We start from the raw sequence: 240,357 nt of genomic DNA, 5'->3' as shown, positions 1-240,357 counted from the left end.
GTGACTCCAGCAAAGTTTACTTGTGGTTCCATGTCTTCCTCCAGTTAGGATTCCAAGTCCCATATCTGTGTTTAATAATTGTTTTCTTTATTTCCTTGCAAGAATAGATCAAAGATTGTTTTTCTTTTAAAAAATCACTCAAAAAAATTTATGTATTCTGTTGCTAGTTTTGACTGCTGAGTGTGGGAAGTCCTTGGTAATGTACTCTGGAATGTGAGTCTTCCTCATACTCTGTGAGCTTACTATACCAGACATATAGGTACTCATATTATATGCTTTCTCATATTTTTCACAGTTACAATGAAAGGGTTTATGGCTCCTTGTTCCTATGCTCCCTTTCTAATGGAATCCTTTGGGTGGGAAGGGCCCCTGGGAGGTCTCTGGTCCAACACTGTGCCCAAAGCAGGACCACCCCTGGGATCAGGCCAGGCTGCCTCGGGGCTTTCTGCAGGCAAGTCTTGAAAAACCCCCATGGCTGGAAATTTCTTTTTCTTTCTTCTCTGTTGGCGATTGAGGCACGGACCCAGACCAGCAGGGGATCTGAATGGTTTATTCAAAGGAATGAGATGGTTTTATACACTTTTCTAAGGCACAGTATTTCCTTATATGGTAATCCTCACTACGTGACCTATCCCATATTGCCACATCAGCAACACACTTTATCAATGTCCTTCTATGAGGTGATCACTCGCTGTTCACCCGTCCGTCAGCTCCCGGCAGGCTCCTCTCTGTAGGGGTCTGCTGTGTGACACCTCCTCCCCCCAGGGTCTGGTGGGGACAAGCCTCTGTGTGCCACCATGTGCTTCTTTGTGTGGCCATGTGCCTCTTCAGGCACATTTTACAGCTCACAACCCAATCCTATCTTATTTCTCCCCATGCTTCTCCCATGGATGACAGCCATTACTCTGGTGATCAGGCCATTCTCTTGAAGTAAACAGGCTGAATGGGAGCTTTGATATTTCACATATAGCAGCGTCTACCTTTTCTACCAAGCCTGCAACCACCACTACAGTTTCTTAACACATGCAGATCTGCCAGTGGTTGTCTGGTGCCTTCTGTGAGGGTCTGCCTGGCGTATGGGTTTCAGAAGGTGCACAGAAGGATTTACTTTATGGTTGATTTAATGACAGTAGGCAAAATAACTTCTATTTGTATTTAACTGTGTGTTTTTATTTTCAAACACAGGGCATGTCTTCTCTGTAACATGCTCTTCCCTTGTCAATGGCAATCTCCAGTTTTAGCTCCTTCATATTCTCAAAATCTCCTTCAAATAGTGTACTTTTTTATGTTGTAAAAATCTTTATTGTTATAAATGTATTGTGATGTTGACTTCTTGCATGTTACATAATGTTAGAAAAACTTTACCTGGGTTCTGTAATGTAATACATGATATAGAATGTCTTTTGTTTATGTAGTCAGTTTAGAAAAGATAGGCAGAGAAAGTCTTTACATTCCTGGAGTATCTTATCAGAGAAGAAGAAAACCAAAAACCAAAGAGAAGAATTTTTGGAGGGAGCAGAGACAGAATGGAGCAAAAGAGGAAGATAAGGCTGATGGGATGATACATAGAAACTCCAAAGAATTTATGTATCATGCATGATTGTGATGAATATGCAATAAGAGATTATTGCTTTTAAAGGCAATCTTTTGGATGTAAAGGTGTGCCTTTGGCTCTCTGCCAAAGCACCTGGCCATAATACCCATTTTGCTATTGTCTCCTAATTGTCCCTTTTATTAAACTTCTTTAAAAATTTTACAAAGAGTGAACAGCGTTTTTCACATTTATCAAAATTAAATGACAAAAGGTTCATTAATATGGATGAATAATAAATTATAGGATGTTGCCCTTAGATAAACCAGCTATAAACACTCATACAAGTGATTGTTTAATGTAAACACAAGTGTGATATCCTAATTTTTCTGCTTCCTTCTGTTTGCTAATTCATTGATGTATTAAACTGCTTAGCTGAAAAAAATACTTTGCAAATAACAATTTCATTTGTTAAAACACTTATAAATGTTTAATATTAATAGTTTAGGAATTGAAGAGGGGAGGTCTGGAATGATGCTATCACCTGTGCAACATGATTTTCCCAGCTTGCCCATTGCTCAAGATTTAGATCACAGTGCTCATAATAATCCGACTTTTGTGTACCCTGTCTGTGCAGGAGGGGAATGAAAGAACTGAGAACAGCCTCCTACCTGCCATGTGTCCTACCATGTATGTAAGTAGCCAGTGTGCTGAAGGAAGAAGAAAAATTTCTTGGGCCCCCATGTATATGAGCAGATGGGTCAAAGACATAACAGACTTAAGGACTGTATGCATCAGAATCATTGTTCTGCTGAATTGCATGCCATGCAGGGTACAGAAATTTTATGCTTGGTGCAGCTGTCAGATTCTTACTAGTATTGCTTTGATTTCTCACTGCTTATTAGGAAATCATTCACATTTGTGATGAGCATCATACAGTGATGAGTCATACAATACCTTCTTTATGATGCATCTTTCCAACATTCACAAAGCTGCTTGGTTTTGATTTAGGAGAGGGAAGTGAGTCCAAATAGCTACTCAGCTCCTGTCTCTTCCACTTTTTTACTTAAATTTCTCACAACTTAAATTTTCAGATGTTGGGCATGGATTACTATGATGTAACTCATGCTTAGTAACTCAAGATCACATTACTGAAACAATTCATTACAGGTTTTACAAGGTTTACAAGGAGAATGGTTTCTAGTGGAGTAGCTCCAGTGCAGTTAGACTCCAAGCAAGCACCTCTGTTTGACTTTGGTCATGGAGTACACTGGAGAAGCTGCCTAGTGAGAGCTCATCAGGGTTCCTGTTGATGCAGGATTTGTGAAGCATAAGCAAGCAGGTTGTCTCATGACCAACTCCCAGAATTAATCTGTTTTCCTATTCATTCAATGAAAAAGAATGAATAAGCTTTTCACATTCTTAAACTCTTTGTTCCGTTCATTCATTCCTTAGGATAGCTTGCTTTTTCCTTTCATTAAAAAAAACAGAGACCTAATTTCCTCTCATCTGTTCAATTAACTACTCCATTCATGATATGACTCAACTGATCTTAATATATGGAAGGTAATGCATTTGATCCAGTGAGTTTTAAAGCAATGGATTTTTTACTTACTTTCTCCTACATGTACTTGTTTCTTTAATTTTTTTCCTACAAGTCATCAGATGGCAACATTCCTATTTTGTAATATAAATACATGGGCATTTGTCTTTGTGGGCTTTAGGATGATTTGTTTACCACATTCTAATAAACACCGTGATTACCACAAGGCTCTGCTCATAGGCAATACATTATCTTCAATCTTCTGAATAACAATTTCCTTTATTTTCACAATAATATTTAGGGCAAAAAAAGGTAAATGTGTTTTGCTAGCAGTCATTGTCCCTGCTCTGTGGCCAGTATAGTTTGTCTCAAAGGATTTATATTGTGGTTATTAAGGATTTAGAATAAATACAATTTTTAGGAAGAAAAACTCTTTCCTGTGAGAGTGGTGAGGCCCTGGCACAAGTTGCCCAGAGAAGCTGTGGCTGCCCCACCACTGGAAGTGTTCAAGACGAGGTTGGATGGGACTTGGAGCAACCTGGTCAGGTGGGAGGTGTCCCTGTCCATGGCATGGGGTTGGAACTGGATGGTCTGTAAAGTCCTTTCCAACCCAAACCATTCTATGATTCTGTGATAAATTTGCTTTAATCATTAGAGCCCAAAACTGCCTGAACATCTTTAGTGAAAACAGTCATAGTCCCCATGTTGAGATTCTCTGTGAAAGCTGACAGGTGCTTGTTGCAGCACATTGTGTGCTGAGATGCACCAAGTATTTGTCATGAATGTAATTGGTAAAGACTTAATATCCTCATTTTTGTTTTTATACAACTTAGAAATCTACTTTAAAAGAGACAATGGAGGTTTCTGGGAGAAGCTTGCAAACAAAAGAAAAACATCCCTGAAACTTCTCTTGTTTTAATTTTGCTGTGGACACTTTTTCAGTACCATGTAAGATGATAAAGGGAGAAGTGTGGTCTTGGGCTGTGGTCACTTAAGAAGCAGGAATTGAAAAAAGCTGCATAAAGCATCATGACCAGCAGATCAAGAGAGGTGATTCTCCCCCTCTACTACACCCTGTGAACCTCCATTTACAGTAATGGAACTCTGAGGTCCCAAACACAAGAAAGACATGGACCTGTTTAGAGCAAGTCCAGAGGAGGACCCATGAAGATGATCAGATGGCTTGAGCATCTCTTCTAGTAAGAAAAGCTGACAGGGTTGGGGTTGCTCAGCCTGGAAAAGGCTCTGGGGAGACCATAGAGGCCCTTCCAGTGCCTAAAGGGAGTTTGTAAAAAAGACAAAGGGAGAGACTTTTTACCAGATTCTGTAGTGACAGGGTAAGGATTTTAAACTGAAAGAGGGTTGCTTCAAATCAGATAGAAGGGCTGGGGTTTTTTTACAGTGAGGGTGGTAAGAAACTGGAACATATTGCCCAGAAATGGTATGGAAGCCCCATTATTGGAAGTGTTCAAGGACAGGCTGGATGGGGCCTTGAGAAACCTGATACAATGGAAGGTGTACCTGTCCACAGCAGGGGCTTGGAACTAGATAATTTATAAGGTTTCTTCCAACAAAAACCATTTTACGATTCTATGAAGAGTGTAAATTAATAAATTTCACACTGCCTAGATGCACTGGTTTTGCATGGCCTGGTTTTTAGTAGCAGGGGAGGCCACAGAGGTGGCTTCTGTGAGAAGCTGCTAGAAGCAGTCAGTCATATAACACACTGGTATATGAAATTAAGAAAAATGTGAGTGTGACTTTTGTTCTTATGTACTTTTTAATTCTCAACTAAGAAAAACCTTTGAAAAACTCTATGCTGGTTAGCACCTGCAAAACCTGCTTTTCCGCTAAGAATTTTAATGAATTGAAGCTTGCCTTTGCAATTTTGTAGCTGCTGCTTGGGCCTTGTGTGTAACTTTCTATATACTGTTAGCTCCATGGAAGTTCAAAGCTGCTACTGTAGGTACAAAAATGCTGTTAGTGAGGATCTTCTTGTTATTTTTCTAAGTCCGTGAGAGACTTTTCTCTCTCACAGAAGAGGTAGCAGGGAATGTAAACAACCAAGCCACCTGCAACCTTGGAAAGTCTTGTTTATGGTATAGTGGAGAATATTTTGATAATGGATGTTTTAGGATTTTGGCCAATCACCCCCAGGGGGTGGCTGGTCCTTTGTCCAATTAGACTATGAAGAAAAAAGTCTATAAAAAAGTTTGTAAAATAATTAAATAAATCAATCTTACTGCTCAATTCCTGCCTGCTGGATCTTCTCCTCCTCCTCCTCCCTATGGCTGCAGGACACGGTGATATACCATAGGAACCAGGCCTGCGGTAATATTTGGTGCTGCCCGACGTGATCTGCACTCTCTGACGTGTCCTGCACACTGCGAGCCAAGCTGAATTTCTCTAGAGGTACGTTGTTCCCCTACCGGGAGGTCCAACAGGACTGAGAAATGGCGAACAGCGGCTCACAAACCGACGCTGTCGTACTGGTCTGGAAAGGTGTGTTTAGCATATTGAGCACCTCCATTCCTGAAAACTCAGTTCAGGAATTATTAGACTGGGCTACTTTAAAAGGGATTTCCATGGACTGAGATACTGCCCTGGACTTTTCCTTATGGCAAGAACTCGGATGCACTGTCCGACACGGGACCCAGCAGCGTTAGAATTATACAAAATCTGGCGGTCGTTATTTATCCTGCTGACAGACCTTGACTGTGATAGCAGGGCTGGATCGCCTATCTTGGTGATGAGTGACGGAGGAATGTCCGAGGGGGGCCCCGCTGACTGGGCTGCCGGGGCAAGTGATGGTGGATTTGGAATAACCCCCCCGGCTCCACAGGCAGAGCCTGCGCCACCTCACCCTGCACAATCGCAGGACTCCACAGCCCCCAGGAACCCCGCGCCGCCAGAGGCGGGGGGGTCAGGGCAGAGGCAGGGTGCACAGCCTGCCTTGCCGTTCGGCTGGACGGCGGCCACGGCTTATCCAGGGCCGCAGATCAGCAGCTTAGCAACTTGGACGCCCAGAGAGCCTCCTAGTTCGGTTCCGTATGCACCTGGATCTAACTTAGCGGGCGCAGCGCCGGGCGTGCCCCCCCGGGACTGCCTGGTTGTGGTCCGCTGCCCTCCCTGGCGCTGGACTGTTCTGCACAGTCGTAGAACCAAGCCATGGACTTTTTTATGCAGCATCTGCCCTTTCTGTCAGAGCTACGAAACCTATCCTGTAGGATGGAGGACTTGCTCAGCCTGTTAGAGCGGCGAATGCCCGAGCCCGTGCCGTCCGCGCCGCCTGCGACCCCCGCCAGAAGCGGGAGACGCAGCTCCGAGCCGAGAAACGGCGCGGCCGGCGGCGAAACCGGGAACAGCGCTGCTGCGGGGAAACCCGGAAGCGGCGGCGGCTGCTGAGAGGCGGGCAGAAGCGGCGGCGCCGGGCGCGTCGCAGAGAACGGACCAGCGGCGGCGCCGGGTGCGTCCGCAGAGCGCCGGCCAGGGACGGCGGCGCTGAGCGCGCCAGGGGAGCGCGAAACAGCAGCGGAAGCGGCGACCGCGCCGAACGCGGCTGCTGTGCGAGAGACGAGCACGGCGCCAGCCGCGGCGCCAAGCACAGCCGTAGCCCCAGAGTCGGCTGCAGCTTCAGTACTGACTTGGTCAGACCTGGCCGAGATGGCCTCCTGTAAAGAAACTGCTGTAAAAACTGCCGCACAGCCAGCTGCAGTCTGTCCTGTCTGTTCTGGCTCTGGCGAACTTCGCCAAAGTGCCCCCCCTCCCCATACATTTCTGTTTACTCCCAGCACCCCAAAGTTGCCTTTGCCTGATGATTCCTCATCAGGCAGTGAGGCAGATGAGGTTCTGGCCCCAGGTCGTCAGGCAGCTGTAGCCACACGGCGAAGAAAATGGCTGCGCCGGTCTCGCCCCTGGACCTTTCAGGACTGCACGGTAACAGTGTGTCCGACGCATTATAATCGCTTCCTAGAGTCTCTTAAGATGCAAGCACTGGGGGAGGGTGAGTGGAGGTTATTAGAAACCCTTGGAATGCCAAATAGATCTGAGGATTCTGGGGGTAACCGGGGAGCTGTTACACTCCATCCGCAGGCTGTGCCAGTAGTTCAGGATGGTACTGGTTCCCCAAAAGAGATCCAAGCTTTCCCAGTGTATAAGGCTCTCCCAGATTCAGGGGAGCATGACAAGCATGAGGTAATTGCTTGGAAAGTTGCCCAGGACCTCCAATCCAAGGTGGCACAATATGGGCTAGGTTCTGCTGAGGTTATGCAAATAATAAGGGTGATAAATACAGATTTGCTTTCTCCCATTTGATATCAGACACTTAGGTCAAATTCTATTTCAACCTGTACAATTTACAGTTTTTGAAAAAACCTGGAGAAAGCTGGCCGGCAAGGCTGCATTAGCAAATATGCAGCTCCCTGCTGCTGATCCTAGACAGACAGCAGGAGTGGATGCTTTGATGGGGACTGGTCCCTTCTCTGATCCCAGTCTACGGGGTAACTTGTCCTCTAGCGTCCTGCAGCAAGCACAACAGGTCGGCATGGCTGCACTGTTGAAAACCATAGAGTTGTCAGCACCCAGAAAGCGATATACTGAAATAGTTCAAGGGAAATTAGAGTCATTCCTCTCTTTTGTAGAGAAAGTCACTGCTTCTCTCGAGAAGCAGGTTGAGGATGACGGGTTAAGGCAGATGTTGTTAAGGCAGTTAGTGAGAGATAACGCAAACAAGGAGTGCAGAAAAATCATAGATGCCTTACCAGGGGATCCTGAGGTAACAGACATGGTCGAAGCCTGCGCTAAGGTGGGATCTGGGAACCAGAGAAGGTCTGCTTTGGCTGCGTTCCTGCAGCCTGTTCACACATCTTCTGGTCGTGAACCAAAGCAACCAAAACAGGCGAAGAAACGGAAGCGGCCTAAGCCGAGCCAAAAAGAAAACACACCGATCCCCCAGTGCAAAAGGTGTGGCAGGCCAGGGCATTCCACGGGCTACTGTAGATCCCGGACTCATGCCGATGGTCAGCCTTTGTCGGGAAACTCGGGAAACTTCCGCCGGGGTGCAAGGAGGGGGAATTGCTCTCCGATGCAGTCGCTCCCCCAGAGAGTGGCACAGGTACAGGCACAGGCCTACCCAGCCACCCTAGAGGCGGCACCCAGGGATCAGACAGCACCCACGGATCAGACGGGTTTGACGTCCACACCGGCAGCCGCAGTCGTCTTAGACTCTAGCGGTATTTATAAGGTTCCCTTGGACGCATATGGACCCTTAGCCCAGGGATCCAGTGCGATGCTGGGGGGAAAACCTGATGTTGCCCATCAAGGAATCTTAGTGCACTCAGGAGTTATTGATGCTGACTTTAAAGGTCAGATTTGCGCTATGGTCTCCACGCAAAAACCCCCTGTAACTATTCCTGAAAAGACCTGCATTGCTAAATTAGTGCCTTTTAAGACTTGTGTCCCCAGAATAGAGCAACAAACTCAAGAATATAACGGCAGTGAATCTACGGGACTTCCGCAGGCCTTCTGGACTGCAGACATCTCTGACCAAAGGCCACAGATGACATGTACCCTGATCCTGCCGAACGCCCGTCCACCCCGGACTCAGCTTCGAGGTTTGATTGATACGGCTGCTGATATAACGATCATCTCCTTCTCTGCATGGCCTCCCTCATGGCCTTTAGCCCCGGTGGGATCGGCCATCGCAGGATTAGGAGGATCCACACAGAGCTATTTAAGCGAACGGCCTGTGGTGGTGAAGGATTCAGAGGGGCACACAGCTACAATTAGGCCTTATGTTGCTACCACTTCCCTTAACCTTTGGGGGCGGGATGTGTTGGCAGCTTGGGGCGTACGGATTGGGACAAATTTTTAGCAGGGGTCACTGTGTGTAAGGGCGCACAGTATCCTACACTGCCTTTGCGGTGGCTGACTAACACACCAGTCTTTGAGCCGCAGTGGCCCCTATCAAAAGAGAAGTTAGATGCCCTTCATCAGCTTGTTCAGGAATAGTTACAACAGGGGCACCTTGAACCTTCTACTAGCCCCTGGAACACTCCTGTTTTCGTAATTAAGAAGAAATCAGGGAAATGGAGGTTATTGCAGGACCTCCGGAAAGTTAATGCAGTAATGGAAGGTATGGGGGCATTGCAGCCTGGCATGCCCTCTCCCACCATGATTCTTACGGGGTGGGACATCCTGATCATTGATTTAAAGGATTGTTTTTTCACAATTCCTTTGCATCCTGATGACAAACCAAAATTTGCCTTTACTGTGCCTGCCATTAACAATGATGAACCTGCTAAGAGATACCAATGGAAGGTCCTCCCTCAAGGGATGAGGAACAGCCCAATTATCTGTCAGTGGTATGTCGCCCAAGCTTTAGCCGGAGTTTGCAAGCAGTTTCCTGATGCACGCTGCTACCACTACATGGATGATATCCTGGTGGCAGCGTCCACACGGGACGAGCTGCTGAGAATACAGCCTCAGCTGCTCGCTGCTCTGCATGCCTATGGATTAGAGGTAGCTCCGGAGAAAGTTCAACAGCATCCTCCTTGGAAATATTTAGGAGTGAAAATTTTGGACCAAACTATCCAACGCCAAGAGGTGCAATTCCCGGATTCGATTAAAACCTTGAATGATGCTCAGAAGCTGTTGGGTGTCATCTATTGGTTACGACCTTATTTAGGTCTAACTGCAGAGCAGCTTTCCCCTCTTTTTAATACATTAAAAGGGGACCCTGGTCTGAATTCACCTCGGGAGTTGACTCCGGAAGCGCGGCAAGCGCTGCAGGAGGTCCAACGGGCTGTTTCCGCTCGTCAGGTTTATCGAGTGGATCCCTCCATTGCTATCACTGTTTTCATTACTATTGCAGATCTCCATCCTACAGGTATCATTGGCCAGTGGAATACACAATGGCCTGATCCTTTGCATATCCTAGAATGGGTCTTTTTGCCTCACCAGCCAAAAAGGACGGTGACCACAGTGTTTGAATTGGTCGCTTCTCTGATAATCAAATGCCATCAACGGTGTTTGCAACTGATGGCTGCAGATCCTGCAGTAATTGTTATTCCGATCTCAAAGGAATACTTTGAGTGGAGCCTCATCCATAGTGCTCCTTTGCAAAGCGCGCTGCAAAACTTTTCAGGGCAGATTACTTACCATCTGCCCAGCCATAAATTACTGCAGCTGGCAAAATCAACCGTACTTTCCTTGCGCCCGAGAAATAGCCGAGTGCCGGTGCAAGGACCCACCGTCTTTACGGATGGTTCAGGGAAAACTGGGAAAGCCATTGTTACCTGGAAGGAGGGATCGGAATGGCAGGTGCTGAAGGAACACGAGTCAGGCTCTGCTCAGTTAGTTGAATTAAGGGCTGTTACCATGGCTTTTCAGCGATTCTCACAGGAACCTTTGAATTTGGTTACTGACTCTGCTTATGTAACCCAACGCTTAGATTGTTCACTTCTGAAGGAGGTGAACAATGCGGCTCTGTTTTCGCTGTTGCAAACCTTGTGGTCTGCAATTCAGGTTCGAGTGCATCCGTATTACATTCTGCACATTTGAAGCCACACCAATTTACCAGGGTTTCTAACAGAAGGCAATGCCAGGGCTGACATGCTGGCCAACCCTGCGTGGGTAGGGCCTCAGCCTCACAAAATTGCACAAGCCAAGCATCGCACGGTGTTGCGGGTTCGGTTTGTAACCGGGCAGAAACACCAATTTAGTGTAGTGGTTTGGTCCAAAATACTCATTACTGTTTATCTGCTGTGAGATAAGAATTAGGAGAAATGCAAAGCAGGCACCAAACTTGAAAGAATATAAAGAAGTTTATTAACAGACCTAAAAGAAGGGGGAAAAAAAAAATTATACCACCTTCAGAACTCTCCTCCTCCCCCCACCTTCCTCTCTTCTCCCACTGACAATGTGAAAAGACAACCCTTAAGATGTTCAGTCTGTTTACCACTTCCATAATAACCTTGTTCAGTCCATTTAGAAAGAGAAGTCTCTTCTTGCTCATGCTATGAAAACATTATCACAACGAGACAGCCGCCCACTTCCAAATATTGTTCAGTCCATTTAGGAAGAGGAGTCTCTCTGCCTGCGTGTGAGTCCTTTCCCCCGACTTGCAGCTTTTCCCGCAACTGCTTTCGAGGGTCCACTCTTGAAGTTTTTTGGGGTACAATTTTAAGGTTGAGCCATTCAGAAACAAAAACAGAGGCCCTTCTCCTCCCCTGGGAGCAAAGGGTCTTCATCATCTTCATCGTTAGGACTATCTCTGGGAGCATCTCTAGGAACTGAGGTTTTCTCCTTTCCCATTTGGAGCAAAAGTCCTCATCTGGTTCATCTCTCCCTGTCCAAACTTCTCATGAAATTACAGCTGTGTCAGCATCTGCCTATCTCAGTGCAGGTGCTTCTGCTCACGAGTTGAACACTCCACCCCCCATATCTTCATGAAATTACAACGGGTACTCTGATGTATCATAGCTTCACAACAGAATTTCAGCTTTAAGCATCTCCTCTCTCTCTTCCTTCAGGGTTTCAGCTCTTCACAGCAATAAAAAGGGTTAATCTCACCTCGGCCTTGCAGCTTTGCAGCTGGAATGTTGAATGTTTCTTATCGCAGTGGAGAGGGGGGAGAGCCGAGCCGCTCCGGCTGCCCACGGCAAGGCAGTGGGGGGGGTTCCATGGCTGGAACAGGTCCATGGCTTCAGGATGGCCGTGGCCCGGCCCGGCCTGGCCCGAGCAGGGCCTGGCCGGGCCCACTGGGCCCTGCTCGGGCCCTGCAGCCACCTGTGCCAGCGCCGGAAACGAGAGAGAGCTTGGAGGGGGAGTTTGCCTATTCTTAAATGTGGATCACAGAGGTGATCACAACTTTAAGTGGCTTAGAGAATTGTCCATATCCAAACTGGCCAGCTGATAGGTTCTATCAGTTCCCAGAGGAACCTGTAAGCACCCCTTAGCAAGGACGTCCCTTCCGGGACTATGCTTGCTAACCTATGACACACGGTTTCTTCCATCAAAGTGCACATACCCTGCAGAAGCAGTTTCATTTAACGCCAACCGAGGCGTGCGACATTGTCAGCGCTTGTGCTGACTGTCACGGACTCGCTGCGCCTTTGCCAGCGGGGGTAAACCCCAGAGGGCTAAAAGCCTTGCAGATTTGGCAAACGGATGTAACTCACGTCCCAGAATTTGGTCGGCTGAAATATGTGCACGTGTCTATTGACACTTTCTCCTCGGCTATGTGGGCTACTGCTCACACTGGAGAGAAGGGACGTGATGTCATTGCCCATTGGAAATTGGCTTTCTCAGTCCTGGGCGTGCCAGCTTCTGTGAAAACTGATAATGGTCCTGCCTACGCCTCGGAGAAGACGCGGCAGTTTTTACACCTCTGGGGTGTAGACCATACCTTTGGTATCCCACATTCTCCTACTGGCCAAGCCATTATCAAACACGCTCATGGTACCTTGAAGCGTGTTTTGGACAAACAGAAAAGGGGAATGCATGGAGAAACCCCACAGAGCCGACTAGCAAAAGCTTTGTATACAATTAATCACCTTACAGTACCACAAAATTCAAATAATCCTGTTATTCTGAATCATTTTCTCTCATTGCAGTCTGCAGGCGACATACAACTGCCCCGGGCAAAAGTCTGGGTATGGAATTTACTCACTAACCAGTGGGAAGGCCCTCATGAGCTTATCGTTTGGGGTCGTGGGTATGCTTGCGTTTCCACAGATACTGGGGGATGGTGGCAACCTTCAAAATGCGTTCGCCCTGACCTACGGCACCAGAGGCAGAACAGGCAACCTCCAAATGATGACCAGAACGCCAACCATCCAAATGGCGACCAGAATGTAGATCATCAGCCTAATGACTCTTCTGATAATGACCAGGATGTCAACCATCAGGCAGATGGTCCTTCTACAAGCAGAGACTGGGATGGTCCTTCTACAAGCAGAGACTGAATTTTAAATTTCTTGTTATGGAGTCAGATAGTTAAAGCCTTAAGGACATATTTAGAATTAATAGCTGATGTAGATTTCTATTTAGGATTAATAGTAGGGTTGTTATCTTATAAAACAAAAAGGGGGAATTGTAGGTACAAAAATGCTGTTAGTGAGGATCTTCTTGTTATTTTTCTATGTCCGTGAGAGACTTTTCTCTCTCACAGAAGAGGTAGCAGGGAATGTAAACAACCAAGCCACCTGCAACCTTGGAAAGTCTTGTTTATGGTATAGTATAAAAATATTTTGACAATGGATGTTTAGGATTTTGGCCAATCACCCCCAAGGGGTGGCTGGTCCTTTGTCCAATTAGACTATGAAGAAAAAAGTCTATAAAAGAGTTTGTAAAATAATTAAATCAATCAATCTTGCTGCACAATTCCTGCCTGCTGGATCTTCTCCTCCTCCTCCTCCTCCCTATGGCTGCAGGACACGGTGATATACCATAGGAACCAGGCCTGCGGTAATACTGCTACCTTGTAGCATAGCCACAGGGGGTTGGGTTTTCAGACTTGGTATGCCATACATTTTCCATGAAAAATAATGGAAGATTCTCTTGTCTAGAAACCTTCGGACATTTATTTCATAGACTTACTTGGTAAAGCATTCTAGGCATGTAATCATTTGAGATGTCTCATAGACAAGAAATAAGTGCTGTTACACAGGAGTGTTGCTAATATTGATGGGCAGATACTAATCGCTTTGTGATTCCTACTAGAGTGATGTATCCTTAGAGATGCCCAAGAGTGCAGGAAGCAGGGAATGATGAATTTAGAAAAATACTTTTGATAATGTCTTTGTTGTTCTATTGAATTATTAGGGACTACCTTGGCTTGAGTGCTCTGGGTGTCTATCACACACCCTCCAGCAAGCACCCCAGTAAAACGCCCAGGTTTATAACCCCTGTCCCAAAGCCCCCCCAGGTACCTCCAGACAGCTGCTCTTAGGTTTGTGCCCAGGTGCTGACTCATGGGCCATTTAAAGCCTTGTATTCCACCTGGACAGGTGTCAGAAAGGACACCAGGCAGGACCAGGAAAGCCTCTCTGAGACTGCTCCTGTGGTAAGCATGGCACAGTGTGCCACAGCCCTGGGGTTCTTGCAACTGAGGGTGTTGAAGTCTGTTCCATCCCGCTATAAAAGGGAGGCTGGGGAAGATTCTTTTTGATAGATTTCTTGGACGAAAATAAAGCGCAAGCATGGCAATATTAGATCTGAGAACTGTTTATTGATGAAGAAAGAGAAGTGTTCCTACCGAAGGGGGAGAGAAAAGGGAGCAAAGAGGCGAAGAGATGGAGAAAGAAAACCGGAACAGATCATTACCGCTGTACCCCGGGCGCTCTGTTAGCACCAGGTCGGCAGATGGAGCGTGTGTGCTGCAAGCTGCGATGAGTGTGTGCGGCTCCCGTGGCGGGCTAGGCGCGATTTTCAAACAGCAGCAGGCTGCGTGTCTCTTCTGTCAGTGAAAATCAGGTTGCCATGGCTACAGGCGCACTGGTGGAGCAGTTGCAGGTTGTCAGGGTCAGGGGGTGGCGGCTGACGGTGGCTGTGGCTGCCACTGGGAAACAGTGGAGCTCTGGGTTGCTGTGGCGCCGAGCTGCCTCGGGGAAGCGGCAAAGCAGGGCAGACAGACAGATGTGGAGGGAAGATAACCAGGGAAGAAGCAGGACCTCAAGGAGGAAAAGGTGGCGGGGGGAGGGAAGGAAGGCGGGGGCCAAGGTGACCCTCCAGGCGTGCCCCTGGTCGCTCCAAGAAACCCAAAGGAAAATGGCCGGGGATTGTGGTGCACTTACTTGCTTTTATCTGCTAAGGCTCCTCCCATAGCCTGATTTCCGAGGCACTTTGTTCTGGGCATCTGGGGATCTGCCCTGCCAGCAAGTGGGACAGGGTTCATCAGGGGTCAGGTTGCTTGCAGCCCAGTTGTGGAAGCTTTCTCTCCCCTGATCGGCTGCCAAGCAAAGTTTCGCCAGGGACAGGACTCCCAGTACGCCTACAGTAGTTTTTCACTTGATGTATAACATATGTACATAAATAAAAATCAAATTGGTCCCTCTCAAAGTCCCATATCCCATCCAAGCAGTATGGCCACCTCTGCCAGTGCCACACTGTGGGGGGGAGGGGAGAGCCAGGGGGAAGCCTTGACTTGCCACATCTCTTCTCTGCTGGGACTGAATGGCAAACAGCAGGAGTGAGGTGGAAAAGGATGGGGGTGACTTGGAAAGGGATGTTCATAAATGCTGACAGTGGAGCTGCCCAACAGCCCAAAATCCCGTCAGAATCAGAGTCCCACAGCAAAAACGTTGAGAGCCTCCTTAAAAGTACGCAGTCCAGGTGAAAGAGGATGACTTGTACTATACATGTCCTTATGCCCACCCTGCCCAAGGGATCACTATTTATTTCCCCCAGCTAGAGTCTCAGCCTGGATAAATCAGCCCATTTGCACTGGCTGCCATAGAGCCACCATACCTGTTTCTTAGGTTTTTGTTTTTCATTTTTTATTTTAGCCAATACTGGGAACACAAACCAAGGCACCTGCTGGATCTGTTACCTCCTGATCCTTGAGCTGATCTGTAGCCACAGAATCACGGCATTTAGTATTTTTGGAGCCCACTCTTGGGCAGTCTCTTCAAGAGATGCTGAATATTATCCAGTGAAGAATATATTTGGTGAAATCCTGGTTTTTGTTAACCCAAATGAGCTGTGCATTATGGTCAAATCAAAATAGTTTGCTCAGGGTGGGCAGGAAGAGGGAAGGGTAGAAATGGAAAACTGAGGATCTAAATCCACAGACCTAAGGGAAATAGTAGTGTTGCCTTTCCCTCCAGTGCCACAGATTTCTCTCTGAATGATTTAACCCCATGCTTCTGGGTAATATAGAGACAGTGGTAACAAGCCTGGATGGCTAGGGATTCTGACAGAGTCCAGTGGCATGTTTTGAATGAAATTAAATGTACCATGGAAGATTTTCTTTCCTGTAAAGAAAATATTTAAAGTTCTTACATTTTATCTTTTTTATGTGTGCATGTGTCGGGGTTTGACACTCACTAGAAGCCAGGCACCCAGGAAAAACTATCCACTTATTTTCCTCTGCTATAGCTGAACAGAGGAGGGGAAATTAAAACAAAAACTTCTTGACTTAAGGATTAGGGGAAAAACACTTTTAAGGCACAACAGGTTCAAAACTTAAACAATATAAAGAAAATTTATTATTAACAGAATTAAAAGTAAAAAGGGTAATGAGAACTAAAATAAACCTTTAAAACACTTTCTTCCCAGCCCCTCCCTCTTTCCCACCAACCACGCAAAGAGACAAACATGGGGTTTTTGGTCAGTCTTTCACTTCCTAGAAATCTTTCCTCAGTATGCTTAGGGAAAAGTTTCTTTCTCCTGCTGTGCCGTGGGATCCTTCTCATGGGAGGTCGTCCTCTTCAAATTTTCTAGCGTGGTCTTAATTTTCCTGAATAGCAGCCCTTCTCACCTGCTGTAACATGAGTCCCTCCCACGAATGGTGCAGTATTCCCAAAACTGCACATCGTGGGTCATTTTAGTTCATGGGGTTTAGTCTTTTAAGGATAAGCTGTTCTAGTTTGGAAGCAAGGGTTCTCTATCTCTGGAAGGGTCTTCTCTCTCTGTTCGAGTTCCTCACTAGATTACAGCTTTTCAGCATCCACTCATGCACTTAATGAATTACAGGGAAACAATTTGTTGCATTATAGTCCTCACCACGGTTCGAGAAGAATCTCAGCTCCGACGCCCGAAGCACTTCCTCCCCCTCTCTCCTTTGCACTGACCCTTAGTGTCGCCATGTTGTTCTCCTCACGTGTTTTCACCTTTTCCTTTTCTCTGACTCGGGAGAGAGTCGGTGTTCGTAAGTTAATTTGTTCTCAAGTTCTATCAATTGAAAAGTTTTTATAAAGTTCTACAACGATGAAGAGTTGATCGAGTCCGGGCTCTGTATCGGGGAATTGCTCGCCATGCCCCTCACCGCTGGCCACGTGGTCTCCGCCAGCACTGCGCCGGCCGCCGGCTCCACTCAGCGCCTCTCTTCACGCAGGACACTGAAAAGGAGAAGTTGCTGCCGCCCCTGCCCTTCTGTCCGCAGCACGGCTAGTTAAAAGCAGCTAAGCAAGTAAAACTCATTGCGAGCCGTGCTGAGACGGCAACGGCCGCGCCGCCCCAGCCGCGCGATTTCGGCCGCGCCGCCCTGGCTGCGTGGGCGTTCCCGGGGCTGGTCCCGGCCGCAGGGCTGGTCCCGGCCGCAGGGCTGTTCGCGGCGCCAGGATGGCCCCCCAGCGGCACAGCCCCGGCCACCGCGCCGGGAAGGGGCTCGGCGGCCCCCTCACCAGTCCTCGGAGGGGAGCAAAAAAGAGAGCTTCCGCCGCTTTTTCCCTTCTTAAATATGTTATCACAGAGGTGTTACCAACTTCTCTAATTGGGCTAGTAACCTGCCCATCGTCAGAGCCTGACACAATTGGCTATGTGCTGGACACAGTATAAGCTTCGAGCAGCTTTCTCCCGCCCACCAAAAAACTAGACTATTTTTAAACTAACACAGCATGCAACTTTTTGCTGCTCCCGCAGTCCAGCTGAAAATAAAACTAGCCTTTTGCACAGCCAAACGGAAAAGAGAGATGTTGCTAGAAAGGTCTTAGATTCTTGGACATTTTTTAGAGTAAGTTTTAAAATACCTGGCTCATGATCTGTCTCTTCATGCTATGAAATGCCTAATATACATCTCAAAGGGATAGCAGAGAGAGGTAATGTTCTTTGAATATGACCTTGTTAGGGCTTCTTTAAGTGCCAGATTTCTAAGAAATCTTGATGAAAATGGTTGCCTTCAAGCAGCATCCTAGTTGCTCTTCTATATATAAGAGAAAGCAGGAAGACAAAAATAGGAAAAAGCAAAACCTATTTTGTGGCAAATACAGAGCTGTTGAGATCAGGACAATTTTTTATGCAGTAGCTTGTGAACCTTATGCTAGAGCTTTCAGAAAATACAGTCCCTCTCTTCCTAATTCAGTTCTGTCCAAAAGGAAATAGGATTTAGTCTCTTCTTCGCAAAACAAACTAAAAATGTCAGTCAGGTATTCCATAAATAAGGATGGACACGGGCCATGTACACCAGGCACCAAAACCAAGTTTGGCTCTATTCTAGAAGCAAGATTTGGAGATGACTTCAGTGTTAGTCCTTCTCTACACACATGAAGATAAATGTGTCTTTCATTCTCAAACTGCAGGTATAAAAACCTTAACTACCAAATTGTGTTAAAATTGAATAACTTTTGAATATTACTGATATTCGAACAAAAGCCTAAGCCAAATTTAGGAGTAAAAATTCTGTCATCCCATTTAAACGCAGTATAAAACATATGTTTTCATTAAAGTGGCTGTGATCATTGAAGGTACTACCTGTCCTTCGGTATTGTGTCTTACTACCTCTTGAACATAAAACTGAAGCTCTGGAGGATAGGTGGTCTCTAGGAACTGAGTTTATTTCTAAATATACACATGCTAGGACTGAACTGGCTGAAAATGTTGTTTCTCTATGTAAAACACTGAAGGAGAAAATATTTCTTCTCATATGGATTTCTCTTCTCCTTTGGGATTATTCTAACAATTTGTTTTCTGTTTGGGTGGGAAAATCTGTCTGCCCTTCATCCCAGCCAGTTTTAATTCCCACATCACCTAGGAAAGAGGTGGATCGGGAAGGCCTGGTGGGAAATGGCAGCAGAGGGCAAGAAAAACACTGATTTTATCCAGTACTGCAATTATTTCCCTGTGCATGGATGTGAATGATTGGTTTCTATGGCACACCAGAGGGACGGAAAATCAGTAACAGCTGTTCTCACAAGTTTGAAATTAAACACTTACAAAATACTGAAAGAAACAGGTTTTGTCTTAGAATTTTTTCACTAACCAAAATTCAGTGGAAATTTTCATGAGATTTTTTTTTTTTTTTTTCCTTACGACAAAAATTTGGGGGTCCTAAATTTTTTTTGTTGTTCTGGACATGACCTTAAAAATTGACCATTAATTTAATTAAAAACAACTGTAGCCGTTTTAGTTATCTTCTTTTTTATCCCAGCTGAAGACCAAGTCTCTTGATCTTGTTAAATGGATACAAATATATGTTTGTAAAACAGCAATGCTTTAGATTTTGACAACAGAAGCTGTAAGTCATATCAGCATCAGGATGAAAAGCACCCTACTCCAGGTTTGTTGATTAAAAAAAAATTCACTTGGTTCCAAAACAGAAGATGAATCCTTGAGGCATCTGGTTACACATAGGAAAATAATGTCCTGTGGCTCAATTCCTTTGATTTTCAAATATGTGTCTACATAAAAAACACAACAAAATTTACTTTCATTGGCTTCACTGCTCTTGATGTTCTGATTGTAACACTTCATGTGCGTTCTTTTAAATATTGTATCTCCCCTTTTTAAAATCCAGCCTTGGGTTTGGAGGCATACAGGTTGAAATTCACTTCTATTTATGATACACAAAACAGCTCTGGTAATAGATCTATTAGAGTGTCTAAACATAAACTGTATAGACAAGTGAGGAAGAGCATAGAAGATGAAGGGTTAAGTGATGATGTGAGAAGAAACTGAGCTCAAAACTGGAACTGGTATAAATTGAGAAAACTATATAGCTCCAAGGTGTTTTAAGACTTGAAAGCTATTAATTCTTTACACAATGTTACCAATAGTTACCTGGGTAGGTTGTATTAAAATAAAGCTGAGAGTTAACTGAAGCTTACATTTTACAGGTGCATGTTTAATTAAATTGTATGTTTTATCTGTAGTAATAAAATATGAGACTCATCTGAGTTAACATAGAGTTTTACAGTTTGAAGGTCTGAACCATCTCCAGCATCTCTGTGCAAGGCTGTTTGGTATATGAGCCATAACATCCATTCAAGAAAAGTGCTATTCTCTGAACCTTTCCATTTGCAGCTAGAAAGCTGTCCTGCTCATCATGCTGGTGTTGTATTAAACAAGTAAATAGAACAGCTTCCTGTTCTGGAATGAAGTGAACCTACGAACTCAAAAGAAAATTCTCCTGATTATCAGAGAGCACTCGTCTTTGCATGTGATTTAAATTTAAAAGCACCAGCACAGGATAGTACTCTGAAACTCATCCTTCAAGCCATGCTGAAGGACATACCACAGTTTTCTGTTGATGTTGGAGGACATAGAAGGACACTTGTACATAAGGCAGCATTACTTGATAAACCCTTATAAACCACCTGCACTGTTCTCACAGTGGTTGCTTCTAGTCTTTGTTGACAGTGAATAATCTTTTGAATGTCTCCCTGCTACAACAGGCTAGACTTCAGGTATAACCCTGGAAAAGGCCCAATTCAGTATGTCCTGTATGTCCTACTGCTTCAGTTTTGTCTACAGAGGAACTGAACTTGCTTGATGTGTACTTTTAGACTATGATTTTGCAAACTGAATGTCCAGAACTTTACAAGGAAAACTGATTACCTGATTGGTCACTTCTCCCTTATCATATCACAGCACTTTAACCTTACTCTTTTTGAAACCAAAAGGGCTTCAATCTAGTTCCCACTCAAACCAGTGCAGAAACCCCTCCAGAAGGTTGGCTAATGAGGTTGTCTCCATTTGGCAAGGGGATTTTGCCAAAACATCTGGATTCAGCTCTGCAAGCAGTCCAGTAGAATTGCTGCGTTTAAGAGGAGGAGGCTGGGAAGTTGAGTGCCATATCACTGTTGTGCTTGTCCTGTACACTGGACGAGCCTGAGCTGGCAGACATCTGCCAGACCATGTCTACCAGCCTTTGGCTGCAGCTCAGGCAGAGAGAAAGGTTTAAAATCTCCAATAAAGGTTTAAAACCAAAGTATCCTCTGCCTGGTGGTTATATTATGTGGATGCCAGTGCTGTGACTGTCCAGGCTGCATGGCAGGAGTTAGGATGCACCAAGACATCTCAATGGTTAGAAAAGGCTGAGTTTGGCCTTCTTTTGCTTGTGCACAGACGAGTCAGCACATCTGAGCAGATTCAGCTCATTGTCCATCTGTCCTGGCAGACGACAGTGATGCATCTACCAAGCTCTGGCAACAGGAATGCTAAGAAACTTTTAAGGTAGAATCATACATGGTGACTTAGCAAACTTGTGTGAATAAGGAATGATCCGGACAAAACTGAAACGTATCTGCTGAAATTGGGCACAAAATTTCTTTGCAGTACTTTATTATCCATGAAAATTCAGAAAGATTTTCACATCCACGTCTGTTGAGGTCCAAGATGATTTATAGAGAAAAGTCATCTGAAATGAATTAATCTAATTTTCTCTACAGTGTTTGCTGTATTTTGGCTGTTCTTTGAGCTGGGAGAGAAGAAGGAAACAACTTTGTTTTTATTGCTATATTATAATGAATTTTCCAACTAAATGGATTCACAGCACTCATGTAGCTGCTCTGTTCCCTAGAAGCCAATGTAGCCAACAAAAACCTCTGCAGAAAGAAATCAGTACGTGTTGGGGTCTCCTCCCCCTGCCGTGTAGCCCTGGGAGAGGGGCCCTGAGGGCACAGGCACGGGGTTTCCCTGCCCCTGCTCAGCCTCGTTCCCATTGGTTGGTTTGTGTTCCCTGCGCGGGCAGAAGGACCCTTGGTCCCGTGACTGTAACAGTTCCTTGGCAGAGCCCCGGCCATGCGGCTGGAGAAATAAACATCTCTGAAACATCTACCAAGAATCTGTCCATATATATTTCCTTTCCACGGGACTCCTGGTTTGGTGCATTGTGTTACAGAACCCCCGCTGTAACAAGTACCTGTACCCTGGAGATCATCATTGATTAGTAATGGTATTGATTTGTGCCCATCATAGGGCAGAACACATCTATCATACAGATAAACAATTTGTTCTTTAAAATACTGCTTGTAGGTGTGAAAGATTGCTGAGGATTGTTTTGGAAAGCTTGGACAAGTATCTCTAGCTGAAACATAAGCCTGAAGTCTCTCAAATACAATTTTCTGTTGCCTAACAATGTTTACTGCATAGGTATGCAAAAATATGTAACACTTTACCTTTGATTGTAATATCAAGTGGAAATGTAGCTTTTTCTTCTAAGGTTGTTAGCCTTGGCTAAACAAAACCAAAAAGTGACTTTTAAACAACTACCTTTTATTAGCAAGCAATACCTTAAACAATCATTCCCAAGAGAAATAGCATTACACTGGTGAAAGGAAGTAATGAGTTATTTAAGGTTTGGTCCTTGATTGGAAATTCTCTTCAAGCAATGATAGTATTATTTCTTCTCTCTATAATAGCACCCTGGGTTTGAATTTGAGACTATAATGTATACCTGTAATGATGCATTGCATGCACATTTATTGGGCAAATTCACATCTGGAATTTATTTTTCTCTGTTTAGTTTGCACCCCAGAAGAAGAGAGAAAGCAAAGATTATTTAAAGAAAAAATATTTTGTTATCATGCCTGACCAGCCTGCCTGTTTTCTCTGGCGGTGTGATGAAAGGGAGAACAGAGGGTGTTGTATACCTTGACTTTAGCAAGTCCTTTTATACTGTTTCCTGCAGTATTCTGGCTGCCAAATTGGTGAGATCTGGATTGAATAAGTGGACAATAAGGTGGGTGGAAATTTGGCTGGACTGTTGGGCTCAAAGGGGGATGATCAGCAGTACAAGGTCCAGCTGGAAGTGGATTACTAGTGGCATTCCTGGGATGGACACTATGGCCAAGACTGTCAATGGCTTTATTTACAATGTGGACAATTCCACTGGCTGTGTAGGGTTATTTTCATCTGGGGAGACACAAAATAGGTATGGTTGAACACAAGCACATAGGTGACCCTGTGAATATGCTCACTCTCCTTGCTTCTAAGGAGCACTTACAGTGCTTAACAGAGTGTGTGGATTCAAAATGACGCCAAAATTATTTTTGCTTTTATATATTCTTCATAAATATTCATAGCTCTGTAGACTATACTGTATAGTTATATAGTTCCTAGATAACTCCAGTCTTTTTCCTATTAGACTAAACACATTCCTAGGCCTCAATCCTAACCTTGCTTCTTCTGGGAAGCAAGGACAAGCCACTCTCCCAAGACACTTTCTCATAAACAAAGTACAGCTAGTAGCAAGAAAGGGGGGCTCCAGAAGAGGTGGAACCAAAGGGGGGAATTACCTCATTACCTGTGCTTCTAATTGGGGATTCTTGTCAATTATTCTAATTTGCTAAACTTATGGAAGTGTTGAAGCCCTGTACACATAGGCATTTTTCCATACTTGACCCTGGAGGCTTCCAATTAATGATCAGCTTTTATATTACTTCCTATATTGTCTCAAAAGTGTGTTGTTTTGTTTCTAGACTTTTAAGGCATCCAAAACACACTGACTTCATCTGTTCCATAGTATGAAGGAAGAGACATTGGACTGGGCTGGAAAATTGTGACCTAAATTGGTAATACTCCTGTTAGCTGATTTACTACTCCTGAGACTGCCTCTTATGTGTAAAATCAATCAGTAAATAATGGTATTTTCTCTTTATGCTGAACAGCTAAGAGCAGAGAGGGTGGATAGCCTTTGCATCACTTCAGATGATACTCTCCTGTGGTTCAGCATCACCCCTAGGACTTGGCCTACTCTTTAACTGTCCCACGCACATTTCTCTAGGAACTGCTCCAAAACTTAGATCTGAAATTCTTTCTTGGGACAAAAGTGGTATAAATACTGCTGTGGTGGGCATTTATATGAAAAAAAAAAAAAATTGCTCTGTGGTAGACAAACAGTTTAGTGTCACACTGACCGCTGCTGTCTACTGCCCAGGCGAGCAGCCGGAGGCACGGAGCTTTAAAGCTGCTCCTCTGAAGCCTCTGCTCCACCCTGCGGAGCACAGGCTCCAGACACTGTAGCAGCCAGCAGCCCCCTACGAAGGGAGAGATAAAAAGTAGCGAGGAGCTTGCCGCGGGAGGTAATCCAACTTTATTGAAGGGTCTCCTCTGAGGACAAGCCCCACCTGCAACACTCCCATGCCTTACAAAGGGGGGGGTGAACAAGGGGAGTAAACCAACTAGGGACCAATAAGTGGATTAGGAGGGAGGGATGCTGGAGGGATGGACTCACACCTGGTCCAATGGTCTTGGTGGGTGGAGGGAGAGGGGTCACATGCCCCAATGGGGCGTCGAGGTTTAGGGGATTTCCAAGAGGGGAGGTATCTGAGGGGGCAGGATCTCGGGGGACTGACAGGAGCCATATAAGGGTAATTAGGGAGGGCTCAGATGATGGACACCGAACCTTCGGGAACAACAGGAGGGGTTTGGGTGATTGATAGGCAGAGCCAGAACAAGGGGAGGAGAACAACCATATAGGGAGCACCAGGGGAGCAGCATGGGTCTGGGGCAAACCAATTGGGAGTAGGAATGGGGAAGGGTAGGGATGAACCACTGGGGTACAGAAAACATATAAAAATACAATAAAAACCGCGCATCACCACAGTTTAGTATTTACCTGGAGAAGAAAAACTTTCAGTGTCCAGGAGAGAGGTGGCAGCCAGCTTGTTTTTAATGGTTTAAGGTTTGAAAGTTTTTATTGGTAGGTTTTTTTTTGGTGTTTTTTTTGGGTGGTTTTTTTGTTTGTTTTTGGGGGGGGACCTCTGTACCAAAACAGCTGTATTCTACCCTTGAAGCAATATATGATTTTGGGAAAATAATATAAAAAAATCCTTTGGCATTTTACCCATTGGCTAGTTATTTCTAGACACCTATTCCCACCTGGTGTTTTGTAAACTACAGATTTAAAGCACTTCAAGTAGTCCACAAGACACTCATCCTCCTATTTTGCTGTTCCTATCTTCTGTCTTCAGTGTGCCTGACGTGAGTCATTACTCTCATTTCTACACTTCCTGACTATGAGCAGTTTGGGGTGAGACTAGGTACGTTTTTTTCCCCTCTCAGCTGTTATTTTCTTTGGGAGTAAAGGGCAGGGAAAATGTTTTGAAGTAAATTTAGTGTTTAAAAAGGTTGCCAGAGTAATGCAGGAGCTTCTTTTCTCAATGAAATGTGAAAAGGCACAAATTTCATTCATTTCCTGCCAGGATTCTTCTACTGTGACCTGAAAGGAAAGCCTTAAGAATTAGGAAGGCATTTCATTTTATATACCATCAGGGTTTCTCCACCCCACCTCTTCCTTGTCTTTTTCTTTCCCACTTTTTTATTCCTGCTATTATTGTTTTTTTATTTCTTACTTGTTTCTTTCTCCTGCTTCCCTCACATACCTTTCCTACAGCTGCATTTCAGGCTTCATCTCAATTTCTCAACTTCCTTCGGATTTCAACTCACTTCTAAATATTTTCTCTTACTTGTGTACCAAGGATCTAAATTACATGCAAAGAGAACGTAAACATCTCATCACATTGTAAAACCACACTGTCCTCGATGGCTACTGCCAAAAAATCACCAATATTTCTCATCATAGATCATGGAATCATAGAATGGTTTGGGTTGGAAGGGACCTTAAAGACCATTAAGTCCTAACCCCCCTGCCATGGATAGGGACACCTTGCACTAGACCAGGTTGGTCCAAGCCCCATCCAATCTGGCCTTGAACACTTCCAGGGATGGGACATCCACAACTTAGCATTCATCTAAAGGAAATGCTGTATGCCATACCTGATAACATCTAAGTCCTCTACAAGCCAGTTAAGTAAAACATAGTGCTATTTCAGAGCAGTCCTTCTTTCAGTAAATACTACTTGCATGGCTATTTCTTTCCCGTTTCCTATTTTAGCATATAACATTTTTTAAAGAAATACAATAGGAGGGTTCTTTTTCTCCTTAAGACATGATTTATATTCTCAGGTTGGTTTTTTGTTATTTGAGTAATTTCTTGTGGATGCAGAAAATTAGTAATCACCTTCAAAAAGAATGGATGTCAGAACCTGATTGGAGTAAAATGCATCCCTACCATTCATAAGCCACCAATAGATTCCACAACTCTACTGCTGTCCCTTGTAACCTTAAAAAACCGAACAAAACCCACAAAACCCAAACAAAAACAACACCCCCCCAAACAACAACAAAAACAGACAAAAACCAAAAAAAAAACAAACCTCCAAAACACCCCCCAAAAAATCCCCGAAAAACCAACCAACCAACCAAACAACAACAACAACAAAAAAAAACCAGAGAGAAAAATAGGAGAAAGACTGAAATCCAGAGATTCTCACTTTGAATACTGGACTTCTGATGTGCTTCGAAGTCAGAAATTCATTAAGTGTACCATTCTGGTCCTGAAACATAAGCATTATAAAATATTAACATCCTCTAGAAGTATTTATCATCCACTGACAGGAACATTGCAACTGTACCCATTTCTAGAATATAATTTTCCACTTCAACACTCAACCACAGCAAAGTTTGTATTACAGATGGTGCTGCCTCAAATAAGTATTTGCCAAATAGACAAAGATCTATGACCAGAATGGATAAAGGAACTTCCACCCACAACTTCCATTTATCAGGACAGGAACTTACAAGTTTTCAGCTGGATTTTGAATTGATGCTTAATGCTCTGCAGGATTCCACTCATGCTGCTGATCTGAATACACCCAGTAACTTGATAAGCTATGCAACTTAAAACATTCTAATCAGGAGAGAGTTCCTCATAAAAAATTTTTAAATGTTATGTCTGTTTTATTAGCTGTAGGAGCTTGGGGGTCATTTATTATAACAGTTGAATTTTTACAAGCTTGGGGAGGAGAAAGGGGATTTAACTGCTTCTCCTCCTGCACTCAGTCTTACTTAGCCCAGCAAACCTCACTGTTTCCTTGCTCTAATAGTGTCACGTTCTGCTGTGGGGCACTGTGAGGGATTCTTTTAAGCAGATGCCTGAGGCAAAATTAGATGCAAATTAGGTCAATATTATATCTGTGAATATTATGTCTCCATTTTACTGATAGAGAAAAATAAATGGCCCTACCAGAGGAGGATAGAAAAAACAGAAGCGAAGGAAGGAAAAGGAGAAAGGAGTCAGAGAAAGACAGGGGGACGGGGCATTACTACCAGGGCTCCGCAGTGTGCCATCAGTGTTTGGTCGGCAGATGGCCCGTGTGCACCGCGAGCCAAGGGAGTCTGCGCAGCTCTCGAAAGGAGAGGTGCAAATTCAGTGGTCAGCCGGCAGCGTGTCTCGTGCGTCGACAAGCGGCAGGACACTCGATGAGTCGGAACGCCGGCAACAGATGTGGCAGGGAAGGTAGTAGAGCAGCGGGCAGGATAGTGGCAGGCTCCTGCAGGATCGCGGGACAGCGGCGGCGGCAGGAACAGGGGGATAGGGGAGCAGGACCGTGGACAGGGACGGTGCAGCAGGAGCGAAGGTGGAGCGAGAAGGGTTAGCGAAAGCAGGCAAAGGAGAACAGGTGCTCAGGTTCAGGGGGCACCAGGGACCCCAGGGAGGCAGGGGAGCAGGGGCTAGACAGCAAAGACACCAAGCAGGCAGGCAGAAAAACCCAGGAAGGAGCAGCACCCTTGTGACACGTTTCATAATTGCTTTTATATCCATAGCTCTTCCCATGGTCTGCTCGCCCGAGAAAGATTATTGAATAGTCTGCAGAGACTTCGCCCCAGTAGCAAGAGTTACCATGCCTCTAGGGGGAGTAGCTTAGAGTCTATTGGTGGAGGAAATCTTCCCCCTGATAGGCTGCCAGTAAAATCACCCCAGAGATAGAACCCTTCTCCACAGCGGTTACCTAGAAACAGAGCCTTTCTCTGTGCAGGTGCTGCCGTGTGCTGTTACTGCCAAGGCGTGTGCAGCCCATCTAGTACTTTTCCATTCAAAAATCAAATGCCAGGTTCATAACCCACAGTTCAAGGAATAAAACTAAACAATGTTGAGGCATTATTATTTCAAAATTAAATTGGTTCCTCACAGATAATGAGCAGATGCTGTTCTTTTCAGTGAGTTTATTCAAGTGCATGGAGTTGTGCACTTTCTTAAATGCTTTCCTGGATCAAAACCCTGAGATGATATTCTTTTGGTTGACTTGATGTCCTGGGTTGCAGTGTATTCCATTACCATCCTCATGAGCTGTTGAAATCAGGTGGGGAAGTGTTTCCTTGCCTCTTCCCCCCAGACTATCTTTCTGTTTATGGCCCATCATTGTCCTGCCGCATGACTCAGAGATAACTCCCTCCAGACTATCTTCTGTTAATGAGCCTTATCAACACTTGGCCTCATGACTCATTACCCCATTGTGAGATGCTCCACCCAGAGGGAGGAACCAAGCATCCCATCGTGGATATAATCTGGGACTCTGAACACCAGAGACAACCCTTTCCACTAGATTTCCAGAGGACAGGAGCTACACAGCCACCACTGGACTTTCTGAGGAAGAGCAGACCCCTTTACTACAGGATCACTGCTTCAGAGGACGGCAGCCACCATTCTACCAGACTGCTACCACCACCCTGCCTAAGAGGGACTCATGTTGTATCTTGACTCTGTCAGTTTGAACCAGTGTTTTCTTTTACCTTTTTTTCCTTTTCTTTAATTTCCATTAAATTGTTATTCTGACTTGGTGCCTCCCACTGGTTTGTTTTCAAACTAGTACACTTGGCGATCTCCTATTTGTCTTTACTCTTCCACATGAAAATGATTGGTGATGACTTGCTCTGTGGTGTCTCAGCAAGCAGAAATATTTCAACATATCTTTGGATGCTGCTACAAAACAAAGGTATTCCGTAGTGCTTTATATTGACATTTTCACTTGTATTAACAAAACCTCATTCTTTTTGTCAACTGTTTGTTCATTTTGATTTAGTTTTATATGCACAGCTATTAGCATCACAGCAAAATATTTTTTCTGAAGTTAGATCCAACTGACTGAATCAGGTGGGAATATCTAGAAAGCAGCAGCACTGTTCAAAGCACTGATTTCAAAAGATTCATTAGTTGTGAGATACATTCGCTCTTCTTGGCTTCTGCTTCTCTGTTCACTTCTGTTATTTAGCTCAGCACAGCACTTGCTTCACTGTGAACTCAGTCTGCCCTAAAGAAAAAAATTGAATCGTGCTAAATCATGATACCTCAATAACAGTGAGAGAGAATATTTTTCAGTTTGTTATGCTTGCAAAAGTACCTGGGTCAACAGGACTGCCAGGACTTGTAAAACTCTTGTGTCACTACCCATTTATTGGCATGAATCTACCATATCTTCCTTTGATGTTTACTGGCTCATGCCAACATTAGCTTCCTTTGATTTTAACCCTCTGTGTGTTCTTGGGCACCCTTTGGTACTGGATATTTTTGGTTCATTGTGTTTATGTCTTTTATTTTTTCTTTTTAAAGGAAATTTAGGTACAAGGTTGTCTTCAAATATGATGTTCTGGAAAAGGAAGGGTCTGATCAGGTTGATAAGCTCCTTTTCTTTTTGAATATTGAGATTCATGTGGACTTCAGCCTAAAACGATTTGCCCCAATATTTTCTTACTTGAAAAACTGCATTTAGATGCCAATACTTCAGAAAGGGTTGGTGGTTTTTTTATTTTTTAAAAAGGTCTTAAATCTCCTGCTATGATGGTACACAGCTCTTTAAAGTACAAAACACAATCAGCCACTTTCCATTATTATATTGTATGACAGTATGATTTCATTCCTAACGCAATTTACTTAAGTTATACATTTCGGCAGGTATGTGCAAGAGACTGAAAGAGCAGAGCTTCTATTAAATTCCATCCTGAAACAATAATAGATTGTGTTGTAGATCTAGCTATGCAGTAGTTCCCATCTCTGCTCATAACTTACTGCACATTATAGGAGACAAAGAATGCCCAGAAAAAGACTAAAAAGCCCTCCATGATATGTCCAGAAATGACAGGCATAAATAAATTATTTGATTTGTGATGGAGATGTTTACATAGCACTACTTCCTAGTCATCAGAGGTCAGTAAACACATCCACTTGTGATTCCAGTGACACTTCTGAGAGGAAACAAACAATTCTTTAGTGAAAGATGCCTTTTTCTTCTCGTCTGGTGTGCTTTTGAACTATTTTGCTTTGGATAAGTGACAAACACAAAATGTGATTGTTTCTGCAGGCTACAAACTCTGCAAGCACTGTGGGGATTTTTGGAATGATTTGTATGTGTGAATGAGCTACTGGTTGCTATACAGGAATGAAGGCAGGTAAAATAAATTCTCCTTGCACTTAGAATAAAGTCTTATCATTGGCTGAAAAATCTCCATTAACAAATTCAGGGCAGCCCCTGAGATCTGTGTCTCCTACCTAAACGCAAGGGTACTCACACAGCAGAATGCTCTGAGAATGAAGCAGGACTGTAGACTTCTAGTCCAACCTTGAGGACCACTGAGGTAACTTTTAAAATATATTGGATTCAAGAACAAGTTCTTGAACTTGACAAAATATTCTGTGGAAAGTCAGCCTAAAAGTTGCATCAATATTCATATCTCACCCTCATACTTCCTTCTTATTGGAGGAAGTTGTCTGTTCTGGAGTTTTGACTGGGATAGTTTCAACCTGACTTAAGTCAACTTTAGACTGATCACAGGGCAAAAATATTCCACATGAAGGACTAGATGTGAGGATTTCTGTACTTTGGTATTAGATAGGAATTACTAGCAATAACCTGAAAGCATTATTGTTTCTCTTTTTTTTTTTACAATGTGTAAAAAACAAAGCCAAAAAATCCCCACCCGTGACAAAACTAGCTCCATTCTGAAAACCTTGATTTTTGAATAAGCTTTACTGATTTTCTAAGACCGTAAGTGCAGCCCAAGATGCTCAGAAGGTGGGATCATCAAGTTCTGAGTGTCATGGAAAGATAAGTTTATCAGGTCGTTAGTACTACTTCCTCTTTTCTTGACTTCCTGATTTTTTAAAAGACCTATTTAAAGAAAAGAACTAAGATGAAATAACACTGGAGGTGCCACTTGGCAAATCAGTAAAGGACATACTTAGATCTGAATTGGATGACACAATAAAGTACATCAAAGATTTCAACCCTCTGATTAAAAAAATCTCTTAAAACATACTAGACTTTAATGACTTTGAATAAACTACTTCCTTCTACTTACCAAGAGCAGTGTCACATAGGTCCTCCTTCCCATGCTGCGCTGCTGCAGAAGTGAGCCTTCAAGACTTCAAGAGCTAAATTTGCAGCTGAGAAGCTCCTGGCCATTTATATCAGCTTGTCTTCTAGCCCACTAGATCTCTTGTCCATAGAGCTGCACAATGGAGCAAGAATGCAAGATGACCCTTCAGTCAATAAAGTCCTCTGAAAGTGCAGAGAGGTCAGAAAGACCTAAAGGGACCAAAACTGAGCAGGCCTAAAATACCAAAAAACCAGTATTCCCAGATCTTGCCATGAACTTTGCTAACTTCTGCAGTAGTCAGGCTGTGAGCATACAAAGTACTAAAGTAAGGCTGTTTGAGGCACACCAGCAGCCTCCCTGCGATCATGATTTTTCATGTGTTAAATATTGATTACTGTAAGTGTTGTGCTGGTTCAGAGCCAACAGACATTTGCTTGTCACAACGGGCTGTTCCTTCAAAGGAAGGATCACCTTTAATGGGAGAAGAAAAGGCCTGCTTAGGGAAAATGAGAAGCAGATTTCTTCTACTAAATTTAAAAAAGGATGTTTTTGACAGTGTTGGCTGATACATTAATTTCTTTTAGCAGTGGTTGACTGCTTGGGACTAACTCAGAGATGGCTCAGTCCTCATCTGCCCACTAGAAGTGTGAAATGCCATCAGTAAGGAGTTGGTGGTGTCTAATCACCTTAGAAAGCCTGGAACTGTGTCACCTGAGGCAATGGAGCTGTTTTCTATCCATTCCTGCCATAAATGAAAGCAAAAAGTATTAAAGTTTGTCTGCTGTGTTTTTGTTTTCTAGTATAGTAACCTATATTTAACCTCAACTTTTAAATTAAAAGCCTGATCTTTTCTGTTCCTATTTCTACTAACAGTCCCTATTCATTTACATGGATATACAGATGGAAAGCTATTTTCAGAAATGTTCAGCATTGGCTTATATTCTGTAGAAGTCAGCAGTAAAACTCCTACTTATTTTTACTTGGGAGTAGAACTGTGTCAACACCAAACAGTTTTGAAAAGCATAATTTAAGCATCATTTTGACTAAATGCTGCCCAGATACAATCCTGAAGAAATGAAGTAAAAACATTTATTTTAAAATGTCACCGTATTTTCAGTTCATGTTTTCTGCTTAATGTCTTCACAAAGACAGAGTCAAATACTTCCTGTGGATACCACAGCTTAATTCAAGCTGCTGCTGTGATGTGTTTACTTGAAATGCGTTGGAAACATACCAGCTTTTTGCACCCTTGCTGCTATACATAACTCCTTTCTTTTTTTATTTTCCTTTTTTCTTTTTTTGAGAGCAGGAATCGGAAAGAATTCAGATAATTTCTGTTTGAGCTTGAGCAGGGTGCTATTAACATCTGACTAAAACAGTATACGATGCAGTTCTGCAAGAACAGAAAAATCATCCATATGATGATGGTAATTCTCATTTATATCTATATATCTATATTCTTAGATATGTACACAAACATGTGTATTTTGGTAATTCAAGCACACTGGTTTTTAACACCTCTTTCTCTTACAGCGGGGATACTGCAACACGATGCACCAAACAAGGAGTCCCATGGGAAAGAAGTATACATGGACAGATTCTTGATAGATGTTTCAGAGATGTTTATTTCTCCAGCTGCATGGCTGGGGCTCTGCCGAGGAACTCTCACAATCACGGGACCGAGGGTCCTTGCCCATGCAGGGGAACACAAACCAACCAATGGGGAACGAGGCTGACCAGGGGCTCGGGAAACCCCATGTCTGTCCCCTCAGGGTCCCTCTCCCAGGACTACATGGCAGGGGAAGGAGACCCCGACATCTTTCCTACCAGATTCAGGTGTGAAGAGTGAGTTCCAAAATCTAAGCCTAGGCTGAGCCTAGCATGAGCAATTTTAGCGTAGTTTGAGATGACTGCACAAACAAAGTTCACCAGAGTAGATGTTGATTGGTTTAAATGGCTGTGGAATTGCACCAGAATATCTTCAATGTTTCTTGACGTGAACTGGAGATTTGTTGCCTTCAAATCCTATATGTTATCTGCTTTGTTGATCACAATGAGACATGGACCAGGATTTGTGCATGTAAAAAGAGCAATAAATGACCTGCTTTCTTAAACATTTTTCATAAGGTCAGTGATGGCTCAGTCAGTTTTGAATCTCACTAGCGCTGCTGCAATGCTGATGGTTTGCTTCCAGCATCTCACATGATTAATGGTAGTCTGTGCTGTTTTTCTCATCTAGACATATAATGACATCAATAACTACCTTAACAGAGATATATAGCTATAAAATACACCACAATGAGTGTATCATGTTGTATATATTTATATAAGTGTATATGATATATATATTTAATACTGTTAGATATAGAAATAATTTCAGGGTATAGATATGATATTTAAGTGCCAGGGGGAGGGAGAAGGAATAGTTATTTTAACAGTGTGACAGTAACAGCTGTACTACATTTGGAGTAAAAAGCATAAGAAGTCAAATAGAACAACTTTGATATTGCACCTACTAATGTTGGATTTATCTGCTTAATTGCCTTCAGTTTTTTTTTCATTGGGGACTTCAGAGGCTGATCACCAGTATTTATATCTGTTTATTGTTTTTAATATATTTAGGTTTATAGCCATGATTTAGTAGGCACAATGTACAGCTATTATGGTAGAAATATTTGTGCATTATACTTTGAGATGCTGTTAACTTTTCATTAATTTTCCCAGCAGTAAGAATTTATCTGTTTCCTTTTTCTCCAAAAACTGAATTTGTATGAATTTTCTTAAATGTACTGTGTTTCAAACTCTGAGAAAATGACAGATATATTTGCCAACTCAGCTGTGTCGTAAAACCTCCTGACAATTTTCAAAAATGTGGTTTTGTTTTTTTTTTTAATTTGAAAAAAAATGAGAGGCTCAAGTTGGGTCTATGAATGCATAAGCAAAATATATCAGGTGATGTGTTTTAAATAACCTTGGTGATTTCAGAGTCTGTTGACTTTAAACGAAATGAAGTCAACAAATTGCTTTTCAAAATAGAACTTAGTGAAATTTAACTGAATATTGGCTTTTACAGCTCGATCTGGCTTGCTCTGTGATTCTGTAGTGCAGTAGCTCACAATAAACTGCACCTAGAGCTAGTTCCCAAGGAGGTCTGTCTGTTCTGTACAGCAATAGGCTTTCATAAGCAGGTGTCAGAATATGTTCCCTCTACAGCACCATGTCGATATTTTGAAAAAAGTGGATGGTTCCTCAAATGACTGACATGACACTGATCCTCATTAACTGCATAATTCCATCCTAATATAAAAGCAGCTGCATCACTTGTAATGCTTCTCTAGTTAAAAATGCAAAGAATAATGTCAGCATCTCTGTTACAATGAATATCTTGACATTCACACTGCTGGGTGCCTGAAGGAGCACACCTTGAGCTGCACAGGTGCTGGGTGCTGGCGTCCCAACTTGCAGCTCTCCTGCCCCATTGGCCACTGACGCTGAATGTACAGTGTGTACAAGCCCTCTGCACTATAATTTTTGTAGCAATTAGTAGATCATCTACATATTGTAGGAGTGCTCCCTCCCCAGGTGGAGACTGCCATTGTTCCAATTCTTTGGCCAATTGATTCCCAGAAACTGTGGGACTGTTTTTGAACCCCTGAGGTAACACCATCCAGGTAAGTTGATTTTTCCTGTCTGTGCTAGGGTTCTCCCATTCAAAAGCAAATATGTTTTGACTTTCTTCTGCAAGTGGCAGGCAGAAGAAAGTGTCTTTGAGATCTATCACCGAGAACCAAATGAGATCATCTCAGAGTTTAGTTAGCAAAGTGTAGGGATTTGCAACCGCTAGGTGGATACTTTTAGCAATCCCATTGACTGCTCAGAAATCTTGCACTAATCTGTAAGTTCCATTAGGTTTTTTCATGGGTAGGATAGGAGAATTAAATTCTGATTCACATTCTTTCAACAGTCCTAGTGTCAAAAATTTGCTAATAATTGGTTCAATCCCTTTTCTGTCCTCTATTCTCAAGGGATATTGTCTCCTAACTACTGGCCTGGTTCTTGTCTGTAATTCAATCTTAATAGGGTCAGCCAATTTTGATCTCCCAGGAGCATTGGTATTCCATACTCCTGGGTATACCTGATTCATTATTTGTTCCAAATAGTTACCTGTATCAATTGCCAATCCTAATGCTAAAATCAATTTGCCTTCAGGTATTTTAAATTTCATTTCTCCCTCTCTAAACTCAATTGTTGCCTCTAAATTTTCAAGGAGATCCCTGCCTAATAGGGATTTAGGCGAATTTGGCAGATAAAGGAATTGATGTACCCCATCCTTTTCCCAACTTTGTATTCTAACAGTTTTAAGAAAAAAGGCGTTCTCTGGTTGGCCTGTGGCTCCCATTACCTGGATATGCTTTTTATTTTAGGCCTTAAAGCTTGATTTAAAACCGAATATGTGGCCCCTGTATCTATTCAGATCCAACTTCTTTATCATCCCCTAGCTGTATCTTAACCAGCGGGTCCGTTAGGGAAAGATCTGCCGGTTCCCGTCACTCACTCTTACTGCTGTAACAACAGTTTCCTGTGTAGTGTTTGGTAAACCTGGGCACTGGCATTTCCAATGCCCTTCCTCCTTACAGTAAGCACACTGATTTGGCCCTAACTTCCCTTGGGATTGATTTGAGCCACCTCTACCTCAGCCTCTGCCTTGTCCCCAACCATGTCCTCCTCTTTGATGTTGCCCTAAAGCTGCCACTATGGCCCCTGTGAATTTTTAGTCTTGCTTCTAGTGTGAGCTGTTACTGGAGTCCCTGGGCTTGTTCCCTCATCTGGGTCATCTGAGTCATCTCCTTTCTCACTTTCTAATCTACTACCACTAGGTGGTAATTGAGGGCCCCCGGGGACTCTTCTGAGGAGATTGGATTGTAATTCTAAAAGATCAACCTCACTATCTTCTTCTCTATCTCTCAGCTAAGACATCTCTGACCTATACTACATGCATCTACATCTGTTTGATGTACAACATCTTCTCATTTTCCTTTGCCTCCATCCTTTTCTAGGGCCAAAACTAAGGGATCTTGTGGGGGTAAATTAATCCCACATCCTCTCTGCCACTCTGGTTTCCCTCTCAAGATAACATATGCAGTACTTCATCAAGTCACTTTTCTTTACATTAGTTCCAGGGATCCCTCCTAAATCCTTCCAATGAGCCAAAACACACCCCAAACAACTCTTTTTGACAATCTCCTTACTGCCGCTGCAGCCCATTCTTGGTGTTATCCAGATGCCCGCACTTGACACTGGAAATTATCACTTGTGTTCCTTTCTTTACTCTTATTCCATGGATTCTGCACTGACCACAAATTGGGAATCTTAGTTTCAACCTGCACTAGTATTCACGTTTACAGTGTTGACAAGCAATAAACACGAAAGGATCACACGGTCCACTCCCATACAACAATCTACACCGTTCTGACCCACACAACAGACAAGGAAACAGAGTACAATGTGGGATAAGCTGAAAACCTTTTAACAGAGACACAGGCAAGAAATGAAAACTTTTTAAAAGACACACGGACAAGAAACATTAGTCTTATATAGAAGACACAAAATGACACATACAACAATGAAACCCGAAATTCTAAGACCTAGGCCAATACTTAAAATCATCAAACTTCCTTTTAGGGGACTCTAACCCCTAGGGGACTCTAACCCCTTATATATCAAAATCGGGAATTTCACCCGTGATACAGCATCCTGCGTGAGTCATCACACACGTCTTACAGGAGTTACTTAACCAAACCCAGAAACAAAATTCAAAACAATCAACAAATACCTTAGATTTCCTGCAGCTGGTCCTTGTCTATCCCCGCAGAGAGCTGGTGAAGCGCGGAATACCTCTGAGAAATTCTCAGCACGCGCCAAGGGAATCTGCAGCTCCAGTGGATCTCGCAGCCGGGCAGAGAGTTCCTCTTGACTGGCTCACCAGACTGATACCCAAAACTTGGCAAGATTAATAAAACTCTATAGTCCAAGGGTTACAAAGCAGGTATTTGTTTATTCAGCACTGGGAGTGAGGGGGATCTATCCACCAAAATCTCACTCTTCTTTAGCTTTCAGTTACATTTTAGAAGTCCTTCCACACAACGTCACAATTACAACATCTCATTAGCATACTTATATTTGCATAAAGCTTTGTCATGGTTTTACAACAGTTTGTTGCTCCTGCGCATGCATCAGCTCCTTCTGTGGTGGTTGTCAGTCCTCTGGTGGTCTTTTGATGAAGACTTCTGTAGTCTTCCTCATGTTTGAACTTTTTACCTCTATTTACAAGGCATGCCTGGTGCTTCTTGTTTTTCAGTCTAACTGTTTTTAGCTAATTTTGCAGTTTGCAAGTTCCATTAACACTTACTATCTTGCTCTTGATGGCTCATGTTATCTCACCGGCTTTGGTGTCTTGCTTGCTTTGCTATCTTGCTTGCTTTTTACCTGCACGTCTTGTTACAATGTTACTTGTGGTTAACCTTTTGTTACATACCACTTAGGTTTCACAGCCTCATGCATACAAGCACTGCTCAGGCTGCCCCATGACACTCTTTCACAGTCTCCTAATGTGACTTCACAAACAGCAAGCTAAGAAAGTTACAGATGCACACTTTAGCCTCTGCTTCCTCCTCCTCCCACCTCAAATGTGGCTGCAGCCCAGCACTGGGAATGCAAACATATTGTTGCTGTGGAGGTTAATAGCAATTGTCAGAGTGAAAGCACCAGCCGCGTACAGAGTGAGCATATGGGGCTACGGCAGCATCACCATTTATAGCTTCCATCATGCTCCACTGGAACCAGAGACTTTCAGGTAATGCCTGTAGTCTTTCAAATGGCTGTATGGGGAGTGAAGAGACAGAAAATTGTGGCACCTACACATCCCACTGCTGCTGAAATAATTGAACCCATGCAACAATTTCTTGAGTTGGGTGGTTTTTGTCCACATTTGAAGTGCAGGCTTATGGCTTGAGAAACCTTCTTGTCACCTGCTGAATTTTGGTGGAGTTGTGTTCCAGATGAATTTGTCATTTCCTAATGTAAAGGTCTCAGACTTCACTTCCTCTGAACAGTCTCTGTTGACCGTTTCAGATTTTCACAGCCTTCAGAAAACTATGTTTTTTCCTTCCCGGACATTTGGGGAAAGGCTAAATCATGTGATGAGTTAAGTCTGCTGTAGGGAGGTTGAAGAATGGGAATGCTTTTCTTAAAGTTCCGTGACAAACAGATTCTCTGTATTAAGTAGGGTCTGCTACTGTTCTTGAATTTATTGGATTTAATGTCACTATAGCAATCTAGCTGGGTCTTTCAAAATTGAGTCAAGCATTGTATTTCTAGCAACAGGGAGGAGGATGGGTCTTTGAGCATCCCAACCTGCTGTGTTAACAATTAAGCAGGTGTTTTAGGGTCTGACACTATGCTGAAAGAATCAAAATGACAGTGTATCCTCTCCTTCTGTACAAATGTCTTCAGTTAACTGAACTCAGAATCTAAGAAATATTTTGTGTTTATATATGTATACATACATAACCATCTGCTAAATTTCCTGATTTTTTATTTCTGTTCCAAGATAGTGTGGAAACAAAGCACAGTGTCTGTACAGACAGCTTCCTTTGGCCAGCCAGAGATCTCTTTTTTATCTTGAGGTCCATTCAGGCATCCATAGAAGGCTTGCATGACCTGGAAAGGTGGAAGCTGATTCAAAAATAACAAGAATTTTGTTTAATAACTTCACAACTTTCAAGTAGAGTTGCTTAATTTATCAGCAGCACTTTTCTCTCGTACAAAATCTGTAAGGGAAATTAGGTGTGTATTAACAGGTTCTATCTCAGACCATGAAAGTGTCTAAAGACAGGAGTCTAAAAACTGAGAGGAATGTTTGTGGATTCCTGGTTTTGGGGGCTGGGCAGGGCAGATGACAGACAGCAGGATAGCTCTGAGCAAAGACACAGAAGAGCTACATACCCTGGATGGAACCTGGACAAAGCTTGAGAGCTGTGTCTGTGGAGAATTGGGTAAAATATTGGGGAAACACAGGAATGGGATAAAATAATGAAGTAAATATTTGACACTAAAACGAAATTACTTAATGAATTTGAAGTAGTGTTTAAAAAAGCTTACTAGTGCACTCAGATATTGAGAGAAATCAAAGACATCCTGTTGGTTGCCTCTCTTTTTGTTAAGTATTACTAATTTGGAATGTTCGCACCACAAACTGCAATATTGTTTTATCTGGGAAGACAAATCACAGTAGAACAGGCTTCTGAAGAGATGCTGAGAGACCCATAACCATCCCATCTGGTGGCTTTCATAACTGCAAATGCAAAAAGCACATCATAACTTTCAGTTAGAGGGTTGCAAATGGTCAAGTGTCATCTGCTCTGGGGTTCCTGTGGAGTTAGATGCTCTCAAGGATTTGCTTTAATCATTCAGAAATGCTGATTGTTCTCTGGGCTATGCCAAACATTACTTGCTTGAAAAGAAATTGGCTTGGTTTACAGTAGGGTGGGTTTTTTATTTGTTGGTAGAAGCATGTTAGTATTGAGTGGTTCGCATATAGGATGGTGAGTTAAAACACCAGAAAGCCTGCACTTGCAATACTGTACTAGTAAATAAACTACACGAGCATGAGGCCAAAAATATCTAGGAAGATTCAGTGCATGCAGTGTGGGGAAAAAAAGGAATAGATATTAAACTCTGATTCTGCTAGGAATATTTGTATTATGTAGTAATTAGGTAAACAAAATCAGGAGTACAGAATCAAATGAAGAAGCAGATATCCTAAAGATTTCCCCTTTACTGACACCATGAGAGCACAATATCTTATGTTAACAAAGGGAGAAGCCAGAACAGCACCATATTTATTTGGTATGGAGTATATTCATGGAGTATGTCCATGTATATTCATATCCTAATCACTGGAGGAATTACTGTTGTTCGCATCTCCATTTCATTTCCTTGGCTGAGCATGCCTGGAATTTTGGACCATGATTTCATTATTCACTTGGCTCTGCAATTTGTATTGTGTACCTGCTCCAGCAGATATCATCAATGCCTAATACTCCTGTGCTATGCAGAACATATCATTTGCATTTCAAAAGGTAGCTATGGCTACTGGCTACTTAACTGTGTACTGCATCTGTAAAAACTAACACTAAAGGTGCTTTGCAGAATTCAGACAACAACCAACTGTTCAGTATTTTAAATCATATCTGTACCCATCGCTGTGACTAACAGCACGTGTTTGAGTAGGGTTGATTAGGTACAATCTCTCTCTTCCTATTTTGGATTAATATTTAGACAGCCTTTTTCTCAGGGCTGCAGTCTGACTCCAAAGGAAAAAAAGTGTCTCTAGAGGACACTTGCATATAGTGAACAGATTAGTTATACCTGCAGTGGTTCAAGTTGTAGCATAAACCCAAAAGATCTTCATTAAAATTCATGTTATGCATTTAAAAACACAAATTCCTCCTCGAGCCATCTGAAATAAATTTGGTCATTGTCCTGGGTTACAGAAGGAGAGTAACAATGTGGGGTGTAACCAAACTGTGTACTCTACCCCACTCTGTGCCATTTCTGACAAACTGTTAATGATGGGTGGTTTACAGTAGCTGCCCAGTGCATACCTGACCCCTCAGGCTACAAGCTGGGTGTTAAATAAGAGGCAAACCCTTCGAGGCAGTGAAGTGTTTCTTTGTCTTCACAAACAATTCAGTCATTATAACTCCCTCCTGCGAGGCACCAACATAGTTACACCCATCCTGAGGGGGTCATCTCTACTAATGGGCCATAATGGTTCAACAGCACCAGCATAATGGGCAGTAGTAACGACCTAGACCATCAAGGACTCACAAAAAAATCCTATGAGTCACAGGATTACTTAATTCCATTGTGAAACACCCTGCCCTGGGGGATGTACTGAACATTCCCTCCTGAGCCCGACCATACCGCAACTGAGGATTTGAGACCCCTCCACCACCACTGGTCAGATCCAGAGAAGGACCAGAACTTCCACAGGACCGCTGCTTTCAACTGCAACCATCACTTCAACAGGACTGCATCCACCACTTGATAGGACTTGATATGACCACCACCCTGACCAACAGGGTGCCAGGTTGCACTCTGACTTTGTGGGTTTAAGCCAGTTTCTGTGTATCATTACATTTATTGTAATCTTTCTATTAAATTGTAACTTCAACCTGAAATCTCTCTCAGGGTAATTGTTTGGGGTTCATTTCTCCCTCTGGTTTACTTTCTAACCAGCATAGTCATTTATGCTGTACTAGTTTTTAGAGTGCAGATAAACTCCTTAACTGGGACTAACACAGGTGTCAGCTCAGTAGGATCTTAGCCTTTAGCTTGCAGAGGTTCATTCAGAAATACTAACCCTAGTGCTTTGATCTGTTCTGTACATGAATCAAAAAAGGCAAACAGTATTATCCCCTGTGAAGAAAATGGAGAGCACTGAAGCGAAGCAACTTCAGGAGACAGTGAGTCAGCATCTAAATCTGGACCAAAAATCAAGTTTGCCAACTTGGAGCCCTCTTCTCTGAGATGAGAACAAATGGAGAAATTGTCTCCATGAAAGCACTAGCTGCAGCATTGTTCTCAAAGAATCTGAGGAAGTATTTCTCATACAAATAAAATATAGCTGACAAATGCTTCTGTTTTGTTGGTGTGAATGAAGCAAGCCTCTGGCATCAGAAATTCAGTGAAAATGGATAAATGGCAGGTATTCTGTAAAACCACTTGCACATATTCAGAGATATCTGGCAATGTTGTAATTGTGTCCCTGCCACAGGCTGCCTGTCCCTCTTCAGAAATCACAGACAAGTTCTGTTCTCTAATTCATTAGGTTATGAAGCAGGCTGAGGTGGTTTATTACCTATGGTAGAGTAGTATCAGTACTGGTGGTTACTTGCTTCATGAGTATTCAATGAGAAACGGAATGGCTGAACAATGTTTGCATATACATAATATATTAAAATGACAAGGCTGTAAAATAATATTAGACATGATTTGTAAAAAAAAATATACAGGCAGAGCACAGAAGTGGCCAAAAAATGAAACATGACATGCATGTTTGCTTATCACTGGAAAGTTATCACATTAAGATTGAATAATAAAGCTCATCAGTTAAAGGCAAAATCACATCTGGGTATAGTTTTGAATTGTTTGCATTGTATTAGATTTGAATATAAACCCTATCATTTTGTGATCCAACCTGTGCTGCCTTCTTCAGGAAGATGATTTCCATTGTTGGCCCTGCTGAGAGGCGGTAGTGGGCTTTGTTGCACTCCAGCTATGACAGCTTCTGAGGTCTGGTAAGAATAGATTTCTATACTAAGATGACAAGTAGAGAAAGCAAAGAAAAAAGTGTATTAGACCTTCTGTTGAGATCCTGAAAGACGATAGAGTGGAAAATAGGACATAGTCTTTGTTCTTTTCTCTATCAGCAGGTCATCTCCAAATTTTGTAGGCCTTACAAACAGCTTTCTAAAGTGTCTTTACCTATGACCTTTCAGTGGGTAACTTCATGAAATATTAAGCAAACATCCCTCACTGTATTTTGGATATTGCCGCTGGTGTTTAGTGGCTGTAAATGGAAATACCTATTTCATAGAGGTCTCCTGGTGCCTTTGACTTTTCCCCATCTTTTCTTTCCTGCTCTCCTTGAAGGTGTGCAATCCCAAGGGTCTGCCCCACCCCTAGCCATAGGCAAAAGGGACCTCCAGCCTTCCTGCATGCCCACTGTGACAAAAGAAGCAGGCTTGGCTGATCCAGAGAAGCAGCAGTTGAAATAGTGTTTGATTTTAGCACTAGGAAGAAGTGATTACAAAGAGGTACCAAGCTAACTTATAAAAAAAGAGCTACATGAATCTATTTTGGTTTTCCATTCATCCCTTTTCTTTTTTTCCAGAAACTTGCAAAGAGCTTCCTTCTGATTGCCTCCATTGTTTCAGGAAAGAACTGTTTTTTAATGACCTCTATCAGCTTTAACAGGATGTTGCTTATTTGCAGCCATGGAGCTGCTTTTCCAATGTCTGCGTTTAGAAGCCAACTGGTTAGAAAATTTGCACAGCAAATCCTTTCTAACCCCTCAAAGCCACGTGATCGTTATCCTAACAAGCAGAAAACACTGTTAAGTTATTGCAGCTAAGCCTGCCATTGTTACTGTTTAACTAATTTCAATGTACAGTTGTGTCACTGGTGTGTTTCAGCTCAGCTGTTATCTGCCTGCCAGAGATCTGTTAAATTCATCTGGTGTGACTCAAGAAATTCCCCAAAAGTGCCTCCATATACTGGCAGTTCTTAAGCTTGTTATTAGAAGATTCATGTTTGTATGAGAACAGTCTTCTAAATCTAGGGCCTGTCTGTAGGGGTGAAATGCTATAGCACTACGGTCTCCCACTGTGTGTTACAGCCCACCTGACAGGCAGTCTGGGTTCCTCTCACCTGGAAAGCATCCTTCCACATCTGGACATAACTTTGACCAAGAGTCTCAGTGGATTGCAGTTCTGACTTCAAAGAAAGAGGAGTGTGAGAATGGCAGTAAGCACAACACTGGGCTTCTGTAGTGAGCCATACACCAAGGGCATATCACAGAATCATACCACAGAATCAATTAGGTTGTAAAAGAACCCTAAAATCATCAAGTCCAACCAATACGCAGCACTACAAAGTCCACCACTGAACCATGTCCCAAAGTGCCACAAAATGCCATACATCTTTTAAATACCTACAAGGTTCATGAGTCAATCAGTTCCCTGGGCAGCTTGATCCAGCCTAGATCTCCCCATTGCAACTTGAGGCTGTTTCCACTTACCCTATCATTTATACTGGGGGAAGAGAACAATCCCTACCTCTCAGCAACCTCCTCTCAGGTAGTTGCAGAAAGTGAGAAAGTCCCTTCTGAGACTTTTTTTTTCCAGGCTGGACACCACAGGTTCCTTCAGCTGCTCCTCATCAGACTCATCCTCCAGATTTCCATCACCTGCCCCTCACACGCCCTGGCTGCAGGTCCCTGTTACGGGGTACGTCTATCAGCTGCTGTCTCGGGAGCCTTAGTGGGAGCAGAAAGTCTGCCACAGAGTTTGCACATCAGTGGCAGAATGGGTCAGGCTCTGTCACACTGAATTTTGGCTACAATAGCAGCTCTTTCAACATGAAGCTCCTAATACACAGTTTTAAGTTCTCCTTACAGGTTTACTATACCAATTATAACAGTGCTGTTGAGAGGGTGAGACAGAGAATTTGCGTTGGCCTCCTGATTTAATAATATTTGACAAAGTCCTACATTTACATTTGATTTCTTCCTCGTTCATCTGCCATAAGCCCGAGCTCTTCCGATGTTCCTGCATATCTTTGTTATCGATGGTATGTGTCATGTGTGAAACGGCTGTGCTGACTCATCACCTCCACCTCGACAGGAACGGGAAATCCTGGGTTGGTGTGCAGCCTTGCCAGGAAAGGCAGAATGTGTTAAATAGCCTCTAAATCACATAGCATGTTTAGATTTGGGTGTTTTTGTGAGCACCTTGGAAAGATGGGCGTTGCGTTTCTGAACGCAGTGCCTCAGCGAGCGGGGATAGCGCATGGAGGCGTCGCCGTCCCTGCAGATGCGGGCGGCGGACAGGCGGTGAGGTGCCTTCGAGGAAGGTTATCGGCGGTACCCGAGCAGCCGAGGCGGGAACGCTACTGAGAACCACTAAAGGCAGGGAAGGGCCGGTCCGCCTGCCCCGAGCCACGGTCGCACCGCCCGGGCGCTGCCGCCAGGGGTCCCCGCGGGCCGGGCGGGTGCACCGCCCGCTCGGGGGCGGGCCGGGCCATCAGCTGACCGGCCCCGCCGCGCCGCTCCCGGATCTACAGCAGATCAGTCGTTTTCTTCGGCAGCGGCGCGGCCTCGAGGATTTACAGTCGGACCCCGTCGCGTCTCGCTGGCCGGCGTCCCTCCTTCCCCCCTCCCTCCCCGCTCCCGACCGGCCGGGATGCTGCCCCACTTAGCCGTTCTGCTGCTGGCCGCCGGCGCCACCCGGGCTCTCGAGGTAAGCGGGGCAGGAAGCGGCAGGCGGGGGCTTTGTCTGTCTGCAGCCGCCCCCGCGGCGTGGGCTTGGCCGCGGCGGGGAGGGTGAGGTTTGCTTTTCCAGGGGTAGTCTATCCCCAGCTGCCGTCGCTCTCCCTTCGCCGAACAATAGGAGCGGCAGGCCGGGGGGTGGCGGAGGCGTCGGGGAGGGAGTAGGCTGGGAAGTCCCGGGGCCGGCGCTCTTGGCCTTGCTGCGCGTGTCCGGCTCCCTGCGCTGGTTCGGCTGCCGGGGCGCTGCGCCGTTAAGTTTGGCCGCCGCCCACCTGCGGCGGCAGCGGGCAGGGGTCCACGGGCAATGCTGCGTAGGGACGGCAGGGGCGCCGGCTCTGCCTTGGGGCTGCCTCCGCCAGGGCCTGGGGAACGGAAACTTCCCCCGCGAGCAGGCACGCCGCGGGCGGGTGACCCAGTGGCATCCCCCCATGGGGCGGGGGCTAGGGGCGCGCAGCCAGGCTGCGAGTGGGGAACGCGGGGGCGTCGCCCCGGGAGGGAAGCGAAGCCGGTCTGCGGAGCCGGTGGCATACCCCCATGGGGCGGGGGCCGGGCTGCGGGCGGGGGTGGCGCAGGTGTGCGGGGCGGCGGCCGGAGCTCTCCGCCTGTTGGCGCAGTGGCCCTGCGGGAAGGCGGTGCCCGGGGGGCGGTGGTCGGGGCCGGCCTGAGCCCCCCCCGCGGGCCGGAGGCGCGGGAAAATGGCGCCTCTGCAGTGCAGCAGAGAGGAGGCGCCGGCAGCCCGCGCCCCTCCGCCGCCGCCCCTGCCCGCCCTCTTTCCTTCCCTCCCCGGGGCGGCTCCGCCCGCCCCGGCCGGGCGGTATCTCCTCCGGGTCCCCAGTCTGGGTGGGGCGGAGGCTGGGGGTCCCCCTGTGCCCTCCCTCCGTATGGGGATGTGCACGCACCGCGGTCCCTGCGGGGTGGGCTGAAAGCAAGCTCGGACCCCAGAGGAGGAGTTGGCACAGCTGGGTGTCGGTTCTCCCCCCCCCGCCAGATCTCAAAAAAGAAGGTATGGGAGGGGTGAGTCACCTCCTGGTCTCCTTCGCTCCCTGCTTGCCATACTTCGGCCTGAATACCTCGGCTTCTGTCTTACTCCGCTATGAATCCCCGCTTTTCCCGGGGGGATCAGGGACTGGGTGGGGGTGAGGTGGATGACAGTATTTAGCCTGATAGCAAAGACGGATGCTCGCCGTCCCTGCCAGGGCATGGGGATGCAGGTCTGTGGCTCAGGTGCCCTTCCCAGGAGGGACCCCAGTACCCCAAGAATAAGACGAGACAGTTTCATACCAGCGCTCCTTCCCTGCAGCCAAGGCTGCCAGCCACAGGCTCTTGCTTTGAGGCATGATCTTGACAACATTGAGCATGATGTATCAAGCTGAGCAGTTCTAGAGATGCTCAGACGTTTAAAGCTTTCAGTTACAGCACTCGGTGGGGTTTTAGCAGCTTCTTGCAACCATTTGTTGTCTGAATGCAATAGAAGGAAATGTCTGCCTTGGGTGTGTAGCTTAAGTAAAAAATGAGATTTTATGGTTGAGACCATGCTTCAGGATAGACCACAGAAGGATGGGGTTTTCTGTTGGGTCATTGTAGCCCAAGCCTTACAGATAGCTGTGTAGGTGTTTCCACTGCAAAGGTGCTGGAAGAAAGGAGGCTTGGATTTAGCACCAAAACTGTTCAGGAGGATTGAACGTCTCTGCTCAGAGACCTCTGCAATGGTGTCTGCCTTAGTGATAGCCAGAATTTTGAGAGACATCATCTGCCTGGAAAAAGGCACTGATGTTTCTACAGAAGCTTTTCTGTCTTCCATCATTCCATGTGAATGTTTGAGGCTTGGCATTTATCCCTTTTCTTTATGTTTAATGGTGGGGTACGTTTAAACATCTGGTGGTCTTGTGATAAGACATTTGTCGGTCTTGATTCTCTAAGGTTATATTTTGAGCAAGCTGCTTGTTTTTATAACACTAAAATATTTCATAATAGAAATAGTGTGTGTGCATGTTCTGCACTTGAACTTTTTATGCTAAAGAGTGGAATTTTAATGTTAGAATTTGATTTTTTGTAGATCTCTTTTCTGAAATGAAGTGTTTCCCCTGCCATTTTAACAAATACTTTTTGGAAAGCAGCAAAGAATCTGTACTTTGCTTTCCTTGGGAAATGATATAAGGAGAAAAAGCAGGAACAAAACAAATTCTATCTATCTTACACATGAAGAATTCCTTTCTAAAATTACAGGCAGATTAATAGTGATTTAGCATCTTTAAAGGAAATATTCTGTAGTGATGTCTTGGTGATGCCATGGTTGCTTAGCATTTTACTTCTGACACTCATGTGAATCATACTCACTGTGGTTAGGAAATCCATTGGCCAAGAGCTGCCATGGTTTGTGAAACTGCCATATTCTGCAGTACCTATTTTTGCATTTAATGTTTTTCAGTAATTGTCTGGTCTTAGTAGATAAACACAACAGACTTCTAACTATCATTGTGAATTTGCGTGAATGATCCTAAGTTATAAATAATTTCCTCTTGTTAGCACAGGCTTCTGCCATGTCTATTCTGCTCACTGGTCTAGCTGCCTGTTTCAAAGCAAGACTCCTTTACCAGCTGACTGAAATGAAATTGTTAAGATATTGGTATCTCATAAGCTGCCCCTCAGAAAAAAGACAAAAAGGATGCTGCTTTATTAAAATGCCCTAGGGTATAGTACAGTGTCCTGCAGCCGTAGGGAGGAGGAGAGAAGATTCAGCAGGCAGGAATTGTGCAGCAAGATTGACCTATTTAATTATTTTACAAACTCTTTTATAGACTTTTTTCTTCATAGTCTAATTGGACAAAGGATCAGCCACCCCTTGGGGTGACTGGCTAAAATCCTAAAACATCCATTGTCAAAATATTTTTCTACTATACTATAAACAAGGCTTCTCAAGGTTGCAGGCGTTTCATTGTTTACAGAACTCTGTTACTATCTTTTGTGAGAGAAGAGTCTCTCACGGACTTAGAAAAAAGCAAGAAAATTCTTGCTAGCAGCATTTTTGTAGCTACACTGCTTGACAGTGTTTTCCTTTAAGCTGGGTAATGTAGTGCTCTTATTTTTGTTATTCTGGCATTGTTTGCTTTTTAGTAGAAGGCTCCAAATATTTGTTTCTTCACTGTTTAGTTTCCTAGTAGATCTTTCAAGAAATTACATTTAAATGTGGGAGGGGGAGAGAAGCCTTTACTTTGCTTCTATTACAGACTTTTAGTTCCTCTTTCTGTTGATTCTGTTCCCAAATTCCCCTGATAAAGGTTTGCATTTGTTGCAGGATCCCTTTTGCACTTCTATTTAAGATGCTGCCATGGGGTGGGTGGCTGAGTGGGTACATAGGGCAGGCTCTCTGGGATAATCAGAATCCTTGGCAGTCAGGTGGACAAATGAGTGAGTAAAAAAAAGAAGCTTCTCCCTTGCTTTCTCATTTGTCTTTTGTTTATTGGTGGGCAACAGTCATTTTGAGACTTGCATGATCTTCAGGTGCCTTTTCTGTGGAAAAACCACGATCAGCTGCTGTGCTTCTTCACAAAACGTATGAAAACCTGAGGAAGCTAACAAGATCTTCATGTTTTTAAATTTTAATTTTTTTTCCCCATGGGCTCTTTGTGTGACAGATGTAAACCATCTCCCTTATCCACTTTTAATTGATCAGTGCTGAATTACAGGGCAAACCCACAAGAAGCATAGATCTCCTTTGGCTCTTCATGACTTGCTCTTTGCATGTGTTTAATAAACTGTAAAGGATAATAAACAGTTTTGATTTATAAGTTGTGTGAAGAAAAGGTATGACAATTTCTTTTAACTAGTAGTTCTTTTCCAATACAAAGCTTAGCAAAATAGCTGAAGAGTGTAGTAACTTAATCTAATTGCTTGACAAAATGACAGCTGTTTCTCTGAGCAGAGTAATTATTTTAGTGACTCAGTAAAATAATTAACACCAGCTATTGGGTGTGGAGGTTTGGTCAAGAAATTGGTAGATAGCGTCACCTGAAGGAGGTCTCTTGTCTGACCCTGTGCCCAGATCAGGGCCAGTTCTGGGATCAGACCAGGCTGCATGGGGCTTTTTGCAGTTGAGTCTTGAAAATGGAGCTCTAAGGTCTGAGCTTGTACCACCTCTCTGCATAGCTTGCTCCATCCACTGTTTGGTTGGTTCACCCGTGTTGAATTTCTCTAGGCTTGACATCCTTAGTCCTGAGTACTCTGAATGATGTCATTTTCACACCTTCCAAAAAAGGTATGCAATAACCAGAAGTTGAAAAAATTGTGTTTGGGTTAATTAAGTAAAAATTGTATTTGTCAAATGTCCATGTATATCTATATACATGTATGCATACACATAATGCATTAAAACACCTTATGTATCAAGATAATGTATGCAAATATATTTAACCTCTGAACATACTTGCATATATAATGTATTACATTTAACATTACTATACGTATATGTCTGTGTCTTACTAGTTCATAGAGTCTATTAAACCAGCAGACACTTACATACATGCTTCGGGACAAGAAAACTTCATGAATATGCTAAAATTACGAGAAGAATAGAATTAATTCGGACCCTGCCCAAAAACTGTATGAGAAGGAACCAGCCGAAGCAGCACTCGTGAACTTGGGAGGTCTGATGCGATAGAGGTCAGATCTATACGTGTTCACCCAGCTCCGACCCCGGGCTCGGTGCTGCTTTTCTCGATCGTGGCTTTTGAGACCGATATTTCGGTCGCATAATAAATGTTATTTCTTTATAAATTTTGATTGGGCAATTCTGTTTATCCTAGGGAGAAAATCAGAAATTCCAGGGAAGGGAAAAAAATTCAACTCTGTCTCTCTCCAGAGAAAAAGAAGCTGAACAACTGGCCAAAAAACTGACTCAGCAAAAAGCAAGCTGGGTGCTTCCTCCCTCCCCTGCCACAGCTGGGGGGGAAAAAAAAAAGTCTCTATCTCTGTGTGACCTTGAAAAAGCTGCAAACTGCTTTGAAAAAGTTCTGCTCAGTTTTTCCTTCCCCTTCTCAGGCTCAGTTTAGAGGCAAAGGAAGGCACAAAGTTAATTTCTGGGCATAGGGCAGCAATATGGGATACACATCATAAAGTCACCCCAAGACAAATAGTAAGACTCATTGTTCCCTGAGTACCCAGTTCCCGGAGCTGTAAGATTGGGTTGGGGAGCAGAAGGAAGCCCTGTAATCCAAGGGGAAATGGTCAGTGATCTGCTAAATGCTTTAGACATACACAGCTACGGCACCAGATGGGATCCAGGGGAGGCTCAAGGGGGACCTTGATACTCTGCCTGACAGGAGGCTGTAACTAGGTGGGGGTTGAGCTCATGTCCTAGGTAACAAGCATGGGACAAGAGGAAATGGCCTCAAGTTGCACAAGGTTTAGATTGGATGCAGGAAGAATTTCTTCACTGAAAGGGCTGTCAAGCACTGGAACGGACTGCCCAGGGCAGTGGGAGGCACCATTCCTGGAGGGATTTAAAAGATCTTTTGTTGTGCTTTAGGAATAATATTTCCCAATTTAGTGCTCCTGTCAAGATTCTCCCAAACCAGACACAGTTCACTGGCTCCCCACTTCCACCTTCTCCCCTCCTTCTTGTTCCTGTGTGGACCTGAGAATTAGAGGCACAAAAAAGTGAAAATCATGGCTTGAGATAAGAAGAATTTACTGGAAAGAACAATGAGATAAGAAATATAAACAGTAACAACAACAATGTTAATAACAAAAGGTGTAAGACAAATTATTGACATGGAAAGTGAAACAGTACCAGACTACTGCCACGGTGTGAGATGATATCAAATAACAGTAGTCTGGCCATGCCCTCTTCCTGGCTACAGTAATAAATAAACCTTGTTCTGACTGAAACCAGAACACCTGTAGATGTGGCACTTAAGGGCCATCAGACTTGGCAGTGCTGGGGGACTGGTTGGACCTGATGATTTTGAAGGACTTTTCCAACCTAAATGATTTTGAGATTCTATAAGCACTTAATCTTATGCTAGTGTGTTAAGGGATGATGCCGCAGCCAGTTAGTTCCATTACTATTTGGAAACCTGTCCTTAGATTAATTGGGTGGATTTAATTGATTTTCCACACATCCCCTCTTCCATAGCAAAATAAGCTTAGAGTCTGCATATTAATCAATGTATACTTTTTTTCTTCTGTATATTGTCCTCATTGCCAGTTGATGATAATTAGACCATGGCTGTATATCATTGTTGCTGACAGACAGGTTTTGCACAGGCTCCTGCAGTGTGTTGCTCTGCTGGGGCTGTTCAATGTCATGTACTGCCAGCTTGGGTGCTTGTGGAGTCTTCTTAATCAATTCAGCCTCAATGCGACCCAGATCAAATGTTGCGCTCTGTGATCTTGTTACCTTCACACCCTGTAGCTTACACTGAGTATTTTGATTCTTGCCTGACCATACACAAGTTTATTTTCTGATTTTTGTAATTTGTTTGTGATAAACTGAATGGAGAATTAGAAAAAGGTTTACCATTTCTGATAAAAAATAAAACCATGTGATCCATATGCATATGTACTTCAGTTATGTTTCATTTAGGTTTGTATGGTAGTTCAAAATTGGTTGTCTTGGCCCTTGTGCTGGTGGAAGGAAGGTCAGGCTCTCAGCCTGCATTGGTGGCCCAGTTCATCATTGTATTGACTTTCAGAAGCTGGCGGTCCCTGGGATTCTCCACTAATCTACATTGTTTTTCAAAACAAGAAATCAACAGAACATCTTCTTGGTGCTGGTCTTATAAGTATCTTGGTTGATAAGTAGTATCTGTAGCTTTGGTGGTAACTGGTTTCACAGGGAATCATCATTCTGCTTGGGGTAAATGAGGGATGCTCCCCACCAGTGCATTGATCTGGTTAGGTGAGGAGCATTTTACTTTTCACCTGTGGGTCTTTGTGGGACACTATCCTGAATTTACTGTTTGTTTTGTTTGTGAGAAAATAAATTTCCATTTTACTATTTAAATTGTGTCCTTGGAAAACTGGCTAGCAATTTGTATTCCCCAGTGGATTTAATTGGTGTATGAGATGGAGTTGTCATTGCTGTGCCAGTGTATACACAATATACAGTATTGCAGTCTTGTTTGTGCAGGAAAAGTAAAAGGTTCCTTTTTGTTTACTTCTTTTCACCTGCTCAGAATTCAGAGGTAGATTTTGTAGACAGCCTATGTACTGATTTTTATAAGGAGTAATACTGCTTTGCATTCTTTCATTTATTTTTGTGTTCCTTGAAACTTGGTAGGCATTTACATTGAAACTGTTCTTGCAAATGGTTTCCAAAATTGAACACTATTTTGCATTGACAAGTAGCAAATGCTTTCTGTGGTGCTCTAATCTTTTATTTCCACCTTTCAAGTGTCAGCAGAACTGTCCAGGTAAGGCTTTCAGGAGGTGTGGGCTAAAAGGTGAAAAAAGTGGGAGTCCTTCCCCTCCTTTGGCATCCCCTCATTCTTGTTCCCCCTTCCTTACTGCATTTGTTCTCTGAGAAGAGCCAGAATTGTTTTCTTCTGAAGGAATCTATTGTTGTAGGGTGTATTTCTATTACAGCTTGTCCCATTTTACTAATGTCAAGGAAAGAAATGTCCTGTTGTGGTAGAAGGCTCTGCTTTCCATCCCTTGTGAGCTGTCCTGGGCGAAGAAAGAGGAAGTATTTGTTACCTTGCCTTTGCATTTATGCATTTTTTTTTTACATCATAATGTAGTAAACAAATTGCCTGTGCAGGCTCAGAATGAAAACATCAGGCATGTAACACTGATCCCTTCGAAGAATAAATGCTTGAGTGTTTTTTATTGTGCTGGAGATCTGGGATTCGTGAAAGACTGAATGGCAGCTGGGACAATGCAGGTTTTGTAGCCATGTGCTGTTTTCAGTAGGTTAAAGAATGAGGGAAGGAGTGCTCAAACAGTGGTCTGAAGAAGGTATTTGGTATACAGAGTTGATTTGAGGTGTTTGCTTTTTGCTTTTCTAATAATCCACTATTAACTTTCAAGTGAGTTTCTCATCAACTTTTAGAAATAGTAAATTGCATCATAACTGATTTTTTTGAGAGACTTTGTAAGCAGTTTAATATATGGATAGCACAATAATAATAGCTCTGTATCCCCAAATACAGATTGACGAAGTTTTGGGGGATTTTTTTTCAGATTTTTCAGTCCTTAAAGTTTCTGCCTTGCTCAGTGGTGTGTTTGGAGTGAAGTGAAGCCAGTCTTGGGTAAAGGCTCTGATTATTTTTACAAACTTGCTACCTGACTGTAGAAAGCTGAGTAATGTACTTTCTCAAACGTTATTTCACAGTACAGTGATAATTCAGGGTGACTGCCTTGCTGCATCTCCCAGGGATGCCCCTCCTTGGAGGGAGGGTGGAGAGAGCATGGCAATGTTCCATGACTCTGCAGTGGCCCTGACACTTTGTGCTATTAGGACTTTTAAAAATGACTACTTAATTTTTCTAGTAAAAGATAATATTGTTTTGAGGAAGCAGAAAAGACATCCCGCTGGAAAATCTCACTGTAGGAGCATTTTTATGTCTGTCCACTTTACAGCTCTGACCCAGATTTTCAGCATACTTTGGTAACACTCAAACACAGAAAGTATGATTTAAACTCTTGCAGGTCTTTAATTCAGTCTGCTCTTCAGTGGCAGTGATGGCTTTTCAATGGGGTAATTTGGACATCTCTTTAAAAAAAGTCTCTTATGTTTCCCTCAATGCAAAAGTACTTGGTCAGTGACCTGAATGGTCTTGAACCTAGAAAAGAAACTTCATGGTGGTTTTGACAGTCTGTTGTAGCTGCGTGTGAAACCATCTTTGTATTGCTGTCCTGCACCTTGTTATTTCATGCAAGCCCTAGTGCAGGAGATAAAACAGTTTTTTAGTGCTTCAGGTGTTCCTGGTTGTATAATCATATGCATCTGTTGTGTGTCACTTGCAGTGGATTTATAGGGTTTGTTTATTCAGGCTAATTGCGTTTAACAGATTTTATTAAAAAGTTTTGAATCACAAGTGGGCAGATAGCTCATTTCTCAGAAAGTTCCCTGAGCTAGAGACAGAGTGTAGTATCTGTGTGAGGAAGAGAGTTTTGCAAGTCCTGTGAGAACAAGCCAAAAAGGTCTGATGACATGACCACCCTGAAATCTTGCAAGGACCAGAACAAATACTTTCAAGTCCCTTACTTGAAAAGGCTAAGAACTGATGTCTTGCCATTAAAAAAAAAAAATCTGCATTTAATTTATTCTTCTCTATAGTGTGGGAAGAAATATATGTTGTAGACTCTAAACTTGTCAGGCAAACATATTCTGAAGATTTACTGAGATGGTGAAAAGCATGGGTATTGAATCTAATTCAGTGTGCATGTGGAAGAAAAACAGTAACTGTGTTTTTCCTGTTAAAAACTGAGGAATTGTTGTAGAAGTACTAAAATTCTCTCAGTAGTTTGCATTTGTAAATCAGTAAGAGGAACAGATGTTTGCTAAAGTCAGGAGATGGTTAGAGGAAGAAAAATGCCTTTGTGGCAATTCACCAGTACTATTTGGGAGCCTGGGATGAGCTCATTGTTAGTATCAATTTGATACTTATTTTCTACTTTTATGTAGCAAATGAAAATTAATGTGTGTCTGAAACTAAGTATGTGTGCTTCTAATGATACTCTTCGTTACCTTGAAACAACTTCAGCTGTCCTCATGGTTCTACAACGCAAGTAAAAACAGTGCTAGTGTTAATGGATGATATTCCCTGTTATGATGACAAAGGGAAGAACCACATAATGTACACTGGCTGACTGCAGAGGGCGAGGATGAAAGAGCATGTGGCCCTGTCAGCAAAAGGGAGAACTCTGTTGCCAGCTGGAATGAGTTGAAGAACTCTTAAAAGTACTCAGTTTTCAAAATACTGTGGTTGTGGATGATTTGCGGATATGGAAGTATACCATTAGTAAAGTCCCCATGGTATGTGTGTACATAGTGTGAATGTAATACTAGGAATTGCTTTATTTTGAGTAAATCCTCAGTTTGGGGTCCTGCATTGCAGTGTGGAGTGCCTCACCACTGCAGACTGAGTGTGATGAGGAACGCTTACCTTGGCTAAGCCTAGGCTGGGCACAAGTAAGGGAAGTGCCATGTCTTCTCCTGAGGTTTTCCAGGGCCTCTGGAGCGGGACACTGTGCTGCTGCTGCTGTGCTGTTTTAAGCTGAACCCTCTTGACATCTTGGCAAATGCTGGGAACTGTGACCATGTTCCTGAGCTTGTAGACAGGAAGGGGGGAGCTGGGGGAAGACTGCTTACTTATAGTTCACTGAGAAGTCTGTCTCTTGCTGGAAGGTGGTTGTTGCCAGCTGGAAGGAGAAGGACTGTAAGCTCCAGTGCAGATCTCTGACCTTTTCATCTGTCTTGGGTTAAAAGCACTATTTCTTGGTGTATATGTATATACATATACATAACTTCTGTATGAAGTTAGTGCTTGAGGTGGTCTCAAGGCTCATATGAAGATGGAGTCTTCCCTACTTGGACTTTTCAGCTCTGTGTTGTATTTTCAGGTCATCTTTTTACTATTTTCTTACTTTTGCTGTGCCATGCTCAAGGAATCCTGCCAAAGTTACTGTGGCTGCTGAGTATGGCTGCTGTTGCTTTCAGCAGTAGAACAGGGTTGGAAATGGAAGAATGTGAAGGGAGTCTTCTGAAGGTGGGACTAGAAAGGCAGGTGTAGGTTGCCTTGGATTACCTTAGCTTGTACATGGAATAAGAACAGGGTATTAAGGCAATTCCTGAGGTCAGCTGTAGTTGGTACTATGTTTTCAGTGGTACCGTTTCTTTCAATCTCTCAGCACAACAAGTGAAATGAAGCCTCGTTGTGTAAGACATCTTGAGTTTTAAGGTTTCTTGCCCTGAGGGTGAAAATGAATGTGTGTAACTTTCAGGGACCATATTCTTTCAGAAGAGGAAGAAACATCCATAAAAGAGGCTTTGTGGCAGCTTGGGGCAACTTTCACCAATGTGGGTTGTAAGCACTTTTTAATATGTGCAGATAAATCTGCATGGAGAATTGGAGGAGAAATAAACTGTTGTGTTGCTACTCTGTAGTGTTTGGATTGTGGGCAGTTTGTGTAGAGTTTGTGCTCTACATTTAGTACTCTGGTCGAATTCCCTGTCAGGGGTCAGCATCCCTGCTTATAGTCCTTGGATGTTGTGTCAAGTGAAATAAAATACGTGTTATTTCTGCTTTCACTGCACCCTAGCTAGTCTTAAATAAAAGTTCACAGCCATTGTTTTTCTATTAGTGTATGGAAATAAGGCTTCCTTGCACTCCCTGCACAAGGTGTCATTAGTGTTCAGCGGGATTTCTGTAATAGAGTACCAGGCTCAGTAACCAAATAAAAATTTTTCTTCCTTTCCATTGTTGCAGTGTATGTGACATCTTTCATGGTGTAAATTGTTCTTATTACATCTTGATAAAGCAACAAGCAGGAGGTGGGAAAGCATAGTATTGTTTTCTTTTTTGTGGTGATGGTTTATCAGGATGCTATAGCTGATGAGTGTCAAAAGCAAGATGATGTTTTAATCTTCCAGATTATTAATTTAAAAGACAAATGAAAAAATCCCCAAAAGTAAGCTAGTGTTTGAAGTATTTATGTGTTCTAAACAGCAAAAATACAATGGAGCTTTTTAAGACAAAAAATGCTCACCTTTCAAGTATGTGGTTCCAACATGATTAAAAAACCTGGAAGGTTTCTTACCCTCCTTTGCAGAGGGCTAATGATTTGGGGGTTTTTATGCTTAATGATCTGTGGTGATTTTAGTCTACTTACTGGTAAGGAAACAGCCTTCATCTTTATTATGTCATCTTATTTGGATCAGTTCTTTCGGATCTGGCTATAATAGTTAACAATGGATAGTCTCATTTTTCTTTTACCGTTTGGTGATCTGAAAGTTGCCTCCAAGTTCATCTTAATCTCTTTCATGGCAATCTCTTAAATTCAATTAATATGAATTTGAAATGTAGTCTTTAAGGATGTTGTGTTTGAATGCAGTACTTCTCATGAGCCTTCAAATCAAATGAGTGTGACCATGTCTATTCTGCTATCACTGTTGTCAAGACAGAGAGCAGTTGCTGTTAGTGGGTGGACCTACAAGAGGAGTCTGAGGCCTTAGTGTAGTTGAACAAACCAGAAACTCATATTCTGAATTTTTGGCCTCTGGTTCACCTCTTCAATCAATTGCTTTTTCTATCCTTGTCTGAATGAGAGATGTTTATGTAAGATTCTGGCAGCCACAATTAACAGCATGTCTTCCCATAGAAGAGCAAGAGTTGTCAAGCACAGTTTTTCTTGTGTTTCCATGTTTTGCATAAGTAAACTTGCATGTGGTACCTACTTCTGTGTTATTAGAAAATTACTGTAAGAATACCACACTGGAAGAAAGTTATTGGATTGACAGAATCTAGTTTCCCTGGCTCCCAGACCTAACCAACAGCTGGAGTATTCCATGGCACTCAATAAGATCAGAAATTCAGAACTCATGGTGGGAGTATACCTTCTACATAGGAAAGAGTGAGAACATAAATAGGGTACTCTGCTGTCTATTTGGTTAACATTCCGAATGTTGAAATCAGTAAAGCTTTTGCTAAAAACTGTCTGTGGAAGAATTCAGATGAAGGCTGTGTCTTTAAAGAGAGCAGTTGCTGTAAGATACCAGAGGTAGGGTTTGAAAATTTAAATATATATATTGGAAAAATAAGTGTACTTCTGTAGGGTGGCCTTCATGTATTGAGAAGAGTGGTTTGAACGTTTTTTTCGTCTTGTCCCATACTGCTTCGGCATATTAGTTGCTTTTTTCCTGTTGTTTTCTTGAATCTCATAATGGATTTTGGAAAGTCATAAGCTTAACATAACTATCTTTCTGATTATTGTGTTGTTAGGGATTAATTTTATTTGAGGCTGACTAAATATGTTCATGTCCAATTTTGGGTGTTTTTTCTTAGCTTTTTAAGCTGAAGAGTTGCAGTCTATAGAATAACTGGTTTGTGTGGTCAAGCCTGTAACTCCTTTGGTTTGCTATTTCCAATAAAGTTGAGACTCCTGGCTTATATAAATGGTTTTTGTTTGTCTATCATGGTTGTGCAGAGGGGTATGTATGTAATGTACCTGGTGCATGATCCCCGCCGAAGGGAGAATTGGTGCTGGGGCCCATCATGTATTACTGTTGCCCAGTCTGCTGAACAAAGCTGCTGGGGTTGATTCTGTGAGAGCTTCACTGTGTCTTCATTTGCTTGTTTTTTTCCTTACTCTTGTTTCTTGTTCACAGGTCCTGAAAAAGAAAAGATTCTTGGTTTTAAACATTAGCACAATGGTATGTAGGTCATGTACAGTAGCTTTTAATCAGAAAAAGAACATGCAGCATGCAAACTGTAGAGGTGAAACCTGAAATGTGCCCAGTTGAGAGAATGAAAGAATACTTTTCTTTTATTCTTCCCAAAACTGAGGAATTCTCTACTTTTTTCTGTTAAGCACTTCTGAAGGTCTTTTTCTTTATTACTTAAATATGTATTGTTAATATTATATGTATGCAATAATTATGGTCTTGTCTTTGGTCTGGTCAATGAAATTAAATAAGCTGACTCTGTGTGCTAGAGCCAGAAAGCAGAGAGATGGAGAAATGGCTTCACCTTGTAGACCATGGGAGTGGGGCATAGTGTCAGAGGTTGAAGGCCAGACTTTCTTTTGAATATGCAACATGATTATTATGAAAAAACCTCATGGACATGGAGTAGCTGCTCAAAAACCAGCAGCTGGGTGTACAGTGATATGAAAATAGCTCGTATCTAGTGGGACAGTGAAGTTTTGGTGGGGTGGTTTTTTTTTTTTGGTAACAGGTGATTCAAGTACCCTAAAAACAGATCCAGGGCAGGATCTGTTTCAGCATGGGATGTCTAATAATGCTCTATTAATTCCCTTATCACAGTTCTGTTGTGGAGAGATAAAAATTCATAGATTTTTTTTTAGAGGAAGGATTGAAGAACTAGACCTTCAACTCAAAATGAAGGGAGTCTGTCAGCCATCTGTTTGACTCTGTCAGGTTTTTCTATATGCCTTGAAGGTCATCCAGGTAATGTGTTACATTGTTTAATCCTGCTGTTAACAGATTAATTCCTTGTGGCTTGCTTATAGTGGTGTTTCTGTGTGCTAAAAAATCGTTTGTCTAATTGGTGATGTGTTGGCATCTTGGGTAGCATAAAAATTTCAGGAAGGATCTTCTGGGCGTGTTCTTCCTTGTAAGCAGTCAGCAAGTCCTCATCATGCGAAACACTTGATGGTTGAAGTCAGCAAATGCCAGAAATATCTTGTTAATTCATCTTCACGTTGTTTGTGGAATAAAATTGGGAAATGGTTATTTTTATTAATATAATAATAATTCTAGTAATCCAACTAGTCGGACAGCTTGCAGAGAAGACTGAGTCACAGATTCGCCACTTGAGCAAACAATAGTTCTGCATCAAAAGAAGATGAGGGGGACCTTTGGCATAAATGTGGAGTGCTGTCATAGTGCAAAATAGCTGAAACGCCTTGTGTTAAAACTGGTGAATTACATCAGACTTCTCCCATGGCTCTGTTCAGATGTTTGTGGCTCAGCCCAACGACAGCAGAGGATGATTCCGTTTGTATCTTTGGAGAATGACAAATAATGCAGTCCATGGAAGAGTTGCTTTAGCAGTGTAGATGGTGCCTCTGTATCAAGGGCAGATAAAGAACTGTATGCAAGATAAGTAATAATGAGAATAAAATATCAGTCTCAGATCTTCCTTTGAAATCCAGTTGATGCAGGGTGGAGGTCCCGTTTCACAAGGAAAATTACAGCTCTTCTGGCTGTGGTGAATTTTGCTTAGGTAGAAAAAGCTTTGTTCAGATTGGAACACAGGAAAAATCCTCTGAGCAGGTTGGTTTCAGCTTCCATTTTTTCTTGGAGAAGCTCACAAATGCATCGTATTGTTGTTGCAATGCAGTAATAATTCTGTAGATTTAGAGTAATTAGTTCAGTCATCTAATGTTGTCTTTCTACAATAGGAAAATGATGTAAGCCCACAGGATTTTCCAAATTGAAAAATCTGGTATCTCTTTTTCAAGGAGGTTGGTTTCAGGAGAACTCATGTGCCTTGTATACTTTCTCACTTTGTCTAATTCCTGTATTGTCAAAAATACAGGATGTTAGCACTGTGTAATAAATCAGTAATACAAGAATCATGCTTAGAAATGTAACTCCAATGTTGTGGTTTTTGCACCGTTTTTTTAAGTTGTTATTATTAGTATTTATTTATTTATTTATTTAGAAAGTTTCAAGTCCAATTACTTAAACAGAGGCCTTTGAAATAATATTGTCATCTGTACTGTAAGCAAAGTTTGTTCGTTTGCCCAAAGGGATCTAAAAAGATTAAAAAGAGTGCCAAACAGGTAATTTAAATACTTTATTTCCTTCCTTCCTTTTTTCCTCCTTCAAAATGCATCTGAACATCCTTCTAGAACCTTCTAGAACGATCCTTAGCACACTAAGGCCCATGGAAGACAGGGAGGTGATTCAAGACCAAGTACAAGCCCTGCCCAACCAACCCAGTCGCCTTCTGTGATGGAATGACTACATCAGTGGACAAGGGAAGGGTTATAGATGTCATTTATCTGGACTTCTGTAAAGCCTTTGACTCAGTCCCCCACAACATCCTTCTCTCTAAATAGGAGAGACATGTATTGGATCAGTGGACTGGTAGATAGATAAGAAAGAGATTGCATAATCACAGCCAGAGGGTGGTGGTCAATGGCTGAGAGTCCTGATGGACATTGGTGACATGAGTGGTGTCCCTTAGGGGTCTGTATTGGGAGGGGTGATATTTAACACCTTCATTAATGACCTAGACAGAGGGATTGAGTGCACCCTCAGCAAATTGTTGATATCACCAAGCTGAGTGGTGCTATTGCCTGAAGGGTGGGATGTCATCCAGAGGGACCTGGATGAGCTTGAGAAGTGACCCATGGGAATCTCATAAGGTTTAACAAACCGAGTCGAAGGTGCTGCATCTGCTGCAGGGCAACCCCTCGTATCAATCCAAGCTGGGGATGAACAGATCCAGAGCAGCCCTACAAGAAGGACTTGGGGGTGCTGGTGGGTGAGAGGCTGGACATGCCCCGGCCATGTGCGCTGGGAGTCCAGAAACCCGCCATGTGCTGGGCTGCATCCAAAGCCCCATGGGCAGCAGGGCAGGGAGGGGATTCTGCCCCTCTTCGCAGCTCTGCTGAGACCCCACCTGCAGTGCTGCATCCAGCTCTGGGGTCCCAGCACAGGAAGGACACGGACCTGTTGGAGCCAGTCCAGAGGAGGGGCACAAAAGTGATCACAGGCATGGGACATGTCTCCTATGAAAATAGTCTGAGATAATTGGGATTATTCAACCTGGAGAAGAGAAGGCTTCAGGCTGAACTTATTGTGCCTTTCTGTACCTGAAGGGAGCCTAAAGAAAAGATTGAGAGAGACTATTTACAAGGGCCTGGAGTGACAGAACAGGGGGGAATGGCTTCAAACTGACAAACAGTAGGTTTGGATTGGATATTAGGAAGAAATTCTTCCCTATTCAGGTGGTGAGGCACTGGCACAGGTTGCCCAGAGAAGCTGTGGCTGCCCCATCCCTGGAATTGTCCAAGGCCAGGTTGGATGGTGCTCTAAGTAACCTGGTCTAGTGGAAGGGTGTCCCTGTTCATGGCAGGGGGCTGGAATGAAATGATCTTTAAAGGTCCTTTTCAACACAAACCTTTCTAAGTTAGATATGACTCTGTGAGAGGCTGAGTAACAACAATTTTTTTGGGATCGAGGCAAAATATAAGCATCCCTGAAAGGGATTGCTATCCTATTACAAACTATCCTTTTGCAGCCTAGTTTTAGCAGGAAAAGTTGAAAAACAAATCACATAAAAAAGGAATGAGGATACTATACAGAAGGATTCTTCCATGAGATGCTTAAGCATGATAGTGGAAATGTGATGAATGAGATGTGAAGCTATCTTACAGTCCTCAACTACGTCGAATTAAAAATAAGTCAATAAATTGCTGAGCATTGATTGACATTTGAGGGATCAAGTTCATTTGAGAAGCTGACATTGCTCAAATGTTAACGTCTTTATCAAGTGCATTGAACTAGGATTGTTAGTAATTTTTTGACTGAACAGATAGAATTTAAATTTATTTCATATTACTGAGTTTAGTTCTGCATATAGTAATTTTTTTTTTCACATCCTTTCCAGGTACACATGCAATGAAATAGGCTTAAAATATAATTTACACCACTCAAAAAAAAGGTGCTTTAATATAAACGCAAACTAGAAGTCAGGGCTTTTTTAATACTTACTCTCACCTTGTAGTTTCACTTTTGCAGCAGTGAGTTTCATGGGTATGATAGGACCCCCAAAGTTATTACTGAGCTTGGTTCTGTGGTCTGTTGCATTGCTGTGAAATGCACTCTTATTTTTCTTCTACTTCATATATTTGTTTAAGATAAGTGGTAGTGGCTTTGAGTGTTGGAATAGAAAATACAATCCTAGAATTAGATGGTTTACAGTGATTTATTTCAGTGCAAAACCTTGATTTGCCCTGTAAAACAGAGTCTTGTGTTTATTTTGGGGTAGTGACAGCCTTGAAGGTGATGAAATTTAAATGCAGTATCATTAACATTTCTGCACATGTAGATGTACCAAAAGAAATCATAACACTTGTCATATTTTCTGGTATCATTAAACACTTCTTTTGTCAAACTTGCACACTTGCTGAATTTAATCTTTTTTTTCCTCCTATTTTTCCAAATGAATAAAAGATCATTAATTCTGACAGGATTTGTCTTGTTTACCCTGCTTCTGTTAGTCAACACATATTGACACATAAATGACCAAAGACTGTTTCAAAATCTAAATTAATAGCTTGGGAGCAGGATTAGCTTTTTTTTTTACTTTTGTCTCCTTAATGCACTTTTTATTCAGCTTGTAAAATCTTGATGTTATTCCACCTCCTCTGCCTTTCCATCCCCTATGTTAATGGTTAGTTGGTGCTGCACTAGATTTAATGCTTCCTGAAAGTCATTCCAGTCTTGGATAATTTTGGTCAATCTGCTTGTTATAATTTTTCTTCCTGCCAAAATGGCAGTTTATATAAAAAATGGTGACTAAACTGTGTGGAGGTACCTGCAGGCTGGGGATAAGTGTTGGCTGTGAGGGTTTTCAGTTACTGTTCTATCAATGGCTAACTTAAAGCTCTGTAAATTTGGCTACGGCCTCTTTAAGGTAATTCCAGGGAAGACCTGGTTGGGTGAAGGTTGTCCCTGCTCCTTCCATTATCCTCCTGCCCTTGGTAGTGCCCAACTGCTAGCACTCCTGGTCTGGTTGTGACCATGGTGACGTAGAGGCTAGAATGGAATACGGTATTTCAGTTGGAAGGGAGCTACAGTGGTCATCTAGTCCAGCTGCCTGACCAAGTTACAGCCTGTTACTAAGGGCATTGCCCAGTTGCTACTGACAGTCTTGGGGCATTGCCAGCCTTTCCAGGAAGCCTATTCCAGTGTTTGACTATCTTCTTGGTAAAAAAATACTTCCTAATGTCCAGTCTGAACCTGGCACAGGGTTGAACCATTCCCATGCATCCCATCACTAGATCCCACATAGAAGACCTCAGCACTTCCCTCTCCACTTCCCTCCTCAGGAAGCTGTAGGGAGTAATGAGGTTACCCCTCATCCTCCTTTCTTCCAAGCTAGATAAGCCTGGAGTCCTCAGATTTTCCTTATGGGATGTCGTTCCTTTCAGCCCTTTCAGCAGCTTTGTAGCTCTCCTCTGGATGCATTCAAGCACCTTCACATCATCTTAAATTAAGATGCTCAACTTGGAGGTTGTGGGAGTGTGGCTTTTAGGGTTTTTGGTTTTTTTTGGAAGCAGACTTGTTGCTGGTAGGGTTGGTGGTAGCTAAGAAGCTCTTGACACTGCACTTATAGATGAATGTGTTTTTGTTATGTTCATGTAGCTGATGCAAAGATCTGCCTTCTCTGACATGATGGGGTACTCCCTGTGATAATTCCTCACATTTATAATGACATTCAAAGATGCTGATTTTTGTAGCTAAATTTTAGTTTTTAGTCACTCTCACAGGAGCATGGAAATGTGTGCAGGATGACACTGGACAGGTTCAGCACAGGAGCTAGGCTTCTGCTGCTCTTGTGGTTGTCCTCCTTGCTTCCTAGTGATTCCAGGGACCCCAGGGAGGGAAATCCACTTGCTCTTGACACATGCACATGCAGGTCAGCTGTTTACATAGACACTTCTGCTCAGGTCTTGTGAATATCTCTTGTATGCACTTGGTTGCTGGTTCACTCAGGTCTTCGGGGGGGGAGCACTCAACCTCCCTGTTGCTCTACAAGATATCCTTGTGAACTCGGTGCTTAGTCCTGGCATATTTTTGGTTTGGTTTTGACAAACACTTGGGGCTGGGTTGGGGTGTCATTCTACAAGTACGTGGAACGTGACCTGAGGGAAGCACTAAAACTAAGATGTATGGAATAAATACAGCCTATATCTCAGGACCTTGTGAAGGGTGTGGGTGAGGAGAATGATTGGCTGCCAGAAGATAGTTTTGAGAATACTATATTTTCCTCTGCAGGCTCGAAGGCAGAGTTGCTTTTATGTTATTTGTGGAGCAGTTGATCCTTGAGCTGCTGTGGAGATGTGTGTATTGTGCTGTTGTGATGCATTTTGGCATCATTGTTTATGAAGCGGGTCAGGAGGACAGTGTGCAGATAGTTGCACTTGGGTTAAATAGGTTATAGTCAGGGCAAATAAACTTCTCTGGTTTTCCAGAAGCTTTTTGATGGAGTGTGTTTCTCAACCAAATTTTGTATGATGGCTTTTTGTAAATCAGATCTGGATCTTCACAGGGTTTTCTGCAGGTTAGGAAGGTGGTTCTTTCTGTGACTGTTTGCGATAAACGTTTGTCTTCCAGGAGGAGCAACTGTACTGAGCAGTTTTAGTGAGTAATCAGTAAAGTGTTTTTCTGACCTCTTTCTATAGGCTGTTGACAGCAGTAATTGCTGCTGCTGTTTCTATGTGAACATTATACAATGAAACACTGTTTCTAAATTATTCGTGTTGATTTTGACAACCTTACTCTTTTTCATCTCTACGGAAAAGTGAGGAGATGGAAACTTTTCCTTGGTTTTGACAAACAACCATCCTGAAGTTGTGAGGCGACAATAATTTGATATTACCCCCTTTTCTAATTTGGGTGCCTTATTTTTTAATTCTTTTTTTTTGTCCTGATTGCGTTTTTAAGAAAGGAGGAGATTTTTTCATTGTGTGTCTACATGTGCAGGTTTTTAAAAACAAATAGTCTTTAAAGCATTTGTGTTCTGTGAAGATCCTAACAAAGCTAGGAGGAGAAATATTTTATATTAGTATCTATAATATCTAGAGCAGAGTGTAATAGTTTACAGTCTGCCAAAGTTGATGGCTAACTCATGCAAGAAGTCATGGATTTGTGTCCGGTGACATAAACCTGTATTTGCATGGCATTTGCCCAATTTGAACTGTAGACTTCTAGAACTGGGTAACAGTCTTCACTTGTAGGGTTCAGCAGACCAGACAGTCCAGTGGAACAAACCTGGTCTTTCCAACTGGGAATAACAAGTCTCTGTATCGTGTTTTGCTCACTGAATGTGTAAGGCAAGCAGAGAGTCCTTTCATACTCATTCTATTTTTACCTCTGTTATTTATAGGAAGAACAGTTATGAGTGGCCCCACTTCAAAGATAGAATTTCTTTTATTTTGTTAATAGTCATAGAGGAAATAAACTGCTATGTATGCAAATTGGTGCTGCTTTAGTTAATGTGAAACCTCAGATTTCAACCCAAATATGGTATAAAAGTTTGGAGGAAGCACAGCCATGGGTTGGAAGGGTGATGTGTTATGATTGGATATACTTAATTGTTCACATTATTTGAACCCCTGTTTTACTATTTTTGTCAACAGAAGTTGTTAAAGCTGTAGTTGCTGACTTCTTGGTTGGAGGTTTGAACTGGTATTAGCATTAAAAATGAAAATCAGCAAGGGATTATTTTAGTCATCTCCTAAACTAAGGAGGACATTTGCTGTTCTTGAACAAGTTGTAGATATGGAGATTGTTATTGAATATCCTTTTCTTGAAAGTAATTACAAATTAAGTAATTATTGCAAATTAGGTACACTTTGAATGTTTATAAAAGTGGCTTCAGGTTAGTGTTTGCAGAATAAAGCAATATCAATCACAGAAGCTGTCTTAGGACTTCTGCGAAATGGTTTTTGATGTTTCAGTGGTTAATAGCAGCACATAGACAGTCTGATGCTTATTTCCCTATTATATTGTAGTTCTTAATTATAAGTTAATAGCAGAGCTATTGTAAGTGGTGTTACTTTGGTCCCTTGATGGAAAACCTCTTGAGAGTAAAACCTTGCAGACTGTGTTTTCTGAATATAACCTGAATTGTGAAAAAAGCCAACACTTGTTGGTTAAATAGGGATTATGAAGCGCTATTAGCAAATACACTAATTGTATCTGTAAAAAGCAGTGACAGAGAGAATGGAGGAGGGGAGAGGGCTATGCTTTCTGTCTTAAATAATAATGGTGTTTGAAACGAAAAGGCCTTTTGATATTATGATGGAATGCCAGTGAGCTAAAAAACTCCACATACTTTTTTCTTAATGTAAGGTATTCCTTATTATAGTTTTGTTATTGGATAAACTTCTTTAAGTTCTCTGTACTCTGCTATCAAAATCATTTTTGCGTGTCTCAGGAATGGTATAAATGGCATCCAGCATGTCATGTGGATGTGCATCTCTCCTCAAACAGATGTGCTAAATTGCGAGGCCTGAAAGACAGGAAAGCAGAGGCATCTCTACTGCTTCCTAGCATGGAAAGGAAACAGATTCCCTACATATTAGTATTTTAATGCTTGCATGATTTCTTTTTCTTTTTCCTTTTCCTGTGTTATATGTAACTCAGCATTTTGAAATAAATACTTGTAATGACTATTTTCCCTCTAAAAACAAACAGAAAAATGCTATGAAACACCTATTTTTAAAGACAGGCTCCAGTCATTAAATTATGCCATTCAGGTGGCCTTGCTAAGACTGACCTTGTTTTGTACCTCCTCTTTCCATATCCAAAGCAGTTATATACCCAGTGGGCTTTATCTTACAGAGTTGTCTTCTGATTTCAGTCTTTAGTGTTGGTTGGATTTTCTTTTCTTTTCTTTTCTTTTCTTTTCTTTTCTTTTCTTTTCTTTTCTTTTCTTTTCTTTTCTTTTCTTTTCTTTTCTTTTCTTTTCTTTTCTTTTCTTTTCTTTTCTTTTCTTTTCTTTAATATCCCCACCTATGAGAGTATGCAAAATACTGAAAGCCTACTTGAAAGGTATTTTGAATTTGCTTTCTTTAAAACAATATTTTAAGCACATCATCATTTATCTGCTCATAAGAAGGAAATGTAGCAAAGGAAGATGCACTCAGATGGAAATGAAATGAGTCTTGAAACTGGAAGATAGGCCTCTGATATGCTGGAATTCTTTATGGGAGTTCCTGCTGTCAGCATTGAGCTTTACCACAGCCATGGAACCTTTCTTTAAGAACTTGTACCCTTACACTTCTAAAAATCAGTAATTTTGTTTTCTATATGAAAAAGATGTCAGGCTAGTGCTTGAATGTCTTGTGACATAGTAGACTAATGTAGAGATCTAAATAGTGTACCGTCAGTTGAGTTAATTTTTTCAGAGTCCTGTAGATGCCATTTTTCAAATTTATGTAGTTCCCATTACAGAAATCATATTACAGATGTCTTGTGTAAGTGATGAGTAGTGTTCTTACTTGGTCTCTGAAAACTGGATATACTGAGAAAACCTGAGCATAACATTTGAAGTTACCTTGAGACGCTGTGCTAATTGGTCTTTTATTTAATGATTTGCCAAGAGGCAGGAAAAAAAGCCATGCTGCTACTTCAAAGTTGTTTGCAAAGGAGACAAAATAATACGTGATTACAGTTCCAGTAATATGCTTGGAGTTTTTGCTTTTGCAGAATATTAATAAAGTAAATAGTTGCTGTTAATGTAATTTGCGTCCTGTGAGTTATTCTTTGGGAGACTAATCTTACTGAGAGCTCTAGGATTAGTCAAGGAGAGATTTACCACTGCAGGTGTTGGTGTAATAAACTGGACTGTAGCTTTATGTTATTCAGCATTACTTCTATAGAAGCTGCTTATCAGTGTAGATCGGTGCTCTAGATTATTTAATTGCATTGTAATGCAGATATTTTTTTCTTTTGAGGGTATGAATGTAAATGAATTAAACCATTGGTTATGAAGAAAACTTGAGTGATGCATAAAATTCGTCACCAGCTCACATATTTAAGCTGGATATACCTTTGACGTGACCAGCTATTAATTCATTCACAAGTTTAAAATGTTACGGTAGTATGGGTGGGACAAATCACTGTGTTGGTTTTACTAATGTTTTAGTCTCCTGCATTTTTTTTTGAGGTTTTATTATTTGTTAGTGTATGGTTTTTTACAGAAAGTGCTACATTTCCCCACCTTTCCCCCAAAATACTGGTGTTCAGTCTCCTTTGTGATCAAACTGCTGTTCGATGTTTCTTAAAATAAGTAATATTTCATGAGATTTTATGTTATCAGGAACTTGCACCATATAGAGACCCCTTGAAATTAGTTATCTCAGCTAAATTTTATCTTTTATTTTTGGCTTTTATTTTGCTTTAAATTGGAGCGTTAGGTTTACAGTTGGACTCAATCTTAAAGTCTCATTCAACCCAAATCAATCTTTGATCCTATGATCTAAGTACTTTAGCTAGGTTTACAATGTCTGTTAGTTGCTCTAGTATTTCTTTATAATTAGAAACATTTAGCTGTCCTAATCAATCAGATGAAGTGCTATGCTGAGCAGGTCATCAGGCCCTGACATCTCAAAATATAGAAGGCTAAATGTGATCATCTGGTAATTTAATTAAGCTGGGAGATGTCATGGCTTTTCTGAAGGGAATGAGATTTTAAGTAGACAGGCATAGGTTGTGTTTTTAGAGTTCAATTGATAGCACTTTAAATTTTATCTGTCTTTCTAGCTAGGACAAAAAAAATACGCAAAAGCTCCCAGTTACAAAACCACAGGGCAAGTTCTTGATAAATTTAGAACTATGATATTGAGTGAAAAAAATTTTAAATCTGCCTCAATGTGACTACTGTGTGCTTTATTAATTTAATAAAGATCTGAGTTGGAGTAGCGGACTGGGAATATAGAGTTCTCATCCATACATCACCTGTGGAATGACTTACATCTATTTTTATTGAAATTTTGATAGGGTTATGTTGCATGTATAAAGAAAAATAAAATAGTTAACTTGGAGGATATTTTGCAGATTGTTATAGATGTGTTACATTTGAGTTGCTCTCCAAAGTTTCTGAAGGTATTAGAAGGAGTAAGCATGTGATAGTTTTGCTGATCGAGGCAAGCCAAGACAAGGTGACATCCCCGTTACTGGAAAATTCTCTAATTTTCCAGTGAAACAACAGTGATAGTAGACTTTTAAATGGTACAGAATGTACTTGTTTCACAGGAGAAGAGAAATTGAGATAGTAAAGGGAAATCTCTGCCAGTTGAGGTGTTCCTGTCTTTTTATAGATTTTTTATTTTTTTGAGCTGAATTGCAGTGGCAAGTTAACATCTTATGAAAACAGGAAAAGAAATGTTCTCTCCTTTCTCTTTAAAAAAAAAACAAACAAAACCTTGGTTTAATTTTGGCATTTTCACTTTCAATGCTAATCTAATGGATAGTTAGATGTTCACTCCTGCAGTGTTTCTTAGTGTGGAGTTTGGGGTTTTTTTTAGTACTGTGAGCATATAAAATTCTTTAAGTCTTTTTTGTGTCTGTTTAAACAAAGAGTGAAACTAATATCCCGGGTTTGCATACCTCCCATAATACCATAATTCTGTTTCTTCAGTTTTTTTGTGAATTTTTAAAATGTTTTTTATTTTCCTCTTGAGAAGTTTTCTAGCTAAGAGATTAAAAGTTGAAAATAGATATTTAAACTGAAATGAATACTCTGCTGTACCTTGAATATGATGGACTGGCCTTTGGAGTGTGAGGGGCAGTGGAGAGCTGTAGGCTTGTCTCTTGAGGTACCTAACCCAGAGAAGAGGTTTCTCTTTGTGTCATGTTCCTCAGATGTAAAACAGAAGTGAGTCCTTTCAGCTTATACCTTCAGGGGTTGGCTCTTGATTTGCTTTCAGTGCTGTGGTCCCATGGGAGAGATTTAAACCCATGCTGAGGGTGCCTCTGATGTCTGGCTCTATGCCCCAGCACTGCTTGGTTTGAGTGTCAAGGACAGTATGTCTGTGGTTCAAGAGGAGCCCCTGTCTTGAGCCTGGTATTCTAATGCTTGTTGGGGAGATGGTATTCTATAATTCTCAGTTGTGAGCTGTGGTTACACTCACAGCACTTTTACCGGCTAGGCTTGTAGTTCAATGCCTTAGAAAGCCTCGAGCAGTCTAGAGAGGTAGCATGGATGATCTAGCATTTCTGTAGCTCTAAAAAGCGGCAAATGGTAGCTGCAAAGCTAATACCACTAGTAGAAGCAAAGAGGTAGAAATATAGCCCTTGGCTTATGCTTCAGTCTTGCAATCAGATGCTTTCAATAGAACCACAGACACGAGTTATTCGCAGAAGGGAGCTGAGCCAAAGAGGGCGGGCCCACTCTGAGCTCTCTTTTATTCAGGGGAAGGGAAAGGAGAGAGCTATGGGCAGACCTGGGGTAACTGGCCAATCAGACACTGCTCCAGAGTCTGAGTTACTTTTGGTTTTGCCTGCTCATTAGAACAAAGTGGTTCAGAGCACAGGGCAGGGGCAAGTCCTGACTTGTCTGACTAGTATCGAGGAGGGGGAAAGATGACCTCGGAGCAGGCAGCAACAGTGAGCTAGACCTTTAGCAGACCTATTTTGATATCTCCCCAGCCCCTCTGCATTTTGAGGTTCAATCCAAGAAAAGCTTAGGTGGAAGCTGCTTTTAACCCACCATCTTCAGAAGATATGATAAAATAGAGCCTGTGTGGTCAACAAGGAGATGAACTACTGAGGGGCTTGAAAAAAGATACACTGTGAGCTTTTTTAGGAAACTCTTGCTAAAAACTTGTTACTTTTTTGTTGTTAATAAACCCCTCCTCCCACAGTATAACAGCTATATTGGGAAATTAAACTTCTATAATTGTGCTCCAGCTGTGCTTGTTGTTTTGTATTTACCCCAAGTTGGTAAGAAGACAGTTTTGGGCCACAGAACAGTTTGCTTACAGCTTTAAAATTATACTATTGTAATCTGAACTTCTGTGAAGACCCCAATTTGCATTTCTCACATCTTCCTGAGTAAAAAATTTGGTCTTTGCTGCAATGGGTGGATGAGTCTGGAGTTTGTTTCAGGCTTGGTTGACCTGTTGCTGCTTTGGCTGGACTGAAATGTCAGATGTGAGCTTAAAACTTTTCTTCTCCTTCCAGGTGCCTGCTGATGGAAATGCAGGGCTGCTGGCGGAGCCTCAGATTGCCATGTTCTGTGGCAAACTCAACATGCACATGAACGTGCAGAATGGAAAGTGGGAATCAGACCCCTCTGGCACCAAGACCTGCATTGGGACAAAAGAAGGAATTCTTCAGTACTGCCAGGAAGTAAGTGCTGTCTCACAAATAACTGTAGTGGTTGTTCGTTCGAAAGCCTAAGTGCAGGCATGTGCTGGAGAGTTCAGTCTGTAGGGATCTTCCGTTTTATTTTTTGACCTCTTCTGCTCCATTGCCTTCTTGTCCTTTCTGAAGAGGTTCTCTCCAGCGCTTGCTAAAACAGTTTCAGGAATTGGTTGCTGAGGGAGTCACTGGGACTGTTGGAAAATTTTGTCTCTCTCTCCTCTACCCTTGGGGGATAATTTTTGTATAGTATGTGTGCAGTGGACTTCTTTCTTATAAAGTGTTCTGAATAAAGCTGAGGTGGCAGTTTATTACTAAAAATGCCCTTGGTCTTTTTGGACTAATTTGGAACAATAAGCTGAAACATGACTTTTGTTGTTCTACCAAGACACTGAAATGCACTTGTGCAGTCCAGAGTTATTGGCCTCTGCTGCACACAGAACCATTCAGAATTTCTTAATAGAAAACCTTCCTCTACAGATGACATCACAATGACTGATTTCATATTTGAGAGCAGAAACTTTTTACCCACTTGCTTATATCCTAAGAACAGATTGTGGATCTAATTTTGTTTTGTCTCCATGATGTGATAGTACGATAACCTCATACCAGTGTGTAACAATTTGAAAAGAAAATGTGTTATTTCATGTAGTGAAACAAGAGGGCATGGTTCGAGTTGCCTTAGTCCTTACATTTGCTATGCCATCTCTTTTTTTTTTTTTTTTTCTTTTTTTGAGGGCTATTGCATATTGCCATAGCAGTAGCTGCTTTGTTTCCTAAATGTCAAACCAGTTCCTGTGAAAATATATCTTTAGAAAGCAAGAGAATTTATTTTTCAGGTCTTTGCTCTCTTAGCATCTTCATTCCTGTCATTTCACCCATTGATTGTTCTTTCTGGTTTTTGTAGTGTTTTGTTCAGTTTTTATTGCATTTGGGCAAAATATTCATTTTAAGGATGATTTTGTAATGGCAATTGAAATTGATTCTTCATCAGTAGCTGTGACTCTTTACTAAGAAAATTGCTTTGTGAAACTCATATTTTTGTTTGTCACTAACAAAAATACCTAACCTATCCTACTAGTACAGTTTCAAAGATTTCTTCTGGTTTTCTGTTGTCTTTGATTGATCTAAATAAAGTTGGCTTATGCATAATGAAATTATTGAGGGTGAGGAAAGGAATAATTAAAAAAGGAAGAGCATCGATGACTAAAGGTAATAAGGCTGTATGAATTTACAGAAATAAATATGTGAATTATGGAAGTAAGATTAGAAAGTTTGGGGGCTCAGTAGGTTGGAGGTTCAACCACAAATGCTGCAGGCAGGGAAGGATTGTGGAACAAGGTCTCAGAGCTGTAACTGTCAACCGACTTTCAGGTGATTTTGAAATTTGGGGTGGCATTTAATAAAAAAAGCCCTCTCAAAATAAGAGAAGAGGTAAGCAAAAGCAGTCAGAAGGTAATAGACAGATTGTTAAATTGATGCCTTTTCTTGGTCTTAAAATCAAGAGTCATACATGGTTAGAAGGGGAAAAGGTATTTTACCTTGGTATTTATTTTAAGGATCCTTAGGTGCACACGTCCAGGTCATATGCATCGAAATGCACCCCGCAAAATGCGCGCCGCAGAAGATCTGGTATAACATTATAGGTTTTACTAATTAGCATATCAAAGATTCCCCAGTGAGAGGCTCAAGTGAGTCCCCCTCCCCAAGGAGCCTTCCCCTGGATGGTTCTATCTTCATTTACAGAATGTGTTCTGAAGAGGACTTTGGGGACTGGGGCACACTGACCACTAGCTAGGAAGCTTCTAAAATGTTTAGTCTCTTAGCTTGACAAACAAGTCCAAGAATGTAGGCAAAAAGCACTAAGAATACTGTAGTTGTAAAAAGATATATAAGGGGTATAAAAGAAAAGGCAAAAAATGACAAAGAGACTAATAAGAAAAATTTTGACTCTCTAAGGTAAAAAATTGTTTGCCATGTATGGACACCAAGAGAGCTTAACTGGGCAAGGGTGCAAGCAACTTGGTCTGGCATAGATGTGAGTCCTGGCTGGAGCTGAGGAAGGTCTAAGGAACCATGATAGGTCTCTTTTAATGTGAATTTTTTTTCAAATCTGAAATTTTCTCGTAACTGAAACAGAGGAGAGACCTTGCATTACTTGGGTTTTTAAGGGTAAATACTTAAACTGCAGTGTGTTAAGCCCTATTTTGTGTGCTTGACTGTTTAGTAGCTTAGTGAAGATTAGATGATAATCATAATTTTGGAGTGTCTCCAGCTCCAGTTAAAAGTATGGCTTATGGGGTTCTGCCCTGTTGTGGGGCAAAGTGCTGGCAGGTCTACTCCCTAAAAATGGGTGAGCATTTATAGATTTTAGTTAATCTCTGTTAATTATGTGAGCAGTATGCTTTCACCAACTTGAAGTGAGCAATTCTGCTGTGGTCTGTTGAAACATGGGAATCTCGCAAACCGTCCCCATCTTTTCTTGCTGTGCTCACCACTATGCTTTCGGTTTGTTTGCTGGAAACTGCGAATGTCCTGCTGTCCTGCCATGTCCTTCCCACACATCTCCTTGAGATGCACAGTGCAGCTGCTCTAGGCTGCTGATGGAGAAGGGACAAGGTGGTCTGGGGCATAAGAGCATGAGGCAGCAATGGGGTCTCTGCCAGTAGGTGTTTTGGGGTGGGTGGAATCATGTGAGCCCCAGGTTTTTGAATGCTGGTAATAAATTCAGAAATTGATAGCAAGTATTAGGAAGTTCAGATCTGCTGACAGTAATTTGAAACAAAAAGCCACATGGAAGTTGATCCTGATGATCGGAAAAAAACTCCACTACTAAAGAAGTAGTAAAGTAGGTATGTTTAATTCCAGCGCTGGGACGCACGGGGGATTGCTCCTCCAAAACCATGCGTGCCGACAGCTGCATTCAGCTTGGTATTTATCGGGTTATGTCATAGCTTAGCAAGCATAGTCCCGGAAGGGACGTCCTTGCTAAGGGGTGCTTACAGTTTCCTCTGGGAACTGATAGAACCTATCAGCTGGCCGGTTTGAATATGGACAATTCTCTAAGCCACTTAAAGTTGTGATCACCTCTGTGATCCACATTTAAGAATAGGCAAACTCCCCCTCCAAGCTCTCTCTCGTTTCCGGTGCTGGGACAGGTGGCTGCAGGCCCCGTGTAGGGGCCAGCGGGCCCGGCCAGGCCCTGCTTGGGCCAGGCTGGGCCGGGCCACAGCCATCCTGAAGCCATGGACCTGTTCCAGCTGTGGAACCCCCCCCCACTGCCTTGCCGTGGGCAGCCGGAGCGGCTCGGCTCTCCCCCCTCTCCACTGCGATAAGAAAAATTCAACATTCCAGCTGCAAAGCTGCAAGGCCGAGGTGAGATTAACCCTTTTTATTGCTGTGAAGAGCTGAAAACCTGAGGGAAGAGAGAGAGGAGATGCTTAAAGCTGAAATTCTGTTGTGAAGCTATGATATATCAGAGTATCCTGTTGTAATTTCATGAAGATATGGGGGGTGGAGTGTTCAACTCGTGAGCAAAAGCACCTGCGCTGAGGTAGGCAGATGGTGACGCAGCTGTAATTTCATGAGAAGTTTGGACAGGGAGAGATGAACCAGAGGAGGACTTTTGCTCCGAACGGGAAAGGAGAAAACCTCAGTCCCTAGAGATGCTCCCAGAGATAGTCCTAAAGATGAAGATGAGGAAGACCCTTTGCTCCCAGGGAAGGAGAAGGGCCTCTGTTTTTGTTTCTGAACGGCTCAACCTTAAAATTGTACCCCAAAAATCTTCAAGAGTGGACCCTCGAAAGCAGTTGTGGGAAAAGCTGCAAGTCGGGGGAAAGGACTCACATGTGAGCAGAGAGACTCCTCTTCCTGAATGGACTGAACAATATTTGGAAGTGGGCGGCTGTCTCGTTGTGATAATGTTTTCATAGCATGAGCAAGAAGAGACTTCTCTTTCTAAATGGACTGAACAAGGTTATTATGGAAGTGGTAAACAGACTGAACATCTTAAGGGTTGTCTTTTCACATTGTCAGTGGGAGAAGGGAGGAAGGTGGGGGGAGGAGGAGCGCTCTGAAGGTGGTATAATTTTTTTTTCTTCTTTTAGGTCTGTTAATAAACTTCTTTATATTCTTTCAAGTTTGGTGCCTGCTTTGCATTTCTCCTAATTCTTATCTCACAGCAGATAAACAGTAATGAGTATTTTGGACCAAACCACTACACTAAATTGGTGTTTCCGCCCGGTTGCAAACCGAACCCGCGACAGCAACTTATTAGAGGTGAGGTGGTCTCACCTAGAATGCATCATGATATATTAGATCAGACTCCATGTGAGTGCACTTGCACTAATTGTGGATATGGCAGAAGTACATCAGACTAGTGGAACTATAAAAACTAATTTTTATTATTTATTTTATTGTCACTACAAGCAAAACTCTGAATTAAGAAAAGGGCACTCTTAGGCTTAGGACTCTCTATTCTTATGTAGATTTGGTCAGTGTCCTGGAGATCTTAAAACCTAATTTAAGCTAAAAGGCAATGTCATCACGAGAGCAAATGAATATAAATTGGCTCTGAATAAATTTAATCTGCAAATTATAAGGAAGTATATGCAAGCATAAGGAGCTCCAACAGTCTTCTGGTAAAGGAGTAAGAAGTCTAATCATGTGGAAGGAAGTTCATAAATTCATGGACAGGACTATATGCAGTTCCTTGCAGGAGTGAGAAACTGAACTTGGATTTTTAAGGTGTCTTCCCTGAGTTGCAGTTTTGAAAGAAAAATCATTGCAAGTTGTATGGTTTCTATCTTAGGTAGCAAGGTAGGCTTTGGAGGCAAAAATTTTAAAGATGTTTAAGCACTTCATTCCCATTAGCCCTTAGCTCTTATTTTTTATTTTAAAATCCCCTCATATGCTATTTTTTGTCAGATTTCCTTGTAATTGAGGCTTATGTAGTTGTGTCTGACACATTGTTGTGTTTGTTATCTTTCTCATATGCTGACATACATCTTTTGACCCTGACTAGAATAAACCTTAGATACTGATGCTCCCAAGGGCTTACTGGGGGATAGGTGGCCACATAATTACTTCCTCTAGAGGGGAAATGGTGACAGTGGCCATAATATATAATTTCTCTGTCAAACAGCCCTCTGCTTGTTGTGTACTATGTCTGTCTTGGAATACTTCTTCTTAATAATGTTTTTTTACAGAACTAAGGAGTCCAGAGAGCTTTTTTTTCTCCCCTTCTAGTACTTCTTCAGTGTTAAAAGGTATTTTTTTTTAAAGTTGCCTCTTGCCTGTCAGCTCTGTGTGTGCCTCAGCTGTTCTTAGTGTGGTAGCTGTTAGTGGACATGGCCGGAAGCTGGGCATTGCCAGTGCCCATTTGTCGCAGGTTGGGTTTGTAGCCGGGCGGAAACACCAATTTAGTGTAGTGGTTTGGCCCAAAATACTCATTACTGTTTATCTTCTGTGAGATAAGAATTAGGAGAAATGCGAAGCAGGCACCAAACTTGAAAGAATATAAAGAAGTTTATTAACAGACCTAAAAGAAGGGAAAAAAAAATTATACCACCTTCAGAACTCTCCTCCTCCCCCCACCTTCCTCCCTTCTCCCACTGACAATGTTCAAAGACAACCCTTAAGATGTTCAGTCTGTTTACCACTTCCATAATAACCTTGTTCAGTCCATTTAGAAAGAGAAGTCTCTTCTTGCTCATGCTATGAAAACATTATCACAACGAGACAGCCGTCCACTTCCAAATAACTTTGTTCAGTCCATTCAGGAAGAGGAGTCTCTCTGCCTGCGTGTGAGTCCTTTCCCCCGACTTGCAGCTTTTCCCACAACTGCTTTCGAGGGTCCACTCTTGAAGTTTTTTGGGGTACAATTTTAAGGTTGAGCCGTTCAGAAACAAAAACAGAGGCCCTTCTCCTTCCCTGGGAGCAAAGGGTCTTCCTCATCTTCATCATTAGAACTATCTCTGGGAGCATTTCTAGGAATTGAGGTTTCTCCTTTCCCGTTTGGAGCAAAAGTCCTCCTCTGGTTCATCTCTCCCTGTCCAAACTTCTCATGAAATTACAGCTGCGTCAGCATCTGCCTATCTCAGCGCAGGTGCTTTTGCTTACGAGTTGAACACTCCACCCCCCATATCTTCATGAAGTTACAACGGGATACTCTGATATATCATAGCTTCACAACAGAATTTCAGCTTTAAGCATCTCCTCTCTCTCTTCCCTCAGGTTTTCAGCTCTTCACAGCAATAAAAAGGGTTAATCTCACCTCGGCCTTGCAGCTTTGCAGCTGGAATGTTGAATTTTTCTTATCGCAGTGGAGAGGGGGGAGAGCCGAGCTGCTCCGGCTGCCCACGGCAAGGCAGTGGGGGGGGTTCCATGGCTGGAACAGGTCCATCGGCTCCAGGATGGCCGTGGCCCGGCCCGGCCTGGCCCAAGCAGGGCCTGGGCTGGGCCCCCTGGCCCCCACACAGGGCCTGCAGCCACCTGTCCCAGCACCGGAAACGAGAGAGAGCTTGGAGGGGGAGTTTGCCTATTCTTAAATGTGGATCACAGAGGTGATCACAACTTTAAGTGGCTTAGAGAATTGTCCATATTCAAACTGGCCAGCTGATAGGTTCTGTCAGTTCCCAGAGGAAACTGTAAGCACCCCTTAGCAAGGACATCCCTTCCGGGACTATGCTTGCTGACCTATGACACCGTTCTTCTGTAATTTTAGTGCAACTAGACCCTTGCCCTTGACCACTGTTAAATCCATCTGGTAAGAATTAAGACACCAACAGAAAGTTTGTCAGTGGGCAGCTGATTGCAGGGTTGAGTCTTAATTTTGCGTTGCTCTGAGGATCACTTGAAGTATCTTGAGTCATCTCAGTAATTTCTTCTATCTTGACATTTGTTTTTCACAGTTGAGAAACACTGAGTGACAGAAATCTGGCTGCTTTCAGGCCAGAGCATCTTCACAGTCTGTTTGCATCATAATCTTCAGCCAAGTGTTTCAAACGTGTAGAGCCCATTTCACTACAGCTTTTGCCTGCTCCAGCAGTTTTTTCTCTATGAGACTTGTGCAGGGCAGTACTTACAGCAGTTATTTGTAGCAGTATACTTTAGTAACATCCATCAGATTTACTAAATTACACAACTTCATATTTTCTTAAGAGAATGCAACTAAAGCATAAAAACAGTAATTTAAACAAGGCAAAATGAAAGCCCCTCATTTGGGTCAGTCATGTGTCTTTGCATTGACCACAGAAATATTCCCTAAAAATGTTCTAATTTAATTTAAATCTTAAGAGTTAAACTACGTTGTTTGAGTGGGGAGTGTGGTGATTGACATAGAGCAACAAATGTGTTTGGGTACACAGCAAAGATGAGGAGCTGTGAGATGTACTGGTGGAAGAGTGAAGATCTGCCAAACTCCCTTTTCCTGGTCTCAGGTGTATGTGCCGTCCTCACAGCTGCACCATTTGCTGTGGGGCACAGCTTGCAGGGCTACACCAGACAGTGCCAAGAAATCAATGATTCCTGCTTTACAGAAACTGTTTTTGGGAAAATACCATGGCCACCAACCTGGCTGTGTAAGTATTGGTGGGAGCTCTGCCGGTGGCAGCAGCAGGAGGGCAGGATTTCTGCCACTGTTGGGGCAGTGTGGGCAATGAGCAGTTCTAGTCTGCATTTTTTCCTCTCTTCACTGCTTGCCTGAGGAAAAGCAGCTGGTGAATTTATGCAGTCTGGGCAATGAAGTGGAGTAATTCACTCACTCCATGTTCCTTTCTGGTTGTGGGAGCAGACATCCTTGTTCCAGTGATGTGATTCTTTGTATACCTCAGATAAATGTATGGCTATGCTCTTCTGAATAGATGACATTATTTTCTGTTGGTGAAATACATATGTCAAACCCTGGATAGAGAGGAGAAGCTCAGTTATATGCGTGTTTGTGGATCATTATGTGGGCATGGCAGACAGAATATGGCAAGGTGTGGCAAATGGGGAATTACAGATTAACCGTGCTGTGTGAAGTGCATGTTCAGGAGTGGCTCTGCCTCATTATACTGTTAACGTATGCTGCTAAGCACTGCATTCACAATGTTGGAAGGATCCAGGTGTGTTGGAATCTCATTATGTACATAGCCTCTGTCAATCAAAATGTGATTACTTGCAGTCATTTGTCCATAAACAAGTGGATTAGGTTATATGAAAAGTATATTTTGCTGTGTAGTTATGTAGTGAAAAACTGGCTTCTGTTTCTGGTTTTAACAAAAACATCTTTAAGAGTATTTATTAACTTGTCATGCTTTATTACTGTAGCAGTTTGTGAAGTTATCCACTTGTTGATGTGTCTGGGTTTCAAGGACAGGTGTCTGCCAAGGAAGGTGGGAACCTCCCTTGGAATAAAAAATATGACCCCCTTCCCTCCAAATTATTATAACTTTGAAATTACAGGGCTTTCAGGCAAAGATAGGGGAAAAGGAATAACAGTTCTTTACAAGTATGTATATGGATAACAAGGCAAACAAACAACAACAACGGCAGCAACAACAAACAAAAACTAGAGACCCAACCACAGCCTCTCTCGGCTGTCGGGCCCTTTCCCCTTTGGTGCAGTTCCGTTCACAGCCGGCAGGGGCGCTGTTGGCTCCTGGCCAGGCAGAGTGGGTGCGATGGTTACCCTGCACCTGCAGGGGGCGCTGTGGCGCAAGATCAGCAGTCCATCCATGTGGTAATGGCGACTCAGCCAGCGAGGGAGATGGAAAAGGGGCTTCCTGTGCAAACCTACAGGGGCAGCTGATCCTGGTGCCCCTCCGGATGGTGAAATGGGCTGTAGCAGGAACCTTGGAGCGGTAGCTGGAGCAGCGGGGGGGCACACCCCGGGTGACAAACAAAATGTAGCAGAAACTCTGCAGACCTAGCAGGAGCCATGGGGTGTCCTGGTGGGCACTGGGCGCTAGATTAGAGTGTAGCAAAAAAGCCCAAGGCAGCAGCAGAAAACGGTGGGGCAACTCGACTCTTCCCCTCTGATCCCAAGAGCAAGAGAGAGCGAGGAGCTGAGCCCAGCTCGTGACCCCCCCCAGCCAAAATCTTGTGGTATCTCTGCCCTTCTCAAGAGAAAAACTGCCCCCTCCTCCCCTGCCAGCTAAGAGAGTGGCCAGCTGCACCCTTCCCCCTCCTCCCCTTCCCAGCCACATCATTTGTCTCTTAAGTACCGGTTGTTATAGTCTCTTAGGCAATAAATGGGACAAAATTCCCTGAGAGAAAGAAAAAAAAAAAGGAAAGATCCTAACTTCCAATATGATGTCTGAAGAAAAGACACACTCAAGTTTTGATATGCATGCCTAGCCAATTATATCAAAGAAAACACCAAGATTATGCCTTGGTTATTTAAATAGAGGTACATGTAACTGGCAGTTCTACTAGTAGTTCTTCTAAAATTACTTGCAGTTTTAATGGATTTTTTTCTCACAAGAATGTGAAGTGCCTGTATATTTCTGCTTCATGGCAAAACTTGCTGGTTTTACCTCCTCTAAACTCACATTGCAGTGGTGGAGCTTCTCTTCTGGGTAATTGGAAACACTTTCCCCTGACTTTTCCATGCAGTGCCTAATTAACAGAATGACATTAAATAATTGTCCTGGAGTTTTCCTGTCCCTGTTAGTTTAGCTTTTTGGCTCCAGCTTGCCTCAGTCTCCACTCAGCCGTGTGAGTGATGCAGACAAGCCTCACACCACAGTGTTCCATAAATAAAAAAAGTCTCTTAGTTTCAGCCTACATAACTACAATATGTCTAGTTTTTCTGACAACACTTGCTGACAGGAAGGAGAGGATCTCCAGAAATACCGACAATCTGAATTGCTTAGTGGGGAGGCCACAGATAGAGAAATCCTAGGTGTAATGAAAGTTGTAAATATTTCATGTGTCTTTGCTGTCTCACAGACAGAATTCCTATCTATTAGTAGTATATTTGGTAGAGTGCTGGCAGTGGATGAGAAAACCAGGCCCTTTTTTTTGTGAAACTGCAAGCTCTGCAGGGATAATGAGGTGTCCTAGCACACTGGTTTCCTCCCACTGCAGCAAGGCCTTCCAGATGCCCCCTAGCCAGGTCCCTGCCCAGGTCCAACCCTGCTGGCCGTATGTCAACAGCTCTTCAGTGTTGTGCTGGCAGTCAGAGCTTTCTCTGGGTCCTGCATCCTCATGGCTGAGCTTGTTGCCTCAAGCTTTTCAGGCCTCAGTACCTAATGTGTGGTCTTAAATGTGCTTCTCTGCAGTGGTGCAATTAAGAGCATGCCGTGATATGCATCAGTGAATAGAAATGATTTGCCATAATACCTGAAGTCTTCTGGCCTGGATTTTATGTTCAGCTTTGGTAATAGAGAAAAAAGTGGCTGTTAAGTATTAGTTGAGTTACTGATCATTTGTATACACATTAACGAATGTATTGGTTTATTAAAATTCTAAGAAGCTCTATTGCCTCATGGTTTATAACTGTGTCTTTTCAAATATTTTCGTCTCAAAGCAGGACTGTATAGACCATTTAAAATGGCCTTTGGCATGTTTCAGGGAACAAAATCCCATCAGCTGGACAAAGAGGTAGAGAGTGGGCAGAGAAATCCTGAATGAGATCACCCACCAGAAGCACAAAAACTTCCTCAGGCAGTCACAACTCTGTTTCTGAAGGCTTCCACCTTTTCACTTGAGCCAAACATCGGTTCAACTGGTGGGTTAGCCACATCCTAGCTGAAGTTGTAGAAACCCTGAAGTGCAGAGATAAAGCAAAATTAACATTCTGCTAATGACCAGAATGTATCTTCATGTGTGACTAAGAGCAAATGTAAAACATCTAATTATTGTTATTAAGACGAGAAGAAGAAAGAATTCTGAACTTGTATTTTTCTGTGCATTCTTGGGATGTACATGTGTTTTACTTGTTTGGTGGTTGTAGTAAGGTTTTAATAAGAACAGGTCACAACACAAAAACTTTTTGAGATCTTGAACATCACAGCTCTGCAGATCTACTCCTAAAGCAGTAAAATAATTTCTTATAGGTAAGCATTGGAAACGATATGTTTGTCTCTTTACAATGGACAAAGGAAACCACAAGTAGTGCACACACTTCAGGAACAGCTCACAGGGAGTGGTCACTAGTATACGAGTCTTCTTCATAGCTATCTGCTAAAGACAGCAATATACATTGTATTAAATGTTTTTATGTTAAGGAGCTTAAGAAGAAAAATCAGTTTTCCTGCTTGAATGACCAAAGCTAGCTGGACTAAGTTTTCGGTCACTTGTAACTCTGCCCAGGCTGAGCTATCAGGGATTAAAAGCATGTGTTCCTGCTTTTTCTGCAATGCTTTCTATAAAAAGAGTTAACCTCAAAAAGTAGTGCTAAAAGACTATTAGTAAGGTTAAAAATAGCTCAAAAATTGAAAAAGGTGCTTCTCTGATCATAGTTTGACCCTTCCTGTTCAGAGGGTTCCAGGGAGGCTATGATTGTGGGGCTGCTCTGTCTGCCTGCCTTGTTCTACTGTGGGTGCTTGAATGAGCTATTCTGTTTCCTGGTCCAGCCTCTCCCACACCCAAGTTACTGTTCACCACTCCGTAGAACAAAGAAGACAAAACGAATTTTCCTCTCAGAAGTTTCTCTACTCTTGCCCAAACACTTTGCAGATCATAGGTTTCTTTTCATAAGGGTCTTAAGGGAGAGGGGTGTCATCCTTAATTTGTAGTTGAAAGCTGGAGAGAAGCTTCAAACCCTAAGTATCTATTGGTAGTTGGGCTTCAAATTGGAAAACGCTTGAAACAGTCTTGATGTGTATCTATTTTCCCAAGAAGTCTTTATGATGCATAGCTGCACCTTTGGTTTTGATAGATGGGTATATTCACACGCACACAACCTGTGAGTAATGCATGAACCTGCTGCATAAGTTTCATGTCTTGTTCATTGTACACATCTCGTTTTTGGAACAGACAGACCAGGAAGTTTTCATCTGAATATTTTTGTAGTGCCACAGAGCTGATTCATCCTCTTTTTTTTGGTGTTTTCCTTCAACCTAAAGAACTTAATTTTGCAGTTGGAGAATCCCGCTAATTAAAGTGTGTTGTTTGTTTTAACATCTTAGGAAGGAAAGACACGGAGAGGAAGAAGGAAGCATCCATCTTACTATATGTGGTCATGAAATTGATCTGCATAGGTAGCATTTTTCAAAAAATTTCTCACCTAACTGAAAGTAGCTGTAAATTCTCATGCTAAATACATTCTTGGAGTAGAACTGAATGTTGCCAGCAGATTTGATGCAGTTAACTGCAGAGGGAGAGTCAGTGACGGGACTCACTGGGTATTTCTAAAACGTGCTAGGGAATATTCCAGAAATACAGTTCAGTAAGTCTGTCTGGGAGATGGGATGCTTTTTTTGATGGGCTGAACATCCAGGAATACTGGACTTGTCAGTGAGGATGATAGTGAGCAAGACGATTTTTTTTTTAAAGAGTAGGTAGACAAGTGGATAGTGTGCCTCCTTTGATTTTTCAAAAGATATTTACCAAGGTCCACTACCAAAAGCTATTAAAGAATTTCATCTACCATGGGATAGAAGAGAAAACTCTTATGTGGCTAAATAAAGATAAGAAAAGGCAGGAATTAATGGTCCATCCTCAAACTACAGAAAGCTTACCAGCAAAATCTCAAGGGATCAGTTCCTGTGCCAGTGATGTTCAAAGAATGTGTGATTTGTAAAAGAGGGTTAATTGTGAGGTGACCCATTTGATGAAGATACTAAGTTATTCAAGGTAGAGTTAATAAAGGCAAATTATGAGGAATTTCAGCAGGATCTTTGATACTGAGTGACTGGATGTAAAATGGAAGCAAAAATTAATGTAGTAAAGTCAGTGTTCATAGGAGAAGCCCAAAATGTAGTAATCTTCTCTTAGTGTATATGGTGAGACTGTGAGTAGCTTCAGACTTCTCAGGATTGAGACCTTGGGGATTAATAGTTCTGTGAAAATATATGTACATTGTGCCAAAATCCAACAGTCTTAGGGATTATTAGGAAAGGAATGGGGAAGAAAGACAGAACATAACTGCACCACTGTGTCAGCTATGGATTTTCTTGTATTTGTGAGCACTGTGTGCAGTTCTGGTTTTCCTAAGAAGTGCAGAGTGGAAACTGAAGAGTTAAGAGTGATGGGGAGTGCTTGAAGTATGACATGGCTCCCATAAAAGAAATTATAGGGCTCTTTCCAGCACAGAAAGGAAAACGACTGAAGGATCTGACAGCACTTTGCGAAGTCATGAGTAGCTTGGCGAGAATGGATGAGGAATGATCAATCACCCTGTATTTCATGAGGAGACCTCAGATTATCAAATAAAACTTGCTGGCTTTAGGTTTCAAGCAAACAGAAGTAATTGAGTAGTTAAAAATTTTGTTGCACAATGTACATGTGAGCTCCTCATCCATCTCCCACAGTGTCTTTTGGATGCTGAGTGGCTACAAAGTTTCAAAACCCAACAGTTCACTACAAGATAACTCATCAGGTGTTAGGGACCCTAGTCTTGTGTCTGTTGAAGTTGTGGTGAAACAGTCTTGGGGAAGTAGTGCTACGTGCTCTTCCGCGTACACCTTTATGCCCTTTTGTGATGCAGTGTTGATCTGCTTTTGACCACTTGAGCTAAAATGTTTTGTGGACTGAGATAGACATTGTCATGCTTATGTGGTTTCCTCTGCCATATCAAAGAGTGCTTGCCATCAGACTAGTTACTCCTTCTAACCTGCTTCTCTCCTGCCCTTCTGTATCTCTGAGGGTGCTGCCCCTCTCTGGCTCTTCTTACAGAGCCCCTTGCTCCAGATTTTCCAGCCTTGCTCTCTTCTTTGCCTCACCAGATGCTACTGTCTTGTCCATCACCATTCCACTAAAGTCTCGCAGGCAGTGATGCTTCTTCACCTCTCCTTTCCTTCTGAGTAATCCTCTTCCTATCTTGACATCTGCCTTTTCCTCTCAGCACGTTCTCTTCTTCCTGTCAGCATCTGCTACCCAAGCCTGTTTTGTTTCTGTCCGCTTCCCAGCCCTTCATCAGCTCTGCCATGCACCTATTGTCATCTCATTTCACACCTCACTTGAGCAATCAGATAAGGACTCTGTGGTCCTTCCTGGAAGTGATAAAATTGATCTGTTCCAGCAAGATGGCAAAGGAGCCCTGTTCTAGTTTCAGCTGGGACAGAATTAGCTAGCACAGTGATGTGTTTGGGATTTAGGGTGAGAATAATGGTAACACACTGATGGTTTAGTTGTTCCTGAGCAGTACTTGCAGTCAGTCAAGGAGTTTCGGCTTCTCACCCCACCAGCGAGGAACTGGGAAGAAGCAGTAAGGACAGCTGACCCTAGTGACCAAAGGGATATTCCATGCCATATCATGGCATACTCAATATATAAACCAGGAGGAAAGCTGGCCACAGACTCTGCTTGGGAGCTGCCTGGGCATCGGTCAATGGGTGGTCAGTGCGAGCTTGTTTTGTAGTACAATATAGTACTACTAATAATTTTTTATTCTTAATAGTAGTAGTAGTATTTCTCCTCACTTTCATTTCTGTCCTGTTAGGCTGTCTTTATCTCTGTCTTACTTTTTTTTCCCCAATTCTCCCTTGACACAGTGCAAGTGGGGGTGATGGAAAGAGTGCTGCGTGTGTCCCAAAAGCATGCCTCGGAGCAGCTTGGGGGGTGCCATACAAACACACTAGGACACATTCTGACACACTGGAGTTGGTGAATACACCAGTGAGTGTATTCACCAGTGATGAGTGCAGCCACTCACACACACAAAGCTGGATAGCTTCTGCAGCGTCACCGGAGGCAAAGAGGTGGGAGGGGTCCTTTGTATGGAGTTCCAAGGGGTTTATTTAGGTCCACCCTCAGAAGGATCCAGGGACAAAGAACCAAGAACATGGAGGGGTCCAGGGTTTTATCCAGGGTGGCACCAGGGGCCGGCAGAACATCAGGGACCAATCATCTGGGGGCCGAGGGGTGGAGGGGACATGGGGTGACAGGACAGTGACCAGTGGGGAAGGCAAGGGGTGGAACAAGGGGACCAGGAACCAGTGGGGTATTAAGGAAAGGAGAACTTGTAACGCTCGGGAGCAGCGAGGAGTCCCCAGGCAGGTGCAGAGGAGGACTTCTATTTACAAAAAACCCAGACTTTTTATGCCGTTAGTCAGTTGTTAGTTTACATAGTTTTAAGGCACAACAAACCAAATTCAACCAACCACCATACACCACGGTGCTGGCACAAGGCATTCACGCAGCAAGCCTCACTTCCTCTATTCTAGCTGAGTCATTCTCCCACAGTCTCTTCTACTTAGGCTAAGTAACAGGCTGGAGTTGTGATTTTACCAGGCCTTCCCTTTACAAAGCTTTACCTATCGGTCACAAGAACTATCTAGAACATGGACTTAAAAGGGGTAAAGTGGAGTGGTCTTAGACCTCTGAGCCTGCCACCAGCAGACCTCCACTGTTTTGGGGTTCTGTAGCTCCTTGGTCACTCCCACGGTGGCCTCAATCACTGCAACACTCTCCCCCGTTCCATTGGGAGGGGTACAGTACAGGGAATGGTAAGCAAACAGTAATACGGTGTTTAGCTGCCTGCCAGCTTAAACCGCAACAAGAATTTAAGACGAAGGAAAAATATCCTTCTGTCACAGCAAAAAACTGCTCTGGGTTCTGAGCGTTAAGGTGTTTGTGTGTGTGTCAGCAATTCATCAAATGTAAAGAAAGCTGTAATTACTCAAATTAGTTTCTATTTTATTTTTCAACAAACTACAGTAAAATTTAGTTTATTAAAGTGTTCTAAATAGACTGTTATAAACAAAGACTGAATGTTGTCTGTGATGTTGCTTTATTTGTGTTGAAGGAAGATTCTGATGCTCTGTTTGTCAGATGACCTCACTGCTTAGAGATACTCTACTTAAAGCTTAGGTAAGATGATGTTGTGTTGTATAACAAACATGGTCATTCATTTCCCCTTTGGTGGCTTCTGATGAGTGTTTTAAATGGTCTTTAATTTTCCCTTTTCAGTGAAAAATGTGATTCCATGTTTCCTTATAGTTGCATTTAATTATTTTTTAAAACAAACCTCAAACAAAATCCTCACCTTAAGATGTTTTTTCTTCTCCATGATTTCTATCCCATTTGTGGCTTTTAACATTGGTTGAAGATTTCCTTAGTCTTTATTTCAAGTCCATTATCTTGTAGGCAGGATGGAAGAGCACTATGGATTTCTTTTTTAAGTGGCATTGTGGTTCTTCCTGAGCATTAAGTCCAACATTAAAACTGAGCAAATCAGGGAAACTTGGAATAATAATGCTTCAAAGCTCTGAAATCCAAAGGAGAAAAAAGCCACAGTGATGGGCACTGTGGAAAGGATAATCTTGGTTATAAGTAATGGTATTGAAATATGCTATTTCCAAAGTCTTGGAAATGCAGTGGAACAGTGGATTGGGCCTGTGACGTTTTTAAAATAACCATTCCTTGTCTGAGCCTGCACTGTCCTCTGTCCCACATACATGGGCAATCACGAGCAAGGCAGTGTTCTCACTGAACTGTTGCTTTGTGCAGAAGCAGATAGGTGAATTCCTTGGGAACACTGAGCACAGTTCATTGTTTTTATCACTGTGTATGTCTGGTAGTGCTTCTAGAGTCCCCTTGAGTCTGAGAATAGCTGAACCACCTCCCACTGCATGAAACACAAATTGGCAACACTTCCAGGGTATCCACAGCTGCTGGACGAACACTGTTATTGTGCACTTGAGTTGGGTATTATGTGTTGGGTTTTTTATGGTTTTCAACAGTACTTTAAATTAATATTACCCATGTAATTTAGAGGTGACATTACATTTAAGTTCAATCACTTTGAATTTCTTAAGTGGTTTCTAGATCTTGTATTTTTTTATGACACAATACTTTCATCAAAACATCAGAAGTACTTTTCAGGAAATATGTGCTTTTAAGGAGCACAGTAAAATGGTTAGTAATTTGTTAACCATATAAAAAAATTAAAAATACAAATATAATATTTAAATATAAAATATAAAAATAATTTAAAAAATATTGTACTATAACCAGCAGTATACGTAGTAGGTTTTTTGTTGTCACAGTGTTGATATGACATAATGTCCGTATTTGTCTGGTTAATTTAGGCAGGCAAAACTGTGTGTTTAATGATTTTTAAAGAGGCTTTCTGTGAAAGGTATTTTGTCTTTCATTGAGAGACTTTAGACATTTGTTTATAAATATGCTCTTACATTCTTATTTTTAGGGGATAGCCTGGGTTTTGAGGAAGATTTGTGTCAGAGAGCTCATGTGTAACCTTGATTTTCAGCAAGTGTAGGAAAGAGCTTGGTTGGTTTTTTTTTTTTTTTCAGTCAAGGATTTCTCATTTAGGGCACATTGCCCTTCAGACAAAGATAAAGCTGGTACTTGGGATGTGACAGTGCAGTGCCTCAATGTTTATCTGCTCTCAAAGGATAAATTGTCCATACTGGCAAGGGGAGGCATGGCAGCATTACGGGGCTGTGCTCCAAGTACTGGAAGTCACTTTGTTCTGGCACGTTCATTCATCAGACTTTGTCACTGACAACATCAGGATGAAGAAGAGGAATGACCTCACACTGGGCAGACGCAGACTCAGCAGTGTACCTGTGAAATGACAAGCTGGGATTCAAGGGCTGCAGGGCTGTGATGGGATGACACCAGCTGCCTTCCCTCTGGATAGATTGTGGTGCTCAGTGTGTCTGTGGGGAAAGAATTCTTCATGCTTGTGTAAACATCCAAAATCTTTGCAAGTTGAACATGCTGGTATTTGAAGGTCAAGCATGCTTCAACACTTCCAGTCTCCTTTACCCACAAACACAGGCATCCTTGTCATGCAATCAGAAATTCCCTTTAGGTTCCTTTCTTGTCACAATGACCGCTACTGACCACTGTCCAGGCTAGCGGTATGCAGCAGGAGTGGGGAGCAGCTGGAGGCTCTTGGCTTTGAAGCTGCTCCTCTGGAGTTCAGCTCTACCCAGGGGAGCTGAAGCTCCAGGCACAATAGCTGTCAGCAGTCCTGACGAGGGAGAGGATAAAAAGTAGCAAGGAGGCTTGCCACAGGAGACAATCCAACTTTATGGAATGGTCTTGTCAGAGAACAAGCCTCGAGCAGCTCCGGTAAACATCTTATAAAGGGAGGTGTTACAACGGGGATGGCTTAACTGGGGACCAATAGAAGTCTCTAGGGGAGGGATATGTACACGGATAGACATTCACATAAACCAGTGGTATCGAGGGGTAGAGGGAAAGGGATCACATGCTCCAATGGGACGTCGAGGTTTAGGGGATTTGCAGGAGGGGAGGTATCCAAAGGGGCAGGATCTCGGGGGATTGACGGGGACCATATAAGGGTAATCAGGGTGGGCTTTGGTGACAGGCACAGAACTTTTGGGAAAGCCAGGCGGGGTTTGGGTGATTGATGCGGAAAGAGCTAGAACAAGGGGAGGAGAACAACCATAGAGGGAGCACCGGGGGAGTGGCTTGGGTCTGGGGCAAACCAACTGGGAGTAGGAGTGGGGAAGGTAGGGATGAACCATCGGGGTACAGAGAACATATAAAAATACGATAAAAAACCTCGCATCACCACATCTTCTCTTTTACATGAAAGCTTGCACTTGTGGTTGATGCTAAGAATGGCTGTATAGCAGGAGGCATTTTGTGTTGAAATGTGGGAGTTTAGTTTCTTGCAGAAAACTTCTGCAATGGAAAATATAAGTTGAGAATGGGTATGCAGAATTTGTAAGAGCTAAGCATCCATTAACCATCTAGGAACTTGGGTTTTGATGAATCCATGTAAATACTAGATTCTCTTTGCAACTGGAAAAGCAAGATATTTTAATATGTTTGTGATGGGATGAGTAGCAGCAGGAACCTAAGAACTTTCTCATGCAGGTGTATTTGGCGGTTTGGGGTTTTTTTTGCAAACTTCCGTTCATTCCAAATTCTGTCACTTCATGCTTTTGATAACATTGTTTGGCTGTGACTTCTTCAGGGTTGTAATTGTTTGGGTTTTTTTATTGTTTGGGGTTTTTTAAAGTTTACTTCTCTTGAAGCTCTTTAGAGCTGGCCATGTGGTTTGTCAACAGCACTGAAAGCTGAGAGCCGAGTAGACTACAGCTATCAGCCCTCTATCCAGGTCTTCTGTCAAAACAAGTGGAGCAGTACTGTATATTTTTTAAGGAACCATTTTGACTATGTGTGAGGTTTTTGTGCTTGGAAAGCTGTGTGAAGGTCAGGCAGGGGATAAGTGGTTGGGATGGGGGTGGATGTTCTGAGAAGTCACCAGCTTGGCCCCAGGAAGCTGGGGAACTGCTGTCCCCTCCAGAGCGAGTTCTTTTTTCCCTCCTGCCACCACCATCTGCCTGCCAGTCTTTGCCTGTTAGCTCAGGAGGTGTCACAAGTTTCTGTAAGTTAACTCATCCCTATTGTTGCAGGAAGCTAAAGTAAGAACAATGGTGGTATCCAGGGGTGGGAATGCACTGACATTCACTTACCAAAGTGAGCATTTGATGGGAATGTTTGGGTGTTTTTGTTTAATCCTATGCTTGCATTTATTTGTTTATTCTCCATGAGAAGACTTGTATTGGTTTATTTGAAAGGGACTGTAATCTGCTCTTCTCCACTTCTGCCTTCATTGGGTTAAAAGTGAGGAAAAATGCCTGTGTAGGGGAGTCGCAAAATGATGGGAAGGAAGAATCTGTTTCTAAAGAGCAGTTGTCCATGGCCAGTTCGGTTTTAAACTTCTAGATTTTATCTATTTATACATAGATCATTCCAGCTCTGGAATTCCGGCTTGCCATTTCATGGGAATGCTGCTGGGTCTGAGACTGGACAATGTGAGGTCATACCTTAATGATACCCACAGCCTCCTTTTTAACAAGATAAACCCAATAGTGTTAATACTCTGTTAGCTTGAAGGATTGCTGTTTTACTGATTGCAGTATAGTCTTTCTTGATGAGTGTTTGCATCTCTATTAATGTATATATAAGCAGTTCTGCATTTTTTGGATTTAAACTTTATTCAGACATTTTGAAGTTTCTTACTGACCTTCAAGTTGAGAAGTAATATTAAGGTGTTTTAGTGTGTTCAGAATCACCTGGAAACTTTCTTAATGATCACTAAGGGAACTTAAAGGGGAATTTGTTCCAGTTAAATATGTCAAACTGAAGCTGATACAAAGTCCTTTAGTTTTAGTAGAACATAGAGTGTGCTTCAAAAAAGGACAACTTTAGTAGTAATCTTTCTTCTTAACCTTCTGAATTTCTGTTGTTGTTTTCTAGTGAAAAATTCTTTTGTATGTACCTAAAAACCACTGAATTGATAGGTAAGAGTTGTATCTTAAGAGTTAGTTCTGTAGCCAAGCGTAACTTGTACTTAACTCAGCCATTGAAAATGCTTCCCAGTTGTTCAGTTTGAAATACTGAAAGACAGCAAAAAACTGTATTAGGGATAATGAATGAGAATCATGATTATTGGAAGTTATTTACTTTATGCATTACGGTGTTTGATCTTTTATTCCCAGTGGCTTTGTCAGTGAGATCTTGATGTATAAAATATTTATATTTTTCTATTGGATCATTGCAACTAGAAAATTGAATCTTAACTACTTCATATCAAAGTTAATTTTGGTAACATAAAATATTGTTGGCTCTGTAGTAATATTAGCTTCTATTTCTTTTTCCAGAAGCTGCTCAGGTGAATACATAATCAGTGTCTTCTTCTTAGGAAGTCTGAGCCTCCATGCTTTGAAGGAGGCTGGTTTTTATTTTAGTTTTAACTCTTCCTAATTGAGTTGGTCTTATATGTGATATGTTTTTACTCCTTTTCATTATAGTTTAACCTAGGGTGTGATTTCTGAATATCTGTTATTTTGCCAAGTCACTGTCTTTTGCATGTGAATGTTCTTAATCTGTTAGACGATTACTAACTATTCATGATGAGCTCCTTTGACTACAGTTGTCTGGATCCACCCGACAGAGATTACAGACCCTTTGTGAAAAGGACTATTTTATATGTTGATTAACACAGGAGCACCCTGCCCTATAATCACAGAATATCCTGAGTTGGAAGGGGCCCATCAGGATCATTGAGTTCAACTCCTGGCCCTGCACAAAACAACCCCAACAATCCCACCATGTGCCTGAGAGTATTGTCCAAACACTTGAGCTCTGTCAGCCTGGGTGCTATGACAACTCCCCTGGGGAGCCTATTCTAGTGCCCAACCCTCCTCTGGGTGAAAAACCTTTTCCCAGTATCTAACCTAAACCTCCCCTGGCACAGCTTCCTATGACTGAAAAGGAAGCTTTTGAAATTTATTTTACAATTTATTGAAAATGCAAGCTCTCAGGCTCATCAATGATCCATGAAACATTTGGCTACCCAGAGTGGTTTTTTTCTAGTTCTCTTGGGTTTTATACTCTGAAATAATGGGTTGACTTTGAATATAGAAAACATAGCATGTGTAAATCACAATGAATGTTGTATTGTTAGTGTAGAAAACGGAAGTAATAAATCTTTCATGTTTCTTTTCCTTCTAAATCTTCATGTTTCAAGTTTTGGCAAAAAAAAAAGAGTCAAACTTCATTCTAGTTACAGGGTGAACTTTCCCTGCACATGACCTTGTGCTCCATTCTGTAAATAAGAAACAATTTGTATGTCACTTTGTTCTCAGTTAGTCTGGGAAACAAGGATTTTAGAATGAATATCTAATTGAGTCTTAATCTAACGTTTCTCTGTAGCCTACCCAGAGCCTTTTTACTGCTTCATTTGTTCTCCTTTATTAAGTAACAATGATACCCCAAGTTAATTTGACATGTCACAAAGGAGTAATACTGAATTGTCATGCACCTTTCTTTTTTGTGAAATTCTCTGAAATGATAGGCAGCTGTAGGATTTTATGTCAATTTTCACATATGTAAGTGCCCTCAACTTACAAAATGTCTCTTATGTCAAGCTGTTTCAAGAGTAACTTATATTCTACTAAGAATGGAAGGCGTTACTCCATTTAATTTTGTGTGAGCAATTACTTGTGTTATGTTATTGTTATCTGGTCTGTTAAAACAGACCCAGTTTACAGTGGGCTTTTGCATGTTATCATCAGAGCTAAAGCTCTGAAGTTAAATGTTCTCTAACATAGCATGCACTATATTGTGGCCAGCTGCTTTAATTAAGGACGTGTGAGAACTGGGAGGATGCCTTTCAGATCCTCTCAAGTGCTTTGAAGTGCCACCTCCTCCTGTTTGTCCCTCTCCCTTCTTCAGCAATATGGCTTGTAAAGAAGGTGTCTGATACTGCTCATTGGCCAAAAATCCTTTTGTTGTCAACTGCACGTTACAAGAGAAAGTTTGAACAGTGTCTTCATTGTGCTTTGGCCTGTGTGTGACACTAGGAGATGCGGAATAACTCATGCCCAAAGATTCCTCTTAGAAATTGGGGCTCGGTAGATGATACCTTATTGTGGCACTGATGCTTAGAAGTACCCTTTTTTTCCATCTGTCTCTCTGCCATAGAATTTCCCATTATTCTCTCAAGATTTCTGTTTATCACATGACAACTGTAGCTGAGGATGAAATGGGATAAAATAGCATATTTCGGGAAAACTTGAAAAAGAACTCATTGATGTGGCTTTTCATTTGGCAAAACATTTTTTTTTAAGTACTGCTAGAAGGAAAGTGTTTGTTTTGCTGAACTGGAACATCAACTTGTTTGACTCTTTTGTCTGATGTGGCAGGTTCAGATTTCTTTCTGAGCTAGAAGAGCTATGGTGCAATAAAATGCCTGAATACCTGTTTTGGCAGCTGTGGTCTGAAACTTCGGTTAGGCAGTATATTTTATAAAGACTTTTTAACCATGACAGTCTAAGCAAACTTCTTATTTGCATAATTAAATCCTATGTACAGAATCACAGACTGGTTGAGCTTAGAAGAGACCACAGTGGATCCTCTGGTCCAACCTCCCTGCTCAAGCATAATCATCCCAGAGCACATTGTACAGGGTTGCATCCAGATGGTTCTGGAATATCTCTAGTGAGGGAGACTCCACACCTTCTCTGGGTGATCTGTTCCAGTGCCTAGTCACTGCGCAGGAAAGAAGCTCTTCTTCATGTTCAGTTGGAATTCCCTGTGCATCGGGTTCTTCCTGTTGCCCCTTGTCACATTGCTGGGCACCACCAAGCAAAGCCTGGTCCATGCTCTGACTCCTCCCTGCAGGCACTGACAGACATTGAGGGCCCCTCTCAGTCATCTCTTCTCAAGGCTGAGCAGCCCCAGCTCGCTCAGCCTTTCCTCATAAGGAAGATGCTCCAGTCCCTTCATCATCTTTATCACCTTGATAGGTGAAGTTTTTCATGGTAGCAGTTTGACTTCAAAAGCAATCAAGGCTCTTGCTGTCCTGTGGCATCAGTCTTGGCATGAATATGTTACGAGTTTGTTGACAAGGTGCCCCTCTGCGTGACTATTAAGAGGACCATTGAGAGAGAAGTTCAGCTTCCTGGGCAATTAGGGCGGAGGTACTTGGGGGAAGAGGCAGCACCACCAATAGATGTTGCAGTGGAGCGCATTTTGCGTCTGTTTTCCACTTTTAGTTACTAACACTGCTAGAGGCTTATCTGCAGTGCTGCCTTGCTGCTGACGTCAGAGAAACTGCACAGCATAACGCCTATTTTCATCGGCTCTTTTGAAAGTTTTTGCTCCTGATTGTTGCTAACCAGTTACTTAAACTCTCTGCTTCCCAGTTGTAGTGGTTTGGCCCAAAATACTCATTACTGTTTATCTTCTGTGAGATAAGAATTAGGAGAAACGCAAAGCAGGCACCAAACTTGAAAGAATATAAAGAAGTTTATTAACAGACCTAAAAGAAGGGAAAAAAAATTATACCACCTTCAGAGCTCTCCTCCTCCCCCCACCTTCCTCCCTTCTCCCACTGACAATGTAAAAAGACAACCCTTAAGATGTTCAGTCTGTTTACCACTTCCATAATAACCTTGTTCAGTCCATTTAGAAAGAGAAGTCTCTTCTTGCTCATGCTATGAAAACATTATCACAACGAGACAGCCGCCCACTTCCAAATATTGTTCAGTCCATTCAGGAAGAGGAGTCTCTCTGCTCGCATGTGAGTCCCTTCCCCCGGCTTGCAGCTTTTCCCGCAACTGCTTTCGAGGGTCCACTCTTGAAGTTTTTGGGGTATAATTTTTAGGTTGAGCTGTTCAGAAACAAAAACAGAGGCCCTTCTCCTTCCCTGGGAGCATCTCTAGGAACTGAGGTTTTCTCCTTTCCCATTTGGAGCAAAAGTCCTCATCTGGTCCATCTCTAGGAACTGAGGTTTTCTCCTTTCCCGTTTGGAGCAAAAGTCCTCATCTGGTCCATCTCTCCCTGTCCAAACTTCTCATGAAATTACAGCTGCGTCAGCGTCTGCCTATCTCAGCACAGGTGCTTTTGCTTACGAGCTGAACGTTCCAACCCCCATATCTTCCCATATCTTCATGGAATTACAACAGGATACTCTGATATATCATAGCTTCACAACAGAATTTCAGCTTTAAGCATCTCCTCTCTCTCTTCCCTCAGGTTTTCAGCTCTTCACAGCACTAAAAGGGTTAATCTCACCTTGGCCTTGCAGCTGGAATGTGGCTTATCGCTGTTGGTCACCTGACCTCTGCCGGACATTGGTGCCGATTTGCTGAAATCTTGGCCGCAGTGGGGGGGGGGGGGGGGGGGAAAGGGGGGTTCCGAGCCACTCTGACTGCCCACAGCCCTGCTGGGGAGAGTCATCCTGGAGCTGTGGCCCGGCCCGGCCTGGCCTGAACAGGGCCCAGGCCGGGCCCACTGGGCCCCGCTCGGGCCCCGCAGCCACCTGTCCCAGCGCCGGAAACGAGAGAGAGCTTGGGGGGGAGTTTGTCTATTCTTAAGCATGTATCACAGAGGCGGTCACAACTTTAAGTGGCTTAGAGAATTGTCCATATTCAAACTGGCCAGCGGATAGGTTCTGTTAGGTCCCAGAGGAAGCTGTAAGCACCCCTTAGCAAGGACATCCCTTCCAGGACTATGCTTGCTAACCTACGACACCAGTGTTGTGTATAACTGTCCAAATGGAATTTGGGTTCTCCTGAGCAGTGCCCACTTCAGCTAACTTAATCTGTGTGGGAACTCATAAGATACATTTCAGCTCATATACACATTGTCAAACATATATATAGAAAATACGCAATGCACTGACTTTCATTTCTTTAATATCATTCTTGTGTTGTCTTACACATTTGGGATAGATGCTTTGCCATTAAATTTTTGACTAGGCACAGAAATCTGCAAAGGATTTAATTAGAACAATAAGCTTTTATAGACCTTTTAGATATATTACAAAATATTTCACTCCGGTGGTTAATCTTGATTTATTCCGTCTTATTTGGTCATCCTTACTGTAGGCCTACAATATGATATATTTAGTGTTCTTGTAGAGTTTAATGTATTCCTTACTGTTGTTCACCTTACTCTAAAATCCATTTACTCTCTCAATTTTTGTTGTTGATGTGATACAAGATATTTGAATTATAAAAAAATCTCCACTCTGATACTGTGGATTAGACTAAGACACTATACAGTGTTTCTGAGCATAAAGTCCATGCAAAATAGCAAATATTATTATATATCCCTCAGTATTTGCATGGAGCATACTGTTTATATTATTCCTTAAGGGCATTCAGTTCTCAATAGAACATGATCGTACATGTTAATCCTGACTTGGTTTCTGTCCATAATGACTCATTTACAATGAAGAGAAAAAAATGAAACAGGTTGGACTTAATCACTTGATAAAATATTAATATCTTCTACCAACTCTTGGTAACTACTGTTGTGTTCACTGAGTTAATTCTTACAATAAGAACTGGAGAGGAGCAATTTTGTTATAAAGAGGATTAGGTTTTTTGTAGGTAGTAATATTTATACTAAATATTTGTGTGGCATGGCACATTCACAGAGATTGCTGACTTTCACTGAATGCAGAAAGTATGTTACCCTGACTTCTGGATTATTGGGTGCACTTATGGGAGGGTTAGTGACAATACAGAGCTTTTGTTTCTTAGTTATTCAGAGCAGTTCAGCCCCATCATTAGTAACAGTTATAACTTTCACATCCAACCCTTGAATATAGGAGAGTTGGAATCCTGGTGAACAGAATCCTGTCTCCTTTCCTCTCTCAGCGTATTTAATGATAGAAGCCAGAAACTATTTGCATTGTGTTTATTTTAAAAACTATTTTTTAATATCTGGAGTGGGTCCAAAAAATTTGCATACCCAGTGAGGCAATCTAAGGTACTGTCTTCCTCATTAGGCAGCCTGTCTTCTCATTGATAGATTACACTAAACAAAACCAGTGCTGAAAAGAAGTCCCGAGGTGTGGTATTTTTACTTCCTTCCAGGCAGAGTATGGCCATGAGTTCAGTAGAGCCAGGAGCCATTACCCATTGAGGTCCACAGCACAGTTTTTCACCCAACTAGGACTGCATCCATGAAAACCGTAACATTCCAACTTAGTTACAAAGATGTTGCAAGAGAGAGATGGTGTTGCATACGTTGTTAGAGTTAAGGTGGATGGTATCTACTGCTCTGTTCTTAACTCACCAATTTTGCTGTTTGATCCTAGAAGGCAAGTTAGGTTGATCAAGCACAATTTACTGTTGTTAGTCTGTTTTGGCTATTGCTAATCATCGTCATCTCCGTGTGCCCACAAATGGCTTTCAATAGGACTTGGTTCATGATTTTCCCAGAAACTGAAGTGAGGCAGTCTGGCCTGTAATTCCCCAAAGCATCTTTCTTGTAATGTGGTTGCAGCTTCTGCCTTTTTCCAGATATCAGGAAAACCTTCCTCAGACTCTGTGACCTTAAAATATGGAAATCAGTCAGGTTTTGCTTTAAACTTTGTATTTTAGTCTGGTTTATAAATCAGAGAACTTAAAACTTCTAACCATTTAAGGTGTTTTTTGGAAAACCAGTATATGGTAGCCATAGACAAGTTTCAAGAAGTTCTCTGTTGCTCTAATACTTAAAAACCTGGCTTACTAACCATTCAGAACTGTCCTTAACATGAAGAAATGCCAGTGTTTATCAGTTGTCTGTTGCTAATAATTAGTATTTTATTTCCAAAAAGTGTTGCTGGCTGAATGCAGACTGTGACATTGCATTCAGTCTGTGTGGCTGCTGCTTGAGTTACATGTATAAATAGGCTCTTCTCTTTCTCCCAAGCTGTCCTATCCTGGCTGCCTCGTGGCTGAGCTGCCAGACCACACTGCCATCCTTCCTATGAGATGGATAAAGGCTTTGCTTTGTATAGAACAAAATCACATTTTGTCAGGTAATTGTTAATTTGATTGCTTGTAAACTTTGCAAAGCCTCAAAGCAGTTTCTTGTTTTCCCATGTCACTGGTAATATGGCATAGTGCTTCTTGCACAAGTAGTAACAATTTCAGTGAAAGTTTGGTCAGGACTCAGCAGTGTTACAGGATGTGATTGCTTAGGGTGTTAAAAATTCAACAGAGTATTTCTGCAAAGTTGATCTTCAGCTGCTGCTTATGGAGTTATTTATTTCAAATGTTGCTTATGGAGTTACTTGTTCACTCATGATAGCCTTTGCACAAGATTGTATTGCAGAAACATTTACTGCTCGAACTGGCTTTCATACTGATTTCTGTTCTTGTCAGAAGAGAGAGAAGGAGAGGAGCAACTGGATTAAATTACTACTGAAGTAAAAGGAATTAAAATTTTTATTTAAAAATGTGCCATATGAAGGTGTTTAGGAAGGAGGAGCAGGGGACCAGAACTGAAATCTTGCTGAAGTAAACATGTCCTTGTTTAACATGTGTTATATTCCTCACTGAAATGTTAGCATTTGATGGTCAAACCTTAAATGTCTGTAGTGTTTTCATTGTTTCCACCTATCTATGGTCATTACTCCCTCTAGACATCAGTGACTAGCAGGCCCTTCTCTAGCCTTAATCCTAATACCAGATGCTTTATTCCAATTACCAATAATTGTCCATGAGAAATATCTCATCATATAATAATGCAAAGCACAGCATGATTACTGGTCCCAGTTGTACTGCATTATTCCTAAGCATTTTATCTTTATGCCATCTTTCCATTTGACTGGTGTCTTTAGCAAGTCACTGGTATGAATATATAGGGTATTAAAGAATTCATTAATACAAATTGCTTCTCACTGGATGTTGTTGCCATTTCAGAGCCTGTTTTACAAGTACATCTTGTTTAATGAAGTGCATTAAATGTCCCTTCGGCCAGAGGGACGGCACAAAATTTTAAACTGCTTGGAGATTTGCATTTGCAGGTCTTGCTGCAAAACGTGCCTGCTGCCTGCTGTGAGGGGGGGAGCAGGAATATTGACAGCTGGTGTGCAGCTCCTTGTGCAGCTCGGCAGTAACAGACCATGATGTTAACAGCTGGAGTGTTAAAATTGGTGCATTTGCTAGCATTTATGAAGCCTAATATGTTTCGAAGTTCAGACACGTTACAGCTTATGAAAACCTGAAGGCAGCTGGGGGAGAAAAAATATTCACAAATATATGATTCCTGAAGGTTTGGAATGTATCTGCTCTTTAGAAATACCACTAAATTTTATTTGGGGTTTATATTTAAATATAAGGAAGGGCACTAAAATGGGTCCTGCAGTATCAGTCATCTTTATCAAATCATGGTATACAGTTTTGTTAATAATTTCTGTAAAAGTTCTTAGAAATGTTTTTATTTTTTAAAAGCTGCTGTCTTTGTTCTGTCTTACCATTTTTGGAAACCAACTTCATTAAACACTCACTAAGTACGGAGAAGAGTGCCTTGAATAACCCAATTCCTTTCCTACTGTAGAGTTAGGATGTGTGAATGGGCTCTTCTGTTTGCCCCTGAGTCATGCAGTGCTCTGCTATTTTTTGTCCTGCCTGACAGAGCTGTACAGGAGCTCATCAGCCATGAAAAAATGTGTAATTGGAAGAGAACTTAAGTACATGAGTACAGGGAATAAAGGGAATCTCAGAAAAGTCAGAAGACTACAATATAGGGGGAAATTAATATTTTGAGATACAAATGAAAAAAATCAAAGTGTACTTTGTATGAAAGAAGAGCCTGAAAATGATGAGGAGAATGTTTCTGCAAAATAATTCACACCACTTGAGGCTTTTTCTTAGTGTCTGTGATTTTTTTTAATTAACAGTATCTCAACGCTACACTGATGATGCTGGCATAAAGACTGTTTCAGTGGTGTACCGATGTCATTTTTCTGTCCCGAGGATGAAGTAGGTCCTTTCTTGAGGTAATAGCTGCTCCTTTACTAAGAATACATGCAGCATCTGTATATATGACATTCCTGTTTTCTCCTCTTGAGCCTTCCTGGGTTGGTGAGTCCAGATAGTGTTTCTGACCTCTGGTGCAGGGGTACTTGGGCAATGTTCCTCTTTAGAAGAAAGCCTGTCTTTCAGCCAGTTTTTGTGTGCATGTTGGTATACTTTGTTTTACCTGGCTGACTCAGCAGGTACTGACTTTGAGGTCCTGGGACATGCTTGAGGATGGCTTTTGTTAGCTAAGCACTATGAAGAGTAGATGTGGAGAACAAAAGGCCTTTGGTGGATTTATGCACTGGATGTCAGAGAATTCCTCTGTTTTAAAGCACTGTCACAAAAAGAGGGATAAGACTAGAAGAATCTTACCTTGCTAAAAGGAGCATACCCAAATATCTGGAGTGTTCTGTACTATTCTGGATATAGGAAGTCCTCAGCATGTGATGTGGGGTTCAGAAGTCTTTTGGGTCTTTACCCTTTTGTTTCCTATTTCTTGCACTCCTGCACCCTACATGTCACCCTAAGTACTTGACAGGGATGTGTGCACTTCATTGTGGAAGAAAAAGAGTTCTACCTGTTTTGGAGGAGGAGAAATATTTATGAACATCTCAGGTTTTGTTTTTCGTGACAATTTTCAGGGAGGTCATGGAGGTCAAGATACTCTTACCTCTTGTCCCTTGCACTTCCTTTCCAGGCTGAGGTGGTCAGTGCTTTGAGGAACATTTCTGGGCTCCTTTTACTGCGCCTTGCTGTACAAAGGTATACAGGGACAGGATGTTTTGCAAACAGAATAACAGTGGTGTGTAACGGCAGGGATATAACTGCATCTCTTAGGCAGCGCTGTGTAAGCACATGGTTTGTTTGGAGTAAAAGTGTTGTTATCTTTGAAGGTACCACTGTCCTATATTCCTCATGGATTTTTTTTTTTTTCCTACTGGGTTGTGGCCAGAATTCTGCCCAGGGTTCTTGACAAAATCTTAGTAAATCTTCACAAAATGGTCTCATTAAGCCTTTCATATTTCAGATCTGTTCGTAAGAGTTTTCTGGCACTGTTCTTTTTTCAGGCTTATTCCTTTATGTGAGTTTTACTGACTTTTCTGTAGATCAAACAATTCCTAGTAGTTTTTTTTGTTACTCTGTCCTCCCATTTGAGGAGCCCAGTAATTCCTTCTGTTATTCTTTATGCAGGATCAAGCAGTCTTTTCTAACTTACCTTGGCTTTCAGCACCTTTCAACTTCTTATGGTTGACTCTTTTTATAGCTCTGCAGTAGACCTAATTTAGCCAGACATGCTGCTGTCAGTTTAGAGTCTCAAAAACCAACCTCCCTACTTGAAAAAACACCAGAACTCTCCACCAATTACTCTGCAGCAAGCACCCACTCATGGCATCCTTCACTTTATAATCTTTTTTACCACTGTAAGTAGCTATGCTTCAGTCACCAGTGTGTTCAGCAGCTCTCCAGAGCAGCTGAGCATGTTCTCTTACAGATTTGTCAGACAGAGCTACTACCATGATGGAGTGGAAAGGAAAAACTGGATCTAAAGACTCTGCTGGGGCTGTAGAGAAGAGAAGGGAAAAAGCAATAAGCAGTTAAGAACAGTGTGGGAGGAGAAGAAAGGTTTTTACTTGGGCAGAATCACAAAAGAGCTCTGTGACTGAGACAGGATGGAGTCAGGCCATCCAGACTTCATTATTCCTGCTGTTTTCTAACTCAAGAATTCCAATAAATCAGGCAGGATTTTGTAATTGTGAGGGAAGGGCCTGTGTCTGCAACAAATACTCTCTCATTTGTGGGAGAAGCTTTGCAGATATAACCTGTGCACTGAGGAATTGGAAGGGAGAGCAGCTTGGTTGAGAAATTTGTTATCTTCCCAAGGCGAATTTTGCAGCCTGCTTTTGGGCCTGTTTCTTGGTAAACTGTGTTTGAGAGGCGAACTCTTGGTTTGTGGTGTAAGGCAAGAAAGTTTGCTAGTGTGAGTGGTGGGTGCCTAGAGGAAGAAAACTGAAGGGAAAATCCCTCAGGGAGCCTATTTTGAGGTGATCTTTACTGTTGGTCACACTGATAACTTCTGGGATGGGTGTTTTTTGACTTTGTAGGCCTTTTAGGAAGGTGGGACAGGAACAGGAATCCCTGTGGCATGGTGCTAGGGTAGTGGGTTTTAGCACAGCTCTTTCATGTTGCATTACTGAGCAAGAGAGGGACAGAAAAGGCATCTTACTGAACTCAACAGCAAAATGTTTCTGTGAAGACTGGGGAGACAAGTAAAAAGCAGGAGAGAAGTAAATTAACTTAAAGCTGCAATAAACTGTTGACGTGCTGTGGACTTTCAAAGAATGTTTATTTGCTTTGTTTATAAAGATGCAAGTGTGTGATGATGTGCGTTTGAATCTTCTTGCATGTAAACAGATGTATCTGTTAATGCATCAAATCTGATCTTGTGTTCTATCTGGGAAGTAAGACAATTGTATCAGAAAATTCAGTCAGGCAAAACAATAGCAAAGTGAGTAGAAATTGCATTTACGTCTGTGATGGAAAAGCTACAGAGGAAGAAGGAAGAAGGTTTGAGAAATAACCTTTTTTAATGTATGGTGTCCTATGAAAATGAAGACATAATAAGGACCATGAATTAATTATATGTATATTTCTTTGTATATAGTTAATTGCTTTAGTCCAGACAAATGTACTTTGATGAATTGTACCTAAAGGATTTTAGCCCTTTGACTCCAGAGTTCTGAGTGAGGTATTATTTGGGCTTGCCAAAAATCACAGTAGATCATGTGATGTATCAAGGCTGGAGCTCCTTGTGGTGCATGTGTGGATATTTAGATGTCAATGAGTCCATTTCAGAGGGGTTTCCCTTCACCTCGATCTCATGTCCCAAGCATGTTGCATGTTGTGTGCCATTGCAGTGTTTGTGGAAAGTACCTTAATTGCCGTGATTACTTAACACCATTGTAAGAGCGTCAAGATGCTAAAGTATAGTACAACTAGAATTATCAGTCAGTTCTTAATCTAATAGGAGGGCTTTGCTCATCCCAAATAATTGTCTTTTGTAGCCTAGAACAGTGAAGGTGTTTTACTTGAGAGTTATTGTATCAGAGTGTATTTTTTGCTATGCCTGCTAAGGAGCAGAACTACCCACCCACCCCCCACCCCCCCCTCCCCCATAGTTATGGAAAATATTTTCTTGGTACTTCAAGGATGAAGGGTAAATATTTAGATCAGCATTGGTTTTGGCCAAGCCTCTGGAAGACAGCAGAATTGCAGCTATTTCCACTTCATGCACCAGAGGTGGATGCTCAGGTCATGCTGGCACTTCTGCTCCTACCCTTCAAATTCAGGTCTGCATTGCTGTCTGTCTGCAGTGCTGTGGGTCTCTAACTGAAATTCATGTTACAGGCTACAGATAAAATGAGGGAGTAGGGACAGTTTTGCTACAGAGCTGTTTTTGGAAGCAGTGTTATGGGCAGGAGTTAAGCCTCTTCTCATCAGAAAAATATAGATGTTTCAGGCTGCTGGGGCACAGACACATTTTATCAGCACCACCTTGCCTTCATGTTGGCTGAAGGATGGGTTTTAGGGAGAGGCCTTTCGCTGCCTGTAGAAACTGTAGAAAAACTACCTGTGAATGTCTGCCATGTAGATGCCCATATCCCCAAGAGAAGGGCTAATGAGGAACACCAAAACAATAAACAGGTAGATCAGGCTGCAAAGATAGAGGTGTCACAGATAGACTTAGATTGGAAACACAAGGGAGAGTTGTTCTTAGCTCAATGGGCCCATGATGCCTCAGGCCATCAGGGCAGAGATGCCACCTATAAGTGGGCACGAGACCGAGGGGTGGATCTAACCATGGACAGTATCTCCCAGGTTATCCATGACTGTGAGAAGTGTGCTGCGATCAAGCAGGCCAAGCGAGTGAAACCCCTATGGTATGGTGGGCAATGGTCCAAGTACAAATATGGCAGATCAATTACCTCACACTGCATCAAACACGCCAAGGCAAGCGCTATGTGCTCACAATGGTAGAAGCCACCACAGGATGGCTGGAGACCTCCCCTGTGCCTCACACTACAGCCTGTAACACCATCTTGGGTCTTGAAAAGCAAGTCCTTTGGAGGCATGGTACCCCTGAAAGAATTGAGTCTGATAATAGGACTCATTTCAAGAACAGCCTTATAAACACCTGGGCTAGTGAACATGGCATAGAGTGGGTGTACCACATCCCTTACCATGCACCAGCTGCAGGCAAAGTGGAACGGTGCACTGGGTTGTTGAAAACCACCTTGAAGACACTGGGTGGGGGAACTTTCAAAAATTGGGAACAGCATCTAGCAAAGGTCACCTGGTTAGTTAACACCTGCGGTTCCACCAATAGAGCTGGTCCAGCCCAATCTGAATCCCTGCATACAGTAGACAGAGATAGGGTCCTAGTAGTGCATGTCAGAGGTCTGTTAGGAAAGGCTGTTTGGATTAATTCTGCCTTGAGTACAGACAAACCCATCTTTGGGGTTGTTTTTGCACAGGGACCAGATTGCACATGGTGGGTAATGCAGAAAGATGGAACAACACATTGTGTACCGCAGGGAGATTTGGGTAAAAGCCATCTGTAATGTGGAATGCCTATATACCACTGCTTGTTGAGTGTCACTGTCACTGTTTGTACATAGCTATATATTACCGCAGGCCTGGGCCCTTGGGTGTATCACTGTGTCCCGCAGCCATAGGGAGGAGGAGGAGGAGAGAAGATCCAGCAGGCAGGAATTGTGCAGCAAGATTGATTGATTTAATTATTTTACAAACTCTTTCATTGACTTTTTTCTTCATAGTCTAATTGGACAAAGGATCAGCCACCCCTTGGGGGTGATTGTCTAGAATCCTAAAACATCCATTGTCAAAATATTTTTCTACTATACCATAAACAAGATTTTTCAAGGTTGCAGGTGGCTTGGTTGTTTACATTCCCTGCTACCTCTTCTGTGAGAGAGAAAAGTCTCTCACGGACTTAGAAAATAACAAGAAAATCCTTGCTAGCAGCATTTTTGTATCTACAGCTATATATATATATGTATGAATAAATGTGTGTGTGTAGAGTTAGAATATCTTAGTGTGGACATTGAGCCAATGCTATGGGATAAGGGGTGGAATGTCTTGGGGTGACTTTATGATGTGTATCCCCTATCACCTACTCTACGCCCAGACATGAATCCTGTGCCTTTTCTGTAGCTTTAAGGCAGACCTTTAAGGGGGGGGAGGAAGCCAGTGGAATTCCTTTGACGCTGTGTTCAAAAACACAGATAGCTTGCCGGCTTCTCCTGCCCGGCTGCTCCGCTTCTGCAGCAGGAAGGAGAATTACATTCCTTTTGCTTTCTAGCGAGCTTTTTGTTTGTTAGCTAAAGCAAGTTTTTCCTGGGACTTTGGCTTCTTCTTTTTCTCTTCTGGAACTATTCAGAACACCAGAACATCAGAACTTCACTGGGAGGCCTTTCCACCGAGGCCCTGAGTGGCCCATGCTGAGCTCCAGCTCCAGAGAGGAGAAAGCTACACCCACAAAGGACTCTGAAGTCTACCCAGATTCTCTCCACAGTGAGAGGTTTTATTATTTAGCATTATACCTTTTTTTCCTGTGCCTGCGTGCACTCTGCTTGTTAAAATAAATAGTTTTTTTCCTTTTTCACTTGAAAAAAAATTCCTAAACAAACCAACAACAGAAAAAAACTCAATAATTATTTGTCCCAGTTTGAGACAAATTCAGAGGAACGTCTGAAATGAACGTCTCTGATAGAAGGCAGGTTACAGCCGTCCCTCCCCCACCAGTTTCAGGAAGAAATTCCTTGGAGGAAAGTGAAATGAGAATTTGAGTTACTGTGATGCTGCTGTTGCCTTATTTTCAAGCAATATGATTCTATAAAGCAGTGCACATTTTCTGTGTGCTGGCCAAATCTAACACTGTATCTTCACTGACATCTGAACATCTACTATTTCTGTAGTGTATTGTTATGAGTTGGTTGATATAATTAGATGCTCAAAAATTGATATGCTTTATTTTAAATTAATTACATACTCATGCATACTTTTAATGACACTGCAGCCCAAGCTGCATTACCCAAAACTTTGGACATATAGTTTTCCATCTTCCATTTGGTGGCTGTAGCTCAGTGGTACATCCGATTGTGTTACTTTTCACAGAACCATAGAGTGGGTCAGATTAGAATGGACCACAGTGGGCCACCTGGTTCAAACTCCCTGCCCAAGCAGGGTCGTCCCAGAGCACATGGCACAGGATTGCATCCAGGTGGTTCTGGAATATCTCTAGTGAGGGAGATGTCACACCCTTTCCAGTGAGCTGTTCCAGTGCTCAGTCACTGCCCAGGAAAGAAGCTCTTCCTCATGTTCGGGTGGAACTTCCTGTGCATCCCTTTCTTCCCATTGCCTCTTGTGCCATTTCTGGGTACCACCGAGCAGAGCCTGGTTCATGCTCTGACTCCTCCCTGCAGCCATTCACAGATACTGATGAAGTCCCTTCTCAGTCATCTCTTCTCAAGGCTGAGCAACCCCAGCACCCTCAGCTTTTCCTCATAAGGAAGATGCTCCAGTCCCTTCATCATCTCTGTAACCTCCACTGGACCCACTTCAGGAGCTCCATGTCTGTCTCGTCCTGTGGAGCCCAAAGCTGGACACAGCACTCCAGATGTGCCTCACTGGGGCTGAATAGAGGGGCAGGATCACCTCCTTCCACTTGCTGGCAATGCTCTTCCCAATGCACCCCAGGATCCCATTGGCCTCCTTGGCCACAAGGACACTGCTGGCTCAGGGACAGCTTGTTTTCCACCAGGACCCCCAAGTCCTTCTCTGCAGAGCTACTCTTCAGCAGGTGATGAAGGTGATGCTCCCAAGCCTGTGATGGTGCCCAGGGTTATTCCTCCCCAGGTGCAGGACACTTCAGTTCTGCATGAAGTGATCATACTCTTGAGTCTTCAGCAAAGTTCCTGTGTGCTTGCTCAGTGCTCAGGCACTTGACTAAATTAAAGCATTAACCATTGCCAATTTCTTATGGCCTGAGAAAGTTCAGGTATGTGTCAGGCTGGTCCCCAAAAAGGGGGATTTGCAAATTTATGTGAATTTCACTTCAGGATTTCTGTGTGACACTACTGGGAACTGAGACTTCATTAAATGAAAGTGCAAATTTTGTATTTTAGGTTACCAGAAAGCGTACTTACTTACTATTTTTGCAAGAGAATTTTGGACACCTCTAGAAAACATTTCTGTTAATTTGCAGACATTAGAGGGTGCTAGGGAAGGATAAAAATATCAATTTTTTTTTTTCCTAACTGAGTTAAGGAAACTAGTTACTAGTTCCTAGTTGACTAATTGATTTTAAGGGCTTCAGATCAAAGACACTGAAACACAGCAAGGAATTTAGTGCGAAATACACATCTTGGTGATTAGCAAAGATATATTTGTTGAATTCTGCCTTTTTCCATGCATTTGGTGTTGGTTAATTTTAAAACTGACTTTTTAATTGTAGGCCTTAAGGGCCACTTCATCAGCTCCCTGAGATGACTCTCTACTCAACAATAAACTTGTAGTCATCTCATTTTGATCAATTAACCTGTTACTACATCCTAGTAGCCATTGGACCACCTTGATTCTTTCATTTAACACAGACTGTAGTATTTTGAAGGCTACAGACAAGTGGGCTTCAGAGAACTGATTTATGCCAGCTGAGTTATGTGCTTTCACAATCCAGTGTCTGTTCAGTATATACACTTCTCTAAAGTACTCTGTAATTTTTCCTTTAAAAAATATCTTTGAGAGGGTTTGAGGTTATTTAATTGCAATGCCAGAATTGTACAGAATTAAAGTGATTTTAGTCTAATAAATCATGTTACTTAGCAGCTGAGTTTCTTCTTACTTGTCAGTACTGGTGCTGTGAGCACTCTTTATTTCATAAGCATGTAAATTTTTGTTTTTCTGTTGAAGATGGAACAATCTCTTGGGTCATTTATGTCCTTGGGAGAAAAAGGCTCTTCACCCACTTTGATCTGACCAGATATTCTGGTGATCATTAATCATCTTGTTCCCTGCCTGATGAGGTCTACTTGCTTATTAACCTTCTGGGCTAACCTGAGTTCATCGGGCTGCTGACATAAGGATGCAATGAAGAGGCTGCATCAACAAAAATAACTAAGTTGACTGTGTTGCTGTTTGCGCTGTATCAGTGGAAATACTCTCAAATGCTTTGAAACAAGGTGTTGGTATAGTTTGTTTTATATAGTACAGAAAAGTACTTCAGAACACTTCATACCCTCTCCCTACTACTATGAAAATGAAAAATGTAGTTGTCCCTCCCTGCCCCCATAGTCCCCTTCCTGGAACTAGATCTGCCAACTCCTGACTTCATGTTGCACCACGCATGTCTGCAATGGGTCCTGCATGTTTTATTATGCTGAAATTTTCATAAACAAATGCATCTAAGATCAAAGACAGGAGCTCCTTTCCAATGGCAAGTTGGAAGAAGGTCATAATTGAAGCACCATCTAGAAACTATTCCATTCTCTGCAAACCTGCCACTCATTCACAAAAGCTGCTAGTAGTAGCTAGAGGTTTAACAGAATGAGGTATTGGAAGCAAAATTAATATTTCTTGGGTGTTTTTTTCTTTTCCCTTCCAGTGGGCGAGTTTGTGAGTGATGCTCTTCTGGTGCCAGACAAGTGCAAGTTCCTTCACCAAGAAAGGATGGATGTGTGTGAAACTCACCTGCACTGGCACACTGTTGCTAAAGAGGTACATTTATCTGTCTTAAAATTGCCTGCCTTCCTTCTTTCAAGCTATGTTATTCTTCTGAGGATGACTTTAAATATACCAGCAACATGCAACATGGAACACAAAAAACAATACTTTCAAATGTTTGAGTGAATGGCATTTTGGGTTTTTTAATAAGGTAGGAAAGAGGAGTCAGAGCATATTAGAGTCTATGACTGAGTACTTACCACTGTCCTTTGAATATCGACCCTCTTTCATGTTTTCCTCACATTCACTCACAAACTCACTGTGTTTTCCGCTTCCTCCAGTTTCCTGTGTTAGCACTGGAACTAAATGCTTAGGATTTGCCTTGAATCATTATCCTGGTAAATATTATCCATTATTTATCGCGGATATTGGTATGCCAGGTGCCCACAGAGATCAAACAGGCCTCAGGGAGTGCACTATGTGAAATCCAGCAGAAAACGGTAGGAAAGCTGATCAAACTAGAACTAGCCAAAGGCATTTTGCAGTCAGGCACAAAGATTTTATAATATAACAGTGCTTTACTGAAAATAGAAATAAACTTAATTGCTAATGTGTTTTGGACTTTTTTTCCTTATGTGGAGAGGTTTTAGGCATAAAAACTGAGATGAGTTGCCAAGATTTCTGACTAATGGTTTTTTTGGGACCTCTTAGTTTGTACATTATTCCACCTTCTGGAGATGAAATTTGAAATGTGATCAGCAGCTTTTCGAATTTGCAGTTCTTGCTTGAATTATACTTAAATGAAACATTTAAGGCACCAACCTTCGCACAGGGAAATTCTAGTTCATTTTGACTACTTGCAAACTTGAAATGGCAATAGCCAAGAAGAACATCATCACTGTGCACCACTAAAGTATTTTCATTTTTTCAGCTGTCAAGCATCACTATATCTTTAAGGTATAATTATGCATGACTGATTGTTTTCCAAACAAGGATAGGAGGTACTGTATTGGCAGATTTATAAGACAAGACACAGTGTGTTTCCAGTGTAAGAGGTATTTCAAATGTTGATCTACCTTGTGGTGAAGTCTTCAGTAGCATTAATGCATCAGGATTGGGATTAATACATCAAATAATTATTCTGTCATCAAGTTTTCTGTTTATGAGGCAGAGCCTGTGAGGATTTTAGACAGGAAGATACGGAGTTACCATGTGTATAGGAGGAGACAAGTCTTTTGTTCTGGGAAAGACTGATAGGAGAGCTTGTTGCTTACAGTGGACATAGGTAGGGAGCTGCTTACAGTCAAGTAGTGAATGCAAGTGTGACCTTTCTAAATCGTGTTTCAAGTTTCAGAGATCATGCAGTTGGCCAGCTTTGACTTCCTAAGGTAGTATGTAACCCCTTCATATTTTCTCAAGGTCTGTGACATTTTTTAGTCTTCCTCCATGCCAATATTGTTGCTGCTTTTTTTTTCCTCTTTTCTGCAGTCCTGTAGTGAGAAGAGCATGAATCTGCACGACTATGGCATGCTGCTGCCCTGTGGAATCGACAAGTTTCGTGGTGTGGAGTTTGTCTGCTGCCCATTAGCAGAGGAAAGCGACAATCTTGATTCAGCTGATGCTGAAGATGATGATTCAGATGTCTGGTGGGGAGGTGCAGATGCAGACTATGCAGATGGAAGGTACAGTGACTTTGTACCCTTCAACTTGTTATTAAGATGTCAAAAATCTGTCTAAAAGACCGTGGCATAGTCTTTGCACCTTATACATGAACTTGCAGTTACAGTGGCTGAAAGCATCAGTGTTCTACACCTTTTTTTTTTTTAGCTTTTTACAGAAAAGTTTTTTATTAAAATAGTTAGTACACTTTTTAGTGCCTTTAATTTCTTCAGTGAGAAGTATTGCCATATTTATAACAAAAATGCTTAAATTCATGTATTTTGACAAATAAATGATAAATAGTGTACTCCTAAGATGGTTCATGTGCAGTCTGGTGTACTGCAGCAGATATCAGCCAACATAACTGGTGGAGGTTTTGAAATGCCTTCATTCATAGTAACAGCCATTAGCTATGTGCTGTTACTGCCATAAGAATATTTTTCTGCTGACAATTAGTTTCTAAACATGATCTAAACGAAAATGTGTTTTAATATCTAACCTTTCACAGAGTTGTTAATATGCTGCTGTTGAGAAGGAACATGGAGGTTTCCTTTGCAAAGCAGTGATGGATGGGTAGATACCATCCCTGTCCTTACCCTTCCCATCTCCTGTGCACGTAGGCTAATTTTGAGCCGGATACGGGTCATAACTGTGTTGTTACACTCAGTGGTAACTGAGTGGTCTAATGGTCTGGTGCTGTTCAAGCTTTTTCATATCACTCTCCTGAGCCTGTCAGACAGCAGTTTTAAAAGCAGCAGAGTACTGTGTCATGTCCTTGCAACTGGATGCCAACAACTCGCAAAGATGGCTTTCTTCATAAACTAAGATCAATGTTCAAACTCTTTGTGCTCCCCAGGCTTTCATCACTTCATACTGTGCTAATGCAGTGTTTTTACTTCTTTTCTTGTACAAAGAATGCACAAAATCTAAAACTTGGGGCCGACTGCAAGTGGCTTCAAGGAGTACCCAGAAAATAAGTGGGGACCAAATTATGTGAATAATGCAGAAAGCTAACAGGTCTGAACTGTGTTATGTTTGGACTTGTTAATAATCTAGATGGAAACAATTTGAAGAACAGTGCAGAGATGAAGGATAGAGACTGAATTGCTGTAATTTGGTGCAATGAGATGGCATTAAGACCTAGAATAATTAGAAACTGTATCATGGTGGGCAACTAAATCTTTCCTGACAAAGCATTAGTAAGTGTTGCAAGGAAGACATTATTCCTTTGTGAATAATGGAATAAGTTTAAAATAAATATTTCCCCATGGTAATTTCCAGTTTTTTGTCATGAACAGGAGTGAATGGTCAGACTGATGCAAAAGCCTGCATCAAAGAACTTTGCATACTCCTTATTGATACCTTTGGATTGACTTCTGATTTGTAGTTCTAACATCTCTTAGTGTTACTATTTATAACCCTTTCAGTAGGATTTGTGAAGCTGCCTTTGGACTGTTGCTGTGTCGTTTCTGTATATTTAATTTAGATTTTGATTGGATGTTTAAATGTTCTCTCATTCTAAGAAATGAGTGCTGACCTTATTCTAACGAAATGTTTGGTTTTTTCATTCTATATCTATATCTCTATCCATGCAAGATAGATCTATCCATCTATCTTCTATATCTATTACATGGCTTTTATAGGTAACATATTTATTGTATATATACTTATATGTAGCACATGTCTTATAAGATCAAAGATTCCAAAATAATTTTACTTACAGATACTCACTTCATTTCTGGGTTTTTTGTGTTTGTCACTGAACATTTCATTTACTATTGTAGCCCATTTTCTTCCTCATAAGGCAGTTTAATATCTGAAGAGATGATTTCAAGAATAACTTCATAAATTTTGTATCCTCTAGGAATGGGAGCTGTAATTGCATTTCAATCCATTTCTGAAATTCCAAGCAAGTACTGATTTATTTTTTTACCCTCCCCTCTCACAAAAATGCTTGCAAAAGGAAAATGAAAGATCCTTCTATGGGGCACTTGTACTTCACCTGCAGATGAAGAGCCAAGCAATTGGTAGTTCTTTTAGACTGACTCACTCGTATTTTTTGCTACCTCTTTAGCTTCCCAACTACATTTAAACTATGTATATTGGAGCCAGAAATACTCTTGAACTTTAGTTACATATATATAACTATATCTATATTTTTTGTATATATTTTTTAAAAAAATTCTTACACAGCAGTAGGTGGTAATTCAAATTTTGTGTGTATATATATTTATTCATATCTGAGCATATGTCTGTGTGGCTATCGATACATATATGCCTCAGTCCTAAACTGATTGTGAGGGAGAAAGGAAATGTAAGATTTGCTAATGCTAAATTGCCAATATTCTCTGCTATTAAAGCACCTCTGAAGTGCTTACTCAAGTCTACATTTTTCACCTTACATGGTTACCCAAGTCAAAGAGAAGGTGACATGTTTGAGGTGGAGGTGATGAGCTGAAAAGCAGATGATTCTATTTTGTTTCTCAAAACTATGGCAGAGCAGAATCCAGCAAATGTGGGTGACCTATTTTGAGGTAACTTTATATCTTAAGCTATCAGATGTAAATTTTAAAATATTTGCATTTATGGTTCTGAATGTGTAGAGGAAAGCACGTTGCAGCCATTCAGTTAATAAATGCCCTTTTTCAGACTGTTGTGTTTTCACCCCCAACAGTTTTCCCTGAGGCACTGTATTTTATTTTTTTGCTTTGTCAAGGGTGTTTTCTTCCCTGCAGGATGGAGAAAAGCTCAGCAGTATGTTATAGCCACACTATTAGAGGGCATGTGGAGGCAGCTTGGGCTGCGTTGCCTCATAGTTGGATGTCTTTCCTACCCAATATCTGACCACCACCTGGGTATGGATGTAAAAGGATGTGACTTGCTTGTGGTGTGGCTTGTTGGCAGTACTTGAAAGGTGGGTGGGTGTATTTTGGTGACTGGTGATATATATACCCATTTATTCATGAGGCCAAGAGGGAGGATCCACATGTGCTTCTGAAATTGTCTTGTCGTGCTCATCCTGAAATAGTCTGTAACTCTGACAAAGAGGTCACAAGCCTTTCTCAGCAGAGGAGATCTTTGTTGTTATCTGCACCTTTAATTAAAATTTACCTTGAAGTCTGCCTGAGGGACAGTCAGATGTAGGTGCTGACTTTCAGTATAACTGCAGACCTCTCCCTGCATAGCTACAGCTCAATCGAGTGACCTGCAAGCTCTGGCTGCCCTTGCGACTCAGCACAGCCTGGTGGCCGTCTTGCCTGTGTGTGGGAACTTGCTGGAAGCTTTGGTGTCCTTGATGTCCAAAGTTGAATATCTTTAGGAGTGACGGCCAAGCTGGAAACTTCCAGGTTTCCTCTGTCTACATCTGTCTCATATCCACCTCTCCTTATCTTCCTGTCAATGTATGTCAGACCTCCCAGGCTTTCCTTCCCACAAGGAAAGCAGTCTGCTGTCATTTTCCTTCTTTCATGGCCAGGACACTGAAGCACTGTAAGTCTCAATATTGAGATATATATGGAAAGCTTTTCCTTTAAGTCCCATAGCTCAGGAGCAGATGGTGCCTTAACTTCATCCAAGTCTTTCTAGACCATTTAAATATATTTTCAGTGTCCAAAATAGGAGATTTCATTTCTCATTGTTTTCCCGTCAGCAGGTTAGGCCAAATTAATTTTCTCTGTTTGGTAAAAAAAAGGTATAAAACGCTGATGTAATAATGGGATAGCATTGTAAATACCGCACTGTGGCAACTAGTGTATTTTATAATGGTTTGGTTTACAGTTTGTGAGAAACTTCTGCCAAGCAAAGTTTTATGGTTTGTTTATACTTTCCATTAGCGTAGTTAATACAGTAGGCTTTTTACTACAATAAATAATCCAAAAGAGCAGAGTCTATTTTGTGCTGATAATTAGGCATCTGTGAAGTTAAACTAAAACAAATTTGTGCTATAAAGCATGATAATCACGTTCTCTGATTTTGCAACCCTGTACCAGACTGAGCTTAAGGATGAGTATGCTGAAAAAAAATAGCTGAAATGATGTATCTTTTTGACTCAATGAAGAACTTGAGTTTTTTTGTCAGTAGTATCTGGAAAAAATTATTTTTTTCCTAATTGCTTTCTTGAACTATAATCCAAGAAATCCTGAAAGGCATTTAAAGCTGGTCAGTTTTTGTAGTGGTGGAAGCAGCATTGTATATGTACCTGTTATGCTGATGTAGTGGTTTGGTCCAAAATACTCATTACTGTTTACCTTCTGTGATATAAGAATTTGGAGAAATGCAAATCAGGCACCAAACCTGAAAGAATATAAAGAAGTTTAATAACAGACCTAAAAGAGGAAAAAAAAAATCATACCACATGTTCAGAACTCTTCTCCTGCCCCCACCTTCCTCCCTTGTCCCACTGACAATGTAAAAAGACAACCCTTGAGATGTTCAGTCTGTTTACCACTTCCATAATAACCTTGTTCCGTCCATTTAGGAAGAGAAGTCTCTCTTGCCCATGCTATGAACGCATTATCACAACGAGACAGCCGCCCATTTCCAAATAACTTTGTTCAGTCCATTTAGGAAGAGGAGTCTCTCTGCTCGCATGTGAGTCCCTTCCCCCGACTTGCAGCTTTTCCCACAACTGCTTTCGAGGGTCCACTCTTGAAGTTTTCTGGGGTACAATTCTAAGGTTGAGCTGTTCAGAAACAAAAGTTCTCTTCACCCAATTCTGGGAGCATTTCATCTCTAAGAACAGAGGCCCTTCTCCTTCCCTGGGAGCAAAGGGTCTTCCTCATCTTCATCTTTAGGACTATCTCTGGGAGCATCTCTAGGAACTGAGGTTTTCTCCTTTCCCATTTGGAGCAAAAGTCCTCATCTGGTCCATCTCTCCCTGTTCAAACTTCATCTCATGAAGTTACAGCTGCGTCAGCATCTGCCTATGTCAGCACAGGTGCTGAGATCACAAGTACGAGTTGAACGCTCCACCCCCCATATCTTCATGGAATTACAATGGGTACTCTGATATAGCGTAGCTTTACAACAGAATTTCAGCTTTAAGCATCTCCTCTTTCTCTTCCCTCAGGTTTTCAGCTCTTCACAGCACTAAAAGGGTTAATCTCACCTAGGCCTTGCAGCTGGAATGTGGCTTATCGGAGTGGAGGGGGGGGTGGGGGGGAGCCCAGCTGCTCCGGCTGCCCACAGCAGGGCTGTGGGGGAGGTTCCACAGGTGGAAAAGGGCCCATTGGCTCCAGGATGGCTGTGGCCCAGCCCGGTCTGGCCCAAGCAGGGTCTGGGCCGGGCCTGCTGGTCCCTGCACGGGGCCCACAGCCACCTGTCCCAGCACCGGAAAAGAGACAGAGAGGCTCTGCCTCGGAGTTTCCTATTCTTAAGCGTGGATCACAGGGGCGGTCACAACTTTGGGTGGCTTAAAGAATTGTCCATATTCAAACTGGCCAGCTGATAGGTTCTGTCAGGTCACAGAGGAAGCTGTAAGCACCCCTTTGCAAGAACATCACTTCCGGGACTATGCTTGCTAACCCATGACAGCTGAACAGCTTCCAGGTGACACCCTGTACTTCCGTGGGGAAGAGGAGTCACAGGGCCCAGCAGAATTGCTTTGTTTAATAATTTGTTATAAAATCCGCACTTAATGTGGAGGAAGTGTATATTTAATTTCTTTTGCTTTCTAGCTCTTCTTACATCTTTATCTATGACTTTAATGGTACAAAGGTAGCAACACATGTTACTGAGTGTCTTCCCTTCAGAAACGTCGGCAAGTTAACCTCAGCATCAAATTAGTTACTATCTAAATTCCCCAGAGAGCTGCCATTAAATCACACTGTCACAAGGTGTTGTTAAATTCATCGCAGTTGTACAGTGCCCTGACCTGTTATAACAACATACAGACTCCTGTCCCACTGCTGTCTTGCAGAAGGTAGGCAGACAGGCAGTTGGGATATCTGCCTGTAGCACAAGTTTATGAAAAATGCTTAAGAGTGACACATAAGCAAGTAAATTCAATAATATAAAAGAGTTAGCATAAGAATTTCAAAGGTCAAATATATGGGGTTTAGTCATTTCACTTCACACTTGAGGAAAATTCCCTTTCCTTTTTTAAGAGTTACTTTGACTAGCTCCTTTTGTTTAGGTTTCTGCATGCCAAAGCAGTGGGAAATGTATTGCAGGCAGGAGTCAGGAAGATGTTTATGTTTTAATTGCAAATACAGTTGAAAGCAAGTAAATGCTACAAGCTCCATGGTGTTCTCTGTGCTCATGGTGTTCATTGGCAAGGACTGTCCAAAACATGAAATCCTCTTGCACTGTTTCGCTCCCCATTACAGCTCCCCATGTTCTTCAAACCCTTCTTTTTCCCCTGCTCATCTCTCCATCTACCCACAGAAAAATTATTTGGAAATACAGCAGGAAAAGAGAGCCTTTAGGGGGGAATTGTTTGACCCAAGTGTATTTTTACTATCTGACCTGGGAGATAAATAAAATGCTCTAATTTTCTGTATCTATTGCTTTGATGGATACACCATTTGCTTTGGCATTTGCTGGAGGAAGCAAACGTGGTTCGATCATGGAGAAAAAAAGCATAAACTAGGAAGAATCAGATGGTGGAGGGAGGAGGCCATCTCGGATACCTGGAGTAAAGCTGTGCTGTTGCTGTGTGAGCACTGGGGTGTTACAGTCCCCCTGCAGTGGGAAGGGCTGCATGGCTGAGGAACTGGCTGGATAATGGAGGGTTGTGAAGGAAGAAATCATGGGGGAGGACCAGATCTTTCAGAGATGATTACTACTTAAATCCTTCACTTTCTGCATGTTTCCTCATGCTTGTATCTGGTATGCAGTGACATGGTGTATCTTGATGATTCTTCTCTCTGTCCTCCTTCTTTCCCATTGTTCTTAATGTTGTCTTGTGACACTGAGTCAAAAATCTGAGCCTTAATTGGAAGTCCAGCTCTGAGTCCAAAAGACTTCCCTGCAAAATGTAGGATCACAGAATGATAAAAATTGGAAGAGACCTTAGAGATCATCTAGTCCAACTGTAAACATCATAACCAACAGCACCATAATAATCACCCCTAAACCAAACCTTCAAGTGCCACATCCAGATGTCTCTTGATCAGTTCCAGGGATGGTGACTCCACCACCTCCCTGGACAACTTATTCCACCACTCCCTCAGTGAATTTTTTCTGATATCTAATCTAAACCTCCCATGGTGGAACTTAACGGTTGTTTCGTCTCATCCTTTCACTTGACCCATGGCAGAAGAGACCCATCCCCACTTCATTACACCCTCTTTTCAGGGAGTTGTAGAGAGTGAAGGTCCCCCCGAGCCTCCTTTCCTCCAGGCTGAGCCCCCCCCAGCTCCGATGTCTTAGGATCATTTTATGATGATTAGTCTATTCCCTTATCATCAGCTCTATGCCCAAAGAATGGTTGCTGTAGCTTTAAGGTGGGTCCAGGACAGGGGAGTTGGAGCCTTGGGGCTCTTGCGCAGGCTTTTTCAAAGCCTCACTCCCCAGGCGTCCATGGTGCCTTGAGGACTGCGTTCTCTTTTTTTGCTTAGCTAGCTTGGTTTTTTAGGCAAGAAGGTTTTGGGTTTGTTTTCCTTTCCCTGGTTTTGGAGAGGCTGCAGTAGCAATCATTCGGTGGCTATTTTTTCCAAGTGAATTGGACAGTTTGGTTTTGGTCCAAGATCAGAGAGAAAAATTGACAGAAGAAGAATCAGCTGGGACCACTGGGAAGGCAAGGGGCCGCTCCATTTTGGCCCCAGACCGCAGAAAAGCTATGTCAGCAAGAGAAAGGCCACCAAATCCACCAGCTTCATCTGCTATGAAGAGGGGACTAACATCAGAGATTAACCAGCTTCCTATCTGTTTGCCCAAGCTGCTTCATGAACCTTTTGTTTGTTTGTTTTTTTCCCTTGAGACAGGAGCTGGTGCCATTTTTTTCTCCCCACGACATTGCCAGATGTTGTGGTTTTATTTTTTCTTTCCCTGGCATTTTGGGCTTTTTTGTTCCGGGGGGGGGCAGGGGTTAGGTCTGACAATTCAATATCTAGCAGTTATTAATCTATTTTTTTCCTTGTGCCATGTGGGCACTCTGTCAATAAACAGTTGGGGTTTATTTCACTTTCATCCACTAGTATTCATTTCTTACTGGCAGAAAGGGATTGTTGGAATCCTTTTTTTTTTTTAGAGAAGTACTCATTCCAGAGTGTTTTTCTCCTAAACTTGTCTCTAAACTGAGACATCCCTCAGCCATTCTCCCTAAGACTTGTGCAACAACCGTTCCATAGCTTTGTTGTCCTTCCTTTTGAAATTTTTGCTTTTCTAAAGCTAAAAGCATTATTGATCCAGAAAAAGAAAGTTGTTGAGGCTAAATTTTTTATTGGAAACATTGTCACTGGAGGAAAGAAAAAATTAATTTAAAAAATGAATTTAAATCAGTTTTGTCTCTAGATTGTTCATCTGTTTTCAAGCCATCTTGCCTCTCATGATAAACAATGAGTTCTCATTGATGTTAGCTTTTTCATTAAATTGGAAAGCTAATTCCTAAAATTTCAGTGCAAAATGCTGCAGTGGGAATCTCCTAAATGATTCTTTCAAAAAGTGTGACATGAAAAAACCCCAACCCATGCCTTACTTCCCTACACTTGAGCTGGTGAATCTGAACCAGATGTGAAGCTGGACAATGGGTCTGTACTGCAAGTTCTGCCTTTAGAAGAAGGAAATTACGTGCATTTGGATGGATAAAAAGATTTCCCTTTTTCCATACTGTGCAGACTGAACTGTAGGCTGTTCATAGCCCTGAAAATTTAAGGAAAACTGAGCCTTGTGCCTGTTGCAGTGATTCAGGATCTGCTTGGTGGAGGGCTCAGTTGTCTGTGACACAGAAGCAGGAAGGGGTGCAGCCAGAGGCAGTGTTTTCATCAGCTGTCCTAATGCAAATTGTTCCTAATTGGGAATCAGTGCCCTAAAATGAACACTAGGAATTACAAATTTGCTTTCTTGTTCTTCCTTTTTTCTTTCCTCCTTCCTGAAGTTTTCCATGAGTAGAGGTTAATACCAATTATTGAGATAGGAAGATTTTGCAGTACAAGAGTTATCCATCACTAAATTGCTATTTCAGAGAAATAATTCATTTAGGGAGATAATGTGGAAGGTATTTTGCAATATAATATTTCAGCTAATTGGTCAGAAGTTTACACCATCTTGATTTTTGTGGTAGAACTGTTAGAAATTGAAGTCGTTTTATATCTGTTCTAAACAGATCTATCTATTAACTGAAAATGATAACAGATCTATCTATTATCTGAAAACTTCTGTGTTTTTATAAATATTTTAATGATAAAACTTAATCACTTGTATTTACAGATTAAACTAAGGCATCTCTGAATTGTATAATATACCGTATAATTGCATAATGTTACTGCTTATGTTGAAGAACTGTAAAAGTATGTACTCCTATTTGCATATTTCATATGCTATTAGCATGGTCTGTGTCTCACATTCTTATTAATTGGGTTTGTTGCTTGTGTTGGCTGCTACTTAATACTCAGCTAGCTCATGATATATATTTTTAATAACAATTTTTAAACTTTTTCTCTTGGAGGTGAGGTTGTTAAATTAAAATTCTGAAAGCATAGAAACACCAGAACAGTAATGACTAGCAAGACTGGTAAGTGCTGGATTTCTTCTTAGGACAAGAAAAGTTAGAATGGAATTGATGAAACAGCACATTGCTTTAAGAGCTAATTGCAGTCATGCTGAGCTGGCAAATCCAATCACCTTTTCAGTGTAAAGCATTAACTGAAGTGATGGATGCAGCTCTGGGAGGAGAAAATCAATCTAATTGAGGAAGTGATGAGTAGAAGATAATAAGGCTTTCCTGACCCTTGATGAAAACAGTTACAGCTGTGCAGGCTACCTTTATGTCTTCAGTGAATGTTGAGCTTGTTTCAGGAGGCATCAAAATTACACATTTGGTAGGAGGTTTACTTGGAGAGAATGGTTACGTTTTTTTGACCTCACAAAAGAGAGCCATCAGCTGCCAGGTTTTCCTTAAGTACCAGACAGCAATTTTATAAGCAAAAATTTTAAGTTGTCACTTATAATGACTGGTGATGACTGAAATGTGGGACAGAAAGTTTAATGTAAAATAATCAGCTTAAGAAACCCTTCTGATAGATCTATGAGAGGTTCTCAGAAGTTCTTGTAGCACTGTGATAGATACTGCCCCATTTCAAGAGCTGTATTACTTACAATGCATGAAAAAATGAGAAGTGAGAATTTTAAACCTGGGCGTTTTGACACATACTGTCACATCAGCATGACTATGTGCTGGAGGATGCATAGCATGATATGGCCTCATGAAGTTATTCAGCAGTTCCTGCTCTGCTTTACCTTTCAGAGATACTTGTGGTCTGTACCAGAAGTAAGAGCTTGGCATTGGAGTGGTTTGTAGGAATTTCAGAATTCCCCCTCTTGTGAAGCTGTACTTTAACAGCACAGTGGACTAAAGGGTCTTCTGTAGTACTTTTTTACCTTTGCCTTCTAACAAAGGCTACGTACTTGGGGTACATAGATAAAACACCAAAAACATCTAGGTTGTTTTTTTCCTAGCAGAAAAAAATCATTGCATTCTAATCTTGAATGCAAATGTTTCAGCTTGATTACATGATGACAAAATCCTTCCTTCGCCTTGGTTCTCTAGTTTGATCACTGTTGATGGAAAAAATAACACTGAAATTCTGACCTGCGAGAAGAAGAAAAGGCTTAAACAGTAAAATGATGACCTGGAGAACTGGATCTATGCTTGTTTCTACCAAGTCTTTTGCCAGGCTTGGCATGCTGTGGCCACCATAAAAAATTTAGTATGAAAGGTGCCCCTTTTTCTTCTGGCTGTGTTAGTGGAGATTATCTGCTCTGCAGAAGTCCTGGCCTCTTGCAGCTGCTGCTGGTGGCAACCATATTTAAGAAGTTTAAGATGGCACATTCTTGAAAAAATGTTATTCCATGTCTTAAATTGAACATCCAGAATTATTGCATGCTTCAGGTATTTTTTTTTTTGTGGTTTTGTTTTGTTTGGAGCTTTTTTCTCAGTTGTAGAACAAAGTTATTCTTCCAATTTTCCCCTGTTGTCCTTGTGTGACAATAGCAAGATGATGAATTCCACAAACAGGGCAAGTACTTGGTTTGGTACAGATTTCACTCTGTCTTCCCCAGATAAGCTGTAGGATAGCATGTTGAAGAAAGAAACTGAGTATTTCATTCTGAGTACAGCACAAGTTTTGTGGAAAGAAATACGTTGTAACAGATCTGGATTTTTCTGCTGATTCTCTAACAGAGGTGTGTAGATGATCTTCCCTCTGCCCTCTTCCATCACATTCACTCTTAATGCATTTCTGCTGTCAGGATTTTGAAGATATTCATTCACTGTCATCAGACTCACAAAGCCTGATTTTGTGTGTTTGCAGGTATGTCTAATTTTTTAGTTTCTAAGTTTCTCTTCAGCAAAAATAATCAGAGCGAGAAAGCATATGGGTTAAATACATTATTATTCTGTTCTCTAAAAGTTACATACTTCTTGCTGAACCCTTCATCTTCTGAAGAGAACTGTCAGAACAGCAACACCAGCAAAGGCTTTGTTTCAGAGAGAAAACTCGGTCAGTTTTGAAAGTTTTCTTGCCTTTCAGTCAACAGGAACCATCTCTGAGATGAAATGCTACCTTGTACATGTGGCTTTTTAAGTAACTCAGCTGTGGAAAGAAATTTCTAATGGTATAAAAGATGTTATTTAATTATGGGGGGAAAGGGTAAATATATCTGTCAGAGGCAAACAACATGTGTTTGGTTTGTATAAGTGTTCTATTTAAAAATTGGATTGAAAGATTCTTAGTGCAACTTTTCTTGTTTTCTACAAATTTAATGGAAACAGGCACATATTTTGGTATTGTTTTTGTACAAAACCTTAGTTACAATAAAAGGAGAGAGAGAGAGTCTGAAGCACATAATTCAGTTGTTTTTTCTGTCTAAGAACTCAGAAACAGCCTTTGAAATAGCTTATTTGATTTTTTTTAATTAGGAAATGTGGAAATAAAGATCATTGCAACCTCTTTGGTAAAGGGAAACAGAATGGAAAATTATTAGAAGTGACAACATGAATGTCTGAAAAATGCTATGAATATGAATTGTCTGTCCCAACTTGCTGTGCAATGGAAGGTGCCCATTTGAGTTCAAACTTTGAGGTCTAAAAGTGTCTTAATAGGTGTTTAGGTGTCCAAATATGGTATTATTTCTTTTTTGTGTGAGATACCCAATTTCCTAACCTAATATAAAATCCAAACCTAATGAAAATAACCAAGGAACTTTTTGAGCATTTTTTGCTTTTGTGGTCACTCAACATGCAGACCAGAAACATTGCTGTGGGTCAGACTTTCAATTCTGTAATTTTCCAGACTTTGTTACCAATAAGCCACTTTAAAAATCATAGATCAGGCATCCGGCATAACCCTTTTCATTCCTGGCTCTGTGCCTAATCTCACAACTGTAGTGTAGTTTAATTTTTGCCCTGCTGTCTATTCCCACCTCCCCAGTGCTTCAAAAAAACCAGATGTCTTTGTTAAAACCCCTTACTCATAGACTTTAAAGATGAGTGCTGAGATCTCCATTTCATATTTGCCTTTGGCTTCCTTTCCTCTCTCTAGCCCATGCAAAAGTACTTTGGTAGGTGTTGCTTAAACCTGCTAACTGGACTCTCAGTATAACGTAGTTACTATACTCAACTTAGTGTTGAAGTCAGCTTGTGTGCCAAAGTCAAATAACAAAGTACAGTGGGAAAAATGCTCATGTGCCAAAGTGCACCATTCAATTAGTTTGTAGTTTAAAGTGGTTCCTGGTTTGCCGCGAATGTTTCGTTAGTGACCATTCAGAGTGTGGTGGTGGGATCAAACTCTGTTTCTGAGAAATCTTGTCCTTTGAAATTTCAGTTTGGAAGAAATTTTTCTAGCATGCAGGGTTTGGAAATATGTTAGGTGGAAAATACCCCTGCCTCAGATGTGCGGATTTGTTGAGGGAGTCTTTGTTTCTTTGCCTGTTAGCTTTCTGATTTTCTTTTAACCAAAAGACTGGTAATTAAGCCACCTCAAATGCACTCATCTTCTTTTCTGGATTCCAAGCATATGTCTTACTCTTGTAATTTGCTTTCTGTTTCTGTTTTGTGTTTTCTCTTAACGCATGTAGAGGTTCACTGTTGGATCTGTTGGTTTCTTCTCCCACAGCTGAAGAACTTTGTGGTCTGGATCTTTCCTATACACGAGGATAAATATGTATCTGTGCTCACCATTATTCTTTAGCTGGAAGCAAAGCTAAGCCCAGGTGGAATACACTTGACAATCCCGTCCCCTCCCAGCAGTCCTGGAGTTCATTCAGAGGAGCTGTAGAGGGGGTGGGGTTTTGTGCTATTGGGAAGCTAAAGCACAAGAGGCTGGAAACTGGGATGATGGCAGCTGCAGTGGTGAAGGTTATGGATGCGTAAATTACCATCAGCACAGCCTGTTAGACTGAAAGAGCACATGCAGGAATTGCTCCCACAGCTGTCTGGAGCCAACGTTAGCCTTGCTCTCTCTGCCCAGGCAGCAGCTTATTGCTGCTGCTATTTGGTTCCAATCCTGGAATTAACTTTCCCCCAGCTATTGGCTCAGCTGTTGGTAGCTGGTAAAAACTGCAGTCAAGATGGATGGGCTCTGTCTGCAATAAAATGCATCTTTCCAGGTATTACAACACCCTTCTTGAACAAGTTTGCATTCTTTCTTTCACCCACTGATGAAGTATATGTTTTTGTTCAAGTTATTTGGCAAAATCATGGTAAAATTACATCAAAATGGATGAGCGTTTATTGCAGACAAGCAGGAAACACTTACCAGTACCGGTAATTAGTCCACAGTTATGTGCTATCCTAAATTGAAAACTTTGCATGAAGTTAGTAGCTGCAGAGACGAAACTTCTTAAAATGTAGCTCATACTCCAGCCCCATTATTTCTGAAACAACATTAGAAAGGAAAACTCATTGTTCTTGTCATCTGTTTTCTGCCTTTGTCATTCTTGCAAGTTATTGGAATACAGAAAGAAAACTTTCATTTACTAATTGTTGGGGAAGATGAAACAGGAAAGCCTTATAAATATGATTGCCTGACAAAAGATTTTGGGAATACGAAAACTATAAGCAACATCGAAATGAAGGCCACCTTTGAGATACCAAGTCTTAATTACTGAACAACTGGAAAACAATGGTATGGCCGACTGAAGGTAATCCCCTCTTGATTGAACAATACCCTCTGCTTGCAGGCAGGTCCAAGGGTCAGAGCAGACCCTACTAGCTCAGCAGAAGGGGTCCAAAGAGTAGTTTTTAGGAGTTAAGATGTAACACTCTATGGTAATATAAGAACTCTTATAGGCTGTATGTAAATGCTATAGGATTTGTATCTTGTATTAGATTGGTTAGTGAAAATTAGAATATTCAGTACAGAAGATGATTTATTGTATTGTAACCAGGACTTCACAGACCACTCCACTCTACTTACTCCCTTACCCGCTTACACTCTTGCTCTCTTGGGCCTGCTCCGAGCTGTGGCTGGCAGCTCTAAGCAGTGCCCCTGTACCCACGCCCTTTGCAATAAACTGCATGTTCCAAGATCTGACTTCAGAGATCTCTCGTCTCCGTCCGTCCCGACCGTCCGACCCACCCAAGCTCCTACAACTAATGTTTTCTTATTTCTTGAACAGCAAGAAGTAACATAGTTGGTTTTCCTTCACTCTCTTTTACATTTCCTTCAGTTTTACCTTCCCGAAAAAACAGAACGATGCATGCTTCTGAGTGAAAGTAATAAATAATACATTGATGCCAGTTCTTACCACAGTGATGGATTGGGAAAAGGAAGATACATATTTACAGGTCCATGGTTTAAACATTGCTTGTAATTACGTACTTAACTGCATACTAGCAGGAGCGGTACAGTGGTTTGTGTTTTAAAACCAGAAATATGCCCACTGGAGTGGTCAGTATGTTCCTGTTTTAGTCGGGAAGGGACTGAGTAGGACTTCAGGCTGCCTGGAGGCCCATTGTGTTTGTGGCATCAGAAATAGGACTGAAACCACCAAACTTCAAATACCCTCTTTCACCACACACAGGACTGGAGATGATTTGTACTAATGACCTGCTGTGCTACTTGGACTCAAGTAGAGCATCATTTCCACGATGGCAGAAATGGATCTTAATATCCTGTGTGTGAGGAGGTTGAAGCAGAAGGTTCACAACCATGATGACCTTTGTGTCCATATGAAAGGGAAGTGCTGGCCCTCCTTGCCAGAAGTCTCCACAGAAAGGAGATGGAGATGTTGGGAGGGGTTGCAGGAATATTCATGGCTATATCAAGCCTAACAATTTCCCTCTGTTATTTACTGCTGAACTGTTAAATTCAGACAATGGCTGAATGGCTTTACAAATCTGTGAATTTGTCAGTGCATCAAGTAATTTTTTTGAGCAGCCTTTGAAAAGTCCTGTCACTAGCACCGCTAAGCTAAGGTGAAATGTCAACAAATTCTTGTAAACAAGACACTACAGTTTGTGCTGCCAATAAAACCTTGGCTGAGGTGGTATTGAGGGAGTAGACAGAAAAAGCTGTCAAAGTACTGTGCTTCCAGGAGAAACAAGACTGAGTCATACTTGTTTACAGAAGAAGGTAAAAAGTAATAATAATAATAATACCAGGAAGCAAGCATGCCTGCTACATTCATTAAATAAAGCTCCAGGATTTCTGAGAAAAATACAGGTATCCACATTCATTTGGTAGTAAATGTTTGCTTGAAAACAGTGGATTTTAACTGATTGCTGAGGTAAAAGTTGTAGAGAAGGGAGATGTGCTGTCTGGGAAACAGCACTGGGGTCTGCTAATTGAGAAATGTAATTGAATCAGAGAATTTAGCCTGGTGGGGAGAAACAGCTCTGCAGGATGCAACAGGGAGAGATTTGTCACCATTTGAAAAGTTCATGCTCTTAATTCCAGATGTTGTAGATGTTCATTTCCTTCCCTGTTTTTCTCTGTTATTCCTCTCACGTGCATTTTCCTTGAAGAAGAGCCAGGGTGATAATAGTGATTAAATCCAAGGAAAAACACCCAATTGTATTTCATCATGTTTCTTGCAAGATGTAGTTCTTTTCCAATCCTAAAAATATGCAAAATCACTTCTGTTTTGGTAAATCTAAATTGGAGGTAACCCATTTCTATTTCCATTGTTCCTTTTTCTTGAAACATGGAATAAAACATAATTTTGTGAAATCTGACCTTTGTGACTGAGTCTTGCAGAATAGCTAGCAGAAACAGGATTTTTCTAGGAGTGATCAAAATTGTAGAGAGACTATTCTAGTAGTATTCTAGTACATTCCTGTGCAAGTGTTTTAGAATATTTTCAGGAGCCTGATCCCATAAACTGATGTAGCCTCCCACCACTTGTGGCTTTTTGTTGCATTCTCAGATGTCTCGTTTTTCAGCTAGAAGCAAGTCATAATGAGGAGGCAGGTGAGGGCTATCCTTTAAGCATTTGCTTCTATTAAGTAACTGGAGAGGGAACCAGGGCCCACTGTAATGGCAGGCACAGCAGCCAGTGGACAAAGAGAATTGTCCTCTTTCATCCCCTCATGGTGCTTTTCACCATCATGCTCCCTAAAAATAATAATAAGAAGAAACAAAACAAACAAACAGACAAAAAAAGCTTGGCCTTCATGATGAGAATTTCATAGCAAAATGCTGTGGACTGACATAGCTGAGTTGATTACTTTTATGTAGCTAAAAAAAGATGGATATTGGATGATGCATGCAAATTATTTTTGAAGTGCCTTCCATGTGACTAATTGACTTTCCTTTGCTTGTTTCATTGGGTTGGTTTTGTTGTCCTTTTTTAACATTATGAGCATGTCAGTATCTGAAAGTGATCATTCATGAGAAAGGAAGAGGAAAAATAATTTGCAATTTTAAAAAAACATGTTGTGTTTGTAGCTTAGGTGAGAGAAAGACAGAGAAGATCTTTCTTAAATGTTGATAGGCATATGATCTGATGCTCTTGATCAAAATTTGGATGTCTTATACTTAGCATGCCTAGTTTAAATGTGCACAGTGAGGCAAGACTGGAAGCCCCTTAACCTGGAGATCACCTGCAGATACTGGACTTGACAAATCCACTTCATTCTTGCAGTTCAAAGGTGATGGCGTCAGAATATAGACATTGTTCAGAAAACAGTTACTTAAAGTGGAAATTTCAGACATAATGAAATTAGTTTTTCAGGGAGAATGGTACAGTGGAGATGGTGAAATTTCCAAGCCAGTTTTTAGAAATCAAGAAAAATTAAGAGAGGAACTAAGTGCCTTTGTGCCTCTTTTTAACTTTTTCTCCTGTGTAAATGGAAACAAGTCATCTTTTATGCAGACTCTTCTGCAAGGTGGCTTTAACCACATATATTCATACAACATACCTGGGTTTTCCCCAGTGGAAAGCTTCAGTATTATTTGAAGTCTCTCCTGTGTTTCTGGAGGCCAGATATTTTGGGGAGAAGGGAACAGGGAAATCATTCTTGTTTGTATAGAGGTTTAACTTGCTCCTAAGTAGTCAGGTTTGTGGCATACAAAAATTTTATCAACATGTTTTAACTTCTTAATGCCCTGTTAAAAAGAAATCATACTGTCTTCCTTTTTGCTGAGTTCACTTTCAGAGTTGTGGTAGGCAACATAATATAAAATGAAGTTGGTCTCCAAAATAAGTTGAAGAAGTTGTTAACTTCACCTAGAAGGCTGTTGAAGCATATGTGATGCTATGAGAAAGGTTTACACCCACTTGTGCATGAAGGTGACAGAAAGTCACTGTGTGTTTGAATATTTAAAGATCATTTATTCATTAGTAGTAAATTTCAAGTAGAAGATCAGAAACAAACCTGAAACCATGCCACAGCTGGGCACTGAGCTCAGGAAATATTTCAAAGGAAACCGTAGCAGTAGCCATAGATTTTTTAACCTGTTGTCTGTATTACTCAGAACTAAGAATGATCCCAGAAGATTCTTGACATACTAATCCACCAAATGCATTTGATAGTCAACTTCAGTATTTCCTCCTGCTGTCCTGTAAAAGTTTCCTTTCCATTCACATAGCGCTTGTAACAGCAGAAGAAAAAACTCCGCAGTCAGTAATTCAAGGTCGGTTCAACACTTGGTGGTAGTCCTCTATGAATGGCACACAGGTCGTCCCCAGGGAGCCTCTACATTAAGCTGTCTCCTGAGTGAGGAGGACAAGTTCCTGAGGAACTTTTTTGCTTCTTTCACAAACTGAGTGCATTTTGTGCAGATTTGTTCTTCTTTCAAAACAAAATTTATTGGTTGATGGTATCATGAAGCGAGCATGTTTACAGTAATATTCAGCTGTCAAAATATGGTATGCTAATGTTTACTCCTTTTTTTTTTAGACATTTCTTTAGCATTTCTTACTATTTGGGACATTGCAGAGTCCCTGATTCTTTATTTTCTCTTTAAAGGGAAGGGAGGGAGTTTGAGAAACAGGTAACTGTAACTGTTTTCCTTACAGAGTTTTTGAATAAAATGTTCTCTCATGTTACCTTGAAGTAATCTTGTTGCTGACACATCACGATAATTTTCTTCATTTAGCGATGATAAGGCAGTAGAAGAACAAGCAGAGGAAGATGAGGAGCTAACTGTTGTGGAAGATGAAGATGCTGATGATGACGATGATGATGGTGACGAAATTGAAGAGACAGAGGAAGAGTATGAGGAGGCAACCGAAAGAACTACCAGTATTGCAACCACTACCACCACCACTACAGAGTCTGTTGAAGAGGTTGTCAGAGGTAAATTCATGAGCATCAGGCTTGGGGCTGAAAAACTAATCCTGCTGCTTTGCATATTTGCCCTTTACAACAAAAAAATGTTCCAAACAGCAAAATACCCAAAGTTGCAGTATTGTTGTGCTTTGGCTCCTGTAATTTGCGTGTTTAATCCCCTTGCCTTTCCCTTTCCCATTATAAATATTCTTTGGAGTTAGTTCTGCCACAACCCTTTGGGTTTTCTGACCTCCAGCCCTACTGGCACACAGATGCTGCAGGGACTGTCTGTCCTTGAAGTGTGTTTGTTGTGTATGTGTAAACAGAAGGGTTGGTTTTATTTTAAAGTAACATTAAATAAAATTCAACTGCCATATTTAGCAAATAGGACAGGAAAGTGTGTATGGTTTATCATGCACATGTGTTACAGAAGGATAGGGACTATCAGTTCCAAGCAGGAGGTCGCATGAGCTGGTTTGGTCTCTCATATTAAGAGCAGTGATGGGTCATTTTTTGTGGTTCTGTTAGATACCAGTTTGCTATGTTTCTTCATGAATTAATAATTCAGTGAAATTAGATTAATTTAAAATAACTATGCAGAAAAATGAACCTAAACTAATGAGTTCTACTGAGTGGGGAAGAAGGAAATAGGAAAAAATAGGATACGTGGAGTGAGAAAGAACTCTTCATTTCTAAAATTGAATTTTCATTTTATTTTTTAGTTATTAACAGGACTGCATTTTAAACTTTGAATTTTACCCTTATTAATGGGCAGCGTAGCAACATATTATTTTTAAATGCCATATTTCTCCTACAATGCATATTGGAATTAATTATCCTTATTTTTCTATTTTATAATACAGTTCAGTCTGGGTGTAAATCTCAGTAAAATAGATCCCAGTATTTCTACAAAGTTTACATCTTTACTGATAAATGCTGGAGATGGTGGCAGGAAATGAGATTAAAGACTACATTTGAAAAGAAAGGAGTTCTGACATGCAGGAGGCAGAGGGAAAATGATAGAAATTGGGGCAGTTGTGAAATGAGGCAGAAAACATCTGGCCTGCCTCCTTTCCTCTCCCCATGTTTCCCCATCCCCTGCCACTGGGGATTCTTGGGACTCCAGCAGTACTGGAGTCCCACATTTTGCATGTGGCAGTGTCCCTTTCTCTTGAGCCATGGTTCCAATGTTTGTCAGAGGAGAGGGTGCTGGCTACAATTTATCATACCAGGGTACAGAAGGATGCCCAGGGGATGCTTTGGAAAAGCAGAGTTACTTGGTTATATTTTTCAGTTCAGTCTACATGGAGCACTAAAGCTTTGCTAAAATCACTTGCAAATGTTTCTTTCTAAGCCTGGCAACTCAGTCTTGTGTGTTTCTGTCTTATATAACTGTTGAGTGTTTTGCTCAGTTGTTGGAGAACCTTTTCAGTGAGGAGGGGGTGGGAGCAGTTTATGTTCAAATCTTTAAACCAATTAAACATATTTCCATATATGAGCTTTTACCGCCTGGGGATAAAACGCCCTGTTCTCGCTGGTAAATGAATATTGAAAGGGAAAGAAAAAAAAAAAAGAAAAAGTACTTTTGATTTTAATGGGATTTTGGATGAGTGGAAATGACAAGTTTGGTAGAACACATTTCTTTACTGAGGGTGATGTTTCAAAGAGGTTAAGATTTATAGCTTTCAGGAAAGTAGTGTACAATCACCTGAATATAATACATAACATGTAAAAGATAAGGTAAACTATTGAAGTGACCTTCTAGAAGCCATTTAGAAATGTATATATTTGCTGATTATGAAATGGTAGCATATTGTTTTTCCCATGTCTAACATTTCCCACCTTGGGTGACTGTGAGGAAAATACGCATTGGTGCAAGTGAGGTGAGGGCAATCTGTTACCAATACAAGTTTTCAGCGCAGTTCTGCTGCAAACCTTTGGGCTTCCTGACCTTCAGCCTTCCTGGGGCACTGATGTTGTAGGGACTGTCCTGGAGAGTAAGTGGTGTCTGACAGAGCTGTACTATGCAATGTGCTTGCTTATTTATTAAAGTAGAAGTGTCCAAATGACATAGCCTTGATCCTTGCTTTTGCTTCCCTTGCTACACACAAGAGAAAGCTGCTTACAGGGTCCCTGTCCTCCCAGTGCAGGCAGCAGATCCAGCATAGGAACTTGTGTGGTTAGCGTCTTGCTGATGCAAACACAAGTTTGTCACTGTCATTGTAAATGAAAGACGCAGAGGGATCTTGTTGAGAACGTATGTGTTAAGAAGTGGTCTTTGGAGACACCTTGAAAGCCTCTCTAGAAGGATTGAAGTGTCAGAGCTTCATTCATGTGGACTGAGCTCTGCTCCAGGCTGCCTTGCCCAAGCACTAGTCATAAAACATACCCTAGGATGCTCTTCATAACCCTTTACAGCCACTTTTATGAAGCTGTAACTAATATTATGTCTTCAGCATTAAAGAACACGGAGTGGGTTTATCCAATTTGAGAGGAGCTGCTTTTCAAATGTGAACAGCTGTTGTAAATCCGTAAGTAAGGATCTAATAGTGGGCTGGTATTGAGCCCTTTCTCTGCCAAATCAGTGGAATGACTGATATCAGCCATAAATAATTAAAAAGCATAAATGCAGTGTTATACTTTAAAGATACTTGAGCTATTGAAGAATCAATTTTTCAGGCAGTTTTATTTCGGTGCATATTTTAATGAATTGTGACCAAAATAGTAATAGTAGAATCACTTATTTTCAGTGAAAAGGAAATTAGTCTTGCCTAGAGAATGAGAAAGGTCCATTGGCAGGAGGGTAGTATTTTCATTCAGTTTCTGCAGCAACCACATTTCTGTGTGTTTAGTAAAAAATGTGGATAAACTTTCCATAGCCCAGTATTTGCCAGTATTCACTTTCCTACCTTTTGTTAGAGATCATCTTTACTCTCAATTCATATGGAGTATAGCAGCACACCCTGTTTAAACACTTAGATATGCTCTTGCTGGGCTTCAGATGTTAAGTCCAGATAATTGTGGGTCTGAGATTACAGGGATTCAGATGGTGAAATTAGTGTCAAATCTACCTTTGATCACAGGGAGATGTTAGCATTGAATTTGTGCTGAAGAAAATATGGCTCATTTATGAAGCCCTGCTCTTGATTTTTGTCTCTGTGTGGAGCAAGGGAAGTGACTCTGCTGGCCAGGATTTAGGCAAGGGAGTGGTTTAATTTCTGCTATCATTGCCACAGTGTCATGGGTGTTGCAGAGCTACTTCTGAGGATCCAGGCTCCCCGTGATTTTTCCAGTGTATGATGGACACAAGCAGGAGCACTGCTTCCCCCATCATTGTTTCTGCTGTCCTTCTGCACAGGACAGCAGAAGGACACAGGAGGTGACAAGAAAAGTTAGTCTCTCTTGAAAGAAAAAGTAGTTTTCGCTTAGTGCTTCCCATCAACATCACAGTCAGATCTCATTAGAGGAGAGCAGCAGGGTCAGCACAACAGTCTGGCACAAAACACTTGGCAGCTTCTCTGCACACCTGCCAGCAGATGTGGGGGAATTGGCAGCATCAGCCTCACCTGCCTCCTCCAGCAGTGTAATATTGCCCTTTATCAGTTGGTTTTGCTTTCTCTAATTCAGCTGGATTTCTTTAGACAGTTAGGGAAAAATCTAAGCAGTGCTGCTTCACGTGACATTTTAACTGTATTTACAGTCTGGAGTTGCAAGTGAGAGACCATATGCTGGTTTCCTAGCAAGAGAAAAGTAGCCTGATTTTGGTATGGTAGGTTTTAGTGTCATTGATCCATCATGAGTGGTTTTTTTCTTAAGATTTTTAGCTGAAAGATTTAAAATCTATTCAGTGACTTCTACCATATATTCTAAAGAAATGGACCTGATTAAAAATTAACCCTGATTGCCAGACCCATCAGCTGGGAATTTTGGGACAGTATTAGTAGTGTATGCTACATTAATTGGGTTTTTTTCTACTCCGTAGCTTTGCCCCACTTTCATGGAATCATAGAATGGTCTGGGTTGGAAAGAACCTTAAATATCACCTGGTTCCAACCCCCTGCTATGGGCAGGGACACCTTATTCTAGACCAGGTTGCTCCAAGCCCTGTCCATCTTGGCCTTGAACACTTCCAGGGATGGGGAGTCCACAGCTTACCAGGGCAACTTTTCTTCTTTAAAAGGTTGTCATCTTTGTACTGCAGTAGTAGTTCCTTGTTCTTCTTCCTTGGCTTCAAGACTATACAGTATGCTTTATTTGGAGAGATATGATGTGTGATTGCATTTCATATCAAGAAAACATGATTGGTTGCTATATAAATAGTATACATTAGGGTAGATCCACTGGAGTTTTTTGCTATGAGATCTTCATTAAGAATGATCATCTGCTCTAATTTATGAACAAGAACTGATAAAATTAACCTAATGGATTTTCATTTATAGCTTTTAATTAGGCATTTTAATTTAAATTAAAATTAAATACAGCTATTCCACCATAATATAATACTTTATTATATGTTGCAATTGGAGGAAATCTTCTTTAAAATCTGGTGATCTTGTTGATGCAGACACAACATACTATTACCTTTTTGGGTCGAGGGCAAAAGTACTGAAATACTAAACACAGTTTAGTATTATTTAATGTTATTTTATGTAAAGTTGGAAGGTGGAGAGTAATTTCATTTGAAATATATCCTGCCAGAAAAAATTACCAAGAATCTGTTTCCCTAGAGAAAATGTCATTTTATTATACTGAAGCAGTAATTAATTGCATATTTTTTTGCTGAAGATTTTGCTGTATAAAAAGACTGGAATGCTTTTCTGGGCTAATCCTCATATTCACTGTTATGCCGTGTTAGCAGAATTATGATGTTATGTGGAAATAGTACCTTTTCTAAAACACATAAATTCATGAAACTGTATTGACCTAGATTTTAAAAATCAGGCTGGGTTTTTTGTTTGCGTTCTGGCCATCAGTGGTAACTTAATGGCACATTAGTTCCAAGTGTAGTTCTGTTGTGCACAAGAAATAGAAAATATATTTTCACACATTTGTTCCACTTCAGTGTTATGAGGCTTTGTATTTTAGCTAAGTATACCATTAATTTTTTTTAATATTCTAAATATGCCCTTGCAATAGCTTAAGAATAAACATTATAGAGAGAAATTCGATCTTGATTACACAGGATGGAAATTACAATTTAAGGGTATTTAACAGCTTTAGAGGAGCTGTCCTCAGTATTGCATTGAGAAGTCATCATTTTGCTTTTTTTTCTCTGTAAAAAAGCATTTTAGCAATTGTGTAGCTTGAGCACCAACTTTAGTCCTAGAGCATGTGCCAGCTTCACAGCTGTCTTCTCCTAATTCCAAAAACATCTTTTGAAATTAGCTCTTGTCTTCGAATACTCAAACTAAAATTTGGTTGCCTCTTCTAACTATATATTCAAAATGAGGAAGTTTTGTTTCAGTGAAATGATCTTCAAATATTCCCTTTTGATTGATTGAGTAAAAACAGTTGTGCCTTTTTAGAACACAGAGTATAACTAAAAGAAAAACTGCATTTGCTCTTGCCTGATTTTTCTCAGCTAGTTTAAAAATAAAGACTAATATAGAGGCATACATACTAATATCCTCAAACTATAGCTCAATTCCTGAAGATATGGAAGCCAAAATGAGTCCAGTCATGATATTTTGTATACTAGTGCATGAAGAAGGGGAGCATATATCTCATGATACATATTTGAGAGGTTCATTCCTTTGGCCTCTCTTGCAGTTACCAGTTATTTACTCTGTTCTTTAGCAAGATATAAATGGTAAAATAAAAGATCTGATCCCATATACTTAAGCAACTGAGTGTTTGAGGTCCTCATTGAAGAGGTGTTCAAGTCCCGTGTGATTGTTTGAATTGACAGTTTGAGCAGACAGCAAACACACACCAGGGCTAGTGGGCTGGTTCAGACCCCCAGTATGATTTAGTTGTGTGTGCTTTTATATCAGCTTCAAACGTGCAGGACTGGTAGTACAGAAACGCTCATCAATACAGTATATTTTCCATACCATGTCTATATTTTCCAAGACCTTGCAGTATTTATAAGCCTTTCTTCTGTAGCATTAAAGTAAATACGTTTCTCAGAGGTGTAAACTAGACATGGGAAACCAATTTCCAGGACAGGTCAGAGTTAGTAACCTAACTCCTCCTGGTGGTCCTTTTTTTCTTAGATCTCTTCAAATTTAATTTCTGATTTAAGGTTTGGGGCTGACTGCCAGCATTAAATGAGCTTAGTTCTCATGATCACGTATATAAATTCATACACTGGAAAAATATTGAGTAAACTTGATATTTACAGTGATAGAAATATGTAAATGTAGCTTTAATTCTTCTCCCTGTTAGAAGATAAAATTTTATTTCCAATTCCTCTATTGAGAATGTTGTAATTAAAAATTTAAGTCCCATATGGAAAAAAAAGCATGGAGTTGAGATTTTGAAATAAAGCAATTATAATTTCACTTTGATTTGAAATCAGTTTTCTTCAAGTAGCAGGAAAAAAATGGTAATGAAAAATTTAAACTGCCATTCAGAACCATATTTTATATTTCCCTCTGTAAAAAGTGATCATCATAAGTATCTAAAATGTTTGCACATAAATTCTAATGAGTTCTACTTACAGCATTTTGGTAAATGAGTGCTTATGGAAGTACTTCGTATAGAGCCAGTATAAATCAATGTCCACATACTTGAAGACTGTATTTCCTAGGGTGCTGAAATCCGTGCTTTGCAAAGAAAAAATAACACAGTCAGTGCCAGTGTTTAATGTAACTGGTTAGTTTTCAGTATTCAACTACTTAATTTAAAAGCAAATCAACAAGCTTTGCCACAGCACTGTCCTTCAGGGAGTGTTGCTGGCTTGGTTAGAAACAACTGGGTTTGCCCCAACATGCTGAAATAAGTACAAGAAGCATGGAATGGGGGAAATTGAATTACGCTTTCCTGATTATCTCAAAAGTAATTTGTCATGTCTAATGTTTTGGAGAACAAAGATATTAGCACCTGTGATTTAGGACACAGGATGAGAGAAATTTGAGTGTTGGAGTAGGTTGATTTGGAAACTCTGAAGGGTCTAACAGCAGCTGTTCATGAACCTGGGTTGTGGCAAAGGCTTGTCCTCTTTAATTGTATCCAATTTCTTGAAACTCAAGGCAAAAGTTTGTCTTTGGAGGGGGAAGTGAGCAAGTTCCTCAAACAAAGCAAAGCTCACTGTTACTGCTGTACTGGATACAAGTTATTTGTGGTATTTTGCACATTTGCAAAAAGTAACTCATCTTTTGCCTCAGTTTTCAGCAACAGAATTAAAATAAGAAGCAAAGACAGCTTTTAATTTTTTGGTGAATTATTACAGCTGGTGGTGAGGTCAGCGGCTCTGACCCAGGAAGAGGTGACCGGTCCGGGGAGATGTTCCCGAAAGGAATCGCCTTCCCGAGGCCCGGTGTCTTCCCTCAGCTGCTGGCAGGAGGGCCCTTGCAGAGGCTGTCAGCTCTTTAGTGATTATCAGCTCGTGATTCCAGCTCAGCTCTGCAGGGCAGCCTCCAGGCCAAGCCAGACCAGAGAGAGAGGAGAGGCTCGTGTGGCTGGTTCTGCATGGAAGGTAGCTTTATTGTTGGTCCCCTCCGGCGAAAGGGAAAGCCAGGGACGAGAACCCTCTCTGAGCCACAGGGGCCAGAGGGCTTGCTTTTATAGGGATACAGGGGATCAGTAAAGGACCAATGGATTACAGAGGATCTGGGATGGGTACAGGCCAATGGGTTACAAATGATCTGCATAGTGTCTCCTAAAGGATTGTGGGTCTGTCTTTTCTCGCTGTGACCAAAGTGGCTGCCTTTCCAGGGAGTCCTGCTGGGCAACTGCGAAATCTCTTACCTCAGCAGAGATCCGTCCAGGACAGGGGCTGGGCATACCCCACAGTGAATCATTTAGCAGTGCATGCTGCCTGCCTGCTCCTAATATCTGCTAAAATACCATTGTTACCTCTCATAGACATTAATTGCTACACTTGGCAGCAGCAGAAGGAAAGGGAAGTGGTGGTTGGATTAACAGCCTGAGAAAACCTGTTGAGTTTCCAATCTCAGCACTTCATTTCCCTATCTTCTCAGCTGAGGTGTTGCATCTGAGAACCAAATGCGGTGGCTTTTTCTTTTAAGGACAAGTGATGGATGGGGATATAGAGAGGCATGGGAGGAGCATCTGGCCCATGAACAGGGGTGATGGGACCATTGCCCAGGAATAGAAGCTAGTTTAAAAATGTACCTTTGCCCCAAAGCAGAGGTGGAGGAATGCTACTCTGAGCCCTCCACAGAGAATGGCAGATAGGGGTGGTGACACTGGGAAAGGGATGAATGACAGCAGTGACAAGTTTCCTAGACTGGACTGGCACCACTCTTCACTCTAATAGAGCCGTCATGAAACAGTAAACCAGACCACTGCCCCCTCTCTTGTTTATTCTCCATTTAGGTCATAAACATTAGAAGACAATAGAGCATTTCTCTCTGTGGTGACCTAAGTACCATGTAGGTCTCACCAAGAGCAGTAGGTTGGCAGTGCAGGCTGGAGGGAAGGATGTCCCTTCCGTGGTGGGAGGTGACAGGTCAGGCAGGAGGCCTGGCCATGGCCTCAACGTGGGCTGCAAAGCTTCAGGCTTGCTCTTTTTAATGTTACTCTGTGGTTTACTGAACACTTGTTCAAGTGCATCTTCATGTGTATAAATGACTTAATTCACCAGTTCCAAAGTCCAATCTGATGGACAATAACCTTTGCTTTTGCACATTCAAATCTCTGTTGCTATTTCTGTGAGAGAGGTACGTATAGGAAATTTCAGATTAAATCTGTAAACAGTTTCCAACCTGATAACAGTGCAAAATAAATCGGTTTTTATAGCAAAACAAGTATTTTGAAAGAAACCTGGAAGATGCTTACTGTGTTGCTAGAGGCTGGCCCACAATCAGCATTAAATAAGAAAGACTGAATTGTTGAGACCTTTGTATTTTCAGAAATTACATTTCCTGTCAGTAAAAATTCTTTTAATTGGACATACCTGTCCGTTTTATGTCAGAAGCCAGTATTAATTTTTAATTGACATGTGACAGCTTTTCCAAGACTGTGCAAAGTTAGCTTTTTGTCAAGATTTGACTGTATAATTGGGTAGTATGGCTGGATTTGATTTTAAAATAAATCAGGGGAATTACTTGTATACTAAATATGGTCTATAATTAATCATATGGTAATATACAATTAATTGTAATTAATGTGCTATGCAATTAATGATACTTACTTTGTTTTTTCTTCAAGTAAAACCTCAGTATTCCTTTCTGCCTAATTTCTCCGTACAGAAGTACAGCATTTTTAGCACATCCTTGATGGTTGCATAATCTTGGATCTGTTTCTCTCAGACTAAATGTATGCTTCCTGAAATTGATTCTTGATATTATTTATAGTTAGAATACATGAGTAAGTTAAACACATGTAAAATTGTACCTTTTTTGTATATTTAAGGAAATGTAGGTTGTATTGCCAGTGACAATTGGACATTAAAACCTATTTATGGTTTTTGTGTGCTTTTGAGGATAGTGAATTGACGGATCAGGACAGACACTGAGAAGCAGGATTCTTTGTAGCCAGCATCTGAGAGGTGATGAGCTTGCAGAGGATTTCCAGTGCTGGTGCACTGATATTTCTTCCTACCTTTCAACCCTTAGGAATCTGCTTTCCACAAAATTCAAATTTATGCAGAGAATTTAGAAGCCTCTAGTTTAACGTGGCAGTTTGTTTGCCAGTTAGTGTGTGGGATGAAAGTAAATGAGGGATTTATTGGTGCTTAATATTATGTATATTTGAAACTATTTGTGCAGCACACTGAAAGATGAAACTGGTTTTGTCTGTTTGGAACATTATTGGTAAAGGGCTATACGTTTACATGTGTAATTGGCTGAACTCCAAATTGCAGGCAGAATTTGCTTTGTCTTCCTTTAATTTGTGTGGTTTGGTTCTTCCTTCAGGTTTCCCTGTGTTGCGGGATGTAGGCAGAGACTATGGCAGCTCACAGTGAACACAAGCACAAATAATTTTAACTTTTTTCCTGTATGTGTATTCATTGGGGGTGAGATTTCCTCCTATGGATGGTTTAAGCTATCGCAGTAATTTTATGTATGTGAGCCCTTGAACTGTGAATTGAAAACCCTATGCTGGGTAGCTTGCAAAAGGGAATTTCTTCATCGCTAGCTACATTTAAATAGGTGTCTGAAAAACATTTGTCTTCCACTATAATGCTTAAATGTTTGTTTGTTTTCTTTTGTATAATTTGATCAGGGAGGGTATGTAGACCTAAAAAAGAAGAGAAAATGTGTCTCCTACTTGCAGACGTTTCCTTTCAAGTACCAAGTAAGCTGCTTGGGCAGGGATTTGCCCAGGGCTATCGGCAAACCCCCAGTCAGTTGGTGGTTGTACCCCTCTGGCCTGGAAGCAGATGAAATTCCACATTGGTTTCAAGGCAACACCTCTCAGTGTGTACAGATAAAGTTGCTAAAAACATCAGATATAGTCAGGCTAAGGAGACTTTGTGGCAGGAATCTGAGTCAGTTCAAAATTTACCTTCATTATCTCTGGGGAAGGGTTTTCTATTCCCCAAAATTCCTTCTTGGTGCATCTCCTTCTAAAGCACCATCTTGGTGGATCTCCTTCCCTGTTTGAGTGTGTGGACACAGAGAGACACCTAATTAAGAAGCCGAGACGATACCATTTCCATGCTAAATGTGGTTCCTCCGGGTCTCCTGTGACTAGAGGTGTGCTCTGAGCAAGCCGAGACTGGGCCATGCCGCGCGATGATCTCCCGCTGGTACTTTGACGTTGCTGAAGGAAAGTGTGCACCCTTCTTTTACGGCGGCTGTGGCGGGAACCGGAACAACTTTGACTCAGAGGAATACTGCATGGCGGTCTGTGGCAGCATCAGTAAGTGCCCTCCACAGCTCCCGCCGTGTGGGGAGCGGGCCTGGGCTCACACTAACCCCAGCCGCGGTCTGTCCACACCTCTGCTCACCACTCAGGCTTCCTTGGCCTCTTGCTAACCTGGCATGGTAGTGGGTGACTTCTTGGCACTGTAGGTGGGCTCTGAGTAGGGGGCTGAGAGCTTAACACCTCCTCAGGCGAGGCTTTCGCACCCATCTTCTCTCTATTCTCTGTCAAAGCGTACTGACGTTTCATGTGTCTGTGTGTGTGCATGTACAATGCATGTGCAGGAAAAAGCACAAACTTTAGGGGAAGCCTCAGGTAAGTTTAAAAATATCTCATAGTTTTTATAGTGTATTCCCTTGTATTTCTGACCTTTTTTTTTTAAGCAAAAAAAATTAGAATGCGTATTTCCAGATTTTTTTGGCTTTGTTTGGTTTTAGTTTGGTTGAATTTTGTATGTGTTTGCAATGAAAAGGAGACAAATGAAAAAATTTGATTTTTTACATTTCCCTAAGGGCTGTGGTGCACTTGTGGTGAATCATCTCCCACTTACGTTAACTCAACCATATGTTTTAATGACTGTTTTCGCTGAAAAAGGATGTTTGCACTGATTCAGAGTGGTGGCTTTCTCCACCATGCACCATTGAAGCTGATAAATTAGGTGCTAGTTTTATCAGATGGGTTCTGTTTTGAGAGCCTCTTGTACACTCCTCTCCCAATGTGCCTTGCAAGCAGGTACTCCTGGGAGAGCATCAGCTGACATTTACACCTGACACATTAAAGAGTGAGTACATGTCTCACTGCCCTGCCTGTTCACAGGGCACAGAGGAGCAGAACACAAGCAGCATCTCAGGGCTCCTTTTAGTAAAATATTTTCCAAAATTGGCCTAGGAGCATTTTTTAGTAAGTAGGTTAAAGGGTTCAGTAAGGGTTAAAAATGCACACAAACAAATGAAGAGCCTTAGCAAGGGTTACTATGTGTGTCATGGAGCAGAGGAGCTTACCTGTATTTTACTGGAGCAGAAGCAAGAGCAGTCTTGGAGGCAGGATTGCTGCACTGATGCTCCAGCTGCATTTTATCTCAGCGTCTTCTAGAGCTGTCCATGGCAAAGCTCCAGGGAAGGGACGTGGGGAAATCTGCCATGATGGGAGTGAGGAGGATACTTCATGAACTGTGATCAGCTTCTGCAACAAGACAGAAGATGTAGTGAAGGGAGAGATCTGTGCAGGAGGTTGGAGTGAGGTCTAATGTATTTACTAACAGAAGAACATTTTGAGCCATTCCTGTGTTAGGTAAGATATTTCCAGAGATGCAAAACATGATTTGTCTCTGCATCCTCTCTTTGGGAGGATAAATTATCTTCTCTTCTGCTCAGGAGATTCTGCTCTGTCTAATGGAAGTTGTTGTCTGTCTGGGTGTTTTTTTCCTCAGATTCATTTCAATAAAACAATGACAAGACTATTACCATTTCCATGATTCTCTTGGTTTATTTTGGAATTCCAAATTTTTGGTCTAAGTAATTTTCTCTTTAAGGACAATGTAGTTAGGCTGAGTACTTGAGCTTGCTTGACTTTATTTGTGCAACTCAAACTGATTTTGTATCTCCCGTAGGTTTTTTTCTCCCTGACTTTTTTTTCTTCAGTAGGTTCTCAAACAAGAGTTGAGTCTATGCGGATACACTTTCCAAGCTATTTCAGTTACATTTTTATTACTGTATCCCGCAGCCATAGGGAGGAGAGGAGAGAGATCCAGCAGGCAGGAATTGTGCAGCAAGATTGATTGATTTATTTATTTTACAAACTCTTTTATAGACTTTTTTCTTCATAGTCTAATTGGACGAAGGATCAGCCACCTCCCTGGGGTGATTGACTAGAATCCTAAAACATCCATTGTCAAAATATTTTTCTACTGTACCATAAACAAGGCTTTGCAAGGTTGCAGGTGTTCATAGTTTGTAGAACTCTGCTACTATCTTTGTGAGGGAGAAAAGTATCTCACAGGCTTAGAAAGAAGCAAGAAAAACTCTTGCTAGCAGCGATATTTGTATCCACATATTTTCATTCCTGGTTTTTAATGTTATGTCAGTGTATTCTATACCCTCACCTATACACCTGTTATTTCTATTCCTGAAGTAACTTTTTTTTCTTTTCCTTTCATGTACTGTTTCAGTCTCACCATGCTGTTTCTGCTTATTCTTCGTATTTTTGCTGAATAAAAATTGTAATGAAAATAATTGGAAGTGCTGAATGTAGTAAGTTTCACCATTGAAATGATGTCTTATGTTTAGTACTAATCCAATGTTGCTGAAAGAGGTAGCACAGACACTACCCTCACCCCAATCTCACAGAAGAAAAGAAAAACAGTGTAGAATAGTTTTTCCATCAAGGCCACTTCTGTTCTCTCCTGTCATTTTTCCCCCCGTCACCCTTAATTTAGTCTTTCTATTTGATCTTTGTGCCTCCTCCTCACTTCATTATTATTAATGTATTTATTCCATTCTTTATTTCTTTTCTCTCCAAAGTTCAGATTGTTGTTGCTCCCTTGTGTCCTATTAAAACAAAAATCAAGCCTCTATTAGGCAGGAGGCAAGATGAATGCTAAAGCACATCTTTCCTTTGTCTAGCTATAGTTTGCTTTTCAGGATAAACTAGTGTTGGGGTTTTTAAGAGACCTAGTTTTTTTCCTGTTAAAGGAATTTTCCCCCATTCAGTTACTAAGACGATAAATCGCCGGGTACTTAAGAAAAGACAAAAGGGCCTGGCCACCTTTTTGTTTCACCTGGGTGTGGGTTCAGTTCGCTCTCAGCGTCCAGAGAGAGGAGCTGCGGAGAAAGGAGCTGCTGGTTCCTCTTCTCGGCCGTTTTTTTTCCTTTTCTGCTGGAAACAACGCCGGGATCCCAAAGCCGCTTTTTCTGCCCTGCTGGAGGCCGGGCTGTGGCTGCCCTGCCCCGCTGCTGCTTCGAGCTTTCGCTACGCTGTAGCCCTGCTCACCCTGCCTGCCTGGGCCTCCGTGGGGTTTTCCCATCTGGATACATCTCGTCTGCCACCCGGGATTTGTGCTCGTCCCTGCCGCTCCAGCCTGCCGTTCCAGCCTGCTGTTCCCGAGAGCCCGGGATCGGCTGCCCAGGGGTTTGTGAAGCCTTTGTTCCATCCCTTCCCGGGATCCCAGGCCACCGGTGCCGCGTGCTCCCCGAGCTCGCTCCGGAGCGCCCCCTGCAGCCGCGGGGGAACCATCGCACCTGCCCTGCTCACCGGGAGCCGCCAGCGCCCCTGCCAGCTGCGAGCGGAACTGCACCCGAGGGGAAAGGGCCCGACAGCCGAGAAGGCTGGGACTGGGTTTGTGGTTCTGTTTGCTGTTACTGCCATAGTTATTGCTGTTTTGTTTGGCTGGTTATATATATAATAGTAAAGAACTGTTATTCCTATTTCCTACATCTTTGCCTAAAGGCCCTTGATTTTCAAAATTATAGTAACTCAGAGGGAAAGGGGTTACATCTGCCACTTCAAGGGAGGCGTCTGCCTTCCTTAGCAGACACCTGTCTTTCAAAACCAAGACAACTAGTTAGATTGTACAGAGTAATACGAAATAGTGGATAGCATTGGGTTTCAGTTGTGTAGTGGGCAAAGGGTGAAAGTGTGGGATGTGAGTCAGGTTTTCTGGTAATGAATTGGAACTGGACTGAATCAAAATGTGAGGAAGTCCTGTTGTCACAAATACCCATATACTGCAAAATCAGAATACTACTATCCTGAACACTTTTTCTTAAAAAGCATGTTTTATTCTGCTTTCTTGCTGAGTCTCTTTGCCTTGATCTGGAAAGTTTGGTCTGTCCTTTTGTGCAAAGCCTTAGACTGCCTCCATGTTCAGTGGATTTGACTGGTGCTCTGCCGTCTGACTGAATGATTTAACTGTTGGGTAGGAGCTATTGCTGTAATATTTTTTTTTCATTTATCATCCGACTCCATGGAAATAGATACGTAATTGCTTTAGAAGTAGTAGGCTTTGAGGATGATGTTACCAATTCCTTCAGCCTGTCAGACAACATGCTCAGTCTCTACTGATTTTTATTAAGAATGTTCAGTACTGTCTGTGGTTTCTGTTCAATATAATGATTCAAACTTCTACTATGTGACTGTCCATAATGGCTCCTTTGAAGTCACAGAATCTGTCAGGGGGTTAATTTGGATTTAATGGCCTCAGAATGAGTATATATTGACAAGAATAAGCAAACCTATTGCTGTCATCAAAGGAAAGATTTCTGTCTTGTTATCATACTGAAAAGTAATTTGTTGTACTAATTTTTTTACTTGTCTCTTAATTGTTGCATTTTAAACATCCTTAAAGCTACAGGAAATGTATTTTTTTAAGTGAGTACTATTTTGAAATACATTAATGCTTAATTCTTAACTTGGGGACTTAAAAGCTGGGAAAATCCATTCTCTTAAATGTGCTTCGTTTCTCAGACAGCTCTCCCAGCAGCTCCTGCAGCCATCAGAGCTGAGCGGAATTCATGACTGTCTCGGTTTGAGACAAGTTTAGGAGGAAATGTCCTGTAATGAACGTCTCCTCGTAAGAAGGCAGGTTTCAGCACTCCCTCCCCCACAGATACAAAAGGAATTTCTTGGATGAAAGTGAAAAATACTATTTCTTTAACAAGCAGAGTGCCTGCATGGCACGCAGAAAAAATGAGTAACTGTTAAAATATTAAACCTCCTCGATGTGGAGGAAGCTGCTGGATTCAAAGTTCTTTTCTGTAGCTGGCTTGGCCCCTCCCGAGTTCTGAGGCCAGGATGCAGTGTCCCCGCAGCCTCCCTGCCAGTCCACAGGGTCCGATGATCTGGTTCTCGGATTGCAGCTAAGCTGAACAGTTCCAGAAGAAAAAGAAGAAGTTCCGGAGGATTTCAGTGTGCCAGTATGGGAACATTTCTTGCCTCAGCTAACAGGCTGGCTAAAAGCACAAAGGTGCTCCCTCAGTTCTGCAGCGGTGAGAACGTGGGGGGAGTGTGTGTGAGTCCTTGAACGCAAACTGCACTGAAGAATTCACTCGGCTTCTCTCCCTCCTCTCCTGGACCCAGTTTAAAGCCGGGGGTCCCATTTTTGGGCATAAAGCAGTCAATAGGAAATACAGTATTATCATAAAATCACCTCAAGACAATAATACCGTGTTTTCATTTGTTCCTCATTCAAAGTGGGAGTGAGTTGTATTCTGGTGGCACAGTCAGTTTTTGAAAATTTTGACATATCATTAAAATGACCTTTTATAAATAGTTGTGGGGTTTTCTATGATAGTACTGAATTTCTGTGGCTCACAACAGAGGGAACCAGCAGGGTTCAATGTTGTCAGTTCCCTCCTTCCTTGCCATAAACCCTGAAACTTAGCAGGAAGTTTAAATGTTGACACATGCGGTTTTATTTTTGGTCATTTTAAAGCACTATCGCAGGTTTTTGGGTGAATTTAGGTACAGTAGTGTTTGTTCTCTAGACTAAATACTGAACTTCCATATTTGCTAAATCTTTTGGTGATTTTTAAGTGGCAGTTACTGTCCACTTTAATTTTTCTTCAGAGGTGTATTGTGAATAAAGATCTGTACCTTTTACAGCAGCAGCTTACAAGATTGTACTTCTGTTGCCAGTCATTTCCTTTATCCATTGTTTGCTTGTTTAGGATGTTGACATGTCCCTTGTTAGCAAGAAGTAAAATGTTTTGGCAGCTAAACTTGCATGCCAACTTCCAGTGTCTAAGACATTAAAGAACTGTGACTTACAATATCATCTATTCAAATTGTTAATTTTGACTACAACCTTTAGTTGTAGGATGCAAGTGACTAATTCCTGTTTTCACAGTTTGTTAGTCTATATACATTTGCACTTTTATTTCACCTTTGAACCACATATGTACTGGACCTTTTAATAAGTAAGTGCGTGAAGTTTAGGATTCAAAAAGGAAATAATGCAAACGTTTTCATATCCCAGAGTAAGACTACTACTAATTTCAAACACTAAGAATTTTATTAATATAAGGTATTGTTGTAAGCAATGTTTACTGTAACTTGTTTTGCTGGATCTAACCACAGCATTTTTTGTTTCGGTTCTTTTTACTCTCTGGAACTTGATGACTCTTGTTTACAACCTTGGCAGAAGTCATGCTCATGAAAATACTTCTGTCTTGGATTTGTTCTCATTTGATGCAACACGTGAAGAATTTAACATTTTTTTCCTCTTGTAAATATTTAAACTTATGGTAAGTTGAAAGAGAATAACCTTGCAGCAGAGTATTGCAAAGATGCTTGAGGAAGTTTTGCTTTGGGGACCTGCTCCCAGTCATGAAGTGCATCAAAGAACTCAGAGAGGCGTGATCTGAGCCATTAATGGATGAATTTCGAATGGATATCAGCAAGGCAAAATTGTATTTGTCAGGGTTGGTGAAAAGGAAGTTGCATTCATGGAAGGCCTGGTTGCCAGGTTCTAGCTGTGCACGGGTAGGAAATGTATCTTGAAGTTCTTACACAGGAGGCTTTTTATATGAGAAAATTCAACTTAAACCCTAGTTTAGATGGCAAGTATCACCTTTAATTAAGGTAATGGATCAGGAATAATAGGAGTATGGTATGTTTTGTTGGGTGGGGTTTTTTTCTCTCCAAGGAGTCTCTGAGGGATTTCACTAAACTCTTTCAAGCTGCCTGTCGTTTGATGCCATACCAACTACTTAAATTCTAACATATTAAAGGAAAACAGAAGCAGTATGTGCAAAGTAGGGGTTGGATATCACTGCATAGTGAGGGAATTCTTGCTCACTTTGCTTGAATTACCCCAAGTGCACTACCAATGTCACAGCTATTTCCTAGTTACCCAACAGCAATGGCTGGCAATTAGTGCAAGCTTGCTGATTATTTCCAGCCTTTGTGAGGAGTTTTTTTAATCAAAGTTGTTACAAATAAAGTAACTATCTGTGAAGCCAAACTGTCACTAAGGGAGGAATTTGAGGTATTTCATTAGGTACTGTGGGGTCCATAAGTACTTTAAAATGGATTTGCATACACACTTATGTGTTACAATTTACCTTTTAAAAATAAACTTACGTACAAAGCATGTAACTTTGCAAGGGGCTTTTTGCTGGCTTATGGACTTTATTCGTTACCAGGGTTTTTTTCATACTTGAAATTTTTCTTTTGGCAGCAGTTTCTAACCTGTTTCAAGAAAATTATTTTGTCCACTCTGCTGAGTTTCTCCTGGTTTATAAAATGGGGTGAGGGAGGGAGAAGAAATCCTGATGTCTTTATACGTATTTGCTGTGTGTAACATGTTCATCTAAACCCTGTTTCTGTGTCTTCCTCTGAGGCTAAATAGATGGCTGCATTCCGATGGAAATTAGAACAGATGCTTCTTTATTAGTCCATCTAAATTTTTCCCATACTAAAGTAGAAATTCTGCTTTTCTTCTCCCTCCCCTCCCTCTCTCTGCCTCTAAATTTTACATCAGTCCCTACCACAGCTGCTAGCACTCCTGATGCTGTTGACAAATATTTGGAGACACCTGGAGATGAGAATGAACATGCACATTTCCAGAAAGCTAAGGAGAGGCTTGAAGCTAAGCATCGTGAAAGAATGTCTCAGGTAAGGGGAGATTTCTTTATTCCTAAATGTGTGAGTTTGTCTGTCAAGTGATAAGTGATCCTTCATCTTCTTCTTTCCCAAGGCTTCATCCAGGTGCCCTGCCAATTTGCAATGCGTAAACACACCATTTACTGCCTTTCTGACTCTTATCTAAGAATTCAGCTGACTGACACACATTTGCGGTTGTGTCACCACTGCAATCATAAGTCGATACTAGACTAGACTAGTTACTAGAAGGGTTAAAAGAAAAGAAAAAACTAAAAGATGTCTCTCATCTTTGTGAAAGAATGTTTGTTTTGTAAGATTGTGTTTCAAAGTCAAGAACTTGGCCGCTGTTATCCTTCCCTTGGGGCAGCTGAGGGGGAAATGGTTTGTGTTGAGGTTTTCTGTGTGTGCCCTGGGGTAATGTGAAATCACATCTGTTCATCTAATGGTCTTGAGCCTCAAGGTAACATGATAGGCATCTAAAGTCAAGAGGTAAAAATGGTGCTTTTGAACTGAAAATCCAAACTGAATCAACTCTTTTCTTTCCCTTCAACCAAACAGATTCATGTAGCCTGAAACTGTACACTGGTTTTAATCCAGGGAGAGATGAGTTACCCACTCTCTGAGAAGCAGGGTTTATAATGGTAATTCCAATAAAAAATGGTCAGAGTTTCTGCCTTAGTAACAGCAAAGAAAAAATATAAGAGGTTTAAAGGAAAGTCCGTGATGCATATTTTTTGAGAATGAAACAACGACAAAAAATGAATGTAGTATAATTCAGATGCACTTCATATACCCATGTAGCTAATTTACTGTATTTTTTTCATTATCCCCTGATGGGATTTCAGTGTGTCTGTCTCTTACTGATACATTAGCCTTTAGCTCTGTGCTAAAATGTTATTCCAAAAATGAAAATAAAATTGTGAATGAATATGAAATTAAGCTCTTAGTGTAAGTCCCTGTCTATTGGCACTGTAGCTGTGCCTGGCACTTTTCTAATAAATTGGGCAGGGCATCTTACCTGAAGCACTCATCTGACTGGTGCAAGCCACATACTGAGAATGTGACATGTCATAGATAGAGGAAGATAGGTGCTCCTCATCTGCCTGGGAAGTGTTGAAGCACAAATAAGCTGTCTCCTTTCTAAACAGAGAAAATAGAGCCAATTTAATGGGCAGGGAGTCTGGAGAATAAAAAAGGCACACAGCCTGCCTAGCAGAGGAGAAACCCTGCCTTGGCTAGGCGTGTGGAGTGTTAGTGGATAATACAGTCACCACCCCAACAGTCCTTCCTCTTGAAATAACCTTTTTGTAAAAAATGCTGTTGAGGTGGATTTCCTGAAAGGAAAGGACAGTCAAAGCAGATTTCCTTGGCATAGTCTTCAGATTCTTGCTGTGGTTCCATGTTTGTCTCCAAAATCCCGGTATGTAAAGGTCAAGCTGAGTAATTAAGGGCAGTATTGGGGTGAACTGTGTATTTTCTGTTTTAACATGAGCATTTGGAGGGCCCTCACAACTGAAGGCTGTGGTTCAGAGATTTGACTGAAGCTGGAGCTGGTGCCCTCATTAGCACATTCCTAGCCATCCTTCCTATCAGCACTAATGAGAGAACAGGGGGTGAGGTAGGTCAGCTGCCCATCTCCTGCAATGTCAGTCCTCCGACACTGCAGTCAATCAAGTCAAAAACCAGCTGTAGCCAGTTCAGCAAATTAAGTCGGCCCTGGTAAACAGCAGCATGATAGGTACATTAAAAAAAAAATTAATCATTAAGTTGCCTAAGCTGCTTATGAAATCGCATCTTAAAGGACATACATCTTGAAGTACTCAGACCCCCTGCAGAGCTTTCAAGATCAGAGTTTACTTGTAGAAGGCAAAGCTAATTTTTAGAAACTTAAGTTATGATTTTTACAGTATTGAAATAGCCTCTCCATGTTAACTTGTCAAATGTTTAAAAGATAGTAGATACTATGGGCAAGTAGAAAAGGCAGCTAGTTCACCATTCTGTGTTTTCTCACATGAACATCTATGTCCAACACCACTGATTTCCTTTTCTGGCAGTTGATTTTAAAATTGCTTTTTACATTTTCTTTAAAATCAGGTATGTTTTTAATATAAACTTAAATATATATGTAGCTGAAAATGAATCTGAAACTATTACTTGTTAAGTTAAAAACAATGCTGAATAAATTAGCTTAGCAAGCCTTTGCTGTCAATGCTTTTCTCGGTAAAATAAAAGGTAACAAGTGAGAGTCACTAGCCAAGTCTTCCAGCTGCACCAAACATTTTTTTTATTCAAAGTCCAGTTCTTTCAAAGCTGAAAAATGGAGGCTTATAAAGAGCAGAAATGCCCATTTTTCTTCTATTAGAAAAAGGAAAAATGATCAAGTAATTCTTTAATCTTGATAAATGTCATACTCTGAAATAGATTGGTTTGTTCGCAAAACACATATTTATTTAAAGGCTAATTTTAATTAAAAGGCTAGTTTTAAAATAGTATTTGATTTGGTGCACACCTTACTTTGCAATAGCCAATTAACTAGTAAAAAATCAGATGCATTCTAGTTGACATGCAAAATGTAATCATCTGAGGAGTAAGGAAGTTTATCACTAAAAAAATTATACTGAAGTGAAATATTTAAAAACATGTCATCAGGGAAAATGTAAATATTCTGCATATCCTCTTTCTGAGATTTCCCTTCATTTACCATGAAATTCTAACAACTCTTGTTTCTTTTTCTCTTGTATAAAGATGTTCACATGAGCAGAGACCAAGATTCTGTCAGTGGTTATGTCACATCATAGTTCACAGCTCATGAAAGACTTTTACTAGGGAAGTCTGTCTCTGTAATGACCTGTTGCACCTCTGGTTCAGACTCTTTTAGTCCCTTGTGCTCTAAAGTGTCCATCCCTTTATACTACAGATCATGAAAGTTTTCCTGCACCACACCTGAAGCAACAGAGCTTATAAAGTTGCCTAGGAAGTACTGTAAGGAGAATTACGTTAACACAAAATGTTAAGCTTTTCCCAAGAATCGTTAATACAGCCAAAGCAGGAAAACTGCATTCCCATGGAAACAGGGGTAGCCATTCAGTGATGCATGCGTAACCTCTAAATGTTTGTTGTTCTCCAAAAGATAACAGGGAGAGGTTATGCTAACTGATTGCAAGGTGCCTTGGTTCTTGGTTCTTGTTTTGGTACAATTCTCCTTTTTCTCTTCCTATTTTCAGTTTGTTAACACCTGTACAGCTCCCTTACATAATTAGTTGCTGCTAAATAGCCTGATGAACCAGATACTGAACCTTACTCAAGGGAGCAGTATATTTATACATTTCTCTCCTCAGACATCTTGTGACATCCTTATGTCTGAAATTTGCTCTTCCTCTGGCTGCCTACAATATTTTTGGAATTGTAGCATGTAGAATACTTATGATAGGAACTTAATGATACCTTGTGTCCTAGAATAGTTTTGCTTCTTGGAAGTTTATTTCCAAAGCAAACACCTGAAAATACTGCAGTTCTCAATCAGCTTGAACAGGCCTGAACAGGTGTTCCATTCAAGATTTTTTTTTTTTTTTTTTTTTTTTTAATCATTCCATGCCACTCGTTCCAACATCCTGGATATGTCTTCAGCTGATTTTTAGTTCCAGTGATGCTATAGAATCACAGAATGGTTTGAGTTGGAAGGGACCTTAAAGATAGTTTAGTTCCATCTCCCTGCCATGGGCAGGGGCACCTTCCACTACATCAGATTGCTCAAAATCCCATCCAGGCTGGCCTTGAACATTTCCAGGGATGAGACATCCGCAACTTCTCTGGGCAGCCTGTGCCAGGGCCTCACCACCCTCACAGTAAAGAATTTCTTCCGAATATTTAATCTAAACCTACTCTCTTTCAGTTTAGAACCATTCCTCCTTATCACTACATGCCCTTGTGAAAAGTCCCACTTCTGCCTTCTTGAAGGCCCCCCTTACACAATGGAGGACTGCTATAAGGTGTCCTTGAAGTCTTCTCATCTCCAGACTGAAGAACCCCAAATCTCCCACCCTGGCCTCACAGAGGAGGTGCTCCAATCCTTTATCATCCTCACAGTCCTCCTCTACACCCACTCAAGTAGGTTGATGTGCTTCTTGTGTTGGGCCCCAGAGCTGGATGCAGCACTGCAGGTGGCATATCACCAGAGCAGAGCAACAGAATCCCTTCCTCAACCTGCTGTCCATGGTCCTTTGGATGCAGGATACACGGAGCTTCCTGAGCTCTGAGCACACATGGCCAGCTCATGTTTGGTTTTTCATCCACCAGGACACTCAGGTCCTTTTCCCAGGGCATCTCTCAGTCCATTCATTGCCCAGCTGACACATGGCCCTGTTGAACATGAGGTTTTCCCAGGCCTGCCTCTCAAGCCTGTCCAGGTTCCTCTGAATGACATCCCTTCCCTCTAGAGTATCAGTCACATCACTGAGCTTGGTGTCACCTAGCTGAGATTGCTATCAGTCCTACTGTCCATGTCCTCAACAAAGATGTTAAATAATACTGGTTGATGTATTCCCTAGATTCTACCATGTCTACTACTGTGTGTGGGAAGCCTGTTTCCTTCCTTAAAACTGTCCGGTTAATAGGATTACGCCCCTCAGTTGTAGTCAGGACTCTTTGGAGAGGTTTAATAATGTTATTACCAGAAAAAGGGTCAAGACTTAAGTGTGGAACAAAAGCCATTGTCAAAGATAGGCACCTTTTTGGCATGACTGTGACCTCACTAAGGTCAGACAAGTACCTCTGCTGGCCTGATTGTGCTAACCCAAATGTCTGCCATAAATTCTTCTCTTGCAGATATGCTTTTGTGCCCCAGTGTAAAAAAATGGGAGTGAATTCTGCTGCTTTCAATACATAATGAAATTTTTGTACTTAGCATCTCTTAATAATGAATGACATTTTCCATACTGTCTCTTTCCCTCTTGCTGTCCCCTACAGCCCAATTTCAAAAGGCATCTGCCAGGCACTAAGGCCTGAGTTTTGAAGAAGTTTGAATTTGAAATGGCTTGCTGTTTATATCTCATTCAGAAGCTGTTTTCCCTGTACAAAACCTCCAATCCTTGAAGACCCATTGTTAACGATCTGGTTTAAACTCTGAAAAGCAAAGAAAGCTAAGTCTCTGTGCATAAACCAGAAAGAACGTAGAAGGTTCTAAATATTCCCAGAATAGAGATTAAAACCAAATGAGGTTAGATGTTGATGCCAAAAAATTGATGTATTTTATTTTATAGTAAAAGAGGCAAAGAAAAGGAAAGAGAAAAAGAAAGAAAGAAGGAGAAAGAAAGAAAAGAAAGAAAGAGAGAAAAAGAAAGAAAGAGAAAAAGAAAGAAATGAAAGAAAGAAAGAAAAAAAAAAAAGGAAGAGGAAGCAAGGAAGAAGTGTGCGGGGGGGGGGTGGGGGGACAGGGAGTGGTGACAGGGGTTAGGTGGAAGTATATCCCCCATCCGAGGGCCGCAACGACATCTCGTTGCTCCCCTCCATCTGGTCTGCTGGTGGTCGCCACTGTGGCCACTGTGCCCATGCTGCCACACGCCACCACATGCTGCCACACATCACAGAGTACAGAATCCTGTGGATTAATACACACTTTGGGCCAGGTGGGAACGCCCATGTGTCTCCCCTTGCAGGGACTAGCTTGACACACTGCCTTGCAACACTGAGGGTCTGCTGCATCATCTCTGGTGCAGGGTCTGGGGACCCTTTTGAGGGGGGCCCCTTTGATGGGCCATGTCACCCCCTTCTGCTGTGGATAAGCTTCCACTCCCCCTCCGGTGAGGACCCCTCAGCTGGGCTCTTCTGCACAGCGGAGGATGGGCAGTCACTGGGCCTCTGACCACAGGTTTTTCCAAGATACCCAAAGCTTCTCCTCCCTCCACCCTTTGGTGTGAGGGTCTGTTCCAGCCTGGCAGCTGATAGCCCTGGGGCTGTGGTCTCCACCTTGGAGGTGTTAAGCTTGTGCTTTGTGAATGTCCCCAGCCCTGAGTTGTTACTTTATCTTATCTTCATCAGCAAGCAGTGTAAGGCCTCAGTCAGGGTAGGGTAGTCTTCTCTGCAGCTTTTGTAATACAGTTTTTAAAATCCTTTAAGAAAATGTTTAAGTCATAAATTACAATATTTCAGTCTCTGATACCCATGAATCTCTTATGTTTTTCATAGGTCTGTGCTGTCAACAGAGGAGAATAGGTTTACAAGTGCAGAGGCCAAGTTCAGCCTTTTTCTGCACATGCGTAACTGGGGAATTTTTTCTCCTTGCTTTTTGGGGACCTCTGTAGTGCTGTAGCATATTTCTCACTCACGATTCCCTGAAGTGATCTTTGGTGGGAGCAGGAGTTCCCTGTGGGTGGTAGCATGGCCCATGGATAGCTGTATCTTCAGTTGGTTAGCACATACACACAGATGCTCTCAACCATTGAAGTCTTCTCAGTTACAAGAATCGTCACTGAGGGCACAGCAGTCTTACATTGTTTCTGCAAACAGCCGTGTAATTCTGGGGTTTTTTTCAAAACCTTTCAGTATTGTGGCACCAGAGCTGAACTCCGAGGCCACTAATTTACATCCCTCCCAACTAGCTGTATAGTATGTCAGTTTATCATCCTGCCTTCCAAGCCTTAAAAGACTTAATGAAATAAGATGGACAGAGACAGATGTAGTCTAGCCAAAGGTCCCCTCATCACATTACCCACAGTACTTATTTTTGTTGTGTGGATTAGCAAAGGGTTAGTTTGGGGGATAAAGATGGCAAAGGAACTCTTGTTCTGAAGATCCATAACTGCTCTTTCAGAATCAGAAAATTAGGCAGATGTCAGAGATGTGGTTTTAAGGTGGAAAGGGAGAAGGGGGAGAAGAAAATCATGAAGTTGTCAACCTTGGCCAATGTTCAGTCTTGAGCACATCATTGTAGTTTATGACTAGGGTTAATGCCATAATTTCTGGGCCTTCTGTAAGTTCATATTCTGTTGCAATCCACTCTAATCACAGAGGAGCAAAGAGAGCTCTCTGTGAATAAAGCAGAAAGAACCATGAATATTCGTTCCAATATTGGTTCGAATATTCCCCAAAATGAGATAAAACCCAAAAGAGGTTAGATGTTGATACCAAAAAATTGATATATTTTATTTAAAAGAGGGAAAGACAAAGAGAAAAGAAAAGAAAGAAATAGAAAAAAAAGAGGGGGGAGGGTCAGGGACAGTGACAGAGATGAAGTCGAAGCATATCACCCCCTCCATGGGTCCCAAGGATGTCTCCTTGCTCTCCTCCATCTGGTCTTCTTGGTGGTGAGAGTCCCGCGCTGAAAAGTATAGAATCCAATGGATTAATCACGTTTGGGCAGGTGGGAACACACATGTACCTCCCTGAGGGGGACCAGTTGGACACTGTCCCTTGTAAGACTATGGATCTGTTACATCATGTAGTATCATGTGCAGTGCTCTGGTGCAGGGTCTGGGGACCTCTTTGGGGGTGTGTTACGAACTAGTTTAACAAAGAAGACCAAAGGAAACTAAGCCTCTGTGAATAAAATGGATGGGACCCAGAAAGTTTTGAATTATATCCAAAAAACATGATTAAAACCAAACGAGGTTAGATGTTGGTGCCAAAAAATTTGATATATTTAATTTAATAGTAAAAGAGGCAAAGAGAAAGAAAGAGAAAAGAGAGAAAGAAAGAAATAGAAAAAGAGTTGTGTGGTGGGGGTGGGTAGACAGGGAGAGAGTGGCAGGGGTCCCAGCATCATCTCGGTGTTCCCCTCTATCTGGTCGTCTTGGTGGTGAGACTCCCCCGCCACCCACTGCCACCACACCAGGAAGTATAGAATCTCGTGGATTAATATACATTTGGGCCAGGTGGGAATGCCCAGGTGCCTCTGCTGGATATTTTTTTTTAAAGGCACAGGCTCAACCAGGTACCCTGAGGCACCATCAGCACTTTCCAGTCTGTTCATCAAAGAGCCTGATTAGCAATGTCTGGTGTGGTGTGTGGAAAAACTGGGAAGCCTGAGGCAGGAGGTGAGTGCTGGAGGCTCAACGTGCAAACGTGAGTCACAGCAGGTCTTACTTCTCCTGCCTTTGTTATTGGTCTTGGTAAAATTTCAGTTGTCCATGTGGACTCTGAGCTTTTTTAAAAATTGCCTTGACTATTTCTATTAAATGGTGTGAAAGTGTGCATTTTATTGAGAAGGGAAGGAAAGGAAATGCACACTGTGAGTAATTGCTTATAGGTTTCTTATTGTGCTAGTGCTGCACATAAATAGTGACTTATTTGTGTGCACTTCATTCTGTGGGAGCAATTGTTCCTATATAAAATGTGTTACCTGAGGAGATTGCTGTCTAGGTGTGAAATGACTGAAGGCCCTAGGTGAGACCACAGGAAGGTTTCAGATCTCATGGACAACAAGTTAAGAGTAACCTACTCCCTGACTATTGAAATACTGCTCTGTGTTACAGGGGGAGGAGGCTTCTCCCATTGCTGAAAGAAATTACACTGAAAGATCTCCTATGTTATTTTTCTGACAGTGTTGTACTTGAGATATATATTCAGTTCTTGGAGTGTTTCTACAGCCCCTGTTTCTGAACAAATAGTTGGACTAGCATGAATTATGTGTAATTTTTGATCTGCCCTACTCAGGCCAGAGATGCAATCTGAATAAATTAAAAGGTTTTATGGTGCCAGAAAAGGTGGCATGATCCAATTGGAATGAGTTGAAATTCACTCGTTTTGTCCAAGGATAGGAAGAATTGGTTTTCTTTCTGTCTGAGATGAAAAAGGGTTGGTGTGTTCACCCATGGAGATCTCCACTTCCCTTGCTTGAGGGCTGGTTAACAGCTGTGTTCCTTCACAGTGAAGTTATGAGAGCTTGGCAGTGTTTGGACACACAAGTACTGTCTTTGTTTAATTTAATAACAGGATCCTACCTTCATTAAATGTTGTAACTGCCTTTTTTTCTAGAGATAAAAGGAGAGTAATGTAAAAATATGACTCTTGGAGCTGTAGTGCTTGGCTGCAGCTAAGCCCTGGGACAAGAGAGGAAAATAGGAAAGTCACACTCGTTGTTTTGTTCATTAGGTCATGAGAGAGTGGGAAGAGGCAGAACGCCAAGCAAAGAACTTGCCAAAGGCTGACAAGAAAGCTGTTATCCAGGTAAAGGAAAATGCAACCTTACCGGCTGGGGCCCCAGTTAAGATGCATAGGGAGCTGGGTGTGATGTAATTTTATAGTCTACTTTATGGAGATTTAATGTTATTCTCTGCTCTTTTTTTCTCTTGCTGTGTTTGTTTCCTGCTGTTAGTGGCTGCTGGGTGTCTCTGTACTTTGCAGCCAATCCCTGGAACAGCAGTGCAGGACATTGCTCCTGACTGCATGGAGAGGTAGAATTCCACTTGAATTTAGATTTACCTTCAGTGAGAACTGAAAACTAAGTTGCCACAGGCTCCTATCAAAATTTAGGCCATGATAAACTAATACAAACTGCAGGATCTAAGCTCAAAGCAGAGATGGAAAATGTGATCTAAGGAGGGAATCGCCATCAGTTTTGTCTGAAAGAAGCCCTTAGCCAAAAATTATTTTATCCAAAATGTATTATAATTCAAAAATTCTGACAAGCCAGACACTCCTTGAATCCCACTGTCAGGTATTATTCAACACTGCTGGAATGTTTTCAATGCACAACTATAAAAAGGAAACATTCAGAACTAGATTGGTTTGCACATTAGGTCCCACAGCTTTACTCTCTGTGCATTTTATTCAGACAATCTTTTCCTTTACTGGAATAAGTTTGGGCTCAATTTTTCTTCCTGGCAGCCAGTTTACAAGAAATTATAGTTACTCCGTTCAGGCTGGACATTTTTTTCTCCCTGTGTAGATTTGCTCATGAAGTTGTGTTGATGGCTCTCAATGGCAGGGGTGTACACTTGCCAAACTTCACCCTCCCCCAGGCACAATTTCTGTGGTGCTGAACCTCTGTCTCGGGGCAAACGAAGGCGGTTGTGCTAGACATGTCAGGAACATTTTTATTAGATTAATAAAATCCTGAATACAGGGCACTGCAGTTCACACTGAAATCAGTAAAAGGTGTGTGCAGTGCAGAATTTCTGGGAGCCAAACTACATTAACAATGGGGAAGGATTTTGGTGCTTTGCAGACAGAGGTGTTCACATATGCTGGTCTATGCTGATGTCTTCTCTGTTTCTGTTGTGATTGGTGTTTTTTTCAGCATTTCCAGGAGAAAGTGGAATCACTGGAACAAGAAGCAGCAAATGAAAGACAGCAGCTTGTGGAGACTCACATGGCACGAGTGGAAGCCATGCTGAATGACCGTCGACGCATTGCTCTGGAGAACTACATCACAGCCCTGCAGACTGTCCCACCCAGAGTGAGTGCGATACCACAAACTTTGCCAGCTGTGTCAAAATCATTGCAGTTGTCCTGGAGGAAATACAGATGTGCCCATGTGCAGTCCAGCTTTGGAGCTGGGAGCGTGCTCAGTGTGCGAGAGCTGCGACAGCAGTCAGACAGTTTGCACAAGCTCCCCATGTGCGTACCTGTCGATGGATAGATACATACATAAAGATACTTAAGCAAATCACATGGAAGTTATTTGGTTGTCAAAAATTGTAGCTGTTGACAGATCCTGCATGAGGAGGATGAAGTGTCCCTTCAAGTGATGCACATTAGGGTACTTCATCATGACAACATGGAGCTTAAAGATAGGATAGTTATGATTTTTTGTTTTGTTTGTTGAACTGTTGAAGTGTTTGGTGAAGGATCTTGTGAGGATTGTTGAATAGCATGAAGTTAGCACTCTAGAAATTCGAAATTGTCTGCTTTGGATGTGATGGCTATTGGTGGGTGTAAACTTGTACATTCAGATTGCAGATGGAATGGAATTTAATGACTCTATATCTCTGACACCTGTTTTCAATACCACAATAGCTGGTCAGTGACCTCCAGAGGAAGAGAATTTGCAAAAAGACTGGGGGAAAACAGTACATTGTTTTATATATCTCTGGCGTCTTAAACACTTCCTAGATGGAAAAAACATTGTTACACTGCTGCGTCTTTTAGGTTATTTGACCTCACTGGGAGTTATACCAACATGGCTAACATGATTAAATTACATATTTTCAGTAAATTTCCTTCTGAGGAGAAACCTGCATATTTGGTAACCATGGAAAAGTGATCATCATCTTAGTTCTTTATCATCATCATCATTATTGAACTTTTTTCTCCATCCTGTGGTGCGAAACTCTCTTGCTTTTACTGTGTATGCCAAGTAAAAGTTAAAATCCTTTACTTAGATAAAAGTGTCATGGGGTAACTTCAGGATAGTTATGTGAAGAGTTTCTGTATATTTTGCAATATAGTAATTCGTGGAAAATGAAGTTAGTCTGTGTTAAATTGGTAGAGGATGTTATTTGGCCTGAGTGTAACTTGCATGTTATAACCTCTGACCACAGTGAGGGTAGTGAGAGGCTTGAACTCATTAGGAGACAGGTTAGCAAGTTATAGGTTGGGATGCAGCTTCTTTTAGGAAACTGGAGTCTGTGGCTCAGAACTGAGGTGAGGTGAGTACATGGACTGGCTGCAGGTCATGTTTGCTGTCTTGCGGTGTGCGTTTGGGTAGTTCACCAAAGATAGGGTTTCACATTTGGCTTTGGAGCCAAGCTTTCCTGCTTTGAAGTTGAGCCTTGTACAAATGTAATCCTGTCTGAAAAGTACCCCAGTAAAATGATTTGCTTTTGAGCTGCGTGTATATCAGGCTGGCAGCTTGGTTCTGCAGGTACCTGCGGTTGTGGAAGGGTATGAGGAGGACCACACACAACAGCAGAAAGGTCTCTATAGCTGCCAAAATGTGGAATGCAGAAGGTACAAAGTGAACTTCAGCTGCAGAACTCTAAGGGGCAAAAATGTTAACAGTGACTTTGGGACCAGAAAAACTTGCATTTTGTGCTTGTGTTGCTTATAGTCAGCTCCCAGGACATTTAAATTACTGATACATTTCCTGTGTCAGGGGGAGAGCACCAGACCTGAAAGGTGACATGAGTCCAGTAAAAGTAAGTTTTGAAGGTACTGCTTAAAAGACTGAAGTGCATCCTCTGTTGAGTATATATCCTATATATGTCCTACAATAGCCAATAATTCTGAAAGGAGCAGGCAGCAAGCATGGAGGTAACATCAGCTGAAGGTGCTACCAGACAGGGACTCATCTCAAAATAACAGGGGTGAACAGTTTAAAAAATAATGTCTTTAAACAAGTCCTTGGTCAGTCTTGTAGATGGTCTTGTCCTTGCCTTAGCATTTTTTGGTTGTATGCTCTATAGCTGATGACAGTTGAGGTGTTGAACTGTTGGTCAAGTGTGTGCCAAAGCACTTGAAAACACTGACCTTGAATTCAGCAGGAGGATTTGTCTGATTGTATTAAGAAAGAGGGTGAAACCTGGGGAGTGATTGATGATAGCTGAACAACCTAATGAGTTAATCCTGTCCACTAACTGCTTCACAGTATGTGGAGCCGGAAATCTAAATACACTGTGAATCCAAACTTTGGGTGTCTAGCCAAAGAGAAAATGGGATTAATGGAAAATTCAGCTCTCGTACCCTAGCTGTATTTTGCTCTGGCAGTTCCCTAGTAAAGTAAAAGTGCGTTTGATGCAGTTGTGTTATCTTTGGGAGAGTAATTCATAACCTTCCTGATAACTTTTAAAGTATTATTAGAAAAGGTGTGGGAGTGGTGGGGTTCTGGAGTTCTCAAACTATTTTTAAGAACCCCCTTCACAGTCTGCTTCAAGTCAAATGGTTTGCTATTAGTATGTTTACGGCAAAAATAGATTCTAAATATTTTAAGTGATGGAGTCTCTTTCTCTAAAGTTGTGAGGAAGAATTTGGATTTAAATTTTAAAAAATGAATTAGACTTTTTAATTGAAGTGCTGCATGCAGTTAGGAGGGTTAAAAAAGTCTGGGACTCCTTTGTGAATAGCTTCTGTATCGGATCAAAAACTGTAACTGCAGGTTTTTTTCATGTGTTACACAGATGATTGCCTAGGGCCAGTGTCAGAGGTGTGTGCCTGTGAGTACCACTCAGGGCAGCAAGGGAGAGAGGGAGCACAGAGAGATGAAATTGCATAGTTTCAGGGTCTACAAGAAAATAAATTCAAGCAAAACCAAATATTTGTACTCTTGTTCTGTTCTCAGAAGCACTGTCATGCAGGCTGCCCAGAAACTCAAAATTTGATCCTCATTCTTGATTCCTGATGCAGCTTAGCTCTGCTGGTGTAGTTCACTGCCTTTGGGGTGCAGCTGTTCAGTATCCAGTGTCAAAATACTGTATTGTTTCATCCTGCTTGATGGGCTTACTACAGGGGAGGAGGATTAGTAGCAGCTGGAAGCAATATGCCTCTAGTTTTTAAAACAGTTGGAAGTTTTCCCCTTCATTTTGTATGTTAAATAGGGGAATTCAAATCCGTCATTCTCTGTGAGCAGATTAATTCTGTAATGTGCTTGTATTCCCTCTTTCAAGAGCATGTCAAATTTTTGTGGATTATGTCTCCCTTTTTAATCTTTGTTGGTAAGAGAGGCGCATTATCCATGGGAAGCTGGTGATGGGTGACAAAGACAAGCAGAAAAAAAATTGATGAAATAAAGTGTTTCAGGAGAGGGAAACATACAGGAAAACTTTGAAAGGTAATTAATTAACCTCTTTACTTTGTGCATAGATTAAAGTTAGCATGTAATCCTTAAAATCAGTTTAAAATGCTTCTCTTCTAATTCAGCACTATTTTACTGAAATGTAAATTCTTGCTGAGAAGAGCAGGATCATTAAGATCAACCCTAGCATGTACATTAATCCATCTGGCTTTTTTTCCCATGTTTTCTTCAGAATTTACTCTGTTACCTTTTATGCTTAGGAGTGTAGTGTCTGTTCACAGAGAGAGCACAGCACGGGTTGAAACTAGTCAGGTTTGGCTATTTGGACAGGGAAGAGGAATCTGCAGGGGGGTCCATGCTCAATGCCTCAGTGTTTGGGAAGCTTAAAGCATTTCCTGAGCCTAAGCAGGTTGCTGTGGAAATATGCAGTTGGAAGCAAGCCAAAATGTTGCTGCTGAATTGGTGATAAAATCCTCCTCTGCAGCAGGAAACAACAGTCCAGCTCTAATACTCCACCCTTAAACTCTGCTCCTCCAAACCCATAAACTTCCAGCTGTGGAATTCTTCACATATAGTTAATTTTGAAGGCTTTTTGTGAAATAGTATGGATTTCAGCTCTGTTTTTATACAAAGTCAGATTTCAAGAAATGTGATCACCTAATTCCATTTTCCAGTGCCTTCTGAAGCTCTTGTGTGAATAAATCCAGAGTGTCTTGTTTTAAACCCTGGCAGGTTCATTATATCTAGAATTAAGAGTTTTAAAATAGTGAGCAGAACCAAAATTTGTCTTAATTTGTCGAAGTTCAGTAAGTTGAAATACTTAAAAACAAATAATGAGATTGAGTCAAATAGTTTTCATTTTATTTGGCCCCTGGAGGTGTCCTTGAGAGGGGAGGCAAATGTAAGTCTTGGGCACCATTATAGCCATGTGATTTTGATGTGTGAGATAACACGTTTTGTTACAAATTAGCAGAAATTATGAAGGCATCTTTAACTCCACAGGACAGGTATCTGTATGGGGATTTATTTGTCTTGCCCGTGAGTAAGTGTTGCATTCATCCTGTCCAACTTTTCTTGAATGTTTCTAAAATGAGCTACTTCTCCTTGATGAAACATGACCTGCAAGTTAATAATGAAGCAAGTGAAATATGTACTGAATATGGTACACAAGGTATTCAGAACAGTGAATGAAAAGAAGCAATTGTTGCACATTCCAAGAGTAGTAATTGGAAGGGACTGATGATTGATTTTTCTCTAAAGGCAAGATTAGATAGCACAACACAGCATTGTGAAAGTTTCCTCTCTGATTTAGAGTGAATTTTGATCAAAATGACAAGCCAGCTCAGAATTTCCCATGAAGTTCCATGGCACAAAGCCAGGAAGTTGTATTTTCAACACACAGACGTGCTTTATTACGGTTTTTATGTGGTTTCTCTGTAGTAAGTATTTTGGATTTCCACAAAGAGATTTTTTTTTTCATGAGGATAGATTTTAGCCATGCAAACTACACTTGATATTTCCGTTTTCCAAGCCCAGTGAAACTGCACTGTTTCATCACTCCCTTAAAATCTGAAGTAGCAGATTAGGATCAGTATAGAGATCATGGTGGGGGGACATCTGCATGTTTATATGTATTTATGTGTGTGTGTTTATATATAACTTGCTAGAAACTGGATTGTGGGCATTTTAGATCTCATATGCAAGACCACAGAAAGAATCATCTTCTAAATAAGAGACAAGGCATATTCTCTACAGCTGTAGGTAGAACATTAGTTCTTAATGGCACATTGTCACCCTAGGTAGCCTATGTAGCCCACATACATTGTCTGTGAACCTGTCTACTTTGTACCAAATGTATTGAATGCATGCAAGTCCCCATGTACTCAGGAAAGCTATATAAAATAGTACTTTGACAACATTCTCCAGAATAAACAGGATTTTAAACTAATAGCTATAAAATACCTGAAGACATGAGCACATCTGTTGGACGGTCACAGTAGCTTGTAAGGAGTACAGTCAATCTGTACTCAGTTGTAGATAAAAACAGTTTTTTGAATCTGCGGGAAGGGGGAGCTTTGGAATGAGTTTGATGGGAGCAAACGATGTTAGAGTATGTGCTTAAAATAGCTGGTAGGTTCACATCTTATTAGGTGTGTCTTTTTTGCTGCGTTTGCCTGAACAGTGAGTGTGTGCCATGGGACTGTGGATTTAAGCTTCTTACCAGCCAGTCCAGAGTTTTGGAGTACACAGTAGCCATATTATTCCTAACTAATGAGCATAGTTAATGAAATAAAATGTATTCAGAATTTGGTGCTGGATCCTGTTGCCTAGGAAGTCACTAGCCATTCTTGTCACTGCCTAAATGACAGTCACCAATGTCATCAGTAGTATCCTGGTTGCCTTCAGAGGAAGACCAGAACAAAAAAAAAAAAAGGAAACAAGCCAACAAAACAGGTACAGATCACTGAAAATAGTGGAATTATTTCATGAGGCTTAGGTAGCCACTGGTGGCTGATCCAAGTTATTCTGTGAGATGTTTTTTACTAAGACAGTTACAGACATAAACATGCACAGTTTTCCCTGGCAAAACACATAGCAGAATTTCAAGTGTTAGACCCAGAATTTTTTAAAGAACTTTGGTGGTTGGTACATTATTTAAGAAGAGCAAGAGGTGCCAAGCTGGCCCAAAGATGTGTCAGCCACTTGTTTTTCTGTCATAGACATGTCAGAGCTGAGGCCTTGGAAACTTAATTTAGCTGATAATAGAACCACTTTGATTTATAATTTAGTCTGAAGATTCCTGCCTAGGGTCGAAGTAATAGACAGCTGTGGATATAATGGCATCAGACACAAGGTCTGGGTGCATCTCCTCAGCCTGTGGTGCCTTTCCCTATCTCTGTGCTTGACCTAGACCATTTCTTGTGGCCCCTCTAGTCTACCATCACAGGAGTTCATATCACTACTTCGTCTATTAGATTTGGGTGTGAATCCTGCTGAAAGTGTTACCAAAAATCAGGAAAAATAAAAACTCCTTAACACTAGCGTAGCATTAAGAAGCAAGCATTCTTTATTCAGCCAGATGCATGAGGGGATATCTCCTCCTAAATTGTGCATGCTGAGTACTGTTTAGATACTATATTTTACATACATATTCATAGGTTTTCCTAGAAGAAACATATATGTGATAGTGATTTCCTCGAAATGTCGTAACTGGGCTTGTTGCTTTCCAGTTCTTCTTCCTACGGAATAAGCATTTTGCAATTCCGTAGGCCAGTGGTTTTTGAAGAATGAGCATTGTATTAACCCACCAGTTGCAAACAATTTTTAATCTGGCAACGGAAGTACTTCTGCAAAAAGTGGCTGTATGTGTGGGGCTTTTAAGTAGAATCAGTTCACTCAATAATGACATTTAAAAGAAAATGGGTATGAAGTACAATGCAGAGGGTGGGACTTGAGGTGAACTGCTTTTGCTGATGCAGAAATTTGTCAAAACTCTGCAAGAAGTAAGTCTACTGCTTTCTGCATCAAGAAGAAAATTATCAATTAATTTTTTAAGTTTGTTTTTTCAGTCTAAGTTATATTCAACTGTAGAACATGGTCCTCATTTATGGTGGGTGCCACACTGTGGTATGCAAAGCCCAGTGAAGAGCTGTCATTGTTCATCACCAAATCTAGCAGTTTTGCCTCCAGCCACAGCCCTGAAACCATGAGGCAGAAGTGCTGCAAAGTAGTTGGGCAAGTTGGAGGTCTGACCTGATCCAGTGTAGCTGGGACTTCCAGAAGGGACGAAGAGCTGGTTTAGTTCATGTCAGATGTTCAAGAGATACCACCACCTTTTGGGGATTTTTGATCCATGTGGAAATGACCTACTATATTACCGTAAGAGCTGGGGCAGGGCATGTTTCCTAAAGGTCACAAAAAAGACATTTTTGGCAATAAAAAGTCTATGTGGTAAGTCTTCTAATCCATTTCAACTTCTACATCACGGGATCTTGGGTACATAGGTATCTCAGGTCTCAGCATTCCATTCAGGGAATCCTGTTCTTTCCATAGATGCCTACATACACCCTGGGAGCTTGCGTGTAGTGCAATAATGCCCTGCTGACCAGGAAAGCCTTGTGTGCCTGTGCCAGGTGATTCAGTGCTTCACAAGGACATCTTAGCTCTGCATCACCTGTTGTTGAAGCAATGTCACAGGCTTTTAGGCCATGTGAGATCACCAGCAGGGCTGAAGCATGCATATGGATGGTTTTAAAACCAAAACACTGAAACTCCCTAGGATTGTATTCCTACACACAGTGAGTTTCTAGTGGATTTTTGGGGTGTTTTTCCTGCTTGAGAAAAAGCAGTCTCTGCCCCTCTAAGGAAACACCTTGCATTAAATATTCTTTAATTGTCCTAAACTTGAATTATGGATTTCTGCTGCATCACAGGAAGATTTCTTGGTCAGACATGCTGGAGGAACACATTTCCATTTCTCCTTTATAGTGATATGTTTGGGACATTTGTCAGTGTTAGAAAAGGCACTGAAAGTGGACTGCCAATGTACCCAAGTGACTACTACTGCTGTCAGTGGTATTTGTTAGGTATTTTCCATATTGTTGTCTTATTAACAAGTCTACTTGTAAAGTCTCATTCACACATTCCAGTGAATACACACATGCTATGGGAAAACAAAAGTTACTCCCTTCTGGTTTTAGACATGATACTTAACATGGAATATCTCTTAAAAAAAAAAATTAAAATGAAACCTTTTCTGTCTAGTCTACCCTAGTCTGTTACCTTGATGTGTCTTGGGGGCAAGAAAAGTTGAATTATCAGGAAAGGTAGCTAAATTTTCTGTCTTCAAAATTTTCTTGTTGTTAAACTTTCTGGTCTCCTAGCATTCATTTCGATAAAGCTTTACAGTTGACATTTCAGTTGTTTCACCGTTACCACAAAGTCGTGAGGATTACTCACTTTCCAGTATTTGTCCACAGTTTCTTGCAATTCATCTGAGAGTATTTGGCTTTGGGGACTTGGAGTTATTTTCCTCATAAATGAATTTTCAGCAATGGGGACACTAAGTTTAATTCTTTGGCAGGAAAAGGCTTCACATTTCTCTGTTTCTGTCTGACATATATTCTCCAAATAACCTTCGGTTTACTTTCCTCAGACATTTTTGAATCTGTTCCTTCTCTTATACTGAAGAGATTCTGAAATCTTTGGACTCCATATCTTAGTATTCATCTCTCGTGTAAATGTTAAATCAGTTTAGGCTCTATATTTGTCCATGAATCTAAGCCTTCTTAAAACTTCACCTTCACCCACAGTTCTTTCTGCTTTGGAAAGCTGTGCACAGAGCTTCTGACACTTATTTTATCACTTCCACACCTTCTTCCCTGTGTCACTGTCAGTGCCTAGACAAGCTGCTCATTCTTTAATCTGCTGCACAGTAAGGTCACCTTTCTATTCCTTCTCACTGCTCAGCAGCTTCAGGTAGGATGCACAAGCACAGCTCCACAAGTGAGAATGGAGGGAAGGCAAGTGCATTTCCAGTATCCATGATCATCTCAGAGTTAAAAATGGCTATCTTAGCTGGATGCTGGAGAACACTTCCTGTTTTGGCAGTGTATTATTGTGCAGAGCAGGAAAGTACACAAGAATACATGTCTTAGCCTTCAGTGCTCTGCCATCACTATGTATATTTTCAAGTTCCCTTCAGCTGCTGATCTTTTCTTTGTATTCAATTACGTGTCTGAAGGTGCATATCTAATAGGTTTTACTAATTAAAATTACTTGCAATAGACTTAATATTTTTACAAAATCTGGCATCTAAGCTGAGAAACTGCAGAAGACTGGGCACATGTCTCTTTTTTCTTATGGGTTTTTAGTCAGTTACATGTTCTGCATGTGTATGTTCTGTACCTCAGCTCAGTGGTTCTTTTCCTCTTTGTTTTCTCCTCTGGTCGAGTAGCAATAGTGGCAGGGCAGGAATATTGTGAATTTTTTTTTCCTTAAGTTTTGCAGTCAAGTCTGGGGATTGATTATTCATAGGAATATAGAAAATCTGAACACTCTCCTCAGGAGCATTACCTACTGCCTACAGCTACTATTTAATGGTGCATCCTGATGGTGTTCAGTTGAGTGGATGTTCCTTATATAAGTCAGACCTGCCTTCAGAAGATAGCACCAATGGCTTTTGGCTTGGGACACATCTCCAGCTCAAGAAATGATAACATGTGCCATTCTCAACTGATGGTTTTTTCTTCTTTTTCTTCCCTGTAGCCTCGTCACGTATTCAACATGCTGAAGAAGTATGTGCGTGCTGAACAGAAAGACAGACAGCACACTCTCAAACACTTTGAACACGTCCGCATGGTAGACCCAAAGAAAGCTGCCCAAATCAGATCTCAGGTAATCCCCACTGATGGTTAGTGAGGTTGTCTTAGTTCATAACTATTGTGAAATTTCTGTCAACCTATTTTTTAAAAAATACTGAACTGTCTGTGGACAGCTTTAAATGCAATCAAATAATCTGCTTTCCATCAGAAGATTTAAGCAAAGTGATATAGTAGTGTGGGTATGATTTTTCTTCTGAGAACTAAAAACAGGTTTTCTATCTGTCTGGACAGTGAGTCAGTCATGGACAAGTCCTGAGGAGCCTTCCAGATCATTAATGCTGAGAGTCTTTGTTAGTGCTTTGGTAAATAATACCTCTGGGAAAACATCAGTATTAGATTGAACAACAACACATGGTTGTGCTTCCCTCAGCTGGCAGAACCAGAAGAGATGTAGCCATCTGACTGCAACCAACCTTTCTGTAGTCATTGCAGAGGCACTTGTCTATAAATGTGATTAGTGTGATGCACTTGAGTTTAATATGTTCTTTTAAAATAGTGTAGTTCATGGCATTTAACTGCTGAATGTTACTATAGTCCTCAATGCATACGTTTTGGACCAGCTTTTATCTTGCCTTCATAAATCATAGAGGGTAAGAAAGCAAAAAGAAAACACCCAAGATTGAAGATGTAGCTGGCTTTCAAAACAGCAATTAAAATTGGAGTCACAATGGATAGACTGTAAAAACAGTGTACTGGAATCTGTGGAGTCTGCTGCTGTTCCCTCTATAGGATTCAATGGCAGGCACTGTTCCAGCCACAGTTTTTGAATTGACTGACATCACTAAAAGAAAAATCAAAACCATATACCTCCCTGGATGGCAGATTAGATTTTCAAACACCTATTTCTGCCAAATGTGTACATTGAGATCATGCTGTCTTGAAATTGCTGGAGTGAGAAATGCACTCTTCTAAGTCTTCTGCAGTGACTGTTGTCTTTTCCTTGCCTTAAGCAGCTAACATGACTTTTTTTTTTCCAAGTCACTGATTATTTAATAACAAAAATCAGTGGAATTTTGCAGAGTGCAGGTTGTGTAGCAGCACTGTGAAGAATAGAAACAAACATATAAATACAAGAAGTGCAGTGTATTACCTAACGTGTCATTGTAGGAATGAGTATTGATACAGGATCTTTGCATCTTGAATTGGTCAGAAGGTTGGGGAAACGTAGCCTGGAAGTTCTGTTTGTGAAATGTTTTTCAGTGGTAAATGGAAAACAAAATATTTTGTCCAAAAGCATAAATATTTTATTTGGATTTGAAGAAATCATGGTGGTGTTTCATTAAGATTGCTGTCTGCAAGTCATTTTACTTGTTAGGCCTAATTATCCTGTCAGTCTTCTAAGTCTTTCAAGATGCAGCTCAATTTCTCCTTCTACTGAAGAAAGGTGATACTTGTGAAGAGTACCCTGGGGGAGCACAGGTCATGTGATGTCATAACTCAACCCATAACAATGTACAGGCACTTGAGGCAAAAGAGCTGTAATCATATGAGAGGATGCAGTAATGCTTCTGGGTGGAAATATTTTTTTTGCAGCTGAAAATATTGGCAAATATTTTACAAACCTGTTTTTTTTTCTTCTTCTTTGGAGAGCTGTTTCTTTTTGCAGTATTTGGATTAGAAAATAAATGAATCAATAAATAAATAAATAAAACCAAACACCTGAAACATTCTGATGCAGTAATCACTGTGCCTCATTTGGTTTACGTGTTATGTGAAAAACTTATGAGTATGGGCAAATGTAAATGTTGCTGAAAGAAGAATGAAGCTGTGGATTTTTGCCACAGTAGCTGCTTGTGTGCATGTTCTGCCCCCCAGCAAATGTAAACCCCTACTTTAAATTACTGCATTTCCATAGGATTTCAGGTGGTTGCTATGGAAGAGCATCTAGAACGCTATTTTTGTAGCAGCTGTAGGAGAGAGGTGAATTTTGTGATGGGTTTGATAATTTTGGTACATAGAGCATTCTGAAATCTTACACCTGCACAAGTGAAAACTGTCTTGCTTCCTATAACCTATAAAATTTGTGATAATGTCAAATTATGCATAGTATTCCTTCCTTCAAATACTTTTGTTTCCGTAGGTTATGACACATCTCCGTGTGATATATGAACGCATGAACCAGTCTCTCTCCTTCCTCTATAATGTACCTGCTGTGGCAGAGGAGATCCAGGATGAAGTTGGTATGCAAACTACTAATTAAGAAAAAGACATATATTTCTGTGATGAGAAATTATCACCAAAAGCAAAAATACATCATCTTACTTTTCCTATTGATACACTACCTCAGCTGAAAAATAGAAGAGTAAACCTGTCAATGTTCTTAAATTTTGAATTAACTTATAATGAACCCTTGGAAGACAAATCCTGTATAACCCATGCAGTGGCATCATCATATTGTTGTCTTCCCTGAAATACGTTAATTGACATTTGGAGTCTTCCATGCTATAGGGATGCAGCAATTGACAATGAGATTTAGCAAATCCTGTCCTTTGGATATTTAATTTACATGGTAAGTATTTACATGATATAGACAGTTTGGAAATCCCTCAGCTAAAAAATTGGCTGCAGAACCAGGCATCTGAGAAAAGTGTTGGTATCAACTTGGCAGTATCCTAGTGGTCACACACTTAGTTCTTGGTTAGTTATCAAATTGATATCTCTGCTCCTCCCATTTTTTCCAGCATACAAGCTGGACTGTGGATGAATCAGGTAGCAACAGTCTCATGTTTGCCTCTTTCATGAGAGCTGTAATGGCAGATAGCTGTGAGGGAGACTGGCCTTTCCTTCCATCGAGATTCCTGCGCTTGGCTATGGCATTGCGGCAGCACAGAGATCTCTAGCACAGCACTCAGACTCTGCTGTGTGCTGCTATTCCAGCAAGGCAACTGCACTCAGTTTTGGACATCAGGTTGCTAACGTGTGTCTTCAGGAAAAGTAACACATGGTTAAATGTAAAGGCCAGAGATGGGACAGTTGTTTTTGGAGCAGCTTTTTTCAAAAGTTGTAATACTCTGCCAAATGGCAGTTAATGCATTAGTTTCACTAATACAATACTAACCAGCTAAATAAATCACTGATTTCTTCAAAACACAAGGCAGGGATGCATGCCACTGCAATAAGGATTAGGATGCATTTAGGACACAGGAGGGCATGGACAAGGAGTAGTGGTGGATTCATTTGCCCGAAGTATAAGTTACAATGGAGATGTGCTTCTGCTTGAGATGGCTGGAGATGAGATCAAGAAATTGTGGAAGGGATTGGGAGGCAGCCAGAAAATAACTGGTTAGTAATTGTCCTTAACCATGTGTTTCAATGCTCCACAATTATAAGCACAATCAACAGTCTCAGTCTGTGGGCGTAGAGTCATTCAGGGAGGAACAACATCTTATTGATAATTTGAAAGCATATCATTTCTGTAGAAAGATGTCAATACTGTCAGGTCTTTGAGATGCTCAGTTATTTTTTTTTATGCGCTGCTATCATTCTCTTGGGGTTTTTGCATAAAATTTAAATTTCTTCTCTTCTTGGTAATGTTAATGCTTGTTGCTGAGGACATTCTTGTAAATTTGTTCTCCTTTCTAAGTATTAAAATGGAACAAGAATTTCAGAATCATCTTTGATGTGACATGAGACCAAAAGTCTATTAACTGCTGAGTGGTTTACAAGAATCTGACTCCTAATCTCAAATGTAGTAGTAATTTTTAGGGGGCAAAAAGAGACTAAAATTGGTCATGTATTATTTCCTAGTAAGTTGAAAGCAGCTAAGAAATCACAAAGAAAATGTCTGTCACAGTCTCTTGAGTCGTTTTTCCTTACCTTGATTTTTTTTTTTTTTTTTTTTTTTTTTTTTTTTTTTTTTTTTTTGTGGTTTAGGTTGTGCTAAAAACTATTCAAAGCATTGCAAAGTTTAAAGCAATTTAAACTAAGTTCTCATAACTGGGAGTTACTAAGCAGCACAAATTAAAGTACTATCTTTTCTGGGTAAAATATCAGATCTAGATAAAATAGTTTTCCATAATGAAATGTCTTTCAGTATCAACATGCTTCTTGTTGCTAATATTGTCTCTATACTTTGTTTTACATGTTGGTTTTAATGAAAGTTTGTGGAGGTCATTCCCATCTGTTCAAGGAGACAGTATGCTTCTAGCTTTGAGCACTGATCAGCCTGTTTCAAATTCTGTTCTGAAATTACTGGATTTCTTAGTCTCTGTACTCTTCTTAAACCCATGGAAAAGGCCATTATTACAACTACAGAATCTGTGGAGAAGTAAACTTCTAATAAAACTTCACTTTGTAGCATTCCCAAGAAGTACTACAACCCTCATTAAAAAGACAAATCTTTCATTAAATACCTTTTGTTGCAACCATTGACTTAGAAATTCTGAGTCAGTAGAAAATTTGAAAAATAAACAAGCTAAGAACATCTCACACACAGAATGTCTGAATAATATATTACATATAAGGAGATATGTTTGAAAATAGTTTTAGTTCATTTTCTTTGTTCATTATAGTTTTAGCTTCTAGTTCCACTCTGCTGCAGAGTTCTTAATGTACCTTGAGGAATGGATAATCTTTGCTTTAGACAACAGAGCTCTGACAAAGGTAGTTTTTTCCCAAAATCGAACAAGTAGCTCTATGAGCAGCAATATAAACGAGATCTAGATTGCTGTGAATTTGTACCATGGGTTTAATTCTTCTTGTGTCTAATATTGTGCTGGTTTTCACTCAATTTTTCTCATTGCTAGAAATATTACGACCTATTTTTTCACAGTTGATCAGATAAATCAGTCTAGCATTTGGACATTTGAAGTTTCTTTAAAATGCAGACTTTTGTTGGAAGTTCCTGCCTTAAAAGGCAGGCTTACAGCCATTGTTTTAGTGTGCGGAATCCAAAAATAAAAATCCAGTTTCTATGCTTATGCCTTTTAAGAGCAGCCTTTTCTTGTTATTTTCATAAGTCCAGCAAAGATGGTGTCAGGAATTTAGGGTAAAATTGAAAAGAGTTCTAGTCCTTACCTGCAGATATCCATCACCAGCTGATGTCCACTGGCTTTAACAATGGGTGTCACAGGAGCATATAGATAGTTAGAAGACTCACAGCACTCCAGAGGGTAGAAAACAGCACTTAATTTAAGTGAGGGCTTTCTTCCTAAGCATTTGACTAATTTGTGATGTGCAAATGCCCCGTTAGGGTTTCAGGCATCGTAATGTAGCAGCAAATTCCAGATGTGTGAGGAAGGATATTGCTGGCTGTCTCTTGTTCATGTTGGGGCAGGGGAAAAAGAGCCAGTCTGAGAGCTTCAGAAAGAGGTCACCTGACCATGGCTGTTCTGACAAAGCTTGGAAAGAATAAGCAGGTCATTTGGGTAGGAGACTCTTTGGCATTCTGTCTGCAAATGATTTATCAAGGGGCCGTGATGCAAATGTGCTAAAAACCAGGTCACTCTTGGCAATTGATGCAGTTCTTGGCGATTAATGGAGTTTCTTATGAGCAGGAGTATGCCCCATGAATAGGAGAGTGGCACAAAAAAAAATCTGAGAAGATAATTTGCCCTCCTAGGTATTTGTACTCACCTTTTCCCTCTGAAAAATCTCATATACTATTTAATATGTATGGAAACCCAGAAAAAGCAATAGCAGACTTTAGGAGAAATCAGCAGTTCCTTTGAGCACATCCTGCTTTAAATCCTTATTTGATTAGATTGCTTATCCATGTATGTAAAAGGCAATTTATTGCAGATAGTGGCACAGCAGGCACAGCTTCTGAATCAGAAACTATGTCAGAGGTTTGTGGATCGGTCACATGGGCAGGCAGTGATCTGAATTTTTAATTCTGTCTTTGCTACTTGTTTCCAAACCGATGTTCTCAGCTTCAGCTTTTCTAGCCCACCACTGAGGAAATATAAAGCATTGTAGTAATACCACAGCAGTATTGTACCTAAGCTCAGAAGCATTCAGTTATGAGCAATAAGTAAAAGAATATTATTTCATCTGACCCCTGACAAACAAAATCAAAGTATTGTTATGTTATTACTCAGTTCCACTCTGCCTGTCCTGTTCTTCTGCAGCATGTTCCGGATGCCACACCCACATTACGTGCCTAGAAGAGAAGGCAAACCCAGGCTGACCCCAGATCAGTGCCTGCTTTCACATATATGTAGTGTGCTGTGGGTCATGTGCTATTTTAAGCATTTGTGTGCTCCAGCTTAGCATGACAAAATTTGAAACAAGAGACATTTGCCTCTCGACATTTGCCTTGCAACTTCCTTTGAAGATTTTTTTAAGTGTTTTTAGAAACAGGACAAGCTGCAGACTTAAGATGTCTGACAACTTCCTTTCTTTTAACACTTCCTCTTTAATCATCAGACCCAATACCTGTCTTGAGGGCAAAGTTAGCACTACCTCAGCTGGTTCTGGTCTTTCAGCATTTATTAAACTAAATTTTGATTCCTTGTTTATAGCTTGTAATTTTGACCTGTAGTCAATCCACAGCCTTGCTGCATTTCTTGCCATGAGTTGAATTAGGATGCTGTTCCAAATAATTCTGTGGTATCCTTCTTAAGAGGTTTAAGGGCATTAGTTTCTTGCCGCGGGCTGACAGTTGAAAACCGCAACCAGGGTGGCTTGGGGACTGATACTGCAAAACCAAAACATGCTCCTGAAGGCTTTGCAAAAGGAAATTCTATGTCTTGTCTTGTTTGGTGCCATTTGTTTTGTGATTGTTTTCTTCATCCTCTCCCTTAAAATGCTATGTTTTGAATACATAATTAGTAATGTCTTTCAGACTGCAACGGGACTTCTCAGTATCTTGTTTTTCTGTAACTCTTCCTTGTTCTTCTGTCTTAAAATTACCTGATGGGAAGAATTCCACCTTCAAAAATGTTTAATATTTTGAAGCAATACTTAGGATTTCTGAACCTTTATTTGAAGTTGGGTTGCCATATCAAAGTATCAGAATAATAAAGGGAAGTTGACATACATTGACTGATGATTAAAGAGAAAAACAACACTTGGAAAAAAAAAAAAGGCTCGAGTGTGTATGCATATGTATATGAATTAGTCAAATGCTTTAAAAAAAAAGTCCTTGGGCGGAAAAGGTCTTAATTGCTCATCAGGCACTCCACCTGGGCCATATGTCAATATTTAAGCATACAAAATCTATCTCAATGTTGCTGTGGAAAGTTTAACACAGAATTCATTTGCTTTTGTGGAAGAACTCTTCTGGTTTTAACCACTGATGCAGCAATATAGAATCCTAACAAGTCATCTTTTCAACTGAATGCCATAGGCCTCCAAGGGAGAATATTAAAGGTGTATAACCACCTCACAGAAAATTCAAAATTTTCTTTGAAAAGCTAAGTTTACTGGATACACATAAATATGTCAAATCAATTATGAGAAAGCACAGGCACAGTTAGTGCTAGAAGTCACTTCAGGGTACCTGTGCAAATACACATTCTCTGAAGGCTGCTTTTGACTACTTGTTCCAGTTGCATTATATGTATCGGCACAATGGGCAGAGCAGAAGGGCAGGAACATGGGCTTGTATGATACAGCACAGACACACCAAACAGGCTCTTTAAAACTAGACAACAGGTTTTACAGAACCTTTGGTAAGACCTACATACAACTGTCCTACTTCCAGAAACTCTGTTTAGTTTACTGAGAAATTTCTGTGTGGTGTAGATATCCAACAAATCTCAAGAGAAGACTTGCTGTCACAGAAAAATGTGCTGGTTTTAAAGAGATGAGGGTGGAAATTCAATACTTCTGCTTTGGCAAAGATGATGCTTCCTTGCATCCAGAACTGAACACTCGCCTACACAGTACTAGTCAAGTGCCTGGGGCAATTTAGAAATGACAATTCCATTGATCTCCAGCATGGCAGAAAGTATAAAACTGAAGAGGAATTGTCCAGCTTTCCTCAGATATGGGTTTTTGCTAGTACTGCAACTGCTCACTCTATTTACATTGTCTGGATGACGCACATTCATCAACTGGTGCAAAACCCAACTGCCTTGAGGATGAGCACCATCATTCCTTATCTTTCTCTATGCCAGTTCGCTGAATATGGTCTGTCCCAGTGCAGATAAATCCTGGAGTGCTAATTCATTCACCTCAACAACACTCTTTTACTTTACCAGAAAAAAAATTAAGGCATTATAAGGACTCTGATGCATGCCATTATAGCATCAATCAGATGCTACCAGTATTTTTGCCTCTAGTTTTAGAGAAAGTCTAGAACTGGTTCTTATTAAGCAGCCTAGAACTGCCACCTCCACAAACAAAAAGCAATTTTAAGAATTTTCTAGTCTAACGCACTCAAATTGAGTTACAAGGTAATTACTGTCCTTACTTGGTATGAACTACACCATTCTGAATGATCCCATTACAATACCCTTGGAAACCTTTAAACGAGCTTTTGACTGGGAAAAGGATAAATGGCTTCAGGTGGCTTTGGACTGGGGTGGCTTTTTCATCAGGGAAAGATATGGGGCATCTTGTTTTCCAGTTCAGAAATTTAATCAGAATAAAAAGTTAATAAAAGTGACTAAGTTTATTAAAGAGAATATTTTCCTCTGGTTTGAATAATGCTGTTCTGTTTCACTTGCAACTCTAAAAAATCTGGTCTCATGATCTAGGTGTTAGAACTGAAAACTGATAATAATCGTGGACCTGTAATTTATAAACAAAGTATATTTTAAATTTTATGAGCATCTGCTATTTCAGTGAGTATTTAAATTTTTTCACTCTAAATAATTCATCTATTTGCAGGAGAGGTTTAAAGGTGTTGCCTTGATTTTCTTCAGGAGCTGATGGTGAGAGTACTCTGCCCTTCATTAATAGATCCTTCTTGAAGACCTTATTCCGTGTCTTTTGCATTACTGTAGCCTGAGGTATTTTTTCATAGGCAGTTCTCTTTTAATAGCAAGTTGCTATCCACAGTACAGATCCCACAGGAAGTTCATGATCTGGGCAACAGGCTGAGGTTGAGACAGTGTCCACTTAACAACTCCTTTTGATTCCCTTCTGGAAGAGTCTAGAGCCTACTTGTGCACAATGGAAAAAAAGCATTAAACTTTGAATAATTGTCCAATTATTGGTTGTAGTCTTTCCTATTTTTTCTTATTTGGTTGGATACACATGGAAATATAGATTTGATCAGGATTTTCTTCTAAATCACCAGTCAGTTTCTGGTGTCAAGACAATAGACTGGGAAATTCTGTCTTGGAGAGTCTTGTTTTTGCTAGTAGTAGGTTTATAATTGTATGAAAATGTTGTAATTTTAGGAGTGTGTGTATTATTTTAAATTGGAATACTGGATATATTTGATTTTAAAAAGCATTATAAATTAGGATTACCTTATAGCTATAGATTTGCTCTGAATTGATATACTGTTCTTCAGTGTCTTCAGTGAAAAGCCAAAAGCTGAGCACTCACTTTTGAGATGATGCAGATAAAACATGTGGTGGTACCACATTTTTTTTTTAAGTCTGCTCTTACTCTTATGAAGCAGAATGGCTTCTCAGCCTTTCTCATTAGTGTTTCCTTCTTGCTTCTAGTGCTACGCTTTAAGGAACTCATATGTTAGTTCATCATGTGCCAAATTTGAGATGTCATTCTTTTTTCTTTTTGATAGATAACAAAAGTCTGAAAACGGCTTCCAGTTGTCCAGCTTTCAGATACGATCTGAGAGCAGGTGACTTTCCGAATGCATAGCTCCAGTCGGAGGGGAGGCTCTGGTTTGGTAAAATGTTGCTCGTTAATGGAAATGTCATTATGCTGAGCTATTGGAGATTTTCTTGATCCACTGACTATATGTGTAAATTTTTCATAGATATGTCATCTTAAATCAAGTTCATGATGTCAATGTCCATGAGTACTGAAGCAGCCCAAAACTGTAGGATCACAGATTGTAAAAGAAACAAAGGAATCATCTTAATTCTTACCTGCTGGCAAATTGTGAGTGTCCAGTGAGAATCAGTTACAGACTGTCTACACAAGCTAATATAATTTTATATATAATATATTACAGAGCTAGTGTGTCAGTCTTTGGAATTGTTATCCAGAGGAATTTAAATAGAAGGAGCAAGAAATGGGAAAGAAACGGAAGTGCTAAAGTTGTAATTTTTTTTTTAATTTATTAGAAGCATGTTCTTTTTAGCGTGGTTCTAATTATTGCAGCTATTCTCAAGTTCAAATGTATATTTTTTCTGAAGTTAGGTTCTTAGCCAGCAAGGTGATGTCTAAGGCTATGGGATACTTACTCTCTTATTAACTTCTAGAAAAAATCTTTTAGGTCAACTGTTTCGTGATATCTTAAATGTTCACTTTCTGAGAATTTGGAAAAGGCAAATTCTTTTCAACTTACTGAACAAGATTTTCATACACATAAGAAATTTCTGAAATATGGAGGGTTTTGGCTGCTACTTGCTCTTGCCCTAGTGGTGATATCTCTGAAGGACAGAAAATAAGAACTATGAAATGCTATTTTCCATGGTTCTTGCTCTTTCTGTTTCCCCTTAGCCCTGAGGGAGAGACATATTGCACTGAAGAAGTTTCCAGACAAAAAGACCTGTGGCATAATTTCACAGGCTGACCAGGAGGTGAGAAGAAAGCTTAGATCTGATGGGGTGGTCACGTTTCTCTGTCAGTATGGATCTGAGCACTAAAGGCTGGGATCATTTCCAGTATTTCACAGGAATGATCTACCATAGCATTCCTCCATCATCATCTTCAAAGTACACGGGCAACAAAGTTGCTCCTCCACCCTCCAGTAGGCAGGTCACTTTCAATAAAGTTCTCATCAGAATCTCTCTCTAAATTGTATTTGACTTGTACTATACAAATGAATTAGTTCAGCACCGAATACCACAGAATTGTGTTTTGCAGCTTGATAATGTTATAATTATGACTCATAGCAATATGTAACATCATGATCGCACAGTGCTTGATTCAACAAAACATCTTAAAATAACAAAATACTTGAAATTCAGTGGAGCTTCACTCTTTGGGGTAAGGCACAGGAGGTTTTGTTTTCATATTTACCAACTTGGGGGAGTTTTGATTCATACAGCTGACAAGATGCAGACACTCAAAGTTAGTTAAAACCTAACATCAGTGCAACTGAAAATTACATCCGTGCAACTGCTTTAGAAGATAACATGACACATTGAATTAGCCTGTAAAGCAGGCATACAATTGAAAGCTGCAGCTAAACGTGTTACCTCGTACCACATGCACTGTAATAAATGATTGCGTTGGTATTCTTAGTGAATCCTGTGAATCATGTGCATGATTTAAGCTGCCTTCAGACTGGATTAAGGCAATGTGTGCCAGTGCAAATGAAGCCGTTGCTGTGACTCAATTGCTCTGCAATTTTTGCTGTTGCGAAGAACGGGGAGGTTGCTGACACTTCGCAGTTTTGTCATTTTGAAAGCACATGCTCAAAAGCAACTAACTTTGGGAAAGACACATGTTCAGTTCAGACCCAGTGGTCACTGATGGTAAGTGAGGCAATAAGACTCTGCATTTGTACGAGTTTATTTGAGCTGGTTCCAAGCCCTTCTTTGTTGGATCAAGTATATGTTCTACCATGTAGATGGCAATTTACAAAGGAAGTTTGACGTTGGGTCAAGACTATGCATATAATTTGGTGGTATTTTAACTAGTGCTAATTAGAGGTGTTTTGGGTGCACTTCATTTCTAATCTGGTTTAAGAAATTGTTTTTTAAAACTTCCACAATTACAATTGCTAATTTTAGAGCTGCTTTTCAAATAAATACAATGATCTTGCACGTAATAGTGATTGCAGAGCTTTTCATCTAGTAGATGGGCTCCTTGAAAACACAACAAACAAATATTACAGTAATTTTTGGAAGTTTTAAACAATAAACTATGAACTAAATAAAAATTATGGTTTGAAAGATAGCTAATGGGTTGCTGGCATTCCAGGACAGCAAGAGAAGCTGTTCCACATGAAATTCGTGTCATCGTAGCTGTGCCAGTTAAGGGCTGGGAAGTATGTCCCAGAGTTCAACACTGGAAACAATGTTGTGTGACAGTAAAAGTAGATAAGGTTTCAACATAACATGGGTTTTGCCACTCCAAGACTCCATCAACTTTGTTGGGATTTGTCATGATATCTTTTCTAGCACAGTGCTATTTGCAAAGATTTGGAAATACAGCTGTGGTCTTGGGGCATTATAGACAAATAGCTTCTAACAATCCAGTATCTACCAGAAGATTTTGTAGTAAATTTTATTTCTTTTCTTCAGCTCTTTCTTTGCTTTTGGCTCTGTTTGCCTCTTTGGTGGGATAAGAGAATAGTCTTGAAAGGAGGTTGGAGTGATGTTACACTTTTATCCAGTTCCCCAAACATATTTCACTTCAATTTTTCTAGATGCTGTTGTTGAGGAGTATTGACCCATGAGGAAATGCCTGCAGTGTGCCCAAGAATTAGTGAAACTTGCTTAGGTGTTATGAGAAATCCAAGAAGCATCTTACTAAAATACTAGAAGTGAGCCTGTCTCTCATCCCGAGAAAAAAAAGGTTTAGGTGCCTGAAGGAGAATTTCAAGTGTCTGGAAGAGAAGCAGCAACTGCGTACCCTCGCACCAAATCCAGAGCTGGTGGGAGGTCTGAGGTCCCAGCTGAGTGTGGGCTTTTCCCAAGGTCATGGTTGCTTTTGAGCACATGCTCTCAGAGGGACAAAAAGTTTTGCCATCCACTTTATTTTTCTCAATGGCAAGGCTGAGCAGAATGCTACAAGGAGATAATGAGCCAAACAAAAAACTTTTATTATGGGAAGATTCTCAGAGAGCTTTTGTCCTGTTGATGTGAGATGAAATTTTGAGGAGCAACCTAGAATCTCTCTATTTTCAGCACCTAATAATAAGATATTCACAATACAAATAAAACCCCTGAAACAGTCTTGAATGCACATCCTAGCCTCCAGCTGTGTCTGTACTCACTGCTCCCTGCTTATTTAGGGAATTGTTGCACGGTGGGGGAATTGAGTTGACAGCTGCAGAAGGGAGGGAGTACTGTGTCAATGAGTAGATGTACGGCTTTCCATTAGCGTAACTGATGGTTCAAGTAGCCGTCGATATTTGGAACAAAATCAGCCCTGAAAAACTGATCTTGGACTTTGCCAGTAGTGTCAATAACTGGAAATCCTAAGGCAAACTTTTTTTAGCAGTTCAGCTATTGAAGCAATTATTTGTGAATCATTTACTCAATGCAGACACAGCTGCCTCAGTGTGATGGACTCCAGCAGCTTCTATGGCAGGCACTTCCAATTTCTCACTGCCATTCAGTGTCTGATTCATCCTGTCAGATGGGCTTGACTTGTGGCCATTGTTTCCCTGCTTGTAAAATGGATGTGATCATAATTCTGATGGTTGTAGTATCTGTCTGCCTCACTTGAGCTATTGTGCAGGTCAGTTCCTCTCCAGGCTGTGCACCACAGCTGAGTGGAAAACAACAGAGCTGACAACATGCTCCCACTTGGGTAGCCTTGAGAGGGGCTTTGTGTGTGACTACTCCCAGCCCTCAGAAATTTGGATATAATCATGGTATCGTGATGGGAGTTTGGTGTCCCTCTCTGTCAGCTTGGCAGGCCCACCCATGCCTGCACCATGGCCTTTCCTGAGTGCTGTGCCAGTCCTGGTGCCACTCCTCCACTGCCAGAGCTCAGGTCCTTCCTTCCCGTCTGTGCATCATTTGTCCCTTTCCAAGGGCAGGAGCTGTCTGCAGGTGTCAGCAGCAGGGTATGGACAGGAGTTGTGCAGGATTGGCACTGCCCAGGGCAAAGGAGTGGTTGGGGCACAGCTTCCCCAGCACCATCCCCTGCCACTGCTGCCTGAGCTCCAGGTCTCTACAGATGCCCCACACCATCCTCTGGAGATGGGGAGAACAGGGGGAACAAGGGGAGCTCTCCCCGAAAACCAATGCCCACGTTTTAAAAGGTCTGCCGTCACTAAGATGCTCAGTACTGTAACACTCTCTCTTGTGGTCCATGATGACATGGTAGTACAGTGTTCTCAGCTGCTGTCCCTGCAAGGCACATGGACCCCAGACTCCTCCCTCAGGCCACTAAAATCCAGCTCCTTTTTGTAGTCTCTTCATCCCTATCTGATGAAAATTAACATGTCATGTGATCGTGTCTGCTCAGAATATCAAGGTGCTTCATCTGTCGTTCTTCTGATTAAAGGAGGTGGTTTAATTTGAAAAAGGAGTAGTGTAAGTGCAGTTTGGAAACAAAAATCAGACTTAACTTCTATGTTGAAGATTAAACAGGTGTTATAAAATAATACTGTTTTCAGTAAAATGAACATGAAAAGAAAAACAATTCAGTGTGACTGACATAGGCTTTCTATACTGTCCTAGTAAGTCATTCTAATGGATAGATTAAATCACATAATTAAATTTTGTGTTCACATTAGTCTTACCATCTTCTCAAGTAATTACTCTTTAAACTGGAAAATTTATTTTAAAACATTATTTTACAAGATTCAGAACCCATGTTTGTCCCAGAGCTGAGGTTGCAACATTTTGTTTATTTTTGATGTTCTGAATTTAGTGTTACAGGAATAGGGTGGCAGCAAGTTTCATCAGCTATCTCAAGGTGGCCTTTGAGAGATGTATTAAAGAGCAGAGCCCTACTGCATCATCGTTGACAGAAGCACTGAAGCAGTGGCACCTCTAGTGCTCGTGAGGTAGTAGGGGTCCTTACTGAGCCTGCTGCATGGTTACATTGTACTTCTGTGGTATGAAGCTTCATCGCATAAAGTTGGGAGAAACATAGCATTCAAAAGATTTTTCTGAGGGATCTAAAGCTCTGGTGTATAGAAAATTAGATGCCCTTCATCACTGATGTTACCAGGAAATGAGTGAGCCCCTGTGGAGTGGCATAAAGAATTTAGCAACAGAGTGGTGATTCATGTCCCTGACTTGCTACATGGGAGAGATGTGTGGGTGTGAAGTAGCGACAGTCAGGGGGTCCTTAATGAAGTGCAGAGAAGACAGTCTTTGTAAAAGCTATTGTATCATTAGCTGCCATGTGTGTACTCATGTGCTCACTTGCGCTCTATTACAGTCTCCTATTATGAACTATTTAGCTCTGTGGTACCTGCTCATTATTGGCGCCTTATTAGCAATTACTGGTCTTCATTGCAATTGCTTACTTCAATGCGCTCTTGTGCAGCAAGTTCCCTCAAAGTACTTGCAAACAGTATGTTGTTCCTACAAAAACAGATGTCAGTGAAAGGTGCAGGGGATCAAGAATGGAATTGTAGAATAGTTTTGATTGGAAGGGACCTTTAAAGGTCATCTAGTCCAACTCCCCCTGCAATGAGCAGGGACATCTTCAACAAGATCAGCTTAGTCAGAGCCCTGTCCAGCCTGTCCCTGAATGCTGCCAGGTACAGGGCATCTACCACCACCGTTATTGTAAAAAATTTCTTCTTTATATCTTACAGAAATTTACTTTCCTTCAGTTTAAAACCATCACCCCGTGTCCTATTGCAAAAGGCCCTGATGACAAGTTGGCCCATCTTTCTTATAGACCCCCTTTAAGTATTGAAAGGCCACAGTAAGGTCTTCTTCTCCAGGCTGAACAGCCCCAGGTCTCTCAGCTTGTCTTCATAGCAGAGGTACTTCAGCCTTCTGATAACTCTGTGGCCATCTGGACTCACTCCAGTAAGTCCATGTCTTTCCTGTTCTGAGAGCAGAGGAACTTTTATGTGAGACAGGAGTAGGAATAATGAAGCACACACAACCTCTGAGCTTATTTTTAACACTGAGTTGAACAGTGTGTCCTATACACCTGATGGAGCTGAAAGGTACTTTGATTATTCTCACCTTGCTTCAAGAAAAAAAACTCCACAACATAGATAATACTGTGTAGCTTTAGGTGCTGGTAGCTTGTAAAATAATTTGCCTGTAGATGTCTATTACTGCTTTTTAACAAAGAACTACTTCAGTGTTATGATGAAGTTATATATGTTAAAAAATCAAATGTTTCTTCAGATTTGATGTGTTATAGTAAACCAAATTTAATAGAGTGACTGCTTTGAAGATTTAGGAGTTAAGAGTTGTGATGAGCTTTGGCAGTGACCATTTAAGAGGAAGGAGAAATTGCAAAGACATTCCTTCCTGTGGATCTCTTGCCAGTTGACTTATGGCAGCATGTTGAGTTGAAGAGAATTGTTTGTGCTTCCTTCCAAAGTGGTTAGGAAGAGCCAAGGAATGTATATAGCACAGACCTGTGATCTGTTATGTGGTAGAAATGTGGATAGGAAACAGTACTGAACAATTTTGGTTGATGTTTCAATAAAATGCCTTAGCGGCAGTGCTTATCATCGGGTTTTTACTATTCCAAGCCGTAATGTTTTTATTTATCATAAGAAAACAGAATCTCACAACAGTGAATTCTTACTTTAATAGCATTGAAAATAGGTCTGTAGATACGCTGGCTCTTCCAGATAATTTTTGCATTGAAATTTCCTTGCAGATGAATTACTTCAGAAAGAACAAAACTACTCTGATGATGTTTTGGCCAATATGATCAGCGAACCCAGAATCAGCTATGGAAATGATGCTCTTATGCCTTCGTTGACGGAAACAAAGACTACAGTTGAACTTCTTCCAGTGGATGGAGATTTCAGCCTAGATGACCTTCAGCCATGGCATCCCTTTGGAGTCGATTCTGTTCCAGCCAATACTGAAAATGAGGGTAAGTACAATAGGGGGAGAAGCCACAGAACTTACTGAGCTTTGTGGTTTCTCTTCATGTTGTTCCCTGAAAACTGATATTTTTTTAATGTAAGTGGGATAAATGTTCTGAAGTGTACATTTGGAACTGGTCTGCCATGTCAGTTGTGTCTCTGATGGAACAGAAAGTCCTGACTAAAATCTGTAATTTAGACACACAATAAATTTCAGAGTTGAGTTTACTTGCCTTCAGAGACAAGCCATAATAAATTCTAGGAGATTATGAGTAACAGTCTTGTAAGATATATGACAATGACCAAAGGGAGATAGGTAAGTTGTTAGATCTGTGCCATGATGAAATGAGTGTTTTATTTAAGATAGAGCTTTTTATTTGCTGGCATGAAAATGACTACAGTTCCAGCATACTCCTAGCAGACACATGATGTTATTTTCTGGAATGTACTGCAGAAATGTTCCTACATGCTCATCAATACAACTTGGCTAGTGAAAAGGTTTTTCCTGAGGAGTATTTTATGTTGTTCATTGACTACTTCATTGAAGTGACTGTATGCTACTTAAATAATCCATGTAGAATCTGGAATTGGTAGTTAACCTAGGCACTGGAGCCAATAAATCAGAAACCTGAGGACTTGGGTCATGTCATTTAAGTTCCTCCTCTTGCCTTTGTTTTCCTTTAAAAGTTTAACTGCACTGTTACTAGTGGTAAGTTAATCACATCAGGGAAAGTTTGATACTGCAAAGCCACAGTACATACAGAGCCTGGAACTGCAGAAGTGTTCTCAGGCAAATCTGTGATTTGTAGCTGAACTGCACAGACATTAGCATCCTCCTCAAGTCTTTTGAAACCACTGGCTTGGGCTGTACCTGCTCTCAGAATGAGTTCTGAGATCATCCTTACGCAGTTACTCTCACTCCAGCATGGTGTGTGAGTGACTGTGAGCAACTGGGTGTGTGGGAGATGAAACGTGGAACATAGACATGGATTTGCCAGGTCTGGTGTTGGTGCCAAGTGAAATCAGTGGAGTCAGAAATAGTTTTGTGATCAAAGTTTGTCCCAGCGAGTCAGAGAAGCCTAGGATCAGGCAAAAGAAAAGACCTGCACAAAGGTCAGTGAGGCAGATGTTTAGCAGATTTGAGGGGAGGAGGGGAGGCTGGTCAGGAGTAGGGCTAAAATCAGAGTACCAGGGAGTCAGCACTGCAAGTTAGGGACCAAGTAAAAGAGCAGAGCCAGAGCAAACTCAACAGACCAGCCAGCAGGAAGAACCAGAAGGCAGGAGATGGTGACAAGGACTCCAGCTGTGTCCAAAGGGCACTTGTAGCCAAGTGGCATGCCAGGCAGTGAGAGCAGCTGGCTGGAGCATGTCAGGCACTGACAAGGGGCACAAACGGCTCACAGGCTGGCAGGCTGAACCTCATTTTCTGGGGGAAGGAGCTGCAGCTTGCTTTAACCCTAGCGCACATATCAAGGCTGTCTGCCAGCAGCAGGTCGCAGTCTGGCTCATGCTGTCTGTCCTGCAGGAATTATCAGTTCCAGCTCTTGCTCCAGTTTTTTCCGTAGCTAAGGCATCCGAGGCATCAGTTTCTATACCTGCTGCCTGCTTTCATGAAACATGGGGGGGATTAATTATTTTTGATATCTGTCCTGCTAGCTTTCAAAATATGTTGATTTCAGTCACCAGGTTTAGAAGTTATTAGGTAGACAGGTGCACCCAGACATACCCATAGTTTAATCACACAAGCATATTTTTTCCTTCAGAAACCTGTCTAAGCTCAGAATCTAATTATGAAGGGTACTTCAAAGTGACACTGAATTCCCACAGGCAGCTATACTGAGCATGGTTCTCCTTTTCAAATGTATGTAGCAAATAAGAAACAAAAACTCTCCTGCATGGAATAACATACCATTTAATTATTAGTCCTGTGTGTTTTAATGCAGTATGTGGTTTGTTGCAGCACTTATTCTTTCATGCCTTCAAGTTGCTGGGGTTTAGTTTTGGATTTTTATACCAGGATTGTATTATATTTGTCATGAACTTATTGCAGCAGTCAGTTCTGTTAGGCCAACCGTTATAATTGTTCAAGTATGCACAGTTAGAAGTGGAAATCGTTTGGTGACTTAAACCTCTTCAGGTCATGGACTCTTCAGGTCCTTCTTGTTTCCTGTTATACTTTTCTGTCATCTACCCAAACCACAATGTTCTTAATGTCATCATGCCTACAATACCTTCTTTCTTTGGAGACCCTCTCTGTACCTTTGCCCATAGCATCAAAGGGGAATTTCACAGCTTTGTTTTTTCCTTTGTGTTTGTCTCCCACTTCGTTGTTCCAGAATCCCAGGACTGACTGTGCCATTTGTCTTCACTTCCCGTGCATGTTTTCTTCTTTGATAGTGGTCATACTTCCGGCTTTGTCTACGTTGCTTCCAAAAACATGTTTCTGTCTTCTTATAATATGGTTTGGAAGTAGCAATAAGTTAATAACAATTGACCTAATTTTCTCCTCCTCTTTTTTTCTTCCCCTCTGATGAACTGATGAAGTTGAAATACTACAACCCCTCCCTAAAATTTGTTATTATTCATTCCCATGCCTATTTCCTTCCATGACCATGATCTAATCCCAGGTTTCACTCAAAGATATTAATAATGTATTGGATTGGTGTGTTGCCATGTAATCCTAAGGTTTCATAACTCCATTTGAAATTTTCCCAATCTAAACTGCATGTTTTAAAGGATAGGTTTTGTGCAAATAGTTTATTTTCCTAGAATTGCTTTTACTGACGAATAAATGAAAAACAGTCTAAAAATAAATAGACTTTGAAAGTCTAGCATAGCTCAATGTTTTCTGCAAGTATTTCCTTCCTTGTTTTCCCCTGAGATAGTTTCCCTGGAAATGTCCACAGAAGTTAATCTGAAGTAACAGGTAATATACTACTTGCATGGCTGTATGGATGTCCAGCGTGATGCGACACAAATTAGGTTGACCAAGAAAAACACTTTCTGAGGACCGTACAGAGGCACCGTGAAAAATGTCAGGAAACTGTATTTCAGCAATGCAAAATGCATCTTCAGAGGTGACCCCCAACAAACTCCCAACATCTGTGAAGCTCTGACACTGCCAGGCTCTCTGGGCATTTTGCCAGTGACTAATAATTTGGTGGTTTACACTTTGTACTTTAGCTTGCAGGCTACAGGGAGCCTTAATGCCTATATCTAGTATTTATCTAAAGTAAGATTCCTGTAAATGTACTGTGTTATCCTTATGATTTGTCCAGTTGCTCCCTCAACAATGTTCTTGATAGGTGAGCATCAGATAGCACACCTGCTGGTTCGTACCAGTTTTTGATGTACTTTTATTTTTGAAAAGAGAAGTAAGTATTAGATAAAAGTGGGAATGTGTGGCCTCTATGAAGCCTGAGTAGTCAGTGTAAATAAAGATGTAGCAATTTAGTTTGATGAGTCTATTTGTACACTGCATTTTCAGTCTTATTTCTGTGCACATGGAAGTATATTCAAGAGAAATATAATTCTGGAGCATTGTCTCAGTTTGAAAGATAGATGTCCGCTAAGGAAGGCAGGAGCCTCCCTTGGAATGGAAAATATGACCCCTTCCCTCCGAATTATTATAATTTTGAAATTAAGGGGCTTTCAGGCAAAGATATGAGAAAAGGAATAACAGTAGTTTACAAGTATGTATATGGATAACAAGTCAAACAAATAACAATTCTGACAACAAACAAAACCAGAGACCCAACCACAGCCTCAGCTGTCGGGCCCTTTCCCCCTCGGTGCAGTTCCGCTCACAGCCGGGCAGGGCGGGTGCGATGGTTCCCTGCGCCTGCAGGGGGCGCTGTGCCGCGAGCTCGGCCGTTTCTCTGCACGTGGGTAATGGCAGCACAGCCGGTGGAATAGATGGAAAAGGCGTTTCCTTTACAAACCCGTGGAGCAGCTGATCCCGGTGCCCCCTCTGGACAGTAAAAGGAGCTGTAGCAGGGACCTCGGAGTAGCAAGCTGGGAAGGCAGGGATGAGCAAAATCCTGGGGTGGTAGACAAGATGTATCAGAAACTTGGCAGCTGTAGCTGGAACCATGGGACCCCCTGGCAGACAGGGGTTGTGGGGCCTGCAGTGTAGCAAAAGACCTGGAGCAGTGACAGAGGAATGGCAGGGGCTGGGAAGTGACTACCCAGCTCCTGAACATGGCCGAGAGAGAGGTTCCCTTGTAGGGGGAAGAGGCTCGGGGATCCCAGGGTTTCCCCTGAGGCACCCCAACAGATGGTGAAAGTCCTTTTTTAGTGAGGTCGGCTGTTAATGAGGTCCCAGTTCAGTGGCTGCTCTCACAAGCAAAGGCTCACACACAGCAGAAGAAGCAGGACTAAGCTGGGCTCTGGTGGCAGCTGTGAATTCATGCCCCCCCCCCCCCCCACTGCCAAGGCAGCAGCTCAGATCCTCCTCCTCCTCAGCTGAGAACAAGAGAGCTAGCAGTTGCCCCAGCCCCTTCTTCTTCCAGCCCAACACTCAGGTATCTCTGCTCCTCTGAAAGATACCCTCAGATAATAGAAGTGCAGCCAGATGTCCTCCTCCCCTGAGCTTGGTCACTTCTTTTGCCTCTCTTAAGTGCCTAGTTATTGTTCCTTAGCAACAAAAATGGAGGGAAATTCCCTAAGAGAAAGAAAAGCAAAAGGAAAAATAACCTCCAACAAGCATCAAAATGAATGCACCTTTTTTGTAATAACACACAGTACATATTTGAGTTTTGATTATTGATAAATGCTGTAGTAGGTTTAAATTTCTTCCCTCTTCATTAACTGTTGAGATGATGTGGTCCAGTGAGGGCAAGCAGTGAGAAAACCCACAGACAAGATTTTCAAAGTCAACTGCTGTTTGTGCATACATCAGTACTGGGGCAGAGCAGGCAGGTTTTAAAATGCTACTGAAATTCAAAAGGTGGTAGCTCAGGGCTCTCCAGAAACCAGTCTTTCTTTGTACCAGGCTGCCTGGCATCACAATCTGCTTTGGAAGACCGACCCTTGGCTCTTACCATTTGCCTCCAGTTTTTGCCCTGAAGTTGGTTTGTGACCTTGACCAGGTCTTTTTGCTTCTGTGTCAGTTAAGAAATGTGCCAGTGGCTCAGCCTTTCCCCCCTGTAAAGTGTTTCCAAAATTACAGATTACAAGAATTATTCACTAGTAATACTTTCACCTAACCACAAATACTGCATTACTCTGAGGTCAGATTCATGCTACTCTACAACAGAAACCTCTTTCATCCTTATCCCCTTCACCTACTCCCATTTTTGTTGCTATGCATAGGCTTCTCTCTCAGTTCTCCATAGCTGTGGCCATGTAGGATTACAAAGAGGAGAGAAATAAAACCCCTCTGCCTTCTAGGGAGAATGTGGGGGCCAGGGTAACAGAGGAGGGGTCTGCAAGAGCAGTTTGGATAATGTTTGCTTGTGGTTGTTTCTTCCCTTGGGTCCTTGCCACTGAAAATTACTGTTGACCTGCCTGAGGATATGTGCTGAGAATATTGAAAACCTAGCAGAAGACATAAATGGGAAAATACTCAAAACTATAGCTTTTAGTTAAGGATGGAAATTGCGTTTTATATAGAGCTATGTAAGGAAAACAATTGCATGGTCTGCTAGTGCTACTCTGAATTCTGCAGCACCAGACCAGCAAGCTCTGTGAAAGTTTGCCTTTCTGGAGACACAAGTGAGTCAGATGTGCTGATGTGCTTTTAGTCTGCAGCTACTCTAAAGCTGAATTACTGGGGTTTTTTTCAGAGGCAGGAGCTCATGCAGTCATCTCCTGTGTGCAAAGGACATGGGAGTCACTTAGGCTCTCACTTATAAGCATGGTAGGTTGTTTGTCAAACCCACAGGAACATTAAGCCCAGTGACACATGCTTCCTGAGAAGATCGGCAATTCCATTGCTCAAATCAATAGTATCATCAGGTTTGTGTGATTTTCCAATGAGCAGTTCTTCTTGATTGAAAACTGTGGATCTCTCAGATTTCCTGTGTTACTGCTGCTCACTTACTGCTGATAAAGGCTCATACCTGAATCCAGAAATTCAAATAAATGAGAATATATGTTAAAAAATCTGAATTCTAAGGAACAATGTAACATTTCATTTCTGAATTTAAGTTCTTTGACACTGTCCAAGATTGGGTAGAAAAGGCAACACAATTGGAGCAAAACAGAGAAACAACTAAAAAAGAGAAGTAAAAATCTGAATGTTTTAATAAACATTTCCAGTATGTTTGAACTTAACTGAGGCAGTAGGCAGTGACTCAAATAGCTCTAAGTTTTGCAAATCCTGTTTTTTTATTAGTGCCAGTGAGCTCCATCAACCTTAGGTTTCAGCAGATAAAAGCTTAGTAGGGTAATAAAAAAGTTTTGTGAAACTGGATACGGCACACAGTTGGATAGAAATTTGTGTTTCTTCTTTGTTTCCCTTTCAAAAACTGGAAGACAAATATGCTGTTCACAAATCAGAACATATAGGAATGAAATAATGATTGTATTTTCAAAATGCGCTTTACTTTTTTTAAACATTATAGCTGGTGCTGTAAAGAATCCCAGTTGAAATGAAAAAGGAGATATTCAGTTGGTTTTTAAGTCAATATTGGTAAAGAGCAGCTGCAGGAACTCGTGTCCATTCTGGCTGCCAGTTCTGATCAGACAATGGGAAAAAGTTTGCATGTAATGAATATGATTTTGTTGTATTGACAGAAATTCTTTAGTCTTAATGGTTTCTCACTTGAAGCAGTAACCAGAATATGATGTAAAAGTGACGCCTCAGCTCTGAAGCTTTCCTTGTGAAGTCATACCTATCCCTTCCTTTTACTTTCAGGATTAACTGAAGGCAGATATTTTCTAGCTGTTGCTTTGGTAACTGTTGATGCAGTATGTCTCTCCTGCACTGTCCCACGAGAAGACCACTTGACTTTATAATTTTGGGGGATTTTGTTTATTTTTGTTTGCTTTTTTGTTTCTTTTCTGCACATGCCTAGTTGAGCCCGTTGATGCCCGCCCAGCTGCAGACAGAGGACTCACCACGCGACCAGGTATATGACTTGCATGGCTTTTACCTAACCTGTATTTTTCTGGCATGCATGTGGTCTGCTGGAGCTTAAATGATTTACCTTTGCTTTGGTGTACCCCTCTCATAAAATTTAATGCTACTCCATGAATGAGGGAAGCATCGTTCCCTCACAAATTCCTCCTGTGTGACTGCTGTCCATATTGAGGGCATTTGGTATGTGTGCTTGCAGCTGGAGTGAGTCCCAGACCCAGAACTGGTTTGTATTGAAGGTCTCATCCCTTCCAGTAATAACACTTTGGCAGGTGCAGGAGATGGTAAACTTGGTACCCCTTAATACAGTCATTGGTTCTAATTTGGGAATGTATGATAGAAATATTGAATGCTCTATGTAGAGTGAGCAGGGCTAATAAAGAATTAATGCATACAATTTCAGAACTGTAGGGGGCATTGATATTTTTTGCTGTGGTACTTACCTTACTTACCTCCAAATACCTAAAACTCAGTATTATCCTTCTGGATTCCCTGAGGATGCCTGAGGACACAGCTATTCATTCCATTCTAGGACAGAACAAGGTGATTGTTTCTCCTCTCTATGTACCACTGTCTCTGTATTGATTTCAGAATAATAGCAGATCACTAGGTTGCAAATGTTTGGAAAAGTTAAAATGCAGTTCCAGTTTCCAAAAGAAAAAATATTTCAGCTTTCATACTAACTTTTTTTTTGCTTTTGGGGTTTTTTTCATCTGTTTTTTGTTCAGAATTACCTGAAACTGTTGATTCCATTGGGAGGAAACAGCCATTTATTTCAGAAGAGGTTACTCTCCAACTCTTTGACATAGTGAGAATATATTTTAGGGTCAAGATTATTTCAGTGTCACATCATAATTGTGTTTTCTTTCTTCAGATCACATTAAACTGATTGATCTGTATCCTTTTTCCCTTCATCTTGTCTTCCAAACATCCATTAGATAGCATCACAGACAGCATGTTCCTAGTGGTTTTAAATCTTTCAGATAATTCACCCATGTTTAGCAACTACAGAATTTGCTACAGCGGGAGGTAAAATAAGCTCATATGTTGCAGCAATTGGGATATGTGTCAGAACTGGCCAGGTAGTGTGCTCCTAGCACTGTTTTAGGAGTCCGACATCTTTACTTGTGTTTAGAGTCTTAATTCAGTCCATGAAGAGAGCCTGAAACAGGTACAGAGCTACAATGCCAAAAATCTTGGGATCAGGGAAAAATCCCTCCAGTACTGCATTATCTACCTTCCCTCCCAAGAGCAGTAGAAGTATCACAGATGAAACATACATATGTTTAATCCAAATTTTGTAATGTTAATTCAGTCTAGCCATTTTCTTATAATATTAAAATCCATGATTATTTACAATTTTAATTTCAGTCATCTTGAAAAATCTTCTGTTATGAGGCCCATATTTATTACTCAAGGTTATTCCTTCCTCCCTTCTGCTCCCTCACACGTAAACACACGTCTCAGAAATCCTCAGTGTCTCTTCTCTGGAACACACTCTACACTCTAGTTTCAGAGTGAAACTATATGTTTTAGTTAAATGTATTGGAGCACTTTGTTGGTTGGGGTGATACAAATAGTACTAAAAGTAAGTCATGAGTGATCTTGGTGAATGTGTGCAATAGACTACTAAGGACAGGTAAAAAGTATTTCAGCATGTGACCATTATGGCTTGAAATTTCCAGTAGATGCCGTAACTTTCGCACTATGAAAATTGCATGGAATATTTTCTCAACGTTCTGCTAAACTGCAAAAGTAGTGCTTAACTTCCCTATGTCTTTAATCACCATTTCCAGATCTAGAAAAAATTTTTCTTACTGATACAGATTCTGTCTATAAATGTCCATGTGGTTTTTCATCATCCTTGAAAAGCAATTTATGTGTGACAAAATTTCAATTTAACAGAGAAATTATTCCAGTCTGCGTATCTTCATGAACTAGGAATAGAGGAAAGCAAATGGATGCTTATTTAAACAGTGAAGTGCAAAAGGGATTCTGATAGTTTGAAAATGTGTGCTTTAAAACTGTTTTACTTTACTTGCTAATTACAAATAAAATTTCTATATTAGAGGTTCAAAAAGGAAAATAAATACGCTTCGTGCAGTAACTGTCCTTTTGGGATAGTCTCTTTTTACAGTTTGGGGCTATTATTAAAAAAAAAATGAAAAAAATAGTAATTAGTCTAGAGTGAAAAAGTATTAATGAAAGACCTGCAGATTAATGCATCCAGCTACTTGTAATTTTTTAATTCCCCAGCTTCTTGTTGGTTTCCTGAAAGGTTTGCCCTTTCCATGGGCTTGGTGCTTCTATTTGCTTGGCTCAAGTGACCTGCTTCTTCAGGGTGAAAAGATGCAACACTCCAAGCCTGCATAAGAACAAGTGAATGTTTTGTAGCTGTTTGAATTTCTTGAAGAAAATGAGCTCTGAAAGGACTAAAACAAACATGCAAACACGTGCCCTTTTTTCTCTTTTTAATTTTATTTTCAGTACTTTTTGCTCACACAACATTCTTAAAATGATCAGTATGTTTTTCTTACAGGCAGATCAAAATCATGCAGATCATCTTTGTTACTTTCTTACAAGAGAGATAGTTTGGTCAGAGTACAGAATAGATTCACAGACTTACAGAATACTGGGTTGAAAGGGGACCTCAAGGATCATCTAGTCCAACAAGTATTTAGGTGGTGGTAGTATTTGTGATACCTAGAATCTTCTTCCTTCACCACATCATTCTCTTTCAAGAAATGAAGTCTGTGAGTCAAGTCAGAAAAAGTAAGGAGCTGTCCAGTCCATAGAGCAGAAAAGTTTACGAGTAAGGACCAAGTTCAGAGCATCCATTGAAATTTCTGCCGGCTGTCTAAACCCCCACCTTGTGCTCCACCTTGGCTGTCTACAGTTAAAGCTTGAATTGGAATCTGATGTACATCAGTCCTAGGGAAAGAATATTGTCTGGACAAGCCCCATTTTCTAGTATGGATAAAACATCTGTGTAATTCACATGGGTGTTAGAAAAGGACTCTAGTGCCTCAACTTACTGTCCTTCCCCTTCTTATTTCACAAATGGGCGAACAAAAAGAAGAATTATGCCTAAAACCATTTCTAATCATCTCCTTACTAAAAAGGAAGTAAACAAGATGGTAAAAGGTCAAAGGGAAGAAAAATATCTAGATGTACTAAGTAGTCATCAGTGAGCTATTTTTTAATACAGCACAAAATTGTAGCAGATTTATGACATATTTCTTGCTATTTATAAATCGCTTTATACAGGGAGATGTTAGATGTTAGAAGACTCCAGTCCAGCCTGAGAACTTCCACAGGAAGAACTTTGTCTCAAACCGAGACAAAACAAATACCTCTTTGCTTGATGACCTTGATGACAACTTTTTCAGTAGTGTTTCCTTCTCTCCTGTGCTCCAGCAGTCACTTTTTCATGATGAACACTTAATTTCTTGCAACTGAATTTTGGGTATCTGTTCATTAGTAACTTTTTCTTTGTGTGCGTGCATGTACATATAGAGACATATACACACACAAAAATACATATAAAAACATCTCTAGATGCTCATGAGTGAGCTTGTTTCACTTACATTAATTCAGCAGGTCTGATCTGTGGAAATTGAGTGAAGATTAGAAAATGTGACATCAGAAGGGATGCTGCTTAGCATGTTTTCATCTGTTGCAGAGTTGCAGCTGTAAGTATACACTCACAGCTGTAATTACATCACTTACAAGATGCCCATAATTCACAATGCAAGGATTTTATGCTATTAAGTATGTTACTTTCTTCCATATAGTATAGTTTGGACTTGGTGGTGGTTTTTTGTATTATTCCAATTCTTGTCAGTTGATCATTTTTGCAAACATTTAATTATTTTGGGGAAACATTGCACATAAAGCTGCTTCTGTGTCTTTGGCCCTTCTGCTAATAAATCATAACATGTCTGTATTACATTACATAAAAACGGAGGGGTTTATTTCCTCATGGTTGCAGAGGCTCTGTAAGCCTAATGGCTGTTCTGCAGAATCATTAGCACATACACTGCAGTCTATATGAGGTGAGGGCATAGAGCAGCTTAATTATTTTCATTTGCTTGCCAGAAACTGCCAACATATTTTTTTCCCGTCTTTGTGATGTTCAATACTAACATCACAAACAAACAGTCTTTAAACAGTTGCTTTAAACAAACTGTCTGCAGCTACCAAATAAAAGTCATTAATGGATTATTTTCCATTAGACTGTTTTGGTTTATTTTATAAATGAGATAGGTGCTATCTGTGAATGCAATTATAGGTGCATATGCACAGCATCTGGATTGACATACCAGAAAGATTATCAAACCAGATTTTACTTGTTCTGATTATTCATTTCTACACATGTATTCTGAGAAAGAATTATTTTATACTCTGTTCCAATGAGATTCTTTTGTAAAAAAGATAACACTTGTATTGCACTTATTTTCTGCTTTCTTCAGTTTGAGAGCCCCATAGTCATCCATGAAGTAAAAGTGAAACCAGCATTTCACTGTCACCTTAGGAGAGACCAGAAAGTTTTAGTTCCATGCAGTCTTAAATGTGCATATCCCTCAAAGATATTTGAGTTGTCCTTACAAAAATGAGCATATAATCTTCATTTTCATCTCTATGAGTGTACAATATTCATTCTTCTTTCATTTCAAAATTAAATGACCTGCACAAAGTCACGGAGTCATATGGAAGTAATAGTTGAACTTTTGGTTAGAACAGGCAGCTCTCTACCCCTGGGGTGTTTCAAGGAGTGCATTCCTTCCCTTCCACCCTTTTTATCTCAGATGAAGCTTAACCCAGATAAAGTTGTTTGCCACACATGTAACAGGCTTTGATTCAGCAGCTCTTTTCTTGTTCTTGCCTGTGACTCAAGCACAGTTCATTGACATGGAGCTGAATGTTTTCCTGAATGCAGTCAGTACCGCAGTCACTCAAACTGGTACTTTGGTTTTCTCTATGTAGAGACCACCCAGGTCTAGTTGTTTAAACTGTGCTTCACTTGGAGTTTTAATTTTTAACTCTAGATGTAACCTCAGGCACAGCTAACACTGTCTCAGATCTGTGCAAAACAATATCACAAAACCTTTCTAACTGTTTATGTAACCAGTAGATGAAGTAATTGCAAGCAGTATGGTAGATAATGTGCACCTAGTTATATCCTTGGTGGAATTCACTCTATCCTCTTTTTTTTAGTCTTCTGAAAGCATAAATATATATTTACACAAACACAGAAGCTCATCAATGTGAGTATAAAGTGTTCCCCAAGGCAGCTATTTGGTTTTTATTTCATATGACTAAATTTTCACTCTTTATGATTTTTTTTTCCTTTAGGTCAAGGATAAATAAGGGTTTCATACTCTCCATCTTTTGATGTTTGGAAATGTATGTGTGCACAGATGCATGTGTACACATGTATGTATAAAAACAGTTAATATTGCTAATTAAAAGCAATATCAATAAAAAGCCCATCATAGCTCATTTTGTTGAATTCCACTAGAAGCTTTTAACCCCATGGTTTTTTATAACAAAATAGCTTTGTCAGTTTTTCTGAGGAGCTGTGAGTTAATGTATTTGCCAGCTGAATTGAAGCATTTTTAAATTGAAGTTATTAGGAATGCAACTCCCTAAAGATGGTATGTAATCCAGAAGAAAACTGTTAATAATTATCATTATTTGTGAATTTTCAATGAGGCTGTTGCTCTCACTTTTCATCTTGTATATTGGCTTTTGTGTTTGGGTTGTGTATTTTAGAATTGGTGGTGAAAAAAGATCATTTTGTCCCAGGTCAGGATTAAAGTTCTTGTCAGAGGGACAACTGTTCTTCATGTGTTTGTCTTCAATGCAAGGGTAAAGAGGTATTAGGAATCCCTTGACTGTTTGCATCTTACCTCTGATCAAAGTTGTAGAAGGACCCGAAGTTTTTCCTTCTTCATTTACTACCCTTGAAAAGTATATCTGTGATTTTAGTGTGCAAGACTAAATGTGTGGTCACCAGGACAGTAAAGTGAATGAACTGGTAATAAAGAGAATCTCTTAAAGGTCTCAATTCTATAACATTGTGGAAAGGTGTATGTAACCCCATATATATTTTTATCTCATACCAGGTATTTAATTGATTCCAGTGCAATGTCATACTTCTCCCTACTATATAATCAGTTATTTGCAGAAGACCAGCAGTTTACCCTAGCTGAAGTCTTTTTGATAACCTGTAAGGGAGGTAGAAGGAAGGAAAAAGTTGCTATCGGGTTTGTTAGTGCAACAGCTAAAAAAAAAAAAAGATTTTTCTGTTTCTGAACTTTTTCTGGTGCAAGTTGCCAAAAACAAGTTTCAGTAAGTCTTAACATCATTAACTTCCTAATATCAGGTCCTACCTTGTGTTCAGATTCCATGGCATTTTTGTGGGGCCTTGGTAACTTAGCCCAAACCAAAAAATTTATGCCTGATCTCAAGGCAAAAAAACATGGTTTAACCTGCTACATGCTGAAAGCATGGCTCCCATGCTGCTGTTTGGTTGGAAGGGGAGGAGGAAAAGGGAACCAAATCAAAGAAATGTTGCTCTAGGGAAGCCTGAGCCTGCATTTTTCCAGCAGCTGAGACTACTGGTGAACTTATCCACCCTCTGGTGCTCATTGACATGACCTGTTCTGCCCCTGAAATGCTGCTGTAACTCCTGCCTGTGGCATTTGACTGTTGAACAGAAGCTGACAAAGACCCACAGTCTCAGCCGTTGCAGCTTTGCTTTCAGTAAAAGTGGTCAGACCCCAAGAGCAGAAGTGCTCATGTCCATTTTCCTACCTATAGCAGTGGTACAAACAGGGTATGTACAGATTTCACCTCTGCCTTATACCCCGGCACATCCATTGAACTTTTGGCAGCTAGCATTTGATAGGTTCCAGGACAGAAAACTGTATTTTCACCATTGTATTCAGTAATCCTGAAGGAACCTTCCCTCTATGCATTTTTTCATTTGTATTTTGAACATCCTCATGATTTGTGCCAGTGAGTTCCACAGTCAAATTTTGCATTGTACTGAATTATATATATATATACACACTTTCTTATGTTACTTTTCAATCTGCTCTATGTATGTATGCTGCATGTAACACATGTTAGTGTCCTGTATTTCTTAGAAGAAATAATGAATGACCATTTCCTGTAGACTTTCCCCTTGTCATTCGCAGTCACACACTCTTGTGTTTCACCTCCTTTGCCTCTTCCAGTCTGAAGACTCATGATTTTAGTCCTTCATATACAGAAACCATTCCATTCCTGTGATCATCTGTGTCTCCCTGCATTATATCTCTTGTAGTTCTTCTGCCTTTGTGTGAGGTGGAGTGACCAGAATAAATAGCCAGATTTAAAATGAGGATGCATCGTTTATACAGCGGTGTGACAATGTTTTGTTTTCTCTATTTTCTCATAATTGCTCCTACCTTTCTCTTTGCTTTTTTGAAAGCTACTGAGCCAAGTGCCCACAGAGTTACTCGCAGTGACTCCAAGGTCTCTGTCCTGGGTGGAACGGAGCTAAATTAAGAGTCTTTATAGCTATATGTATAGTTAGGGCTGTGTATACCCACAAGCAGCACTTTGCATTATATCAACACTGAATATAATTTCCCTTTTATTGTGCTCTTGGAATTTGTAAGATCCTTCTGCAGTTCTTTGCAGCTGGTTTTACTTTGACTATCCTCTTTTTTTCTTTTATTTTTTGTCAGTAAACTTTGTCATGCCACTATTCACTCTCTTATCCAGATCACTTCGGAAACAGCACAGCACAGATCCTTATGGGACCCACTGATAAAGTGTTTCCATTGTGAAAAATAGATGTGTATTTACACCTTATTTCCTTTCATTTAGTCAGTTATGGGAAGTCACGTAGAACTTTCCCTTCTAATCCTTGGCATCTTAGCTTCTGTCAGAGCTTTGATCAGGGACCTTCTCAAAAGCTTTTTGGAAATACAGATTCACTCCAATCATGTTTCCCATGTGATTCCTAACTCTTCCAGTGACCTCTAAGAGTTTCGAGAGGCAGAAGTTACCTCAACGAAAGACAAGCAGATTCTTCACTGATTTATCTTAGATGTGTGTGGATATGTTCTAATCAATATTTATAGCTTCAGTGGATCTGCCAGCTGTAGCAGCCAAGTTGTGCAGTTCCTCAGGCCTTTGCCTTGGAGGAATTTTCATGTGATGCTTTTGCCAGGGTGTCTGTGAGGGGCAGTGAGTGTGGCCATGGACAGTGGAGAGCAGCTGGGAGCAGCCACCTCTTCAGCTGCTGCAGCCAAGGGCAGTGAAACAAGTCCTGGGAAAGCCCTTTCCCCCCAGCTTCTGCACTGCTACTCCACTACTGTAATTTTCCCCCTGCCCTTTTAATCCTAAAACCAGAAAGTTGGGAGAGGTTGACAGGTCAAGCTCCCTTGCAGGCACATACATGTTCTCCTTCATTGCAATCCACTCTAATCACAGAGGAGCAAAGAGAACTAACTCTCCGTGAATAAAATGGAATGAACCCAGATGTTTGGAATAATCCCTGAAATGCGATTAAAACCAAAAGAGGTTAGATGTTGATACCAAAATATTGATATATTTTATTTAATAGTAAAAGAGGGAAAGAAAAGAGAAAAAAAAAAAGAGAAAATAAAAAAAAAGAAAAGAGAAACGGGAGAGAGTCGGGGGAGGGAAGACAGGGAGAGTGACAGAGACACAGATTAATATTATAACATATTTTCAATAAAGTTTCGGCGGGGGCTAGGGACGCAGGGCAGCCACAAGCCAGAACATCGCTCATGGTAAGTAGGGACAGGACGGAATCTTTCATAACGCGTCAATTACCACCCGATTTGGACCAATTTTACCTGATTTGTCCAAGGTGGACGGGCCACCTCTACTTAACCCGGAAAAGGAACATATAGTATTTATATGTGTTCGAAAAATAGAAGCATATCACCCCTCCATGGGTCCCAGCAATGTTTCCTTGTTCTCCTCCATCTGGTCTTCTTGGTGGTGAGGGTATCATGCCAAAATGTATAGAATCCAGTGGATTAATCTACATTTGGGTAGGTGGAAACACACAAGTACCTCCCTGAGGGGAACCAGTTGGACACTGTCCATCAAGACTGTAGATCTGTTACATCATGTAGTATCATGTGCAGCTCTGGTGCAGGGTCTGGGAACCCCTTTGGGGGGGCTTTCATGAGCCATGACACCCCCTCTGCTGTGCCCCATGTGAATGTTCCGTAGATGTGGCTTTCTAGGGGTGGGAGGCCATGCAGCTGGGTTGGTCTGCACAGTGGAGGATGGGTGTTCACTGCCTCTGACCAGAGGGTTTTTTCTATACACAGAAAACCTTTGCTCCTCTTCCGTTTGGTGTAGGGGTTGGTGCAAGCCTGGCAGCAGATAACCCTGGGGCTATAGTCTCCCCGCCTGAAGGTGCTGGGCTTAATCCTCCTGTGAAAGTATTCTTCTCCCCAAGCCCAGACCTGAGAGTAGTGTCACTTTATCTTATCTCAAATCAATTGACAGTCCAGGGCCTCAGTCAGGAGGCCCATTCAAGGTGCACTGGTCTTCAGTGCAGCTTTTGTTATACAATTTTGCTATAATAGGCAAAAGTCGTTAGTAAAAATATTTAAGCCATAAAGCATAATATTTCAGTCTCAGACATCCTTTTCCTCATTTCCCGTTGATGCAGGTGTAGGGGGTACTTTGAGATGATGCACAAAAGAGAGTAAATTTTACTCTTAATTTGGAAAACTAGCAATAGCTGCTTCAAGGATAGAAAGTTAAATCTGTTTTCAGAGACAGTGTGGGCTTTATTTCCTGCAGCTCCATTTCCTCCTGCATTTCATTGACAGAATATCATTCAGACTGCAATTCCTTAAGTACTTTACAGTTCTTGCATTTTAAAATGGTCTCCCATGTATATGTCATAATATATTTTTACTGTGATGTATAATATATTCTACTGTGATGACATAAAAAATCAGGAACTTAATAAAGAAATTTGAGGGGTTGAAGTGCTTGATTCCTAAAAAAAAAAAAAAAAAAAAAATCCAGTAAGGTAAAACTTATGGGGCAGTTAGACTCTTCAAGGAAATAACCATAAAATCTTTATAGCATGAAGATTATTCTTGTTCTCTTCTTTGCATGGTTTCCTATGAAAATAAAGATCAGAACCTTAGAGTCTGTACAGTCCAGAGAAGATCTTGGGAAGATCTGTTCTTGCTGGTTCCTAATTCAAAAATAAACCACCACTTAATGAAAAAAGAAATTGCACATTCAAAGGCAATAATTCTTGGATTGAGTGCTGTTTTAGACTGTGGAGCTCATTGGCACATGGAAGTCTTAATTATTATTGAGAGTCTAGCGAAACAGTGGAGCGCAGGAGCAGTCAGTAGTGTTAAGAATTTTAAAAGAGGTTCTTCCTCTTCATCAAAACTTAAGTTCAGCACAAGATTCTAAGAATTAAACCTTGGAGAGAGGAGTTAGGGGTGAGAAAATGCTGAAATAAAAACACGGAATATGAACTGGTTTGTTCTTATTATATTCAGTAGAGGGAGGAAATAAAATCTCATAAACACCATTCTTCTGCAGTGTTTGTACCTCTAAGAAATACAAGTGTGGGTACATTGATACTGAGAAGGAAAACAACCAGTTCCATGAATACCCATATTTCATTCTTAGAATTCTCTCTAAGCCAGAGTCAGCTCTTCAGGATTCATAGACACATACAGGATTCACTGCTTTGCTGCTGTTAAGTCTTGCTCATTCTCCTAAGGCCTTTTCCAGGAGGAAATTTTGGCCTTCTTTCCAGCTAGATGAGTGCAGCATCTCCCCTTCACCATAACAGAACAGGACTGCAAACTATGTACAATTATGATTGTTGCAAGCTGTGCTCACTTGCTTTTCTGTATGTTTCTAATTGGGAGAAAGTTATCATCTCTCAGAGAGAAGAGAAGAAGAAGAAGAAGAAGAAGAATTAATTCTGAGTAGTGTGAAATCTGAAAACAAACAGAAATTCTGTAAATTCACAAACATTTTAATAACTTGTGCATGTTTGTGGGAAAGGTAGCAAGAAAACACGAAAATAAGATATCGGGAGTTCTACTCATACCATGAGTATTCTGTTTTTTCCTCACAGCAGCCTGAGCTTAGGAGGATGAAGATTTTGGCCTAAACAACAAATTTTCTTGACATTGCTAAAGAGGCTGTCAGAGCAGATCTGTCTGCAGCCTGTGAGCCAATTCAGGAGGCCTCTGTTGGTCCCTCACAGCTTAGTTCATGCAGTGTTTCATGCTGGAAGCCTTTGATGCCTGTGCTGATATAGCTGCTGTGGATTAAGTATCGTTTAATGGAGGAGAAATTTTACTAGCTCATTCTGTGTCACCTCAGTGGGACTGAAACATCAGATGTACCTCACTTTGCTCCCAGTTCCCTTTCATGTTGCATCACACCTCCTCTGTATGAATGGCACTGTTGCCATCTGTTCTCCAGCAATGGGGTTAAGCAGAATCTTCCTAAATCTGAAACCTGACTTTAATGACTTGTCTTTGTGGTGCGATGCAGGTTCTGGGTTGACCAATGTTAAGACAGAAGAGATATCTGAGGTTAAGATGGATGCAGAGTTCCGGCATGACTCAGGATATGAAGTTCATCATCAAAAGCTGGTAAGTAAACAAACAGTGCTTTCCACACATGCATTTTGAGTTGCTGATTCAATCTTGAACTAGTGAATAATTATGGCCATGTTTTGCTTGAGTGATGTGGATACTCAAAGTGCCAACAGAAAGTTATCATGTGAATAGATTATGATTTTTCTGGTTCTCTCTTCAATGGGAGTAAACCTGGAACAATGTCAGCGAAGAGGATGGGAAGTCACTGAGCCTTACATGAAAGGATATTCCAACAGTTCCTGTCCTTGCACTGCCATGTCACCGGATGTGCTTATATGGAGAATACTTGTCCCACAGTCCATCTGTCTCATACCGAAAGAGAAGGGATACAGAGGAAGGAAAATGCTGAGTTTAAGGAAACAAAAGAAAGAGCATTTGAGACACATAGCACAGTGCAGCAAGACATAGAATGACACTGATTCAGGAATAGAGTCCTTTCCAGCTGTGTGGTAGCACAGCTGGTAATGGTGTATGCACGGAGTATAACCTTTCACAAGAATGCCTGCTTGGGATAAAAGGAGATTCTCCACTGGCCTTAATTTTAGTTTGTGTTTGGCTTTTCTCTTGGTTTGAAAGACAGGTGTCTGCTAAGGAAGGCAGAAGCCTCCCTTGGAATGGCAGATGCAACCCCCTTCCCTCCAAGTTATTATAATTTTGAAATCAAGGGGGCTTTTAGGCAAAGATGTGGGAAATAGGAATAACAGTTCTTTACTATTATATATATAACCAGTCAAACAAACAACAGTAACTATGGCAGTAACAGCAAACAATCACAAACCCAGTCCCAGCCTTCTCAGCTGTCAGGACCTTTCCCCTTGGGTGCAGTTCCGCTCGCAGCCGGCAGGGGCGCTGGCGGCTCCCGGTGAGCAGGGCAGGTGCGATGGTTCCCCCGCGGCTGCAGGGGGCGCTCCGGAGCGAGCTCGGGGAGCACACGGCAACGGTGGCCTGGGATCCCGGGAAGGGATGGAACAAAGGCTTCACAAACCCCTGGGCAGCTGGTCCCAGTGTCCGGCTGGACCCTCGGGAACAGCAAGCTGGAACGGCAGGCTGGAGCGGCAGGGATGAGCGCAAATCCTGGATGGCAGATGAGATGTATCCAAACGGAGAACCCCCCGGAGGTCTAGGCAGGCAGGGCAAGCACAGCTACAACGTAGCGAAGGCTCAAAGCAGCGGCGGGGCAGGGCGGCCACGGCCTGGCTCCGAGTGGGGCAGGGAAGGCGGGCTTGGGATCCCGGTGTTTCTCCAGCAGAAAGAAAAGCAGCCGTAGAAAAAACAGCTTCCTCTCTCTCTGGATGCCGAGACCAAACTGCCCACACCCCCAGGTGAAACAAAAAGCCAGATCCTTTGTTTTCCTTAAATATTCAGCCATTTGTTTCTGTAGCAACATGTATAGGGGGGGAAAATTCCTTTAACAGAAAAAAAAACTAGGACTAAACTAAAATCCCAACAGCTTTATCTGTGTGTTTTGTTCCTTAAGATATGTTAAATTATTATTAACAGGGGAAGGGCAGGTAGGGGCAAAATATTGTTCCCCATTTGAACTGTGCTTCTTGTGAACATAAAAAGGACAATTTTGACCCAATACCAGAAGACCCAGATTTGTGAAGAAGAAGGAGAAAAGAAGAACAAATCCACACCCCAAATCCTCCATATTGTTACACATACATATCATTATATCCCAGAAACCTAAATTCTCTAAACCCAGGGTTCCAACATCAACCAAAAGCACTGTAGGTAAGAAAAGCATCTTCTAAAAATTTTTTTTGGTCACTTAATAAGCAATGAAGAACCTATACAGCAATGTTGACTATAAACCTGTTCTGCTTCTTTTTAAAGGTATGTGATGAGGTTTCAGTTCCACAGCTTTCAATATCCTGATATTAAACTTGAAAGCTTTTTTCCCTTAATATATTAAAGCTAAGTAGTGTTTAAAATTAACATGGGACTCAAAGTTGCATTTGAACTAGGCAATCACTCAGTGAAAAGATGTTCTGCCATCTCTTTGATGCCGAGAACTGAGAATTCCCTATTTGATGAGTTAATCCAAAATGCATTAGCACTAATTTGGGAAAGTCTGATGTGCTTAGCTCAGATGGGTTAAACATGCCGATGGAGCAAACCTGTGCAGGGTGTAGAAGGGAAGGAACTTGCAGGAATGTGTGCTAGGTACAGTAGTTACTGGTTGTCATAGGCACAGCACCACCCTTCAGTGTATAAGTGGTTTGATACCATCCCAATGAATTTGGTGCTGGGAGCTCCCCATACCATGGTGGCTGATGGGGAGGGCATTATAGTCCCTGCACATGGTAATCTGTGTCATGCTTAAAATGGGACCTTTCCAGCTTTTCACAGCATTTTTTGCCATACTTTTTACTGATAGGTACAACCACTACTTAAAAATTAGTAAGCTGTCTTCTAAGTTATCTTTTCAATTGAGACTGAGCAGGGCTTCTGGTATTGCTGTGCAAGTACTGGACTGATGCTTACAGGGCCTTGCTTCCCTGCCACACACCACGTCCTGTCCAATGCCCCTCTCCATTTAGTGTTAATTCGAAAGCAGGGAGCAGAAAACACTTTGAACTGTGCTTCCATTCTGTGCCATGGTAGAATTTCCTGAAACAGTCTCCTAAGGATACTGCTTTGAATTCAGCTGCACATTGTATTTTACATGCAGACCTCTGAATTGGGTTGAAATTGCAGTTATTTTGTCCTTTATGGAGGTTCACGTTTGAACTGTACATTAAGTTGATTTTCACGGGTCGGAGTGCTTAAGGCCTTCCTCTCTTGTACATGTGTATTAGCTGAGGCATTTCACAGTGCTCTTCAAATAGTATAGTAACAGAATTTTAGTTCTAGGCAGATAAAATTCATGGAAGAAATTACTACTTTGCATTGGCTCATGCCAACGCTATCCATTGTGTGTACTTTCTAGTGAATTTTTAACTTTGTTTAAACACATTTCTTGCTTGTGACTAGGAACAGTATAAATATTTACACTGCATGCTTTAATATCTTTCTGAGGAAGGTTGTGTTTCTTAAAGAGTACAAATGTTATACAGCTCATTATAATTCTCAGCTGGTTTCTTGTTTCCCTCTGTATTTTTGTTAAATATTTGTCAAAGTATTTAGTCTTTCAGCATGAGGTAGTCATACAGTTTTGTGAATGTAATTTATTCTCTAATTCTTTTTGCCCATTTTGGTTAAAAATAACAATGATAATGATGATGATAATAATTTTAAAAGCCTGCTGTTGACAAGCAACAAAAGGGTTGTAATATATGCTCAGGTGTAAAATAATCCTACGTATTCTTTGAATACAGAACCAGGGCAGCGAAAACAATCACCCATTTTTCATACCTGCTCCTGCTTATAAAAGCCAGTCTTACTAAATGCAGAGTAAAGCATCTTGTGGTCCTCTGTTTCGCCTTATCAGTGCATATAATTCAAGTGGATTTTCTCTGGTTTTCACACAACTGTTACCTCCTAGGTTTCACATAAGTACATCACACAGATACAGCTCATTCTCTTTGCCCTGCAAAATCTTGAAGCAGTCCTTGGTGGTCACTTAAATCAGTGATAGCTTTTGTTGGCTCATCTCCTTTGGTGTGAGAATTTTCTCCCAGCTGGTTGTGTGCAAGTTTCACTGTAGTCCTACAGGTCCTTCACTACTCTTTTATCAAAAAAATGCATCATAGTCCACAAACAAGCCACACAGATGTAAATTATGACCATGCACATGATTAGCATTCTGAAAATAAAGAAATGTGTGTGCTCCCAGGTTACTCCACTCAAGCCTATCACTCACTGTGCAATTAGCTTGACTTGCTTACTCAGGGAAAAAAGGCAGCTACTGTCTGAGACCTGTGTGAAGCTGAGAAACATGGAGCTGAGTCCCCCTTTAGCACAGCACTGCCATACCACAGTGGTATTTCCCAAATTGCCCCTCTCCAGCTTTCGGAGCTTTGCGGCACAGCAATCCAGGTTTGAATAATTAGGAAGACATGAAGTGCCATTTAATTACTGATGTTTCAATAGCCTTTATGTTGCTGTGGCAGCAGGGCATGTTAGTAAAATGTTCAGTGAGCTTTCTATTAGCCATCTTCCTTTATTTTTCTTTAGGTGTTCTTTGCTGAAGATGTGGGTTCAAATAAAGGTGCCATCATTGGACTAATGGTGGGAGGTGTTGTCATAGCAACAGTGATTGTCATTACATTGGTGATGCTGAAGAAGAAGCAGTACACATCTATTCATCATGGGGTTGTGGAGGTAAGAAAAGCACAACTGGTGTCACCTGTGCAACACAGTCAGCACACTGCTCTATAAATACTAATTTATGAAGGAAGAAACTCTGCTTTTGGCTGTTGGCATTGTTACATCCAGCAGTGTTGAATCAAATTGCTTTATTTAGTAAATGCAAACACATTGTAAACCATGTTAAAGTGGGTATAAAACCACAAAACTTTATTCTGTAACTATTCCAGACCAATCATTTCACAATGTGAAAGTTCATTTTATAAGAAATTTGACAGTAGCCAATGAGAAGATACTGCGCAAGAGGAAAAAGCTGGTTTTACTGTTGGGAACTCACGTACCAATTTCTTTATTTAGCTTTAACACTTGAGACTGGCCTTCCGTAGCTTGTGCTGTGCACTGCAAGGATGTTCCCTAGGCAGATATTTTATTACTCTCTGTTCTCTAAACAAGATTTTTTGTTGCCACCAACAGCTTTTGATTTATGGCTGATCTGAAACTCATAGTTTTGAGAAACAAATAGTGTATAAGACTCTTATATAGGATTTTCAAGATGCAAATCTGTTGCAGTGGGGATCCTGCAACACGCATATATCAAACCAGGAGTCCCGTGGAAAGGAAATATATATGGACAGACAGATTCTTGATAGCTGTTTCAGAGAGATGTTTATTTCTCCAGCCGCATGGCCGGAGCTCTGCTCAGGAACTGTTCCAGTCACGGGACCAAGGGTCCTTCTGCCCGCGCAGGGAACACAAACCAACCAATGGGAACGAGGCTGAGCAGGGGCAGGGAAACCCCGTGTCTGTGCCCTCAGGGCCCCTCTGCCAGGGCTACACGGCAGGGGAGGGACCCCAACACAAATCCTTGTCTCTTCTTAGTCTGCCAAGGCAATTTGTGGTCAATTTACAGTAATTTAAAATACTTTATCTATTTCATGGTTTTAAGATAAGATCTCTGTAAGTAGAAAAACTTCATTAGGAGAAGTGGAAGGAGGTTCATGTAACTCTTTTTCTCCCTGTTTAGTTTACTCTGTGAGTGTCTGGTTTGCAGATAGCACTTGTATTATTAAGCACTTGAGACACTTGTATATGTTCGCCTTTCAGAATTGGTGTTTTACATTTTTGATTGAAACTGAAGTCTTGATCAAGTCCGTAGTTTATGTTGGTTTCACCTTGAGTCAAATGAACCTTACTTTGGTCTTGCTGGAGGCACACATGCTTCGTGATGCATTTATTTCACTGTCTGGGATAATGAAGGGTCTTAAGAATTATTTGTGTAAGCCTTTGTCTTAAGCATGTGCTTGTGCATCCTTGTGTCCACACTGTGCATATCCATGTGGTTTGAAACCTTCCAAAGAGACATGGTCAGAAGAGCACCAACAGTGTGGGATGATTTGCACAGGTAGCAACTTGTGCAGAATTTTGGACCAAGAGGCAGAAAACAGCAAACTTTAGCTTTCAATGTGATAGCTTTCAGACCATTTTGCAGAAAATTGAAGCACATTTTAGTATTAATCCACCAAGCTGATACCTGCTGCCAACAGTTGTGCCACCAGAGACTCTGCTTTGGGTGAGAATATAGTGAGAATGAAAAAACCAGGAACCTTGCTAGGCCAAAGTCCCAAATCAGACATTGAATGTGGACATATTTGCCAGTTTGGGCAAATTTGGAAATGTATCCTCTGAGAGAAGGCAGGTTACAACCACCCCTCCCCCACCAGGTTCGGGGGAAAAAAATAATTTTTTCCTCAAAGGAAAGTGAAAGAGATAAAAACTATTTATTTAACAAACACACAGGAAAAGGATAATAATGCTAAATAATAATAAAACCTTTCACTCTGCTGAGAGAAACCTGGGAAAATTTCAGAGTCTTTCCATAGTCTCTCTCTCCCCCTCCTTGGAGCTGGACAGGGTGGTGGGGCCACCTCCAGGGCCAAGGTCTCGGTGGAAAGTCCTCCCAATGTATTCTGATGTTGAAATCGTCCAGCAGAGAAGAAGGGAAAAATCGGAGTCCTAGGAAAACAAAGTTCAACTCTCTGGAGGAAAAGGAGCTGAAAAACTGGCCGAAAGCTGGCGGGAAAAAAAACAAGCCGGGTGCTTCCTCCCGCTCCCATCACTGCTGTTAGAAGCAAGAGGAATCTGTGCGTATATCTCTGTGTCCTTGAAACATGAAAACAAACTGCAAACTGCTTTGAAGGTTTTGCTCAGCTTTTTTTTCTCTCCCCCCTCTCAGGCTCAGTTTGAAGGCATAGAAAGGCACAAAATTAATTTCTGGGCATAAAGCAGAGATATGGGATACACATCATAAAGTCACCCCAAGACAACATACCATTATTGCAGTACAACCTTAAAATTCTAGGTGGGCTTCACCTGATAAAATGACATGGCAAAGGTGATCCTGGACTTCTACAAGCTTTCTTTGGTGACAGTGAATTTGGAAATATTGGCCTAGAAATAACATGCACAAACTGAATAAGTAATTCATGTCAAAATGACAGCATCACTTAGGGAATAAAAAATTTTACAGCTAAAACCATAAAGCTTTAGCACGCAGATGTACCAAGAATCTTAGTGGATTTATAGAATCACACTGTAGATTGTGTCACCTTGTGGATTTGCTGGCACTGGCAGCCAGGATTCCTCCTTCTGCCAGACTTGCTCTGTGGTCTTGGCAGACTGCACAGCCTCACTGTCTGAGCTTCTCACCTGCAAGAAAGGTATAACATCTGTTTTCGTCCTAAGTCGGTAAAAATTGCGTAGCACTTGTACTGGGGACAAAAAAAAAACCCCAAACACCAAAAGAGCCATATACAATTGATGTTTAATACCAAAATGTCTTCAAAATTAAGCTGTTACTTTCTAAAGAGAATTAAGTTATTTAGCTACATCACACCTCTAGCATACTGTGCACAGAAAGCATAGAAGAGCAAAATGACTTGATGTAAAAATAACTGTACATCAGCTCTAGCTTGATTGAGTGTATTTTAACTAATTTGCCACCTCTTCGTTGTGTGTCAGAAGTTACTGTGTGAATTTAACTCTGTGATAATGGAAGATTACAAAACAGGTCTTATTCCACCTGTATTCTTGTCTTCCAAAAAGTCAGCTCTGTTGTACTCTCTCATTTCACTATAATTTTTTTAACAAAATAAGTTACTAAAAATCCTGTTCGCATTTTTTTAAGCTCTGAGAACAGATATACTTGTCCTATTTAGAAGTGTAATTTTTCCCTACTCTGAGAATAAAAATGTTCCAAAGTTGTTCGGCCTCCCCAAGAAAAAAAACTTCCGTAGTTAAGTAAATAAATGACTGAGAGATTGAAAATTACTTACTACATGTGCACACGGGGGCTCCGACAAATGTTTTGAAGGGGTTTTTTTGCGAGTGCACTCCTGTCTGCAGGAGGTTATTCTCTCAATTGAAAGCAGGTGGCAAAAGAGAGATTCTCACGTCTGCTGTGCGCTGGGCAACCACTGACTGTCTCAGTTTCTCCTCTTTTGAGGATATCCTGTTCAAAGCTCATTTGCTTTCTGACAGAGGCAGGACCTCCAGCAGTGACAACAGGAGGGCTTTGCAGCAGGAGCAGAGATGACACTGAAATTGCTGAAGGGGTAGATGGGCAAACAGTCTCACAAGAGGTTATCTACCTAACTGAGGTGTTTTTCAAGAGACATCATGTCACAAAAAAAGGAGCACCTACACCTCTTACATGCTGTGTTCAGCTTCTGCCACCTCCATATTTGGTGCAAAAAGCTTCTTAAAATGGAGAGGGGCTTTGGGGATTTACTGACAAGGAGATAATTGTGTTCAAAGCATGTCATTTGGCAGAGTGGTACCTAGGGCAGAGGTTGTAAGGAAGAGTTTGGGTAGCATCAAAATGGGTAAAAGAGAATAGAAGAGAAGACATTCAGGATGAGTGATAGCGCACGTAGGTTGATGGTTAGATGGATTACCCTGTGGCAGAGAGCTACAGGAAGGAAAGGAAGTACCAGCACTACTTATTTTAAAGGCTGAAGAGGAAATTAAAAAAAAATTGACTAAGACTGCAAGTTGGAGCTTTAGTAAATCCCTTTCATCTATAAATGCCATATTTCAGAGTTTATTGGACTTTTACTAGAAACTGATTTTATCAAAATGAAACTTTTTAATACAGAACATTGTGCAAAGGTGTTAAAAATTCAGTCTTTTTTTATTGTCCTTCCTTTTTTTTTCTAATCTCTTTTTCCTTCTTGATTTTCTTCCAAATGTCTCATCAATTCTTTGATCTCTTCTGCCTTGCAGTTTCCTTGATTACTTTTTAATTTATGATGGTCTCTCACTCCATTTCTTTCTCACAAGCAGGTTATGCTGTGTACTTACCACATTTTCTAGTCATGAATAAGAAAAGCTGAGCAAGAGACTTAAACTAAAATAAGTGACAGAGTTCAATACAGTGTTGTTTGGAGCTTTAAGACAGAAGTCCAGCACATGTTTTGGCATCCCCCTCCTTTGCATCCCAGCCTAGTGGGGGAGCCTCCTAGAAATGAAAATGCTCTTGGGCAGGTATTGATACACATGGAACCCTGGTCCGTAAATGCCAGAGCTTCATACTGAGTCTTAATTTTATGCCAGAAGAGAATCTGTTAGTGGGATTAGTTGTGAATTGTGAGACTCTCACTTCATGAATTGAAAAAGCACTGGATGCTCTGCCATAGTGGTGATACAGCGTAGAAGAACCAGGGCTGACTTGGTCCAGCAGCCCCTTCAAGAGTGAACAGAATGGTGGCTTTTTCTCTGCAGCCGCTTTTATTCTTATTTTCTATAAGTGCTGGAAAGGCTGCAGGAACATTTGCCATGTTCCTGCTTTGTTCTTGCCTTCACAGCCATGTTCACAACAACTTCATCAGCAGCAGAATGCTGTTAATGCTGTTAAATTCAGGAGTCCTCAGGGTGGGGATTAGGTCTTTGGCACATTTTTACAAAATTTATATGGAATGGGTTTGTTAGGCCCTACTGCTGTTAAACTGCTGGCATAACAAGTGCTCTACTGAACACCAATAGCATGGAGGGATTGCCAGTCAAAGATTCACTGCATATGGATCTAGATGGTGTATTTTTGTGGAGGGAGAAGTTGGCAGCCCCCAGAAAGGACAGGTAAAGCAGCAGAAAGTAGCCCAGCCCATGGAGTAGTGGCAAAGGTGAGTGCTGTGAGGTGTGGGCCTCTCCCCATCCCTCCCCAGCCCTGCTGCCAGTGTAGGGGACACAGAGCAGCAGGCATGAACCACACAGCTGTACCCTGGCTGCTGAGCACATGGCTGTGCAGGATGTCTTGGGCTTTGGGAGAGGGAGGTTGAAGAGGAGACAGGCTGTGAAATTCCATGGGGCTCTTTTGTTCTTGATGGATCAAAATGGTTGTTGACAGCCAAGTTGAGCACTCAGCATGCACATGGGCTGGCCAAGGGAAGCTTGCATTCTTCAGAAGAAAAAGGTTGTCACTTTTGGAGAGGGAGGAACCAGGGAAAGGAAAAAAATATTCCCTCTTCCCCTCAGTTTCTCAAACAAGGGAGATACAGCAAGTGACCTCTAAGCATGATCTTGCTACCTAAAACCATGTCACAGGAGGTGAAGAAATAGATGGATTTGGGGATCGTTGCATAAGAGAAGTACTGCATGCAAATGCAATTTAAAAAGAAAGAGAAAGAAAGCCTGTGAATGGCAGTATTAAAAGTCCAAGTTATATTGCAGAATTTGAAACACAAGGAGCACAGTGTCAGCACAGCCCAGTGATCCTTTCTGCCTGGCATCCTGTTCCTTGCCCACAGGAGTCAAGGGCTTGCTGAAAGTCTCAGGGCTCCCATCTGTGAAGTTTCACAATAGCTTGTGAGCAATATATAGAGTGATATATAACCTTTAAGTTGGATATTTCACAAAAGTATCTAATTATTGTGTAAGAAAAACACATCTGATGGGAGATGTAATGTTGATTTTAAATGCAGTTTGAGAGTCAGGACATGGACAAGGGGCACAGATATGAAAATGGATCAGATATGAAAATGGGGTTAGCAGTTCATCTGAGTAATCAAATGCATAGAGAACCATTTCTTAAATAGCAAATAAAAGAGCATATAAAGTGGAAATGGCTCTGAGAGGAGCCATTTTCTGGTGGGACTGTGGGAAAGGTGGTCAGTACTATGTTGTAACCTGCCACAATGAAAGAGCAGCTGCAAAAATAAGCTGAACAGCCTGTGTTTGTCCCAAGCATGGGAAGAACATACCTTCAGTCTTTCTCCAGGGTATCAGGGAACAATTTACCAACATTTTCTCACTAGGCTGAGATATTTCTAGTATTGCAGAGTAGATTTAAAATTGGTATCAGACATCAATACTTCTCCTTTGCATTTTTATTAAAAGGTTAGATAGAGTAAGTTTCTTGAGAGAATATACTTTCCTTTATCCTAAAGGCTATTTAGTTGCTGAAAGCGAATTGCTGTATTTCCTAGAGGTCACTGCTTACAGGAATCCACAGGAAAATGTTCATACCTAATATTTAACAGTAGAGTTTTAGGCACCTTCCTGATTTTAAATTTTTTAACACTGTAAAATTTCACTTTTTACTTTTTTGCTTTTAGGAGATGATGGAGACATCAGGTAGCAAATGAAATAATTAACAACTAGACTGTTTTCATAGGTGCTTAGCAAGATAGCCAGGGTTTGGTAGGTTTTGAATACACAACTACTGAGCTCATACAGGAAAGGTAAAATACCTAATTAAGATTTAGAGGCTGTTCTCACCCACTTTAATTTGATGGAGTTTTATATTACTGTAATGTTCAGTGAAGGAGGAAAATAATCTGTGGAGACGCAGGTATTCAATGGAGAAGTCATAACTGAGCTTTGTGCCTGTCTCCCAAGTAATCAAGAAAGGTTAATTTTTGTTAAGTATAAATATTTAAACCAGTGCAGACATGTCATGTTTTTTGTCACTAAACTGAAACAGACACAGCTTTGGAGCTAGAGGAGTTCTGTGCTCCTGAGTGCAATGGGATTTTTTGCTCACCTTGTGCCTGGCTGCTCTGGAATTTCCTTGCTACCCTCATTTTCTCTTTTCCAATTAATGTTTTGAGACCATCATGCCTGCAACAGATCTGAGAGCACAATGCAGGCAGAAGGCAGCCTCAAGCCACTGCCTCCAGCTTTTTGGTGGGCTTTTTCTTTTCTTTTGAGACCCAATTGATCCCAAGTATAGATATTGATATATATATATATATGCTGGGGGGGAAAAATCTCTTAATGAGGGACTAGCAGGGAGAGGCAAACGTCATCCCCCTTTTTTGTTTGGGGAGTTGCTTCCCGAGCCAGACAACAAATTCCAAAGCTGGTACTGCTGGCTTTGGTCAGCTGGTTTTGAAATCCTGCAGCAATAAAATGAGTTAGAGAGTTGTTCTTGGTGCATTATCATCTTCTGTTCAAAAAGTGAGCCAAAGGATGCTTTCTGCCCAAACACACAGGGTACAAAGTACATTGGATGGCCATAAAGTGGGGAAACAAGGGGTGTGCTGTGAATTAAGCAGGAATGTGACCCTGGTTGTCCCCTCTCCTGACAGGTGGATGCTGCAGTGACACCAGAGGAGCGCCACCTTTCCAAGATGCAGCAAAATGGCTACGAAAATCCCACATACAAGTTCTTTGAACAGATGCAGAACTAGGACACCATAGCAGCCTCATGAGTTGGACAGAAGAATGATTGCTTCACTGCCCAGTGGTGTTCAATTATAATGTCAAAAGAAAGAAAAACACTCTGCTTTATTATTTACTCATTCTCGCCTTTTGACAGCTGTGCTGTAACACAAGTAGATGCCTGAACTTGAATTAATAAAATCAGTAATGTATTTTCTCTCTCTTTCTCTTTACATTTCAGTCTTTACACTACATTATTAATGAATGTTTTTTGTGTACTGTAAAGAGGTTAGCTGTATTTAACTAGTGCATGGATAGATTCTCTTTCCCAATTATTTATCATGTAGTTCCTTAGCCAGTTGTATATTATTCCTGTGATTTGTGACAAAAATTAAGTCCTAGTTGAAACATGCTTTAAGAATTGATGGGGGATGCTTTCTGTGTCTGTGGGGTTTAGCTGCTTCTCTTTGCTGAGCATTTTTTTCTGATCACTATGCATTTTAAAGTAAACCAACATTTTTTTTTAAGTATTCCAGATGAGTTATTGAAATTTCTTTCCTCTGCAGCTGCATTTTGTTGTACAGATTGTTGCTCCTGCTGTATTAGTGATGTAGAAATTATGGGAATATACATTTGTTTCTTTGTGCCTGTTTTATGTGCACACTTTAGGCATTGAGAGGTAAACTTTATTTTCTTTTCCATGTATCTTTTTGACCTTAAAAAAATTATTAAGAAGAGTCCCTGTTAATTGTGAGCACTTCTGGGGGAAGAAGTACCTGCTGGCCAAAAATTAACAGGGGTCCTCTGCAGGATGATTGTACAGAGCCATTGCTTATGAATTGATAGCTTTCTACACTGTGTTACATAAATAAATTAAAAAAAGAACATGTGGGCAAGAGTTTTCTTTGGAAGCAGAAAACAAAGAGTTCTAAAAGTCACTTAAACAGAATACATAGGTGTTCAAACTGAGAGAGGGTTGGGATCCTACAGAGATTGTGGCACTGACAGTTGGACCAGAGCAGAAGGAAGGCAGCAGTGAGACAGGGCGGGAAGTTGGGAAGTGGGGAGTGCCAGCTTTGGCACAGCTACCCCTCTGAGATGTTGTCTCTTTTTTTTTTCCTTTTCTTTTACTTTCCATTTGTATAATAGTGTTTTAATGTAAATAAATACATTCCTGGAGGAGCCCTGTTGTAGTAGTGTGTTTCTGCGCCAACCAGCCACCCTTGCTCACGCAGAGGAGCATGACATGGATGATTAACCAACCTCCCACTTTCCTGGCCATCCGCAGGAGTGATTTACCAGCAAACTCTTCCCTCTCCTCCCTGCACCTCCTGCTGGCTTTCTGGCAAGATCCATGCCCTGCAATGTGCTATACTGGTGAAGGCAAGGAGGAGCATCCCAGGCTGCATCCAGCCTGATTCTGCTGCCTCACAGCAAGTGCCCAGGAAGGGTAGGACAGCAGCACCAGGAATTTTTTCTGCAGGAAGAGGGCAAAGCCATTGGTGAGCTGGGATACACATTCTCTCTGTTGCCTGAGAGCTTCCTTCAGCTCCTGGCCCTCCAGGAGCACTCCTGTGGTGTAGGGAGAGCACAGTAACTCACAACATAGGGCTCACCTGCCTAGAGAGATGAGACCACAGTGGGCGAGTGGATCTGAGGATCTTCAAGATGGCCTTTGTACCCAGCCCAAAATAAGGACTCTTCTGTTTGAACTTGGAGATGGATTCTAGAATAAAACCAGAGGGGTGTGTTTGTGAAAAAGGAAGTGAATTACTGTTTCTTTACAGTGAATGGGTTAGATAAAGCAGGAGTGAGGGAAGAACTAGGAGCAGAATCTCTTCAGGGAAAGCCTCTTTCAGTTTGTGTGCAAGCCATGGCAGCCTCTTCTTCAGCCTCGTTGGTAGCTTTTGTCTCTGCAGCAACGTGAGGCATGGCTGCAGTGGGGCTGCATAGCTCAGGCAAGTGGCTGAGTCGCCCCTGACCTCAGCTAGTAGAAAACAAGTTTCCAGTCCTGTTACTCACTAGTCCTTCCCCATCCATGATCTTCCACGAAACCTCACCTGTTCAGGTAATTCACCTGCTGGCCTGGAACACAGCCATGCCGGCAGACTGACCAGGACAGATGTTCAGTCAGTGAGGGGACAACCAGGGCAGGGAGTTTCAGAAGCCATCTGTGGAGATTCAGGAGGATAAGATGGCACCTACTACTCTGAACTAGTAGTGGGAAAAACTGCAGAGCTTCCCATTACCTGTTACCAACCAAGTGTTCATTCCCTTTGCTCTTCCATCCCTACTGTGTCAAGGGATCCCTACTGTGTCAACTCACCTCAAGGGATCAGAGCACTGGAAGTGGTTAGTGTTATTTGCAGGCCCTGGAGTACCAGTGTGTTACAAAGAAATTACAAAATACCCCTGGAGGATTTATCATCTCTGGTTGCAAAACTGAACTGATTGGGCCAGAATAATGTGTGATAGTGAGCAGAGGCTGCTCAAACTGCTCCAAAAAACCCCCCTTTTTCTTTTACAAATATTTAGGTTTGTGTCTGTTTCTGTAGGTGTTGCTATATAGGTCACAGCACATAGAAAGGAATATGTAGGACTGTCTTCTGTGCACATGTCCAGTATCATAGAAGAAGATCCCACTTCAGGGGGAAGGCAGGATGTAATTCAATTTAGCCCAGTCTCATTAAAGAAGCATTATCAAAATTCCTTTTAGAGGAAGCTGGAGTAATCCATGTTATAAACGAGGCTTGGACTTTTTTGGGTGCAATAAAAGTCTGCTCGTTTATTAAAAAGAAAACCAGGAGCGGAGACTCGAGGTAAGCCCAAGTCCCACTTGACAACCCAGAAAAACAAACTGTGCGACACACAGGGTGTTCCCTTGGACTCAGGTTCCTCAGGAAGATGGGGGGGGCTGAGCCCCGGAGCAGTTCTTATAGTCTCTTTTGATGCTGTGATTGGTGCAGCTCAGATCCTCCCTCTGATGGCTCGTTCCAAGGGTCCTCATTGGTGTTCAATTCTGTCAGTCTCTGGGGCGTCGAGTGATTGGTTTGCCCCCTAACCAATAATTCCCCAAAGTGTTTACATCATAATTATTAGGTTATCTTAAGAACATTCTAGAACATTCTCCTCCTTTCTATAGACCCACTACTTTCCCCCATTGCTGTCCCCATCTAGTGGGCACATAGCAACATTACACTTGTACAATCGCAATAACAATTAACTCATTGACTGCATACCGCCACTCTTCTAACAAGCAACTTTTAACTTCTTCTCAACCAAAAAAAAAGAACTTTTAACCATTTATTACACATAAGATACAGACAGCCGCTCGCCTTTAAGCAAATCCCATTTATAATACCATAATCCCATGCAATCCCAGTTATAGAAAAATGCAATTGCTTTGAACACTAATTCCCAGACAGTCAGGCCTCCTAGTGTGGGGTTATGTGTCCAGTGAAATGCCTGGTGCTGCTCTTGCTACTTGTGGACAGGCTGTTAATAAATTGCTGTTTTAAACACTGATTACATGATCAGGTTTTATGATTCCTTCCTGTCTCAGTTTGGAGACAAATTTTAGGAGAAAAAGCGCTCTGAAATGAGTGCTTTTCTCTAAAGAAAGAGGGCTTCAATAACTCCCTTTTCTTCTGTGAATGAGAGAAATGGAAACCAAGGGATGAAAGTGAAAAAAAAGTAAAACTGTTTATTAACAAAATAAGATACCCGCAAAGCACAGGAAAAAAAGATACTGAACTTTACACTCCACCCTCACCTCGCCGCATGGCCGAGAGGCAAAGATGGCGGCTGTCCTTCTTTGTCTCTGGGAGGAGGGGAGAAAAGAGTTCACTCAACAGCTAGGAACCTGTTGGGTTTCTGGTGTGGGTCTTCTATTCGCAGCAGGTGAAGTTGGTGGAGTTTAATGTTCCTTCTTTTTGCTGGTTTGGTACCAAAACCGGGGTTCTGGCTGGGGCCGCCCCCCCAGGCTCTTTGGGCCAAAGAAAGAACAAATTGAGACAGTTCCAGGGGAAAAAAAAAAAAAAAAAAAAAAAAAAAAAAGAAAAAAAAAAGAAAAAAAAACAAAAACAAAAAACAAAAAAAAAACAAACCACCAACCCAACAGGAGCCCTCTGAAAGGATTTGCCGGTGAAAAGCCTCCAGGCCAAGGGAAGGAAAAAAACCCAAAACTCCCAGAAGCTTCTTGCCTTAGTTGCCAAATTAATCTAGCAAAGGCAACGAAGTAACAATTCTTGTAGCTGCCGACCACGTTGGAGAGAGATTGAACCAAACCACGCAGGAGCCCAAGGCTCCCGCCCCACCCCCTGGGTCCATCTTAAAGCTACAGCAGCCATTTTCTGGGCATAAAGCAGACAGTTAGGGAATAAATTTACCATCATAAAATCACCCCAAGATACCTCCACACTCTCCTGAAAGAAAGGCAATAAATGCACACCATGACATGCATGGAAAGCACAAGGCGTGAACAAAGTTCCCAAAACTTCAAGAGAAACACTCCCACAACTGCTCAAACTCTGGAAGCAGATGTTCCCAGGTAATAGTGGCAGCATCCTGCCCACCTCTAGCCATGCAAGCTCCTTATTGTTGTCAGGAAAATTAATTCACAAGCACCAGAGGTTTATGTCCAAAAAAGGAGATAGAGGAGTCCTGTAACTTCATTCAAATAAAGTGAGAGGCCATGGGCATTTCTCATGGGGTCTCTCAAATTGTTGGGGGATGCAACACCCTTTTTATCCTAATTCCTGGTTGCAACAACCTCTTCCTTTCCCCATTGTCCAGGGTACTCAGAAGGTACAGACTTCTCGAATCGCCTATTCTATGCCCCCCTCTAATATGCACCCTCCTTTTTGTTATATAAAAGAAAAAAACTATTCATAATTCTATTAAGTTTTTGTTCTTTGTCTCAAGGTTCAGGAATGTAACATGGCCTTGGCTGAGCTACACTGTGTGTTGATTAGTAACATCTTCTAGAACTGACAGTTTTCTTCTGTTACTTCCCTTTCTCTAAGCTCCTAGCCCTATCTACAAGCAGATTCGCACAGTCTGTAAACACACATTCATCATATTCCTTTCAATCCCTCCTCTTTTTATTTTCTCAGTAATTGTCTTTACAAACCTTAATTACCATTGATTTAATCCTTTCTTCCTGGGTCTTCTTTGGTTTAATATGTGTTTGATTCCATCCGCCTCAATATTTGGAACAATCATAAGGAGGGCAGTTAGGGGTCCAACAATCTAAACCTAATGTCCAGTTACAAACACTTTTTCCTACACATACACCCCCTGTCCTATTTAGGCAATAAGTGCCTTTTCCAGAAGAATGAAGTTGTCATGGACTTCCTTCTTCACCCCAAAATCCTGCTCCCTTATGGACCTCACTCAGAGTGCTGACCCACCATTTAGGTTCGACTGGGCTAGCCACCCATGGCCAGTCTTCAGATCTTCCTGGCCCTCCGCAGACCCAACAATTGCTAAAGTTAAAAAATTTTGCTACTTCTTCTCCTAAGGTTACAAATCGATTCTCTCACTCCAGGCCCGAACCTAGCTGACAATATAAAAGTAGGATTATTAAGGAAAACATTCTACTAGTATAATCTAATTACTTAGTCTAATTTTTACATTGTCTTCTGCACCACTTGTGGGAAATGAAGGCACAGAATCCACTTAACATAAAACAATGACAGCAAGGATTGGCTCCCAGTGACTGGAGATTGTAAAGGAGGGATGCCCATACAGACCATTTCAGCAGACGGTCTGCGGGTAGGCACATGAGGATTCCCCCAATGTCAACTCACTGGCTGCTGCTCTGGTCCACTCCTGTGGAGTGTCAGTCGTGGCCTCCCATCCTTCTCTTCCAGCCAAGATGTCCAAATCTCCAGGGCCTTAGAGACCTTGACCCGAGTGTGATGGGTCCACCTGTGTTCAGCTGTCTTGACGGCTGTTTCTGTGGTCAGTAACACTTGGAAAGGTCCATGCCACTTCACCACCAGCGGTGCTTCTTTCCACTCCTTAACCAGGACCCAATCCCCTGGTTGGATGTTATGAACAGTGAAGGCCAAAGGCAGGGCCTGTGCCAGCTGAGCTTCCTGTCAAAGAGATTTCACAAGAGACAGGATTCTGGCCACATATTGTTTTAAATATACATCAGTTATCTCCACTCCCCCACTAGGTTGAGAATTAATAGGATAAGGAATGCCAAACATTAATTCTAAGGGAGATAACTGAATATTCTCTCTGGGTCTGGCTCTTATTCTTGCCAAAGCCAGTGGCAAAAGCCGTACCATGGCATCTTAGTTTCTATCACCAGCTTCAAAAGGTGTTTCTTTATTTCTCCCATTCATCTTTTCTACCTGGCCTGAGCTCTGGGGTGCCAGGGGGTATGGAGGTTCCATTGTATTCCTAAAGCAGCTATAACTCCTCAAAGAATTTTTCCGGTAAAATGAGTTCCCCTATCTGAGTCTATTGCTTCTACAATCCCGTATCTTGGAATTACTTGTTCTAAAAATACCTTAATAACTAATCCAGCTGTTGCTGAAGCAGTCTGGAATGCTTCTGGCCACCCTGTTAATTGACATACTATTAACAGAAGATATTTAAGCCTTCCCCTCAGGAAGCCTTCCTACTCATTTCAGTAAAATCCACCTGGCATCTTTGAAAGGGATGTGCAGCCTAAGGCCTCCCTCCCCTCACAATTTTCTTTGTAACTCGGCTATTGGCTTTAGCATACATCAAGCAACCTTCAACAGCTTGTTTTGCCAGACCAAAAAGACCCACAGCAGCATACATTTTGAGAAAGGCTTCTGCCAATCCTCAAGAACCCCAATGACTCCCTTCATGGAGTTGTTTTAACATTTGTAGGGCTAAAGCTTTTGGTATCCTTGTAAACCAATTTTTCCTCTTGTAAACCCTTGTAAACCCTTTTTTCTCTGTCCCATTATGTTTAATTATGTCCAATTCCTCTGGTGGAAAAGACAGTTTCTCTGGCAGCAATTGAGCCACTGAGAGTAAAGGCAGGATTTTAGAGAGTTCTGGCAAAAGTGCAGCTTTCCGAGCTGACGCTGTTGGGGCTGCCCAAGGCAGCACAGTGTCCAGCTGCAGATGTCCTTGGCTTCTGCTGCTGCAGGCAGGGGTCAGCTGCAGCTAGCAGGGAAAGCTGTCAGCTGTAACAGGCAGGGGTTGGCTGCAGCAAGCAAGGAAAGCTGTCAGCTGCAGCAAGGAGGGAAAGCTGTCAGCTGCAGCTTGCAGGGAAAGCTGGCTCCTTTGCAAGGAGCAAGCCCCAAACAAAGGTGGTGTAAAAGCGTTGGCAGAGGCAAAGGATGAGAGAGGGGTCTCTGTGTAGGTTCCAGCTGGTTTATTGCCAGTGGAAGATCCAGGGACAAACACCAAGAAAAAGGGGAAAGCACAGCATTTCATACAGGGGTGGAACAAAGGAAAACAACCAATGGGGATTGACTGAGGAGGAGGAGATAACAGGGGAATAACCAATGGGGATAACTTAGGGGAAGGAATTACATGAGTAAACCAATGGGGCATCGAAGATGGGAGAACTTTCCAGAACTAATACATAAGCAACTAGTGGAAATACATGACCATGAACTTATACATAAAACTGGGTGGAGAACTCCTGAACCAATAAACTTAAAACATGCAAACTAAGAACCACTAGGAACATGGGAACTCGCCGTAACTGCGGGGTGAGAATCAGACCTCTGTGTTTTGGAGGCTTGTCCACTAGTCTTCTGAATGCTTTGCTGCAGTGGCCATTGCCACCTGCACTGCAACACCAAGCCTCTTCATCAGTCAGTTGGTTACCTATTGCCTCCTCCGAATACCCTGTCTGGCGTTTCCTAATTGCCACCCATTTTAGTGGCAAATAAACATTTTGGTAAATTTCACTACCTCCAATAGACAAGTAATTAAGTTTTCATGAACTAATGTTTTTCTCCTGCAGGTTAATAAACCTCTTTCCTCCCACAGTCTCCCAAATGCATATACTACCCCATATGCATATTTAGAATCAGTAAAAATATTCACTATCTTTCCCTGATTCACAGGCTCTCACAAGCCTACACAGCTCTGCTGTCTGAGCTGGCCATGTGGGCAGTAACCTCCCCCTTTCCTCTAATTCCCTTCCCTTAATAATGGCATATCCTGTAACTCGCTTCCCTTCCACTGCTTTTGAAGACCCATCAATAAACACATTTTCTCCCTCAGGCCAGGGAGTGTCTCATAAATCTTCCCTAGCCCGGGTCTGGAGTACTATCACCTAAATGCAGTCATGGGTTTCTTCCTGGCCCCCCTCTCCAGGCCTGTTCAGACAGGACGCTGAGCTAAACCTTTCCCCACTTTTCAATTCTAAGTCCTCCTGTTCCATTAAACAAGATTCATACTGTAATAACTGGGCGCTGGTCATCTACTTAGAGGCTATCTCAGTTAACAAAGCTTTAACCTGATGTGAAACTTTATTAGATATCTTCCCATTGTCAGTTTTTGGGCCTCAGTTACCATCAAAGCCGTGGCTGCACAGTTCTGCAGACAATGATGCCAGCCTCTGGCCACTGGGCCAAACAGCTTGGAAAAATAAGCAACAGGCCGCTGTGTTCCCCCATGCTCTTTTACCAAAATTCCTTTAGCATGGCCCTGTTTAACATCCACATATAGCTCAAATTCCTTTTCTGAGGAAGAGATGAAACATGGGCATTAATCAATTTGTCTTTTAATTTTCTAAAACTTTGCTCTCCCTCTGGTGTCCATACTACAACATTAGGACTGTTTTGCGTTAAAAAAAACATGCAATGGTCTGGCTAAAATAGAAAAATCCTCAATCCATACTCTGCAATATCCCACCAATCCTAAAAACTGATATGACTCTTTTTCTGTCTGGGGTAATGGTACTTGTAAAATTCTTTGTATCCTTTCTGTATCAATACAACATGAGCCTCCAGTCAAAATGTTTCCCAAATATTTAACCTTTTTCTCTACCAACTGCGCTCTCTTTTCAGATACTTTAAGCCTGTTTTTAGCAAGAAAATTAAGCAGCTTCACAGTAGCCTCTTCAATGACCTCTTCCTGTTCCCCTGATAAAAGCAAATCATCCACATACTGCAACAATTTAACTCCTGAGGGTGGAATAAACGCTCTCAGTATCTTCTGCAAGTCTTGCCCAAACAAAACCAGTGACTCTGTATATCCCTGTGGGAGGACCGTCCATGTCAGTTGTTGTTCTATCATTTTCCCTCGTTCTTCCTGTTCTCACTCAAAGGCAAAATACTGTTTACTGTCCTCTGTAATTGGACACCTCCAGAAAGCCTCCTTCAAATCCAGTGCTGAATAATACTGATGTGAAGAAGGGCTCTGATTCAGGATGGTATAGGGGTCCGGAACTGTGGGATGCCTTGGTTTGACAATTTCATTTATTATTCTTAAATCCTGCTCCATTCTGTAGGTTCCATCTGGTTTCTTAACCGGCAGGACAGGAGTGTTACAGGGAGATATACATCGCTCCAAAAGACCTGCCTTCAGCAGGGACTCAAAGACAGGCTGTAACCCCTTCCTTCCCTTCCTTGAAATAGGGTATTGCTTTTTAGACACTACTTGTCCCGGTTGCTTCAAAGTCATTTGGAGAGGCTCTATGTCTAATTTTCCATATTTCCCTGGGGCTCCCCACACTTCTGGGTTCACCTCAGCATAGGCCTTCTCAGACATTTTACATAAGGTTATAACCATGTTAGCCTCTCTATCACCTTTTGTAATATTGATTTGCATTCCCACTTTAGCCATCAAATCCCTTCCCAGTAAATTACAATCACAATTAGGAACAAACAGGAATTCATGCAGTTGAAACTTATCCCCCACATCTACTAATAGTGGTTGAATAAAACACATATGCTCGTTTTTACTGCTTACCCCCTGGATAAACAAAGAACTCTTTGCCAATTTTGCCCCCTTGGGGATAAAATTTAAAGTGGATCGAGAGGCCCCTCTGTCTACTAGGAAACACACCTCCTCTCAGTCTGGACCCACCTTAAATGTTATCAAGGGCTCCAGTGTGGTGGGTCCCTGGTATAATGGGAGCCCCTGACACCCCAAACAATCTATTTCCTTCCTGAGGGTCCACCTGTTTTTGTCGACATTCTCACTTCCCATGTCCTTCTGCCTTGCAGATAGCACACTGATTCCTCCCTAACTGCTGTTTGGGTCGGCACTCCCCTGCTGAGGAGGGCACATCTTTGCCACATCCTTGTCCACAGCCCTGGTCCCTCTGTCCTGGGGGGCTGTAAAAACTCTGCCATTGCCTTTGCCTTTGCCTTTGCCTTTGCCTTTGCCTTTGCCTTTGCCTTTGCCTTTGCCTTTGCCTTAGCCTTTTCCTCATCCCTTCTTACATACACTTGCTGTGGCTTTCTAACCAACTCGTGCAAGGGCTTATTCTGCCATTCTTCATCTTTCTGTATTCTTTTTCTTATATCAGGCCAAGATTTAGTAACAAATTGTACTTTTAACAATGTGTCAAAGGCTGGTCCTTCAGGATCCAGTCTTCTTTGCTTCCGCAAGGCATCTCTAATCCTCTCTAGCCAGTGAGAGGGACTTTCATTCTTTTCTTGTTCTAAGGACATGGCTTTAGCTACATTGTTAGTTCTGGGAACTGCCTATTTGATTTGTCTAATTAAATCAGAATGGTAATCTCTGAGGCAAGCCAGACTGGCCTGATTATTTGGGTCCCACTGAGGATCTACCTGGGGAATTGCATCATCCACAGTAGGTCCATTGTGTCCAGCCCCTCCCCACTGCCTGTGGGTGCTCATCCGCCCACAGTTGCCGAGCTTTCTGCAAAATAATTTTCTTCTCTGATGACCTAAACAAAATCCCTAAAAGAAAATCCCAGTTCTTCCACATATAATCTGCATTTCCCAAATATTCATCTGTCTTTTCCCCCACCCCTATGGGATCATCCAAATATGGGAGTAATTCCTTTTTCAGCCCTTTTATATCCCGAGTAGTAAGTGGTACAATTACAAACCCAAATCCCCCACCCTGGCCCCCCCAGGGAACCTGGCGTAGAGGCATCTGATGGACCCCTGCCTCTTGGGTCTTAGAGGCTCCTGATGTCTTGTATTGGAACCCCCTACTAGTCCTAGAGGGGGATATGATATCCTGTCCTCCTTCCCCTTTGCCATCACTATCCTCAAGGGGGGCCAACAGAAGCAGTGTTAGTTGGCCCTGAATCAGCTGGCAGAATTGGAGAATAAGATGGGGGAACGTGCTGGAAAACATTCCAATCCTCACTATTTTTTTTCTTCCTCCCCTTTTTCATCTTCCTTTTTCTTTTTAATCACATAGATTCGTCCTGTTGCTTGCCTTAACCATGTTTTTCCACATTCCTTTTCAACACCCACATACTCAGACACAAACAAGGTCTATCTATTCTATAAGGTGGCCATTTAAGTCCCCTTGGCAAATCTAGCCGCACAAAATAACAATATTTTACCATTATCTCCTTAGTTACCCCTGGAGGAATGCATAAATAATCCCAAAACCTCAACATTCTCCTCAAGGGACTCTCCAGGGGTATTTCAGGATCATCATCCCTTTTGCCGAGACCCTTTCTCGGCTTTACCTTTGTTACCCTCCATGGGTGCCCTGGTTTACCTGTGCTACCCTGTTGGAATTGTAAAAGGACGAGAGCCCAGGAATCCCAGCGGGGGGAGAGATGCAGTCCAAGCCAATATGGTTGATAAGCGCAAAACTCCGTTTATTAGCAATCCAAAGGCACTTATATAGTATACCAGCTTGTTAACTCCTAAGTGGCTTAAAGCTTATCAAAGCACATTTCTACTTCTACATAATTGGACTTACATTGGCAAGCTTCCACAGTCATGTTATGATTAAAAGAATTCAGTGTTCACCCCCTATTACCGCAGGCCTGGTTCCTACGGTATATCACCGTGTCCTGCAGCCATAAGGAGGAGGAGGAGGAGAAGATCCAGCAGGCAGGAATTGTGCAGCAAGATTGATTGATTTAATTATTTTACAAACTCTTTTATAGACTTTTTTCTTCACAGTCTAATTGGACAAAGGACCAGCCACCCCTTGGGGGTGATTGGCCAAAATCCTAAAACATCCATTATCAAAATACTTTCTACTATGCCATAAACAAGACTTTTCAAGGTTGCAGGTGGCTTGGTTGTTTACATTCCCTGCTACCTCTTCTGTGAGAGAGAAAAGTCTCTCACGGACTTAGAAAAATAACAAGAAAATCCTCACTAACAGCATTTTTGTACCTACAACCCCTCTTTTTCCCTGGTTAGCACATCTTATCAGGACAGCTGCATCGTTTCAAAACTCCCTCTTTATTCCCAGCCCTGCTTGTTTTCTTCACACAGGGACTTTCCCATGGAGAGTTTTTTCTCACACACAGGCCTTTTGCTTCTAGGCCTATTGCTTGTACAGTCCTTCTATTGATCCCATAATTCTATCAATGATCCATGCCCCTGATCCTTTAATAATTGCAACAATTCCCCCTTTTTCTTTTTGTACAAGCAATACTTGATTGGTCACAGATGTAGTGACTTTGTATATTATCCTTTGCAAGCATTGGAAGGCAAGGTGAACACACGATTATTAATAATATTACTAGTCCTACAGTAATCAAATGCTACACAAATAAAACTAGCCATGATTTTAAATGTAATAACTTTAACCATCCCTCTAAGTTGAGACCGTCTTCTTTTTTCTGTAATTGCACAGTTAATTGAAGTAACTCACTTATCTGCTTGTGAAGTAGGAAAAGGTGGTTAGAATGATTCATACAGCACATACCTTGGAACCTTTCACAGCCGTGGCTGTGAGCTAATGGTAGAAAATCAATGGCTGCTTAATCTTATAATATTATATGTCTAACACTAATAACATACACACTTAACTTATTGAGCATTTGCAAAGTCATATTAAACTTATCCCTCTCCCAGCAAGCAAGTTTAAGCATCATAGCATAAGCCCTGGCTGCTAAAATACTAGGTAAAAACATAAATGCTAGTTAAATTGACTGCTTTCACTTGATCTAAATGGGCAGACAGCTGATTGAAAATCCCTGCTAATGCTTTTGTTTCGAGACAGTCAAAAAACAATTTTTTCACCTTACTTCTATGTTTGGTGTTATACCCAAATTCTCTTATTACAACAATCACAAAGTATTTTAACCCAAGTTCTACAGTTCACAAAACCACAGTTAAAGCAGTTCTTGACATAAGGTGAGCCCTTATTCCAAGTCAGGTTTGCAGTCTATATACAGAGGGCACAACAGCCCTTTTCAGCCTTTCCTCCTCACGTGGATGCACTTCTGGATACAGGGTCGGTGCTGTTCACTGCAGGCTCTGTCACAGCACGAGTCCAGCGGCTGGGTACCCACAGAGGTCCTGCTGGGGTAAGCACACACATGTACCCCCTGCCTGAATATCGAACCTCAGCGGGCCCCTGCCAGATCCCTGTAGCTGGGTGCCTATACATCACATAAAAAGGCTTTGTTACTTTCCTTTTTGCTTCTGCAATACCACTGTGAAGATAGGCAGGTGCAGTGTCACTATCCCCAAATAAACACAAGTAATTTAATAGATACAAGGCTTTTGCTAATTTTTCTTGCACATCTGAAATGTCCTTGAACTTAGCTAAATATAACTTCAGTGTCTGATTAGCACGCTCCACAATAGCCTGCCCTGTGGGTACATAAGGGATTCCAGTGACGTGCTGCATACTCCACTGCTGACAAAACTTTCGCAGCCGCTCGCTAATGTAGGCAGGACCGTTGTCTGTCTTGATCTGCTCTGGTACACCCATCATGGCAAAACAGCTGGTCAGGTGTCATATTACATGAAGGGCCTTTTCACCTGTCTGTGCTGATGCCCATATAAATTTGCTGCAAGTGTCTATGCTGACATGCACATATTTCAGTCTGCCAAACTCAGGAACATGGGTCACATCCATTTGCCATAGTTCATTCGGGCCTAAGCTTCGGGGATTAACCCCGACACCGAGACCCGGGCCATGATGACTGCATGTAGGACATGCCCGTACTATTCCTTTGGCTTCTTCCATGGTGATGTCAAATTGCCTATGAAGACCTCTGGCATTCTGATGGAATGTGTTATGGGCTTCCCGTGCCTTTGCAAATTCATTCAATGGCACTATCACAGAGACTAACTGATCTGCATAGGCATTCCCTTCGCCCAAGCCCTCCGTCCACAGATGACTCCTGACATGTATTATAGCATAGGCACACGATCTCTGACCAATAGCTGCTTGGAGCTGGCACAGTTCAAACAGGTGTCTGTTGTTTATGTCTTTGATCCTAGCATCCTCTATCCGTTCCACGATGCCAGCAACATATAATGAGTCTGTTACTACATTGAGCTTAACAGACAACCATCGCTTGAATGCCCAGACCACTGCAGCTAATTCAAGGGTCTGCAAAGTCTCCAGGTTCAGCCTCTAGTATCTGATGGCACCATTATCCTTGAACCTGCCACGTCGCAGCTGCTCGTCGGGACTTCTTTCCAGCATCGGTGAACACTGTTACTGCTTCTTGTAGTGGGTGCTTGCTCCTTTTGGGAATCTGAATCCATGTATGCTGTGTCATCCATTTCAGTATTGGGGCCTTGAGTGGTTGTATTTCAATTTGCTGGGCATTGCTTAGCAAACTAATTTGCAAAGCTTGAGAATTTTGTAGATACCACTCGAGCTCAGTTCTTTTTATTGGCAAGTAGATCGTTCCTGGCTCTTGCCCAGTAACTTGTATTATGTGGGTGCGGCCTTTCTGTATCAATTCTGCCACATTATCGATTTTCTGTTGCAATGTTGTTTTAGGCTGTAGGCTTGTAAACATCCATTCTAGGACCTTAACTTGCTCCCCCTTTTTCTTTTTGCACTGAGTCAGTGCACCAATAAGTTGACTCTCTCCGTGGAGGACAGTAAAGTCGACTGGAACATCAGTGTCCATTCAATCAACTGCTCTGTCTGCAATAACGGTACTGATACGCTGGATAGTATCCACCTGCTCTGGTGTGGGCTGAACAGGCGAGGAAGGATCGGTCCCTTTCAGCAGGGGCCGCAGCACCTCCAGATCCTCATTACTGATGCCAACAACTGGCCGCAACCACTGCAGGTCACCCAAGAGTTTTTGTGCATCTTTCAGGGTTTTGAGATTGGTTTGAATTGTCACCTTCTGTGGCCTGATTTGTACCTCAGCGATATTCCACCCCAGGTACTTCCAAACAGGTGTACGTTGAACCTTTTCGGGCGCAACAATCAAGCCATACCGGTTCAACTGATTGGTGAGCAGGAGCTCCTGTCGGGGGGTGATTGGGCCTGGCTGAGCGATCAGTATATCGTCTATATAATGATAAATGATGGCTTTCAGCCACTGCACTCGAACCGGTTTCAGTGCAGCATCAACATACATCTGGTACAAGGTGGGACTGTTCTTCATCCCCTGTGGAAGTACTGTCCACTCGTATCGAGAAGGAGGCCCTGCCCTGTTTATGGCAGGGAGAGTAAAAGCAAAACGATGCATGTCATCAGGATGCAATGGTATAGTAAAAAAACCAGTCCTTTAAGTCCACTATTAATAAATGCCAGTTCTCAGGTACAACTGCAGGATTGGGAAGACCAGGTTGCAGGGTCCCCATAGCTTGCATCTGAGCATTAATAGCACGCAAATCATGCAACAGCCGATATTTTCCAGATTTCTTCTTGATTACAAAGATGGGTGTATTCCATGGACTCGTAGATGGTCGCATATGTCCTTGATTTAACTGTTCATGCACTAGTGCGTGAGCTTGCTGCAGACTTTCCTCTTTGAGCGGCCACTGCTTGATCCACACTGGCGCATTTGTAATCCATTGCAAGGCTATCGGGAAAGTCAATGCAGTGGCCGCTACTGAAAAGGCATGTCAGTGGTCAGCACAAAACCCAGCTGGTCGAGCACGTCTCTCCCTATTAAAGCGTTAGCTTTCTCAGGCAGAGGCATCACTGTAACTACAACAGATGCAGTGTGTCCGTCTAGTATGATTTGAATTTGATCCTGGCTGCGTTGCACTGAAGCAGTGCCTCCGACACCTTCGACCCCTCCTGCTGCCTGTTGAAGGGGCCAATGCGGAGGCCAGCATGAATTGGCCACGATTTGTCAGGTCTGCTCCAGAGTCCAAAAGCGCAGACAAATTATAGAATCACTGCCACGAGTGAACACGGCAGTAGCAACTGGCCGCTGAGCTAGTGGGAGGGTGAGAAGAGCGAGACTCCCAGTTGAACCAAAATTTCCCGTTCCCCGCTCCAGCGTTCCCTCGGCCATAGCTGCAGCCAGGTGGGGCAGAGGAATTAATTGAGCGATCTTGCTGTGTGCTGGGATGTGCACAGGTGGAAAATGAGTTTGAGCCATAATGCAAATTTCTCCTTCATAGTCCTTATCAATTAGGCCGGGCAATATAAAAAGTCCTCTCAGGCTACTAGAAGAGCGGCCTAACAGCAAAGCTCCATAGCCCTGTCCGTTGATAACCAGGGGCCCTTTAATGCCAGTTGGAATCCTCTGGGGCCGGCCGTCGATCAGAGTCACATCTATTGCTGTTGGTCCAAGCCGAGGCTTCCTCGGGTTGCTGGCCGAAGGCAGCCAGCAGGTTGCAGGGAGCTGTGGAGACTGGCATCGCTACTGCTGGGGCCACTGTTGGTGTCTGCGTGCCGTGACCCTTCGCGCTCGATGTCCTGTTTCCCAGCCTCCTCTGGCAGGCTTCCGTGGAGTGAGTATGGAGATTGCAGTTATGGCACCATACTCGCTGGACCTGACACTGCCGTTTCACGCGCCCTCTTCGGCCGCATCGGTAGCACTTGACGTCATTAGAGGTAATATAGCACCTGTCTCTTGGTGCTTCCGCCCCTTTCAAGGGGGCAAGGGCTGCAAAGGCTTGAGTCTGGGCTTGCACGAGATCTTTCCCTATCTCCTTAACAGCTTCCACTAACATTGCCTGTGGCCCTACTGGCACACAGCTCATTCTTTCTAGCATCAGCTCTACTGGTGCGTCAGCTGGCAAGGTAACTATTATGGACCGGGTGTACGGATTGCAATTCTCCATGACACACTGTCTTAACAATGTCTTAACTGTCTTCATAAAATCCTGTACATCTGAATTATGTATAGCATTAGTAACCCTATCAACAAAACTTGAAAAGGATTAATCCCTTCCTTGTTTGATTGACAGATAGGAAGGCTCAGGGGGTGCTGTTTTTACAAAGGACATTGCCTGCCAGGCAAGTCTCATAGCCTCCAATAATCTTTCCGGTCCCACTTTCACTTGCATTTCCACTCTGGCAAACTGCCCAACGCCCATAAGCTGCTCCACCGTAACCCCATGTAAGGGGTCCTGTGCGTCACGGTGGGTATTAGCAGAGGCGTCACAAAGGCGTTGCCAGTGCGCCTGCCACAGCATAACCTGTGAAGGGGTCATAATCATTCTCATAATAGTTTTAATATCCTCTGGGCAAAGAATCCCACAGCCCCATACGTAGTTTAGCATCATCACTGTGCAGGCCGGACTCATTGACTGTGCCCCGCAGCTGAGTTAACAACTTCCAGTTTACCGGACTATATTCTCCTACTACATCATCCCCAGCTGCTTGATATATTACCGGGAAGGCAACTGGATCTCCGATTGCCTCGGGGAGGTCATAATCTTCATTTTCAAGGGCTGTTTTTACGATATTTCTCCAATCAACCTGACTACATTGTAACTTAGGGGTGTTACATGCTCTGCGAATGTCAGTTCCAGCAGGCTCATGGCGACATCTAGCGGCTTCTTGGCCTAACTGTTTGTTGTCACCATCTGATAACTCAGCCTGCGTTCGCACCGGGGGTGCAGTAGGTACGGCACCCGGTGTCGGATCTGTAGGGGGTTTCACAGGCACGGAACACCCTATTGGTGGCGTGGGAACATGGCTCCCAAGTGTCATTATACCTGGTGGAGGATCATTGCTGCCTAAATGAGCTGTAGCAACTGCTGCTACCTGCTTCTCTACCCGATAGTGTTTCAAGCAATTAAGAACTGCTCTCCACAGCTTCATTAACTTCTTAGCTTCCTTACTGTAGTCTATAACCAAATTCCACGAACAGTCACCATATTCTTTCCACTGCTGCTCATGAAACAGCGATCCTGACTCTTTAAAATAGCCTCTTGCCATTCCAAACTCCACTAACTGCACCAATTCCTTATTAAGGTTTATCTCCTTAATTCCCTGCTTTTCTAAAAAGCGTAAAAGTAAACCAAAGGCCACCTCAGTTTCCATAACCGCGTCCTACCGCAAACTGCGTCCCAACCGCAAACTGTGTCTTACCACAAACTGTGTCTTACCACAAACTGCATCTACCCACAAAGCCGCGTCCTACCGCGCCTGTCCCTGCTGTCAGGGTCATGCAGCCTTCAGGTTTAGCCTTTGTCAGCCAAACGGCGGACCCCTGATGCCAGGTCGGTCCAGATTGGGATCAGGCAAGCCGTCGATCCTTACGCCCGCCGGCGCTGCTCCGGCACCGCAGTCGGCTCCCGCCGGGTCGAGAGGAACGAGTCCGAGGTCGAGTTCTGAGCTCCGAGTTCGGGCGCCAGATGATGGAATTGTAAAAGGACGAGAGCCCGGGGATCCCAGCGGGGGGAGAGATGCAGTCCAAGCCAATATGGTTGATAAGTGCAAAACTCCGTTTATTAGCAATCCAAAGGCATTTATATAGTATACCAGCTTGTTAACTCCTAAGTGGCTTAAAGCTTATCAAAGCACATTTCTACTTCTACATAATTGGACTTACATTGGCAAGCTTCCACAGTCATGCTATGATTAAAAGAATTCAGTGTTCACCCCCCTTTTTCCCTGGTTAGCACATTTTATCAGGACAACTGCATCGTTTCAAAACTCCCTCTTTATTCCCAGCCCTGCTTGTTTTCTTCACACAGGGACTTTCCCATGGAGAGTTTTTTCTCACACACACAGGCCTTTTGCTTCTAGGCCTATTGCTTGCACAGTCCTTCTATTGATCCCATAATTCTATCAATGATCCATGCCCCTGATCCTTTAATAATTGCAACACTACCCTCCATGGGTGCCCTCCCAGGTTTACTCCTTGAAGATCCCATTGTACTCACTGGTGAAATTTTCAGTGGTCCTTCCCTGTGGACTCTTCACAGACCCCCTGGTCCACCACTTGTCTCTCTCCTGGACAGTCTCGGGAACCCAACCAATCACCCAGTGCCGGCCAGCACCAAAGGGAGCTGATCACCAAAATGGGGTGAGGCATGCCTTCAGCTCCGCTTGCTGCCCACCACCCCCAGACGGTGGAAATATCCTGGACGAGTGCCCGTTTTGTCAGGAAAGTTACTGGACTCCTCTGTCTCCTTTTTGGACATAAACCTCTGGCGTTTATGAATTAATTTTCCTGACATTGTGGAAATATATTAGGTATGAATAAAAACAGTTTGACAGGCTCATAAAGTAGAAAAGCAGATAGAAGACAGTACCAGAGTGCCTTGCTTCTAAGTGTGGGATTGATTGGGTATCACTGTCTTCAGCAATAAACCGGGCAGGGCCACTGCATGCAGCTGTGGGCTGGAAACAAAACTCTATTCCCCAGCCCTGAAGAAATTGCTCTTGGAGGGGTGGGGGAATAAATAAAATAAAAACATCCCTGTCTGTTTCTAGCCTGTGCCATTTCAACAGAACATGGTTAGAGACTGCAGGTTCATGACCAGAGCTGGTGAGGGTGGCCCCTGGCAAGAGAGAGTGGTGCCGGGCAGTGATAGCAGATACTTGCAATAGCTGTGACACTGCTGCTGGTCCAAAACAGGTTTTGGTAATTATGATTATTTTGAGTCCCACGCCAAGTCCATCTAATTGTGCCTAAGCACTTCTTCAGGCTATAGCTCTGGGGTGTGTTTCAAGCACAGGATCTTTTTTCTGTCTAATTAGGATGAGATGGCTTGGAAGAAACAGGCAAAATCCTATTTACCCCATATGTTACTTCTCTAAGAAGGGTTTATGGAGAAATGTTTGCATCCCTCCAGCCACTGCACAGAGATGAGAGCAAACCCAAGCCATGGCCAGCAGCAGTCCCTGCCAGGAAGGCAACTGAGCTCTGGAGTCTTAATTTGATTTTTAGAGTCCCTTGAGAAGAAAAAAAGCAAACATAAAACAAATAAATACTGGGGAAGTGGGGTTTATTTTCCTTTCAAAAGCCTTGTCTCTCAACCTGCTTTATGAAAAAAAGAGAGCAGTCAACTTTTAATTTTGTGTGTGTGAACTAGCTGCTTCTTGGGGAAGAGCTGGAGGCTGTGCCCCCATACCCAGCTGGGATGAAACTGCAGGCCCAGGGCATTAATTTGGGGCTGCCTGGAGGGAACATTCCAAGCCCTGCATCTGGCCCCGCTGTGTGGCCATGCCAACCACATTGAACTCTCTGCTCCTTCACAGAGTGTTCCTGACCCAGGGCACAGCCAAGGATGTTTCTGTAATGTTCAGGCTACTCAGGGTGCACCAATTTATGTTAGCCAGGATCCAGCCCACTCCTGACAAGTTTGGTATTGTAGAATCACATCAGCAGCAGTGAGGGCTGGAATCCTACTCCATGCTTGACACTCGGGCTGCCCATTGACCTACCTGGGAAACTGTGCTTATTGGCACTGGAGGGATGGATCTGGGAAGTTGATTTAGCATGTGGATTTAGCACCTGGGGAGTCAGGATGAAGCCCCTGGTCTGTTGCCAGGGCAGTCTTGACAGTGCTGCAAAAGATGATCATTCCCTGCCTTGCAGGTGATTAGAAACCCCTTATTTGCAATAGCATAAAGACTCCCCAGAAGTGACATAAAAAATGAGCAACAAAAGACTGAGCTGCAAGTAGCCAAGTCTTTTTTGAAAATATCATTTATACCCTATTACCTATACAAAGTGTTGTAGTACAGTTTTCTTTTGTTTCCTTGGCACAGAAAAAAACCAAAGGCACTTGGCTGGTTCTGACAATAGAGTTGCTAGAAATCTGCTGTGAAAGTCTGTAGGCTACCAAAATTCAGCAGCCAAAAGAGTATTGCAGTCAACAGCCTGCATTTTGCAAAGCCTACATTTTACATGATTGATGTAAAAGAAGAGATATAGAAACTAGATATAGAGAATGAGATTCTCTATTCAATGTCCTGGGATAGGTGTTATCTTTAAAAACCCCTATAAATGAAGGGGAAGTCAGGAGGAGCAAGCTGATGACAGGCCCCAAAGAAGAGCTGCTCTCCCCCAGGGACTGGCCAAGCCTCTCTGCTGCTTGCCCAGAATAACCCTAATGCCGCAGTTCTGGCCTGGTCCAGAGAAGGTGTCAGGACATCCTCTATCAAGGTGTGTTGACATTGGGGCACACTGAATTTTCATGTGCTCACATAGAGTGGAGCAACTCACAGCCTCTTCTGAGAGAAGGAAGGACCTGGAGCAACAAAAAGATTTTATCCATGATGCAAATTCTACTACTGCAAATTCTGCAGTTTATCCAGAAACAACCACATTCCCAGTGTGACCCTTTCCAATTCATATTCAGTCCCATAAGCAGAGGACAGCTTCCAAAGGGTGTAGGACACACCAGTGGAGTTGTGTCGCAATGACCGCCACCGACCACTGCGCAGGCTAGCTCCTGTGGTATGCGACAGGAGTGGGGAGCAGCTGGAGGCTCCTGGCTTTAAAGCTGCTCCTCAGGGGCTCAGCTCTTGCCCAGGGGAGCTGAAGCTCCAGGCACAGTGGCTGTCAGCAGTCCGGACGAGGGAGAGGATAGAAAGTTGCAAGGAGGCTTGCCACATGGGATAATCCAAGTTTATTGGAAGCAACTCCCAGGAGACAAGCCTCGAACAGCTCCAAGGAACCTCTTATAAAGGGAGGTGTTACAATGGGGATGGCTTAACTGGGGACCAATAGAAATCTCTAAGGGAGGGATATGGACGAGGATAGACATTTCCTTGGGCCAATAGCCTCAAGGGGAGGAGGGAAAGGGATCACATGCCCCAATGGGGCATCAAGGTTTAGGGGATTTCCAAAGGGGGAGGTATCTAGAGGGGTAGGGTCTCGGGGGATTGACAAGGACCATATAAGGGTAAACTGGGAGGTTTCAGGTGATGGACACTGAACCTTCGGGAACAACAGGAGGGGTTTGGGTGATTGATAGGGAAAGAGCTAGAACAAGAGGAGGAGAACAACCATGTAGGGACCACTAGGGGAGCGGCTTGGGTCTGGGGCAAACCAACTGGGAATAGGAGTGGGGAAGGTAGGGATGAACCATTGGGGTACAAAAAGCTTATCTAAAAATACAATAAAGGTATCGCATCACCACAGAGTTGCAAAGTAAAGAGAGAAAATTCTGATTAACAGTGCATTTCTGCATAGTACTGGCATGACCAACCTAAAGAAACATGGAATAGCAGATGGATATAGACTGTCAAAGCAAAGATTCACCTAAGCCCAGCATCCTGCTTCCCATGGTGACCAAAAATGGAAAGCTGGGGAAGGGTGTAAGAGGTTTCTGCCTAAGAATGTAGTGAGGAGTTGGTCTCTTTTCCCAAGCAACAAGAGGAAATTGCCTCAAGTTGTACCATGGGACATTTAGATTGAATTTAGGAAAAATTTCTTCACTGGAAGGGTTGCCAAGACCTGGCACAGGCTCCCCAGGGCAGTGGTGGAATCCCCATCTGCCTCTGCGTCCTTTTTGGAGCAGTTCCCACTTTGCCCGGTCAGCTCTGGACGCAGCAGGCTGCAGGGGCCAGCCTCCGGAATCCGGGAGACCAGAGGTCTGGCTCGTGGGTCCTTCCACAGGACCGCGGCAATAGAGGCAGGTGGTGGAAGAAGGAGGCAGGCGCAATTGTGGATGAAGTCCAGAAGGTTTATTGTGTCTCCGAACAGGGGACCTCACCCCCCAGGGGTGTCCAGCAATGAGCAACCCTGAACGCGCCTGCCAGGGGTTTTATGGGGGGGTGGCGACAGGGGAGGGATGACAAAGGCATCGAATCAGGGAAGGAGAAGGACGGGTCTGCGGGATGAAGGACACACAAGGGAACCTATCTTGGGAAAGGAAGGGAGGGATCCTCCCCCCAAGACCAATCACTCGACACCCCTGCCAGAACTTTCTAGAAGCTTGGGAGGGGTGCCGGAGTGATTGGCAGGGGTCTGGGAGGAGACAAATAAAGAAAGCAGGGTTACGAACATGAAACCAGGAGGGTATAAACTGGGATGGTACAGTAACACGAAACCCAAAGGGGAGACCCGGACTGAACCAACACACTCCCACACCCATCCCTAGAGGGATTTAACAGCTGTAGAGATGTGGCAGCTGGGAACATGGGTTAGACAGTGCTGAGGGGCACAGTTGGACTCAGTGATCTCAGAAGTGTTTTCCAACCTCAGCAATTCTGTGTTTCTGTGACTGAGTGTATGTTAGCTGGTGTTGCTGTGACCCATCCCAGTGCGGGGCTGGGGCAGCGAGATGCCCATCAATCC

The 240,357-nt window shown here is 41.7% G+C and overlaps 1 protein-coding gene across 1 annotated transcript; it reads left to right on the top strand.

Moving 5' to 3' along the window:
• The first annotated feature begins 44,997 nt into the window (after positions 1–44,997).
• On the top strand, positions 44,998–217,988 carry LOC104686955 (amyloid beta precursor protein). Its single transcript, XM_039550395.1, has 16 exons — positions 44,998–45,250; positions 71,894–72,094; positions 110,158–110,274; positions 111,709–111,902; positions 130,581–130,780; positions 141,578–141,745; positions 149,226–149,359; positions 158,435–158,509; positions 159,582–159,740; positions 169,281–169,409; positions 171,477–171,576; positions 185,912–186,133; positions 193,145–193,198; positions 204,793–204,893; positions 209,019–209,165; positions 216,734–217,988. The coding sequence occupies exons 1-16, from the start codon at positions 45,194–45,196 to the stop codon at positions 216,833–216,835; spliced, it is 2,160 nt and encodes a 719-aa protein (XP_039406329.1). The 5' UTR covers positions 44,998–45,193; the 3' UTR covers positions 216,836–217,988.
• The last annotated feature ends 22,369 nt before the right edge of the window (positions 217,989–240,357 follow it).

The sequence above is a fragment of the Corvus cornix genome, chromosome 1 (genome assembly GCF_000738735.6).
Source record: "Corvus cornix cornix isolate S_Up_H32 chromosome 1, ASM73873v5, whole genome shotgun sequence".
Lineage (NCBI taxonomy): Eukaryota > Metazoa > Chordata > Aves > Passeriformes > Corvidae > Corvus > Corvus cornix.
Note: the sequence above shows the minus strand (reverse complement) of the source record. Positions and strands in the feature narration are given on the sequence as shown.

What these genes read in the sequence shown, in the direction of transcription:
- LOC104686955 (XM_039550395.1), top strand. Translation starts at nt 45,194, where the DNA reads ATGCTGCCCCACTTAGCCGTTCTGCTGCTGGCCGCCGGCGCCACCCGG. An exon ending in CACAAATAACTGTAGTGGTT is followed by an intron (nt 72,095 to 110,157) that starts GTTCGTTCGAAA and finishes TTCTTTTCCCTT; the next exon opens with CCAGTGGGCGAGTTTGTGAG. An exon ending in GGAGATCCAGGATGAAGTTG is followed by an intron (nt 171,577 to 185,911) that starts GTATGCAAACTA and finishes ATTTCCTTGCAG; the next exon opens with ATGAATTACTTCAGAAAGAA.